The sequence below is a fragment of the Zootoca vivipara genome, chromosome 7 (assembly GCF_965207765.1).
Source record: "Zootoca vivipara chromosome 7, rZooViv2.hap1.1, whole genome shotgun sequence".
NCBI classification, from domain to species: Eukaryota; Metazoa; Chordata; class Lepidosauria; order Squamata; family Lacertidae; genus Zootoca; species Zootoca vivipara.
The window spans coordinates 92255115-92539152 of NC_142590.1; the positions used below are offsets into that span (position 1 = coordinate 92255115).

Consider the following 284038-nt stretch of genomic DNA (forward strand, 5'->3'; position numbering starts at 1 on the left):
AGACAGGAGTGCCTGGCGTGCTCTGGTCCATGGGATCACGAAGAGTCGGACACGACTAAACGACTAAACAACAAACAAATTAATATTTCATTCAGCAGAGCTTTACTGCTACTGAAGATAAATGAGCATAATGGTCACAAATCAAATACATTCAGGATTGGCACTATCCATAAGAAATCCAATTGCAGCAGACGTAACTTAAACTTACAATAACTTATAAGAAGACTAAAACCTTAACACTATATACAGAAATTCACACCAGTAGGAAAAAGAGGAGTGAAACCCAGGCTCCTGGCCGCCTTATTATAGTCAGCATGACCTTGACAGAAAGAGATAAGAGAACCAGTTTACGCCAGCTGTACTCAGCTTCTCTGAAGGAATAACCCAAACATCACGAACCTTCTGTTTGCTTCTTTCACACAGAGAAGCTTCCAGAACCCTCTTGGATTAATTAGAATAGGAAATATCTCTACACATCAGGTCAATAGTTTCTGCACCAAGAATTGTAGTCAGATTTGCTTGCAGAGAGGTTATGTCAGGCATAGGCAAACGGCCCTCCAGATGTTTTGGGACCACAACTCCCATCATCCCTGACCACTGGTCCTGTTAGCTATGGATGATGGGAGTTGTAGTCCCAAAACACCTGGAGGGCTGAGTTTGCCTATGCCTGAGTTATTTGACAAGGAACATCCATCCTCGTTTGCTTGCAGGGTGCCTACACATCTTCCTGTTAATTGTTCATCCATTCCAAACTTTTTAGGGATTCTGTAGCTGCATTGCATGGGGTTGGACTAGATGATCCCTTGGAGTCCCTTTCAACTCAACAGTTTTACGACTCTATGACCCCCCCACACACACACAACCTAATAAAGCTGCCCTGACTGTTGCTGTTGATGGGTGGCATTCAATCATATACTGGCAAATTCAGGTGGAGAAATAACAGTGGATTAAGAGGTCTTGCACAACAAGGACACTTCCCCAAAGGATCCTGCATTTTGCAATGAGGAAACTCACGGATAGGAGTTCCTTTGATGCAATGTCCCCTTACCTCCCTGCAAGCAGTTCAGAACAAATGCTCCTTAGCCAACGTCATCTAATCTCGCTGCAAACAAGTCAGGATGAGGAAGCCACCCTCGATAAGGTTTCCAGAATGTCTAGGGAAGATGAAGTTGTGTTTATTATTATTGTTGTTGTTTTAAAAAAATTGCATTTTCAAAAACAGGAACAGAGAGCATATTTAATCCTCTCCCCTTCGCTGTCCCCCTTACAACTTTGTACCAAATACAACATGTATATATACCATATGACTTCCCTTCCACATTTTTTCCTGGTTCCTTTTGCTTTTCTACTACTCTGCATGATCCACATCTTTTTAATCATCCAATTTGTTATCTTATTAAATACTATTATCTATTTCATCTCTGCTGGATTTACACGAGACCTGCTAAGCTGTGTATTTGTCTATGCTGGTCCTTGAAATAATCAATAAATATTGTCCATTCCTCCTTATATGCCTTATCTTCATAAGCAAACAAGATGAATTTTAACAAGGAGAAATGTAAAGTACTACACTTGGGCAAAAAAACCGAAAGGCACAAATACAGGATGGGTGACAGCTGGCTTGAGAGCAGTACATGTGAAAAGGATCTAGGAGTTTTGGTTGACCACAAACTTTACATGAGTCAGCAGTGTGATGCAGCAGCTAAAAAGCCAATGCAATTCTGGGCTGCATCAATAGGAGTATAGCATCTAGATCAAGGGAAGTAATAGTACCACTGTATTCTGCTCTGGTCAGACCTCACCTGGAGTATTGTGTCCAGTTCTGGGCACCACAGTTCAAGAAGGATACTGATAAGCTGGAACGTGTCCAGAAGAGGGCAACCAAAATGGTCAAAGGCCTGGAAATGATGCCTTATGAGGAACGGCTTAGGGAGCTGGGTATGTTTAGCCTGGAGAAGAGAAGGTTAAGGGGTGATATGATAACCATGTTCAAATATATAAAAGGATGTCATATAAAGGAGGGAGAAAGGTTGTTTTCTGCTGCTCCAGAGAAGCGGACACGGAGCAACGGATTCAAACTACAAGAAAGAAAATTCCACCTAAACATTAGGAAGAACTTCCTGACAGTAAGAGCTGTTCGGCAGTTGAATTTGCTGCCAAGGAGTGTGGTGGAGTCTCCTTCTTTGGAGGTCTTTAAGCAGAGGCTTGACAGCCATCTGTCAGGAATGCTTTGATGGTGTTCCCTGCTTGGCAGGGGGTTGGACTGGATGGCCCTCGTGGTCTCTTCCAACTCTATGATTCTATGATTCATATTCTCTTATCTTGTTCGGTCAGACCAGTCAGTTCAGCATATTCGAACATTTCACACTGCCCCTCTTCCTTAGTGGGTCCTAGACTTGCTCTCCACCTTTGTGCCAATAAGGTTCTAGCTGCAGAGGTGGCCTATAATAAACTCTTTCGTTTTGGGGGGGGCCTCTGTTGTTACTATCCCCAAGAGGAAAATCTCAGGTGTTTTGGGGAAAGTTTTTAAAGTATACTTTTTCATTCATTATATATCGTTTCCCAGTACTCCTTAATTATTTTACCAGACCACCACATGCGAATAAAATATCCCTCAATTTCTTTACACTTCCAACATACACCTTTTTCTTTTTTAGACATTTTCGCCAATCTGATGGGTATTAAATACCATCTGCGGGCCATTTTCATCCTATTTTCCTTTATTGCATAACATGTCATAAAATTCATATTTATTTTCCACATCTTTCCCCATAATTCAGAGAAGAGGCAATTTTGAACTCTGCAGGATGAATCCCATAGGGAAGCGTCTGGTGGGATTCACCTTTGGGGTTTATGCTGTCTGGATAGCTCCAGTTTCTCTGGAGAGAACAGCAGAAGAGCAGGCCAATGGCCCATCTAGGGCTGCCATATTTCAAAAAGTAAAAATTCTGAAATTTGTTGAGTTGCAGAACAAAGCCATCATAACTATCACCCGCAATCCAACCGCTCCTCTGCAGCTTAAATGACAGGTGTCGCCAGCATTTTTGACACTTATTTGCTGTAGGTTTGACTTCCACTTCGTCCCTTGAATACATAAAGAAAACAGATGTTGAAATGGGGTTCTTTATTACCCAAGGCCTAGGAAAACGTGTCTAAGCAGGCCTAGATGTTGTGGAATTAATCCCGTTCCCTAATTTCAACCCCTAAACCACTCTGCTCCATGAGACGCTCTTTACCAGCCACCATCAACCTGGGCTGGAAATCTCTCCCTGAGGCCATGTGTGGTTTGTCAGAGTCCGGCTCCTGACAGGTGAAGATCCTTTGGGGTGGTGGCGGCTAGGAGCCTGGAGAGTTTCTCTGGATGCAAAATGCCTAGATGTGGTTCTAGCATCGCCTCCCTCTTAAGCCAACTTTGGGGTGTCGGTGACTCAGTTGGGGAGGGAATGTCTGTTGGGAAGAGGAGTCAGCACCAATGGAGACTTACTGGTCCAACCAGATTGGGGAAAAGCTTTGCAACCCTTTGGAGAGGTGTGTCCTTGCCAGGATCCCGCCTTGCTGGGAGCTACTGGTTGGAATCCTTCCTAGTAAGATGCCCTTGGGTAACCACAGGCAGGTTCCTGAACGTGCTGACAACTCCTTCCATTCATCCAAAGGTTTTGGGGGAAGACTGGAATCGCACATCTGAACACGCGGCTCCAGGTGAGTTCGTGAACAGTGGGACTTATCAGAATCTGAAGCTCTTTTCATTGTGTTTCAGCGAGGATATTTCGGCTCCGGGCTGTTGAGGGCAGCTGGCAGGCCAGCCTCCGACAATTACTTAATAGCTGTTGAGGTTGGGAAGGAACATTAATCACTGGCTGTGCTGAGTATTTCAAGCGCAAGGCGAGAGAGAGAATTACGATTCTGCCTTTTGTGTGCTTTGAGCCCGCTGAAAGAAGTGAGTCCACAGTGCAATAGCCTCTTGGGTGTTTACTCAGAAGTAGGTCCCACTCTTCTTCACGGAGCTTACACCCAGGAAGGTTGGGTGGGACTGCAGCTTCCGTCCATGCTAGGTGGCTATAAAAGAGGAATAGATAGATTCCTGGGTGGCACAAAGCTTTACCTATGTCCAAAGAGGAGAGAAAACCCAAGATGTTCTCAGGGCATCCGTTTAGGATGTGTATTGTGTGCTTGAATGGGACAGTTTGGCTCTATACTGAATACATTTTAGACTATTTAATTTGGTACCCCTACCCAAGTCTATAAGTTTAGGGTGGGGAGACCTGATGGACATACCAGATTCTAGGATCTATCTTCTTGTTCTGTTTTAGCTACAAAGACGAAACCTGTACCTTGGAGGAAGGGCAATAACTCAGTGGTAGAGCAATGGGTGACTTTGGAAGCAGAAGGTCACAACAACTTGTTAAAACAAAATAAAAAAATTCCTTCCAGCAACACCTTAAAGACCAACTAAGTTTTTTATTTTGGTATGAGTTTTCGTGTGCATGCACACTTTTTCAGATCTTAGTTGGTCTTTAAGGTGCTGCTGGAAGGAATTTTTTTATTTTGTTTTGACTACGTCAGACCAACACGGCTACCCAGCTGTAACTACAACAACCTGTTGTTGTTGTTGTTGTTGTTGTTGTTGTTGTTGTTGTTGTTGTTGTTGTTGTTATACCCCCCTGCCTATCTAGCTGGGATGCCCCAATGTCATCTCCAGGGAGAGAACCCTGCTTGAAATTCTGGAGGGCTGCTGCAAGTCCATGTAGACAATATTGTAGCAAGATGGGCCAGTCATCTGATTCAGTATAAGGCAGATCCCTGTGTTTTTGTCTTTACGCCAGAGACTCAGGAGGTCCACCAACAAAGCTAGTCTAGGCCCCCTGAGGGTCATCTAGTCCAACCCCCTGCAACGCAGGAACCACAGTTGAAAAACCCCTGACAGACAGCCATCCAACCTCTGCTTAAAAACTTCCAAAGAAGGAGAGTCCGCCACTCTCTGCAAATCTGTAAGGAGCAAATTGCAATGTCAGAGCAGAGTCGGTCGGGAGGGGAAACGCTTCTTTTCAGCTGACTAGGTTGCTGCAAACTTTGCCAGCCTCTCTCTGTTCCATCTGAGGGAGTTTGGGTGCCTTTTTTCCTTTGATCAGCTCAGTTTCCAACAACGAACTCTGACACAGACCAAGATTTCGCCACGTCCTTTTCTAACCAGGAGGTATTTTCCGATTGGTCATTGTCACTTGCATGAATGTATCAGACATCAAGTCAGGTACGTTTGCTGCCACAGCAGCAAAAGCTGGGGTTCATTGGAGCCCAAGACCCGAGTGCAGCCCAGAGCTGGGGTGGAGACTACCAATTTCTCACAATTTTCTTGCAAAACTCCCCCCCCCTGAACTCCCACGTTGGTACCTGATATTATCTCCTTCAACGGAATTCGAATGCCAAATCCGAAATGTTGCCAAATTTCAAATTTGTGCTAAATTTGTTTGCGGCCCTACACCCCCTGCTCCGCAAAAAAATTAAGACCAGGAGCTCAGCCTTAACTAACCTCAAAGTCAAGTAGGAGTTATGAGGAGAGTACTTCTGAGAATGTGCAGAATGCTTTGGAGGATGGGCCAGGGCCATAGCTAGTCATTCTGTGACCAGGGAGATTTAGGCTTTGCATAGTGGGGTGAAGCAATGCATACAATTCTGCTTTGTCTGTCTGTGTGTGTTTTACATGCCACACCAATATCTGAGCGGAGAGGCTTCAGCCAGGGTTCACTTTCCTTGGAATGAAGGCCAACTGAGACTTTAGGATATATGGTTTTATTTGCACATATTTACAACCTGAGCATAAGACGGAGGGTGTCACAGCATCAACACCACAACAGATCTTGTGGATGCTTCTCTGATTCCGCCGAACAAGCTCTACTGAACTGCTCCAGAGATCTTGTCGAAGCAAGGTGGAACCACATCAAAGAGGCAATCTACAACACAGCTGGGTCTTCCTTTGGCAGAGGAGAGAAACAGACCTCCAACTTTGTTTGGGGTCGACCTAAAGGGCACGTAACTTGTTGTCGCTGCAAAGTGTGAGGCTCTCCTGAACTTCAAGCTTGCACCCTGCCCAAAGATGCTTGCTGTGCTGAGAAAGGCGATGGCCAACAGATTGCCAGACGTTGTGCCAATGACTACTGGCTAGAACTGCATCAGAGCATCCAACTCGCTGGGGACACTGGCAACTCTTGCAAAATGTATGAAGGCACAAAGAAAGCCTTTGGACCAGTAGTCGGGAAAACTGCACCGCTGAAAACCTTGTCGGGAGAGATCATCGCAGAGCGCAGCAAGCAGATGAAGCGATGCACAGAGCACTATCACGAACTGCACTCACAGGAAAACACAGCTTCTGACACAGCAATCCACAGTGTCCAGACCTCGCCTGCCTTGGATGTTGGATGTGCTCCCCTCTTTGATGAGCTGAAGAATGCCATCAACTCTCAGGCTTGTGGTAAAGTCCCAGGACAGGACGGAATCCCAGCAGAAGTTCTGAAAGCTGTCTTAAATTCCTCCCTCAGGACAACACCTCCACAGCCTCCTCTTGCAGTGTTGGGAACAAGGATCCATCCCACAAGACATGCACGGCTCCAACATTGTGACCCGCTCTGCAAGAACAAAGGTGACCTCCATGGAATCTCTCTGCTGAGTGCTGTGGGGAAAGCTTTGGCCTGGGTAGTTCTCAGCAGATTGCAGTCACTTGCAGACAGTCACAATGCAGCTTTAGAGCTCAGAGTCAACAGTCTGCATGATTTTCTCCCTGTGCCAGCTGCGGGAGAAATGCCGAGAGCAGAGACGCCCCTTGTACATCGCCTTCATCGGCCTGACGAAGATCTTTGACTCAACAAGATAGGACGGCCTCCTTAGCTTCCCAAGATGAGTGTGTCCTTCCACGTGAACAGCTCATCCTCGGATGCCTTCCCGATAAAGAGCAGTGTGAAACAGGGCCGTGTTCTTGCCCCAGCTCTCTTTGGCATTTTCTTCTGCCTGTTTGCTCTCACATGCCTTCTGCTCAACTGAAGAGGGTGTGTACTTTCATTCAGGGAATAACGTGTGTGTGTGTGTGTGTGTGTGTGTGTGTGTGTGTGTGTGTGTGTGTTCATCCTGGCACATCTCTGCACCAAGACAAAAGTGTTGGGGGTCCTTATCCGAGAGATGTTGTTTGCAGATGATGCAGCCTTGACAGCGCACTCCGAGGAAGCTCTGCAGAGACTCACCAACCATTTTGCCCAAGCCTGCAGGGAGTTCAGTCTTACCACCATCCTGACGAAGACCAACTTCTTGGGTCAGGACATTGCCATCGCCATTGGTGACCTTGAGGTGCCAGAAATGTCTTGCCTACCTGGGTTCCACCATACTCTGATGGGTCCGACTCAGTGAGCAATTACCCACAAGACAGACAATGTGGCAGAGTGGTTAGAGTGTCAGACTGGGACCTGGGAGACCAGGGTTCAAATCCCCATTCATAGAACCATGGAATTGGAAGGGGTCCTAAAGGGTCCTCTAGTCCAATGCCTTGCAATGCAGGAATGCCTTGCAATCACAGGGATCAACCTACTTCATAGGGTTGTTGTGAGGACAAAATGAGGAAAGGGAGAACCATGTGTGCCCCCTTTAGCTCCTTGGAGGAAAGGCAGAATATAAATGCCACAAATAAATAATAAATAAATTCCCACTATGTGAATATAAGGTGAGCCTGAGAGTTGCGTCCAACATGAGTCACTCTCAAAGCAAGCAGGACAATCTTCAGTCCTTGGATCTCAGAGGCCCTCCTCTGAATATGAGCACAGTGGTATCTTGGTTCTCCAACGCCTTGGTACTCATACAACTTGGAACCCAAACACTGCAAACCCAGAACCAAGTGTTCCGGTTTGCGAACTTTTTTCGGAAGCCGAACATGCTCCGTTTCGAGTGTTACGCTTCCGATTTGAGTGCCACACTTCTGATTTGAGTGTTACGCTGAGGTCTGTCTGTTTTTTATTTTGTGTTTTGTGGCTCTTTTTTCGTTTTTGTGACTGTGGAACCCAGTTCAGCTACTGAATGATTGATTGTGTGACTGCAGTATATTGTTTGTTCCTTTCATTTTATGGATCAATGGTCTCGTTAGATAGTAATATTCATGCTAAATTGCTGTTTTAGGGGTTGTTTTTAAAAGTCTGGAACAGGTTAATCCATTTTGCATTACTTTCTAAGTGTGCCTTGGTTTTGGAACACTTTGGGTTTGGAACGGACTTCTGGAACGGATTAAGTTTGAGAACCAAGGTACCACTTTAGCACTGGATCAGAAGCCGGAGTCGTGCTTTTTAAAAACAGAAGCTAAGTGTCTGAAGGAGGAAGCGAGGAATCTCCCCAAAGGGCCCCCAATGTGGTGACAGCCTTCCCTGGGAGAGAGGGAGGGGTGCTTCCCCAGCAGCACAACTGGCTCCAGGGCAGAAGGTGCGCAGCTTGAGTCTGAGACCACACTCCTGCTTGCTGATGGAGGCATTTCTCTCCTGAAATGTTTGGCTGGCTTCCCCTGCAGACCGGACACACAGGACAAACTTGACATGAGTCAACAGGGTGATGCAGCAGCTAAAAAAGCCAATGCAATTCTGGGCTGCATCAATAGGAGTATAGCGTCTAGATCAAGGGAAGTAATAGTACCACTGTATTCCGCTCTGGTCAGACCTCACCTGGAGTACTGTGTCCAGTTCTGGGCACCACAGTTCAAGAAGGATACTGACAAGCTGGAACGTGTCCAGAAGAGGGCAACCAAAATGGTCAAAGGCCTGGAAACGATGCCTTATGAGGAACGGCTTAGGGAGCTGGGTATGTTTAGCCTGGAGAAGAGAAGGTTAAGGGGTGATATGATAGCCATGTTCAAATATATGAAAGGATGTCATATGGAGGAGGGAGAAAGGTTGTTTTCTGCTGCTCCAGAGAAGCGGACACGGAGCAATGGATTCAAACTTCAAGAAAGAAGATTCCACCTAAGCATTAGGAAGAACTTCCTGACAGTAAGAGCTGTTCGGCAGTGGAATTTGCTGCCAAGGAGTGTGGTGGAGTCTCCTACTTTGGAGGTCTTTAAGCGGAGGCTTGACAGGCATATGTCAAGAATGCTTTGATTGTGTTTCCTGCTTGGCAGGGGGTTGGACTGGATGGCCCTTGTGGTCTCTTCCAACTCTACGATTCTATGATTCTAGGACTTTGCAGGCCTTGGGGATGGGAGGGTCAAACAAGGGCAAGGTCAGATCAGTGGTGCTATGCTCTGGGGAAGGGAGGCTCCTTCTCCACAGAGAAAGAGGGTGCTCAGAACCAGCGCAATATATTAGGGTGCCCAGATAACGATACCCCTTCCTGCCGTTCACCAGCCTGGGGCCCAAACCACTGCTGCCCTGAACAAGCCTCTCTTGGCGGAGCAGCGAGACCAGAGTTGTTTGCAGCAGTGATATTTTGAGCAGCGCTCAGAATTGTAGCTTGGGAAGGGACCCCGAGGGTCATCTAGCCCAACCCTCTGCAATGCGGGAACCACTGCAGGATTCCAAGTTGCACAGGACCTTTCAGACAACAGGTCTCTTGAGCGTTTACTCTGGATCGTTTGCAGGGAGGTTAGACAATGCCAGCTGCTTCACGAGTATTCACTCCTGATTTATTTAAGCAAGTGCAATCCTACATTTCCCAGGGCATTTCGTTTTCACTTTCCTCATAGCAAAAAGTCCTATCTTTTTAGGGGAAGTGGTCTTGTTGTGCAAGACCTCCCAATCAGCTACAGTTGCACAATCTGGGTTTGCGGGCGTGTGATTGAATCCCACCTGCAGATAGGGACAGTCAGGAAGTGTTTTGTGATTCTGGTATTCAGGAGCCGAGTCTCTTAGATTGAGACAGAAGTCTTGCCTAGGCAGAAATGGGACTCTCTCACACACAAACAATTAAACCTGGTGGTGTGCAGTTTCACTTGCTGATTACACAACAGGGCTATGCATATTTGATGCAATCTCCAGTAATTCTCCAGGCATCCGGAGAACCTCAGTTTTCATTCTATTTCCCGCCTTTCTTTTTTCTTTTAAAAAAGCAAGTTTCTAATCTTAAATGCCACTGTAGAAAGCATGAAACTCTGTAAGTCAAAGCTCGGCAAATCTGCATTAATTCTGCTGAGCAGTGCTGAGGCTTGCAGACCTCTGCATCATAGAATCATAGAGTTGGAAGAGACCACAAGGGCCATCCAGTCCAACCCCCTGCCAAGCAGGAAACACCATCAAAGCATTCTTGACATATGCCTGTCAAGCCTCTGCTTAAAGGCCTCCAAAGAAGGAGACTCCACCACACTCCTTGGCAGCAAATTCCACTGCCGAACAGCTCTTACTGTCAGGAAGTTCTTCCTAATGTTTAGGTGGAATCTTCTTTCTTGAAGTTTGAATCCATTGCTCCGTGTCCGCTTCTCTGGAGCAGCAGAAAACAATCTTTCTCCCTCCTCCATATGACATCCTTTCATATATTTGAACATGGCTATCATATCACCCCTTAACCTTTTCTTCTCCAGGCTAAATATACCCAGCTCCCTAAGTCGTTCCTCATAAGGCATCGTTTCCAGGCCTTTGACCATCAACTCCCTTGCCTTTGTTCTTCGCTTAACACCAGTGAGTTTCCGCCTGATGTGCAACAATTTTTTTCTTTAAAAAAATGCAAATATTGCTTTGCAAAGTGTTTAAAACAACAAATAATAATCGCAGTGCAATGAAAAGCAAACCTCTCAGAAGAAAGCTATGTTAATATTGGAAGCCACTCAAAAAAGGCAACCCCAATGTACATGCGGTTGCACGCAGCTCATTGTATTTCATCAAACACTGGGAGAAGAGGGATGGATTTAACCTGGAGCTGAAAGTGGTGCTGCCAGGAAGGCCTCACCGGAGAAAACATCCCATGTCAGGGGCCACCACTAAAAGGCCCCTCTCCCAAGCTGACACACTCCAACTTCTTTTGGAGGAGCCACTCAGAAAAATGGCCTCTGGCTTGCTATCTTAGGATCTGAGTAGGGTCATAGCTGGTCAGGACAGGGATTGTACGAGGCACTGAGCCATATAATACTTTATAGGTTAAATCCAAAACACTTCCAGCTTAATAATAATACCGTAATAATAATAATAATAATAATTTATTTATACCCCACCCATCTGGGTGGGTTTCCCCAGCCACTCTTGGCGGCTTCCAACAAAATATTAAAATACAATAGTCCTTCAGATATTAAAAGCTTCCCTAAACAGGGCTGCCTTCAGATGTTTCCTAAAAGCCTGGTAGTTGTTTTTTCTCTTTGACCTCTGGTGGGAGGGCATTCCACAGGGTGGGCGCCACTACCGAGAAGGCCCTCTGCCTGGTTCCCTGCAACTTGGCTTCTCGTAGCGAGGGAACCGCCAGAAGGCCCTCGGTACTGGACCTCAGTGTCCGGGCAGAGTGATGGGGGTGGAGGCGCTCCTTCGGGTATACTGGACCAAGGCCGTTTAGGGCTTTAAAGGTCAGCACCAACACTTTGAATTGTGCTTGGAAACGTACTGGGAGCCAATGTAGATCTTTCAAGACCGGTGTTATGTGGTCTCAGCAGCCGCTCCCAGACACCAGTCTAGCTGCTGCATTATAACCATCTGATTAGAGGTAGTGCAATGTAGTGGTTAGAGTATTGTACCAGGACCTGGTCATTTCCTAGATTTGTGAAATGCAATTACTGTACAACACTGGCAGTTGTAAGTTTTGCAGGATGTTTTGCAGTTGTAAGTTTTGCAGGCTGCAAGTTTTGCAGGCTGGGTCAGCATCCTCACTGAGCTATACTAATCCCATCTCCAAAGTTATCTACATTGTTGCTTATTTTAAAAAATTGTATACCACCACTGTGTCATTAAAAAAAGCTGATTATAGCAACAAAAACATAAAAAACGCACAATAAAAACAATTTTAAAAGTTAAAAATGGACATCCATTAACCATTGTGGAAGGGTGTATTCTTAATTGCCAGCACAGGTCTGGCGGAATAGAGAATTTTTCGGCAGTTGTTTAAAGGGTTGGAAAGAAGGCACCTGGTGAATCTCCAGTATCAGAGAGTTCCACAGGGCTGGGCCAATGACACCAAAGGCTTAGTTTAGAGAGCCTCACCAACTTAGAGAATGAAACAATTATCCTGCAGATAAAATCAGTGACTGAGCTGGAATATTAGGGTTGAAATGATCCCTGAGCTATCCTGGACCTAAGTTGTTCAGGGGTTTGCAAATGAATGCACGGACCTTACAACTGGCTTGGCAGCGACTGGGCAGCCAGGGCGGCTGTTTGAACAATGGTGTCACATGTTCTTGGTCTGAAGCTCTCATCAGCAGTCTGGTTGCCACATCTGCACCAACTGGAGCTCCCAAATCAGATCCAAGGGCAGCCCCACGCAGAGCGCATTGCAGTAACCCAGCCCTGAGGTTACCAGTGCATGGACCACAGTGGTCAGGCTGTCCAGGAATGGCCGTAGCTGGTGAACCAGACAAAGCTGGTAAAATATACCATAATTTCCCGTGTATAAGACACACTTTTTTTGCTTTAAAAAAATTAGTAGAAAATTGGGGGTCGTCTTGTACACGGAACATGGGCATATGGGGGAATTTCAAAAATATTTAAGCATATGTCTGGGATTTTGGCTTGGGTGAGCTGAGGCGGTCCTTCTGGCTGCCACCCCCCCTTTCTCCCCCCCCACCCCCTGCTCCGGGCTGCATGCTGGCAACTGGCTCGCCTCCTGAAGCCCCCGCTGGCTCGACCACCGGATCGAGAGCAGCTGCCACCGCTGAGAGCTGCCTCAGCTACCTCTCCTTGCCCTTCTTTCCTTTCCCCCCTCTTCCCCTCTCAAACTCCCACCCTGCCCGCAGCCCGCTCACCACCTTCCTCAGCTCAGTTTGCTTGATGGCATGGCCCAGTGCAGAGCGGCCGCTGCCTCACCCCGGCTATTCCTTGGCATCCTGCTTGGGAGCCTGCTTCCTCGCAGGAGCAGCAGGAGCTGCCACCGAGGGAGAGCGTGGGGTCCCTCCCCCCCGTCGCTGCCTTTGCTTCTGCACCAGCTCATGCTGGAATACAGCTGCGTACAGCTCATGCTGGAAACTTTGAGGGCGGTTGCCCCAAAAAAGATCAACAACTTGCCGCTGCCAATCCAGATTTTCACTTCTAGTTCAGGGTTTCATTTTCTTAATTTTGGGTTCAAGAAAACAGGGGCCGTCTTATACATGGGGGCGTCTTATACACGGAAAAATACAGTATACTCCCCCCCCCCGGTTGCTCATCAGGAGTTCAGACCACGTCATTGCATATTTGAAGTTAGAATTAATATTATTTTGCCCGAAGGTTCATCTCGTAACACTTCCTTGTGCTGAACCTGACATGACGTTCATGTTGCCACAAACGTCGAATATATTGGGCAACCTTCATCTGTGTCAATACAAAAGACATTCGGGCTTTTGTCATCCCGCCGGAGTTCCCTCGATGATAAATAATGTGGTTGGATTTTCTCACGAGAGAGAGAGAACACCTCCGAGTACATTGCCCGGATAAACGATCATCACTTCCTTTCTTTCTCTCTGGTGGAGTGACTGGAGATGGGGAACTGTGGGGGCATTCCGTGGGGCCCGGATAGACGAATTACTGTCAGTCACTTGCAATATAGGGAAGTCTAGGAATGGCGGGGAATAATTATAAAGGCTCCAGGGGGGTTGATAAAACCATCGGATAGTGTCCAGTCCAGCTGTCCCTTTGGAGCTCAAGACGCTTGTAAGTAACACTCGTTCAAGATTTGCATTCTAGGGGTTCAGGAAGGCTGGTTGCCCTGCTGGCTGGGTAGCCCACTTGACTATTTGAGGTGGCAGGACTCCGTGTCCAGAGAAGCGGACACGGAGCAATGGATTCAAACTTCAAGAAAGAAGATTCCACCTAAACATTAGGAAGAACTTCCTGACAGTAAGAGCTGTTCGGCAGTGGAATTTGCTGCCAAGGAGTGTGGTGGAGTCTCCTTCTTTGGAGGTCTTTAAGCAGAGGCTTGACAGCCATATGTCAAGAATGCTTTGATGGTGTTTCCTGCTTGGCAGGGGGTTGGACTGGATGGCCCTTGTGGTCTCTTCCAACTCTATGATTCTATGATTCTACGACTATTTGAGGTGGCAGGACTTCTGCAGGTTTGGTCAAGGGAACGACTCCCCTATGAAGAATGGTTGCAGAGTTTGGGACCTTTTACAGAAAAGGCAAGGAAGAGGAGACACGATAAGAGTCTCTAAAAAGATGCATGGCAGGCAGAAAGTAGGCAGAGAAAAGTTATTGTCCCTCTTTCACAACACTAGAACAGTGGTTTTCAACCAGCGTGCCGTGACACCCTGGGGTGCTTTGAAGGATGTTTAGGGATGCCACGGGCAACACTGGCCTCTGTCCCTCTTTCCTTCCCTCCCTCCTCTGATGCCCTCTCGCATCTCTGCCTCCCAAAGGCTTGCATGGCTGTTTGTTGCAGCAGCCCTGGCTACAAGCTCCGCAGGCGAATGGTGCCTCTGGGGCTGGCCAGGAGCTGCTGGGTGCCAGGGGCTGAGATGGCATCGAGGTATGCAAGCAAGTGGGTGAGGGAGCCCAGCCAGCCAGCCCACCAGCCCTTGCTGTTGGGAATGGCTAGACAAGACCCAGGCCCTTGTGGGGCAGTGTGAGGAGGCACCTCTCAGCTCAGAGACCAGGGGGAGGATTCCCAAGGAGAGGGGAGAGGAGAAGAGAGGAGGCTGGGGGAACCTTCCACAAGGGAGGGTGTTTGAGAAAGGGTGAGAGACTGCCGGCTCTGCAGGCAAGGGGTGACATAACTGGGCTCCTGAGCCCCACAGGGGTGCCGCAGAAAGAATGTCAAGGGAGCCGTGGACTCAAAAAGGTTGAAAACCTCTGCACTGGAATTTTTGGGTACCCAGTGAAGAAGCTGAATGTTGGAAGATTCAGGGCAGATAAATGAAAGTCTTTTTTCAAGGAGACCTTAGTTGAACTGTGGAACTCCCTCCCACAGGAGGCCATGATTGCCACCAACCTAGATGGTTTTAAAAGAGGATTAGTCAGATGAATTCATGACTATTGGTGGCTGCTAGCCAGGAGGGCTCTGCTATTGTCTCCACGGCTGGAGGGAGCAACGCTTTTGGATGCCAGTTGTTGGAAACCACAGGAGGAGAGAGGGCTCTTGTGCTTGAATCCAGATTTCTACGGGCATCTGGTCAGCTACTTTTGGAACAAGATGCTGGACTAGATAGGCCAAAGACCTGATCCAGCAAGCTCTTACGGTATGTTCTTACGTCCAGAGCAGTCAGAGAGGAACTCCATGGTCTCTTGTAAGGCGGCAGTAAATGGCAGGTTGCAACTCTAGAATCATACAAAGGCCAGATCTCAAATCTTTGGGGGGTTGACAATCAAGCACAGTTACTTTATTGCACTAGGTAGGAAATTGCCTGTCTTAGTTTCAGGACCGTTGCTACAAAGAAAGTGGCTTGCTAGAGCCAATCTTCCTCAAGCTGTGTTCCAAGCTCTTGCCTGATTTCCCCTTTTAGCTTTCCTTTGGAAATATGAAGTTACATTGAACTATAAAGTTGGAAGGGACCCTCAAGGATAATCCAGTCCAACCCCCTTGCAATGCAGGAATCTCAGCTAAAGCTAAAGGTCCCTCTCTGGTTTCTGTAGCTGAGAAGCAAACAGCAGCAGGCCAAATGACCAGTTAGAAATACAGTACAGTAATGCTGTTCTTAGTGACAACAGAATTGCAGTTTCTTCCCTGGGGTCACTTGGGTGGTTCAGTCATCCTTAGGTAGGGAGGAAGCAGAAGTTCAGATGGGGTCCACTGCCAGAAAAGTGGCTAATCTGCAGTCTGTTGCCTGCTTGGGGTCCAACATCAGAGCAATAAACTAGATCAGGGGTCAGCAAACTTTTTCAGCAGGGGGCTGGTCCACTGTCCTTCAGAGCTTGTGGGGGGCCAGACTATATTTCGAAGAAAGAAAAATGAACGAATTCCTATGCCCCACAAATAACCCAGAGATGCATTTTAAATAAAAGGACACATTCTACTCATGTACCGTAAAAACACCAGGCAGGCCCCTGATTTTATGGACTACTTAAAATCAGGCTGCATTTTAAACTTAAATTTTAATACTGTATTTTAATCAATTGCTTTTTATGTTTTATTGTAATTTTATTGGTGTGAGCTGCCCTGAGTCCGGTTTTGACTGGGGAGGGCGGGGTATAAATAAAAATGTATTATTATTATTATTACAAATAACCCAGAGATGCATTTTAAATAAAAGGACACATTCTACTAATGTAAAAACATGCTGATTCCTGGACCGTCCGCGGGCTGGATTTAGAAGGCGATTGGGCCGCATCCGGCCCCCGGACCTTAGTTTGGGGACCCCTGAACTAGATGGACCTCATCCTTCTCCAATTTGATGCCCTCCAGATGTTTTTCACTGCAGCACCTGCGGTGGCTGGAAGCTGGTGAGAATTGTAGTCCTGCACATCTGGAGAGCACCAGGTTGGAGAACACTGGTCTGTTTAAAAGGAGCACACAACACTGAAACCAGCTGTTCCTGCTGCTCCAAATCAATCTTCATCTTCTCAGGTGGTCCATCGCCTCTGTAATTTCATGGAATTGGTTACCGTGTTTCTCATATTATAAGACATGTCTTATATTTATTTTTTCCTCAAAAAAACACACTATGGCTTATTTTCAAGGGATGTCTTATTTTTTTCCTCCTCCTCCTGCCACGGCTGGCATTGCTGCTGCACCTATCACTATGTCTTATTTTCGGGGTATGGCTTATATTCCTCGAATGCTTAAAAATCCTGCTATGGCTTATTTTATGGGTATGTCTTAAAATATGAGAAACAGGGTAGAATTAGCTGGCTACGTTGGTCAGGTGTGTCTGCTTGGCCTGCAGAGGGCATCCAGTTTTAATTTTTTGCATGCGCAATGAGACGGGTCGTTATAAAATTATAGAAAAGAAAAAGCTGTTTCCATATGAGCTCGGTGGTTGCACAATCCATATGCAGAGCCACACACACTCAGATAGGAAGCCTTGGAGGGGGGGCATGGTTCAGTGGTAACTTTTATTGGGGTGGGGGTGGCTTTTTGTGTGAGTTTAGCAAGCATTTTTATGGACGGTTCTTAATTTTTCTGCTATTTCAGTGTTTACTCCATTCTTTTGGGATCGCTACAGGATTGTTTTTTAATATTTTGTTGGAAGCCGCCCAGAGTGGCTGGGGTATAAATAAATTATTATTATTATTATTATTATTATTATTATTATTATTATTATTTTTCTCTGCTAGTGTTATAAATGGATCCTCACCTGAGACTCAGGTGAGACTCTGAAGAAGTGTGCATGCACACGAAAGCTCATACCAAAATATAAACTTAGTTGGTCTTTAAGGTGCTACTGAAGGAATTTTTTTATTTTGCTGAGACTCAGTGTTAGAGAGCAGTGAGAGCAGTGTTACAATGTACCCCTAAATCATGCTTTTGCTATCAGGGTGGTAGACTGCACCTAGGAAAGAAGCTCTCTTTTGGCCTCGAGAAGCAAGGCGAGAGATTCCATTGCAGTAACTCAGGCGGGGGCAGCTCAAGCAAACTGAGTTGCAGCAGCTCTTGCTAAATCCTTTGATTTAGCTGCAAATCTTTCCCATCCTCCCTTATCATTTGTAACGATAACTTCTTCCTTTTCTCTACACCCCGCCCCCCTAAAAACCAGTCAAGATCTTTCAGTGGCCCGAGGCTCCGCTCTAGATGTTACCCAGACATATTGCCTCAGCTGAATTATTGCCTCCTTCCTTTAAGAGGCATGATAACAAGGCGTTTTAGGGCACGACAGGCACCAGCTATCTGCACTTTCCGGAAACAATTCTGCCAGGAGGAATAGGTCTCTGCCCCTGGGTGTCTGCTCAGTATTGCTTTTAAATTTGCCTGCTATTATTTACTGTGTTGCTTTAAACCATCTTAGCTGTTATTTGCTTATTTCATAAAATTTATATACAGTCGTACCTTGGAAGTCAAATGGAATCCGTTTCAGAAATCCGTTCAACTTCCAAAACATTTGGAAACCAAAGCACAGCTTCCGATGGGCTGCAGGAAGCTTCTGCAGCCCATCGGAAGCCAAGGAAGCCGTGCCGGACGTTTGGCTTCTGAAAATCGTTCGAAAACCGGAACACTTGCTTCTGGTTTTCGATCGTTCAGGAGCCGAAATGTATGAGTTCCAAGGCGTTTGGCAACCAATGTATGACTGTACTGCTTTATTGTAAAGAAAGTAAGCAAGCAAGCAAGCAAACAAACAAACCTCAAAAAGTAAACAAGCAAGCAAATAAATAAATATGGCTTCCAACAGGATATTAAAAACATAGTAAAAGATCAAACATGAAAAACGTCCCTAAACAGGGCTGCCTTCAGATGTTTTCTAAAAGTCAGATAGTTGTTTATTTCCTTGACATCTGATGGGAGCGTGTTCCACAGGGTGGGTGCCACTACTGAGAAGGCCCTGTGCCTGCTTCCCTGTAGCTTCACTTCTCTCAGGGAAGTAACCGCCAGAAGGCCTTCGGCATTGGACCTCAGTGTCTGGGCTGAACGATGGGGTTGGAGACGTTCCTTCAGGTATACTGGGCCGAGGCTGTTTAGGGTTTTAAAGGTTGGCACCAACACTTTGAATTGTGCCTGGAAACATTACCAAAAAAGATAAAACAATAAAATTATCACCCTCCAGTGTGCAAGCCTGGGCATAGAATCATAGAATCATAGAGTTGGAAGAGACCACAAGGGTCATCCAGTCCAACCCACTGCCAAGCATTATGTCTGGAGATCCTGCTGGGCTGCGTGGATGGCAAGACCCCACCTCTTGGCCTCACTGATGTGGTCCAAAGTAAAGTAAAGCAATATGTCTGGCACAAGCTTGGCTGCAGGAGTTGCCAGAAGGTGGCACACAAGGTGCCATCCAACCGCCTTAGGGACCCCTCTCTGGACCTGTGTAGGTCTCATTTCTCCTTGGTCGCTTTCCTCTGCCCTTCAGATAAACTGTTCCCTACTAAGTGCTTTCTTTTCATACTAATAGTGGCACCTTGAACTCTGCCTAGTAACAAATCAGCAGCTGGGGCAGACCTGTACCACCTGGCAGGGTCTCACCCCTGTCAGCAATTGTGCTGCAGCATTCTGCATCGTAACGGCAGCTTCCGGGTGAAGCGCCACGTGCAAGAAAACAACCTTCAATCTGATGACACTGGGATAGAGGTGGTCCCTTAAAAGGCTTGCTGGAAAAGGGCAGTCTTCGACAGTTGATAGAGGTGGCGCCTTGTCTGGTCGGTGTCTGCAGACCTCCTGATAAGACGGTATCTGCAGGGTGCCCTCTCCTGCAAAGCACAATGGCCAAGGGGCTATATAAGTAGCTGGTTATTTTTGCAGCGGCATAACAGGGTAGCAATAGGAAGCCGCAGTGAGTGGATGGACCATTGCCTTCTGCATCAAGCGCTGGAGCTCCTTCCATCTAAGGCACCCTGAACTCCAACACATCAGGCAGCTGCTTTGCAGAAACACGGACAGGTACTCATCCCTCCTCCTCTGGCTACAAGTCCACCAGCCGGCAGAATTCTCTCTCCCCTTGCCCACCCTGTCCTCTCCTGTCTTCTGATTTTGAGCCTGACCAGGCTGCTGTCATCTTGGGGTGACATGACCCCCTCGTTGCTGTGCAAACCCTTCTCCTCCTTCTCCTTTCCTTGGCTGAGGCCACATTCGCACCAAACTTTTAAACCACCCATGATGCCACTTTAAGGCGCCGTGGCTTCCCCCAGAGAATTCTGGGAGCTGTAGTTTGCTAAGGGTGCGGGGAATTGTCGGGCCTCCTCAGTTCCCTTCACAGAGAGACTGTTCCCAGAGTTCCCTGGGAAGAGAGATTGGCCGTTAAACCACTCTGCAAAATAAGTCTCTGTGAGGACAATAGGCATGTGCTATCTCTGTTTTCAGTGAAGGTTTTCTGCATCCTTGCTTTTTGTTGGTCTGTGTATTTTAGCCAGATTATATATTTATATAATTGAAATTGCACACCGCTTGGAGGATTCTCTCTCTCTCTCTCTCTCTCTCTCTCTCTCTCTCTCTCTCTGTGTGTGTGTGTGTGTGTGTGTGTGTTTGAGCAAGGGGTATATAATTTTTCTGATTAAAATAAATAAGCATGTTGGCACAGATTCACAGAGACTTTGGGGAGGCACTTTGCACATGATCAGAGGTTCTGATATCGCATTTCCAGGAAGGAACTGTAGCTCTGAAAACAAATCAAACAATTCTCTCTTTATGTCACCTTGCAGTGTAAATGCTCTGAAAGACAGAACCAATATATATATATATATATATATATATATATATATATATATATATTGTGGTGTTGTAACTTAGAAGGGAAACTGGTTTGGGGTTTGAGAGGTTGAAGTGGTAGAGTTTGCCTTTAAAATAAATACCACACCATGCATCTGGGAGCAAGTGTTTTGCATGCCTTCTAAAGGAGTGATTTTCTCACTCCTCTTTGGAAAAAATAAAACACATGGGTTTTTAAACAACTCCAGGGGAGGTAAATGTGCCGATTCTACAATACCTCTGTGGTTGCAGCTTCTGGTGCTACTGGTTTATCACTAGATTACGCATTCAGATGTGTGTGGGAAGCTGCTGTCTGATTTCTATATCAGCTGGGTTTTTATAAAGGGCAAAACAAGCTTTGCACAGCTCATCGTTAAACTATGGAACTTGCTCCCCCAAGAGGCAAAAATGGCCACCCACCTAGATGGCTTTAGGAAGATTGGAGGAGAGGGCTATCGATGGCTATTTGCCATGAGGCTTTCCCTCACTTGGAGGCAGCACTTTCTATTGTTACAAAAGTTGGGTGCCTCCCCCTTTCTCTGCCAAATGGTAGCAAGATCCCAGGGGGTTCCTGGCACTCACATGGGGTCTGCGTTCCTTTGCATAGCTGTCAGGTTCTCCCCTTTTTAAGGGAAATTCCCTTATGCTGAATAGGCTTCCTCACGAGAAAAGGGAAAACTTGACAGCTATGGTTCCTTTGGAGAATCGAGACATGGCGGAGACTGCGTGGAGGGAGGTCAGATCTTACAGCATGGTCATTTCAAGAGGGGCTTGCCCCACATTGCAGTGCAACACTTGAATCAAAAACCTGTTTTCCAGCCTGCCTTCAGCCAGCCTGCCCAATATGGATCTCTCCTTTTTCTCTCCCCTCCTTCTTCCCAGAACACCTTGCTAAAGAAACTCTTTCCTGTAGCTTCAAACACACACCCCATGACCTTGGCAACATCTGTCTCCCCAGGCCAAAAGATTCCTCTCTGATGGCCCATCAACCCCCTTTATCAAACAAGATGAATTTTAACAAGGAGAAATGTAAAGTACTACACTTGGGCAAAAAAAATGAAAGGCACAAATACAGGATGGGAGACACCTGGCTTGGGAGCAGTACATGTGAAAAGGATCTAGGAGTCTTGGTAGACCACAAACTTGACATGAGTCAGCAGTGTGATGCAGCAGCTAAAAAAGCCAATGCAATTCTGGGCTGCATCAATAGGAGTATAGCATCTAGATCTAGGGAAGTAATAGTACCACTGTATTCTGCTCTGGTCAGACCTCACCTGGAGTACTGTGTCCAGTTCTGGGCACCACAGTTCAAGAAGGATACTGACAAGCTGGAACGTGTCCAGAAGAGGGCAACCAAAATGGGCGAAGGCCTGGAAACGATGCCGTATGAGGAACGGCTTAGGGAGCTGGGTATGTTTAGCCTGGAGAAGAGAAGGTTAAGGGGTGATATGATAGCCATGTTCAAATATATAAAAGGATGTCATATAGAGGAGGGAGAAATGTTGTTTTCTGCTGCTCCAGAGAAGCGGACACGGAGCAATAGATTCAAACAACAAGAAAGAAGATTCCACCTAAACATTAGGAAGAACTACCTGACAGTAAGAGCGGTTCGGCAGTGGAATTTGCTACCAAGGAGTGTGGTGGAGTCTCCTTCTTTGGGGGTCTTTAAGCAGAGGCTTGACAGGCATATGTCAAGAATGCTTTGATGGTGTTTCCTGCTTGGCAGGGGGTTGGACTGGATGGCCCTTGTGGTCTCTTCCAACTCTATGCTTCTATGATTCCTGCTGCTGGAAGACGCTTTCCAGCAGAGGGAGCCTACGCCTCTCCTACCGGTAGCTCCGCACCCCAGCCATTCCCCAGGCATATGTCAAGAATGCTTTGATGGTGTTTCCTGCTTGGCAGGGGGTTGGACTGGATGGCCCTTGTGGTCTCTTCCAACTCTACAATTCTATGATTCTATTCTATGATCATGTTAACAGATTTACTCTTCACCAGGCCAGCCAAGCTGGTTTGCATCAGCCAGCCCTGGGAATCCTTCTCTGGCAGGGCTCTTCAGCTTGTACTTTCATCCATATCCCAATTAATCATAGAATCTTAGAGTTGGAAGGGACCCCAAGGGTCATCCAGTCCAACCCCCTTCAATGCAGGAATCTCAGCTAAAGCATCCGTGACAGATGGCCATCCAACCTCTGTTTTAAAATCTCCAAGGAAGGAGAATCCACCACCTCTCGTGGGTGTCTGTTCCACTGTCAAAGAGCTCTTGCTGTCAGAAAGTTTTTTCCAAATGTTTAGTCGGAATCTCCCTTCTTGCAACTTGAAGCCATTGGTTTGAGTCCTACCCTTCAGAAAAAGAGAAAACAAGCATGCTCTTTCTTCCTGGTGACAGCCCATAAGATATTTGAAGACGGCTCTCCTATTTCCTTTTAGTCTCCTCTTTTCCAGGCTAAACATTCCCAACTCCCTCAACCATTCCTCATAAGGCTTGTTTTCCAGACCCTTGATCACCTTGGCCGCCCTCCTCTGCACACCTTCCAGCTTGTCAACATCCTTCTTAAATTGTGGCGCCCAGAACTGGACACAGGATTCCAGGTGTGGTCTGACTAAGGCAGAATAGAGTGGTACTATTACTTCCCTTGATCTGGACACTATACTTCTGTTGATACAAAAACCTACCATTTATTAATTTCTAGGGTTTAGGGGGAGTCCCCCCCCAAATCTGAAACACGATAATACTCGTGTTTCATATAACGCATATTGCACCTGTGCTGGTTGCTGATTTGCTATTGAGCCACATTCAAAGCGTTGCCATTAGTATATAAAGCCTTAACAATTTGGGACCAATATACCTGTGAGATCACCTTCCCATAACTCTCAACTGCTTCAATATGCGGAATTGGCCCGATTCTGCATTTGTAAGAACTTGATATTCTGGCAGCTGCACTTTGGAACTCCCTGCCTGTTGACGTCAATCCAATGCCTTCACTGTACTCTTTTGGTGCCTGTGAAAAACATACCGTATAAACTCGAGTATAAGCCGACCCGAATATAAGCCGAGGCACCTGATTTTACCTAAAAAAAACCCTGGGAAAACTTATTGACTCGAGTATAAACCGAGCGTGGGAAATGCAGCAGCTACTGGTAAATTTCAAAAATAAAAATAAACACCCAGGGCCGGCCCTACGGCAAGGCTGGGTGGCTCAGGGTGCCAGGGGGGTGCTGCGTTGCGGCGCCCGCCAGACAGCTGCGCTGGGGGGAAAACGGGGCGGGGGGGCGCTGGAGGGATCTTTGCACCACGGCACCAGGGCGCTAGATATGCTTAGGATGGCCCTGTAAATACCACCCTATGCCTTTCCCAGCTGTCGGCGGCCGGTGGGGGGAGAAGTGGCGAGGAAGGATCCCTTCCTTGCCACTTCTTGCTCCCCGCCGTCTCGCACAGAGCAGGCATAGAATCATAGAATCATAGAATCATAGAATCATAGAGTTGGAAGAGACCACAAGGGCCATCCAGTCCAACCCCCTGCCAAGCAGGAAACACCATCAAAGCATTCCGGACAGATGGCTGTCAAGCCTCTGCTTAAAGGCCTCCAAAGAAGGAGACTCCACCACACTCCTTGGCAGCAAATTCCACTGCCGAACAGCTCTTACTGTCAGGAAGTTCTTCCTAATGTTTAGGTGGAATTTTCTTTCTTGTAGTTTGAATCCGTTGCTCCGTGTCCGCTTCTCTGGAGCAGCAGAAAACAACCTTTCTCCCTCCTTTATATGACATCCTTTTATATATTTGAACATGGTTATCATATCACCCCTTAACCTTCTCTTCTCCAGATAGGACGGGGGTTCGGAGAGTCGCAGTGCAGCGCTTCTCCGAACCCCCGGTCCTGTGCCTTTCCCCACTCCTGCCTTATATTCGGCTTGAATATAAGCCGAGGGTGGCTTTTTCAGCACATTTTTGGTGCTGAAAAGGTAGGGTTATACTCGAGTGTATATGGTACTTGTTTAGGAAAGCCGGCCCAGACACAGAGAAAGACTCTGAACATAATACAGTGAGGATGCCTGCTTCAGATCAAGAGGCAGGGAGTTCCAGGTCCGCCACACTAAACGATCAAGTTCTTACAAGTGTGGACGGGTATTTTGCGGCATCTGCATTGGTGTCGTCAAAAATATTCAGTACTTTGAGATAGTTCTCGTGGAGCTGTGCTCCTTTGCATCTGTCTTGCCAAAAGCAAGGTGGTTCTTTTAAAAGGAGACTCAGAAGCAATGCAAAACACAAGTGAGTGGGAAGAAGAAGATTTTATTTCTAAACAGCAAGCAATATATACATACCAAGCCTGCACTTCTATCTGCCACTTGGAAGCCCTCAAGAAGCGGCGAAGTGACTCCCCCAGGTAGCCTCAGTTTGCACAGTCCTTGTAGGAGCTTCTGAAAAACTGTGTCCAAACCATCTGGTTTTATAGATAGCCACCCTCTCCCAATGCCTCACTTTCCCACAACAATTTCCAACATCAAAGAAGGAACTACGGTATCCTCCACAGGTGATTAACGCAGTTGGGGGGGGGTCTTCACCTCCTCCCAACTGATTAAGACATCAAAGACTGTTCTCACACCATCAAAGAACTTAACAAGAGCGAGGGAGGGGGAAGGAACAGAGGCAGGAAGGGCTCTGTGTTAGATCACTAACTCCTAGATACACTGAATCATAGAATCATAGAGTTGGAAGAGACCACAAGGGCCATCCAGTCCAACCCCCTGCCAAGCAGGAAACACCATCAAAGCATTCTTGACATATGCCTGTCAAGCCTCTGCTTAAAGACCTCCAAAGAAGGAGACTCCACCACACTCCTTGGGAGCAAATTCCACTGCCAAACAGCTCCTACTGTCAGGAAGTTCTTCCTAATATTTAGGTGGAATCTTCTTTCTTGTAGTTTGAATCCATTGCTCCGTGTCCGCTTCTCTGGAGCAGCAGAAAACAATCTTTCTCCCTCCTCCATATGAGATCCTTTCATATATTTGAACTTTTCTCCCTCCTCTATATGGCATTATTTAATATATTTTGAACATGGCTATCATATCACCCCTTAACCTTCTCTTCTCCAGGCTAAACATACCCAGCTCCCTAAGCCGTTCCTCATAAGGCATCGTTTCCAGGCCTTTGACCATTTTGGTTGCCCTCTTCTGGACACGTTCCAGCTTGTCAGTATCCTTCTTGAATTGTGGTGCCCAGAACTGGACACAGTATTCTAGGTGAGGTCTGACCAGAGCGAAATACAGTGGTACTATTACTTCCCCTGATCTAGATGTTATACTCCTATTGATGCAGCCCAGAACTGCATTGGCTTTTTTAGCTGCTGCATCACACTGCTGACTCATGTCAAGTCTGTGGTCTACTCCTAGATCTAGATCTAGACTCCTAGATCCTTTTCATTTTTTGGTCTACATTTTTTGGTCTACATTTTTTGGTCTACCGGGTGCGTGTCTCATACAGCATAGTTTTAAGTGCCCTTTCTTTCCTTTCTCCTCCAGGTAACGCAGATGACCTTTGCACACACCTTGGGCCCACAGAGGATGCTCTGGCCAATTTCTCTGGCTCTTTTGGCCTCTTGCGTGCAGACGGCCATGGGAGCGGATGGAGGCTTGAAGGTCCAAGTGACCCAGAAGGGGTTGAATTATGGTGCGTGACTTCACAGCAACCTCCATAATTGGCCTTGAGCCAATTTTAAAAAAGAGTCTCCCAGAAATGCTCAAATTGAGAACTTGTTGGTGCAGAAAGTACTTTTAAAAATGTAGTGTTTTCATTAAGGCAGTGGTTCCCAGAGGAGGAGGTGGGGGGCAGGATTACCTAGGGAGACCCTCAGAGGCAAGGCGGTGGGGTGGGGCCGCCAGAGGTGCAAACGACGGCCAGACTTTTAAAAGCTGCTATCACTGGAATCAAGTTCATCCATTCTGTCGAATTAATTAAACTAAATAGTTTTAATTGAATAAATGTGCAATTAATTGTTACTGCTTTGAAGTTTATTGCGCTATTATCTTCCTTAGTGGGCCATGCAAATTGCTATTCTGGAAAAAAAGTTTTTTATAGGGTAGGGCAGTTTCCCCCCCTAAATAAATGTTTAGGGGTACTCTCATTTTGACTCAAGAAAATCACCATTTTATAGTTCAAATTGGGGAAAATAAATACAGGAAATAGACAAAAGTACAAAGATTCACAAAATGTTTAGGGGTATGCGTCCCCCCAGAAAAAAGCACTGGGGTAGGGGGGCATTGAAGATGAGGGGAGTGGCCAGAAAAAGTTTGGGAACCATTGGATTTTCCTGTGGGGCAAGGGGGGTGCTTGCTTATCTGTATGTATGAAATGTATTTTGGGCAGTTATTTCTCAAAGGTATTCTTCACCTACCCCCACCCCAGGGTTGTCGGCCCAGGAGCACCCCAGAACCTAAGATCTCAGGGCCCAAACCTGAGATCCAAGGGTGACCCCTAGTGATGTCATGAAGGGTGGGTCCTGGAGAGTCTTCCTCTGCCCTCCTTCCCAACACTGAGCACTGGAGACGGAGGTTAATTGGGAGAGAGGAAGAAGGCAGACCTCACTGATTCTGCCCCTTTCCCCCTCTTTACAGCAAAGGAACTTGGAATCGAGATATTGAAGTTAGAGCTGAAGAAGGAAACGTTCCACAACATAAATGGTTCTTACACTGTCCCGCTTGCTGGGAAAGTGCAGTATTCTGTATCTGGGTAAGCGAGAGAGTGTGGCTCCCCACATCCCCTCCTCTTGGCTCCAGACCACCAGAGTGCCCCTAAATGCAGCCTTCACCCCCAATTCCTCTTCATTGTCTTCCCTATCAGAGCTGGATTTGGTTGGCCACAGGCAGCTCACTAGAAGATAAAACAATAAATCCTGAGTTGGGGTGGCTGGAGGGGAACCCAAAAGACATCTAGACACCCCCTCTGATCCCAGTGCCTTGCCCCCATGGGGAAAGGCTGTCCCTCTGGGGTAAAAGATATGCTTTGCATGCAGAAGCTCCTGGGTTAAACCTCAGAGCGCCTGGGGCAACCCAGTCAGATGGGTGGCATATAAATAATTTATTATTATTATTACAGTATTATTATTATTATTATTATTATTATTAGTATTATTTAGGCAGCATTACCAAGGAGGACTGAGTGAGACCCCTGCCTGAAACCCTGGAGAGCTCTGCTTTTGCTTTATTATCATAGACTCATAGAATTGTAGAGCTGGGTGGGAACCTGAAGATCATCTAGTCCAACCCCCTGCAATGCAGGAATATGCAGCTGTCCCATATGGGGATCAAACCTGCAGCCTTGGCATTATCAGCACCATGCTGTAACCAGCTGAGCTATCCTGTAGACCAGACATCCCCAAACTTTGGCCCTCCAGATATTTTGGACTACAATTCCCATCATCCCTGACCACAGGTCCTGTTAGCTAGGGATCATGGGAGTTGTAGGCCAAAACATATGGAGGACCGCAGTTTGGGGATGCCTGCTGTAGACTAGTATGTGTTTTCATTTTGTATTTTTATGTTGTGAACTGCCCTGTGATCTTCAGGCAGAATACCAAGTCTGGCTTTGGTATAGAGCAGCTGTCTGTCTTCCTTTGCCCATACCCAGAAGCAGAGCTAGCTGCTCCGGGACCCAGAGCGGCGCACATGCTGTGCACCTGGAGGCGAGGCCATGGGGCCGGGGTGAGCTTCCCAGGGGGCGGGCTGAGTGTCCCAGGGGGCGAGACGCCCATGGGGGCAGAGCGAGACACCCATGGCTGGCTGCTTTTGGGGTGTGTGGAGCTGCATCGTTTTGCCAGCAGCCTTCCTCCCTTCCCTCTTCCTTTTGACAGCTCAGGGGAGGCTCCCCCCCCCAGGAAGCTGCCCAGGAGTGGGGGGCAATGGCGCACTGCCCGCCCATGACTCCCAAGCCTCCCCCAAGCTGTCAAAATGAAGGGGGAAGGGAGGAAGGCCACCGGCAAGGCAGCATAGCTCCATCCCTTCCCCTGAGGGCTCAGGGTAGGCTGGGGAGTCACGGGCAGGCGGCACACCGTATGTCACCCCCTTCAGTGATGACACACGGGGCAGACCGCCCCCACTGCCCCCTCCTCTGCCCCTGCCCATACCACCCCAAGGAAGTGTTCAGCAGGAGGGGAACCCTCCTTCAAGTGTCTCTCTGTTCCACTTTTTAGGATCCAGGTCACCGAATTCCAGGTGAACCAGGCAGGCGCCGAGTTTGCTCCTGGGACGGGTGTCAACCTTTCCGTCCAAGATGCCAAAGTCTTGATGAGCGGTAACTGGAAGTTGGCATCCTTTTTAGGGTAAGAACTGCCTGCTGTCATGGAGCTGCTTTCAACTTCCAAGCAGTGGAGATGGGAGGAGGGAGAGCTTTGGCTGCCTGCTGTCGCTGTTGGGGCTTCATCACAACTGTACGCTCAAAACACATGGCCCCTCCCTGCAAACAATCCTGGGAACTGTAGTTTAAGGATTCTGGGAACTGGTGTTTTTTTTAAAAAAAAATTAAAATATTTTATTATTTACAATGCACATACAACCACACAATTGTTGTTGTTGTTGTTGTTGTTGTTTAGTCGTTTAGTCATGTCCAACTCTTCGTGACCCCATGGACCAGAGCATGCCAGGCACTCCTGTCTTCCACTGGCAGGATTTTTGGGGGGAACTCCTTGGGGCTGGTGTGGGGGAGAAGGGGAGTTGGCAGCCCTGCTTTTCTCTGCTTGGCTAATGTGCAAAGTGTTGGCGAGCACATGGCACGGTGCATTATGCTGCCGGCTTGTGTCTGAAGACAGGGAACCCAGGCAGGTCTTTCTCTGTTAGACAGCCTACCCTTCTCAGTGCGCTTCCTGTCTTGGCCTGGAGCCAGACCTACGTGAATTGTGCAACCCCCAATTGTCTTCTCCACATCAGGCTTCTTATAGATTTACTGTTGTTGTTTAGTCATTTAGTCGTGTCCGACTCTTCATGACCCCATGGACCAGAGCACGCCAGGCACTCCTGTCTTCCACTGCCTCCCGCAGTTTGGTCAAACTCATGTTCGTAGCATCGAGAACACTGTCCAACCATCTCGTCCTCTGTCATCCCCTTCTCCTAGTGCCCTCAATCTTTCCCAACAACTGGGTCTTTTCCAGGGAGTCTTCTCTTCTCATGAGGTGGCCAAAGTATTGGAGCCTCAGCTTCACGATCTGTCCTTCCAGGGAGCACTCAGGGCTGATTTCCTTCAGTAGGAATAGGTTTGATCTTCTTGCAGTCCATGGGACTCTCAAGAGTCTCCTCCAGCACCATAGTTCAAAAGCATCAATTCTTTGCCAATCAGTCTTCTTAATGGTCCAGCTCTCACTTCCATACATCAGCACTGAGAAAACCACACAATTACACCAACTCAAATACCGACAATACATAAATACGAACACAAAAAAACGAACATTATGTGACTTCCCTCCCCCAGTGATCGTCATTTTTTTTAATATTCTTATTTAGATTGCAATTTGTAACTCTCATCTTTAGTATTACAGTATTTCTTAGTTCTGGGAACTGTAACTCTGTGAGGTGCAAACTACGGTACATTTCCCAGGATTCTTTAGGGGGAAAGCTGTGTGCTTTTGTGTGTTTGCAACTGTCCTGGCTGAATAAAGATTCAGTTGCTGATCCAGTCAACGTCTCTACCTGGATATGGAAGAGGTGACCATCTTTTCCTTCACATCAGACACACATCACTTCCCTCTGATGGAAGAAGCCATGGCTCTCGCGGGCTTTCTGGCTGGGCATTGTGCTCCATCTACCTGCGGAACAGAGCCAGCTCAGACACCCTTTCAGTTTCTCCATCCCATCTTCAAGAGGCTGTCCTGGCTGCACACCATCACTGCTCTCCTTGCCTCGTTCTGATGCAATGACTGCATCTTTCCCCTACAGAGATGACAGTGGCACTATTGACATCAGCATTGACCGGCTCACCATCTCTATGGTCATGGGAGTGGACAGGGGCGATGAAGGACGGCTTCGGGTGTGGTATGAAAGCTGCCGTTCTGCCATGGGGGACTTCAGGTTGACATTCTACGGGGGAACCAGGTACCTCTAATTCCTTATTTTCCTAGACACTGAGAGGCAAAGGACTATAGCTCAGTGAGAGAGCACCTGCTTTGCATGTAGAAGGTCCCAGGCTCAGTCCCCAGCATCTCCAGGTAGGGGTGGGAAACTAAGACACCTGCTTGAAACCTTAGAGAGCCACAACTGAGCTAATGGAACATTTTTTTAAAAAGAGCTTGTAACTTGGGAAAGTTACACTGAAATGGTCACTTACAGTTTCTGGAGTTCAAAGGCTTTATTCATGCAGGAGCAGATTTATCTTAGTAGGAACTATTTACAGGATCGGTAGAGATGAAAAGAGAGAAAATGGATCAGCTTTTAGGGGTGGAGTTAGCTTAAAAAGAGAGGCTACAAACAATTGATAGCTATATTGCTAAACAAACAGTGCCCTCATGTGGTTTAAAGTAGCACATTGTCGCTGTTGGAGTAACTCAGCCAGTAAAGCATGAGGATCATAAACCAAAATCTAATCTCTCTTCCCTACCCAAAGCTTGGGCGATGTCCCACAGAGAAGGGGCATCTCTCTTGCTTGAGGCCACTGCAAAAACCCCTCCTCTAGGTTGGAAGAACAACGTTAGATTAGCCATCATATGGGATGGACTGAAGCGTGTGCCCCTAATCCCACGGACATTTGCTCCTTCTTTCTCCCACAGCTGGCTGTACAACATTGCAGCGTCTGCTCTTAAGGACATGCTGAAATCAGAAGTCAATCAACAAGTAAGATTTTTGAACTTCTAAGGTGAAGGACAAAAGCTGGAACTTATTACTGCTGCCCGTCTCCATTGCCCTGCCTGGCCCTGCCCTGCCATGCACGTGAAGTCCTGGTACTTTAAATCAGGGACAGGGAAACTGTGGCCCAGTGCAGGCTGTTGGACTACAACACCCATCATCCCTGAGCATTGGCCATGCTGGCTGCAGGGGTTGATGGGAGTTGGAGTCCCTCAACATCTGGGAGGGCCACAGAAGCCTTTGCCCCCAGCATTAAATGCATACGTTTGTGGTGGAGCAATCACCTAGTCCCAGAGCGGAATAAATAATAATAATAATAATAATAATAATAATAATAATAATAATATAATAATAATAATAATAATAATAATAAATTTATTATACCGCACCCATCTGGCTAGGTTTCCCCAGCCGCTCTGGGCGGCTCCCAATCAAATATTAAAAACACAATACAGCATCAAAAATTAAAAACTTCCCTAAACAGGGCCGCGTTCAGTTGTCTTTTATAAGTATAAAAAGGTAAAGGGACCCCTTACCATTAGGTCCAGTCGTGACCGACTCTGGGGTTGCGCACTCATCTCGCATTATTGGCTGAGGGAGCCGGCGTATAGCTTCCAGGTCATGTGGCCAGCATGACAAAGCCACTTCTGGCAAACCAGAGCAGCACATGGAAACACCGTTTACCTTCCCACTGTAGCGGTTCCTATTTATCTACTTGCATTTTGACGTGCTTTCGAACTGCTAGGTTGGCAGGAGCTGGGACCAAGCAATGGGAGCTCACCCCGTTGCAGGGATTCGAACCGCCGACCTTCTGATCAGCAAGCCCTAGGCTCAGTGGTTTAACCACAGCGCCACCTGGGTCCCATAAGTATAATAGTTGCTTCTAAAAATCTGGTAGCTGTTTCCCTTTTTGACATCTGCTGGGAGGGTGTTCCACAGGGCAGGCACCACTACCGAGGAGGCCCTCTGCCTGGTTCCCTGTAACCTCACTTCTCACAGGGAGGGAACCGCCAGAAGGCCCTCAGCGGTGGACCTCAGTGTCCTGGCTGGACAATGGGGGTGGAGGTTACAGGTAGGTAGCCGTGTTGGTCTGGATCGAAGTAAAATAAAAAAAAATTCCTTCAGTAGCACCTTAAAGACCAACTAAGTTTTTATTTTGGTATGAGCTTTCGTGTGCATGCACACTTCTTCAGATACAGTGAAATGGAAGTTTCCAGGCACTTATGTAGAGAAGGGGTGGGGAGGGGTGGGGATGGGGAGGGGGGATCACTCAGAAGGGTGGTGGAAATGGGTGATTGACTGACTGATAGCTGTTGATGACCGCAAACGACTGCAAATGGTTTTGCATGAAAAAGCAAGGGTTGAGATGGCTGAAGATCGCTTATCATGTATAATGAGATAAGAATCCGATATCTCTGTTCAAACCAGGTCCCTCCATGGTTTTGAGCTTGGTGATAAGTTGCAATTCAGCAACTTCTCTTTCCAGTCTATTTCTGAAATTCTTTTGTAGTAAGACAGCTACTTTGAGATCTTGTATAGAATGTCCTGGGAGATTGAAGTGTTCTCCTACTGGTTTTTCTGTCTTCTGGTTCCTGATGTCAGATTTATTTCCATTTATCCTTTGGCGTAGGGTTTGGCCTGTTTGTCCAATATAGAGAGCTGAAGGGCACTGTTGGCATTTGATGGCATACACAATGTTAGAAGATGAGCAATTAAATAGTCCTGAGATGGTATGTTGGATGTTGTTGGGGCCAGTAATGGTGTTGTCTGGGTGTATGTGGCAGCAAAGTTGGCATCTGGGTTTATTGCAGGCTCTGGTACCAGTGTCCATGTTAAGTCTGGTGGTTGTATTATTGTGGGTGAGGAGTTGTTTAAGATTGGGTGGCTGTCTGTAGGCAATGTAGGCTGTCTGTAGGCAATGGGGGTGGAGACGCTCCTTCAGGTATACAGGGCCGAGGCTGTTTAGGGCTTTAAAGGTCAGTACCAACACTTTGAATTGTGCTTGGAAACATACTGGGAGCCAATGTAGCTCTTTCAGGACTGGTGTTATATGGTCTCGGTGGCCACTCCCAGTCACCAGCCTAGTTGCCGCATTCTGGATTAATTGCAGTTTCCGGGCCGCCTCTAAAGGTAGCCCCACGTAGAGTGCATTGCAGTAGTCCAAGCAGGAGATAACCAGAGCATTCACCACTCTAGCAAGATAGTCCATGGTAGATCATCTGCTCTTCATGCAGAAGGCTACAGGTTAAATCCCCGGTGCATCCCCGGGTAGGAATGGGAGAGATCCCCACCTGTTTGAAATTCTACAGTTAGTGTAGACAGTACTCAGTTGGATACACCAATAGTCAGACACACTTCCTACCTTCCTAAGTGTGCAATGCTGACTGCCCACCCCCCGTCAGCTGGTGCCAATTTCCCCTCTCCATTTGTGATGAGAAAAGAACTCTAGGTGACATTCACTGTCCATCCCTCTGAATGTTCTGGGCTTTCTCCCCTTCCAGCTGTGTTCGGAGGTCAAGAAAGGAATCAGCAAGATTGCGGAAATCCTGAAAACCATGAATGGTAAGCACCTTGTTTGCCCGGAGCTACCAGCTCATCACCCCTCTGGGAATAAATTTTGGCACACTGGTCTGCACCTTGCTAAACATTGGCTTTCTCCGTCTCCTTTTCCAGCCTCGGCCCAGTTGGACCCCATTGCAGGGATAGACTATTCCTTGGTGGGAAAGCCCGTGATTGATGTGGATCGATGCAATGTGGACCTGAAGGTAATGATAACCTTGGGGAGATGGAGGGAGTAGGGAACTGGCCGATAATTTCAGATTGTCTGTGGATCTGTGAAGCCTTTTTACAAACCTCTCCATCCCAGCCTTCTGGTGAAGCCTGATCCCAAAGTAGGTAGAGCTTTGTAGCACTATGAGATTGAATAGCTGCGGCAATCTCACTGTGGAGCGCCCTCCATGAGTTGACTATCTTCCCTCCTCTTCTCTCCAAGGGTCAGTTCTTCAGGGTGGGAAAGACCCTCCACGGCGGCCCCTTCCAGCCTGCCCCCTTCCTCTTACCCAACCAGTCAGACTCCATGGTCCTCCTGGGCATCTCTGAACTCGTCGCCAACTCAGCTGCCTTTGTGTACTACACTGCAGGGGCGCTCAGGGTGAACTACACAGATGCTATGGTAAGGATGTGTGGGTGTGCACACGGCCCATCAAGGCCATCATGCGCAGGTACATGGTCCCAGGTTTGAATCCTGGCGTCACCAGTTGACAGGCTATGAGGCTGAAAAGACCCCAACACAAATCATTGGAGACAGAGGCGGAGCTAGCTGCTCCGGCACCCGGAGAGGCGCACATGCTGTGCACCCGGGGCAGGGCTAGCTGCCTGGGGGGGGGGGGCGGAGCGAGCAGGGGCAGGGCGAGCATCCCAGGGAGGTGCTGCCCGCAGCGAGCGGCAAGCATCCTAGGGAGGCAATCGACGCAGCAATCAGTGCCCATGGGGGGTGACTGGCACGATGATAGGCACCCAGGGGGTGATTGGTGCGTTAATTGGTGCCCAGGGGGCAACATGGCGATCTGCCCAGGAGGATTTTGTCACCCCCCCTCAGGAATGACACCTGGGGTGGACAGCCCCCCCCCCCTACTCCCTTCCTACAGCCCTGCTTGGAGAGCTGCTATTATTGTAGACAATCAGACACACACACACACGCAGAGAGAGAGAGAGAGATGCAGGGTAAAAGGTAAAAGTATACTCTCTCGCATTGTTTAATATATGGGGGTTTTTTGCATTGTGAAAGCTCTTTGAGATGCTTCATTTTTAGCGCTCCGTAAATTAAATTCTGATTATAATTATTAATGCTGAGCTAGATGGAGTGATGTCCTGACTTGGAAAGAGGCAACTTCTCAGGGTCTGATGGGTCTCGGCTTGCCATAGGGTTGCCATCTTTCAAAAAGTAAAATTATTGACTCCCACAAAAATTTGTGCACTTCTTTTAGGAAACCAGCTTTTTGGGGGAACAAGCTCAAATTCCCCCAAAATGGTGATTTTAAGCTTTAGGAGCTGTTTCCGGTGCTTTTTTTCGTCGCATTGCCATACACCTGGGTTTTTGCTGACATTTTGCCAATCCAGCTAAATTCCCCTCCTGACGCCATGCTTACACCTGAAAACCAGGACATGTCAGGATCCTTGCCTGAAGTCCTCTTAGGGATGATCCAAACCTCTGAAGGTGTGGCTCTACTATGGAACGAATGAAGCTTCTAACTCCCCCTACCATAACTCGAAACTAATAAGGCATAGAAAATTTTTATTCACACAAGTGACTATGACATGTGAGATAATTTTAATCAAATTTTAATCAAAATAAGAGGTGGTATGGTTAAATTTGTTTTTTTAAATGTGGTGATCTGTCATGGAACAACCCCACTGAAGATGGTAGCAGTGGTTGCCCGGACCTTGTTGCTGGTTCCAAAGGTCCCCCAAAATGTAGCTCTGCCATTGCACCTCCGGTTGCCCTGCCTCTTCTCCGGGAGAAATGGCAATTGGATTTTCCGTGGATGGCTGTTTGTTCCAATTTAGCACTAAAGAGCAGCTCATCTAAGTGAGAACTGTGGGGCAAAGGCAAGACCGCTCATACTTGGACCTAGAAAACACAAGACAAGTGTAAAACCTTTCTAGGCCCAGGGCAAGAAGAGGTGTGGATGGTCCCTTATCTCCAAAGATTACGGAGAACAAATCCAATGAGTCAGCCTGGAAACTGGGGCTGCCCCAATCAAACATTCACACGTGTTGTCGTTTCAGGTCCCCAAAACGTTGCCTTTGCGTCTGAACACCAAGAATGTGGGGATATTTGTACCAGAGGTGAGTTTAGTCTTGTGAAGGTGGGGAAATTATTGCCGAGGGTGGGGAGGAACAGAGGGAAATGTGATTGCCCCCCCCCCAGCCACAAGAGCCAAATGCAAAACTGAAAACCTCTTGTGAAATCTTTTCTCTTGTGGTGCATTCTTTCTTTTGGAGCGATGGGTCACAAAAAGGTCTTGTTTGTTGTGTAATTTGTTGTTGTTTAGTCGTTTAGTCGTGTCCGACTCTTCGTGACCCCATGGACCAGAGCATGCCAGGCACTCCTGTCTTCCACTGCCTCCCGCAGTTTGGTCAGACTCATGTTCGTAGCTTCAACAACACTGTCCAACCATCTCGTCCTCTGTCGTCCCCTTCTCCTAGTGCCCTCAATCTTTCCCAACATCAGGGTCTTTTCCAGGGAGTCTTCTCTTCTCATGAGGTGGCCAAAGTATTGGAGCCTCAGCTTCAGGATCTGTGCTTCCACTGAGCACTCGGGGCTGATTTCCTTCAGAATGGATAGGTTTGATCTTCTAGCAGTCCATGGGACTCTCAAGAGTCTCCTCCAGCACCACAATTCAAAAGCATCAATTCTTCAGCGATCAGCCTTCTTTATGGTCCAGCTCTCACTTCCATACATCACTACTGGGAAAACCATAGCTTTAACTATACGGACCTTTGTCGGCAAGGTGATGTCTCTGCTTTTTAAGATGCTGTCTAGGTTTGTCATTGCTTTTCTCCCAAGAAGCAGGCGTCTTTTAATTTCGTGACTGCTGTCACCATCTGCAGTGATCAAGGAGCCCAAGGAAGTAAATGTAATTCTATGTAATAGAATCATAGAATTGCAGAGTTGGAGGGGATCCCAAGGGTCTCTTAGTCCAACCCTCTGCAGCACAGGAATCACAGCCAAAGTTGATGCTGCAGAAAATTTGCATGTGCTAGGTGCACCTTGTAGGGCGGGGGTCAGCAACCTGCGGCCCATGGGCCACAAGCAGCCCACGGGCATCGTTTAAATGGCCCATCACCCTGCCCCTGGACCGAGCCACCCACTTGGCAAGTCCCCGTGTGCTGCGCTGAACTGGCACACCGCAGAGCGGGGACTCGCTTCCGCTGTGGTGGAAATCGCGTCTGCGCAGATGCAGGTGCCGGAAATCGTGTCTGCGCAGACGCGATCCGACCCACAGTGCACAGAGTGAACCAGCCAAGTCTGTTCCCCCCCCTGCTGTTGGGGAAAACTTTTCCGGAAGATATTTGTATTTCGAGGAGTTTGGTGATCTGACATGGTCATTTCTTCCTGCCTCTGTTTACTTCCCCTCCCTATCTCTTTTTCTGCTCTTTGATGGTTGAGAACAGCCTTTAATTTGTTGGAAGGAAGTGATGATGCAGGGGACCTTCTGACCTTCTTTGATGTTAGACATTGTTTGGAGGAACGTGCGGTATTGGAAGAGGGGGCTAGCTAATCTGCACTAGCTAGTTGGGCAAGGCACATAGGCTAACAAGTTAGCTACCGGTATCTATAAATCGGATGGTTTGGGGGCAGAGTTCTGAGAACCTCATGCATGGAGTGATGGCCGCAGGGCCGTGCAACCTGAGGTTACCGGGGTGGGGGGTGGGGGGGTGTCACTTCACCAATTCTTGGGGGCTTCCCAATGGCAGATCGAACTGCTTGCTTGGTAATGTATATAATGCTTGCTGTTTAGAATAAAATATTTAATCTTCTCACTCGCTTGTGTTTGTATTGCTTCTGAATCTCATTAAAAGAACCACCTTGCATTTAGCAAGACACACCCACCCCGTAGTAATTCTCATGTGGAAGCACCCCCAGACCCAGAAATATTGATCTCTCCCCGTGCCCCCCCAATCGTAATGAAACATCCGTTCCATCGCATCGCCTCTCTTTTCTCCCCTCCGCAGCTGAACGAGCGCTTTCCAAATATGCCCATGGAGTTCCACCTGGCTGCCCAAAAGGAACCTGAGCTACGCTTCCAGCCCACTGGGGTGGAGGTCACACTCTTTGGATTTGCAGAGGCCTTTGTCATCCTCCCGAACGCCAGCCTGGCCTCCGTGTTCCTGCTGAATATTGTAAGCATCGTTAACGGGTGGGGGTGGTGGAGGAACGGCGATCCCTCCCCTTCTCTGAGGTGGTGGGGAGAGGCTTCAATATGAACTGTCTTAAAGGACGAGAGTGTCGGGAAGTGTGCGTCAACAGGTCTGCTGCTGCTCCTAGCACAGGAAAACAGTGCCTGCATCGCACGGGGTTGGACTAGATGACCCTTGGGATCCCTTCCAACTCTACGATTTTATAAGTGTGCTTCTGGGAGCTGTAAGGCAGGCATCCCCAAACTTCTGCCCTCCAGATGTTTTGGACTACAATTCCCATCTTCCCCAACCACTGGTCCTGTTAGCTAGGGATCATGGGAGTTGTAGACCAAAACATCTGGAGGGCCGCAGTTTGGGGATGCCCACTGCTCCTGCTTTCTTACTTAAAGCTAGCCCAGAGAGTGGCCTTCTTGCCTGTCAGCTTCTTCCCTCCCCGGGTCATTGTGGATGGGTCGCTGCCGTTGACTCTGGCTTCCTCCAGCGTTGGTTTAGCGCACCCTGCTGTTGGGCTCCCAGCCTCCTGCGCTACCATTCCCCAATGCGCACAGGAAGCATGAACGGCTTTAGATGCATCACCCAACCGAGACTTTGCTCATCTTTGTCTCGTTATTCTCTCACTTTGGCTTACAGGACGCCAACCTCACCGTGCAACCCCTTCTTCAGCCAGGGAAGTCTGGGAAGACCCTTGGCTATGCTGGGGCTTTTGTGGCCCTGAAAAAGTGAGTGTCGCTTCTCTTCTCTGGCTCCAGAGTCTTCCTCTTATTCTGCAACCCCAATCCCCAGGATTAGCACAGGATTCCTGTGTGCTGTTCTCTCACCTTTAATGCGGGCCTCCGTGCAATTATTATTATTATTATTATTATTATTATTATTATTATTATTATTAATTTCCCCTGCCCATCACCACCTGCATGGCATGCAGAAAGCTCCAAGTTGGGTCCCTGGCATTGCTGAGTGAAGATGGAAGGAGCTGGGAGACCAGGGTTTAAATCCCAACTCGGCCATGAAGCTCATTGGGTGAGCTGAGGGGCCAGTCACTGCCTGTCAGCCTAATAACCTACCTCGCAGGGTTGTTGCAAGGATTAAATGAGAACAATGCATTTACCCCCTTCAGCTTAACTGGAGGGAGAAGGTGGGATATAAGAAATGGAATGAAGAAGCCACTGTTCCCGAGAGCATAAAAGAACCCAGACTCGGCGCTTTCTCATCCTTTTGTGTATCCAGCAGGTTGCGCCTGTCTAAGGAATGGTCCAAGGTTGGCGAGATCAGGGTGAGTATAGAGGAGGAGGAGGAGGAGGAGGAGGAGGAGGAGGAGGAGGAGGAGGAGGAGGAGGAGGAGGAGGAGGAACTCAGGGGGATGAAGGAATGGGTGGGGCTTGGAATCTGGAAACGGGGGTTGTGAGATGCACCTAGTTGTGCCCACACTTCCCTCCTTAAAACCAGTGCTTTTTTCGGGGAGTGGGGTGGGATTATGAGGGTGGAGGTGGTACTCAGGGGTACGCATACCCCTAAACCTTTTGTGAATTTAAGTTTGGCCTCATTGAGGGGCAGTATTTCAATATGAGTAGGAAAATGAGAGTCCCCTAAACATTTTTAAAAGAAAAAAAACACTGCTTAAAACTATACGTCTGGGTTATCAAAAGAGATAGATAGATAGATAGATAGATGATAGATAGATAGATAGATAGATAGATAGATAGATAGATAGATAGATAGATAGATAGATGATAGATAGATAGATAGATAGGTTAGATAGATAGATAGATAGATAGATAGATAGATAGATAGATAGATAGATAGACAGACAGACAGACAGACAGACAGACAGACAGACAGACAGACAGACAGGAAGGGGGCAGGTGTCTGAGGAAAATGATTCCCCTCCCCAATTATTTTTAAATTATTTTTCCACATTATTGCAAATCAAACCAATTTAATTTAATTTAATACAATTCATTACAGTCCAAACATATGATCACCATCATTCCCTCGTTTCTTATTGGAGTCCAGGTGACATCCTTCACTTGCCGTCAAACCATTCTTCCAGATGGCTACTTTTTTTTAACCTTACAAACAGCACCTCAGTTACAGCTTATAAATAAATATTCCATTTCACATGTGTAGTCCTTCGTGTACATTGTTATTCCAGGTGCATGCATTTTATGAAATAAAAGAATAAATGATTTTTGCATTAGTTTCTCAGCCTGCTTGGCCTCTGGCCATGCCCAACACTGCCATGTGGCCCCCAGACAAAGTGAATGTGGCCCTTAGGCTGAGAAGCTCCCCGCTTCCTGCATGGTGACCCTCCATTTTTACAGTGCCCCCCCCTATTTTTGACTCCTCCATTTTTCAAGCCCACTGTCTTTGTGCTACGCAGGTGACCGTTTTGGAGACGCTGCTGAAGGCGGCCAGCAACTTGGGGATGTCAAGGCTCAACAGTGAGTTCAGAACAGTTTTCCTCTTCTGCTTCTGCTAGGGGGGGTCCCCCTTCCTCTGCCTCCTCCCCCCTTATTTGGGATAGAGCATCTGCTTTACATGCAAAATATCTCATTTTCAGCCCCTGGAATCTCCTGCCTGACGTCATGGAGAAATGCTGCCGGCCCATGTCAACAGTACAGAGCTCGATGGGCCAGTGGCTCCTAACTCGGAATAAGGCCGCTTCTATGGGCTTTAAAATAGGATCCCGTGAACCTTTTAGATTCATGGGGTCCTATTTTTAGATTCACAGCTATATAATCCCTGGCAGGTGGCCGTCCAACCTCTGCTTAAAAACCTCCAGGGAAGGTTCCAAGACATCGATAGCCCTCTTCTGTTCCATGAATTTGTCCAATCCCCTTTTAAAGCCATCTAGGTTAGTGGCTAGGGATGCGGGTGGTGCTGTGGGTTAAACCACAGACCTAGGGCTTGCCGATCAGAAGGTCGGTGGTTCGAATCCCCGCGATGGGGTGAGCTCCCATTGCTCGGTCCCAGCTCCTGCCAACTTAGCAGTTCGAAAGCACATCAAAGTGCAAGTAGATAAATAGGTTCCGCTCCAGCGGGAAGGTAAACAGCATTTCCGTGCGCTGCTCTGGTTCACCAGAGGCGGCTTGGTCATGCTGGCAACATGACCCGGAAGCTGTACGCCGGCTCCCTCGGCCAATAAAGCGAGATGAGTGCCACAACCCCAGAGTTGTTTGCGACTGGACTTAACTGCCAGGGGTCCTTTACCTTTAGGTTGGTGGCCACCACTGCCTCCTGCTATTAACCTGGTGTTGGGCATCTTGGGAAAGCTGTGTCCTGAAAGGCGACGTTAAACTTTCATTAAAAAAAATTCCTTCCAGTAGCACCTTAGTTGGTCTCTAAGGTGCTACTGGAAGGAATTTTTTTATTTTGTTTCAACTACGTCAGACCAACACGGCTACCTACCTGTAAGTTAAACTTTCAGTTAAACAAATCATTTGCATTTCTGTAGAACGGCTGAAGGAAGCGATTGCTCTTCCAAACATGTACGGCTCCAGTTTACTGAACCCCACCGTCATGATGAACAAGGTGAGTTCCTAGGGAGCGGCTTAACTTTGCTTGTGGCCCAGACTTTGTCAACCCAGAAGGCAGGAGCAGTCGATGGCATGGCCTGGTTACTGCTTGGCTTAATACCAGGCAAGCAAGCGCTGTTCAGTAGGAGCAGCTGGTGAGAATGGAAGCTGGCGAGGAATAGAACTCTCTGCAGGTTGGACGCTGTCTGCCCAGGAACAGGAGAACCTGGAACCAGCATGAGTTGGGATCAGGACCCTCTTCCCAGGTAGGTGAGGCAGGGTGCCAAGCAGCGATCTTAGCTCAAGACTGGCTTTATCATCTGGGCAAAACAGGGTGTTCTGACCAGGGGAGTGTTCAGTCCAAAGAGGGTCTCTGATTTTCCCCAGAGCCAAGAAGGCACAGCTTAAAGGCTGTTTGGCACAATGGATCTTGATATTGTCGCTTACAATGCGGTGCAGAGAACAAAGGTTTGGTCTTTCCAGCTCACGGCTTGATCTGATTAATTTGAAGCAGGTCCGTCGCGTTCGGGCAAAGTCTAAGAAGGCTGTGAATGTCACCGGGCAAAAAAAATGTCAAAAGGCGCCGCCGTTATTCTGCTCCAGGAGTTGAGAGAGCTTTGATGGTTCCCTTTGGTCATGCTGAGACCAGGTCATGTTTCTGGGTGATTAAGGTCAAGGAGGAAGCAGGGTTTTTAATGGCACCATTCAGGAGCTAAGATGGCACCCGGGGTCCAAAATGGAACCCAAGAGAGTTTGGACAGGACAAGGCTCAGTCACATGCCAAGGTCAGATGCCAACACAGGGCGATGCCTTCTGTGAGGAGAAAGCAAGGTATGACCAGGCAGATGGCCTTCTCGGTGGTGGCGCCCGCCCTGTGGGACGCCCTCCCATCGGATGTCAAGAAAATAAACAACTACCTGACTTTTAGAAAACATCTGAAGGCAGTCCTGTTTAGGGAAGTTTTTAAATATTTGATGTATTTATCATTTATTTTTATGTATTTTTAATATTCTATTGGGTGCCACTCAATTATTATTATTACTTGAGATCAGGGTGGATAAAAATCAATGATTTTTTTTTAAAAAAATCAAAAAAATCGGATTTTTTTGATTTAAATCGATTTTTTTGATTTAAATTGATTTTTTTTAAATAAAATGCTTTTTGAGGAAAATATATTACCATCCAAAGGTTATTCCATCATGAAATAAAGATTAGTTTTTTTATTATGTAGAATAAGGTTGTATATGTTTAATTTTTTGGGTAAATAAATTCCATTAATCCATTCAAAATGTCATGCTCTTCCAGAGGTTTTTGTAAGATTATTGGGCAGTTTCTCTGCCTACAAGATATTATCACAGATGCTTGGTTTACTTTTGCAGTTCTCAAAACTGAATTTGACTCAACAGAGATCACATGCCTCTTCTTCACAGCAAAAATGTTATAACATGAACAGAGTTGAGAAAAAGACCTTAATCCTATTCTACAAACCTATGAATACAGAAACAACCCCTTCAGTGCTAAGTTTCAAGAAGTTCAGTGAATAGAATAGAAACAATATTTTTCTGATTGTTTGGAGTGAACAGTATTTAAGTTTTTCATGTGTAGGCTGGGCTGACAGTCTAAGTTTCTTAAAATATATATATATTGTTTTTGTTTAGCCAAATTAGTTAACAAACATGGATGTTTGTTTAAGCAAATAACATATGCTGTAATGTTATTGTTTCAGTTGAATAAATCTATTTAAATTGTTATTATTAAGGTAATGATTATTTTTCTCCTTCCTAAGTACAACAGTAAAGTTGTCCAAATATGAATATCCCATTAAACTGGGGATAAAAAACTAATATGAAAAGTTGTTATTCTAAAAATCTTCATCTACTTGCATATTAAAGTTATACCAGCAAGAATTAGTCTTTATGTAGAAAACTATGATTTAAATCAATCCTTACTGACTAGTGATTTAAATCGTGATTTAAATCGTGATTTAAATCAGTTTGATTTAAATCAAATCCACCCTGCTTGAGATGCACTTTGAGGACGCCTGAGGGCCTTTTAGGAAGAGTCGGCAGCGAAAGCATAGCTGCCAAGTTTTCACTTTTCTCGCGAGGAAGCCTATTCAGCATAAGGGAAAATCCCTGTAAAAAAGGGATAACTTGGCAGCTATGAGCGAAAGTGATAAAAGAATAGAGCAGCTTTCTCCAACTACAACTCCCACTAGCACCAGCTGTGCTAACTGGGGCTGATGGGAGTTTCAGCCCAAACATCTGGATGGCTGCACTGGTTGAGGAAGGCTGGGACAGAGAATTTTGTAAATGTCTTTCTTCCCTGAAGAGGTGAATCCACACAGCCCTCACAAACAATGGGTAAGGATACAGCCCTTGCTGGAGTATTGCACTCTTTGGAATAAACTGAGGCAGTGTGGTGTAGTGGTTAGAGTGTTGGACTAAGACCTGAGAGACCAGGGTTCAACTCTCCACTCGGCTATCAAGCTCCAACTTCACAGGATGACCTTGGGCCAGTCCCTGCCTCTCAGCCTAACCTACCTCACAGGGTTGTTGGGGCGTTAATAATAATAATAATTTATTATTTATACCCCGCCCATCTGGCTGGGTTTCCCCAGCCACTCTGGGCGGCTTCCAACAGAAAAATAAAACACAATAATCTATTAAACATTAAAAGCCTCCCTGAACAGGGCTGCCTTCAGATGTCTTCTAAAAATCTGGTAGTTGTTTTCCTTTTTGACATCTGTTGGGAGGGCGTTCCACAGTGCAGGCGCCACCACCGAGAAGGCCCTCTGCCTAGTTCCCTGCAACTTGGCTTCTCGCAACGAGGGAACTGCAACGAGGGTTAAATGGGGGACGGACGGACGGACCCTGAATGGCACCTTGATCTCCTTGTGGAAAAAAGTGGAATATAAAGGCCCAAAGGTGGCGTATATATATAATGCTTTACTTATGGAAGTGCGCAGAAAGACTTGGAGTCATAGCTTCAAGATGGTTGCAATTTCTGCTTTTTCAACGGCATAGCTGCAAAATCAGGTGTCACAGTCATTGTTGATTGGGAGGTCTTGCGTGACAAACCTGATTCCTTCAGATCAGCCTTTTTGTGATAAAGAAAATGACGAGAAACACACTGGACACTGTGGCTTTGACCCAATGTCATCTGGCCTTTCCTAAGACAAATCAGCTAGAATGCTTAATACAGTGGTACCTCTACTTACGAATAACTCTACTTACGAATGTTTCTACTTACGAATGGAGCTCCGTCCGCCATCTTGGATGTGGTTTAGATAGGATTTTTTCTACTTCCAAATTTTTAGATAGGGTTGCTTCGACTTACGAATTTTTTCTCCCAATGCATTCCTATGGGAGTCTACTTACAATTTTTTTCGACTTACGAATGTGCGTTCGGAATGCATTAAATTCGTAAGTAGAGGCACCACTGTAAACAGGTTTCTTGGGAGCCAGTGTGGTGTAGTGGTTAAGAGCGGTAGACTCGTAATCTGGGGAACCGGGTTCGCATCTCCGCTCCTCCACCTGCAGCTGCTGGGTGACCTTGGGCTGGTCACACTTCTCTGAAGTCTCTCAGCCTTACTCACCTCACAAAGTGTTTGTTATGGTGGAGGAAGGGAAAGGAGATTGTTATCCGCTTTGACACTCCTTCGGGTAGTGATAAAGCAGGATATCAAATCCAAACTCTTCTTCTTCTTCTGTTTTGTTTGTCTACAAGGAGGTTAGACAACATTGACTAGCTACTGATTTGTAATGAGCGATTTGTTTGTGGGGAGGTTATACTGTATGGTGTTTCACCAAGCAAGAGATACCCCTGTTTCCTTATGCATTCCCCTCCATCACTTTCCTTATGTCTAAAAGTCCTTTTTGGGATGGAGGAAATTGGTTTGCAGTGCAAGACCTCCCAATGCATTATAATTGCAGAGTCTGAATCTGCTGGTATTGGGACTGGATCCCACCCACAAAACTGGCTGTCCGGAAGCTTTGGCTTTCTATGGAATTTCATTGCATAAAGTGCCTTTAAAAATGATGCAAAAGGGGAAAGAAAGAACAACTTCTTTTTGCAAGCTGTTAAGAAGAAATTGTTCAGGAATTAAATGTAAAAAACCTTAATAATAATAATAATTATTATTATTATTATTATTATTATTATTATTATTATTATTTGTACCCTCCCCATTTGACAGGGTTGCCCCAGCCACTCTGGGCAGCTTCCAACAAATATAAAAGCATACTTAAACATCCAGAATCTTAACATTGTTGGTTTTTCCGCCCTCTGCAGGGACACATGTTCATCGCCACTGACCTGGTCCACCAGCCCCAGGCTGCTGCATAGCCGCGAGGGGCATCCAGAAGGAAGAGGGAAGGCAGCTGCTCCCTGCTCCTGCCTCAGGGGTTTCCCCAAGATGCTCACCTTGCATGCTCAGGCGTCATTTGAGGCAGTGATCAAGGACAATGGGGGGACCTTGGGCCTTTCCTGGGGAAGTCAGGTTTGGGCAGAGATGGGACAGTTCAGAGCCAGCCCAAAACATTTTGCTGCCTGAAGCCCAAGGACAAGATGTCATCGCCCTCCAGCTCCACGCCTAAAAGCCAACAGGACCGAAAGTTGCACCTTCCTTCAATTCAGAGACTGAGATGCTGCCTTCTGCCCCACCTGAGGAGAGCAGGCTAGCTTAAGGAAATGCAGAACAGAGCCCGCTTCATGCACAGCTGCCACCCACCGCTTGGTGCAAAGGAAAAATAGTGTTACAGAAGCTGGGTACCAACCCCACCCTCTGCAGAGCGATAGCAAGATTCCAGGGCGTTCCAGGCATTCGCCCTGGGTCTGTGCTCCTTTGGAAAATTGAAGACGCAATGGAGACTGCCATAGCTTTAAGAAATATGGTTTATTCACATATTGACACATTCAGTCTGCCCGGAGGGAGTCCAGATCTTACAGCATGGACATTTCAAGAGGGGCTTGTCCCCCCCCCCCCCACTGCATTGCAACACTTGAGTCAAAAGCATCTTTCCCAGCCAGCCTTCAGCCAGCCTGCCCAAGATGGATTTCTCCCTTTTCTCTCTCCCCTCTTCTTCCCAGCACACCTTGCTCTAAAGACTCTCTTTTCCTGACACTTCACACCCAGTTATCAAGGCAACCTTCTGTCTCTCCAGGCCCAAGATTTCCTAGATGGGCCATCAACACCCTTTGTCCAGTTAATGCCTCTATCCCAGGTGAGTCCCTGGGTTGGAAAGGAAGCCTGTCTTTTTCCACTGGCCTGTAATCTTCCCTTCAATACTCCAAATAATCAAAATCCTACACTTTCTTAATTTCCAGGGTTTAGGAGGGCCCTCTATCTATCTATCTATCTATCTATCTATCTATCTATCTATCTATCTATCATCTATCTATCTATTTATTTATTTATCTATCTATCCACTGGTACCGGTACCTTGGTTTAAGAACAGCTTAGTTTATGAACAACTTGGATTAAGAGCGCTGCAAACGCGGAAGTAGGCGCTTTGGTTTGTGAACTTTGCCTTGGAATAAGAACATGTTTTGCTTCCTGTTGAATGTGCTCCATTTGCAAATTGAGTCCCCCACTGCTATGGGAAAGCATGCCTCGGTTTAAGAACGCTTTGGTTTCAGAACGGACTTCCAGAACGGATTAAGTTCGTAAACCAAGGTACCACTGTACACACACACACACACACACACACACACACATTTGGGACAAGAATCTGAGCAGAGTTTAAAACCACAAAAACAAGGATGCTAGACGTTTCAAGTGAGTTCCAAAAAATTTCCCTTTTAACAGTTTAAAAGTTTCCTTCTTCCCCTAGCATAGGTAAAAGAGCACGTGTTTGGTAAGTTAAACATTGGTTTACTTACAGACTTTTCAAAGGTCAGGTTCATGGGCTTCAGCAAATTTGCACAGGCAGTAAAACTTGGCTTAGTTGGAAAGTGGCAAAAGTTCCTAGATTATTGGTATTATAGGAACTGAAGAGAGGCTTGTTAAAGCCATGTGGCTGGAAGGAGCAGCTCAGAGCTCCTTACACTCCAAAGTTCACATGCAGACTGGGGGTGAACAAAGACTTGATTTCCTAGTTACTCCCAAGGTGAGGGAAAGCGGACTTAGCTAAGCCTGGCTGGACAGCTTACTCTATGGTATTAACCCCTTCATGTTGGATGTCTGAGACTGGCTATCCCACAATTGTCATCCTTCAGGAGCTGCTGCCTAACAGTAGGACTGGATTTGGTATAGCAATTGATCTTACCAAGGCAGGAGAGGTTCCTCTTGGCTCATCTGTTGCTAGGAAATGGCAGCCACTCACCTCCACCTGCCCCCCTGGTGCCCCCTTGCCTCTTAGCACCCGCCTCCAGTAATCCCACAACGGCTTTTGGAAACCACTGGGGAAATTCTACTCGTGGCACCATGCCCTACAGAATATCACAGTGTGGGGTAGCCTGAAAAATTGGCATTTCCCACCACTTCTCCTGTGCCGTGAATGCCCTTAACCTTTGCCGTGCATGAAGCACAACCATCCACCAGCTGTTTCAAGCCTACAGCTTTTGCCCAGGCTTTCCCCGACCTATAAGATCATTGCCCTGTTAATACCGAGTTCCTTTTTAAAGTTTGTTTTTATAAGACTGCTTTTACTGGTTTCCATGTTGTGTACCTGCTTTTGTGATGCTGGGTTTTTTGTTTTTGCATGTTGTTTTTGTATCTGGCTTAGATGTTTTTTAATACCAAGTGGTTTCGAAATGCCAATGAAGAAATAAATAAGATTTCTCTGACCCCTTCCTCAAGCCACCAGAAATAAAACAACATTAGAACTAGTTTCTGGCATCTGTCTGTCTTGGGAGGCAATGGGAGAGTGCTTCTTTGGGGGCAATGTCAAACTGCTGGAGGGTCACAGCGCCTGCTGTGGCTGTAGAAACTGAAATGGGAGAGGTGTGCTTTACTGCAGGTGGCGCATGCGCAATACATGCACTTAGGTGTTTCTTCTCTCTGCAACTAATTTTGAGGTGACCGATAGAGTCTACTTGCTACAGCATTCTACCTCCCCACCCAGCCCCAAATGCTATCCATGTGCTTATTTAAAACATTTTATCCCACTCTGAAATGGTTCCCATATACAGGTTTACATGTTATTGTAGTTGTTGTTGTTTAGTCATTTAGTTGTGTCCGACTCTTTGTGACCCCATGGACCATAGCACGCCAGGCACTCCTGTCTTCCACTCTGAACCCACAGTTTGGTCAAACTCATGTTCGTAGCTTCGAGAACACTGTCCAACCATCTCGTCCTCTGTCGTCCCCTTCTCCTTGTGCCCTACATCTTTCCCAACATCAGGGCCTTTTCCAGGGAGTCTTCTCTTCTCATGAGGTGGCCAAAGTATTGGAGCCTCAGCTTCAGGATCTGTCCTTCCAGTGAGCACTCAGGGCTGATTTCCTTCAGAATGGAGAGGTTTGATCTTCTTGCAGTCCATGGGACTCTCAAGAGTCTCCTCCAGCACCATAATTCAAAAGCATCAATTCAAAAGCTTTAAATTCAAATTCATAATTCAAAAGCATCAAACAGGTTTACATACAATTGGTAAAGAACAGGCATAGGCAAACTCGGCCCTCCAGATGTTTTGAGACTACAATTCCCATCATCCGTGACCACTGGTCCTGTTAGCTAGGGAAGATAGGAGTTGCAGTGTCAAAACATCTGGAGGGCCGAGTTTGCCTATGCCTGGTAAAGGGGGCGGGAACCACCAAAGATTGTCCTTTCTCACAGGCTGAGACATGGCACGAAAGGAAAAGGGCCTGGGAGGAAGGAGGAAAAGGGCCTGGGAGTTCCTAGTGACAGAGTTCTTGTAAAACATCAGCTGGGATGGAAAACAGGAGGGATGAAAATGTCTTGGTCTCCGAGCTAAGCAGATGGAGTGACCCTGCTGTCTTTCCCTTTTGCCACTGCAGGTGATGGAAAGAGAGACTTGGCGGAGTTGGTCTCTCAGCAGAGCCAGGGGAGAAGCCATGCTGCCCCATCTTGTCCCTCCGATAGAGCCTTACCACATCCCTGCCTAGGATGCACCATATTGTTACAGATTTGGGGTAGCAGAGTTTGGGGTGCAAAAGTGCCCATAATTCTAAGAAGCTAGTGAATGATAGAAATCACTGCTCAGTAACTTTCTGCCCCCCCAAAGGGATGTTGCTAACTGGCTGGTAGTTGATTAGGTTTTCAGAATTTAGGGGTGGTTTCTTAAGAAGCGGCCTTATCACTCTGCCAAACAGGCAAAAAAACACCCCCTCTCATAAAGAGGCATTGACTACCTCCCTGGCCCAGACAGCGGTCTCCTCCCTGCTGGATTTTATCAGCCATGAGGGACAAGGGTCCAGAGCACAGGTAGTCTCCCAAACCGATCCAAGCACCTTTTCCATACTGTATATTCAAGAAATTCATCCAATGAAACAAGACTTGAAAGTGCTCTGAATATCTTACCGGCTAAAGGGGGAGCATCACTCTCTTCTCCTCCCATCCATGATTCCAGATCCTGCTGGGTTATTTCTCATTGACACGTGGAGAAAATGGACAGGAAAAAAGTGTCCCTTTCCCCTCTTTTCCAGGGACAGTCTCAGATTTACAGAAGCCATCCCTGTTTCTGATTTGATCCCAGAATCTCCTGCTTTTCCTTAAAGGTAAAGGGACCCCTGACCATCAGGTCCAGTCTTGACCGACTCTGGGGTTGCGGCGCTCATCTCGCTCTATAGGCCGAGGGAGCCGGCGTTTGTCCACAGACAGCTTCCGGGTCATGTGGCCAGCATGACAAAGCTGAACCAGAGCAGCGCACGGAAACGCCGTTTACCTTCCCGCCGGAGCGGTCCCTATTTATCTACTTGCACTTTTTTGATGTGCTTTCGAACTGCTAGGTGGGCAGGAGCTGGGACCGAGCAACGGAAGCTCACCCCGTTGCAGGGATTCGAACCGCTGACCTTCTGATCAGCAAGCCCTTTTTGGACGTCCCTATTTCCATTGGAGAAATGTTGGAGGGTATGCAGCAGAACTCGCAGACATCCAATGAAGTTGAGTATTGGCAGACTCAGGACAGAGAAAAGGAAGTCCTTCTTCATGCAGTGCGTAGCTAAACTATGGAACTCACTTCCACAGGAGGCTGTGATGACTATCAACCTATAAACCTACATGGCTTTAAAAAAGAATTGGACAAATTCGTGGAGAAGTCTCTTGAGACGTCAGAGGCAGCGATGCTTCTGAATCTCGTTGTTCCCGCAGGGGGGCAATGACAATAAAGATTATCTATCTATCTAATCCCAGTTACTGGAAATTGCAGGAGGGGAGAGGGCTCTTGTGTTCAAATCCTGATTGTGGGTTTCCCATAATAGGCATCTGGTTGGCCACTGTGAAAATAGGATTCTGGACTAAATTTTTCCAGCAGGTTCTCCTTATGTTCTTAACTTTCTTCTCTTGGGGTGAGCAGAACAGGTCAGGATCGTTTTTGCAACAGGTGACAGGGAAATTAACTGGAAAATGTGCGATAACGCTGGTTTTGTCTAGCCTCCCCACAAACAAATCCAAGCGGCTGGTCATTAGACCACCGCTACGTCATCTCCCTGAAGAAAAATCCAAGCGGAGGCATATTAAATCGCCAATCCTGTGTAATCCCCTTGAAAAACAAATCCAGATGATTGCTCAATAAACAACCCGTCTGGAAGTTCCTTTAAAGCACATAGGCTGCAGAATTCAAAGAATTATGGGCACTGAAGTTTGTTAAGGGCTGCTAGGAATTGTGAGGGGTAAACTACTCTCTTTTTTGGCAAATGGGGCAGTGACTCACCAGGCTCAAATCTGTCCTTTCCCAGCCATCGCCAGCCTGCCTTCTCACTTGCAACCACCAGCCTCCGTGTTGCCCTTGTAAGACTCAGCAGGGAGAAGGACCAGAATTAGGTGGACCTGCCTGTCATTGCCTCTGGCGCCACCTGCTGTTGACCTCCTTGGTTTCCATCCTACCAGTCCCAATGGGCTAAATGCATGACTTGAACACTTGCCATTTCCCCCTTCCCATTTCCTGAATCCCCCCCTTTTTTTTGTTTACCTTCCAGTCCAGCCGTTTTCAATCTTTGGTCACCAGATGCTGTTAGACTACCAACTCCCATCACCCCTAGCTAGCAGGACCAGTAGTCAGGGATAATGGGATTTGTAGTCCAACAATGTCTGGGGACGCAAGGTTGAGAAAAGCTGACTAGCCTGATGAAAAGAGTTCTTCTTTTCCAGCCCTACCTGGACTTGCCCAGAATTGAACCTACCAGGTACTGGGAACAAGGTTTTATTGGTGGTGGCCCCCCACACCTTTGGGATTTCCTCATCTGGCTCCATCACTTCACTGCTGGGTTGTTGTTCTTGTTGATACTCCCTCTCCTACAATACTAAGAACTCAGCGGGGTCACCCAATGAATTGTTCGTTTATCTATTTATTTCATTGAATTTTTATACTGCCCTTCACCCGAGGATCCCAGGGCGGCTTACGACACGAAAACACAAAGCATCATGCCAAATGAAAGCAGGCATGATCCAGCAGCCTGCCTCGTCTGATAGTCTCAAACAAATAAAGCCCTTGAAACAATTATTGATTTGATGCAGTTAAAAACACACACGGTGATGAAGCCTCGTCCCAAGGCAGCAGCAGGGGGAGTGCAGCTCTTGGAAATAGAGCCTGCAAAAAAAAAAAAACCCACCTCTCTCCAGCTCTCCCCCCCCCCCTTCTCCAAATGCTGCAAGGACTTTTAGCTTGGAGTGTGTAGCAGTGTTTGTGTACAGGAAGGGGTGGGGGTGTCTGGCTGGCCTCTGGCCTCTGTCCAAGTCCTGCTTTCTGCTCTCCTTGCTCCTCCTAACCGGCCGCCCTTGCAAATGCTCTATACTGGGGGCAGGGAGGGGGGGTGTCTGCAGATGAAGGAACCCCCCCCCCGTTGTCCTCCTCCTCTCCTGGAGCCAGGGGGCTGCAGAAGGGAAGGGGCCAGCCAGCCAGCCAGCCAGGCAGTGGCCTGGTACATCCCTCCATCTGCCTGCCTGCGCCGGGGTCTGTTCTATAATAAGAGTCTTTGGCAGCTGTTTTGTGCCTTGGCTGCTTGCCAGCCTCCCGGCAGTTGCACTCGGAGAAAGCCTGTTGCCTCCATTTCCCACGTCGTCCGCTCCAGCTCCTTGCTTGTCCCACGGTGAGTACCCTCCCTCTCACCCTCCTCCAAGCTCTGCCAGGGGCACAACGGCCTGGCTAGGTAGGTGCTGGCATCTCTGAACCGCCAGGCAGGGAGAACTGCCCTCCTGCTCGGGCTCAGGGCCCCGGCACATAACGGGAAAGTCCGGTTGCCACCTGGCTCTGGGGAGGCAGATTTGCCCCCTTGATGCCTCCTCTGCCCCAAATTTCTGCCCAGTGGACCCAGGTTTGGGCACTGCGCTCCCATGACGCATTTTTTTCCTGCTGTGTCTCTTGTTTCCTTTCGCCTTGGAAACTTTCTTTGCTCTCCTCCAGGCCTTGAATGGAGGAGTCCAGAATTTCTTCGGGAACAAAGTAACTTTGTAAGAGTTTGGCATCATAAGCCAAAGCTTGGCTTCCATTCTCCTCCCCCGGCAATGCCAGGGCAACTCCCCTTCCTGTGCCCCCCACAAGCTTCCGCTTGGATCCCCAAAATGTCAAACAGATGGATCCTATCTCTGCTTTAAAAACTGTCTGGAATCCTCCAGGGCAGAGGAAAGCCTCCTCCACAGTGCCCAGCAAGAGATTTGGGGGTATCTGTTCCCCAGGTCCAGGGCCACCCTGAACCCTCTCTCTGCCTCGGGTGCCTTTCTCCGCGCCTAGAGGTCAGACAGGACAGGTCCTCGACAGCGGCCACCTTCTCTGGTGGCTGCCGGCCAGGTCCAGGGGCTGCTGGGACGCTGGAGGGGGGGGGCAGGCCACTTTCACTCCTGCTGGCCGAGGTACAGCAGGTTTGGCTGAAGAAAGGCGGTTTCAGGTGTTTAGGGTAGCCAGATCTCTAGGCCTCTGGCACCGAGGAAGCTGCCATCGGGTGGACCATTTATTCTGCCACCTTCTCTCCCTTCCACCCACCCAGGGCAGGGCTTGTATCTCAGGCATCTGACACCCTCCAGGCGTCAACAGAAGCTGGGTGGAAAGAGGGCTGTGGTGTGACTTGCAGGATTAGGGATGCTTGACCTATCCAGGGCTGCACACACACCATGCATTTAAAGCATGTGACTTCCCCCCAAGGATCCTGGGAACTGTAGTTTGTTAAAGAGGCTGGGAACTGGAGCTCTGTAAGGGGTGAACTATAGTTCCAAGGATTCTTAGGAGGTCCACAAGTTGGGTGACACGAGAACGGAGCCTTTTCAGTGGTGGCTCCCCGCTTGTGTAAAGTTCTCTCCAGAAAGGCTCACCTGCCACTGTCATTACATATCTTTAGGCACCAGGCAAAAGGAACCCTTTTTTGTCTTTGCATTGGCTTGGGATGTTTTAATGTTGTCAGGGCCGTCTACACCCGGGGTGCAGGGCACCTGGGCGCTGAATTCTGGGGGCAGGCTCCCACCACTGAAGCCGCCTAAGCTCTTAACTATCTACCTGTTATGAAATAATAAATAATTTTGATCAAGCTAGAAAAACAAAATACATACCGTGTTTCCCCGAAAACAAGACATGCATGCAGTGCCTCCCGGCAAAAGCTTGCTGCCCTCAGCCATGCTGTGCTGCGCCCGGAGCCCTTCCCACTGGAATAAGACACCCCCTGAACATAAGCCATAGTGTGTCTTCTTGAGGAAAATACCGGTAAATATAAGACAGTGTCTTATTTTGGGGGAAACACGGTATATACCTAGGTATTACTGAAATGTATACCTACTGTTTCACTAAAGGACTTTCAACTTTGTGCGCTCATTTACCAAATATGCGCCGCGCCGGTGCTTGTCATTCACAACGGCGGCGCTTGTCATTCTCAACGGTGCCATGCACGTGGAAATAACTAAATTTGGGGGCGCTGGGTGGATCTTTGCACCCTGGCGGCACATGTGCTAAAGACGGCCCTGAATGTTGTTCATAAAAACAAAAAAAGATTTTGCCTTTTAGATTTTTTTAAGGCTGGTTTTAATGTACGCATGAAAAATTGTAAGTTGCTTGGAGCTGCCGTGGCAAAAAAAGCGATGAAGAAATGTAATAAATATTGATAACAATTTATTGTGATGATGGAGTGGCAATGTGCTTTAAATGTGATTTGAAGGCTTGGTGTGCACATAGCCCTGGATAGGTTAAGCTCCCCTGATCGAATGAGGCCCGTCATGGAGGAGGAGAGGGCTATCGAAGGGTACCAGCCATAACCAGGCTACCAGCTACCAGCTCTGTTCCACAGTTGGAGGAAGCAATACTTATGAATACCAGTTGCTGGAAACATGCATATAAGTGCTGGAGATGCAAAGAGGTTGAGGGAATGCTCTTTCATATGGGGTGGACTTGTAAAAGGGTAAGAGAGTATTGGGAAATGATCCATAATGAATTGGAAAAGAAGTTTAAAAGTATTTTCCAAAAACAACAACAACACCTAGAGTCCTTTCTGTTGGGGATAATTCAGACAGAAATTCCCAGGCGTCAAAAAAGGTTATTTATGTATGCCACTCATATGGGTGGGGTATAAATAATAAATTATAAATATTATTACAAATATTAGCAGCAGCAGCATCACTACTACTGCAGCCCATGGTTTGTTAGCCCCAAAGTGGAAAACGAGTGAGGTCCCAAGTGAAGAAAAATGGCAACTGACAGAATATGCGCAGCTTGCAGATTTAACATATAGAATAAGAGAACGAGAAGAACATACGTTTAGAGAAGGTTTGAAAACATTTATTGAATAGATGGGAAATAACTGTGTAACCAGTTGGCGCTGTGGGTTAAACCACATAGTCTAGGGCTTGCTGATCAGAAGGTCGGCGGTTCGAATCCCTGTGACGGGGTGAGCTCCCATTGCTCGGTCCCAGCTCCTGCCCACCTAGCAGTTCGAAAGCACATCAAAGTGCAAGTACCCAGTTTCTCATATTTTAAGACATACCCATGAAATAAGCCATAGCAGGATTTTTAAGCATTCAAGGAATATAAGCCATACCCCGAAAATAAGACATAGTGATAGGCGCAGCAGCAATGCCGGCCGCAGCAGCAGGAGGAGGAAAAAAATAAGACATTCCTTGAAAATAAGCCATAGTGGTTTTTTTTTGAGGAAAACATAAATATAAGACGTGTCTTATAATATGAGAAACATGGTAGATGAATAGGTACCGCTCTGGCGGGAAGGTAAACGGCGTTTCCGTGCGCTGCTCTGTTTTGCCAGAAGCAGCTTTGTCATGCTGGCCACATGACCTGGAAGCTGTCTGCAGACAAACGCCGGTTCCCTCGGCTTATAGAGCGAGATGCGTGCCGCAACCCCAGAGTCGGACAGGACTGGACCTGATGGTCAGGGGCCCCTTTACCTTTACCTTTAACTGTGTATAGCTGAAAATGCTGACAGCATTAAGATAAATTCAACAGTATAAATCAGTTTTGATGGATGTACCGGTAATAATGGAATACTGAATGGTATAGTTTCTGTAAAATATGCAGGGACTTATGATATGTAAAATGAACCGTGGAAAGAGAGGAAGGGAAGTCATTGATATATTAAGGATGTAAAAATGAGTACTTTAAATTGTGAAACAGGAAATTTAATAAATGAAATATATACAAAAAGAAAAAAGAAACGGCAACAGGGGAGAAATGCTCTTGTGCTTGGGTCTTGCTTGCAGGCTTCCCATAACAGGCACTTGGCTAGCCCCTGTGAGAACAAGATGCTAGCCAAGATGGGCTATTGGGCTAACCCAGCAAACCCTCTTTCTTAGGTCCTTTCTTATGTTCACAACAACCCTCTTTCTACTCGGCCACTAAGAAAGCAGCTTCTTCTGCCACGTGGCAGATCTTGGAGAGTGTCGGAAGGGTGTCCCTCTGTCCAGGGCACGATGCGCACCCCACACGAGTGCTCCGCTTGGCGGATTTCCCACACACGTCCCTGGGCCCCCGGGTCCTGTGTCACAAAGAGCTGGACTTTGGAGCGTAAAAAGTGCAATTCCCGGAAAGTCCACCTTGCCCCGCATTCCGAGCCCAGCCGCGGCCAGAAAGCTCACAAGCGGAGCAAAAGGCTTCTTCTCTCTTGCTATTTATTCCCAGCATCTGGTCACCAGCGGTAGAGAACCCCTGAACATGGAGGTTCAGCTTTGCTCTCATGTCCTTGCTTTGAACAGTTTTAGATTGTGAACCATATCCAGACGACATGGTTACCAGTCCTTTCCAGATATTTCTTCTGAACATAGATTTAATGTGCATGGCCGTGTGTGTGTGTGTGTCTCTCTCTCTCTCTCAGTTTAAACTACCTCACAGGGTTGTCGTGAGGATAAAATGGGAAAGGGAGCAGCACATGCACCATCTTCAGCTCCTTGGAGGAAAAGGTGGGATAAGAATGTAAAAAAAATCATAGAATTATAGAATCATAGAGTTGGAAGGAACTCAAGGGTCACCTAGTCCATCTAGGAATCTCAGCTGGATGCATTGCTGGGGGTTGGACTAGATGATCCTTGGTGTTCCCTTCCAAACCTAAAATCGTTTGATTCTATGATTATTGCTCTGGTCACTGACTTATGTACACCACCTTGAGCAAGAAAAGGGTGGGATAAAAATATGATAAATCAATAAGTAATAAATTCCCTTTTTTTAAAAAAAGGGGGTGATATGATAGCCATGTTCAAATATATAAAAGGATGTCATATAGAGGAGGGAGAAAGGTTGTTTTCTGCTGCTCCAGAGAAGTGGACACGGAGCAATGGATTCAAACTTCAAGAAAGAAGATTCCACCTAAACATTAGGAAGAACTTCCTGACAGTAAGAGCTGTTCGGCAGTGGAATTTGCTACCAAGGAGTGTGGTGGAGTCTCCTTCTTTGGAGGTCTTTAAGCAGAGGCTTGACAGGCATATGTCAAGAATGCTTTGATGGTGTTTCCTGCTTGGCAGGGGGTTGGACTGGATGGCCCTTGTGGTCTCTTCCAACTCTATGATTCTATGAGTCTATGCTTCTATGATTCTATTTATACTTTTCATATTGCAACATAAATTTGAATCCTTCCACATCATATTTCAACTCCCCTCCCCCCTTTCTTCGGTTTCTTACACTTGCACTGTTTTTTACTGTAACAAATCCCTTGGCCCTGCAGATGCTGTCGCTGCCGTCCTTGCGGGTGGGCATCCTGACCGGAAGAAGGGTCCTGGCTGCTGCTGGTGTCCGAGCAGCCCATGGGCACGGTGGGCATGGTAAGTGAAGCTCCTGCCGGCATCTCTTGCTCCTGTTGTCCTTCGAGGCAAGTGGTCCCCTTCTAACCGGAGGGGGAGGGTGTAGCATGGCTAGAGCAGGGGTAGGCAACCTAAGGCCCGTGGGCCGGATGCGGCCCAATCACCTTCTCAATCCGGCCTGCGGACAATTCAGGAATCAGCGTGTTTTTACATGAGTAGAATGTGTCCTTTTATTTAAAATGCATCTCTGGGTTATTTGTGGGGCATAGGAATTCGTTCATTTCCCCCCCACAAAAAAATATAGTCCGGCCCACCACATGGTCTGAGAGACGGTGGACTGGCCCACGGCTGGAAAAGGTTGCTGACCCGTCTTAGAGCAATAGGGGCATCCTAACGGCTCTCAGCTCCCAGAACAAACTTCAGTTCCCACGATTCCCTGGGGGAAGCCAGGACTGTTGAAAGTGGTGTCGTGTTGCTATAGATGTATGGGGAAGATGTGTCTAACCGTCCAGGGGTCCTTTACCTTTTACCTTTTTTTCAGATGCAGGGAAGTGTGTTGCCCAGCCCTGGGTGTTAGTAGGGACTTGGGTGGCGCTGTGGTCTAAACCACTGAGCCTCTTGGGCTTGCCAATCAGAAGGTTGGTGGTTTGAATCCCTGCGATGGAGTGAGCGCCCGTCACTCTGTCCCACCTTCTGCCAACCACAAGCAGTTTTAAAGCATGCCAGTGCAAGTAGACAGGGGTCCTTTACCTTTTCCTTTACCTTTCCAAGCCTGTATAGCAGGGGTGGCCAACTCCCAAGAGACTCTGATCTACTCACAGAGTTAAAAACTGGGAGTGATCTACCCCCTTTTGGGGGGTTCAGGTCAAAGCTGTTGAGTTTTTTTTAAGGAAGGGAAGCCCTGTTTTGGGGGGTTTAGGTCAAACTTGTTGAGCTTCTTTTAGGAGGGAGGCCCATTTTTGTTTAGGGCTTCAGGTCATAGTTCAGCTTTTTTTAGGGAGGAGGAAAATTTTGGGTGAGCTTTTTTTAGGGGTGCCAGTGATCTAGCAGTGATCTACCACAGACATCCCGTGATCTACTGGTAGATCACAATCTACCTGTTGGACGTGCCTGCTGTATAGAATGCAGATCCTACCCAGGGCCGACCTGGGACATTTTGGCACCTGAGCCAAACCACAAAACGACGTCCCTTTCGATCCCCAAAGGAGACAGCTGCATATTCCTGCATTGCAGGGGGCTGGATGAGGGGGCTGGATCCGCAGGGACCTGTCCAAATCTTACGTTTCCGAGCACAATTCAAAGTGTTGGTGTTGACCTTTAAAGCCCTAAACGGCCTCGGTCCAGTATAACTGAAGGAGCGTCTCCACCCCCATCGTTCTTCCCGGACACTGAGGTCCAGCTCCGAGGGCCTTCTGGCGGTTCCCTCATTACGAGAAGCCAAGTTACAGGGAACCAGGCAGAGGGCCTTCTCGGTAGTGGCACCCACCCTGTGGAATGCCCTCCCACTAGAGGTCAAAGAGAACAATTACCAGACCTTTAGAAGGCATCTCAAGGCAGCCCTGTTTAGGGAAGCTTTTAATGTTTGATGGATTTCTGTATTTTAGAATTTCTGTTTTTTTGGAAGCCGCCCAGAGTGGCTGGGGGAACCCGGCCAGATGGGCGGGGTATAAATAATAAATTATTATTATTATTATTATTATTATTATTATTATTATTATTACGATTCTATTCTTCTAAGTTTTGAACCTACCCAGACCCGGAGATCATCACCTGAGGCCCTTCTTCGTGTGCCTCCTCCATGAGAGGTCCAGAGGGTGGCAACATGAGAATGGGCCTTTTCGTTGGAGGCTTCTAAGCAGAAATTGGATGATCGTCTTCCATTGATGCTTCAGCTGAGATTCCTGCATGGGGTTGGACTAGATGATCCTTGGGGGTCTCTTCCAACTCTACAATTCTATGAAGACTGCATTAAGCAGTCCAATGTGACCCAGTTACAAAACCTTTGCAGCTTGTTGAACCCAAAAAGGAGGCGGAAAAGAGGGAGCCAGCCACAAGAGATCTTCCCTCCTTACAACTTGCACTTGAGAGCTAATCGCCGTAATGGCGAAAACAGTAACATTGCATTGACACAGTATAATTAAGGAAGCAAACTACACTAGTAATAATATATTTGGAAGAATTGCAAAGACAACAGATAAAACACTGAAAATGCAGCAGCAGCGAACCCCCCCCCCCCCCATATAACTCACCAGCATTTTGCAAACAAAATTAGGGACCTGCTTTTGACACCCCGGTTTCCATAAAAAGGATCTCTGCTGAGCCCCATCCCCAATCATTACATATTGCGGAAGGCTGAACATGTAGCTTCTGGTTCTCGTTATATTTATTTACTCAGCTGATTTAAATGCTGATTTCAAAGCCGAGGTGGTATGTTTGTTGAGTTAAAAATACACTAGAATACTAGTCACCCGACAATGACTTATCAGCAGTTTGAATTGCAAGGTTCTGCAGGAATAATCAGATGCACAAATATAGGCTGGGGGACGTCTGGTTTAGCGGGACAGGTGAAAAGGATCTAGAGATCTTAGTAGACCAAAAGCTTAACATGAGTCTACAGCGTGATGCAACAGCAAATAAAATGAACGATATTCTAGGCTGCATCTACAGAAGTCTAGTGTCCAGATCAAGGGAAGTCATAGGCCTACTCTATTCTGCCTTGGTCAGACCACACTTGGAATACTGTGTCCAATTCTGGGCATCACAATCTAAGGAGGAGGTTGACAAACTGGAAGGTGGGCAGAGGAGGACGACTAAGAGGATAAAGGTTTTGGCAACCAAGCCTTATGAGGAGCAGTTGAGCACAGAGCTATTCCCCTATAGATTGATCTCCACCACAAACAGGCTAAGCTTCCCCATCAGATGGCCTGTGATATGGGCAGAATTCTCCTATAGGGAATGCAGAATCCTCTCTGAGCAGTTTAACTCCAGGCTCAAAAGAATGCAAGACTTAAAAAGCAATCCTGTTTTGAGCCCGCTGTCGCCAGAAGGATTGTGTTTTGATGACGTCTATGATGCTGTTTTTACTGCCGTTTATTTCCACAGTAATATTCGGCTTGCTTGGGTTTATACAAGCCTCCCTGTGTTTCATTTTATCAGAGAAAATGGTTACCTTGTCCATCGGATGTGCTCCTTGGAGATGATGGTGCAAAACATCTGGAGGGATGCTTTGGCACAAGGGAAAAGGGCAAAACACATCTCTCTCTCTCTCTCTCTCTCTCTCCACACACACACACACATGGCTCAAAGTTGTATAAAACCCTAGCTAGACCATGTAGCCTGTTTTACAAGCCTCTAATTTGAAGGGGTGTCAAGAGCAGGGGCATACAAAGTGGGGGGCGGAGGGGGCGGTCCGCCCCAGGTGCCACTCTGGGGGGGTGACAAGATGGCCCCTGCCTCCCCCCAGCTGTAGAGCGGCCGAGGGCGCACGCAGTCCGTATGGGCTCCTTTGCCGCTCTCTCGCGCCATTCATACAGACTGCCTCTCACACAGCGATCATATGGGCTGCCGCGCATGCGCACTCCGTACAGGATGCCGCACATGTGCAGTCCATATGGGATGCCGCACATGCACGTACAGGATGCTGCTCGTGCAAGCGGTTGTATGCCATTTTAATGCAAAAATTACAACTTTTTAGCTTGGAGGGGGGAATGCATAAGTGGCCACCCTCATGGCTGGTGTGGGGATGTGTCCAAGCCATGCTGAGGCTCCTCTCTGCTGTTCCTCTTTCTCCCTAGTCGCAGCCCAAGAAGATCTCTCGGTGCCTATGTATTATGACAAGCGCAGTTTCCCGCTTCCCGACATCCCCTTCTGCAAGGAGCTGGACACTTCGCAGAATGCTCTCAAGGAGAAAGAGAAAGGATCCTGGAAGCAGCTGAGCAACGAGGAGAAAGTGGCTCGTACGTAGCAACAGACGGGCCCATCCAGGAGGGTGGGTGGGTGGGCGATGTTTTGTGGGCAGCCTCTGTAGGGTCAAGCCACACTAGACCGACAAGATAGAGGCTGCACCCTAAGTGGCCAGCCTTTTGGGATGTGGGAGAAATTTAACTCAGTTCACGTTTAAAGCTGAATCACAGTTTCTGCAATAAAGGGAGATATGGCCACCCTCAGAAATTCACACTTAGCTGAATTTTGCAATGCAATTCTCCAAAGGTATTGCTCTGCTTTCCTTTGGACCACCTCAGCAAGGCCAAGAGGGGGTGGTCTTGTAGTCTGGGCAGCCCAGGACCTCCAGACCCCAGGGAGGTTACTTCAGTGCTGCTTATGCAGCGGTTCGACTTCACCCTCGGAGGCACACTCCATTGTCTCTCAAGACAGATGGGTGCCCACTATAGTTCTTCAGCTATGCCACGTGTATAAAAATGCATCCATTAGGGGGAAAGTGAGCGTATAAATGAAAGTTAACATACAAAATGCATCATATCTGGAGCAATTGCTCACAAAAATGTGCGAGCGAGCAAAGATTGCAAACAAAAATTTGGAGAGCATGTGCTCCAAAGTGCTGAAGAATTTTCATCAGTATGGAAGGAGAGCTTTTAAGCCAGTGAGAATAGGCTTTCTCACCCTCAGAGCCAATCAGAGGGAAAGGAGGTGAGTCTGAGGATGGGCTCCTGGGGTCACTCTGGAGAAGGTTTGCAGGAAGGACAGAGAGCTGTTCTTCTCTCTGCTCCAAAGCTAAGCATTTAGGAACAATGAAAAGACAAAGCACTTCGTTTTCAAGAGAATGGAGGGCAAGTTCCGCTATGTATAAATGTAACGTCAGGGAAAACACACCTTAAGGTGCTCCAAAATAAAATATCAGAGCACTCCAAATCATTTGCAGAAAACAGCGGATCTAGCTGGAAGGCATCACTTAGAGATCTGATTTGATTGTTGCCATGCATCTCTTAATTCTTATTATTGTATAATGATAGGATGGTTGGATAATCTTAGTAGGGGGCATGGCTGTGGTGTTCACAAAGGGGACCTTGCACTTCTGAATTTTCTGCTCCGCTCTTGCCTGGAGCTGCCTTCTTTGGCTGCCCAGCACACCTGCATGGGAGACAGACAACAGCCAGGGCACCCCCTGCCAATCATTTGGAGGGGCAGGCAAGTGAAGGCACAGAGAGCCTGAGCAGGGGAGGTGGGTGCCGTGGATCCTGACCCTGCTGCGCTTGCCTTGCAGTGTACCGGCTCAAGTTTCACCAGAGCTATGCAGAGATGACCAGGCCCTCTAAGGAGTGGAAGACAATCCTTGGAGGAATTTTCTTTTTCATCGGCTTCACGGGATTGATTGTCTGGTGGCAACGAGTCCATGGTACGGAAGTGGGAGGGGGGGCGGCGTCTGAGAACCCCAGTGGTGTTTATAGAGCTCCCACCCTCTCCTGGGCATCTGTGAGTCTTCCAAGGCGGGCAGAAATACAACCGGTGCTGCCTCCTCCAACAGCCGCATTGCTGGGCCAGATGGTGGCTTCACCTGTGGAATTTTGCTCCTGCTGAAAGCACAGAGCCTCACCTGTGCTGGGGAAAGTACTTTGAATTCAGGGGTGGTTTTGTTTCCAAAGCCACCATATGCTGAGCCAAATCATGGGCTCATCTACCCAAGAGGGCTGGAAGCCTCTCTCACAGGGAAGGGCCATAGTTTGAGCATCTGCCTTGCATGACAAAGGTCCCCGGTTCAATCCCCAACATCTCTGGGTAGGGCTGGGAACGCCCCTGTCTGAAATGCTGCAGAGCTGCTGCCAGCCAGTGTTGTCAGCACTGAGCTAGGTGGAACAATGGCGGACTCTGTATAAGCTAGCTGGCTGTGTTCCTGTGTAAAAATAGCCTAACTCGGAAGGTGCTGGACTCTAAATAAGAGTTTGGATGGGTGCCTGCCAATAATTCTTTAGCTGCGATTCCAGCATTGCAGGGGGTTGGACTAGATGACACTTGGGGGTCCCTTCCAACTCCACCATCTTTGATTCTGTGATTCTACTCTGCCTGGCAGCAATTCTCCACCCCAGAGGGCTTTCCCCATGGGAGATGCTAGGGCATAGCTGCCAAGTTTTCCCTTTTCTCGCGAGGAAGCCTATTCAGCATAAGGGAAAATCCCTTTAAAAAAGGGATAACTTGGCAGCTATGTGCTAGGGATTGAACCAGGGACCTTTGGCATGCGATGCATCATCTTTACCGCTGAGCTACGCGGCCCCTCCCCAAATTGATGCCCAAGGTAGACATCTCACTCGGAGCAGCACCTACCCAGATTCCCCTCCCAGGCAAAGATTCCTTGTACAGGACCTCTTTCTTCCTTTGTGTCTGAACCAGGCTGGATTTATCTGTCTCGGTAGGTGAGACATCGGTGGAAATCCAGCCAATTTGGCTGCTTGAATCCTTCCTTCCTTCCTTCCCTCCCTTTCTTCTTTTTACCATTCTTGATGGATGATTTCTCCAGGCTGCCTCAGTGCTAAGACATAATAGCTTGGGAAAAGAGGTCTTGAGGCAAGCAACCTTCGCTCCTGGTTCTCGCTGCTCGTGATTCGGTAAATGCCATTTCCCCACTTAGGCCAAATCTATACATGAAGCAGAATGAGGTCAGAATTAGGTGGGTCAATTAGACTGGGCTGCTTCAGAGCGGATAATACATCTGAATACTCATGGGTGTTGAACCAAGCAGAAATGTAGCACACCAGGGAAAGAAAACCAGTAGAAAACCAGCGGATCAGAGGAACATGTCTTGATGTGCTGGATTTCCAAGTGCAGGCAGATTACTATTATTTTACATTGATAACAAGAGCGTTCAAAAACAGGGTTCCAACCTCTGCAGCTTGAAGTGGAGCAGTGCATCTGGCCAAGGCAAGACTCCACGGCTACATTCTGCTCTACTGAACATTCAGCCTCCACCGCCTTAAATATATGTGTGTCAAAGTGTGGGTGGATGCGTGAATTAAAAAGCCTCAAGCCTTCCTTTCTACGGATAATCCAGGCTGCCCTCTTCTGAACCATTCCCAGCTCTGCACAATCCTTTACGAGACGGGACAACCAGAGCTCTCCTGGGGTTTCTAGAAGCGAATGTACCATAAATGTAGCCAGGATGTGGGGAGTTGTGATCTCTTAAGAACGTAAGAAGAGGGTCTGCTGGATCAGGCCGATTGGCCCATCGAGTCCAGCATCCTCTTCTCACAGTGGCCCACCAGACGACTGCGGAAAACCTGCAAGCAGGATCCAAGCACAGGAACGACTCTCCCCTCCTGCGTTTTCCAGCAACTGGTAATCAGAAGCATTGCTGCCTCCAGCTGTAGAGGCAGAGCAGCCATCCTGGCTAGTAGCCATCAATAGCACTCTCCTCCATGAACTTGTCTCAGCCTCTTTTAAAGCCATCCAGGTTGGCGGCCATCACTGCCTCCTGGGGGGAGCGGGTCCCCTAGATTAACTCTGCGCTGCATTAAGCAGCACATCCTTTTACCTATCCTGAATCTTCTTCCAATGCTCAGCTTCACTACCGCCTCCGACAGGTCTGAGCACTTAGATCGCTTTGCCCCCATGTCAGGCATAAAATCAAACAACTTGGAAGGTGCCTGCTTCAAGCCTTGCATCCACAGCTGGGAAATTACCTAACTTTTAGGTTTCTGCAGCGTTCCAACGGCTTAGGGAGCTGGGTAACGGCTTAGGGAGCTGGGTATGTTTAGCCTGGAGAAGAGAAGGTTAAGGGGTGATATGATAGCCATGTTCAAATATATGAAAGGATGTCATATGGAGGAGGGAGAAAGATTGTTTTCTGCTGCTCCAGAGAAGCGGACACAGAGCAATGGATTCAAACTACAAGAAAGAAGATTCCACCTAAACATTAGGAAGAACTTCCTGACAGTAAGAGCTGTTCGGCAGTGGAACTTGCTGCCACGGAGTGTGGTGGAGTCTCCTTCTTTGGAGGTCTTTAAGCAGAGGCTTGACAGCCATATGTCAAGAATGCTTTGATGGTGTTTCCTGCTTGGCAGGGGGTTGGACTGGATGGCCCTTGTGGTCTCTTCCAACTCTAGGATTCTATGATTCCTGCTGCTGGAAGACGCTTTCCAGCAGAGGGAGCCTACGCCTCTCCTACCGGTAGCTCCGCACCCCAGCCATTCCCCAGGCCAGGCCTCTCTGCCCACAGCTGATGTTCCTGGACCATTGGGGAGTAAACAACCCACAGCCAGCCATGTCAGCCCTGCGCTCCTGGAAATCAGGGTGGGGAGGAACAAAGGGGCCGCTGTTTTCCTCGCACTGGTCTGATGCCCATGGAGCTGTTTTCCTGGATTTGCAATAACAGCCCATCTGCCAAGTGAGGGGTGTGGAATGGCCGGGGGGGGGGGGTGGCGGGCTCGGAAAGGAGGAGAAAGGCCAGTTCTGTTGCCTGCCTTTGCAGCAACAACAGCTCTGGGCTGTTCCCCTTCACGGGGCTTGCCTGGTGCGTAGAAAACCCACAGGGCCGCCGGGGCCCAGTTTGTGCGCACAGCCCAGTGGCAAAGGGCACAGAGGGGCACAGAGAAATGAGCACACCCACTTTCTCACTCTGCATGCTGTGCTGGAGATTGCAGAAGAAAACTTCATCCCAGGCACAGTTCAGTTTGCTTGGATGCAGAATTGCATTTTTTTTCCAAGTGCACCTAGAAAGCTAAGGGTGGGCCCAGTCACTTGCCATGGATTCTCATAGGGCAGGCAAAAAAGGAAAAAGGAAAAAAAAGATGTTGCAGAGCTGGAGAAGGGCAAGGAGTGGAGCAGTTCCCCTGTAGGAACATAAAGAGGACCCTGCTGGACCAGGCCAGTGGCCCACCTAGTCCAGTATCCTGTTCTCAGAGCGGCCAACCAGATTCTTGTAGGCACAAGAGCATCTCTCCCCTCCTGTGGCAACTGGCATTCAGAAGCATTCCCATAAGGAAAGGCTACAGCATTTGGTGCTTTTTCGTTCAGAGAAAAGGCAAGTGAAAGGGGTCATGGGTGTGCCTGGTGTGGATAAATGGGAGAGAGAAAGCTTTCCCCCTCCCTCTTTCATAACGCTAGAACTTGGGGACATTCCATAGAGCTGAATGCTGGAGCTGATAGCGCCAAGGTCGCAGGTTCAATCCCTGTATGTGACAGCTGCATATTCCTGCATTGCAGGGGGGTCAGACTAGATGATACATAAGGGTCTGACTCTTCTGTTTCAAGTGTATCTGAAGAAGTGTGCATGCACACGAAAGCTCATACCAAAATAAAAACTTAGTTGGTCTTTAAGGTGCTACTGAAGGAATTTTTTTATTTTAAATAAAAAAAATCCTTCCAGTGGCACCTTAGAGACCAACTAAGTTTGTCATAGGTATGAGCTTTCGTGTGCATGCACACTTCTTCAGATACCACACTTCTTTCGTGCATGCACACGAAAGCTCATACCTTAGAGTTGGAAGGGACTCCACAAGCCATCTAGCCCTGCAAAAATCCCTGACAGATGGCCATCCAACCTCTTGTTCAAAAACTTCAGATGAAATTGCTTTGCTTTTTATTAAGGTGTGGCTGGGTCGTAAGAGGATTTGTCTTTAAACAGGCTAAGATGGCACCCACGAGCTGCAGGTTTGATAGGTACTTACAGGATACTTATCAATTAAATCTTCCATCCTACACATCCCTATCCCTTGAACTCTCTGGGACTGACATCTGAGCAGGGATGTGGTCAAGGTTGTAGCCCAACTAGGAACTTTGCTGTGCTCTATTCTGCGCTCCCAAGGCAGGGTGTGTGTTTGGGCCCCCGTCCACTTTTTTGGTGTTACATATGGAGTAACAACCATACACCAGGGGTGGGAACCTAGACCCTCCAGATGTTCCTGGACTACACATCCCATCATCCCTCACTGTGGGCCATGCTGGCTGGGTCTGATGGGAGTTGGAGTCCAGCCATATATAGAAGGCCACAGCTTCCAGTCACCACCACACCCCTCCCCCCCCCAAAGCAAACAAACTACTTTCTACCCCTTGATCACCCTGGAACAACAGGGTTTGGGAGCCATCTATGGGCTCCTAACCAGCGCGGGAGAACCTTCCCTGTGACCTGCTCATTACCTTTCTGTTGCCCTCCTCACTCGGCCTTCCCCCGTTGCCTTGACAGTGTACCCCCCGAAGCCGCACACCTTGAGCGATGAGTGGAAGGCCAAGCAAATCAAGCGCATGCTGGACATGCGCATCAACCCTGTGGACGGCTTCTCCTCCAAGTGGGACTACGACAAGAACGAGTGGAAGAAGTAGAGCGCGGAGGCGGACGTCGGGGAGAGGCAGCCGTGGATCCTGCACGTTCAAGGCAGAATTGGCCGCCCCGAAGGTGGCAGCTGGTGTGACGCCTCCCACACTGCCCATGCCCCTACCAGTCCCCTTTGGATCACCTCCCCTTGGCCCGAGCCTTCCCAAATCCACCCAATGTGCCTTTGCCTTCCTGGAGCTGCAGGAGGAGGTCGAGCATGTGCACCAGGCATCTCCGTTCCACTGCAGAGAGACTGGCCCAGCCCCTGCCAACCTGGTGCCCTCTGGCTGTTCTGGACTACAGACCCCGGCAGCCCTTGCCAGCGCAGCCGAGGTCACCAGGTCAGCCGAGACTGGATTGGACCCAAGCCTCTTTGCGTGGCCTTTCCAGCAGCTCCTCTTAAGCAGTCTTGTTCTTTCCCTCCATGCAATAAAACACTATGTTGCACATCAGGCTGCGGTTTGCATCTCTCTTGGGTAGCTGTAGGGAAGAGGAAGGGGGGGACCCTTGGGGTTCTGGCAGGACTGTCACCGTGCGACTCCTTCGGTCAATGCATGCAAAGCTGCCTTCTCCCGACTCGGTCCTTACAGCACCTTTGGATCCAAAAAGAATCTCCGCTCCTTTTAGGAGCTCAAGTCGCTGGGAGCACCAGGGATCACGTATCAACAGTCTGCTGGATCAGGCCAATAGCCCATCTAGTCCAGCATACTGGGTCTCACAGTAGCCTACCAGAGGTGTGTGGGGAACCCAAAAGCAGGATTTGAGCACAAGAACACCTTCCCTTCCTGTGGTTTCCAGCAACTGGCATCCTGAAGCACTGCTATCTCCAACTGAGAATAACCACCATGGCCAGTAGCCTTCAATAGGCCTCTCCTCCTTGTCTAATCCTCTTTTAAAGCCACCCATGTTGGTTGGTGGCAGTGGCCATGGCTGCCTCTTGTGGGAGAGTGTTCCAAAGTCTGCACAGTCCTAAGCATGCGATTGTGCATTACTGCTGGTCAGGATGGGCCTATTTCCTGATCCAGGTTACTCCTGACCATGAAAGGCAAGACAGTCGTGCCAGGTTCACACAGCTTGCTCACGCTCCGTCTTAAAGAGCACACAGATAGAGAGGACAATGCTTTTCGACTACTGGCCTGCCCTGCAGTGCCCGGTGGCCCGAGAGTGGCGAGCCGGAAATCCCAGCCACCTTTCTCCAGCAGGCTGAGATGCAGACATCTGCCTCCCGCTCAGCCTGATACTCCAATGTCCTCCAAGCATGGAGGCTGCAGTAATCACTTCTCCTGCAAGCCAGCCCTTGACAACCCTGTGCCTGCCATGTTTCAGAATACAACTCCCACCGGCCCCAGCCAGAATGGTTGCACTGACATCAATTCCAGCATCCCACAGCCATGCTGGCTGTAGCTGATGGGAGTTGTAGTCCCAAATATCTGGAGAGGGCAGTAGGTTGGCAAAGGTGGCCGTTTGTGTTCACTGAATTCTTTGCTAAAGCCTCTCCCTCCCCTCCCCCCTTCAACCATCATCTACAAAAGTGTCCCCCAAATTTGGGTCTCCAGCTGTTTTTGGACTACAACTGCCATCATCCCCAGCTAGCAAGACCAGTGGTCTCAGATGATGTGAATTGTAGTCTGAAAACAGCTGGAGACCTCAGTTTGGGAAGCATTGATATAGAGAATATCCTAAGGTTCTTGGCTTTTGCAGTTCATCTGCCTGCAAATACATGTGAAGCCATCAAAGGCAGCAGAATGGGACTTTATGACCTAGCGCAGCCTTCCTAAGCCGAGAGGCCCTCTCCAGCCATTTTGGACCACAGCTCCCATCAGCCCCAGCCAGGAGAAAGATGATATAAGAGGCACCAGGAGAATCCCAAAAAGCAAACCGAGACAGGTAATTCAAACACCAGAGTTTTATTGGTGGAACTGAACTTTCATCTTCAAATCAAACTCTTTCTCCTAATAGGGGGTGCAGGTGGGGCCTGAACACAAGAGGGGTGGGCGGGAAAGCTCCAGGTTCAACATTCACGCTTTAATTCAAAGGGGCCAGAGAGGGCGAGGTGGGGGGGAGGCTCCCGTTGCCACGTGGGGGGGGCCCTGTGCTCCCTTGCCCAGCCCCCGCCATGTCCCGTCCTCGTTGGCCGGTTTGTGAAAAATGAGGTTAACTGGGAGGAGGGGAAGAGCACAGTCAACACACATAAATACAGACATACAGTTAACAAAAATAGTATTATTGTATTCACAACTGAATAAAAACTACTCTCCGATATATACAGCCGAGCATGTACAGGGGGGCGGGGAAGGGGGGCAGGCAAGCCGCACAAGGGATTTTGGATAGGACAGGCGGGCATTGTGAGGTTATGTCATAAGCGGACTTGACGTTAAGAGCAACCCGAGAGGTTCAAAATGGTGCAACCCACAGAGGGAGGGACTGAGCACTTTGCGAGGGGCTGCCACCCCACTCCCCCCCATCAGAACCAGGAATGGGAGCATGGGAAGGGTGGGCCTACCATCCTGCTGCTGATGCTTTGGGAGGGCAATGGAAAGGGGTGGCTAACCTGGCCCTCCGCAATTGCGCTTCCCCCCACCAAGCCCACCCCTCCCCAATTCCCTTGGCTGCTGCAGAGACCAAGAGAGATGCAGACTCCCCCCCCCAAAGGAAACATCACTTTCTTTCCTCTCCCTGTGGCCATTTCTGAGTGGCCTGCAGGAGCAGCACCTGAACATGGCTGGCTTTGAACACCCAAGCCCCACCCCGTGCCCCGCCCGCCCCCTTCGACCCTGTGGACCAAGGCCCTATGGCCGCGGCTAGGAGAGGGGTGGGAGATGAACGTAAAGCACTGAGGTGGCGCCATCAGGCAAGGCCCAGCCTTGTGCCTGGGACTGCCCTGCATCTAGAACATCCACTCCCCCCCCCCTCTAAGAAAGCCCGCTGTGCTAGACCGGCCACTGCCCCCCCACCCATACAACTCTCCCACTTGCAGGAGGGAGAAGAGAAAGTGCTGGCGGGCGCGCACACACCAGCTAAATCTGGGGTGGCAGGCAGTGGGTGGGAGAAGCAATTTCTGCCGCTCTCTGCAGAGCCTTGGGAAAGCAGACGCACGCCCAGGCAGGCAGGCAGGCAGGCAGGCAAACACAAACACACACAGACAGACACAAACCACCTCTCCCCATCAAAAACATTCTCTGCACAGCCTGGTCCGGCACACGCTGTTGATTTTTGCTTTTACTGGAAGTTCTCTGGGCTGCCGCCAGGGAGAGTCCCCGGAGAGCCAGCCTAGCAATTAGCAGCTGATCATAAACACCTTCCAGAGGCTGCTCCAGCTAACGGACTCCTGGCAGCCAGTCTCTCTCTCTCTCTCCCCGCCATCTTGCGCCTGCTCTTTCCTTGTAACCGGCAGAGAGGACGGGCTTCTTCTCATTGCAGAGGAAGGGAGGGGAGGCGTCTCTTTCGAGAGAGGGGGCCGGGGAAATGGAGACGTGGCCCAGGACCATGCCCAAGAGGCCAGGGCCGCCACACACACCCAGCCACATTGGGGACTATCAGCCGCCCCTTGCACCCCAGAAGGTCAAGCAAGACGACAGGGATGGGGGTCATGAGCTGAGGGCATGGGAGTCTAAAGGGAGCGCTCTGGACTGCAGCCCTCACTGCCGAAAGCTCCTTCCAAAGAAAGAGGATTGTCCGCCCCCCGCACATCACTGGCCTCCATTTCCTTCAGGTGTGCAAACACTGGCCTGCATCCTGGGGGTGCTGAGGATTAGCACAGGGCTGGGGAGACTCCCTTAGAAATAAGCTTGAAAGGGATGGATATGTGACCCGCGGCAACATTGAGACCCCTCTTGACCATCCACTGGGAATAAGGGGAATAAGCGGTTTATATAGTGGATCCTGTCTTTGACGGTTCCCATTCCAGGGCTCCCATGCACCTGGCCTCATCCTTCCTCTTGCCCAGCCAAGCACTGCCCCACAGAACAAAGGGGTCCCTCAGAAGGGGCAACCCCTTCTCCTATGCTCCCTGCAGGACCCCCTCTTTGGTCATGGGAGGGGAACCCTCAACTCACTCCTACATGCAGGAGGTCCCCACGCAGGTCAGCACAAAAGGAGTCTCTCTCCATCGGACTTCCTGACCTCGGAAGGCATTTGCAGCACTTAGAGCTCACTAACCCAAAACGACCCACGTGGCAGCGCGCGCGCGCAGACACACACACACTCTTCCTGGAAGTAAACCAAACAAGAGCCAGGCCTGCCTTGGGGGGGGGCTTTTATATATATATATATATAAATATAAAATCAACCACCAAACGAAATACCGGGAATGTGAGTAAAAGTGATTAAAAGGAGCAAGGGAAGCCTGCTCTTGGGGGAGGGGTGGGGGATTGGAGGCACAGCACCCAAAGGTGAGGTGGGGAGGGACCCTGGTCCCTACGCATTGGAACAGTAACCTGGGGTTAGAGGTGTCTGTGGGGCAGGAGGCACCAGAAAGAGGTCTGTGAGTTGTTGGGGGGAAGGAGAGGATGACACCTGGGGTCAGAGTGGGGGGTTTGCTACACGGAGGCCCACCACCCGTCTCCACCCCCCCTGGAATGATCGCAAGGCTGAGGGACAGGGCGCAGCGTGTCCCTTGGTGACGGAGCGCAGGCCGAGGTGGGCGGCGGCGGCGGCGAGTCTGTCTCTGGCTATTTGCGGCTCAGGAGGGAGCCGAGGAGGACGACCCCGGCCACGGTGGCCCCCGTCCACAGCCACTTGTTGAAGCGTTCCTGGCCTTTCCTGCTCTTGGCCGCGGCGTCGTTCCCATAGAGGTCCACAAACCTCTCCTGGTAAAGAGAGAAAGAAAATGAGGGTGAGATGTGAAGCAAGGCAAAAAGTTTCACAGACAGCTGAGATCATGGGTGGCAGAATGAGAATGGGAAGGGCAGTAGCTCAGGGGCTTCACCTGCAGAATGCCCCAGGTTCGATTAACAGCAGCATCTCCAGGTAGGGCAGAGAGAGACCCCTGCCTGAACCTCAGGAGAGCAGCCTGCCAGTCAGTGTAGGCAGTACAGATCTGGAGAGATCAATGGTCTCACTCAGCGCAAGGCAGCTTCCTGTGCCCTGTGTTCCAACATGCATGAAAAAAAGGTTCTTCCTACATGGTCAGGAGGCAAGGAGGACTGCTCTGGCAGCTCAGCAGGGAAGAGAGCCTTGAGCAGGACTGAGCTGAAGCACCACCTCTGGGCCCCAAATGGAGGAGGCAGAAGGATCTGGTGCAATTTAGCATGTGCTCTCAAGTGGGACATGGTGAACAGGAAGCCCAGGCAAGGCTCTGCCACAGCACATCCTCAGGGAATGGAGAAGTGATGCGCAAAGTTTTATAAACCACTATTCATTTTAAATAAGTATCAGAGAGGTTAACGACAATCGTACATGAAAGTATACGGAAAGTTGGAATCAGAAATCAGCAAACTGTTGTGGAAAGATGGATTCTTAATTGCCTGCTTAAGCCTGAGATTCATAGAGAGATGAGACAAACCTTCCCACCCACCCACTTCACATTTCTTCATCAAAAGGTTAAAAGAAGCCACAGTCAAGAGTCTTATTTTCTGGAGTGTGGCTTTAACTTGGGCGCAGCTGACAGCATAAACTGTGTCGTTAGAACTGCACAAAACTCGCAGCAAACAAGTACCGAAGAGCAGCCTGAGAGAAGCAGACAAGAGGCTGCAGTGAAGACAGCTGAGATCCCGTCTAAGGTGCCCTGGAAATCTCCTGCACTGACCAAGTAAGAGGCATTGCTGGCCTGCAGCGGTGCAGCATCTTGGTCCTGCATTCCCTGATTTGCAAACTGGCCTCTAACACAGACAAGCAAATTGCGTAGGAATGTTGAGAGGACTCTTGAAGGATCCTTACTCAGTATCTGTAACAATATCAACAGCACTTCTAGCCCCTGGTCCTATAATTGCAAATTATCTGAAACCAGGATTCACTCTACTTACCGTATTTTTCCATGTCTAAGACGCCCCCAATTTTTGGGAACTCCAAATTAAGAAAACACCCCTCAGCACTACCCGTGTATAAGACGAGCCCCAATTTTAAACCTAATTTTTTGGTTTTTTTAAAAAAAACCTAGTCTTATACACGGAAAAATACGGTAAGTTTTATTTTTATGTCTCACATTTGTCACACTGTGTGCGGTGATGGGAGCATCAGACAAGGGCAGGAGAGAGGAGAGACCTCTCCAGACATTTGGAATACGGTCCACCAAGCCAGGGCCAATTGCATTCCACACATCAATGACTGCATGGCCTAATAAGCACATAATTTCCTCTGACTGCACAACTGAATATCCTGGAGCATCTCCGTTTTCTTTCCTCTGCTTTTTTTAAAAGCTTCTAGTCCTTAAGCCCGCAGTCATTTGAAAACTTGGGCAGTGCTTGGTGAAAATGCCAGAAGCTAGAGAGAGTTTGAGCAAGGCTTCCAGATCCTTAAAGGTTCAGGGCTGAAACAGATGCAATGCGAGATACAATAAGCCCATGTCCCTTCCCACAGCCAAGCAGAAATTATACAACAGAATAAGCAAATATGGGAACATGCAATCTGTACAATATATTTGGGACTGCAGGATTTGGATTTTGCCCCCCCCCCAGTCTTTTGGGTGGGCACAATCCTTTCCCTTAAAGTCCTGCACAATAATCCCTTTTGCAAAGCCATCCCTGGGGAAGCAGTTTGCTGCAGAAAACGCTCGCTGATTCTTTTGGATCAGCACTGCAGAAGGGTGCTGGGTGGGGAAGAGACAGGGAAGTGACATTAGGCAGTTTCTTAGCAACGGCTCAGAATAGATGCTTTTGGTGCTGACATAGTCTCTCTCTTCAGGCCCCTTCTGCCCCGTCATTGGGGAAGGAAATGACTAGGAGTTTGCCCTGCGTTTCTCAAGGGTCTGCTAGGCAGACTTGGAGCCTGAAGGGAACCAAAAACTACCAAGCCCAACCCACTGCACAAAAACACAGGACCCCCAAGCCCCGGAAAATCCAGGCTCTTAACATATGACCAGGAGAAGCATGGGGCATGTTTTTGTCCCCCTGGTGGGAGTGGGCGGGTGCACTAACACAAGCGGCACCATGCCCCCCACCTAACAGAAGGATGTAAGTGTCTTTTGGGGTGAAGGGTGAATTTCTGCTGTTTCCCCTAATGGATATGAATTTGATGACTCTGCATTTATACAGAGTTTCAAGTGTTCAGAATACTTTGCATCCCAGTGATCCTTGCAAGGTTAGCCAGTATGATGAGCCATGTGTTGTGCTAGAGGAGATAGCAGGGTGCTGGGTGGGGAGAGAGAGAGAAAGGCTGAGCCTGACCAAAGAGTGTCTGCTCACTGTGTCATATGTAGTGGGGTTAGCAAAAAGGGCGTATAATAATAATAATAATAATAATAATAATTTATTATTTATACCCCGCCCATCTGGCCGGGTTCCCCCAGCCACTCTGAGCGGCTTCCAACAAAACATTAAAATACAGAAATCCATCAAACATTAAAAGCTTCCCTAAACAGGGCTGCCTTGAGATGCCTTCTAAAGGTCTGGTAATTGTTGTTCTCTTTGACCTCTGATGGGAGGGCATTCCACAGGGTGGGTGCCACTACCGAGAAGGCCCTCTGCCTGGTTCCCTGTAACTTGGCTTCTCGTATTGAGGGAACCACCAGAAGGCCCTCGGAGCTGGACCTCAGTGTCCGGGCAGAACGATGGGGTTGGAGACGCTCCTTCAGTTATACTGGACCAAGGACATTTAGGGCTTTAAAGGTCAACACCAACACTTTGAACTGTGTTATGTGGTCTCGGCGGCCGCTCCCAGTCACCAGTCTAGCTGCCGCATTCTGGGTTAGTTGTAGTTTCTGGGTCACCTTCAAAGGTAGCCCCACGTAGAGCGCATTGCAATAGTCCAAGCGAGAGATAACTAGAGCATGCACCACTCTGGCGAGACAGTCCGCGGGCAGGTAGGGACTCAGCCTGCGTACCAGATGGAGCTGATAAACAGCTGCCCTGGACACAGAATTGACCTGCGCCTCCATGGACAGCTGTGAGTCCAAAATGACTCCCAGGCTGCGCACCTGGTCCTTCAGGGGCACAGTTACCCCTGCACAGTATTTTGCTTCCTCCACTGAAACCTGAAGCAATTGTCCAGAGGAACTTTGCGGAGGGATCAAGGGGCTGTTATCATCTGTGGGCAGAGCAATAGGGCTCTCTGGAGCCCGCTGTGAATTGTTTGCAAGACTCTTGAAGGACAAAGTCTTCCGCTTCTGTGGTGATCTTCATGCTGCAGGGACTGCAGAATCGGCTGAGGTCTCCAATGTCCTTTCTGAGTGAGTGCTGTGGCATCAGTTTCAGTTTCTGTGGCACGATGATGATGTAGCAGCAATGCATCCGCCAACGTGCCCTCCTGACCTTTGCCCCTCTTGGCTGATTAAAACTAGCTGGGTGCATGTGTGCTTGACAAGATGGGCCCAGGATGTGCTTAAGGTGACACTATGTGATCCGTCCTCGAAATTCCCGAGGCGCCAGGCACATTTTGCGAGTGGAGCCGGTCCAACTGCAACCATGTGGAGATCTCTGCATGCCAAGTTGGCAACTGACATCTCCATCTAGCCGGCCCTTCCAGCTTTTGTAAGCAGGCAAGCAGGAGAGCTTATTTATTGCGTTTATACCCCACCTTTCTCTACTGGGAGTGCTCCTCGTGGTTCGCTTCCCTCAGTTATTCCTTACAATGACGCTGTGAGGTAGGTTAGGAGGGTGTAACTGGCCCAAGGTCACCCAGTAAGCTTCATGGCTGTGAGGATTTGAACACTGACCTCCCAGGTCCTAGTCCGACACTCTAACCACTGCGCCACCCTGGCTTCCTAGAGTACTTGGGGAAATCAAAATATCACTTAGAGAAGGATCTGAAATATTTTCCTTGAAGCTTGACTTTGTTTTATTCTGGATTGTTTTATTTGATGTTTTAATGGTGTTGTAAACCACTTTCAGATTTTTTCCCCTTTAAATTCCACTAGCGGGGGGAAACGGCACCTAGACATTCCATTGTGGCGACTGCAAACTAGGTTTAAGGTGCCATTTTGGCAATTGGCTTGTATATCTGAGTTTCTAACACTGTCATCTGATGAGCTGTGATTTAATTCTGCTGCCTTGGCTGTGCTATCCTGTTTCCTGTGCAGAAAAAGCAGAATTAAACCCTGTCCTCCTGCCCTTCAGCTGGTAAAACCAGTGGTGTCAGCTGACAGGTGGGTGGCCGTGGTTTGGAGAAAATGGCCTCATGAGCCAAACTGGACTCACTGGCAGGCCAAGGTTGGACCACAGGGCAGCGATTCCTCACCACCGATGCAAATGGATAATTGCCAAGAAAATCCAACATGGTCACATCTGACTTCAAAAGAAGAAGCTTCCCAAAAGTGAGGGGATTGGTAAGAAGGAAGTTGAAAGGAAAAGTGTATGCGTGTGTGTGTGTGTGTGTGTGTGTGTGTGTGTGTGTGTGTGTACACACACACACACACACACACACACACACACTGTATGAGGGACCTGCGAAGCACCCTAGCGAGTGACTTCATACAGCATACTATGTACCAGCCTTCCCCAACCTGGTGCCCTTGAGATGTTTCAGACCACAACTCCAATCGACACAAGCCAGCATGTCCCCTGCAAATGTACCTAAACACTCCCCAGTTCATTGTCTGCAAATGGGGCAGCAAATTGGTGAGAGGAACATTTTGTTCCGCACTATCAAGCTGTCTTCATTTTATGTACGTGCTGCTGTCATTTTAAATTGTTTTTATGTAGGAAGGATGAAGGTTGAATATCCAAAGAATGTTTTCTCCCTGAACATTTGGAATATTTGTGAACATTCCAAGTTGTCTAATCAGCTCAATTGCTCAATATCTCTAAGTGGTATACAGAAAACTGAAGCAACAACAGAGAACAAACAAAAAATATTACAAAAAAATCAAAGGTACATATAAAAATGTCTGCATTAATATAAAGTTACTAATACAGTGATACCCTGGTACTTGAATGGCTTGGCTCCTGAACAAATCGGCTCCCGAACACTGCAAACCCAGAAGTGATTGTTCCAGTTGTTGAACTTTTTTCGGAAGCGGAACATCCAACGCGGCTTCCGATTGAGTGCAGGAAGCTCCTGCAGCCAATCGGAAGCCACGCCTTAGTTTTGGAACCGTTTCAGGAACTGAATGGACTTCCAGAACGAATTAAGTTCGAGAACCAAGGTACCGCTGTATATATCAGGCTTCCTCAACCTCAGCCCTCCAGATGTTTTCAGACTACAATTCCCATCATCCCTGACCACTGGTCCTGCTAGCTAGGGATCATGGGAGTTGTAGGCCAAAAATATCTGGAGGGCCGAGGCTGAGGAAGCCTGGTATGTATAAATCAATATCAATTCATTTTCCTTCTGGCACACCCTCCTTCCAAGCCGCCACGTTCTTACCCAAGGTGCTAACAAACTCCCAGCTTACCCACAAAACTCTCACAAAGAGAAGAGTTCCTGGAAATAGCAGACATCACCCTAGTCTCTCACTCTAGACTTGTTTTTTACAGGCAGCTCAAGGTGGAGGATACTTCCTCAGGCTGCCCACAGCTGTGTCCCATTCAGCTGCCGTTCCAGTAGGTTTGTTGAATTTCCTGAGGGGTCCAATACGTGAATTAATGCATGCAAATGATTTATTCCACAAACGAGGCACAAAATTGATGTTTCCTTCGGTACAAACTTTGAGGCGCTTATAGACACAGGGCGGGGACGCACAGTACAGCCTGGATTTCAGGACGGACGATGCAGCTACCGAGAAGAGGCAGAAAGGCTACAGGCACATGGAACATAAGACCCATCACGAGTGGGGCAGTGGGTGGAAAAGGCGCAAGCTGGAGGCAGGAGACACACCACGAGGCCTGGCCATGCCGAAAGCAGACAAGCTGTGCTCAGTATGAGGTCGCAGGGAAGAGAAAGCGGCACTTTGTTCTGGCCGAGAGAAACACCCGCAAGGCATTTGACCCACTTGCCAAGCTTGGGGGGGGGGTGGAATACCCTGAGGACAAATACCACATGAATCCAGCGCTTGGACAAGTCATCCCTTGGTCCAATCATTGAAAGACCTGCCAGGATAGCACACCAGAAACTGTACTGCACACCCCTGGCCCCACTGAGACATTCACCACAGCCCTGGCTGCCCTACAGGCTCGTCTTTTCACAAAAAGCATAGAGGAATGAGAGAAAGAAGTGCACTATTATGCAGCCTGCTGATTTCGTACATCTCTTGAGCATTTGATGAAGCCTTCCCTTGGCCTCTGCTACCAAGCGCCTTTAAGCCTTTCTGCTGAGGTTCTGCAACCCTCTCCAATTTGGCAAAATGATTTCTTGAGTCCAGTGCCCATATACGAAGGGCTGGTGCAGCCCCAAGAAGCACAGGCCCATGACTTCATCCCACAGAGGATATGGTACTTCTGCTAACGCAGCCCAAAATAGCCAGGCCTGCCGCTTGTCCCATCCCTCCTTGCCACAAGATCTGTCATAGGTCTGGCTCATTCTTAGTTGATCTTTTATAACCCCCAGATCCTGCTCAGCAGCTAAGTTCTCCACTCTCAATCCCCGGTCCCCACCGCTGTTGGCCAGCTGGACATTTGAATATTGCCTCCAAGTTCAGCAAACAGTTAAACGACAACAGAGCATTATCCCTTTGGCAGCCCAGCGTTGTTATCAGTTCTTCCATGAACCCGGCGGGGAGAACAAAGGAGCCACAGTGCCGTCTCTGGGGCTTTGCCCAGCCTTGGGAAAGTTTCCCAGGATGGCACTACAGAGAGCAGTGGGGTCGGTTTCCTTGGCTTTCGCCAGCTCTCCTGCCGAGGGACGGAACGCAGAAGAAGGTGCAAACCCGGGTGGTTTTGCAAAGCCACAACAGGCAGAACAACAAGCTGACTTACAATGCATTTTCCGGGAACCAACCTTGGAACAGGGAAAGCAATACCTTAAGGGAGCCATGCTTTGTGGAGTATGTGCAATAGTGACATCCTCACAGTCAACTAACACAGAGTCTACACTCAAATGTCTGGCTCTGGGGTGTGGGTGTGTCAAAAGATGTTGCTTCTAGTCAGGTCTCATTCGTGACCTGCCACTGGAGAGCTTCACCACCACCCCAGCCTCATATTGCAAGTGAGAGATGGTCAGCAGCCCTGGGCCTTCTTCTCTTCTGAAGCCCTGACCACTTGAGGCCAGCTATGGAGCCCCCTCTTTTATGCCCCACCTCCTCATTCAGGAGGCAAGCTTGCTTAAGGCTAGCAGCAATGGCTGTTACCTGAGATGGCCCCACTTCTAAATAAATAAATAAATTTTTATTTATACCCTGCCCTTCCCAGTTTAAAAACCGGACTCAGGGTGGCTAACAGCAAATATAAAACATTGATTAAAATGAGACTTAAAAACAGCATAAAATACAACATAAATGCAGTATGAATATCAATAAAATTCAAAAATTCAGGGGTCATTTTGGGGGGGGGGGACGGGGACCCCCAGTCAGTAGACATCAAATGATCACCAGGGCTAACTGGCCAAGTTGGTCCTACTAGGGCCAGTAAGGCGACCAGGGAAGAATTTAAATGTGGGGTCCCAGAAAGGGTTTCTTCATAGAAAAGGAAAGGGAAAAGGGAGTAGAGGATCAGGCTAATTCAAATTGAAGGCCAGGCGGAATAGCTCTGTCTTACAGGCCCTGCGGAAGGAGATCAAGTCCTGCAGGGCCCTAGTCTCACTTGACAGAGCATTTCACCGGGTTGGAGCAGTCACTGAAAAAGCCCTGGCCCTGGTCTGGCTTCCATAAGGCCCGGGACCTTTGAGCTATTATTATTCAAGGACCTTAGGGTCCTCTGCGGGACATACCAGGAGAGGTGGTCCCGTAAGTACGAGGGTCGTAGGCATCATAGGGCTTTAAAGGTCAGAACCAGCACCTTAAACCTGACCCTATACTCTACTGAGAGCCAGTGCAGCTGGTAAAGCACTGGGTGAATATGCTCCCATGGAAAGGACCCCGTGAGGAGCCTCGCTGCAGCATTCTGCACCCGCTGGAGTTTCTGGGACAGTTTCAAGGGCAGCCCTGCGTAGAGCGAGTTACAGTAGTCCAGCCTGGAGGTGATCGTCACATGGATCACTGTGGCCAGGTTGGGGAGGAAAAGGCAAGGGACCAACTGCTTGATATGGTGAAGATGGAAAAATGTCACCTTGGCTGTTCCTCCTGCAACCTGTGCCTCCATGGAAAGGGAGGCATCAAGGATTACACGCAAACTCTTAACAGAAGGCACTGGCACTAATTGAGCCCCTGCAAGAGAAGGCAGCTGGTCCCCCAACCCCATGCCATCCTGACCCAGCCTATAGATTTAATTTCAGTCGGCTCCCACGAAGCCATCCAGCCACAGCTTCCAAGCATCTGGTCAGTGAGTCCAGGGCAGAGTAGGGGTGGCCGTCCACCAGCAGGTAGAGCTGAGTGTCATCCCAGCCCAAAGCTCCAGACAATTTGGGCGAAGGGGAGCATAAAGATGTTAAAAAGCATCGGGGGAAGGATTGCGCCCTGCAGGCACTCCACACACCAAGGAGTGGCGCGACGACATCTCCCTCCCTAGCCTCTGTCCCCAATCAGAGATAAAGGAGCACAGCCATTCTAGGAATTTCCGTGCCTACAGAAAGAGACCTGCCTGACTCCTGCTCTGCAGTCCCTCTACTGACCCCTGGCTTAGAGCAGGGGTCAGCAAACTTTTTCAGCAGGGGGCCGGTCCACTGTCCCTTTTTGGGGGAAAAAAATATGAACGAATTCCTATGCCCCACAAATAACCCAGAGATGCATTTTAAATAAAAGGACACATTCTACTCATGTAAAAACATGCTGATTAGAAGGCGATTGGGCCGCATCCGGCCCCCGGGCCTTAGTTTGGGAAGCCCTGGCTTAGAACTTCTTGCCAGGCACTTGGTGAGAGGTTCTTGATTCAACAACTGCTCAATGAAACTGTGATTTGGGGCTATTAAGCTTTTCCAACTATATCCTATGCTAATTGCATTTTGGTTTTAAATGGCTTTTATGCCTCCTCTAAGCTGCCTGAAGTGAGTATCTGAAAGACAAAGTGTGACTCATCAGATAGACAGACAGACACAGACAGACAGACGGACGGACGGACGGATAGCACCCAGGAACATCACTCACACGGACCTCTCACCTGCCCTCAAAGTAATTAAAGTTAAGAACATAAGAACATGAAAAGAGCCTCACTGGATCAGGCCAATGACCCATCTAGTTCAGCATCCTGTTCTCACGGAGGCCAACCACATGCCCATTATGGGAAACCTGCAACCAGGATTTGAGCACCCATGGATTGCAGCAACAGGTATTCAGAAGCATTGTTGCCTCCAACTGTGGAGGCAGAGCATAGCCATCCTGGCTAGTAGTGATTGACAGTCCTCTCTTCCATGAATTTGTTTAATCCTCTTTTAAAGCCATCCACGTTGGCGGCCATCCCTGCCTCCTGCAGGAGCGAGTTCCACAGTTTGACTCTGCACTGCATGAAGAAGTCCTTTCTTTTATCTGTCCTGAATCTTCCAGTTTAGGTGCAGAAGCACTTCTGGCTGGGTCCCTCTCCAGCTTCTGATCTAGGCAGGCATTATTTAACAGACCTGGAGAAGCAGGGATGTGCACTCCACATCCCCCCCTCCTCTCTCCACCCGCTTTCAGAAACCCGCTCCCCCTTTGCAAGACCAAAACCTCAGCAGGGTTCCCTGGGCTTCCTGCAGAACTGCCAAAGAACTGTGCCACGCACAGCAAGGCCACCGATGACATCAAGAGCTGCAACCGTTGCTAAGGGTGCTGGGAGGTGTTCCCAGCCTCGAGGTCACAGGGGCGACCGACAGCAAGCTCGCCCAATGGCTTGTGTCCAGAATCCCCACTCCGGCTTCAGAACGCGCAGAACTCCCTCCCGCTTGTTGTCATAGCATCCCTGAAGCATCCCAGCAGGGTCTTCCGCCATCATTTGGTCACAGCCCACTCTGGCAACCAATGTGAACAACAGCCTGGAGCCCCTTCCCTAGAAGGAAACACTTAAAGCATTTGGGTTTTTCAAAAAATATGGCTTTAAAGAGCGTGGGCATGGTAGATTTTTTAAAATTAGGCCTGGTGTAGAGTAAGCAGGCACAATTTTTCTCCCAATCTAAAATACTGTATATCATCAGCATCAGCAATAATTTAGTTACAGGTAGGTAACTGTGTTGGTCTGCCGTAGTCGAGACAAAATTTAAAAAAATCCTTCCAGTAGCACCTTAGAGACCAACTAAGTTTTTATTTTGGTATGAGCTTTTGTGTGCATGCACACTTCTTCAGATACACTGAAACAGAAGTCACCAGACCTTTATACTGGTATATAGTGAGAGGGTAAAGGTAAAGGGACCCCTGACCATTAGGTCCAGTCGTGACCGACTCTGGGGTTGCGCGCTCATTTCGCATTATTGGCCGAGGTAGCCGGCATTTAGCTTCCAGGTCATGTGGCCAGCATGACAAAGCCGCTTCTGGCAAACCAGAGCAGCACATGGAAACGCCGTTTACCTTCCCGCTGTAGCGGCACCTATTTATCTACTTGCATTTTGACGTGCTTTCGAACTGCTAGGTTGGCAGGAGCTGGGACCAAGCAATGGGAGCTCACCGCGTCACAGGGATTCGAACCGCCGACCTTCTGATCAGCAAGCCCTAGGCTCAGTGGTTTAACCACAGCGCCACCTGGGTCCGGTAAAGGGACCCCTGACCATTAGGTCCAGTCGTGACCGACTCTGGGGTTGCGCGCTCATTTCGCATTATTGGCCGAGGTAGCCGGCATTTAGCTTCCAGGTCATGTGGCCAGCATGACAAAGCCGCTTCTGGCAAACCAGAGCAGCACATGGAAACGCCGTTTACCTTCCCGCTGTAGCGGCACCTATTTATCTACTTGCATTTTGACGTGCTTTCGAACTGCTAGGTTGGCAGGAGCTGGGACCAAGCAATGGGAGCTCACCGCGTCACAGGGATTCGAACCGCCGACCTTCTGATCAGCAAGCCCTAGGCTCAGTGGTTTAACCACAGCGCCACCTGGGTCCCGGTAAAGGGACCCCTGACCATTAGGTCCAGTCGTGACCGACTCTGGGGTTGCGCGCTCATCTCGCATTATTGGCCGAGGGAGCCGGCATATAGCTTCAAGGTCAGAAGGGTGGTGGGAATGGGTGACTGGCTGATAGGTGTGGTAGTCAGAAAGAAGATGTCTTTCTACACTGTCATGCCAAGGTCATGCACAATAAAAACAGCAAAAAGAAAAAAGAAAAGTTTGAAACTCAAATGGTACTAGAACTGGGAGTTATCCAATGAAGCTGGCTGACAGGAGGTTCAGGATAGTCCAAAGAAATAATTAACTCATGCATAAGAGGTCATGATGACCACTAACTAGGTGAGGTGGTTTGAGGGGAAAGGCTAGGCCTAAATTCTCCAACCTGGTGTGCTCCAGAGGTTTTGGACGACCACTGGTCCCAACGACCTACACCTGTGCTTGCTGGGATGGACAGGAGCTGTGCTTCAAAACATCTGGAGGGGACTAGCTCTCAGCTGGGAAGGTTTGTGGAAGCCAGGTCTTTCAACAGCTGGTAGCCGTGGCAGCGAAATGGAGCCTCCACACTCAGAAACAGGTTACCAGGTGCTGGGCACAAACCACAGCAGAGACCTAACGGTATAGGCTGCTTGCAATGTTTGTGAGCCTGCTAGGGGCACCTGGTTAGCTACTATGAAATGCAGGATACTGGGGTAGGTAGATACCTGATGCAACAGGGCTCTTTTGCAGGACTTCCCACCTCCAGTCCAGCTTGCTGTAATCCCCCAGATCTAATGTGGGCCCTCTTCCACCTCATCACCGGTCACAGCACCAGTTCCTCAAGCATTGCCAGGCCAAGTCATGGGGGTCTGCGCTTTCAGCAATCTGGCTCAAGCAAGCCCTGCCTGTGCCCATGTGCTGCTCCGCCATCTGCCTCAGGTTGCCAGATCTCCATTTGGTACAAGGAGGTCTGAAAAGAGCGTTGCATGACACTCGAAAGCCCCCTAAGCCCAGAGTGACCCTGGAAATGAAAGGACTCTGCGCTTCTCTTTTATCATGTGCAGGATGATTTCAACCTGCTGTTTTCATAAGGCTCCCATTGACATCAGTTTAGTAAAATAAAGCACTGGCATTGCAGTTTTGCTGGTGAGCAGCAGAGGAATAGAACAGGCATAGGCAAACTCGTCCCCCCAGCTGTTTTGGGACTACAGTTCCCATCATCCTTGACCACTGGTCCTGTTAGCTAGGGACCATGGGAGTTGTCAGCCAAAAACATCTGGAGGGCCGAGTTTGCCTATGCCTGGAATGGAAGCTAAGAACTGCTTTGCAGGATGAGAACAAGGGCTTGAATAGTGCAGGCAGATCATAGCCATTCTGGCTAGTAGCTATCAATAGCCCTGCGCCCCTGCCTTACTCCATAAATGTATTTGATCCTCTTTTAAAGCCATCCAGGTTGGTGGTCGTCACTGTCTCCTAGGGGAGGGAGTGCCATAGTTTGACTATGCCCTACTTGAAGAAATATTCCTCTGTCCTGAATCTTCCAACACCTTTGCACTAACAGGATATCTTAGGTGGATACTTAGGTAAAAGGTAAGGAGACCCCTGACCGTTAGGTCTAGTCGCGGACAACTCTGGGGTTGTGGCGCTCATCTCGCTTTACTGGCCGAGGGAGCCGGTGGTACAGCGTCCGGGTCATGTGGCCAGCATGACTAAGCTGCTTCTGGCAAACCAGAGCAGCGCACGGAAATGCTGTTTACAGTCCCGCCAGAGCGGTAGCTATTTATTTACTTGCACTTCGTGCTTTCGAACTGCTAGGTTGGCAGGAGCAGGGACCGAGCAACGGGAGCTCCCCCCGTCGCAGAGATTTGAATCGCCGACCTTCTGATTGGCAAGCCCTAGGCTTTGTGGTTCAACCCACAGCGCCACCTGTGTCCCGGATACTTAGGTAGTCTAGGGCAAATCATTATCTCTCAGCCTCAGACCTCTAAGGAGAGAGCAGCAAACTACTACCCGTTAGGGCTGTTGTGAGGACCAATTCACCAGGAATCATATAACACTCCTGGGTTCCGATTTAAGAGACACAATCTGTACCTCCATCTTCTTCTGTAGCTCCAGTGAGTGCTTACAACACAGCTGAGCTGGTATAGGTGCTGCACAGCTGTTTGTGCATCCTGTGATTTTTCAGATCATAAAAGGGGACAAGCAGGTGATCTTTTATGAGTATTCCCACCTTGGCCAGTTTTGCAGGCGCTCCTGTGAGAAGCAAGCTGCAGTAACATCTGAGCATTTGCATCCCACTCTTCAGCCAAAAAGGCTCCCAGAGCAGCTTACATACGATCAAACTGACCACTGAGCAAACTGGGACGGCACTTTTGAAGCAGATATCCTGACTCCTCTCTTCCGATCTTTCTCTGCCCACACTCACACACTTGTACACAGAGTCGAGATACCATTCCCACCCATATAAAGCAGCCTCCCCCCCAAAAAAAGCCTGGTGCCATCCAGATGTTCTGGACTACAACTCCCATCAGTTCTGGTCAGCGCAGCCTGCAAAGGCTAAGAGATGCCTTTTCGCACAAGGCATGCTTGCAACCTGGGGACTCAACCCTGAACCCGTTTACAGTGAGAGCAGAAGCCTCCCCAGCCCCTTAACACCCAAGATGCTGAGGGGTGCAGGTACGGCTCTTGTATTTCCAGCCCGGGACCAATAGCGCAGCACGATGTCTGCAAAGCAGCGAGACATGCAGGGCTGCACGTCTGCAGAGTACAGGCTGGGGGGAGGAGAAAGCGGGATGTCAGCAATGCTTAGGTTTCAGGCAGGCAAGGAGATGCTTTCCCTGCAGAAGACAGATGCTGGGGCCGGAGAGCCCTCCGGATAGAATCGCGCTGTGTTGAAGAGGGAAACGGAGCATGGAAAGCAAGGCAGCCTGTCTTGTGCTGCGCATCAGACTGTGGGGCTGCCCTCATGACAAGCGCCCCACCATCTTGCTCTTGCTCTCCCACTTTCATCATTCTAGAAATACACAAAACCTGTGTGATGTCACTGCATCACACTCGCGGTTTCCCTCTCCGCAGCAGGGGCACAGAAACGCTGGGGAAGATGGCTAAGGAGAGCCTAGCTGCTGGATCAGGCCAAAGGGGACTCACCCGGCACAGCCTCCTGCTCTCACAATGGCCAACCAGATGCTCCAAAGATAAGCCTGCATGCAGGACCTGAGCACGACAGCACTCTCCCCACTAGTGATTCCCATCAACCGGTATTTAGGGAGCCACCACTGAAAGGTCACCACCCTCCACACATCCCTACAACGAAGAAGCTCAGATGATGATCGTGGGGCCCAAGTTGCTTCATATGAGTAGAGGCGGTCCTTGTGGTATCGGGGGTCCTGAGCTGCATAAGGTTTAATAGGTCAAAAGCAGCACTTTGAATTGGGACTGGAAACTAAGGAGGCTTTTTCTAACAAATGAAGAACCAATCTGATCATTTCTCAAATATGAGTATTTAAACTTCACCTACCAGATGTAGGCAATCCATCACCTGATGAAAACCAACTGCTCTTGTCCACCTGGCAGCCCTACTTTTGAGTTATCAGTCATGGTCACTTCATTTATATTTATTTTTTTGCAACTTTCTGGTTGAGTGTGTGGTGTGAGAGAGAAGGTGGGCCGAGAAGCAGTACAGTCCTATACCTGCTTAACATGGGAGAAAGCCCCATTGAACTCAATGGGATTTACTTCTGAGTAAACATGTATGGGATCCTGCTGTCAACTTTGCAAACTGTCATGGGTGCTGCTTGTTGTTAGCATCCATTTGTCCTGAGAGACAATGGAATGCGCCTCCTCTGCTGATAAAATAGAATTTTATAAGAATAAAACAAGTATAACTATTTTAACACGGTTTAGGGGTCAGATTTGCACTATTATTTCAAGAACAAAGAAGTATCAAAGGAGAACTTGTTTTAAATAAATGATTTAAATTGCCTCTTTTTTCTTGCTGGTTTAAACCAATCCACCCTGTCTCTAATTAAGCAACGTGGAGAGTAACTGGAAAATTCTAATGATAAAGTCAGGAATAACACCTATCCTGAAATCATTTGGGGTCAATTAATGTGACCCATCCTCTCTCAGTTGGTCCCTTACCTTTCTCGCCCTGATCTGGCCACAGTGATCCATGTGACGGTCACCTCCAGGCTTGATTATTGTAACTCGCTTTACGCGGGGCTGCCCTTGAAGCTGACCCAGAAACTCCAGCGGGTGCAGAATGCCGCGGTGAGGCTCCTTACGGGGTCCCTGCCATGGGACCACATTCATCCAGTGCTTTACCAGCTGCACTGGCTCCTGGTGGAGTACAGGATCAGGTTTAAGGTGCTGGTTTTGACCTTTAAAGCCCTATGCGGCTTAGGACCCTCGTACCTACGGGACCGCCTCTCCTGGTATGGCCCACAAATAACAACATTCTGGAGATCCCGAGCCATAAGGTGGTTAGATAAAGCAACTACTCCATTCCGAACTTAAAAATGGAAAGCGTAATGCTGGTGGTCAACAAAAGAGGTTTGAACACTGTCTCAAGGCAAATCTTTAAAAAATGTAGTATAAACACAGACAACTGGGAAACACTGGCCTGCGAGCGCTCAAGTTGGAGAACAGCCTTTACCAAAGGTGTCATGGGCTTTGAAGAAACTCGATCTCAGGACGCAAGGGAGAAATGTGCTAAGAGGAAGGCATGCTTGGCAAATCCACATCATGATCAACTCCCACCTGGAAACCAATGTCCCCACTGTGGAAGGACGTGTGGATCCAGAATTGGCCTCCACAGTCACTTACGGACCCATTGTTAAAACCGTGTTTATGGAAGACAATCTTACTCGGCTATGAGTGATTGCAGGAGAAGGAGAAGGAGAAGGAGAAGGAGGAGGAGGAGGAGGAGGAGGAGGAGGAGGAGGAGGAGGAGGAGAAGAAGAAGAAGAAGAAGAAGAAGAAGAAGAAGAAGAAGAAGAAGAAGAAGAAGAAGAAGAAGAAGAAGAAGAAGAAGAGATTAGTCTCAACTAGGGCCAGGGCCTTTTCAGTACTGGCCCTGACTTGGTGGAACGCTCTCTCACAGCAGACCAGGGCCCTGCGGGATTTGACATCTTTCCACAGGGCCTGCAAGACGGAGCTGTTCTGCCTGGCCTTTGGGTTGGACTCAGTCTGACCCCTATGTTTTCCTCCCTATGGTTTTGATTTGGGCTATTTTAAAATAAGGCTGCATTTAAAAAAATGTAAACTTAAGTTGCATCTTAACCTGTATTTTAATTAATTGTTTTTTATTTTATGTCTTATTGTAATTTTACTGTGTCAGCCGCCCTGAGCCCGGCTTTGACTGGGGAGGGTGGGGTATAAATAAAAATTTATTATTATTATTATTACTACTACTACTGATTTTGGGGTGCTGGATCCAAATGTTAATGCCATTTGGCCACCTGACACTGCCTTTTATGGGAAAAAACTAAACGCTGCCATATCTTCAGAGAGAAAATAAGATCCACAAATCATTTGGGTTGCAAACACATGTGACAGAAGTGACTGATAAAGAACGTAATACCTGTTTGTTAGGGTTGGTTTCTTAAAATTTGACATATGCTGAGATTCAAACACACATACACACACGCGCACACACCCCACAATGCATTTATTACACCACAAAGGACCGTTACTCCAGGGTCATATGTAAGTGCTCTTGTGGCTAAAATTACAAGGAATTGTGAAATTCCCTGCAACTTCCTCTGAACTCACCAAGTTAATTTCTGAAGAAATAGTGGAAGGATGCCAAAAGACTGATGTAACTCTGTCAAAATACATACCGGTATTAAAGGCACCTGAAAGGAATATATGAAAAATGACCAGTCTACATTCATAGGTTCTCAGAGTAGACTTCTTATGACATTTCCCAATTGTCACAAATGATATCAACTGGAAACAAAATGACTGATGTCATCACAAGTGATGACCAAACAATGCTTCAGCCAATCGGGAAGGAAGGGAATTGCATGTTTCAGAGTAAAGTGGTTATTTTCCGATAAAAGACGAAAGCACTTCGCTGAAATCCGGAAGAAGTTGACTCAAGTGTTATACCATATGCTTTACATCAGAAGATTATTGCGTATGATCAACCAAGGAAACATTTTTTGGGAAATACCTATGATTGGACAGACATGTGCCCCATGTCAACTGAGTCTTAACATTACACATCCACCTCTCCAAATACCTGTGCAGGCTCTGATGGCTTCCCACAACAGCAAGGATTATTGCTGGCTTTCCTGGACATCATGGATGGAATAAGGATAGGACAGTCAAATGCGGCCAAAACCTGTAACTTTATTATTATGATTGATTAAATTTCTATGCCACCCTTCAACAGAGGATCACAGGGTGGTCAACAATATAAAAACACAGAAATACATACGATAAAAATAAAAGCAATAATCCTCCATTATTATAATTATTTTTAATAAAAATAAGCTTGATGAAGAGACAAAGTTACTTGATGGAAATAAATAAACAGCTTCAGAAGACTTATTAACCTTTGATATTTTGGTTCAGAGACCCAAGCATTTTATCAAAATGAGACTGGTCACAACCATTCATGAACCAGGTGAAACTATCTTAAGAGTACAGCTGGGCTGGACCGAAAGCTTATCTTTCTCTGGTTTCCATGCACAAGACCCTTTTGAACAAAACACAGGATATGGGATGAATTTAAAAAGAAATGGTGTCCATCAACATCACCAACTGCAGCTGTACTATTTCAACCACAGTTTAAGAAAAACGAGACTATAGAATGATTTGCCAACTGGCATAAAGGAGGTTTGGGGAAATTTGCTGATTGGATTGTCGACAATCAGATAAAGTCCACAAATCAAACGAAGGAAGGTTTAGGCAATATGGAATTTATATTATTTTAGTATTTTTGGATTAAAGACTTTTGAAAAATCGCTGGATGTGAACTCAAAAGAAGGATTAAGGCAGTTAAATAATTTTGAAAAATTAACATGGCAAAAAGGGACAAAAAAAATCCCCAAATATATATGGGCCAGGGCTGCAGAATGGGAAAAGATTCCTGGGATATCCCAAAGGATATCTGGAATTTTTTTCATTAAATATACTGCATCATTAACAAGGAGAGATGCAGTTAAACTTCGGGTAGTGTGGTATCTAATGTCAATCTCAGATATCTAGAATATATATGACAGGAAGAAAGGACAAGATGCTTGAAACACGGAACAGATAGAGCAGATTTTATCCACCGTTGGTGGAATTGTTCCGAGGCTAAAAAGTATTGATTTGAAGCTGCATCTGATATAAGCAATGGAGAAGCATCTCCCCTCCTCTGTGTGGGTAAGACACCTTTCTTTAAAGAGTTGCCCCCTGGGAAACTGCTGCTATGGAGCAAAACTGTGACCCTGCAGGGGGGTCAAGCTGGGAAGTGTTCTCTGGCTCGGAACTTTATTTGAGCCAGAGTAGAATTCAGGGGTTTCCAGCGCTTGCCATTGCTTTTCAGAGAAGCATCACCAATCCTGAAGCTTATTTCAGGGCCTTAGCCTGGTGAATTTCACTGGCGTCTCCACCAACACCCTCTGCCCTGCGATGGCAGTGTCCTGCACTGCTAGAATCTGCATCACCACCCAACTGTGACGGACATGCCATTCACGCTATGCTTCAGTGTTTCGTATCATACCCCTAGCCTGTTCCTTTGGCAGGTACGCCCACATGCACAAAAAAAGATCCCAGGAGTTTTTGGGGAAAAGCAAAATATCTGTAACAGGCTGTAAATTTTGCTTTGTTTGTTTGCTTTCTGCCTCAGGCGTAGTCCACAAAATAGCTCTGCCTTGTGATACAAATAAAAATTTCCTGTGCGTTCAGGTTAAGCCGTGGGGAAATGAATGGATCCTCACGCACGTGATGAAAGAGGCCGTTTCCCTGCATCAGCTGATCCCGCCAGAACAAAGCAGTTTGCCTCCCAGGTGCCCTCTTTGCCTTTTCGTTGCTGTTGCTACTGACCAAGAGGGTGACTCTTCAAGGACACATCCAGCTCCTCACTGCGAGAAATGGCTTTTGTAGAGGCAGCTTCTTCTCTGTTCCCTGACTGTGCTTGCAAGGCAGAAGAGACCCTTCTGCACCCTGCATCCCAACAAGCCCCTCCCCACACCAGCTCCCCATACACTGACATCTCTGCTTCCTAGAGGAAAGCTCCAGTCCTTTGTTCTCCGTGGGACCAATAGTCAATAGTCTGTGGGACAAAGGAAGGAAAGGGAGGGAGGGAGGGAGGAGGGAGGAGACCCAGGAAAGCCCTTCTTTTTTGAAGCAGCTCCTTCAAACAATAGCCCATTGTTCCAGAACCCATCCTACCTGCCACACTCCAAATACCCTTTGGCCGCTTGCTCCTGAGGAAGGACACACACAAAAAAGGAATCACTTGAAGGCTGATGACTCTGGAAAGCAAGGACTATCAGAGCAGCAGTACAAAGCCCTCTGGCATGGCCAACGGTGCTTCTTTCTATGAGCTAATTCTTCTGCAAGGAAGCTGTCACTCTACTGCTGCTAACTTTTTTCAGGCATCTGCCAACTTTGCTGCCATTACTGGGTAACCACGGCCTGCCTGAGGAATCGAAGAGGGGGTTTCTGTATCCACATAGTCAGTAGTAACCCAATGCTGACAAGCTTACTTCAGCGCCTTGTCTCATGAGTTCAAAATTGGTTCAAAATTGGTTCAAAATTGGGAAAGGAGTACGACAAGGTTGTATATTGTCTCCCTGCTTATTTAACTTATATGCAGAATTCATCATGCGAAAGGCTGGACTAGATGAATCCCAAGCAGGAATTAAGATTTCCGGAAGAAATATCAACAACCTCAGATATGCAGATGACACAACCTTGATGGCAGAAAGTGAGGAGGAATTAAAGAACCTTTTAATGAGGGTGAAAGAGGAGAGCGCAAAATATGGTCTGAAGCTCAACATCAAAAAAACCAAGATCATGGCCACTGGTCCCATCACCTCCTGGCAAATAGAAGGGGAAGAAATGGAGGCAGTGAGAGATTTTACTTTCTTGGGCTCCTTGATCACTGCAGATGGTGACAGCAGTCACGAAATTAAAAGACGCCTGCTTCTTGGGAGAAAAGCAATGACAAACCTAGACAGCATCTTAAAAAGCAGAGACATCACCTTGCCAACAAAGGTCCGTATAGTTAAAGCTATGGTTTTCCCAGTAGTGATGTATGGAAGTGAGAGCTGGACCATAAAGAAGGCTGATCGCCGAAGAATTGATGCTTTTGAATTATGGTGCTGGAGGAGACTCTTGAGAGTCCCATGGACTGCTAGAAGATCAAACCTATCCATTCTTAAGGAAATCAGCCCTGAGTGCTCCCTGGAAGGACAGATCGTGAAGCTGAGGCTCCAATACTTTGGCCACCTCATGAGAAGAGAAGAATCCTTGGAAAAGACCCTGATGTTGGGAAAGATTGAGGGCACTAGGAGAAGGGGACGACAGAGGACAAGATGGTTGGACAGTGTTCTCGAAGCTACAAACATGAGTTTGACCAAACTACGGGAGGCAGTGCAAGACAGGAGTGCCTGGCGTGCTATGGTCCATGGGGTCACGAAGAGTCGGACACGACTAAACGACTAAACAACAACTCATGAGTACAAAAAATATTGCTTCCATCAGAGAAGTGTTGTAGCCCAGTGGAAGAGCACATGCTCTGCATGCAGAAGATCCCATTTTCTGCCAACGACCTGATTCTGTTTAAGGCAGCTTCCTATATGTTCGTATGCTCCCAGAGGAAGCCAAAGGTGATGATGCTTAAAGATGGGGATAACAGTTGGGAAGAGCAAAAGGAAATTCCAATTTCAACTACCGTAGCTCACGTGCATGCTCTCAGCCTAAGAATCATTTACAGTGGACTCTTGTGATCATGTTATATGTGAAAATGTGGCAGTTTGCCTTGCCATGCAATAATCTTCAACAGGAAGAAAGCTCCCATGTGAAGAGATTATTGCCATACCAATGAGTTGTTTACAGGTTATCTGAAACCACAGTTCATTCAGGCACAGAAGTGCAAAGTCTTAGAAGTTTATTTCTTTGGGGGATTTTTGCCCCATTCTTTATCCAAAGAAGTCTGTCAGAGCAGCATAGCCATATCAGTAAGACCTGTCCCCACCCCAAGGCTTGTAAGCTAAAAGACATAACACAAAAGGAAAAGGGAGGAGGAGGGAGGAGGAGGAGGGGAAACAAACTCAGGCACTGGTTCTTAGTTACCAAGTTCTCAAAATGAGCAGTTGGAATGGAAAATAATTTCAGGGGAGGAGGAGCCCAAAGTTCTTGATCTCAGCCAAGCAGACAGAGGGGCTGTGTTTTCCTTTGCTGCAGCCTGATGGAATGGCTGCTGCCAGGTGGCATATCCTGATGGAGTTGCCTTCTCAACAGAACTGATGGTGGCCATCACTCCCTCTACTACAGCCCGAGGCACCTGATGCTGAAAAGGACTCCTACTGAACTATCAGTGGGGAGGTGGTCCTAGTGTTTGGGGAGTCTAATGAACTTATCAGAGGCATCCTGAACAAAGTGGGGGAGAGCAAAACCCACTGAAAAGGAGAAATGTAGCCAAGCTGAAAGGTAGCAAGCATAATGGACGAGGGTTTGCGAAGGCAGCCTTCTTCCTTCATCTTCACACTGCCCCTCTTTCCTCACTCTAGGCAAGTACCACATTGCTTCCGTAGGTCTGTCCAGCACCTAGCACACAGTTGGCACTGGATAAATGTCAGAAAACTTTTAACAGCTTGTGAGGGGAAGAAGAGGGGGGATCAGACGCAGAACACTTCAAGGCGCAAGAAAACGCTGGGGAGAAGCCAGCTGGTTTGGCTTTGTACAAGTTTTTGATTCTAGATGGTACTCGCGGAAATCAAGTTCCAAGAAAGTTCTCTTTCTGAGAAACAGAGCTGTTGCTGAGTGGGAGATAAACGCCTTTCACCAAGAGCGCTATCAAGAGCCGCCAGCTCAAGGGACCGGGGAGGGCAGAGCTGCGCAAATGACATGCCCCCCCCCCCCGGCTTCAAAACTGGGCAACATGCAGGCAGCAGGCAACGACTGCCCCTTGTGCACACCAGACAATGTCCCAATTCTATTTTCTGTGGGTTTGGCGGAAGGGAAGGCCCATTCTTACAATGCATTTCCCTTGCATCATCACCTCTTTCCTGGATCCTTGCTGATCTTCCCTCCCTTAAGGCTTATGTCCACATAAGGTTGGGCAAGGCCAGGGAGGCTGAGCATGGGGGACAGGGCTGGCTTACGTGTCGTACTCCTCGACAGGAAAAGCAACACTCTATTGTCATTCTGCAAAGCAGCACGCACGCCGATGATGCACTGAGGACAATCGCAATAAAGCGGAGTTTGTGCAAAACTAAAAGGCACCCACATGCCAAATTAGGCAGGAGCAGCATAAGGATGCACAGCAGGGGGGGGGGACAGCATTTCAGTCCATGTACATTTTTATAGTAGAGCCGAGGCAAAGCAATTACTGGTAGCCCCACTTTCAGCTAATGCTACTTTCAACACAGGTAGTACCCATGTCGCTTCCCAACAGAGGTGGTCTGTCACAAGACAACCTGGGAAGGCTGCCTCAGGTGGCAGATTTGGGGTGCCAATAAAGGTGCTCTCCATGAATTCACCTGGACAAGTTCTAGTGCTCAACACCTTTCCATAACTGTCCTGCTCTTTGCTTGTGCCACATTTTCTGTGGGGTGTGAATGTTGTGCTGTGCATAATTATTTGCAGAGACTAGTTGGAGGGAAGCTAGCACAGCCAAGGGTACCTTTACTGCTCTAGGATTCCAAAGCACATCCACTGCTAATATGTGCTAGAAAGAATAATAAAATAAAGTCTGGGATAGCTCACTCAGTAGAGCATGAGACTCTTAATCTCAGGGTCATAGGTTCGAGCCCCACGTTGGGCAAAAGATTCCTGCATTGCAAGGAGCTGGACTAGATGGCGCTCATGGTTCCTTCCAACACTACAATTCTAGGGTTCTATGACAATGCTACAAGTGTTCACAGTACACTGTTTAGTTATAAAGACCAGACAGGGGCCTCCCCACATACTGCTGTAGCTGAGCATGCTAGGAGAAAAGGATACCTGGCTGGTATCAGCACAACGCTCAGACCTTGCTGTGATCTAGAAAGCAGTTCTGAGGTTCATCACAACTGCAGATCATTTAAGACCCACTGAGATGGGGGTGAAGCCCATTTGCCCCCTCCCGAGTCCACACAAACATCTGAAAACCAAAAATGCAGAGTGGGGCTAGCAACAATATGTCCTCAAACTGAGCCAGCCTGAAGCCATAGAAGCTAGCAGAACCCATGTTTGACCTTTGGATTCTCCAGCCCAGAGTTCAGGACCCAAGACTTGTCTGGACAAGTCCAGTTACATCTACCCTTCCCTTTATCTGAAAGGAAATGTTTGGAATTCCTGAGTTACTCAGTCAATGACTCGTGGTAGCAACAGCTTGCCTTGCTACACACAGAGGGTGACTAACCCACATGTCGATTTGCACACTCACTTGCCAAGGGACAGGATGTCCTGCAACAGGCTGCAATTCTAAGTGGGCTCACATGACTGAGCTTTTCACTCCGTGGCAGAGAGCCACGGATTCTGGCGCAGCAGAGTGCTCCAAGGAGTGTTTCAGTTGCCGGCCTACCTGAGCTCCACAGAATGGAGGCGTGCCAATCTCAAGACGGCCTTGCAATTGGAGTGCACAGTGTCGAGACACTTAGTAAGAGTGGGACCCTGCCCAAGCTTTGTGGAGAAAGGGTGGGGTGAAAGTGTCATAATAAATAAAAACGGCTAAGCAGATGAAAGAGAGGGCAAAGCTGGTACAACACAGAAAGCAGCACCTTCCTCCTCCTCCACCTCCTGCTGCTCTCTTCCTCCAGAGGCCATCACAATCCTCAACTTTCTCCTCCAAGAGCCCGGGTTTAAAAGATGGGATGAAGTTGTATAAACCACATCTGTGCTGCTGTGAGGTCCAGAGGATGGAGAGTTGGCAACAGGTACAGAAGACATGAGTTCAAATCCCAACCACTTTCAGCAAGGACAATAATTAACTTGCAATCACAGATTTATAAAATGTGGGAGGCAGGATCCTGGGCCTGATCTAGCAGCGCTCTTCTGAAATCCTTCATATACTTATTGTGGGATAGGACTAATTGCTTTTTTAAAAAAAGAAATATATACTTTGAGGCCAACAATGCAGTGAAAAATCCTCATTCAGGGACTGGCACCAATAGGACAGGTGCAAGGAGAAGCAGGTACCTGCCTCTCTCTCTCTGGGCATGTGAGTTGAGTGTGCAGAACAAAGCATGGAGCGATGTGTTGCATTGCAAGGTGTGTGTTGGATGTGTGCATGTGGCTCGGTCAGCATGGTGGGCGGTCGTCAGGTAGCATGGAGCAGGTGCCTGCTCTGGTGCGATGCCTTTGTGGAGTGGGTGTGTAGCACAGGAAGAAGAGCCCCTCCCGCAGTGAAGGAAGTGCCAGCAGTTCAGAGGAATCGGGGCGGTTCGAGGATCAAGCTGCAGGAGGGGATGGGACAGAGTCCAAAGGGCCTTTCACACAGAACATTCTCTGCTGAGGAGGGAAAACAGGCTGGTCCGAGCACCACACCTCAGCGTGTCAACACAGACGACACCCCTGCTTCCGCCTCACTCAGCTTGCAGAAGTGAGGCAGCAGCACACACAGGAAGCTTGAGGACTTTCTGCAGCCCCTCTCCTCAAAGACCCAGCAAATGACAGGCAACTCCAAAGCAACCGAGCGCTTGCAAGTGCAGGAAGCCTCTTTGCTGCTCTGCAACAGTGTGCTCAAGAGAGAGAAAAAGACTACTGCGCTGGTGTGCAGCCACCTTGCACTGCAAATGTGACGATCAAAAGACCCCCCCCCCGAACCATCCACGGCTTAGGGAAATGTCTATAACTCTCTTCCTGTCTCTCATAAACACTAACAACTATCCTCCGTTGTCACTACGTTTTTTGGTCCCACCTTTCTCAGGGTGGCTCCTTCTCAGTGTCCCCTGGTCTCCAAGCATAGCTACTGGAGGCACTCTGGTGCCCATCCAACCAGCCATGAGAAGACCTTCCAAAGCCTCACCTGCTCTGGCAAATGAACAATCTGCCAGTCAACGCTGTTTGTTTCAGCACATTCCTGCTCAAAGGAAAAGGTGTGCAATTGGACAGGGGCCAAATTCTTCCAAAGATTTTGCACCTGGCGGTGCGGCCCACACCTTGTTGAATCTGTCACAAAAGGTTTGATATACCACAGCGTGGGACTCCATGCAAGAGACTCGACCCACAATTGCCCCAAAGTTCAAAGAGCTCCCACCATACTGCCAGCAGGCCCTAGAATAACCACACAGAAGCTGAAATCATTCCCTGCCCCCTCATTATCCTTCAAATGTGAACCAAATGTGCCTTTGTTAACAAAGAGCTTACCAGCTAGGCGTGGAATCGGAAACCCTGCCAAGGCAAAATCCTGGCAACAAGGGCAGCCCCAGGGGGCAGCCAACTCTGCTTTGGGACAAGCCTGCTAGGTGAAAGAAAGAAAAGACAACAGAGCGCTTCCTGGAACGCCAAAAGACAAGGTATTCTCAGGGCCCACAGCTATATTCTCGTGAAAGTGTCTTGAGAGAGAGGGTTTCCCTTGCCTCTTCCAAATGGTCACACTCTACCCCTCGCCCAAAGCCAAGGATCAAGCAAGAGCCAAGACTTACCAATTATCTACAGCTGCAAACGCCTTTTAGTGCGGCAGTTATGAGAACAAGCTGGGATATCACCATTTCTAATACAGTATTATGTCAGGCACATTTTTTGGGGGAGCCCCCATCTCTTGGCCCCAGGCGTCACACCTGCAATGTTGGGATGGCCAACCTCATAAGGCTGCTGCAAGGAACACTGCAACAAAGTACTGCAGGGAGAGTCAGGAAAAGAGTGCTATGTACACCAACCATTACATCCTTCCGGCCCATAATCCTCTTTTTCTCTCCCACCCTGGCTGCCCACCCCATATCATAATGGGGGGAAATTCAAGGACTACCACACCTCAACAGGCTCCTCAGCTCCTTGCAATGATTTCCTCCCCTCCCCCCTTCACATATATACAACAGAAGCAGGATTAAAGGGGAGACACCCCAGTGAGCCAGCCCTGCAGGTGCGAATGCTTCTGGGACTCCGTTTAAACTGTTATGCAAATGACTGACCTACATGAGAGCAGCTGGTGCATTTCAATGACAAAAGAGGGAATTCTGGGCTCAGCAACCCACAGAGCAAACAAACCCTGGGTGGTGGCAATTAAGCGGAAAGAAATGCAAAACTACAAAGGGTTAAAACACTAAAAGCTACCCCCCCTCCCCACTTTTCCTACCACCCCCTGGGCAAGCTGGCAAGCAGCTTGGCTCTAGGCGGCAATGTTCAGCGTTTACCATTTGGGGTTAGGGCTCCACACCACTGTGGGTGTCCTAAGGCAGGCACCCCCCAACCTTTGGCCCTCCAGATGTTTTGGACTACAATTCCCATCATCCCTGACCTGTTAGCTAGGGATCATGGGAGTTGTAGGCCAAAACATCTGGAGGGCCGAAGTTTGGGGATGCCTGACTTACATCATAGGAGCCTACACAACACAAAACACTGTTGCTGTATGTAGGGCTGCTGGTTGGGGATGCCTGTTCTAAGGCACCTAGAAGGAATTTGGATGAGCCCCAGCTCCTCCTCTCAAGCCTCCCCACACCAGACACAAGAGGGCTGCCAGCACAGAGCAGGCTGCCTGTCAAACTGGTTTCCTGAGACAGCGGATTCAGGTTGCTCAGTTTGTGTCAGGCAAAGGCAAGGGACCAGAGTGCGGAACTCTAGGTGTGAGGATCATGCAAGCATCTACAGCAAGGGGTACACTTTGCATGTGATGACAGGGTAGGACCCCAACCAACGGATTCAAGTCACAAGAAAGCAGATTCCAACTAAACATCAGGAAGAACTTTCTGAGTAAGAGCTGTTTGACAGTGGAAGGGTCTCCCCCTCAGGAGGTAGTGGACTTTCCTTCCTTGGAGGTTTTTAAGCAGAGGTTGGATGGCCATCTGTCATGGGTGCTTTAGCTGAGATTCCTGCATTGCAGGGGGTTGGACTAGATGACCCCGGGAGTACCTTCTAACCCTCTATTTCTAGGATTCATCGGCTTCCAGTTTGCTCCCTATTTCATCTATGTCCAGAAGGTGACATTACACACAATACACCAAAGGTGCCCATGTGCCCCAAAATGTCACATTTCTAAGGTTATAAACTCATTTCTTGGATATTTCAATAAAAAAAATTGACTGGTACCTGCCAGGAAGGCCACTGTGATATAGAACTGACTGGAGAGGCCCTGCTCCAGCTTCCAACTGCAAGTAGGACCTTTCCTGTGGTGGCCCTGTTTTTATAAAAACTGTCTCCCAAAGAAAGTTGACAGTATTCAGAAAGCAAGTTGAAAGGGTGGCACAGTTTTCAAAAATGGAACTGTCCTTGGTATGCCCTTACCGGTACTTTGCCGATGTAAATGTTCATGATTTCAGCTGTTTGCGCATAATAAATAATAAAGCATGGAATCAAGCCGCTGTCTTTCCACAGAGCAATATGCCCAGGTATAACTGCCAATACTGCTAAGTAAGAAAAATGCAATTTGGGGAGATCGATTCTCAGTGAGCTGCACAACAAACTGCACCCAACTTGCAGAGGACATTCTGGGTGCTATGACAATGCAGACACACTGGTAGATACGTGGGGGGTGGGACGGCGAGGGAGAGAGAGGCTTCGACACAAAGGCTGCACATGTAGGTCGAGCTGGAGATTAGCACCTGCTGGGGATGGGGTGGTGTTACCATTTATCATTCCAGTTAATGCCCTTTGGAAAACATTTGCTTTGCCCCTTCTTGCCCCCCCCCCCCGGCCCCTTTTATGGACATATGGTGTCTGAGCCCTGCCCTCTCCCTCACCCGAGAGACAAGCACAAAAGGGAAAGGCACATGATTCCATAATGCCTACCTGCATGTGGCAGGGTGACATGCAAAGCACAGAACCTCCCCTTGTGTAGGCAGAGACACCTTAAGCCTCTTATTATTTCTCATGTCTGGATTCATTTTAAAAAAAAAGGGAGCAGAGTGCTTAACGGCCTTTCTGTTTTAGCAACTCAAAACACCAAGAGCCCAGCAAGGTTACTTGCTGCTCCTTCCACCTGACTCACTGGGGAGCGAAGCCAAGAGGCGGCAGCTTGACAAAACCCACAAATCGGCCCATGGCAGGAGGTTGCACTTGAACCCACATCTCAAAGTCCAAGTTCAGGGCTCCCCAGAGATCGCAATGGGTGAGGAGGAGCAGAGTTGGCAGTTTCCAAAGCAAAGTAGGAGAGGGGGCAGGGAGATAGTAGCCCATCCTGTGGGCTGAGGATAGGACAAGAAATTACAGGTTTTGTTTACAGCAAAGGAAGACCTCCCTAACTTTAGGACTTTTTGGACTGCCAAGAAAGTCACTTCTTTGAAGTTTCCAAGAAAAGCATGAATGGGTACCTGCCATGGATTCTGTCATTACAGGCTATCCAGTAGAACCAGGGCCCTACGAACACCATTTTCTTTTGTGTTTAAAAGTGACAGGAGGAGAGGCAGACAAGGAGATAGGCTACCTTTACAGTGATTCCATCCATTGGTCACCCAGCTCAGGACTGTCTACAGCAGCAGCTCTCCAAGGTTCCAGAGGGGTGACATTCCTAGTCCCTATTTGGGATGCTGAGGAGCGAACCAGGGACCTTCCGCATGTGAAACAAACGGTCTGCCACTGATCTACCACCCTTTCCAGGGGGGGGGGGAGGAAGCTACAAGTGGGTTCTATCTTGCAGGATGGGCTTACTGATAAGCCCTGGGTTTGAAAAGGCTAGATGGCCTATGTTGCAAGGACATAAGAGAGAGAGAGATCTTTAAATCAAGGAATCACAGACTTGTAGAGTTGGGAGGGACCCCCAAAAGTCATCTAGTCTAACCCCCTAACAACAGCTCATTCAGCCAGAAAGTTAGGGAGCTGGGTATGTTTAGCCTGGAGAAGAGAAGGTTAAGTGGTGATATGATAGCCATGTTCAAATTTTTGAAAGGATGTCATATGGAGGAGGGAGAAAGATTGTTTTCTGCTGCTCCAGAGAAGCGGACACGGAGCAATGGATTCAAACTTCAAGAAAGAAGATTCCACCTAAACATTAGGAAGAACTTCCTGACAGTAAGAGCTGTTTGGCAGTGGGATTTGCTCCCAAGGAGTGTGGTGGAGTCTCCTTCTTTGGAGGTCTTTAAGCAGAGGCTTGACGGGCATATGTCAAGAATGCTTTGATGGTGTTTCCTGCTCGGCAGGGGGTTGGACTGGATGGCCCTCGTGGTCTCTTCCAACTCTATGATTCTAAGTTCTTCCTGATGCTTAGTTGGAATCTCCTTTCTTGTAACCTGAAGCCATTGCTTCGAGTCCTACCCTCCAGAGCAGGAGAAAACAGGCTTGCTCCATCTTCCACGTGACAGCCCTTGAGTGCCATGGAATCAACCAATATTAAGATTTTACAGATGGTGAGCATGCCCATTTCCACAATGTGGGCCCACTGCAACTTGTCAGCAGGATGCTCACAGCTGCCATATTGGAACCGGGACTTGTTAAGTTGGGCTTCCCAGCGACGCACCATCTGGCTGTGGGAAGGGTGTAGAGGCAGGGAAATCAAGCAGAATCCTCCCACCGCAGCCATTTTCCTCTCCTTTGGCGCTGCAAGATACCATGTGAGTGCAGCTCCTTGGGAAAGTGAGCATGTGGGCACACGGAAGCCGAAAAGGAGCATGAGCAAAATGACTGCACCTCAGCCTGACTCTGCCAAGTTCCCCTTGCTCACTTGGGCAGGGCAGCTGAAGTTCAGGGATGCAGCTTTTGCTCTGCCTACAGAAGGTACAGATCGTGAAGCTGAGGCTCCAATACTTTGGCCACCTCATGAGAAGAGAAGAATCCTTGGAAAAGACCCTGATGTTGGGAAAGATTGAGGGCACTAGGAGAAGGGGACGACAGAGGACAAGGTGGTTGGACAGTGTTCTCGAAGCTACAAACATGAGTTTGACCAAACTGCGGGAGGCAGTGGAAGACAGGAGTGCCTGGCGTGCTATGGTCCATGGGGTCACGAAGAGTCGGACACGACTAAACGACTAAACAACAACAAACAGAAGGTACTGGGTTCAAGGTACACAGGGGTGGGTCAATGTCAGATGAAATCTCAGAAGCAGATGCATGAGGGTGCAGTGGCTGAATATGTTCCTCAAGGGGTTGGGGGGCAAGGCTTCAATGTCCCTGCCACTACCCACGAATAACCAAACCACAAAACCTTATGCACAATAGGGGACATTTCACCCATTTGGTCAATCTCCATAGTTTAGATGGGTTGAAGAATTCATCATGTCTTGCCACAGAAGCTGGACTGCTCGGGCAGTGAATTTTATTTTCCTCAATGTCAAGTACAGTGTCATTCCTAGAAATCCGATACTTGCATTTCAGCAGCAACCCCTGGCAGCTTGCACCGCCTGGGCTCTGGGAACCTTCTAGAGGTGCCTTTGTACAGGAGTCCTTTTTCCGCAGGCTGCTTTGCTTCCCCAGAGGAGGAGGAGGAAGAGACTGATGAGGGTAGGCAGCTCCTACATTTAATTTCCAAGCACAAGAGAAGCTTCCTTTGTTCTGAACAAGACGTGGGTGCAACTTTTCCACATTTAGGAGCCTTAGATCACCAGGAAGACAAAGATCTCAAAGATCTGGAAAATGTCTTATAAAGTTAGAATCATAGAATCGTAGAGTTGGAAGAGAGCCATCCAGTCCAACCCCCTGCCAAGCAGGAAACACTGGGATCAGACCAGGAGCTGGGCTATCTGAGCACGATGCAAGCAGTGCTGAGCTCCCTTTCCTGCCCAGACCATCTGCTTTAAGGCTGGAGGTAAGTTCACAAGCAGATGACAAACACTCTATTCTCTATAAAAGGTAAAGGGACCCCCTGACCTGACCTTCTCTATAATTCAGTGCAAAATGCTGCCTTGTGTGGGTCTGGAAGCCAAGCCCAGAATGCCTAGGGCAGATGCAGTCCTTAAAGTACCGTAGAGAAACTGAGAGGAGGGCCAGTGCTGAGCACATTGGGCTCAGAAAGAGCTTTTGGCCTTGGGAATCTTGAGAGGGAGAGGTGTGTGGGATCCCCCCCCCCCCGACTCCAGCTCTTATGTCTCCTGGTTGTTGCATCTCTAGGGCAGGGGTGGATAACCCTAGCCCTGGGGGCCAAATGCAGCCCACCAGGCCTCTCTTTGGTCCACAGGACTCTCCCTAGGCCACACCCCTTCAATTATACTGTTGCCTCTTCCTTGCTTGGATGGAGAGCAAGGTGAAGGACCCCTGGACGGTTAAGGGGACTATGGGCTGTGGCGCTCATCTCGCTTCAGGCCGAGGGAGCTTGCTTTTGTCCACAGACAGCTTTCCAAGGTCATGTGGCCAGCATGATTAAACTAAGGTTACCAGACATTCCCGTTTCCCGGGGACAGTCCCCAGCTTTACAAATCACTCCCCTGACAAAGTCCATCTATATAGTAGGAAGTTGAAAAGTGTCCCCGGATTCATTGAAAAAAATCTGGTAACCTTAGATTAAACTGCTTCTGGCACAATGGAACACCATGAAGGAAGCGAGAGCACATGGAAACACCATTTACCTTCCCCGCTGCAGTGATACCTATTTATCAACTTGCACTGGTGTCCTTTCGAACTGCTAAGTTGGCAGAAGCTGGGACAGAGCAACAGGAGCTCACCACCATCGTGCAGATTTGAACTGCCGATCTTCTGATAGTCCATCCCAAGCAGCTGGGTGGTTTAGACCACAGCGCCACGCGCTGGATGGAGAGCAGAGAGATCTGTGTATGTGGGCAGAATAGAGAGAAACCTCTGGCTTGGTGTGACAGGAATTGTATCCTACTGTACAGAGGTTAAGAGCCACATCCATTGCTGTGCTCACCTTCGGCATTTGGTCCTCGGAAAGTTGCAAAGGAAATGTGGCCCTCAGGCTGGAGAAAAAAGAACACCTACAGGCCTTCCCTAAAGAGGATAAGGAAGCCAAGAAGCTGCCCTAAACAAGGTCAAAGTAAATGGGGCTTTGTGAGATCATCCCACCCCTACACCTCCCTCTGAAAGAGCTCTTTTTCATTGCGGAAGAACTTGTCCCAGGCACTTCTGGGCAACCATGTGATTTAACTGGACCACTGAGAGTGATCAGTTTAGCCCTCACTCTCAGTTCCTGTTAATGCCACATGAAGCCATCACTTCCAGGGTGATTCAGCCCATGAAGTCATCCTCAGTCCACAGAACACTGGTTGGGAAGAGGAGGGGCTTCCCCTCCTAACGTCTCTCTTATGCGTGGCTCACTGATATCTTGGCTCTTCCTTAATATTCTCCATCACAATCTACTAGGTCAGCCAAGAGAGATCACATGTCTAGAGAGGACGTCTTAATGACTGCTTCACCCACCCTTCCAACAGAGGCTTGCTAAAGCCTAGGCCTGAGACTTAGCTGAACTCTCTGCATCCCAAGGTTTGGGCTGGGAAACCTATTAAAAACTGCAAGATAAAATGCCTCATTGCCTTACCACACCTGCTTAATCCAGGCCCATAAAATGAACAGCTCTGGGTTTATAAGAGATGTGCACACAGTGCAATCCTATTCATGCTTACTCAGAAGTAAGCCCTGCTGTGCTCAAGCAGGATTATTATTAGGTATTATTAGGTAAGTGAGCATACAATCACAGCATTACACTCTTAGGGCAGCCTTTCCCAACCTGGAGCCTTCCAATTTTGTTGGACTACAGCTCCTAGCATCACAGAGCTGTTCTGGCCATGGCTGCTGGGAACTGTAGTCCAAAAGAACTGGAGTGGCAACTGTCTTTCGGGACAAGGCAAGATTACGTACTCAGAACTGTGCTGTATGTTTAAATTGCTATCGACAAGGAAGCCTGTCGGTGGACCAGATTCACAATGGAAATAAAGACACGCAAGGAACCGGCTCTTGCTTACGGCCCATGATAGGCCGTGCCTGCTGCAGAAGGGACCCAGGCTTGCAAAGGTTAAAGCCAGAGCCAGCTGACACTGAGTCCACAGGGTGAAAAGTGCCACTGAATCTGAGCCACCACTGCAATTCCCTGCATGCCTCAGAAGGGAAAAACACTGCACTGAACACCCCACACACCTCCAGGGATCCTTGGGCTGCAGCCTGGTTAACTCCCCTCTGCATCTCATCTGCTTTTCCACCCACACCCCTTTCTCCGGAGAGTGGCTCTGGCTCCCCATTACGGGAATCCCAAGAGATGGTGCTGGCGGAGTCCACGTGAGCCGGCTCCCGGGAGCAAGCACGTGTATCTGCATGGATGAGCAGGCAGCGCGCAAGAGCGGCGCTGGGTGTTCCTACCCGGAGGCTGTCCTCCCCTTCCCTAGCCTGCTCTTCTGCTCAGTCTAGTTAAAATAAAAAGCAGGGGATAAAAATAAGTCAAACGCCTAAAAATACAAAACACACACACACACACACACACACACACACACACACACACACAGCACTTCGCTTTCTGCACAATAACTGGGTCAAGCCAGCTTTGCGGTGTCGCGGGCGAGCAACCTCGCAAGCCTCGTGGGGTTGAGGAGTCACTTTGGTGCTCCCTCCTGAACCACACACCTGCTCCCTATAACCCCCAGCTGGAACCATCTGTCAGCTAACAGCCCTGCCCCACAGCCACCCCCTTTGCGCTTCTCCCCGCCCCCTCCCCAAGCTGTTTTGCTTGTGTGACAAAGTGTGACTTTAACGCAAACACACATCCCACCGGCTGGCCCCCTGCTCCAAACCCAAACAGCACAACAACAAGAAGCACCCAAGAGGCCCAAACCCCAAGGCAGTTCTGCCTAGCGAAGAACAGCCCCACTCACTGCCTCTTTTTTGGAGAAGGCGGCTATTGCTGGAGAGGTGCAAGATAGCACAGGCTGAGAAAGGGGCGGGGGGGGGGTGTTGCACCAAACTAGGGTTACGAGACGTCCCCGGTTTCCGGGGACAGTCCCCGGATTTGCAGATCAGTCCCTGGATAAATTCTGTCCCCGGGAAACGTGGCAGCGGCAGCCTCAGCAGCCCAGAGCCAGCCTGGTAGTGCAGTTGGCTCTGGCTGGCTTCAGGAGCTGCTCGCTGCCGTGGCGCCTGCCATTTTGCCTCGCCGGAAGTCCCCATACGATGTGTCTTGGGCGCAACACATCATATGGGGAATTCCGGAGAGGAAAAATAGCTGGCACCACGGCAGCTAGCAGCTCCTGAAGCCAGCCAGCCAGCCAGCCTGCGCTACCAGGCTGGTTCCAGGCTGCTGACTGCCACTGCCACTGCCAAAGGGGAACCGGGGACGTCCGGTGGTACAGATCTCCTGCCCTCTTTGTTTTGACTGATCGTGGGAGGCTTGGGAGTTGCGGCCGGGTGGGCGTTGCCCAGGTTTTTTTTTTTAAAAAAAAACTGCACACATTTATACAATATGCATGTGTGTTTGGGCCCAGGGTCTTTTGCCTCACCATCCCCACTACTGACTCCCTGTTGCTACTCAGCTTCAAGGGAGGGGAAAGTGTCCCCGGATTCATTGAAAAAAATCTGGTAACTATACACCAAACAACATTATTACCAGGCACATCGTGAGTGGTACAAGGCTAAAGGTCCACCAGGAGACCAGACACGCTTCCAAGACAACCTACAGCATTAAACACCAACCCAGCAGGAAACCAAGACAGAAGGGGCTGCAGAGCTTATGTTCCATCTATCTCTCAGCTGACCCATGTGACTATTGCCAGTCAGATGAGATAGGGATATTTTAAACATGAGGATTGCTTGTGTGAACACGCGTCTAGCACGCCTTCAGATGCACGTCAAAAACACTGCTGAGCGACTCAGGCTTTTCTGACAGCTGATGGAAGGAGCTGGAATAGCAGTCAGGAACATGATCTGAGGAGTCTTTGGCTCAAGTCTCGCATCAGCCACAAACTCCTACAGGGGCTATAGGAAAGCCACTCCTTTTCAGCTTCAGCCCCACCCCACCCGATTTATAATATGGGGACAGTGCTCATCTTGGCTTACCTTACACCAGCCTTCTACAACCTGGTGCCCACTGGAAAGCTTGGGCTACAACTCTCCGCAGCCTTGTATTGTTCTTGTAAGGATTACTGCGATAATTCTGTACTGTTTTAATGGGCTTTTAAAAAATGGGATTTATATTGCTGCACACCAACCTCATATTCTATGAGAGGATGGTATACAACAAAGAACACAAGGGCTTTGAGCACACTCTATAAATGCTGTTATTCGGGACCAATGGTGATTCATTGTAAGGGACTAAGGGTAGCCATTCTGCAAGGAAGGGCACTGACCTTAGCTAGGAACCGTGCTGCAATGGTTTACTCATTTATTTGAGGCATTTCTACCCTGCTTTCCAATGTTTAAGGTGGCTGGCTCTGCACGCTTGGTGGCTTGGAATGCTCTACTCCCTGTAGAGCAGGAAGAGATCAGCCAGGTTAAGTAGGGAAAGGGGCGAGGGCAATGGCCCAGTGACAGAGCATACACTTTGCATGACTTAGATCAGGGGTAGGCAACCTAAGGCCCGGGGGCCGCATCCAGTACAATCGCCTTCTCAATCCGGCCCGCAGACAGTCCAGGAATCAGCGTGTTTTTACATGAGTAGAATGTGTCCTTTTATTTAAAATGCATCTCTGGGTTATTTGTGGGGTCTGCCTGGTGTTTTTACATGAGGAGAATGTGTGCTTTTATTTAAAAGGCATCTCTGGGTTATTTGTGGGGCATAGGAATTCGTTCATTCCTCCCCCCCCCAAAAAAAATAGTCTGGCCCACCACATGATCTGAGGGATGGTGGACTGGCCCACGGCTGGAAAAGGTTGCTGACCCCTGACTTAGAAGGTCCCAAGCTCAGTCCCTTCAGTTAAAAAGGATCTTGGGGATAGCAGGGCTGGGAGAAACCCATTCTAAAGCCCCTGAAGAGCAGCTGGAAGTGAGACTGGACACTACTGGCCAAGAGCAGTCAATGGTTTGACTCAGGATATGAAGGCTTCATATGCAGGAAGAAAAGCAAAACACTGGGAGCTGCCTTTAAAAGAGTGAGGCCACTGGTCCATCAAACTCAGGAGTGTCTTCACTGGCTGGCAGCTGCTCTCTAGGGTTCCAGACGGGGGTCTCTCCTGGCCTTACCTGAAAAATCATAGAACAGAACTGCAGAGTTGGAAAGGGACCCTGAGCGTCATCTAGCCCAACCCCCTGCAATGTAGGAATCTGGCCACAAGATGCTGTGGATTGAACCTGCAACCTCCTCCATGCAGAACAGATACTCCACCACTGAGCTATTGCCTTCCCCAAACTGTTTGTCAGGAACCGAAGTCACTTAACCAATTTTGGCCAATGGCTGCTATAGAAATGTTGGAATCCTCCCTTGAGCCATACCCATCAGGTTCTCTTCAGCTGTGGAAAGCTCAAAGCCACACACGGAAAGGCTGAGCTCCAGTCGCTCTCCCCTCCCAAGGCCATATGGATGCTAGGTGACCTTCTGCTTCCAGCTGCTGCCGCAATCTCAGGAGGAGCACACTCACATTTCACAGTTCCCCTGCATGTTTGTTAAGATTATTAACCAAATTTGCCCACCCCCATGTAAAAACTCCAGAGCAGTGATCCTAGTGTCTTAGAGAAAAGGTTCTGCTCTAGCAGATTTCCAGATTTTACTCAATAATTTAGGGCAATGGAGTGGAGAAGGAAAAAAAGGACAGGGAAAAGAGTGAATCGGCTGCCTCCCACCCCCACCGTGTGCCCCCGGGGCTCACAGAGCATGTTCGCATCCTTGTTATATAACGGTGGGTTACGTCACTTTCTGGCGTGCCAGGCACACAGAGCTTCCTGCTCTCTGAATGAAACCCCGGCGCCTGCACACATCAGCCCCCCTGTCTCAGCAGCCAAGACAAAATGCAGCTCCCCATTCAGGGGCCCCGATTCTGGGTTCAGGGTCAGCACCATCAGGATGAAGAGGGTCTGTGGGTGCCGAGGGCAGTCAGAAGACGGTGTCCTAAATCCATCTTTTGTCAGGGATCTTTGGCAGCAGCAATTCTACTCTGCACTGAACACTCGAGAGCACCTTATCCCATTATATACTCTGTATCTCACTGTCTTCTGCGTATTTCCTCCTTAAAAGTCCCCAAAATGTCAGAAGCCCACTCTACAGTGACTTGGAGCAAGCCTTTCAGGGTGGCTGCTGCTCGTGTTCTATGGATCAGTATTCCTGTCAAGATAAGATAGGCACCCACTATCTGTATTTTCCGGAAACTACTGAAGACATTCTGTTTCAACAAGTTTTTCCAGCTAGATGAAATGCCTTTGCCTTAGGTGTTGATTTTGTGTTGCTTTTAAATATATACTCTGCTGTTTTCGTGCTGTTTTTTAAAAAATGTTTTAGCTGTTTTTAAGGATATGTCTGTAAACTGCCTTGGGACATATATGTGGAAAACAAGTCATAAATTAATAAATAATATAATAGCAGTGGTTTCCCCCCCACACACACACACAGACAACACACACAGGGAGAGAGACAGAGAGAGGCCTTCGCAAGGCTCACAGAACTAAATGCATTCTCGTTCACTGAACCCTCCTCTCTGTCCACACAGAAAATAAATTAATTTGTGCAAAAATTCAACAACCTAGCCCCGGAAAATCAGGGCCCCCCAAACCAAGGCTAAGAACCAAAGTGAGGGGGTGAAAAGTTAAGGTCTGTAAATGTTCTTTTCCATCCTTCACATTTTCTGAGGCAGGAATGCTATTTGGGAAAGGAAATGGTTGGGGGAAGTCATTCCATTGGCATTTCCTGAAGAGCTCGACAGAAAACCCTCCCACTTCCGAAATCAACTTGGGTGGCTGCCAAACCTGGGAAGAGAGCAGAGACTGAACAATCCCATCTTTCTGCCTGCGATTACCTGTGGCTGGCGACTAAGGCTTCCCGCTGTCTCAGTCAGCGGCAAATAGGTTTTCCTGGGAAACCAAACTCAAACTCCCCCAAGAGGCTGATATGGGACCGGGGGGGGGGGGGCAAAAGAAAAGAATTGCACAGAATTCTGGGGTTCAGTCTCAGTCTACAGAAGAGCTTTAGCAAGGGGTGACTTGGTATGTTCTAAATTTGGAACCCACTGCATGAAAACTGCACTGTCGTCCAGGCACATAATCAATCGGGACAATTCTGAGTTCTAAGCTGCTGCTCAGCACCGAAGGTCCATGGGGCTGGAGGAAGACTTGCAAGAACAGTGCAGATAGCAGTAACAAGCTTGTGCAGATGGCTAATAGAAGCTTGGACAAACAGTCACTAAGAGTGGCTGCAAATGATATGAGGTTTGCTTCCAAGTCACCTCCTAGTGAGACTATCGGCTCTTGCAAAATCAGACACGTCAGCTGTAAGATGATGCTGTTACTGTCCAGGGGTCGGCCTGACATCAACAGCAATGTCAGCCCTCGGCCATTGTGCCCACCCCTGGTCCCAGTTTCTAAGCCTTTGAGGAAACAAAATAGTTAACCTTCCCAAAGAGCTGATGAGGTGGACGAAGAAGAATCATAGAATCATAGAGTTGGAAGAGACCACAAGGGCCATCCAGTCCAACCCCCTGCCAAGCAGGAAACACCATCAAAGCATTCTTGACATATGCCTGTCAAGCCTCTGCTTAAATACCTCCAAAGAAGGAGACTCCACCACACTCCTTGGTAGCAAATTCCAATGCCGAACAGCTCTTACTGTCAGAAACTGGTAACAGTAAAACTAAGATTCTTTTGTTGCCACAAAGACTACCAAACTGCTGGCCTCTCAGGTAATGAATGTCCAGGATCTTTTCTAGCTAAGACCTGCAAGGAGGAAGTGGAAGGGGGAACCTACTGGACAGGATGCAAAACCCACCTTCAGGAATCTGCACCAAGGCACCACCTTGCAGGAGTGCCAGTAACTCTGCATAGGTTAAAGCTGATCCGTTCCCAGTAACATCCAAGTAGTGATTTCTCAACCCATAGCATGACCATTGCTGCACATGATGTGTGCAGCTGCCATGTGCCAGAATAGAAGTGGCTGCATTTTATTGGCAAATGAGTCAGCTCTTTGACTTGCAAAATTGCAATGTAAATTGGTGAGTCTTAATGCTACAGGTGTGCCCTGTCAAACAAGTTGCATTCATGCTCCAAACATCCATGCCAGGCAGACCTCCATGGCTGACAAGAGAGACATAAAGGCAAGCTGGCATGCAGATCCTCCCCAAATCGGCATGCCAGGATTAAATGACTTGGTTCGGGTGACAACTTTAAACAAACTGAACGTTCCTGACAGAAGAGTCTGAGTTGTGCAGAATATGGTTAGAAGGCGTGAATGTTGGGAGTTCATCTTGCTACAGTGCCTGAAATCACAGACACACCTTGCGCATACCTTCCCACATACCAATGAAAGGGAAACAGAAAGATCACCTATGCACCAAAAAAAGACACTTTGCCCACACAACCAGTTGCCTTAGATGACTGAGCTTACAATAAGGTCCCTTCCAACTGTCCAATTCTATGAAACTGAGTTTTAAGTGCACGGATTTAATTATGCATTTTACATTTATATCCTGCCTTTCCTCCAAGCAACTTACGGCAGCAGACATGGTTCTCTTCCTATTTTATCTTCATAATGACCAAGAGGTGGCTTGGTACATTCCAGTATGGAACCCACTGCATGAAAAATGCACCATCAAGACTATGGGTGCCAATTTGCCTTGCTGTCTCTCCATTCCTAGTCCAATCCTCTAAACCCAGCCTTTCCTCAAGCTGGTGCCCTCCACATTACTGGTTTTATTTGCTATTATAGTATGTATCTTTGTGATTTTATACTGTAAAGTATAAATACCTGTGGTCTTCGGATGAAGGGCAGTGTGGAAATTTAATTAAAAAATTAAAAATTCCTGACCACTGATTGGTCTTGCTGACTGAGGCTGTTGGGAGCTGTCGTCCAAAGGTTGTTCTAACCCCTACACCACACTAGTAGTGGCCATGGGCACACTGTTAACACCAGAACTGACCACTGTTCCCTCACCTTCACTTTCCAGTTGCTAGATCTAGGCTTGATCCATCCTCTCAGGCTTTTTAAGCCTGCCAGATAGCCTGCTTTATAACTCCAATGCCCATGTATTCCTCCTACAGCCCATCCATGACAACAGACCATTTCCTGTGACATACCAAAATCCAACCTTGGGCACCAAAGGGATCCCACCTCCCTCACCTTACTAAGAAGGCCAAAAATGCTTCATGCGACGTCTGCAAAGACAATGGAGGAAAAAGACCAGGAAAGCACCGGGGACCCCTTGCTGGCTACCTTACACACACACACACACACACACACCCCTCCCAATGTGCCTTTGTTTATCTACAAAATTTCCAGAGTAACTTTCATCTCCTGAAGACTGATCAAATAAAGGCATTGTCCCACCCGCTTTGAAGTGTGCTGCTCCTCAAGCCCTCTCCAAAGATACTTTCCAAGACATAAAATGCTGAGCGACTCTGGGGAATGCGCACGAAGACACGGAGCCTGCTCCCTGCCAGGGGCAGGCCTGCCAGAACATGCAAGCCTCTCTGTGGGTCTTGCTTGCCAGCTACGCCCTTTCCACAACAGCATTGTTTGAAAGGGCCAGGCAAAGGCTGCTCCCCGGGCCCCAAGGGAGCGCTAATCCCATGCGAACAAGGCTACAGCAAGGGCAGGGAGAGAAGCGCACACTGGCTGAAGGCTTACAACAGGGCAGCCTGCTCAGGGCCAGTGTGAAGACGGGGTGGGGTGAGGGGTGGGGACAGAGCTCACCTCTCGAGCCCAGAGATTTTCCAGGCTGCAAGCACAATCAGGAAGTTAGCACAGGGCCAATCCAGCCGCTTCTATTACTGTTAGCAAAACGCCCCTCGTTCGGACAGGAGGCTTGTGGGTAGGAAGGGGGCTTGTATACTGCAAAGAAATGAGCAGGTGAGTAAAGTGCACCTTTGTGCAATCTGCACAGAGACACTACTGACCCTTCTGTGAGATCACTGTCAGGGACAGAATCACAGAATTGTAGAGCTGGAAGGCACCCCAATGGCCATCTAGTCCAACCCCCTGCAAATGCATCCCTCAATAATTAAGACTCAAATCTTCTAACTGCCATCTGCTTCTTGGCCACTCTAGAGCAGGACAGCTTATTGCTACTGATTGCTACCAGAAAAATGCCTGTAATGATGCCTGGAGGACTGTGTACACGTCTGCTTACTGGAAGCTCCCAGTCATCACACAGGCCAGCCCACTCAGGGCCAGGGGGGACGGCTGCGTTGCTCTCCCTTCAACAGTCTTATTGACTTGACTTTTTCCCAGGGTAAGCAGCCATTTATAAAATTAAGGGGTATACTTAGACAACATGAAGTCGGGGACCAAACCTGCTCCCCACCACTGGTGAACTGAGCTCCTGGCAACCAAGCCCACTACTATTAATATAGGCCATCCTAGGTTTCGGTTCCTGGTCACATTGGAGAGCAATAGCAAGTGGAATAAAATGCTGGGAAATGGGTGCATTTGCATCCTTCCGGGAGTGCAAAGAATAATGCATGGACTTCATAACAAAGTCGTCAGGGAGAAAAAGAGAGAGACACCAGCCACATTTCCAGATATGTGCTCCTGTTCCAAGTCAATCCTCTGTCCACAACATTCACCGGTTCTTAATTTGCCCAATGCCTTCTAGTCACTGCAGTCTCACTTGCAATAATTCTGCGAGGTAGGTAATGAATATTATTCCATTTTTACAGATGAGGAACAGAGGCCAAGAGCAACATGCCCAAGACCACACATGTTATTTTACTTTTCATTTAGTACTTTTCCATCAAAGCTATCTCCAGTTGGTTCGTGTTAGGGGTGGTGACTCAAGCGGTCTGTTCTGGATCCAGGTGCAATTATCTGATCCACTGGATCTCAGTAATGATATGTGATGGGAGTCTAACCTTCTTAGTAGTTAATATGTTTGAGAAACTGGATAACTCACTGGATGACTCACTCTCTCTCTCAACTTGACCCACCTCACAGGGTGATTGTGAGGATAAAATGGGAGGGGACCACATACCGCAACTTAAGCTCCTTGGAGGAAGCATGGAACAAACATGAAAGAAAGAAAGAAAGAAAGAAAGAAAGAAAGAAAGAAAGAAAGAAAGAAAGAAAGAAAGAAAGAAAGAAAGAAAGAAAGAAAGAAAGAAAACTAATATGAGGTACTGAAAAAGTTATTCCCATGGACATGATGGTCCATAACCATTATCTACTTCCCCACCTTGCACCATTCATTTCCACCAGCAGAACTATGTAACAATACCAGAACAGTGAAGGAGAACCTAGGGAGACAACAATGTTGAGATCTGAGCAGCAGGAACCAGTGGGTGTGCAACCCAGAGCAATTCTGCCCCTCCTACAAATGCTGAACAAATATTTGCCCAAACAATGCATTTGTCCTTAGACATAAAAAAGGGAAGACTCCCAGCAGGCGGTATTAGCCGAGTTGGGGGGAGGGGAAGGGGGATCTCAGCCTCCCAGCAAGCCAGGGCCAGTGACTTTCCATCAGCGATTTAATCTAAATCCCTCCGGGGAGTTCGTTTACAAAATCAGATTACATTATCGCCTTGGTCTCCAGGATACAGCCCAATCGTCACCAGAGCGACAGGGATATGGAAATCTCCATTGGACCAAGGACTAATCTCAGGAGCTGGAGGGAACCAGGGGAAGAGGAGAGAAGAGAACAAGAGATGGGGCCGGCCACCAGGATGGCCTTAAGAGAAAGAGGAACCAGTCAGGTCAGTTTGGGCAGACACACCCCAGGTTGTGCCCCCAGGAGGACTGCATTCCCAGCATTCCTGAGTAATGCCCCCCCCCTCCGCATGCTCTCTCTAGCTCTCTCAACATTCACCCTATCCAGCCTGGATCCAATACTGGATGATTTCACTCCATGCGCCCATTAGGTTTTATCCCTTGCTTGCTGCATTTACATCTGGGTAGCTGAGAGCTGTCTCACAAAGCCTTGAGTGGTGATTAGAAGTAAATTGCCAAGAAGTGAGCATTAACCCACCAGGAGCTTTGAAACCCAAGGATGTAGACAATTCAGCAGGTGGGACCTTGAGTGAAACAGCCAGCAGCTGATTTTTTTAACAAGGATGTATTTTCAACTGAGCCAACAACACCGCCAGATGCAAGGAAAGGGCTCAATGGTCCCCTTGGTGTGAGCAGCCGCGGAGACTGGGTCAAGGGTCTCCCGTTATTCTGCATCACAGCTACTGGGAGTGAGCAGCTGAGAGACGTCACTGGAGGATTCTGCCAACGCGTCTGCTGCTGATCACTCTCCGAGGGGAAGAGGGCATTAAAGTGTCCTTAGCAGATGAGACACAAATAAAGAGGGCTGGGGGAGGGTATGCAAGGGGTCCAGATGGGGAGTCTGACTGAGCCTCCAGTGACCCACCCCTACTTTAACATAATGCAACCGCCCTGGAGTTAAAAGAAGCCTTGCTGTTAGCCACTTGCCCATATGCCCAGGTTCCAACTTGGTCACTAATGGCTGGGCCCATTGTTCAGACTGCCCTGCTCCACATAGGTACATGCAGGCAGCCTGGCTAGTAAAACTTTTGGGGGGAACTAGGAAATAAGGCTGGCCTGTTTACAAGGAAAGGTAAAACTAATTTTACACCCATGATGCATGTCGGGAATCTGTTTCGAGTGTTCCAACAAAGCACAAGCTCCTGGGTGGTATGAGAGCTCCCTACGCCAGCCCTGATTTGCAGCAGTTAACCCATGTCTCTCTACCAAATGCACATTCTGGGTGTCACAATCACTGTACGTACAGGGTCTTCCTGTCAAGCAAAGGAAAAACACTAGGGAGCTGCCAGACCTTATGCAAGGCCGCACCCAGCTGCTGGCAAATCCCATGACCTAACCTTTTCCATAGCACATTCATGCTCGGGGCAAGCACATTGGCCATGCACCAAACTGCACTCCCTGGGAAGGTGATTGTGTGTGGCAACACAAACAGTCTATTTATCCACAGTTGGGGTTAAGGGAAGAGGAAAAATACAGGTTTGAGTCTAGTCATGACCAGCAGTTGTCTCATCACCCCTTCACTGGGTACCTGTGCCCTGGAAATGCACCTCAATCATGCCAGACAGCAGGGTAGGCAAGATGTCAACAACCTCTTCCTTAACCTCAACACTCACCACAGATTCCAAAGATTAGCTTTGACCCCTAAAGATGAAGAAGGCCCAGGGTGGTACATTTTATCTGAAAGCAGCCTTCAGTCCCTGTCAGGGAACAGGTGGGGTATAGATAGATATATAATAAGGGAATAATAAACTAGGAAAGAAATGGAAAGTACCTTCGAGGCTTTGCTTAGGGGGCTATGAAATGCTCTAGCGAACAACGGGATTCAGAGGCAGGCCTGTGGGTGACCTGAACCAAGCCAGCCTGAATGAGAAAAGGAAAGACAGTGGCTAGTACCTATCCTACTACACAGGTGAGGAAAAAGGACCTTGGTACCATGTGTGTCTATATACTTGGCAGTGCAGGGGAGAAAGAACAAGAAGCCTAATATCCATCAGGAAGTGTGAAATGGCATTTACAACATTTCAGCCCTTATTGGCCATTTCCAGCTTCTGATTATCCAATGTTCCATTGGCACGTTGCCGGAGAAGGCACTTGGCGCCTTTCCTCAACTGTGCCCTCCACCTGTTTTGGACTACAGCTTCGATTAGCTCCAGCCCATGAGCATCCTCAAGGTCTGCCTCTGATGCTGCTAGAAATATAAACTGGCCTGTTTCATACTTAAAACTACGAAGGAGCCCTTCCCACCACCACCACCACCAGCAGCCTTTGCCAACTGCTTACCCAGCCACCATTTTCTTGGATCCACGGGTCCAGATGGTCCGTCAGGTAAGTGGTCATCCAGCTGACAATCCGTCCCACCAGCACTCGCATCTCCTTGTCGACGCTCTCCACGCACAGGGCCCCTCCGAAGGAGAAAAATGCCACAATCCTCCCCCAGTTCACCCCGTCCCGGAAAAGTTCATTCACCACCTGCTCAAAGCTCTGGTATGCTGTGCCAGGGGTGATGTGGAGCTGGGATGTGAGGTCACTGAAAGCTCTCCGGTACCTCAGTTCAAACTCATCGCCTGCCTCTCTTAGCGTCTGCCTCACGTCCAACCTTGGGCTGTCTTCAAGATCACTGAGGATGCTTGGGTGTCCAGTAGCTCCATTTACGACCGGGCTGGTACTTGGATGCCAAGACGGACTCCCATTGGGGACGCTGTCCATCTCGTCTCTCAACTCAGTCCTGTTCTCGCTGTCCTCCTCCAGCTCATCCCAGCTGTGGCCCCTCTCTGACAGCTTGTAGGAAACAAAGTCTACCACGAGCGCCCTGTTATTGCGTGACATCTTCACACCTGAAGGTGTCTCAGTAAGTCCATGGTCCAAAATGCTAGCCGACCAGCACGTTTACCGAGCGAGGATGCTGCTCCTTTCCATCTTTCTGGTAACCAGAAGAATGTCAAGCAAAAGAGCTTCAAGGGAGAAAGAGCAGAAGGAGAGAAAGGATACGAAACTGTTAAAAGGACCAGGCTTCTACTCTGTTTTCCTGGCATGCACGTAGAAGCAGTCCCTTAGTACTCAGGGAAAGTCAAATATTCATGAGCATCTCTGTGGCTCATCCTCAGACTTAGTCATATGAGCATCTGTATAGACAGCCAACTCCTCCTCTCCCCCGGCCACTTCACTTTTCCACTAAAGCTGGTCCCAAATCTCATGCACAGGGTTCACCCCCCAACAGATGCTTTACCGGGCTCAGGTGCTGCCTGTGAGGTCCTTTCCCCAAAAATTCTGTGCAGCATGGCCAGGACACTCGGTACCCAGGTGGTCTCTCTGCCACACCTGAGATCAATCTTTGGAAGCAAAACCAGCTCTGACCGGAGTGATCCTGCAGTCTGCCAGGCTGGGAAGATGCAGGCAAAGAAGGTTCTAAAAACCCAAGAGGGCTCCCCCTGCCACCTTGATTGAGTGCTGCGGCTCTCCTGCAGCAGCGAAGCATAGAGATCCCTCCCCCTGCATCTCCACCTCCCACCATCCCCGGGATCTAAGCACTTCCTGGTGCTTTTTTTAAAGGGACAAGTACTGGATGAAGCTTCTTGACTGTATTTGCTTGCTCCCCAACAAGGACCCAGGAATTAACAATCGGGACGCCACCTTTTGCCCCTGCTCAGTAACGTCTCTAAATAGCCTAAAACAAAAGCAGAGAGTAAACCAGGGAGAGAAGTTTGGGGGTTTTTTAAATTAAAAAAGAACTTCAGGGAAGGATTAGAAGCTGCTTTCAGGTGTGCTCAAGCCAAGTGCTCAGGTTGATCACCTTGACTTACGATTTCAAGACCCTGAAAGGTGGGGGGACTTTTATTACACGGCCTCTCCATTTTACACTGGAAAAGTGGCTCGTTTTGCACCCCCTCCTTGCAGCCTGCTCCGGCAGCAAAGTCAAACGCAAGAGTTTCCTTTTGCCTTCCTGAAATACTAGTTTAAGTACTCTGTGCCAGCTTAAATGTTAACTGCAAAGGGTTGCAGCTGACGAGCAGAGGCACAGCAGACCTCAGCCATTAGTGCAGCTCCAAAGCAGAATTCTGAGCACAAACTCCCACCACAAACAGACCCACTTATGGGAATGAGTCATGCATGAGACATATCCCCCAAATTGGAAAGCTCAGGCACGCACAAGGCAAATGACTGCAAAGAACCAGGCAGAGGGGATGATATAGCAGGCTGCAATTGTGCCCGGCATGGCAAACGATCCAACTTAATGTTAAAATTGTATTAACAACCAGTCAATGGTATTCTCTCTCTCTCCCTCCCTCCCACCCCAACCCTATTTCCTCCTTTGCAGGAGCTAGGAGATGCAGGGCAGTCACAGCAGCATCCCCTTATACTTCCCAGAAGGCCAGCTGGGCAACAATAGGCAGGCTATCCCCTACTGGGAGATGTGTCAAAAGGAGCTTGTGCAGTACTCACCCCCTGGAGAGGGAGGACGAGCTCAGTTCTGGGAAGTCTTAGGGGAGGGAGGAACCCAGCCAGCCGCTGTGCAGTGAATGTGGCGGAGGAGGCAGCAGCAGCAGCAGGGATAAGTTCCAGGCACTGGCCAACCCGCCTTGTCATCACCATTGCCCCGCCTCCTAAGGGCTGGCCAAACATTCAAGCCAGCCACCCCCATTCCTAGATCATAGGAGGCCTGAAAACATCAAAGCTCAGCAGATTACGAAATCTCCATTCTGTTAATTGAGTCTTCATTCAGGATTTTTTTTTGCACGCGCGAAGGGGAGAGGATATTTGTAGTTAAAATCCCAATTTTTCTACCACTCACTCTAGCAGTATGGCACAAGCCTGTTTCCAGCACACATCTAGACTCCTTCTCCGTCCATCACAAGGAAGTTATGGGGTCTGAAAACACCCTCTCCCCAATCTTTTATGTTCTTCTCCCACAGAAGAATAAAGGTTAGTCAGAAGCGAGCCCTTCTGAATACAGCAGGAATTTGCTTCCTGGTAACCCCAGAGTTGTTTGCCAATCAGAAGGTCGGCAGTTCCAATCCCCACGATGGGGTGAGCTCCCGTTGCTCGGTCCCAGCTCCTGCCAACCTAGCCATTTGAAAGCACGCCAGTGCATGTAGATAAATAGGTACCGCTACAGCAGGAAGGTAAACAGCGTTTCCATGTGCTGCTCTGGTTTGCCAGAAGCGGCTTTGTCATGCTGGCCACATGATCTGGAAGCTGTACGCCGGCTCCCTCGGCCAATAAAGCAAGATGAGCACCGCAAACCCAGAGTCGTCCGCGACTGGACCTAATGGTCAGGGGTCCCTTTACCTTCACCTTTTTAACTCTGAAAGCGTTTTCTGTAGGGTTGTACCGCATGTGGGGAAGTGCGACAGTGGCTTCTTCAAAGGAGGTAACTGAATGCCATTTTCACACAACAGACTGAGGAAGGGAAACCTTCATTCTCACCAGGCTAGAGGAAGATTTCCTAACCTGGTGCCCTCCAGATGTTTTGGACTACAACTACTCCTATCAGCCCTTGGTCAACTTCCCCAGCCTCCTGAGCCCTTGCTTCCCAGATCCTTACAGCGTACAAGCCACTTCTGCTGCTAGGCCCTATGTGGCCTTTTCCCTGGACAAAGTGGTGTTTTTTTTAATTTCCCTCCCAGCAGATGTACTGTACTCTTTTTAACATGTCAGTCTCCCTCTCTCCTTTGCTGGGAAAGCTACCACAGGCAGGCTGAAATAAAAGACTCCTAGAGGGCACTCAGGACCTGTGATGCAATCCTGTCGGTGCACTGTAGAGTAGTCTCGAGGTTGTGGGGGCACCTGTGTGCCTGTCTTCCAAGCCTTAGCAAATCATCCTGTCCTCCACAATGAAATCATCCAAAGTTAGAGCTGCTAACTCGAACACCCACCCTCACAGAATTCTTTTAAGACCATCCTCTATCATTTTCTGAGGACCTTCAGCCCGCAGGCTACTGGAATTCAACAATCTTTCTTTTCTCTCTCCTCCCCAAACATGAACAGAGCAAAGGGTTTGGCTCTGGACACACTCACTTGCAGGATGAACTCCCTGTCTGAGAACTGTCCCATCTTGGAGAAAGGGGAAAAGAAAACCAGACTCAAAAGTTAACTGCTGGGGTTTGGGTTCCCCTTGTTCTCAATCAAGAGTTCCCCGTGTGCCAGAAGGACTTCTTTTCTGCAAGGGTGCGAGAAGCCAGAACGTGTTTCCCAAAACTCAAATCAAGAGTCATGCGTATATCACTTTCTCTTTTTCTTCTCTTTTCCCACCTCTTTGCTAGTTTCAATTGTGTGTTATCTCAAAACTAGATTCAGGGTTATTGTATGGCCTTGGCAACACTTGCGCTCATGCTGCTTATCTGCACACGAGATTGATAGAAAAGTGCTAATTAGAAGCTTCATACTGTACTTTTAACTGAGTTTTGCAAGCAATCTGGTTACTGTCCACTCTGCAATGGCTACTACCGTAGTAAGCTACCTCCAGGATCAGAGACGGCATGACCCTGAATAGCAGCTGCTAGGGAATAACAGCAGGAGAGAGAGCCACTGCCCTCATGTCTTGCTTGTGGACTTCCCAGGGGCATCTGGTCGGCCTCTGTGAGAACAAAATGTTGCGCGAAGTACCGGTGTTCAGCCTGATCCAGCAGTCAGGCCCTTATGGTTTTAAGAGCAAAGAATGTTGCTAGGGTGAAGGCAGAGTGGATTCATTCAAGAATGATGTATAATTTCTTTCTAATGCCTTTGTCATGGGTTCATCGAGCATCTCTTCTGGTGCATCTATTGTAAAACATGTGTGCCTCACTAAAATTTCCTTGAAAAAAGGAAGAGCAGGCTCATGGATCAAACTAGGGCCAACTTTCTGATTCTGTGCATTTTCTTCTCCTTGCTTTCCTGCAGCTCCATCCTTTCTGTCCCCTCTCCAACCCACAAATCTCCACATTCACAATGCTCTTCTTTTACTGCTCTTTTTAATTTTTTATTTAGAAGAGATGCCACATTTCATCTGTTTTTTTTTCCTGCCCATCCCACGCCTAAATGAATTTAATTTGAAAACACTTTACAGTCGTACCTTGGTTCTCGAACGCCTTGGTACTCAGACATTTTGGCTCCAAAACGTCACAAACCCGGAAGTGAGTGGTTTGCGAACGTTTTTTGGGAGCCGACCATCCAACGCAGCTCCTGCAGCTTCCAACTGAGTGCAGGAAGCTCCTGCAGCCAATTGGAAGCCACACCTTGGTTTTCGAACCATTTCGGGAGTCGAACAGACTCCCGGATCAGATTAAGTTTGACTGTATTGATTTGGCATATCAGAGTCTTTCAACAATATGAAAAGTCATGTTCCACTACCAAAGACAGCTTTCACCAACGTGGTGACCAACATGCTGGTGGGAGTTGCAGCCCAAAATACCTGGAAGGCACCAGGTTGGCAACGGGTGACTTAATCCATCTTCATCACCTGTTAGATATGGTGGAATTAAGAGCCAAGGGGCACAGCACTCAAGAAGTGCTCAGATCCCATGTCTGGAGCTGGGAATTCTTTGTTGTCCCAGCTATAGGGTGGGCAACCCTGCCAATGATGTCTCTAATCCCAAATTCAAGCACAGTTTCTCCCTGGAATTTTGGTTGGAGACTTGAAAGCTGGGGAAGGGGCAGAGCAAAAAGTCACATGTCCAGTCCCTGGCATCTCCTGTAAAATGACCCCAGATCCTAAGGCTGGGAAAGATGTTGAAGAGCCACTGGCACCTGGAGTAGACATCACAGGGCTGTGCAGTTCCACAGCCAGGCTCAATATAAGGCAGCTTCATAGGTGTACACGTGTAGATCAGGGAACCTATGCCCTTAGCCCAGTGGTGGCCAAACTTGGACCTCCAGCTGTTTTGGGACTACAACTCCCATCATCCCTACCTAACAGGACCAGTGGCCAGGGATGATGGGAACTGTAGTACCAAAACAGCTGGAGGGCCAAGTTTGGCCACCACTAGGCAAAGGAGACTTCGGCAAACCACACTATAGTTCCATGCACACTAATGGCACTATATCAATAGGTCAACAAAATGGGTATAACAGCGACCAGTACTTTATGGGTTCGAGGTGAAAACCTGTAATAAATGATTATTGCAGGGCATTCTGTAGATTGCAAACATTGTCACCTGGTCCTTTCTCTGGCAGCCCACTCTGCTCTCCACAGATCACAGCTCCTCACACCTTCCTTTACACACTGTTCCTCAGGCAGAGCTGTCTGTATAGGTTGATTCCATTCTGATCAGCGTAATTCCTTAACAGACCAGAGAACAAGAGGGAGAGGAAACCAGATAATTTCCCACTGCTGCTTTCTGGGAGAGCTCTCCAAGATCAGCTCCCTGACCATTGCACACTGTTGAAACCTACAGCTGCCTCACATTTACAGAGTTCACATGAGTCAGTATTTTGCACTGGCTAGAGCACAGGCAAGCGGCCTGTGGTCCTGGGGCATAATTTCCAACACCCTCTTGCTTAGGTCAGACCTGTGGCTAGAATGATGTGTCCCAACCTGTTCAGCAAGAACGAAAAGGGCAGCAGTCCCACCAGCTATTGGCCAAAGTCAGATTACTCCTGCAGCATTTCTCAAACTTGGATCCCCAGCTGTGGTTGGACTAAAACTCCCATCATCCCTGGGTCCTGCTAGTTAGGAATGGTGGGATTTGTACTCCAACAGCAGCTGGGGGACCAAAGTCTGAGAAAAAATGCTTGACAAGAACAGAGACCTTGTCATAAAGAAAGAAAGAAAAAAGCTGACCGATCTTGGGTGAGACCATCAGACGACAATCCTGAAAGACCAGGACTGAAATCCATAGCTGCCAAGTTTTCCCTTTTCTCGCGAGGAAGCCTATTCAGAATAAGGGAATTTCCCTTTAAAAAAGGGAGAACTTGGCAGCTATGCTGAAATCCCAGTCATGAAGCTCAGTGGGGAGCCATTGTTTCTCAGCCTAAACGACCTCACAGGGTTGTTGTAAGGTAGTTGGGGTGAATCCTATATGTCGCTTCTCAGCCCCTTGGAGGAAAGGCGGGATGCAAAAGTCACAACACATAAAAGGTCTCACTTCCCCCTTTTGCAGAGAGCATCGCATTCGCCCTCGTCCGTACCGGTAACCGCATCCACTTCCTTCCCCGCGCCCCTCCCCCGCTCTCCATTCATATTTCTCCGATTCAAATAGGACAAAGCACAGCCCCGCCCCCGTTCCAGGGCTGAGCCAATCACAAAGAAGGGAAGGCGAAGACGCACGTTCCCGGCACGCACTGCTTTCCCATAGGATGAGCCTTCTGTCACTCGTCTCCCGTTCGCCGCCCCTACCTCACAAAATGCCAAGGAGCCCCGCCCCCTGCTCCGGTTCCCTTTACCGGCCTCCGTCACCGGTTACCTCAGGGAAGTAGCGGCCGGCAGGAACCGCCGAGAGGAAGGCGCCGAGAGGGGTCGGTCGCTCCGGCGCCGGCGGAGCTTCCCTGCCACCCAACTAGGCGGCGGCTTTTTCGGCTGTTCTGCCTCGCTCCTTGACCGGCCGGGCGAAAAGAACTGGGCATGCGCAAGCAACCGCTACTACTATTCGAACCGGCCTTGCGCATGTGCGACTCGAAGCCGCGGCGGAGGGGGGGAATGGTCTGGAGTGCGCATGCGAAGGAATGTGACGCGAGTGGGGAGGGGGGATGCGCTCTCACAAGGTATTAATACGCCTGCGCGAAGAGCGGCGCGCAAGGCAAAGGAAAGGCGTTGGCGCCCTCTCTTGGCCGAATACCGGCATCGCGTGGGAAAAGAGGTCGGTGGTGCTGATATTGCAATGTCTGCGCTCTGCATAGAGAGACGCGCTTGGCAGAGTGACGTTGCCGTGATTTTCTGCAGGGTTTACAACGAGTAAGATCTAACGTAGTAGCGTAAGAGCCAAAGGCCTGTGTAGCCAAGCCTTCCTGTCTCAGAGTGCGCAACCAGATGTCCCAACGGGAAGTTGGCAATCACGACCTGAATCTTCAGTGATTTCCCCGCTTGGGAATCTCAAAACTCCCACCATCTTATTTAGGTGTTTGCAAAAAGCAAAACAAAGCAAAAACAACAAAAAGCTACCACCTAGCTGTAATCAGTAATTTTAAAACAATTAAGGCAGCTCTGCCAGAATACAAGTAAACAAGCAGAAAGTTTTCTCACCAGCAAAAAGCAACAGAAGGACTGATGGTGAAGATGCAGTTGTAAGAGAATATACTAACATGCAGCCCAATCTCTCTTCAGTTTACTTAGCAGTCGCACTCTTTGAATTACTTGGGACTTACTCCCAAGTAACTGGATAGGTTTGCATCCATCTATCTCAAATCATAAGCCCACTGATTTGGAGTGCAATCCCAATATACAGACCTGGAGGCAGGAGAGGCCCTCTACTTGATGGAGAGAAAATCTGTGCCTGTAAATAATCTACCTTTTGTGTTTTCACAAGCAACAGGCCCTCGAAAGGCCTGCTTCAGAGCAGGTCACAGGTAGCTTTGGATTCTCTGGATCCAAGGCCCCTTTATTCATCTGAGTGGTTCCAGGACTGGGTCCATCAAATATGCCAACCTTGAGGAGCAATAGAATAGCTCCGAGACATTTGGTCCAGCTGTTGCTCTGCATAGAGGATTCTGATGAGAGTATAACTTGGTGGGGGGGGAGATATTCTGCACAATTTCAAAGATTTTGAGAGCCCCACATTTCAACGCCATTTGAGTAAGCATTCTGCTACCAGGTATCTTTAGGTGTTTACGAAGATGACAAGTGAACTAGTTTGTGAAAAGAGGAAAATACTGATCCTGACATCTCTCTTTGCTTTTTTTTTTGCCAGGATCCAATCTGGCACCAAGTCACTCTTTTCAATGTTACAAAAGCACAACGCTTCCTCCCCGGCTCATGTCCTGCTCCTTTTTTGGTATCTGAAGAAGTATCTGAAGTGTGCATGCACACGAAAACTCATACCAATGACAAACTTAGTTGGTCTCTAAGGTGCTATTGGAAAGAATTTTTTTATTTTTTTCCTTTTTTAAAAATATATTTTTAAATTAAAATTTCAAATTTACCTGTATCTCTAACCAATTCAACCATTAAAATATTAGGTTCTCTGAACCTTCAGACTGCCTTCCCTCCCTCCCATGGGTTCTTAAATTAAAATTTTAAATTTTCTGCATCTTTTACTTTATCTAACTATTATCATAATCAATTTCACATTACAAATGTCATTACAACACGACCAATGATTTTAACTGTTTACAGTGGGTTTTTTAAAGTAAACTACAAATTTACTCCAATCTCTAACAAATACTTGATCTTCTTGGTTTCTGATCTTCCCCATCAGTTTCACCATTTCTGCATATTCCATCAATTTCACCTGCCATTATTCCTTTGTTCTCATGTCCTGTTCCTATCTTGGGCTAAGGAAACCTGTTTGGAAATGTTATAAGAAAAAGACTGCACCCTTTCCCTTATGGGGTATCTATGGGGTGTCTCTTCCCATAGCTGCCAAGTTCTCCCTTTTTTTAAGGGAAATTCCCTTATGCTGAATAGGCTTCCTCGTGAGAAAAGGGACAACTTGGCAGCTATGGTCTCTTCCTCCACAGGAAATGATCTTCGAAGCTTCCTGGCTTATCAATATGTATAACTAGCTTGCTTGGGAAACTGGCTATACGGTAGTGTTAGTGTGAAATCCTGTTTTCTTCTATGTTTATTTATTAAATAAAGTTCCATGGTTAGCAGTTCTTGCGTACCATGTGTCTGATTGTGTTTCTTTGGGGATTCAGCAGGGGTAGCTGTTTCTCGCTCTTGACAGCATGATTCTAGTTACAGGTAGGTACCGGTAGCCGTGTTGGTCTGGTATAGCTGATTTTTTTTTATTCTAGTAGCACCTTAGAGACCAACTAAGTTTGTCATGATAGTTCCTGGGGGGGGGGGGAGAGCATGATAGTTCGGGGAAAACAGGGAACAAGGGTCATACAATTGATGTGAGAGTTATTTGAAAATACAAGAATTGAGGTACTGTATACTGTAATTCTTATAAGACAAGGAAAACATAAGGGTTACGATTTTAGCTAAATACGTAGATACAAAGTAACATTGTAAGTGTGAGAAAATGATGAATACATTTTAAAAGACACATTCTCAATACACAGAATACTTTCTAGGCTGGAAAAAATGCAGAGCTCACTATAATTGGTTACATTGAGAAGAGATAGGGTTTCAAATGGATACATGCAGATACACAAAATTCATTCAAAAGGAGACCTCTAAAAATGCAGATTTAAATGGATACATAAGAAATATACTGTACAAGAAGTAATTCCTAAAGGATTTCATCTCAGAGTTGTCCCTTCAAGGTTGACTTTATTTACGAGTATTTAATGGCTATTATTATTATCTTTGATGATATTTCAGCTGAACTATTTAAAATTTTAAAAGATGATGCTGTTAAGGTGCTACACTCAATATGCCAGCAAGTTTGGAAAACTCAGCAATGGCCAGAGGATTGGAGAAGATCAGTCTACATCCCAATTCCAAAGAAGGGCAGTGCCAAAGAATGCTCCAACTACCGCACAATTGCGCTCATTTCACACGCTAGCAAGGTTATGCTTAAAATTCTACAAGGCAGGCTAAAGCAGTATGTGGACCGAGAACTCCCAGAAGTGCAAGCTGGATTTCGAAAGGGCAGAGGAACCAGAGACCAAATAGCAAACATGCGCTGGATTATGGAGAAAGCTAGAGAGTTCCAGAAAAACGTCTACTTCTGCTTCATTGACTATGCAAAAGCCTTTGACTGTGTCGACCACAGCAAACTATGGCAAGTTCTTAAAGAAATGGGAGTGCCTGATCACCTCATCTGTCTCCTGAGAAATCTCTATGTGGGACAAGAAGCTACAGTTAGAACTGGATATGGAACAACTGATTGGTTCAAAATTGGGAAAGGAGTACGACAAGGTTGTATATTGTCTCCCTGCTTATTTAACTTATATGCAGAATTCATCATGCGAAAGGCTGGACTAGATGAATCCCAAGCCAGAATTAAGATTGCCGGAAGAAATATCAACAACCTCAGATATGCAGATGACACAACCTTGATGGCAGAAAGCGAGGAGGAATTAAAGAACCTTTTAATGAGGGTGAAAGAGGAGAGCGCAAAATATGGTCTGAAGCTCAACATCAAAAAAACCAAGATCATGGCCACTGGTCCCGTCACCTCCTGGCAAATAGAAGGGGAAGAAATGGAGGCAGTGAGAGATTTCACCTTCTTGGGCTCCTTGATCACTGCAGATGGTGACAGCAGTCACGAAATTAAAAGACGCCTGCTTCTTGGGAGAAAAGCAATGACAAACCTAGACAGCATCTTAAAAAGCAGAGACATCACCTTGCCTACAAAGGTCCGTATAGTTAAAGCTATGGTTTTCCCAGTAGTGATGTATGGAAGTGAGAGCTGGACCATAAAGAAGGCTGATCGCCGAAGAATTGATGCTTTTGAATTATGGTGCTGGAGGAGACTCTTCTTGAGAGTCCCATGGACTGCAAGAAGATCAAACCTATCCATTCTGAAGGAAATCAGCCCCGAGTGCTCACTGGAAGGACAGATCGTGAAGCTGAGGCTCCAATACTTTGGCCACCTCATGATAAGAGAAGACTCCCTGGAAAAGACCCTGATGTTGGGAAAGATGGAGGGCACAAGGAGAAGGGGATGACAGAGGACGAGATGGTTGGACAGTGTTCTCGAAGCTACGAACATGAGTTTGACCAAACTGCGGGAGGCAGTGGAAGACAGGAGTGCCTGGCGTGCTCTGGTCCATGGGGTCACGAAGAGTCGGACACGACTAAATGACTAAACAACAACAATGGCTTGTTGAAACTAGCGTTGAAACTTTATGGATCGGTGAAAGTTTCAATTTTATATTAATTTTTAAAAATATTTGCGAGCCCTTTTTTCTCTGGCTGGCTGCGCTCTGCACTCGCTACCCTGTAGATTTCGCTTCCAGGCAATTGAGGTCAGTCCATTGTGACGTCAGCGGTTTGGAATTCACAACTTTATCTGACTTTTCCCTGCGATCGAGGCTTGCAAAACCCGCTCAGCTCAGCTTCTTTGAAGTACGAAGCTGAGAACGGGATGCGGCTTTGAAGTGTTGAAAACCGGGTTTTTTCCAGTCATAAAATCCTGATTGAGGTTCATTCATAAATGCAAGGTTTTTTCTTTGACACAGTCACGGGAGAACAGCGGTTCAGTTTTGGGGTATTTAGGCTTGGGATCGAGTAATGGGGAAAGGTAAAATGTTGTACTGGTTTCCTACTCTGGCCTTGGACTAACTCTTACGAGTTCGACAATCCCTTTTTGAAATTCTTGAGGACTATTCGCCTCCATCTCATTCACCCTCAGAACCGACCACTTAAAACGCACGTTTTCTTTTTATTTATTCCCCCCCCCCGCGCGCTACCCTTGCTGGGACTCGTAGTTGATTCGGCGCGCTCCTCCCCTTCCTAGGCTTGCCTTTAATCCATGCACTGTTTCCTGGACTACGTTTCCCAGGAGGCCGCGCGGCCTGGGCGGCGGAGGAAGTTGGGCAAGCGTACCCCCGACGAGGGCGGCGAGAGGGGCGGGGCACCCGATTCCCAACGCCATCCGGGACTTGTTGTTTTCCCTTCTCCCCGCCCTCCCGCCCGTCAGTTCCGCCCTCCGCCCCAATCAGCGCGCCCAGGCGGACCCAAAGGCGAGCGGCGATTGGCCACTTCGGAACCGAGGCCGAAGTTTGAAATATTTAAACGGCGGCAACGGCGGAGGGAGCTGACGCGACTGGGAGACGAGGCCCCGACGGTTACGAGGTACGGTCGGCGCGAACCTGGAGTGGCTAGAAGAAAGAGACGGGAGGGGGGAAAAAGATTCGGGAGAGCGACTGCTTTCCCTGCGGTCCGCAACAGGAGAGGTCCGCTCACCTGAGGGAAAAACCGCAGGTACCTCCGCGGGTTCTGAAGGTGCGGGGACCGAATTTCAGGGTCCTGAGGGGAAACCCCTCCGTTAGTTTCCTGGCTCTGTCCGTTTGTTTTCGCCCTTCCTCCTGCCTAAGGGCCCAAGGGCGGGTCGAGGCTCTCGAAGCAGCCGGGCGGCCCTAGAAAGGAACTGGCCTTGGCGGGTCGCTTCCGCGCCGTCTCCCCCCGCTGGGCTTCCGGGTGGAAGAGGGCGCCGTGTCCGAAGCCCTGAAGAGCCGCTTCCAGTCGGGGGAGATACGTTGGAGCTCGCGAGTTCGACTCCGCCTTGGGCAGCTTCCTATTGTGGGGAGTCTGGAGGTGGAAACGAGCCCTATAGCCTGGGGAGTGGCTCAGGGCTTTCTCCCTCCCTCAACCGCCAAAGACAATGTACAGTAGTAATAATTAGAATCATAGAGTTGGAAGAGACCACAAGGGCCATCCAGTCCAACCCCCTGCCAAGCAGGAAACACCATCAAAGCATTCCTGACAAAATTGCAAGGAAAAAATCCCACGGTTTTTTAGCTATTTTTGAGGGAAATAGGCAAAAGTGACACTGCCAGCGTGGGTTGCCATACATAAAGATTTCCCCGGATGTTTTACCATTTTTCGCCCAGACGCCCAGATTCTATTTTCTGGAAGGGGAAGCCCTGCTGGAAGCTTTGCTGCCTTAGGAAGCTCTATAAGCAGGAGTGTGTGAGGGGGCCTTCTTTGTGTTGGCCCCTATGTATGTGTCATCACTATATACATGATGACACCAGATCAAGACACAAAGATGAGATCAGAATATCCATCCTGTTTAAGTTACTTGTACTGAGTTGTATGTAAATAACACAGGGACCACATGATGAAGGATGGGTGGGACATAGTGTTGTATCCCACCCCCAATCTGCAAGCAGTGTGAGATTGCAGGGGTTCCTGGCACTAACTCAAGGTTTGTGTTTCTTTTTGGAACGAGATACAGGTGAACATTTTAAGTGCATTCAATTGACATGCAATCGCTCACATGCAGGTCCTTTTAGACCTGGAAGAGGGCAGAAGGGGGGCAGAACAGGGCATGCTTATGTGCACTCTGCTGACGCATGTGGGGGGCCGGGAACAGAACTTTCATGCGAAATGGTTGCTGGCTGTACAGCAGAGACTGTGGTGCCTTTATGGTACATAGTTTATTTACACATATATACAACTCGAGCCTACAATGGAGGGGCTCACAACATTAACACCCTAAAAGGAAATCAGGCCTGTCTGTCCGTCTCTCTCCTGACTTTCCAGCCTTAAGCTTTTGCATCCAGCATGTAGCTCACGTCACTCAACTCTGGCCTCTTGTTTACCACCCCATCCTCTCTCCCGCCCCCCAACCTTATGGGTGGTTGCCATACATCCAGAATTTCTGCCCCCCACCAACCTTCTGGTGGTTGCCATACATCCAGAATTTCACAGACATACTTTGAATACTGCAGTTAGAATGGCTGCGTTCCTTTATCTCAGGTCGGGGACAGAGGGTGGCCCGAGGGAGGGCGTTGTCACCGCAGCACTCCTTGGTGTGTGGAGTCCTGCAGGGCGCAATCCTTTCCCCAATGCTTTTTATATCTTTATGCGCCCCCTTGCCCAGATTGTCCGGAGTTTTGGGCTGGGTTGTCATCAATATGCTGATGACACCCAGATCTATCTGTTGATGGACGGCCGCCGTGCCTCGGCCCCGGACACACTGACCAGGTGCTTAAAAGCTGTGGCTGGATGGCTACATGGGAGCCGACTGAAGCTAAATCCTAAATCCTTTGAAGACAGAGGTCCTCTGGCTGGGTCAAGACGACATGGGGTTGGGGGGCCAACTCCCATCTCTTGCAGGGGCTCAATTAGTGCCAGCGCCTTCTGTCAAGAGTTTGGGTGTAACCTTCGACGCCTCCCTTTCCATGGAGGTGCAGGTTGCATCCACAGCAAAGGTGGCATTTTTCCATCTCCGCCGTATTAAGCAGTTGGTCCCTTACCTCTCTCGCCCTGATCTGGCCACAGTGATCCATGCGACGGTCACCTCCAGGCTTGATTATTGTAACTTGCTCTACGTGGGGCTGCCCTTAAAGCTGACCCAGAAACTCCAGCGGGTGCAGAATGCTGCGGCGAGGCTCCTTACGGGGTCCCGGCCGCAGGATCACATTCATCCAGTGCTTTAGCAGCTGCACTGGCTCCCGGTGGAGTACAGGATCAGGTTTAAGGTGCTGGTTTTGACCTTTAAAGCCCTATGCGGCTTGGGACCCTTGTACCTACGGGACCGCCTCTCCTGGTATGTCCCGCGGAGGACCTTAAGGTCCACAAACAACAATACTCTGGAGATCCCGAGCCATAAGGTGGCTAGATTGACCTCTACTAGAACCAGGGCCTTTTCAGTATTGGCCCCAACTTGGTGGAACGCTCTTTCCCAGGAGACCAGGGCCCTGCGGGATTTGTCATCTTTCCGCAGGGCCTGCAAGACAGAGCTGTTCCGCCTGGCCTTTGGGTTGGATTTAGCCTGACCCCTGTGTTTTCCTCCCTCATAGTTTGGATTTATGGACTACTTGAAATGAGACAGCATTTTAAATTTTAATACTGTATTTTAATCTGTATTTTAATTAATTGTTTTTATGTTTTATTGTGGTTTTGTTGGTGTGAGCCGCCCTGAGCCCGGTTTTTGACTGGGGAGGGCGGGGTATAAATAAAAATTTATTATTATTATTATTATTATTATCATCATCATCATAACATCTAGACAGGTTTATATGGGAGCAGGTTCCTCTCTCTTAACCCACTTACCCAGCAGGATGGAAAAAGTAATGGCTGCAAAGCCAAGTATTGAGACAAGTGGCATTCTGGGCTTCTTAGAGGAATCTGGCTGACTGTTGACTGAAACGGATACTGGTGATTTTGACACTAGATGACCCCTTCATCTGCTAGCAGAGCTGTTGTTGCATTCAGAAGGCGTTTGCTTTAGATGAGGTGAGGTATTCTGCAAGTTCTTTATTTCCAATGGTTCTGACAGAATCATAGAGTTGGAAGAGACCACTAGGGCCATCCAGTCCAACCCCCTGCCAAGCAGGAAACACCATCAAAGCATTCCTGACAGATGGCTGTCAAGTCTCCGCTTAAAGACCTCCAAAGAAGGAGACTCCACCACACTCTTTGGCAGCAAATTCCTTTCACCCTCTTCTATATGACATCCTTTTATATATTTGAACATGGCTATCATATCACAGAGACAGTGATGGTTTAGTTGCTTTCTGTTTAAGAGAGAAACACCAGGCAGATAAATGGATGATTAATCATTAGGTTCCCTGTGCAACAGCGCCAAAGCAGTGAGTTGATAGAAATTTTTGGAATGCCACCAATGCCCTGGTGCATGATGCATATTAACAGAACATTCAAGGCCGATTGCCAGGAGGTTTAGAATACTTACAACTCTTGCTCTTTCCAGTGTGCTTTATGCTCAGTTGCAGAGTAAGGCTTGTGTACTTGCTCTGTGTTACATGCTCCTAGTTTTGTGTTGTGGTGATACAGGTTCGGTATTATAACCTGCCCTAACTGTTCGCTCTTAGAGCGGAGAACAAGTTAAAAATGGAGAGCTTTTTGATCACTGAATAATATGCATCCAATTAAAAACTTGGTTATGGCAATTTCAGATAATAGGAAGAAAATAAGAGCGGAGCACAGAACTGGAAGGAATGCTAGCTCTCAAAATAACCAGTCCAATTTCCAGCTCCAGTGTGTTGGTTAGGGGGGATTTCATTGGTCTAGCAATTCTCCCCCCACCCATGCCTTCCTTTCTCAGGCACAATGACAAATCTAAACTTAGGGCACCTAGGCAAAAGCTGGCCTGGCATTAAGCAGGAGATTTTGGGAGTCTTAAGAGGCTTTCTGGCTCCCCTTTGCACCAAGTCTAACACATCAGCCCCAAATCCCCCTGCTGTCCCTTTAACACCTATTTTTAACTTGTCCCATCTTGATGTCTCCTAGAGCTTGTGGGGCCTGAATTACAGGGCATACGATGTCAGGGGCATTTATTTTTGGGTTGCTGGGAAGGGAGACACGGATCTCTAGCTGGGGTGGAGGGGCATAAGAAGTCTGGGAAATACTGGCACAGCTTTTATCTCTCTCACTTGACCCTCCCTGTTCCACAAATGAGTCTGTTGCAACATCAAGCATGATGGCTAAGCAGAATTAGCATGGGGATATCATTGCAGATCCACCAAGATTTCCTGGCTGGTTTGCATCTTGGCCTTAAAGTACAGGGCCTCCCACATGTTTGTTAGGCCCCAGAGCTCTGCACCAGGGGCTGCGTCAGGTTGTGACCTTGCAGAGCACCCAGAAACAGTTGGAACAGCTCTGACACTGGTACCAGCAGGTCTGCATCACTAAATTCCACCAGAAATGGTGAAGGATAGTTACCGGTAGCCAGACATTGAAGGGCTGGGGAAGGTTACTTGTGGGGAAAGAGAATAACAAGGTTTTCTCTTTACAACATAGAGAAATTAGAAATGTGGGGCTCATTCTGAGAGAAGATGGTAATTGCATCATAGAATAATGGGTTCAGTTTGAGCTGCTTCTTGACACGTTTCCTGCTACGTTAGAATGTTGATTTTTTCATACTGTTCCTAATCCCAAATAATACAACCACCTTTCTTTGTTATCATAGGGTCATTTGCTTCTATTTTCAACTTATTTGTTGCTAGCTGAAGGCAGATGTTGGGGGGTGGGGTGGGAGAAAAAGATAATGAGGGCTCAGCATTGCAGTTTCCATTTATTGGCAGATTTGAAGTGACCTGAATAGAAACTGCAGAACCTGTGCCCTATTAATATAACAAACATTACTATTCCATTTGCTGAGATTCCTAATGCATTTTGTGTGTTTGACATATAAGGTCCAGTTTAAATGGGCAGTGCATAGAAGTTAAACTCCAAAAACCTTTTGTTTCTCCTCTCCCTGCCCCCAAATTGTCATTCCCCTAAGTGTTGAACAGAATTTCTATGTGTCTTGCATGTGTGGAATTGAAAGCATAAAAACAAAAATGCATTTACAAATGGCATACTGTACTTCCTAGTAAAGAAGTTGCCCACCCCTCCTGGGTACCTGGGAATTAGCTTTCTAACATGACAACTGCACTGTAAGGAAACAGGTAGGTACCTATGGCATGAGCAACCTTACTTACATGAGTAAGTTTGGGGTGGGACTTACGAGGCAGTCATCCTTGAATGATGCTGAGACCCTAAAATACTTCAGCTGCTCTGCATGATTCCTTGATTTGTCCTGGGATTTCCTCATTGTAATGGAAGCCTTGAACATCTGTAAGTGTTTCTGCAGTGAAGGAATGTGAGCCCTTAGGCACAAGAGGCCTGCAAGTTAGCTGGGGATATGGTCAGTGGGGCAAGTGGTCAGCGCAGCACCTGTGCCAGCTTGTTCTGTTTGTAGCATGAGTTGCTCATGTCCTCCAGCCTGGTCTTGCACAATAGTTAGAATCATAGAATCATAGAGTTGGAAGAGACCAGAAGGGCCATCCAGTCCAACCCCCTGCCAAGCAGGAAACACCATCAAAGCATTCTTGACATATGCCTGTCAAGCCTCTGCTTAAAGACCTCCAAAGAAGGAGACTCCTTGGAAGTGCCTTGGCTTGGAAGCAAAAAGATCTGCCATGATTGGGTGGTGGCAGTGGAGGAGTGGGCAGAACGTAATGGCTTCTAACCTTGGGTGTAATCCATATTTTTCTGTGGCTTCACAGCAGGGGTCAGCAAACTTTTTCAGCAAGGGGCCAGTCCACTGTCCCTCAGACCTTGTGGGGGGCCGGACTATATTTTGGAAAAAAAGAACAAATTCCTATGCCCCACAAATAACCCAGAGATGCATTTTAAATAAAAGGACACATTCTACTCATGTAATAACATGCTGATTCCCGGACCTTCCACGGGCTGGATTTAGAAGGCGATTGGGCCACATCCGGCCCCGGGCCTTAGTTTGGGGACCCCTGCTTCACAGCCTCTGCTTGTCTAGTAGGGATTGTTCTTACTCTCCTGATGAAAAGGCAGAGGCTGTGCAGTATCAGTGAAGGATAGATTATGCCCAAGGTTGGATGTGACTAAGTGTGGCTGTTGTGGTGCCTAGCTGGAAAGAGGCATGCGATGCCTTCCATGCTGCTGGTTGACCTTTTCTGCAGAGGTGCAGAAAGTGACACAACCCTGCCCTGTGATGAAAGAGCTGAGATAAGTGCTAAAAAAAGCCTGCAATCCATAGCCTTGCTGAACTTCACTAGTAAAGCCTATTGAGTACCCTGGTACCAACCAAGTGCCGTAATGATGTGAGGTGGCAGAGAGGCAGGTTTATCTGGTAAATCGGCTGTGGGAGGCACCATCTCCCAGAATGTTCTTCCTCACAAGCCCTAATGCAATGAACAGCAGATGTGCAAAACCATCTGAATCCTGTGTACTTAGGAGAGGATAAACGGGTGGGAGCAGTTGGTTTAGTGCCCTACTTGTGTGATTTCTAGAAACGTTTAGTCCAGTAGAGCTGCTCCTATGTTCTGTTGCTGTTCAGGCATCTAAATGGCTACTTGCTTTCTAACCTGTGCACATGCTTTCCATGCAGAAGGCCCCTGATTATTCTCAGATATTCCTAGGTGGGGCTTGGATTGATTGATTGATTGATTACGGTTCTTGACCAGCACACATAAATATGCAATACATAAAACAATAAAAGAAAAACAGTAATAATCTAAAAATAGGCAATAAATATAGGTTTTAACGATTGTTTAAAAGAAAACTGATTAAAAGGAGTGTTACTACTTAGGGAGGTAGACTACAGCAATTAATAACACTGGGTCCTCTTTAGCTAGTCCTGAAGATGTTCCTAGGTGGGGCTTGGAAATTCCTCAGCCTGAAACGCTGGAGAGTTGCTGCCAGTCAGTGGACCAATGGTGTAACATGGAATAAAACAGCTTCCTGTGTTCCAGTGAGGCTTCTTCTAAAATAGGAAGCAGGGCCGTCTCAAGCCGCACAGCGCTCTCTGGCCGGCCCAGTGCCCGGCGCCACCGAGACTACCCCTAGAGCCGGGCCTGATAGGAAGGGTTGGTTCTCAGAGGCCTCTTATTACAAGAGTTTGTGTATTGATGTCTAATGCTAGCAGATCTATTAGGAAGGGCATATTCCATTATGGGCTGTTAAGGAAAACAAGGCACACATGTTCCCTGCAAGATCTGTATTTTTCTTTGTTTCCTTAAATGAGGGTGGAGGTCTTCCTACCCAATGCAATCTTTGACAATCTTCTGGCTGCAGATCTTAATAGAGATGTGAATGTACTATTGCTTCCAGTTTGGATGGATGACTTGAGCTGAAAACAGCAGTGTGAGCGTTTGGGGAAATTGTGTATTGGAATTTTTTTGTCCTGCAGATTATAATAATTCACTTTGCCTTAGCCACTGTGCAAAGCTGAAAGTTAAAAGGCTCACTTCTCAAGAGTGCAGTCCTGTCCACCCAAATTGGTGGCTGTAGTACAACCCAAATTGCATCCCACAGCTGATATCTGAGGAGGTTGAGCTTATGGCTTCCTCCAGTGGCCACACCATTGCTTAACGCTGCCTCGCATGGTCAACCTACCTTTCCCTCCTGCTCTGGAAATGCCCTGGAAACCGGACCCTTCCAGAGGGGGATTCCCTACAAGGGCCTCAAGCACACCACAGCTCCCCTGTGAATGTGTTTCTCTGGCTCCAGCTGCTTCCCCGACTCCTGCTAATGAAATGGCCGTTGTCACTCTCTTGCAGAATGAGGGGCTGAGGGAGCAGTGGGCTAGCCTTGGAGCCAACCATTTCTGAAATGTGATTCCTGCTCCTCCTGCCTGGCAGCTCAACTTGTTGGGTCGTGTGGGCGAAAAGAACGTCAATGACGCACTTCAATATTTTTTTTTAAGTTGTTAGTGTTGACAGAAACTTGATCCTGATTAAGGGGGCTAAGAAGGGATCTAGTTCCAGCCAGGCTTTGGAGCTCTCTTAACTCTGCTTTGGGGCTGTCACTTTCTTCCCTCAATCCTTTCCTCCTCTGGGGCATTTTGATCTCTTGTACCAACTTTTCCCTAATCTTGGAGACCACCTTAGTCTTCTCGCAGGACCCTTTCTGCCTGTCTCTCAGCCAGTCCATGCTTGGAGACCTCTTGTCTACATTTCAATGTGGCAGCTTTCCATGCCTTGGCAAGGGAGGGCCAAGGGTTATAAATTAGGGTGGCACCTGCTAATGGTGCTGTAATTTATATCTGGGCACCCTTCCCGCGTGTGAGTGTAGCCAGCTTTTCTAAAAGCACATAAACCAGCAGTAATCCTGCCCTAGGCCTCAGCTGACTGAAGAGGCCATGCATGCAAAGTCTTCCTTTGGATAAGCTCGAAGCTGTTTGGCTTAGCAAAAGCCAGTTGCTTTTGTGGAAGGTTGCTAATAAGATGGGGCAACATGGCATGGATGGATGTACAGTGGTACCTCGGGTTAAGAACTTAATTCATTCCGGAGGTCCATTCTTAACCTGAAACTGTTCTTAACCTGAGGTACCACTTTAGCTAATGGGGCCTCCTGCTGCCGCACCGCCACCGCATGATTCCTGTTCTCATCCTGATGCAAAGTTCTTAACCCGAGGTACTATTTCTGGATTAGCGGAGTCTGTAACCCGACGCGTCTTTAACCTGAAGCCTCTGTAACCCAAGGTACTACTGTCCTGAAGATGTTAATGCATGTGCGCAAACCTAGGATCCTAACTGGTTGCTGCATAAAAATATGCACCAGGTTTATGATTCTAGGAAGCCCTGCCCCCTAACATGGAAGTTGCCGTTGCAGTTGTAGAAAGGGTGCTCTGCACAAGCACAACATTAACCCATTAACCAGCCTATCTGTGCAGCAAGGCCACAACTATGGAGCAATCTGAGTAACTTGAGTTTCAGGGCCCCTTTCTTGGCTGGCTTTGCACCAGGTGTGGTTTGAAAAACATCTCAAGTTCCTAGGCTAGAAAATCCTGTCCTTTTCTTGGCTCCTTGATTCTGTCTCCGCTGACACCTATAATCCCCTTTGCTCCTTCTAACTCAAGCTGGGTCTCTTCCTGCAGTATCATTCTCTGGGTGATCTTACTACAGTACATTGCAATCAAGCTTTGGGAAGGCCCTCAAAATGTTGCAAATTTGGGGGTGAGGCCAGAAGCAACCATACCTCCCCCTGCATGGGAACACCTTGTTACATTATGGCTGGGTCAGTTGTGAGACCAGGCTGATTCTTTAAGTCTGTAGAAACAGGTTTTGAAGAATGTGGCTTGCTGAAGAAGAGGAGGAGTTTGGATTTGATATCCCGCTTTATCACTACCCAAAGGAGTCTCAAAGCGGCTAACATTCTCCTTTCCCTTCCTCCCCCACAACAAACACTCTGTGAGGTGAGTGGGGCTGAGAGACTTCAGAGGAGTGTGACTAGCCCAAGGTCATCCAGCAGCTGCATGTGGAGTGGAGACATGAACCCGGTTCACCAGATTACGAGTCTATCTCTCTTAACCACTACACCATACTGGCACAAATGGCTCCTTAAACCAGGGTTACAGGCGCCAAAATGGAATCTCAATAGTTGCCATTTCGGGGCCAGATGGCTTGAAAGTCATATTTTTCAATAAAACATTTGGGTTCCTGAAGTTTGTTCTGATTGTGCAGATAAAATATAATGGATAGAATTCTGCAGGATCCCCAAGCATGCACCTCCAGATGGTGGAGATGTCAGGTGCCATCCTGGCACCTGGGCATCTTCACTTGGTCTCAAGTGGCCAATAGCCAGGTGCAAAATGTGTCTGGTGAATTTTGAACGCTGGCTGAAGGTCAGGGTGAGCACCTGTGTTTCTTTAAAGTGACGAATTCCTTGTTGTGCAATGTTGAAGTACTTTGAGGCTTAACCTTCTTTCTTGGTCTTCTGTCTTGCATTGCTTTTGGTTGTACAGTAGTGTCCTCTAGCTGATAGTCATTGTACCTAGACCTGGGGTGGTTGCAAGGTTGCAGTCCCAGTTCAACCATGGGTCGTTGGTTAGTTTTCAACATGGGTGGCTTATGACTGTAGCTTCTAATATATAAAAGCAGAAATAGACTGACCGTCCATAGCTTTGAGAGGCTGAATAAGATAGCATTTGTAAGTTACTTGCCATGCTAACAGTACTGTATATTTCTTGATTCTCAGGGGCTTGCTCCAAGATTGCTGGAAAAAGGCTTTGCTTCAGCAAAATGTCTGAGAAACGGTATTCCTTTGATGCTCCCAATGAATACATTGACTTTAATAACATTAAAGAGGATGATACAACTGCCGTTGATGCCTGGTTTGGTGAGTATCTGCATATTCTGCCAAGCTGGGATGAAAAACTGGTCCTGGTGAGCAGGGGGTTGTCCCTTTTTTGGCTAGGGGATTTCACAGGCTTGAGGAGGTGTCTGTTATTGGGTAAACACTTGCAGCATAAACTGTGGTGTAACAGCCAGGATGCAGGTGGCGCTGTGGGCTAAACCACAGAGCCTAGGGCTTGCTGATCAGAAGGTCGGCTGTTCGAATCCCTGTGACAGGGTGAGCTCCCATTGCTCGGTCCCAGCTCCTGCCAACCTAGCAGTTCGAAAGCATGTCAAAGTGCAAGTAGATAAATAGCGACCGCTACAGCGGGAAGGTAAACGGCGTTTCCGTGTGCTGCTCTGGTTCACCAGAAGCGGCTTTGTCATGCTGGCCACATGACCTGGAAGCTTTACGCTGGCTCCCTCGTCCAATAACGTGAGATGAGCAGCGCAACCCCAGAGTCGGTCATGACTGGACCTAATGGTCAGGGGTCCCTTTACCTTTACAGCCAGTATAGGATGCTGTAGGACTCCAATCCCCATCATTCACAGACTGCATGGCCCAGAGGTCAAGGATGGTGGGAGGGCTGCAGACGTCTTATACTCAGTGTACAGGAAGTGATGTAACAGCACTAGAAAAACCACCCTCTACTCTCTCTGCCGCCGTATGTATCAAAAGGAGCATGGAAGGGGGCTGCCTGTATTGTCAACAACTTTCTTCCATGTGCAGGTGTTGGGCAAAGAAACCCACAACTGCTGAGGAGACCCTTGTTGGACTTGGCAATGGTTAAAGATGCATAGGGTTGTCTGAAAGAGAAGAGGGGCCAGCTAGGGGCTATATGAGCTGAGAGAAGCATCATAAGAGAGAGGAAAGGCCAACATAGAATATGCTGTAGGCTACCCCGAGTTGGGACGGCTTAATATTCCAAGAGCCCTTAAATGCATCACACTTGTTCTTCTTGGTTGGAAGCAGATCAAAATAAAACAAAATGCCTGGCCCTCCTGAATTCTTTTAAGGTGGTGAAATACAAAGCTTTGGAGAACAGAGATTATTGCCAGTGCTGTCAGCCAAACAGGGTTAGCAGTATTGGCACACTGATTTCTGGACAGATACAGACATAATCAGGGAGTTGCTTGAGTTCATCTTGGAAACTTTTCCACACTCTCATGCCCTCATGTTTTCGATTGAAGTGCTGGGATGCAGTTCAGTTTGTATTAAGGATGAAAGAGGTTTCATGTGAATAAAGTACAGTGGACGCTCGGGTTGTGAACATGATCCGTGCGGGAGGCACGTTCGCAATCTGCGTCTGGGCATGCGTGGGTCGCAATTCGGTGCTTCTGTGCATGCGCGCACGCCGAAACCCGGAAGTACCCCTTTCTGGTACTTCCAGGTTCGGAGTGGCACGAAACACGAAAAGACGCAAACTGCAGCAGCTGTAACCCGAGGTATGACTGTAAAGAGAAGACTAGAACTGTGTCTTAAGAGATTCTCAGCACCACATGTGATCTGGGAGATCATCATCTGATCTTTATTAATCTGTATGTGAGCAAGAGCCTTTTCCAAACAGGAATCTACAAATACTTTCAGAGTGGTATCAAGGTGGGTGGGTGTTTAACTGTTTCTCCCCAGCCTAAGTTTGTCCTGCCTCAGAAGCTATTATTAGCCCTGCAGGGACCCTTTGGAGAGTAAATGAGTTCTCGTCACTTGTTTTATGTTTACAAAAACAGAGAGATCCAGGTGTGATCTTCTGTCTTGAATGTGGCGTTTGTGATTCCACACATCTTCCTCTCCGTAGTGGAAGGATGTGACGTACCAAAAACCTCTTGAGAGATGTGCAGTTGCTTCCTTGAACGCTCACTTCCCAAATGCTGTGAACCTGCAGTATGTTCTAACAGCACACACGGGATCTGCACACGGGATCTGCAGGGTCCAAGTTCTTTGTTGTGCTGCAATATGTTTTCAGCCAATTTTAGGAAAGGGGGTGGGAAGCAGTAGCCTCAAGTTTCTACCACACTACATCTGATAACTTTGAACATTAATCTTCTCCCACCTTGACTCAACATTCTTAATCTATCCTATTGTCAAAAGCTGGACTAGCAAACGCAACTGCTTTTGAGTCTAGCTGGCACTTCTTCTCTCTTCTCTAAGCTCTGTGTTTTGCTCCATTTTCCCCAAAGGTGGGAAAGGAACAGGGCACCTGAGGTCTTCTCTGTGTTTGCCTGGCCCTCAGACTGGGAGAGGAAGGGGCAACTGGCACAGTGCCAGTTGCCTGCCTGGCAGACAGAGATTACCTATGTCCAGCAAGGCCTTTCAAGGCCAGGAGTAACACCTGCATTAGGAAGTGCATGACTACAGTCATGAGAAAGCTCCTAGGAATAATGTATTTCAGACCTTTGTTCTGGTATCCCAGTTGTGGGGTCCTTTCCCCAGGGGAAAGCCTTCTGTGGCAGGTGAGGAACACCCTTTTCACGCTAAGGGCCAAATACCCTTTCGGAGACCACGATAAGAGGACAAGTGGGCAGAGCAACAAACGTAAATTTCACAGGCGGCTAGTTTCTACAACACACCCTTTGTATCTTCCATTCACACAAACAGGAGTCATGAGCAGAGTTAAAAACATTCCAGCCCGGCAAAACAAACAAACAAAAAACAAACAAGCACCTGTGTGTGAAATGGGACCAGTGAGGGATCTGCCAATTCTAAGGACCACCTTCGGTCCCTGGCCTGAGGTTTGCCATCCCCTTTTTATGACACCAACAACCTTTTTATTTCCTAAGGCTATGATGTTGTGCTGTTTTTAACTTTAACTCCTCTAGTGTTTTTTTGCTGCTGGAAACTTCCTATTTTACCTGGTATAACAGTTCCAGACCGGGGTTCCGACTTGCACCCCACATTGAGGGGGCTGCTGTCATGTGACACTTCAGCCACAGCTGGCAGTGGAGATGGCAATTAGCCTGCTGAGCAGCACTGGGAGGTACATGGAATTTAACCAGGTGATTGTTGGTTCTTCCAGATGCTTTTCCGAGCACTCCAAGTTCAGATACGCCAGCCATTCTTCTGAGAACTCCACTTTCAGCCGGCATCCTGCAGAAATCCTCAGCGTCAAGGGCTAACATTCCACGTGCCATTGTCTCTCCAATGGTGAAATCCAGTAAGTTGTTCAGCTCAGGACAGCAAGTTCTTGTAAAGTTACAATGGTAGTAGAAGGGTAAATGGACCTAGTCCAGTGATGGCCTGTGAACTTGATCATGTGAGGCTTGGCTTTCTTTATCTCTGGCAGTGCCAAGACCTGAATGCCTGACACACAAATGTGCACCTGATTGTTCCCACCTAAGTGTTGGAACCTTACACTTGTTCCTATTGAAATTCCTTTTGTTAGTTTGGCCCTGTTCTCCAATCTTTTAAGGCTGCCTTGAATCTAGACTCTGTTTTCTGCGGCATTAGCTACCCCTCCCAGCTTGGTGTCATCTGCAAATTTGATGAGCATCCCCTCAATTAAGTCCTTTATAAAGATGTTGAACAATGCCAGGCTCGGGACAGAATCCTGTGATTGCACTACCCAATGTGTCACTTTTTTCCAGGATGTTGAGGAACCATTAGTGAGCACTCTTTGGGTTCTGTCAGTCAACCGGCAGAATTCATCACAGTCCACTCAGCTTTTCACCATTCTGGATATTTTATGCTAGCTACAAACAAGGCTACCTCCTTAACTTGCCACTGACTCGGGATAAATTCTAAGTAAATTAAAAAGCACAAGTCCTAATGCAGGTCTCAGTGGGACTAAGCTAAGGTTTACATATCCCTCTGAGGGTGCTTTATTGGCCATGCTGAATGCATCAAGCAGGTGTGGAGCTGTGGAAGGATAATGCAGGGTCCCAAATATAGAGTGGAAAGATGAACTTCCACCTCAAATACACAAGCAAGCTGTTTACTGCTGAAGCTAGCAAAAGATCTATTTCCTGCTCATTTATTTTTCTTCTGTGCTGATAGTTCAAAGCTGTGAAGTTTTTAAAGCTCATCCCCTCACAACCTCACTTGCTGATGACAAGCTCAAGCCTCTGTGAATCTGTTGGTAGCATCCTATCCGTAGCAGGCTTTTCCTGGGGGTGTCGGAGGGAGCGCTGTATGGTTTTTATGGATAGCTATTGGGGTCTTTTTGTGAATGTTGTATAAGCTATTAGCTGGCTTTGAGCCCTTGGAGAGGAAGAAGGGCATATAAATTTTGAGGAATATATATAGCTCGTGTTTCTTATTTGCCATAGCTGAGAAGCCCGATGAAAATGAGATGGGACAGGCTAACAGGATGCCACCAAATGTGGTTGGATCCATGGCACAGTGGCACAGGACATCAAATGAGACGGTAGCTGTCCCTGCAAGGGCCCCAGGAAGGTAAGAATTCTAATCTCCAAGTGGGTCAACTTTCCCCTGGGACTTGGTATTGAGACAGCTTGCAAGCTTTGACATAGACCATGGTTGCCTAACATCTTGATCCTCCCACAAGTGCTTCTCTGTTTTCTCAAGAAATGGCCTGCTGAGCTTTTCCAGCTGGCCTAGGACTCTCCTCCTCCTCTGGTTGCTCTTAAGCTAACTTCCGGGTCTGCAGTTCTGGGAAGCTGAAAAGTGATCTGAATGTGGGAATAAAGCTGATGCACAACTCTTCCTGCCACAGTGCCCCTTCAGTGGGCTTCTTCTCAGAGAGGCCAGTATAATGAATTCATAAAATAATAAGCTTCTAGTCCTCATGGCTGCCAAGAATCTCCAACATGGCTATTATATTGTAATCTAATTCTGAAATCAGGTTGTCCTTGAGAACATGACAAATGGTCTCAACATAAATGAGCAAATGTGTTTTTTTGTGGGTGTGCATCTTTCCAGGATCTAGTACTAAAAGCTTGAGGAGGGACACCAGGCAGATTTTCTCCCAACAACTGTCAGAAGTCATCATGGGAAGGAGGATCTGGATCAGTGGTTGAGGAGGGAAGACAGATTAGATGCCTTCTTGTGAAAAGATGCTTCAGTTTCTCAGCAGATGAGTCTGTTATCAGCAAGACCACGTTCAAAATGCTGCATAAAACAATACTTGCCCAAAGCCAAATGGATAAAATGTTGCATGTTGTAAACATGGGGAAATTGGAGTACCTGGAGCTATTTCCTGGATAACTGCTTCTGTTGCCTCCAACTGCAGCCTCCGTACCCCAAGCAGACTATGTGCTGGGTGCAAGAGCACATGATGCTTTTGTACCCCGAAGAGGCAGGCATCATCCCATATAAAACATGCAAGAGTCCTAATTTGAATGCCCTACTAATCCCCTCTTTTTTCCTCTAGTTTTGGAATGGCTCCATATTATTGCAGTAGCTGAAACTTATAAGCTTCGAGTCTGTGTCTCTTCATCTCACTCCACCCCGTTCCTTTACAGTCAGCTGGCTTTTCCCTTTTCCTCCCCTGTAGGGTGTCAAAACAGCTCTTGGAACGGCAGAAGAGTGCTCAGCGCAAGTGCGCTGCCAAAATGCATGCCAAGAGATGTGCCACCATGGCCACCAATGAACAGCTGCCACCACCTGTAAAGAAACAGTAAGTGTAGGTCTGGTGGGTTGAGCAAGGGGAGGCACAAAGGAGTGGCTTGCTATGGTGTTTGAATTGGCTAGTGGTCACTGTGCCATCTTATTTCAAGCCCTCTTCAAGAGCCAAGAAAGTTTTATCTAACAAAGTTTTATCCAAGAAAGTTGTCCACAATAACTTCCTCCAGTACAATGGGACAACCTCTCCCTGTGCCCCCCATCTGTTCTGTGGGTTCACCCAACCTTCCAGAACAGATTTGGCAGGCAAAAGGAGAGGAAGGGCTGTTGCACAGGTGGAAACTGGTGCGCTAACCAGATGACTTCATTGGATACAACCCCAAACTTGGGATGTTTAAGAGATGTCTGAACTGAGCCGAAATCCACCAGGAATTTGCCCAGCGCAGGCTTCATTGATGCAAGGAAAGCTGTACAAAAATGTTGGCTTCATGTTTGGACTTTATTTTTTTTAATTAAATGTGTATACCATCCTTCATCTATAGATACCTGGGTGGTTCACAACATAAAAATACGAAGTACAGACAAGAACCAAAAAAAATCACACAAACCAATAATCTTCCCTCCCACAAACACATTTAAAAGGTATAAGATGTTAATCACTTCAAAGCCTGGTTGAAGGGGAATATCATTTTTGCCTGACGTCTAAAGGTGTATAATAAAGGTGCCAGTTGAAGCTCCTTTGGGATAGCATTCCGCAATGCTCTGATCTGTGTTGTGATTTTGCCCAAGCATTGGGTGTTGTGATGGGCACAGAATGTGATTCCCTTGGAATCTTGCCTCTTCCTGTTATTTTAAAAGCCAGTGTGAGGGAATCGGTGGCCCTCCAGGTGTTGCTGGGCTGTGGCTCCCTTCACTCCCGACCATCAGTCAGACCAGCTGCAGCTGATGGGAAATGGAATCCCAACAACCTCTGGAGGGTCACAGATTCCCCACCTCTGATTTAAAGGAATTTCTTAGCTGTGCAGGGGTCAGAAGCACTAGGCCTGAGGCTGAGGACCTTCAGGCAGCTGCAGCCTTGTACACTGCACCCTTTTCTGAATGGAATCTGTGTCTTTTTATTTTTCAGGAAACGGAGTTCATCCAAGGGCAAGTCCACTGAGGACCTGGAGGTAGAGAAAATGCAGCAGCTGCAGCAAGAGGTGGCTGAGCTGCGCAGGAAGAACGAGGACTCCCTCAAAGTGGCCATTGCTGGACCGGGTGAGCTTGAAAGTACAGTCATACCTCTGGATACGAATGCTGCGGGTTGCATACAGCATGAGTTACAAATGCGCCAAACCTGGAAGTAACGGAACAGGTTACTTCAGGGTTCGGCGGTTCGCGCATGCGCAGAAGCGTCAAATGACATCATGCACAGAAGCTCCAAATCACGACCCGCACATGCGCAGAAGTGCTGACACGAGTTGCGTACTGCTCATGTTGCGAACGGGGCTCCGGAACAGATCCCGTTTGCAACCAGAGGTACCACTGTAACTTAAATATTCCTCCCCTCCCACCCCAGCCAATCTATTGCACCAATAAAGTGTGTGCTTTTCTTTAGTGTTTGAATTAGTATTGCAACTCACCAAAGATTTATTTTAAAATTAATGATTTACAATTAAATTACAAGATAGTTACTTACTTGCAGTCTTTCCCTTCAATGTAAGTATTTTCAGGACAGCTTACCAATACACTGGTACCTTGGTTTACGAACTTAATCCGTTCCGGAAGTCCGTTCTTAAACCAAATCTGTTCTTAAAACCGAGGCGTGCTTTCCCTAATGAGGCCTCCTGCCGCCGGTGCCCTTCCACCGTTCGGCTTTCATTCGTAGACCAAGGCAAAGTTCACAAACCAGAACACTACTTCCGGTTCTGTGGAGTTCATAAACTGAATAGTTCGTAAACAGGACTGTTTGTAAACTGAGGAACCACTGTAATATAAAATAAAATCTGGAACCAGCAGCACCGGGTATAGGATGTTTCAGCTTCCCCAATATGTTTTTGCCCTCCACTCAGACACCGGGCAGTATGACGTGAAGTGTCACATGACAGCAGCCCCCTCAATGTGGGGTGCAAGTCGGAACCCCGGTCTGGAACTGTTATACCAGGTAAAATAGGAAGTTTCCAGCAGCAAAAAAACACTAGAGGAGTTAAAGTTAAAAACAGCACAACATCATAGCCTTAGGAAATAAAAAGGTTGTTGGTGTCATAAAAAGGGGATGGCAAACCTCAGGCCAGGGACCGAAGGTGGTCCTTAGAATTGGCAGATCCCTCACTGGTCCCATTTCACACACAGGTGCTTGTTTGTTTTTTGTTTGTTTGTTTTGCCGGGCTGGAATGTTTTTAACTCTGCTCATGACTCCTGTTTGTGTGAATGGAAGATACAAAGGGTGTGTTGTAGAAACTAGCCGCCTGTGAAATTTACGTTTGTTGCTCTGCCCACTTGTCCTCTTATCGTGGTCTCCGAAAGGGTATTTGGCCCTTAGCGTGAAAAGGGTGTTCCTCACCTGCCACAGAAGGCTTTCCCCTGGGGAAAGGACCCCACAACTGGGATACCAGAACAAAGGTCTGAAATACATTATTCCTAGGAGCTTTCTCATGACTGTAGTCATGCACTTCCTAATGCAGGTGTTACTCCTGGCCTTGAAAGGCCTTGCTGGACATAGGTAATCTCTGTCTGCCAGGCAGGCAACTGGCACTGTGAGCCACTGGCAGCACTTCTTAAGATGTAGCTTGGAGGGGCCACCAAAAGTTATGTTTTGAGTGCTTCTTTGTCATCTGTCCTGAACCTGCTTCCAGCTGGATTCATTGGACACTTCCAAATTCTAGTCTTATGGGAAACCTCTCTGTGAACTGAGTGAAGTCGCTTTACAGGCCTCTCAAGTTGCTCTACTCCCCCCACCCTTGGGTGGCTTTTCTCATCGTCGTCATGGCTTATTTATAGATGCACCTAAGCCATGCTAGCCACTGTAAAATGCATGGTCCACTCCTGCCTTTCAGTCTAACAATCTAGCTATAAACACAAAGCAAAAAGGGAATTAATTCTCAAAAGTCCCAATATTTCTTGGGACTAGCCACCTTGAAAGGGCTATCTTCTACCTCCACTGCCAGAGGCAGCATGCCTCTGAATACCAGCTGCTGGGAATCACAAGTGAGAAGACTTCTTTCACTCAGGGCCTGCTTTTGAGCTTTCCATTGGAGCACCTGGCTATACTCACTTTGAGAGCAGGAAGCTGGGCTAGGTGGGCCCATGCTCTGATCCAACAGGGCTCTCCTTATGGAATGTGATTAAGTGCTCATACTGCATTGTGATGACCATTGGCTATGAACAATAAAATCTACGGACTGATTAAGCTTCATAATCACTTTAGTTAGCCTTTGTGCCATAAAATCTGCAGAGGTCTTGGCGACTCCCTAAATGAAAACGGTGTAGACGCACTGCTTGGCTGTAACTCTCTACAAGCTGGGCTTTCACAAATTCTTTCCATGTCCCACTGTGCTCTCACTGGTTCATGTGAATTGCATGGATGGTACCTAGAGCAGATTATATGTATGCGAGTGTGGGCATTTATCTTGATTTGGATGGAAAATGAATGCACCAACTTAATTGGCATAGTCCTGCCTAGTGGAGCAAGGACTCCATATGAGGATTCCCTCCATCCCCTGCAGAAAACGAACCTTCATAGTATGCCCAATATTTCATTTATCTTGATTGGATGGAATGTGAGTACATCATATTGAGTTGTTCAAGCTGTCATGTCCTGGACATTGGGGTGCTTCTTATTAAATCTTATCCCCCACTTTCTCCCCACCAGGACAAACTGCCAAGAAGATAGTGACCCATATCACCAAGCCAGTAGATTTCCACTTCCGCACAGATGAAAGGATTAAACAGCATGGTGAAAATCACCCCGCCACAGAGTATAAGGAGGTGGATTTCAAAGCTGCACTGAGGAGGCACCCAGCATCTCCGGTGAGAGCAACGAGAATCAAGCAATGAGACTTCTGGCTAGAGAGCCTTCAACTGCCTGCTGTTGTGTCTCTTGGGGTGTAAAGATTTGCAGATGAAAAGATTTGCAAGAAATAAATTCTATATAGTGCAAGAAGAAGTAGGTGCCAATTAAAAAGAATAGAGGCAGATTATTTTGGAGTCTTTTGCTGGGGCCTTGCCTCGTGTTACCTTGACAAAAGCTGACGACAACAACAACAACTTATTATTTATACTCGTCCCATTTGGCTGAGTTTCCCCAGCCACTCTGGGCAGCTCCCAATCGAGTGTTAAAAACAATACAGCATACAACATTTTCTCATGTATGTAGCCTACTTTGTGGGGTTAATCTCTGCTTAGATGAGACCCTCTCTAACCATTCTATAGTGCCTTTTCCTTATGGTATGTTAAAGAGGCTTCAATTTCAGCCTCTTTCAGAACAATACATCTGTAAACTTGTACTTCTGCATTGCTTCTTTTAAAAAGGAATGGGCCTTCAAAATGTATACTGTATATGCAGATTTCACCCACTGGTGAAGTGAATAATTATTCATCTATTCAGTTCACAGGTAAACTCCCAAACGTTCTTTCTTGCACTGCACTAAGAGCTTTAGAATGAGATAGACTTGCAGGCCAAGTAAACTTTGCCAGCAGCTGGTGAGCTGATGCCCAAGGTGCATCCTGCCTTGAGAACATTCTGCTAACAAACCAGCCCTGTCTCCTTACAGGCCAAAGCGTCAAAGGGTATGACAGTCCCGAAACCCTTCAACCTGTCCCAAAGCAACAAAAGGAAGTTTGATGAAGTTTCCACAGAATTTGTATCAATGGCCCAGCAGGTTAGAAACTTCCAGCAACGCACACCGCCACGTTACCACCTGAGGAGCAGGAAGACAGAGGAAGGTAAGGCTGCAAGTGGCTTGGCCGGGAACCCCTTTGTGACAGTGGGGAGAACTCTGTGAGCACAGTCCCTCTGAACTTGGTGACATTAATCAGGTGCAATTATTCATGTCTTGGAGACTGCTAAACAGTGGTGCCTCTTCTTTCCTGTCAAGAGGAGTAGGGAACCACAGTAAAGATAGATTGGCTATTTTTCAAGTGTGCAGTTCTAGGTCCATAAACAGTAATACCTTAGAGGTCCCGGGCCCGAAGGAAATCAGATTAGCCTCTACTAGAACCAGGGCCTTCTCAACACTGGCCCTGACCTGGTGGAATGCTCTGTCTCCTCAGACCAGGGCCCTGCAGGACCTGATTTCTTTTCGCAGAGCCTGTAAGACAGAGTTGTTCCGCCTGGCATTTGGCCTGGAGCCAACCTGATTCCCCCCCCCCATTTTCCATTTCTTTTTCCCTTTTATATGAGGCTGCCTTTTTAATTTTTAATTTAATTTTGATGTATGTAGTCTTGTTGTTGAGTTGTATTTTAATCAGTTGTTTTATATTTGGTGTTGACCGCTCTGAGCCCGGCTTTATTATTATTATTAGGGGGACTAGACAGTCAAAGGTAGGAGGTTGAAGTTGGAATTGAGACTTTTGCTTAATTTTCCTAAGAAAATTCAGTTACTTCCACTAGAGTGCGTTCTGTTAATATCAGAATTTAGGTTTGTGTCGTTGTCTTCTCTCTTTTTATTTGAAGAGGTTGGGCAAGGACACAGCTTAAACTTGGGAAAATGTAAAATGGGAACTGTGGATGGCACAAAGGGTTGAATATATCAGGACTAACATTAGCCTCACTTTCCATACTTTCCTATTTTTTCTAAGGTAATAAGATTTCATACTTGCAATTATGAGAGTTGGCTAAATGCACCTCTTACGTTTTTTAAAAGAAAACTTTGCAAGTTGTGCTTTTGTTTATGGTCATTTCCCCTCCGTTCTTGCAGGCATAAGCCAAACAAAGCCACTTAAGGCCAAGGTAACCAACCCCAAAACTCCCCGCCTTGAAACCAAGACCCGCCAAAGACCTGTCAAATGCAAGAGCACTGCTGAGTTAGAGGCTGAGGAGGTTGAGAAGCTTCAACAGTAAGTGCAACTCTTTGCCCAAATGACGCCTCTCTGAACTGAATATAGTTCACGACTCCTGGTGGTGTCCTTGGTGTAGAATCCAGCCAGTGAGCCAGAATTGTGTGAGTGCTTCTCTCTGCATGGATTTCATGTACATGTGTGTATCTGAAGAAGTGTGCATGCACACAAAAGCTTATACCAAGAACAAACTTAGTTGATCTCTTAAGTTGCTACTGGACAATTTTTTTTTACTTTTTTATATGTTCAGGTTTGTGTGTCCTGCAGTCCAGTGGGGGTAAGGGAAAGTAGTCAGAGCCCCTTGAGGGTATGAATATACTTGGGGAGACATGTTGGGTGAGACTGCAGCAAGGACACCCGCCCCCCCCCCCCCGGGCTTCCTTGATTAGAGGCTGGTTTGTGCACTTGCCTGTATCTATTCCATGGCAAATCTTCCAACTGAGATTTTGTCATCTACAAAACTGGGAAGGAATCCTCTGGTTGAAGAGGCACCATACCTTAGTGTAGGCACCCCCAAACTTTGGCCCTCCGGATTTTTTGGACTACAATTCCCATCTTCCCCGACCACTGGTCCTGTTAGCTAGGGATCATGGGAGTTGTAGGCCAAAACATCTGGAGGGCCGCAGTTTGGGGATGCCTGCCTTAGTGCTTGAGAACATGCTTGGCCTGTAGGTACCAGGTTTAATTTATAGCCTCTCCAGCTAAGGATGCCCAGTACAGTGGTACCTCGGTTTACAAACACAATTGGTTCTGAAAGTCTGTACTTAACCTGAAGCGTACTTAACCTAAAGCGAACTTTCCCATTGAAAGTAATGGAAAGTGGATTAATCTGTTCCAGATGGGTCTGCGGATTACTCAACCTGAAGCGTACTTAACCCGAGGTGTGAGTGTAATTGGTTCCAGAAGTCCGTACTTAACCTGAAGCGTACTTAACCTGAAGCGAACTTTCGCATTGAAAGTAATGGAAAGTGAATTAATCCATTCCAGACAGGTCCGCGGAGTACTTAAATTGAAAATACTCAAACCGAGGTGTACTTAAACCGAGGTATGGCTTGTAGTAGAGCTTTGAGAGACTCTGGAGAGCTGTTGCAAGTAAGCATAGCCCATGACTCATAGAATCATAGAATCGTGGAGTTGAAGGGTCCGCCAAAGGTCATCTAGTCAAACCCTCTGCAATGCATGAATCTCAACTAAAGCATCCCTGACAGATGGGTATTCAACTTTAAAATTTCCAACAAAGGAGAGTCCACCACCTCCCGAGGGAGACTGTTGCACTGTTTAACAGCTTTACTGTGAGACAGTTCTTGTGATGTTTAGTTGGAATCTCCTTTTTTTTAATTGGAATCCATTGGAGTCCTACCCTCCAGAGCAGAAGAAAACAAGCTTGCTCCATCTCCCATGGGATAGCCGTTTAGATATTTGAAGATGGCTATCCTATTTCCTCTCAATCTCCTCTTTCCCAGGCTAAACATACCCAGCGCCCTTGATAATCTTGGTCATCGTCCTCTACACCCATTCCAACTTATCAATATCTTAAATTCTAGTGCCCAGAGCTGGACATAGTATTCCAGGTGTGTCTGACCAAGACTGAATAGAGCAGTACTATGACTTCCCTTGACCTGGACCCTGTACTTCTGCTGATGCAGCCTAGAATAGCATTAGGTTTTTTGTTTTTTTCTGCTGCATCACAGTGTTGGCACATGTTAAGCTGGTGGTCTGCTAAGACCCCTCAATCATTTTCATATGTACTACTGACAAGCCAGGTGTCCCCCATCTTATATTGGACTCAATGGGCTTGTGGTTTGACTTAGGATAGAGCAGCTTTGTACACCCACATGAATGGGTATGTTAAAGCTGGTCAGCCTCCCTTCTGAGTGGGAGAAGGCATGAGCACTACCCTGCCTGCTCATCTGCCTATCAGACAGCAGGAGGAGGCTTGTGGGTTAGTTCAAAGCTTCTGCAGTCAGAAATGTCAAATTGCAGACACACGGCCATGGCTTTGAAGTGTCGTGTCACAGGAATGGGCTAACCTCAGGCAACTTCAGCCCGTGGCATGGAGTAATTTTGACTCCACATTAGAGTCTCACCATTTGCTTCATTGTCTGGCAGGTACAGGTTCAAAGCTCAAGAACTCAACCCCCGGATCCTGGAGGGAACACCAATCTTGCCCAAGAAGCCTCCAGTGAAGGAGCCCACCAAGCCAGTTGGCTTTGATTTGGAAATAGAGAAGCGCATTCAAGAACGGGAGAGCAAGAAGAAGCACCAGGAGGAGGAACACTTCCAGTTCCATTCGAGGCCATGTCCCACTAAAATCCTGGAGGATGTGGTGGTAATCTTTGCAGCTTGTGTTTTTCACCCTCAAAGGAAAATGGGCTGAAGTTGGTACTAAGACGGTCTGAATCTATCATTGATTCTCTGCATTCCGCCAGGCTTCCAGTTTGCCTTTTTGATGCCAAGAGCATCAGTCCTTTGTCTGGCTTCAGAGTCTTCTTGTTCTAGTCTAGTGCTTGTTGCTCATACATTTTCACCTATGGACCTTTGACTTCTTTGCTTGGGTGTTGGGCTCACTGCCTACTTTTACCCCACATCCATATGTGGGGCTACCTTTGAAGGTGACCTGGAAACTGCAATTAATCCAGAATGCGGCAGCTAGACTGGTGACTGGGAGCAGCCTAAGAGACCTACATTGGCTCCCAGTACGTTTCCGAGCACAATTCAAAGTGTTGGTGCTGACCTTTAAAGCCCTAAACGGGCTCGGTCCAGTATACCTGAAGGAGCGTCTCCACCCCCATCGTTCAGCCCGGACACAGATCCAGCGCCGAGGGCCCTCTGGCGGTTCCCTCATTGCGAGAAGCAAAGCTACAGGGAACCAGGCAGAGGGCCTTGGTAGTGGCGCCCGCCCTGTGGAACGCCCTTCCATCGGAGGCACAAGGAGATAAACAACTACCTGACATTTAGAAAACAACTAAAGGCAGCCCTGTTTAGGGAAGTTTTTAATCTGTGATATTTTAATGTATTTTGGTATTTATTGGAAGCCGCCCCGAGTGGTGGGGCAAACCCAGCCAGATGGGTGGGGTATAAATAACAAATAATATTTGGACCATCAGAAACACTCTCCCCTTCATCCCTAACCAGATGCTTACCAGCTCCTGTCATAGAGGAGAGGCACCTTTTGGGACCCAATGGCTGCATCCACAGTTGGCTCCCCAACTTAGGGTTGCCTGCAGGGGGGGGGGGCGCAAATAGACTCGCACAAGCAGGAGCAGGCAGCTATCCAGTCTCCCCGATCCATGCAGCGTGGAGGGTGTGTGTGAAGGTTTCTTGCCTCTTGCTGGAAGCTTTCCATCCAGCACTGCAATGGGGAGGAAAGTACTTTTGCTCACCTCTTGGAAAGGTTGAGCAGCTCAGAGCACTCTGGATACAGGAAGGAGCCCTCCTTGTTTCCCTAGCGCTCTGACCTGCTAGCAGTGGCAGGATGCAAGAGGGGGAAGAGGCGTCTTTCCAAGGCGAGCAGAATAAAATTAGTCCAGGGGACAGGGAGGCCACTGAGAATGATTCTAACATTAACAGAATTCTCTCTTGGTTAAGACCTGAGTGAGCAAAGATGAGGGGTTTGTGCAGGGCACACAGAGCCCTGTGTATTTAAGGGCAGAGCTTATCATCAGATGGCACTGCTGTGTTTCCACCAGGTTGATTTGTCCGAATGCAAAATGTAGGAGGGGAATTTGTTTTAACACTACTCCATGTTTCCTGACTCGCCGGTAGTGCAACTTGCTGTTTTGTTCCTGCAGGGTGTTCCTGAGAAAAAGCTGCTCCCTCCCACAGTCCCACAGTCCCCAGCATTTGCTCTGAAGAACAGAGTTGGCTTCCTGGCTAAAGAGGAGAAAGTGAAGGTGATTCTTTTTCTGTAGTGCGGGGTAGTTGGAGGCCCTGGTGTTGCTTCACTGCTGTAGCCAGCCAGGGACTGACATGGGGCTTAGGGTTCAAATGAGCCGCTCAGCCCTTCTAAGTGAGTGTTTTCCCTGCAACCAGGCAGCTCTGGGCCATCAGCTGACACAGCTGGATGGTAAATATCCTAGCGGCTGGGTGATTTTTTTTAGAGTCCCTTTTTGAACTGGTTCCTGGATTTTCCACAGCCATTCTGCCCTCTCCAAGTCTCCTTAAGATGCAACTCTTCACACAAGGTCAGGTGGGGGAGTGGAGGCTGCCTTTGTTCCCTTCCCTGCTCCATTTCCCGTGCTGTTTTTCTCTACAGGAAGAGGAAGTTGTGCCTGTGATCAAAGCCAAGCCAGTGCCATACTTTGGGGTGCCCTTTAAGCCCAAAGCTGCAGAACCTAGGCAGGTGGAGATGTGCCCTTTCTCCTTTGACTCTCGGGACAAAGAGAGGCTTCTTCAGAAAGAGAAGAAAATTGAAGAATTGCAAAAAGAAGAGGTGGGTGCTTTTCATTTAGGGACACCCTCTTCCTGTTGGGGCAGAGGCCATCCTCCTGCTGACACTACTATCCAAAAGCAAAAGTGGATCCTTGCGCAATTCTCAATGTAAATGGGCCACAAAAGAAGGAAGCAGATGTTGGCCATTCCCTGGGCTATGTAGGAATCTGCTGGTTATCTCTCTAACTCATGGGTGGGCAACCTGCTGTCCTCCAGATGTTGTTGGACTCCCACTCCCATATTTTAATGTTTTGACAGAATTGTTTTATTGTGTAAACTGCTTAGAGGCCACTTTGGCAATTAAGTGATATATAAATTAATAAGCAACAGTTCCCGCCAGCCCCTGCCAGCATGGGCAATGATCAAGGAGTTGTAGTCCATCAACATCTGCAGAGCCATGGGTTCCTCACCCTTGCTCTAACGGATCACATTTAAGACCAAGCTTCTAAAAGTGTCTTTGGCAGAGAAGGGAAGGCCAGAGGTTCCCATCAGTTGTCCAGGCTTCATTGGGGAGGCTCACTTGCCTAAAATAGCTGTAGGGAAGTAGATGGCTCTTGGAGAAAAGTGAATGCCAATCTGTATTATTATTCTTTCTATTTCTAGACTGCTGTATATTTTTACCCCCCAAAAAATCTCAAAGCTGATTACTACCTACATTAAAACATGAAATAAAGCAACCCAAAATAAAACACCACAGAAGGAAGTCAAATATAAAGTATACATTCAAAGCAACACAATTAACAGGAAACTAAAATATTATCTTAAAAACTTTCAAAACATTACAAATGTAAGCTTCACTATTTGTTTACACCATTACATTGTACAAAGAATCTCAGTCCTTATTTGCTGCTATTCTACGAGGATTCCCTTGTGGGATCTAAGCTCCATGTGAGCATATAATGTACAGTGGTACCTCTACTTACGAATAACTCTACTTACGAACGGAGCTCCGTCCGCCATCTTGGATGCGGTTTAGATAGGATTTTTTCTACTTACGAATTTTTAGATAGGGTTGCTTCGACTTACGAATTTTTTCTCCCAATGCATTCCTATGGGATTCGACTTACAATTTTTTTTGACTTACGAATGTGCGTTCGGAACACATTAAATTCGTAAGTAGAGGTACCACTGTACTGACAAAGTATAGGAAGCTCCCTCATGGAGTCAGATGGCTGGGTCATCTGTCTCAGTATTGTCTGTGCTGACCAGCAGCAGCTTTCCAGGATTTCAAGCAGAGGATCATAGAATCATAGAGTTGGGAGGGACCCCGAGGATCATCTAGCCCAACCCCCTGCAGTGACAGACGGTCTTCCAACCTCTGCTTAAAAACCTCCAAGGAAGGAGATTCCACAACCTCCCGGGGTAGACCATTCCACTGTTGAACAGCACTTACTGTCAGAAAGTTCTTCCTGATATTTAGTCACAGCGACTTAAGAGGGCCTCTCCCCAGTCACCATCTGCCTGACCTCAGATGCCAGGTGGGAACTAGAAGAGAAGGAGGGCCTATTGATCTCTAAATAGCCTTCCCCAATTTGGTGCCCTCCAGCTGTTTTGGACTACAATTCTTGTCATTCCCAGCCACCGTGGGCATGCTGGCTGGGGCAGATGGGAATTGTAGTCTATAGCAGCTGGAAGGGCCTCCATCTAAAAGGAGAGAGAAGATGCACCTGAAAGATTAGGTGAGGGAGGGTGACCTCCAATACCTCTCCCAGCTTTCTCCAAGAGCTTTTCCACTTGATGTGTTTACTATGTTCCAAGTCTTCATCTCACCAGCAATGCTGAGCCTTGTTCTGTGTTTCGTTGGAAGGTGCCAAAGTTCAAAGCACTCCCCCTGCCCCACTTTGACCACGTCAAGCTTCCAGAAAAGAAGACCAAGAGCCCCACCAAGCTGGAGCCCTTCCAACTGGCTGTTGATATGAGAGGAGCTGTGAAGCACGAGCAGTGGGAGCAGCAGGTGAGAGGGGGCTGAGCAGCTGACTGAGCCAGGGGCCCTGCCTGGCCATCTTTACAATTTCCCTTCCATCGTCGGAAGAGGAGAGTCTGAGGCTGCCGTCAGAGGCAGCATCCAACACAACCCTGCACTTGCGGGGGCTGATTCTGGTGTTTAGACTGGGAGCATCCTAGTGGCCTCTTCCTGCAGTGTTTTGTCTGGCCAAAGTGGCCTTGTGTGGATGGGGTCATGCGAAACAGATGGGGGAAGCATCCTACTAGGGGTGCTTTTCCTGTTATGCATCAAAATTGCTCACCCACACAGGGAAGAATGTAAGATCTGTATCTCTGCTCTCCACCCCACTTTCTTCTACAACAGGGATAGTTAACTTGGAGCCCTCCATATGTTACTGGGCTGCAACTCCCACAAACTCTAGCCCGCTTGGCCAGTGGTCAGGGCTAATAAAGGTAGTTGTGGTCCAACATCATCTGGAAGGCCCAAATTAGCCACATCTGGCCTATAGGGAGAGAAGTAGCTAAATGGAATAAGCCCTCCTTGTTGAATGAATGCTTTTCAGCCCTGGGATTTGCTGCTTAAAGTACATTGTTTTAAAGAATACTTGGGTGTATAGAGTCTGGTCCCTTATAACCGCTGCTTTTAGTTATTTTCAAGCTGTGTGTTGTCGCATGGCTCAAGGGCCACGTGTGTATGACAAGCAGTGTGTATTTGTACTTGTGTGCAAGTGCATAGTGTCTGTAAACTTGCTCCTAGATAATGCGTGGTAGAAGGGAAGAAACTGGATCAAATTCTTAAAATCCTAGCCAACCCAAACAATACTAGACCACAATACCTTATTTTTGCTGACTTGTCAGTCTGCCTTGTGGACTTTGTTTGCCTTGGTGAGGAATGTCTGGGGGGTCTCTTAAATCTTTTTCTCCCAACTTCCCTCACTTCCTGAACAGCTCAAGGAAGAGATGAAACAACAGATGGAAGCTGCTTCTTTCAAGGCTCAGCCAAGCACTGTGGTGCACCAGGAACCTTTTGTGCCCAAGAGGGAGAGCAAAGTCCTTTCAGGTGAGGCTCCCTTGGGCAGCCTTTGGGCCCAGCCACTTAACCCCAAAGTGGTGCCTTGTGTGATGTTAGCTTGCATCTGTGCCTGGGGGGCAGGGGGAAGTCCCATCTCAGTTGCCACAAGAACAGGTGAGGGCAGCAACATTCGACAGCTGTTGATTGAGTGCTAAGTTAGATCAGGCGTAAGTAGAAGGCAGGGAGCCATGATCTTGGCAACCACTTCCAGCCTTCTCTACATTCCTCAGTTCCTTGAGGACAAAGGGCTCGGCTTATGGCTACTCCAAGGAAGAGGCAAGCTTGCTCTTGGGTGACAGAATATTGTCAGTGCCCTTTGTGGGAATGTTGTAGTTACTAGGAGAGGATATATTGATTTAATACTATCCTTCCTAACTCAGGCTTGTGAGTCAGCAGCAGAGCGACATTCCCCAATATACAGCAGGAAGCTAGTTGGTAGATTCATTTGAATCTCTTTACTTAAGCAATCCAATCTGGCTTTGTTCAGATTGGAGTATATTCCTGGTAAGACCCCTTTTATCCCTCCTAAAAGTAATAAAGACACAAGAAGCTTCTTTTAAAGGTAATAAGAAGTTTATTCACATTCAGTTCACAATTGGATCCCTGAAGGCAGGCTTTAGCTTGTAGTTACAGATTCAGTGTGGCTTATATCCTTGTAAGGATGACCCATGTACTGCTGGCAGAGAGAAGAAGAAGCATCAAAAGAGGAAGGTGGCTGCATGACTGGACCTATTGTGGGGTCTGCAAGGGTCACGCCCACCTACCTGGTCACATACAGGGGGAGGATGCTGCAGACCAGGTGTAACAGGAAGTTCAACTGGCTGGATCAACATCCCCCTGTTTGTGTCCACTCTAGGCAAACAGGAAGTGTTGTACTTGACTGCCTATGTTACATCCCACACCCTGAAGCCTTGGTTGCAATACTTCTGAATGCTGGAAGAGGTATTGCTGGAGGGGAGAGGCTCTTGTGCTTGAATCCTGCATGTGGGCTTCCCACAGGCCTCTAGTTGGCCCCTGTGGGAACAGGATGCTGGGCTGGATGGCCCACGGGCCTGTCTGAGCAGGGAGCCAGGTGTCTACATAATGCCTTGTACCTTTCATCCTAGCAAATGAAGCTTCAAGAGAAAGGATCCAACCAGCCTCAAAGCAGTTCTGCAAAGCTCAGTTTTGCAGCTGAAATTCTAGTTGGATCCCATAGGATGAAGGACTAGCATTAGATGGACCTTTGGTCTGATCCGGCAGGGCTGCTCTTCCATTTTGAAAAGCAAACACGCCATTGGGGTGCTTTGTGTGACAGGCACCACCTTCCTGCATAAAGAGTTGTTCCCCTTCCATTCAGAAACTCAGGTGTCCTTTTTGGTTCCATAGCTCCAAAAGGCTTTGAGCTGGCCACAGAGCGGCGCGCCCGAGAGCGGCAGGAATTCGATAGGCGGATGGCAGAACTTGAAGCTGAGAAAGCGCGGCTGCAGGAGACAGCGAGACGTCATGAGGAAGAGCAGAGGAAAGCCGAGTTGGCTGAGCTGAGAGGAGAGCTGGTAAATGAGCCTCTGGCTTGAGGGACATGAATCTGGATCATAGATGCCTAAGCGGCTGGTTCAGCAAAGGGTCCCATCTTTTCTTAGCAGTGCAGGCAGCTCAGTAAATAAAATAACATATAATATTTTTACTGGCAGAAGGTCTTAAAACCAACTAAGCTGGCTCTGTAGCTCAGTGGTAGATCTCTTACCTTGTGTGTGGGATTTTCCAGACTCTGTCTGTGCCACCTGATTGGAAGGTCTTTGGCTTTCCACTTCTGGGGAAACAGGCCCAGCCAGATGTCTACTACACTTTGCAGCAGTTAATTCTGAGCTGGAAAGATGTTGGAGAGCTGCCTTGGTATAAAGTAGCTTCATCTGTTCCTTTGATTTTCAAGTTACCTGCAACCGTTCCTGCATCTCGGCGGGTCAAGATGTCTTGACTCTTGCTTCTACACATACTGGGAGGCGGGGGGTGCAATCAATGGCACACTGAAATTGGCTTAACTTGAACTTAGAGCTCAATTCTCTCTTGTGTGCCTCTATTGCCATTTGCAGTCTCTCAGTGGTTGGGTGCAGTCCTTGTGTTCCTTGACAACAGCACTTTCTCCTTTGACGGTGCTTAGAACCTCCTCCTTCTTTTCCTTCCCAGGTACACAAAGCCAACCCCATCCACAGGTACCAGCCGGTGGAGATCAAGGCCAGCGACCAGCCCCTGACAGTGCCCCACTCTCCAAACTTTTCCAAAAGGTTTCAACGCTGATCTGCAGCCAGAAAGAAAAGACAAGGGGTGCTTTTTTCCATTCTTAGTATAGAGATGTTTGTATTTTATTGACTTGTTTACCAATAAACTATTATATACTTAAGCAGTATAAAACGTTACTACTGGGAGTGCTTTTCCTGTTAAGCCTAGAAAAAACAGTGTCATTTTTCAATTTCTCTCCGTAACTGAAACCCAACCCTCAAAACATTTTGCACATACCTTCTAGGTCTTGAGTTGCTAAGTGCAGAACTGCCTTGTTCTTGTGTGGCCTTGTTTCCTGGACTGGACCCTCCTGCCTTAATTGCTGGCTCTGGTTGGGAACCGTGCTTTCGATAAACCTGTACCACAGCATGTGGACCTGAGTGCAGTCAAGGGGAGAGGGGGGCAGGCTTTCTTTTTCTTTGAGCTGAAGTGGAGATGGATGCATGCTCTTTCTCCCCCGCCCCCCCAATCCCCATTTTGTGCTATTATTTTCACATACCTATACAGGAAGCAACAATCGTTATTCAGCCAGAAGCACCACATTTCTCTTTTAATTACATTTAACTTTCCAGTGATTTTAGCTTTTAAACCAAGGTTGACATGTGTCCCATGTCCATAGAACAAAGTTGCTTTGATGTTGTATATGTAATAAAACTGTGCCAGGTTGGTTGAAAATTGGTGGTTTTCTTGTCATTTGGCTCCTTTGCACATGTCCATTAATTTTAATTCCCAGAGTTGTGCAGTCCAGATCTCAAGCAGGTCTGTGCCGAGAGACTTCCAATGCATTGCAATGGTAAGCCGTGCTGCAGCCATCAGGTGAGTAACGAGATCCTTGTAGGAAAGCTGTTGAGTGGCTTCTGAGTAGCATGATAGAAGTGCTATTTTAGGATCCAAATTGGATGTACGCTGTTGACCACCTTCCCAGACGCCGGGCTTGCACCCTCCTTGCAGCTGCCGACAAGGCCGGTTAATGTTGCCTCTGTTCTCCTCTTTGTCTACTCGGCCACAGCTCAGGTTTGGATCACTTGAGTCTGGTAGTGGAGATGCCCCCACGTGAGGGTCTGTCAGGGCTTCCCCAGCCTGTCCTTACTTGCTTCCTTTGGGCTAACGGTGTAACAAGAATCAGTGCTATCCCTCCCTGCTTTCACCCATGGTTTCATGGATAAATCCCAACAACTTGGCTTTCAGTCACCCAAGCAAGCAGTTGCATGTTTTTTGTCCATAGTCTAAATACTGTTGCATGGGTAAATACTGTTCCATGTGGTCAGGGGCTATCATTAAAAGAAATAGAATTATGTAATTTTCATCACTGATATTAGAGTGGAAGAAACTTTACATTCAGAAGGGCCCAAGTTCAATCTCTAGCAGTGCCAGGTAAGGCTGGGAAAATCTGCCTGAAAACCTGGAGATCTGCTGCCAGTGCGTGCCAGGAGCAATGGGCTAGGTGGGGCCAATAGGTCTGGCTTTGCAACACCCATGAGGATCCCAGCACTGGGCTAGTAGTGAAAAGTAGCCTTTCGCTTGTGGTTTGTTGCAGTTGGGAGTAACTCTCTGAACTTCAGTTCCTCAAATTTAAAGCTCGATCTGTGCTGCCGCTTACGAATGCTTCTGGCACCGTTGACTTGCCTAGCAGAAGCCCCCATGATTGCATACCAGCTGACTTTCAATAAAGACCACCATGCACAGTAGAGACTACAGGCAGAATCAGGGCAAATAGGTTTTCATTTTGACTTTGAGCTAAGGCTGTTTGGTGGGGAGCTGCCAGGGTGTGGAGGACATCTAGCATCCTTTTCCCAGAGTTGGAATGCGCAAACATGCGAAGCTAAGTTAGCCCTTGTAATCCACTTCTTGTGGCGGCTCTCAAAGGCAGAGGCAGGAATCTTTCCAACTACTACCAGCAGCCCCCCCTTTTTTTTTAAAAAAAAGGAATTTGCAACTGGAGTGCCCTACATGCAAAGCATTTAGCCTATTGCTCAAATTTGGGCCCTTCCACACTACACCCAAGCAAGCAGTTGCATGTTTTTTGTCCATAGTCTAAATACCGTTGCATGGGTAAATACTGTTCCGTGTGGGCAGGAGCTATCAGTAAAAGAAATAGAATTATGTAATTTTCATCACTGATATTAGAGTGGAAGAAAAACAGCTTTCATAACGTGGTGGGAATAAAGTCTGTTCAAGAATCTTAATAATAATAATTTATTATTTATACCCCGCCCAACTGGCCGGGTTCCCCCAGCCACTCTGGGTGGCTTCCAACAAAATATTAAAATACAGAAATCCATCAAACATTAAAAGCTTCCCTAAACAGGGCTGCCTTGAGATCATAGCTGCCAAGTTATCCCTTTTTTTAAGGGAAATTCCCTTATGCTGAATAGGCTTCCTCGTGAGAAAAGGGAAAACTTGGCAGCTATGCTTGAGATGCCTTCTAAAGGTCTGGTAGTTGTTGTTCTCTTTGACCTCTGGTGGGAGGGCATTCCACAGGGTGGGTGCCACTACCGAGAAGGCCCTCTGCCTGGTTCCCTGTAACTTGGCTTCTCGTAGCGAGGGAACCGCCAGAAGGCCCTCGGCGCTGGACCTCAGTGTCCGGGCAAAACGATGGGAGGAGACGCTCCTTCAGGTATACTGGACCGAGGCCGTTTAGGGCTTTAAAGGTCAGCACCAACACTTTGAATTGTGCTCGGAAATGTACTGGGAGCCAATGTTAAGACAAGGCAATTGCATTGCGGAAGACTCATGAGCCAGACTTCTGATTGATACCCTCTGTATGTAAGCAAAACACCCTAACAGCTTTTATAGAGGTGACAAAGTTATCACAATGTGGTTAATAAGAATCCAGAAGAAACTATTGTAGTTTGCGGGGGGGGGGGATATGCAAACATTTCTGGTCCAAAACCATTCCATACTTCACTTTTCCTCCCACCTTCATGTTTATCCTGTTACACTCATAAGAGAGATGTTTCCTTAAGATAGAAGCAAGCTCATGCCTCCTGTGACAGGCCCAGATCCCTGCAGACCGCAGAAGCATACATTCTGCTTCCACATTAGCAAAAGCAGGCAGGCGGGTTCCTTCTCCAGCCTGTGTCTGCTTATAAGTGGTTGCCCCCTGCCCTTAATATTTGGGGAAGGACCATGGTGTTTTGCATTATTAATTGAATTTATATACCGCCCTTTACCCGCAGGTAAAGGGTGAAAGAGGAGAGCGCAAAATATGGTCTGAAGCTCAATATCAAAAAAACCAAGATCATGGCCACTGGTCCCATCACCTCCTGGCAAATAGAAGGGGAAGAAATGGAGGCAGTGAGAGATTTTACTTTCTTGGGCTCCTTGATCACTGCGGATGGTGACAGCAGTCACGAAATTAAAAGACGCCTGCTTCTTAGGAGAAAAGCAATGACAAACCTAGACAGCATCTTAAAAAGCAGAGACATCACCTTGCCGACAAAGGTCCGTATAGTTAAAGCTATGGTTTTCCCAGTAGTGATGTATGGAAGTGAGAGCTGGACCATAAAGAAGGCTGATCGCCGAAGAATTGATGCTTTTGAATTAGGGTGCTGGAGGAGACTCTTGAGAGTCCCATGGACTGCAAGAAGATCAAACCTATCCATTCTGAAGGAAATCAGCCCTGAGTGCTCACTGGAAGGACAGATCCTGAAGCTGAGGCTCCAATACTTTGGCCACCTCATGAGAAGAGAAGAATCCTTGGAAAAGACCCTGATGTTGGGAAAGATGGAGGGCACAAGGAGAAGGGGACGACAAAGGACGAGATGGTTGGACAGTGTTCTTGAAGCTACAAACATGAGTTTGACCAAACTGCGGGAGGCAGTGGAAGACAGGAGTGCCTGGCGTGCTATGGTCCATGGGGTCACGAAGAGTCGGACACGACTAAACGACTAAACCACAACACACCCGCAGGTCTTGGTGCAGTTCACCAAATAAAAATATAAAACCACAAAATGCATAATCAAAATAAAAACAACCCAATAACCTCCCTGTTTGCATGGAAATGGCTCCAGCCTTTCCAGGAAGGGCTGGGGAAGATTCCCTGCCTGAAATACTGGAGAGCTGTTGGTAGTCAGTGTAGACGTTGCAGAGCTACATAGATGCATGGTTTGACTCTTGTCTAAGGTAACAGTCTACATTCTGCCCATACATCAAATGCATTCCAGGTGGTGGTGAAAGCTGCAAGCGTAATTTGTGAAGTGGGACAGCAGGACAATGCAGAACAGCAAAAAACCCTACTGCTGTTCTGGGCTGCATCCAGTATCCAGATCAAGGAAAGCAATAGTACTGCTCTATTCTACCCTTGTGAGACCCCCCAGAAGTCCTGTATCCACTTCTGGGCACCATGATTTAAGAGGAATATTGACGTGCTGGGAGGTGTGCAGAGGAGGGTGACCAAGATGAAAAAGGCTCTGGAAACCAAGCCTTATGAGGAACAGTTGGAGCTGGGTATGTTCAGCCTGGAAAAGAGGAGGACAAGAGGTGATATGATAGCTGTCTTCTGAAGGGCTATCACATGGAAGTAGGGTTGCCAGACTCAATAGTGGACAGGACTTCTGTGCCTTTAATTGCCCCTGCTCTCTTTTGAGTCTGGAAACCTTAAAGAGAAACCTGCAGACCCTTTGCTTGGAAATTAAACAAAGGGTCTGCTGGTTTCTCTTTAAGGTTTCCAGAGTCAAAAGAGAGCAGGGCAATTAAAGGCACAGAAGTCCTGTCCTCTATTGAGTCTGGCCAACCCTACATGGAAGGTGGAGCAAGCCTGTTTTCTCCCGCTCCAGAGGGTAAGACCCAAACCAATGGATTAAAACAACAAGAAAGGAGATTCCAACAAAACTAGGAAGAACTTGCACCAAGAGCTGTTTGACCGTGGAGTGGGCTCCTTTGGAGGGTGATGGACTCTCCTTCACTGGAGATTTTTGCACAGATGTTGGATGACGCCCGATCATGGATGCTTTAGGCGCAACTCCTGCATTGCAGGGACGACCCCAGTTGTTCCTCCCAACTATGATTCTATAACCCGTGTTTGCGTTGGCTGCAATTGGCGTTTGCTTTGGTACCCCTTCAAAGGGGCAATATGAGCATTATTGCTCAGGCCAACCAAGGGTTATCGACTTGTCCCCCCACTCTCTTTAAGAGTTGCCAAAGTGTGTTCCTGTTTCCCAATCACCCCACCCCCCCAGCAGGAAGTTCCCGGTGCTGATGGAAGGCTTTGAGAAGCTGTTGACTACATCACAGATTTGTTCTCCCCTGGATTGTCCAGGCTCTCCAGTTACAGAGCTGGGGCTGGGCTATTCAGGTAAGGGTTCTGCATCTTGTTCCAACTCTTGAAAGCCAGCTGCCCTGCTGAGTGGCTCGAATTAGCCTGGGGATAGAGTTTCCCTGAGAAGGGGACGGGCCTGACTGCCCAACCAACTTTCTCAGACCCATGGAAAGAGCAGAAAGGTTAAAGTGTGTCCTGCTTGAGGCTGTGACGGCACTGTAGCCAGGGGAACAGGCATGCTTGACCGCTGGCCAACTCTTCCCAGGACACTGTGCACTGGCTGGAGCCTCTGGGCTCTGTCCACAGAGCCAAAAACTACCCGGTGGGTGTGCTTGTTTTCTCCAGCCTGGAACAGAACACACACACACACACACTGACCCCAGCCAGGCTCCAAAAGTCAGCCTGGGTGTGTGTGTGTGTGTGTGTGTGTGTGTGACTTTTGGGTCCGTCTTCTATATCAAAACATCTTTTGAGTGCTGCAAGCCTCACAGGGTGCTTCCAGGCCGCTGCTGTTTTCGGCTGATATTCAATCACACCCCAGCAAATTCAAGTCGCGTCGTTCGAGCTGATGGCGAGGTCTTGCCCAACGGACCCACTTTCCCCAAAGAGTAGATTTTTATATTCTATTTCTGTCGTACAGGGATTAATGGCAAGACAGTGAAAGTGGGCTTTGCAAGCCCTTGTGGTTCCTAAGAGATTGAGGCCTCATCTGCACTATGCATTTAAAGCAGGGTCGTGCCACTTTAAGCAGGTTTAAAGAATTCTGGGAACTGCAGTTCGTTAAGCAGGCTGAGAGTTGTTAGGAGATGCCTATTCCTTGCACAGTGCTACAATTCCCAATCCCTTTTATCTATTTAATTTATTAGGTTTATATACCCTCCTTCACCCGGAGATCTTGGGGTGGTTTACAAGTCAAAAATAGAGAATAAAAGCACAAATAAATAGTGGTACCTTGGAAGTCGAACGGAATCCATTCTGGAAGTCTGTTCGACTTCTAAAACATTCGGAAACCAAGGTCTGGATTCTGATTGGCTGCAGGAAGCTCCTGCAGCCAATCGGAACCCGTATCAGATGTTCAGGTTCTAAAGAACTTTCCCAAACCAGGACACCCACTTCCGGGTTTGCAGCGTTCAGGAGCCAAAACGTTCGACTCGCAAGTCGTTCAACTTTCGAGGTAGGATTGTAGTTAAAACAAAAAAATGCCACCCCCCTGCCCACAAGCACATTTAAGCGTTGGGAATTGTAGTTCTGTCTGTCTTGCATAAACATGTGCAATGTCCGTCCATCCCCCCAGCTAGAGATCTGCCTTTTGGAGTGAGGGGTCCTTTTTCACACCAGGGTCATTTCGGGCAACTCCTGAAAGCCAGATAATGGTCCATAGGGGGAGAAGTCAAAATAGGCAGGACAGCTAATGTGAATTTTACCTTGGTTTTGTCAGCTGGAGATCTCTCTACTCCCCATCTAGAGGAGCAAGAGGCGTCCTTTGTCATAGAACAGCCTTTTCCAGGTGTGCTGGCTAGGGCTTCTGGGCATGGCCGTCTCAAGCAAGTCGGGCGCCGTGGCGCGGAGATCACTCCGGCGCCCCTGACCTGGTGGGCGGGCGCAGGGCGCAGCGCGCAGCACGGCTTCCGCGCAGCTTTGACGCGCAATGCCCGCTTGCCGGTCCAGCGCCCTGGCGCCCCACACCACCGAGACTACCCCTAGAGCCGGGCCTGCTTCTGGGAGTGGTGGTCTGAAACATCTTGAGGGCACCAGGTTGGGGAAGGTTGCCGGCAGAGGGGGCACTCTTGGTTTTTCCTCTACCTTTAAAGGCTCAGTGTGCGTGTCTGGTCTGGTCATGGGGAGAGCCTTCCCTCTGGCAGCCCCTAAGCTTTGCAACTCCCCAGTGGCGTAGCATGGGTTGACAGTGCCCAGGGCTTCGGACACCTGCCAGCCCCGTAGGCAGCTCCTGGGTTTGCCACATGCCTCCGTCCAGGGACCATCCTAGGCCGGGCTCCAGAAAGCATGGAGGAGGGCCCAAGCTTTGCCCAGGAAACCCGCCTTGAAGTTTGAAACTCCCTCCAGCAACGTTGGTGGAAAGGTGGCTACCAGGTCTCACCTTGTTCCCGAGCTGGGGTGCCTGCCAAGGCCACTTGGCTGAGAGCTCCCAAGAAGGTCACCCCCTGGAACGGGACAGGGAAGTGCAGCTCTCCCCTGCTACTACTGCCCCCCCCCCCAGACCCTTACTTTCAGCCACCTGGGGCACGTTCATCTCCAGCCCCCTGAAGGTCTTGCTGGTCAGCTCCTCAAGGGCACAGAGTGGCGTGGCAGGAGGGGGCACGGTGTTATTATCTCTGCGCACAGTTGCTCTGAGCCCCCCCCCTCCAGCTTTGCATGTGGAAGCTCCTCTCCCCTCCCCACCCTTGTCCCTCCCGTCCTCTGGATTTGGGCCTGGGCGGGGAGCTCTGCCACACAGGAGCCCCCAGCCCATCCTCCTGTCTGGCCTTGCCTGGTGCGGCTTGGGGTGGGGACATCCCATCAGGTCTTCCTCGCCTCTGGCCACCAGTGAGCCCAGTTCAGTCCTAGCCAAGTCCACCTGGATGCTCCAGGCTTAAAGGCAGGGCCATCAATTTAATGGGAAAATTTTGTACACACACCCAAATGCACCCGGGGTCACTGCCCCTCCCCCCCCACTACACCACTGGAACTCCCTCTGGCAGAAATGCTTGGCACCTTCCTTGTAAAGTTTCCGGAGCCTGCTCAAGGCACACCTCTTTACCCTGAATTTTGAGACTTGAGGCGTACGTTTTTGCAACCCGCTTTGTACTCATGCTTGTAAGTTGCTTTGAATTGCTCTTAACATTGTGTTTCAATGCTGCGTAACGCAGCCTTAGGGTGGAAGGCGGTGATCAAATGAATGAGAGCAATTAATAAATAGATGTGCTTCTTTAGTGCAGAGCAAAAAACCTTTGTGGGTTTTTCATTTTCTCCCTTCGGCAGCAACCAGCCATTGGCCCAGCCTCGGAGGCCTTGCAAAAGTCATTGCTAATGAGACAATCGCTCCTGTGCCGTTGATTGTTTGGCCAGCCCACGGCCGAGGCTGATGAAGGCTAATGAGGTGAATGGCATAGTCGCGGGGTGCTAACTCGCTGCTATGCTGCGGACAACAATGTATGAATCACTGCTCCTTTCTTAGTTTGCTGGAGGAGGGGGGGAGAGAGAGGCAGGCAGAGCAGGCTAAGGAGGGAAGAGCTCCCTGCATCTGCAGCTGGAGCTGGGGCAGTGGATTCACAGCTGTTTAAAGGGGAGGCAATGCATCCTATGCGGTCCTCTTCCCAGGGCCGTCTTAAGCATATCCGGCACCGTTGTGCAACGATCCCTCCTTCCCCCCAGTTTCCCAGAGTTGTCAACCTCTTCCCAAGCCTCTGCGGGGATCGCTCTCCTCCTGCAGAGGCTTGGGAGGGAAGCTGTGCGCCATATGGTTGGCGGGGCGCAGCTGGCGTGCGTGCGGGGAAAGGGGAGGCCGCCGGCAAAGCCGCACAGCTCTTCCACTCACTGGGGCGCCCCTAAGAGGCCGGCGCCCTGGTGCAACACGCCACTATGCCCAATGGGAAAGACGGCTCTGCCCCTTCCAAGTGGCAGTCCACACAGCCCCTCCATTTAATTCTGAATTATCCTGATTGGTGGATAATCTGGGAGGGGGGGCGTGGAACCCAACACCCAATTGCATGTTGCCCAGCTGTGGATTTAATTTATTTATTGCATTTATATCCCAACTCCCCCGTCTCCAAGGAGTGGCATACATGGTTCTCCCCCTCCCTCTTCATTTAATCTTCAAAACAACTCTGTGAGGTGGGCTATAAAGTGAAAGTGAGAGACTGCCCCGCCCCGGTCCTCCAGTGAGTTTCATAGCTTGTTAGGGATTCGAACCCTGGTCTCCCAAGTCCTAGTCTGACCACACTGGTTCTCAATGAAGCACACTGTGTAGGTAAGGTTTTTATTTTATGTGGTTATATTTTGCTCGCCAAGGAGGTTGTGGACTCTGCTTCCTTGGAGATTTCTAAAAAGTGTTTGGATGGTCATCTGTCTTGAGTGCTTTAAGTTGAGATTCCTGCACTGCAGGAGGTTGGACTAGATGACTTTTGGGAGTCCCTTCCACCTCTACAATTCTAGGATTCCTTACTTGGGATTCCTAGCAAACGGGTGTTTAAATGCAATCTACTTCTGACACCGGTGCGGCTAGTAGCCAAGAATAGCCTTGTCATGAATGAATTTGCCTGATCTTCTTTCAAAGCCAACCCGAAGCAGCAGAAAACAAGCTTGTTCCCTCTTCCACATGACAGTCATTGAGATTTTTGAAGATGGCTCTCAGATCTCCTCTCAGTCTCCTCTTTTCCAGGCTGAAGATACCCATCTCCTTCAACCGTTCCTCATAAGGCTCCCTTTGATCATTCTCTGCACAGCTTCCAGCTTGTGTCTGCTGATGCACTCAAGTCCTCCTTGTGGGTTTCCCATGGGGGCCTCTGCTCTGGTCAGCCACTCTGAGAACAAGATGTTGGGCAATGTGGGCCTTTGGCCTGATCCAGCAACCAGACTCTTCCTACATCACGTGGTCCCTAAGATGACACGACAGGGCTGGTGAAATTCAAATGGTAGTTTTCTGCATATGGAACAGAACTTGCAACTCATTTGCCCCAGAGATCAGGAGACATTTTCTCTCTCTAGACCCTATGGATAGGATTCTCATACTCTCCAGCCTTCATGCCGAAATCATATCCTGTCCTGCAAAGAAGTAGACTCTGTATAGACACGCATTTTCAATTCATTATATTTCAAAAAAGATTTTTAGCCTGGAATATTGTAATGTAACTTCCTCAACTTGGTACTTTAGAAGTTTTGAGCTATGACCCCCAACATCCCCTAAGCTTTATTATTGATGGCTGAGCTTGACAGGAATTGTATGTCAAAACATCTGGATGACACCAGGTTGGGGAATTAATGTAGTCTATCCAAAAGCCCACCATAGTTATAGAGGAGACGGCTGCCAATGGCTACCAGTTGCTGGAATCCCCAGGTGGAGAGAGGGCTCTTGTGCTCAGAACCTACTTGCCAGCATCCCAACGCTTGGCCACTGTGAGAATAGGATGCTGAACTAGATGGGTCATTGGCATGTAGGAAGAATGAAAGGGTTAACTGAGGATAAAGTTGGAAAAGATTGGGAACCATTCAAACTATATTTAAGGAAAAAGATAGAAAAAGCGAATCTTTTAGCAGAAGTATGAAGGGCACAAAAAAGATAAAATGGAAAGGTTGATAGTATAAGTATGCAATTGAATAAGGTAATATAGATCAGCATTCAGGAGAGGCTGGAAGTCACAAATGGTGAAGGGGTGTGTGGGAAATAAGGGGGTATGTCATTAATCTTGTCTTAATTGTTGTCTTATTTTAAGTTGTTCTTTACTATATTATTATTTAATATTATGATTTAACATTTTCATCATTCTTAACTTCAGTTATATTATGTTATTTATATTATTTACATTATTTATGTATGTGTTTATGTATGTTTTCTTCTTTTCTCTTTTATTCTTTATGTATGTTTTTAATGAAGAAATTAATAAAGTCATTTTAATTTTTAATTTAAAAAATAATAATAGATGGGTCATTGGCCTGATCCAATAGGATCTTCACAGGTTCCTATATTTTTTTCCATTTGCACCATTTACATCTGCAAATCCTGCAGCTCAACCAAAAAAATGCCACAGGGCCTCAAGTGCTCTCCTCTGGATAGAAAAACAAACTCTGCACCAGCTGACTCTGGAACTACCTGCCACTTGAGTAAATGGGGAGCTGTGTGCACGAAACAGTACGCTTGTCCCCCGGTTTAAAAGCCCCACTTCTCATCCGGATGTTGCCTGAGCCCTTCTCTTTGGGAGTGGTGCCCCATCCAGCTTTTGCCCCATTCAAAAGATCCCGGGCTGCAGTTTCTTGGATCCTGTGCTGATTTTGTCCATGCCCGCCCACCCCCTGCCAAAAAACCCCCCCTTGCTTCCCCCCTGCCCCTGGCAGGTGCTTGTATTGCTTGCACATTTGGGTCTGGCTAAGCTGCTCATTCAAAGCCCTTCCCAGCCTCTGATCCCTGGCACGCTTGTTGACTGCGAGAATCTGACTCCCGGCACGAGAGCAAAGGAAGCGGATGGATGACTTGTTTTAATTAGGCCGGAGCTGGCAGCCTGACAGGACGGGATCTCTGCGCCCTTGCCTCGCCCAGCTGCATGCGTGCGCTCAGGAGAATGGGCAAGTATTTGCAGGCGTATCCAGGACCCCACAAGCTCACTTGGTTTTTTTACTTAGATGCATCCATTGTTCTCCAAATGCCCACACCACTGTCTCCTCCACTTAGGATGGAAAAGACAGCAGGCTTTGCATGCAATCGCTACTTATCAGCAGCCCCCTTGCCTGGGCTGCTGGGCTCAAGAGGCTGTTTGCTTGTCCGAAAGGGCAAGGCACTTTCCTCCTGCTTTCCATCGCAGTGACGAAGGGCGATTCATTCCTTCATGAACCAGACCCTGCTTGAGAGAGACCCTCTTAGCCTCCCCTGCCCCAGGCCCTGGGTCATTTCCAGAATTATTTTGGTCCTCCGCATTTGTGCCAAGAGCAGCGAAAAGATGCCATGCCTGACATTTTGCAAACAAGGAGGAGTTCCTTCCCATGCAGGCGTGAACTGCCACTCTCCTGCAGGGAGAGGGAGGGAGGGAGAGAGAGAGGCTGCCTAGGGTGGGGTGCTAGGTTCAGGACAAACAAACATGAAAGGATGGGGCATAGTTAAGCTATGGAACTCCCTCCCACAGGAGGCCACCAACTTGCACGGCTTTAAAAGAGGATTGGACAAATTCATGGAAGACAGGGCTAACAATGGTCACTAGCCATGCTGGCTATGCTCTGGGCTCCCCAGCTGGAGGCATTTGTGCTTGTGAATGCCAGTTCCCGGAAACGGCAGGAAGGAAGAGTGTTCGAATCCTGCTTGTGGGTTTCCTACCATTGTCTGAGGAAATGGTATTAAAAAATCACTTTTCTGACCATGCTTCCACATTGGCCAATCCATGGAGGGACTCTTAACAGAGAAGTGATGTGTACCTGCCATTATCAGGGCAACTGCTATGCCTTGACTACTGGAACAATGGGCTGGTCAGAAGCCTCCCAATCCGTGACATTTCAAGGCCCAGACCTGAGACTAGAGGTGACCTATGTCACTGGCCCTGGAGACAGAGGTTAATTGGGAGGGGAGCAGAGGATCCCCCCCTCCAGAGTGTCTGTGCTATAACTTTCAGCCAGCTTCTAATGGGCTGAACTCTTGCAAGATGGATGCACAATCTTCTAGATAATTTTTTTTGAGAAACTCTCTTCTGTCTGCAGCAGAACTGCTGCTGACCAAGGGCTCAGAAAAGTTTCTTTCCCTCCAACCTCTCAGCCACCTCTGGCCTGGTCGATGCCTGGAGATTCAACCCTTCCACCTGCCACCTGGAGGGGACCAGGCAAACCTGGAGGCCTCAGGTCAGAGCTCGGGCAACCCCACCTAGCAGAGAATTCTCAGCAGTCCGGAGCAGTGAATCGTTCAGAGTTCCAACAGGGCAGCCTCCTCGGGGCTTCCTGGCGCCTTCAATGTATGCCCTGTGACGCATAGGGTGGGAATTGCCCTTGCTGAGCTGATCCTCCGTTTCCCCAGTCAAACTGCCCATTTCCTTCCTGGTCTTAATATAGATGGCAACCTCCCTGAGCAGGGAAGGGCGCTGGCACTCTATGCTAGTCTGAACAGCCTCTTGGCACCCAGCAAAGGTTAAACAATAGGAGATTCTGCCCGTTGAGTCTGGCCTAATCCCCATCGCCACTTAAACAGCCCTGGGCAACTATGGGACACCCTCCCTACACACGCAAACCCAGGAGACCTTGCCTAAGGAAGCCCTCTCTCCCAGCTTGGGTGTTGCTGGGGGGCGGGGGGGCGGGCAAGGGAGGGCTTTCTCCTCTGTCAGGCCCCCTCTGGCAGGCTACCCAAGGAGCAGGGAGTTCAGCAAGGGTGGCGGGTCATCTGATTTCTGTTTGTTTGAATTCCCATCTCCTCTGAGCAGGGGAGAGAGAGAGAGAGAGAGACAGGCAGCAGAATGGAGTGTCCTTTGAACGGAAGCCAGAGGGAACAGGTGGCCCCGCAGAGCAGAGTGCAACAGGCTCATAACTGCCAGAGTTCTGGGGTAAAAGATACTCCTCTCTCCCCGCGCTTAATCCAGCTCAGTTACGCTGAGTATAGAAGGCGGGCAGCTCTGTCCCACTTTTAATCCAGCGCTAGCGGCCCACGGCGACGGCGACGGTAGGTAACGGGCCGCTTGCCTCCTTTCCCCAGGGGTAGAGATCAGGAGAGGCCCCACTCTGCGCTGGGACTTTCTTGGGCCAGGCAGAGTTTGAGTCTTCCAGCCTGTGGCTTTGCTCTTGGCCTTTCCGTGGGTTTAAGCGGAGGGCTACCTGTCCAGGTAAACTCCAGCCAGGGTAGGTACCTTTTGTTCATGCAGGCTCTCCTATTGGGAGATGGAGAGAGGCGGTTTGGGGGTGCTCTTCCCACCGCGGTTGCCTGGGCATATCCTGCAGGGTAGCCTTGGCGTAGTTTGGATGCTCAGTCGAGAGATCCCTTGGGCCAAAGAGGTCCTCTCGGCTGTCTTGGTGGCTTCTGCTCTGAGAATTGAGCTCTGGGGTGGCTGCTCTTGAGGCCAATGTCTCTGGCAGGTGCCGGGGCGATGGCTCTCTGCGGGCGGCTATTTCCATCTGCTCCCTAGGGTAAGAGCAGGCAAATCTTGGCCAGACTTTTGCTGGCTTCCTTCGGCTCTCTGGAGCGCAGTTTACGCTGCAAGCTTCTTCCCTGCACAATTCAGGCTTTTGATTCCAGGGCAGCCTTGAGCTTTAATGTGAGTTGCTGCCCACTTCTCAATGAGGTGCCTTGGGATGGCCCCCAAAAAACCAAACACCTTGAAACAGAGCATGTCGGACTGTGTGCAAAATGAATCCAGAGTTTGCGGATTACTGTAAAATTTTGTGCAAAGCTGGGAATTGTCTGCAAAGTTGAACTGAGTTTGTTGTCTTTCGGCATTGGAGCATCTATTCCTTTGGGCTTTTTATTGTGTGTGTGCCTGTTTGAAATAACAGTCAGGTGCTCTGTGGAATGGGCATGGCTATGGGCCAGCCCAAAGAGGAAAAAATGTTAAAATCAGGAACATTCCAAACCGGCCTGCAAGTGCTAATTGATCTGATTTATGGATCAATCAGCCAACATGTTAATTGATGAGAGAATTTTTTAACTGGTAGGGATGGAAAGGGAGCATTCTTGTTTATCTTTGGATGTGATTTTGCTTCTGGTATGTTGCTGTAAGAAGAAATTGGGGAAGACTTATATTAAAGAGGTTGTTTTGTTCCAATAGTGAAGTGATAGCCTTTAGCCGTGAATCTTTAAGTCACCTCATGCTTTTTTCAGGCCTGAGGCTGAGTTGTTGCTTTTTTGTACTACACAAATCAATTACACCGAAATGTTTGTCATGCACAATAATTTCAATGTGGTTCTGGTGAAATGTGAATTTACTATTTTTAATTGATTACTGACTGGTTGTAATTATTGTTAGGCTTTATTGTATGACCATAAGCCATCACTCGTGCTGATGGCTGAGATTTAATTATCAATGTATGCAACACCACACCAAGCCTTCTTAAACAAAAAGGAAAAAGCCCCTGCCCCCAGGAGCTTACAGTCATAATTTCCACAGTGCGGGCAGATAGCGGGGGGGGGGGAGACTCAGCGTGCAGCCACAAGGGATGATGAATGCGGGCAAATGCCACTAATGTTTGTTCCAGCAGGGGATGAGTATTAAAGGCAGGATTGATTAAAGGCCGCCGATCAATCATCTGATCATTAATTGATTCAAACACTTGCCCCTGACCATTAGGGACACTTGAGAAGCGATCTGCTTGGTCTGCTGCTAGATGGAGGAGCAGTGAGGCCGTTGTTTTATTCCCAGTGAACTCGAGTGGGATGCATGTCTCTCTGCTGTGTGTCCTTGATGGGTGGAAGAATCGCTATGACTTAAGCCACTTTCTTGATGGGACCCAGGCCATTTGCAGCTGCCTCCGCAGGGCAGACGGCAGTCCTGGTTAGCAGCACTGCCAAGTCTTCCCACCCTTGGCACAGAGGGCGTCCTGGTTGGGCTCTTTCCAGGCTGCAACCATGCAAGAGTCTGCTTTGGTCCGGAGGCCCTTGTCCCTCCAGGTGGCTTTCATTGCCTTCTCACAGTCAGGATAAGGAATGGCTGGAAAGGGAAATGCTCTCTACTGTATTCCAATGTGCAAATTAGGGAATTGAATCTACTCTAGGCAAAACAGTAGATCTTATTTTGATTGATGGGTTGGTTAAGAGCTGGGATGTCAGAGATTACTCCCCCTCATAATAATATTTTGTTCTTTTTTCCCTATAGAAAGTTGCATTTGTTGCTCAACGATTATATTCTAATTCAGCAAAACTAGTGACTTCTCACCCACCCAACAGCAATGTTTATAGCCCAAATTATGTACAATTGCGTTTTAAGGTTCGGTCTTATCTAATTTCATCCTCTCCAACATGTTTCTTAATATGTTCTAACACTTCAGACTCCACTGTGGCCTTCGCATATGGGAAAACAACTTTTTATATAAACTAGATAGTCTTCTTTAAAAGATTCTAAATCTGTAACTTTTATCAGTGCTGCCAATTTTGCAATCTCTGCATATTCCAAGATTTTCACAGCCATTCTCCTTTTGAGGGTGTTCTCCTCCTTCCATTTCTGTGCACAGAGAATCCTTGCCGCTGTAGTCACATATAGAAATACTGTTGAGACTTTCTTTGCGATTTCACTGTCTAATATCCTCAGCAGGAGGTCAGATTTCCAATGGAAATGGGAGGGGGAATTGCCAATGCATGTGCGGAATCGAAATCAATCCATTTAACATAATTGGTATTCACTGTTGTCACTTCCAGCCTTCAATATGGAATTGATTTGACACTGATTCTCGCATTGCAGGGGGGTTGGGCTAGATGACCCTTGGTGTCCCTTCCAACTCTGAGATTCTGTGATTGTGTTTCCTCCCCCCATTTCCACTGTGTTTTCCTTTGCATTGGAATGAATGGGGTGTAATAATGAAACGACATCAATATAATGCAATTCTACCACCGCGGACAGCAAAACAAATAATTTAGTTTTTGGCAGAGGATGGACTGCAGCAGATGGAAACGCTGTTGCTTGCAGCAGGGGGGAATGGGAAAAGATGCTATCTTAAATTCAGAATAGCTGGGGGCGAACTTGTCTCTGTCATGCTGGAGCCCAGGGGCTGCAGCTCACCAAGAATGGATGGAAAAACGTCCCCCCACTTTGCATCTCCAGCAAGGGCTGGGAGAGAGTCCTGCCAGAAAACCTAGATTGCTGCTGCCAGTCACTGTAGACAGTACTGAGGAAGGTGGACCAATGGCTAGCCCAAGACAGGTCACCCAACCGGTCCAACAGTTCATCCAACCCAACATTATCTGATCTGACTGGCAGCAACTCTCCAGGCGTCTCAGTCTTAGCTATCACTTTTAGCAGGATAAAAAAATTCCTTCAGTAGCACCTTAAAGACCAACTAAGTTTATATTTTGGTATGAGCTTTCGTGTGCATGCACACTTCTTCAGATATCTGAAGAAGTGTGCATGCACACGAAAGCTCATACCAAAATATAAACTTAGTTGGTCTTTAAGGTGCTACTGAAGGAATTTTTTTATTTTGCTTCGACTCAGACCAACACGGCTACCTACCTGTAACTTTTAGCAGGAAATGCTATGAGAGATTGAGTCTGGGCAGGCGGCCACTGAGGGGGATGGGATGCTGAGCCAGAGGAGCTTCCCCTTTGCCTGCGCAAACTCCCCAGTGCTCATCCTTGATGTGCGCTCTGAGTGGTGCAGGGACACGCCTCCCCATGCTCCCCTTGAGCATTTGCCTCTCCCAAAAACAAGGTGCTCATCACTGCAGAGACTTAGCTCACATCTGCACCATGCACTTGAAACTCTCTTGTACCGCTTGAACAGCCAGGACTTTGCCCAAAGAATCCTGGGAAATGTAGTCCCTATCACTTTCACTAGTGCAAAAAGTCCATAGTTTGAAGAGGTGGGTTTCTTGTGCCAGGGTCCTTTAATCGTGCAAACCTGAAACTCTGCTAGGCGCTTTTTACTCTCTCCTGCGGAATGACAGTGTGGAGGCACTATAAATCAGGGTCAGGACTCAGGGAATGAGTTTGCTGTTAATTCTTCTGGGAGCCACAGACCTGGGGGCCAAATGCCTCTCTATCTGGCCCTTGGAACTGGCTGTGAGTTTTTTTGCCTGGCTGGAAAGTACCCTCGAACTCTGGTGATGATTATTGTTCGTCTGGATTGAGAATAGAGGGAGGAGAGAGTGTTTGCGAATGTACTGTATGTAGAAACCAGTCAGCTGCACAAAGGTGAAATTTACATCCATTGCCCCACCCACTTTGACCTCTGGCACTGCCCGCCACTGACACCCGCACACAGGGTCCTTGTACTGAGAAAAACGTTGGAACTCCCTGCCTATTGACGTCAGGGAGCTGCCTTCGCTGAACTCTTTCTGGTGGTTCGTAAAAACATTATTTGCTTATCAATGACTTGGATGATGGGCTTGAGGGCATCCTGAGCAAGTTTGCAGACGACACCAAACTGGGAGGGGTGGCTAATACCCCAGAGGACAGGATCACACTTCAGAATGACCTTAACAGATTAGACAACTGGGCCAAAGCAAACAAGATGAATTTTAACAAGGAGAAATGTAAGGTACTACACTTGGGCAGAAAAAAATGAAAGGCACAAATACAGGATGGGAGACACCTGGCTTGAGAGCAGTACATGTGAAAAGGATCTAGGAGTCTTGGTAGACCACAGACTTGACATGAGTCAGCAGTGTGATGCAGCAGCTAAAAAAGCCAATGCAATTCTGGGCTGCATCAATAGGAGTATAGCATCTAGATCAAGGGAAGTAATAGTACCACTGTATTCTGCTCTGGTCAGACCTCACCTGGAGTACTGTGTCCAGTTCTGGGCATCACAGTTCAAGAAGGATACTGACAAGCTGGAACGTGTCCAGAAGAGGGCAACCAAAATGGTCAAAGGCCTGGAAACGATGCCTTATGAGGAACGGCTTAGGGAGCTGGGTATGTTTAGCCTGGAGAAGAGAAGTTTAAGGGGTGATATGATAGCCTTGTTCAAATATATAAAAGGATGTCATATAGAGGAGGGAGAAAGGTTGTTTTCTGCTGCTCCAGAGAAGTGGACACAGAGCAATGGATTCAAACTACAAGAAAGAAGATTCCACCTAAATATTAGGAAGAACCTCCTGACAGCAAGAGCTGTTCGGCAGTGGAATTTGCTACCAAGGAGTGTGGTGGAGTCTCCTTCTTTGAAGGTCTTTAAGCAGAGGCTTGACAGGCATATGTCAAGAATGCTTTGGTGGTGTTTCCTGCTTGGCAGGGGGTTGGACTGGATGGCCCTTGTGGTCACTTCCAACTCTATGATTCTTTGATTCTATGAATCTTAAGCAATCCTAGCCAGGTGTATAGAAAGTTAATGTGACCTTTCACCTGCTTTAGTTTATTATTTTAACTTTTTTAATGTCTGAAGTTTTTGTTGTTAATTTTTCATAATGAAATGTTTGTTGTTTTATCTTTCTTTTGCAAAGCACTTTTTTTCTTTTCCTTCCTTCCTTCCTTCCTTCCTTCCTTCCTTCCTTCCTTCCTTCCTTCCTTCCTTCCTCTTTCTTTCTTTATTTTCTCGGAAATAAATGAATAAATGCTGCCTCCTCTTGCAATGTAGGGCAATTTATTGCAATGCCCCAAAATACTGTTTGTCACTTTAATTTTTGTTATTTGCTGTAACGGAGGGGGAAAGCACTACTCTCCCTTATTTTGTGTCTCCTCCAGAAGCTGAGCTGAAGGCTGAGGAGGGAACCCCAGTTGCCAAACACCCCGTGTCCGAGGAGGCTCCCCTGGGAGGAGAGCAGAGGATGGAGAAGGACGGAGGGTCTTGCAGCACCCCCGGCACAGAAGGGGGAGGAGAAGCGCCTGCCGTGGGCCTGGAGGCGCCGAGAGAAGGAGCGGAAGCCGGGCCTGAAGAGCCAAGCCACGCCAAGGCAGTGGAAGAGAGCCATACGCAGCCTGGAGTGCCAAGCCACGCCACTGTGGCAGGAGGGGAAGGAAGCCACGAAAGCCGGCCAAGCGCCCAGCAGAAGCACCTTGAACTTCAGCAGAGCCTCAGCTGCCCAGCACACCTGCCCAGGTAATGCTTCTCTCTCGTACAGCCTCAGTTAATGCATTGATGTATAAAAATATTGGTTTGTAAAAAAATTATCAAAGCGGTTTGCAGCAATGAAACCATAAAAAAGTTTAAAGCAGACATTGTTTTATTTTATCGTTTTCACTTATTTGCAAGAAGCAACAATCAATATTCAATGATGCCCACCAGCAGCAGCTATAAAAGCACCAAAGGTCTCTTTAATTTCATTTAACTTTTAAGTGATTTCAGTTTTTAAGACAAAGGTATCATTCCACAAGTTGCCACATGTCCTCAGAGGCTGATAACCATGTTCTATCCATGTTGAATATGTAATAAAACCATACCTGGGGTAGCTCAGTCAGTAGAGCCTGCTAATCTCAAGGTTGTGGGTTTGAGCCTCACGTTGGTCAAAGAATTCCTGTATTACAGGGGGTTTGACTAGATGACCACTCTGGTTCTTTTTTTGGAATGCAGTGATGTTATTCATAATTGCCTGGCAGAATAGAAAAGTTTTCAGCAGGCCTTTAGAAGTTGGCACAGAAGACACATGCTAATTCTCTAGTGGCAGAGAGTTCCACAGGGCTGTGATGATGGGACTAAAGATGTGGTTTCTTGCTGTTGCCAAGTGAGTCTCACCAACTTGGGGAGCGACACTCCTGAAAATGATCTCAGCACTTGAGATCAGAAACTGGGACGGCTTCTGTAAATCCGGGACTGTCCCTGGAAAATAGGGACACTTGGAGGGTCTGAGTGTGTGCTGCAAATCTCAGCTGGGTAGACATCAAATGACGCCGAAAGTTGGAACGATCAAGACAGAAAAAAGGAAGTCTTTCTTCACACAGCACAGGGTTAAACGGTGGAACTCACTGCCACAGGAGGCAGGAATGGATGAGTTTAAAAGAGGATTAGACAAATTCAAGGAGGAGAAGAGGGAACCCAACTACTCTCAGCAGCCAGAAGCATCATAGCCAGTCCCACTGGCAAGACCTGTCAGGAGTAAGTATGGACCAATGGTATCTAATTTGTTGTTTTTTAGTCATTTAGTCGTGTCCGACTCTTCGTGACCCCATGGACCAGAGCACGCCAGGCACTCCTGTCTTGCACTGCCTCCCGCAATTTGGTCAAACTCATGGTAGTAGCTTCGAGAACACTGTCCAACCATCTTGTTCTCTGACGTCCCCTTCTCCTAGTGCCCTCAATCTTTCCCAGCATCAGGGTCTTTTCCAAGGATTCTTCTCTTCTCATGAGGTGGCCAAAGTATTGGAGCCTCAGCTTCAGGATCTGTCCTTCCAGTGAGCACTCAGGGCTGATTTCCTTCAGAATGGATAGGTTTGATCTTCTTGCAGTCCATGGGACTCTCAAGAGTCTCCTCCAGCACCATAATTCAAAAGCATCAATTCTTCGGCGATCAGCCTTCTTTATGGTCCAGCTCTCACTTCCATCACTACTGGGAAAACCATAGCTTTAACTATACGGACCTTTGTAGGCAAGGTGATGTCTCTGCTTTTTAAGATGCTGTCTAGGTTTGTCATTGCTTTTCTCCCAAGAAGCAGGCCTCTTTTAATTTCGTGACTGCTGTCACCATCTGCAGTGATCAAGGAGCCCAAGAAAGTAAAATCTCTCACTGCCTCCATTTCTTCCCCTTCTATTTGCCAGGTGGTGATGGGACCAGTGGCCATGATCTTGGTTTTTTTTGATGTTGAGCTTCAGACCATATTTTGCGCTCTCCTCTTTCACCCTCATTAAAAGGTTCTTTAATTCCTCCTCACTTTCTGCCACCAAGGTTGTGTCATCTGCATACCTGAGGTTGTTGATATGGTATCTAATAGTATGGGGAAAAATAAGCAACAAACTGAAATTGACACAGGGACAAATAGAAGAAGATGCCTTCATCCCAGTATGGCTACCCCTTTATCACATACACAGCCCAACAAGATAACAACAAGAACTCGTCAACAGCGTGCGAATCGATGTGGCTAACCTGATCCAAAAACACACACCCCACGCACACACAAAAACAAACTTCACTACAGCCAACCAAAGACAAGAAGGAATACAACAAGTGAATAGTGAAGAGAACCCACACAAGTGATGCTGACACAAACCCCCACACCTACACAAAGTAGAATAATAGAAATATTGCCCCACCCCACTCACCATTCCCCCCATCTTTCCTCCTTTTCTTCCTAACCTAACATTATATGTAACACTAAAAAATTAATAATAACAATAATAATAATAATAAAGAGGAGGAGGAGAGGCTATCGAAGCTGTGCTCTGCATCCACAGTCAGAGGCAAGCAATGTTTCTGAATCCCAGTTGCTGGAAACCACAGGAGGGGAAGAGGGGTCTTGTGTTCAAATTCTGCTTGTGGGCTTCCCATAGTGGGCATTTGGTTGGCCAAAGTGAGAACAGGAGGCTGGTTCTTTTATGTTCTTATCTTCTGACATTTCAGCCTAGCAGATATTCCGGAAGAGGCTGTGCCTGATCTCAAGGAGCCGACTCCTCAAGAACCGGCTGCTCCCACCCACAAAGCGGACCCGCCACCCCCTGGGGAAGCCAAGGAGGCCCCTGGTTTGGCGCAGGCCCCGGCGGCAGAGCAACCGGGCCCAGCTGATCAAGGAGAAAGGACCTTGGCCGAACCCGCTCCCTTAGTCCCAGGGGGCACAACTCAGGGTGCTGGTGAGCCCAGCGTGTCAGCAGAGCAGCCGCCATCGGGAGAAAGCGAGACCGCAGCAACCCCGGCAGAGGTTCCAGATACCCCAACCAGCCCATACCTCACTCCGGACTTTGGCAAAGAGGACCCGTTCCTGATTTTGGGTAAGGCCATCAAGGCCAGACAAATGGGGGCCAGAACAACTCTTTTTTTAAAAAAAGGAAGGAAGGAAATGTAAGTTGTCCATCCTTTAGGCACTATAACAGACGTCAGCTGCAGGAAACAGGTTGTCGGTGAAAGCGTTTCGACTACGTTCCTGCAGAGATCAAAGCACATTGTGCGCATCGTCCTGCAGAGGCTGTTCGTTTCTTCAGAGGAGAACGTGCAACGCCTTTCCCTAAGGTGGCGTACGGGAGCAGCCCATCCTGTTTTGCCGCCTGAGGCGGAACAGGAAGGTGTGCTGCCTCTCCCCGCCGAAGTCTCACTTCCTGGGGTCGTTCAGTGACAACCAGTGAGATCTCATAGAAACAGTCTCCCCATGACTCTGGGGGCGGGCGGGGTGCCGCAGGGGTGCCACCCTGTGGGATTCCACCCCCCAAGGCTGCTTCTTCAGCCTGCCAAATGGGTGGGCCGGCCCTGGTTGTGCAAAGGGATGCATTTTCGCCACCGTCCCAGTAGTTCCCTACAGCAAACTGTTGCTTGAAAACAAAGCACTTTGCACAGGTTAAAATACTAAAACGGATAATAATAATAATAATAATAATAATAATAATAATAATTTATTATTTATACCCCGCCCATCTGGCCGGGTTCCCCCAGCCACTCTGGGCGGCTTCCAACAAAACAGAAATTCTAAAATACAGAAATCCATCAAACATTAAAATACAGAAATCCATCACACATTAAAAGCTTCCCTAAACAGGGAATTAAAACTCACATCACCTGGTGGGATGCCTCAGCTCCTTGAGTGTTTGCCCGACAGGTGGCCCTCATTTGGCTCAGGGGTGCCCTGTTGCCGACCACCACGGCCTCATAGGATCTCCTGAGCAGCTGGTGCCTTTGGCTGTGGTTTTGCTGAGCCCCAGAGCTTGGAGTTTGCAGGGCAGGAGGAAAGTTTGCCCTCGACTCCCTCTCTGGCATGCAGAGAGAAGCTCCTTTCCATGAGATAAGCAGGCTGGCAGAGCGAGGGACCTGGCGCATCGCAGCATCAGGTGTTGTTGTGATCGCTCTCCCCGCTGTGACAGACGGGACAGTGTGTCCTGTGGCCAGGTGACCTTGCCATGGGGTCGGGAGGGAGGGTGGGGTGTATGCAAGGCAAAATGTGGCAAGTGGGTGAGGTTAAGCTGCAAGGGGCAGAGGGAAGTGGGATAGGGCATCAATGGAGGGGGGGGCTATTGTGTGTCAGGGTGTGTGCTGTCTTTTGGGGAGGCGATCACCAGGCGGGTTTTGTCCTGGGCTGAGCATTTGCTAGGCACCTGCAGTTTCCTTGTGCCAAGGAATCTGCAGAATGCAATGCCTTCAATCTTCAAGTCAAATGAAACAACTGGATCTCAAGTTTCTGGTCCTTATGAAAAGAAATGTTTGAAGGCCCAGTGAAAGTGCAGGGGAGTTCAGGCAGACAGTGCCGTGTTGTCCTCTCCTCCTTTTGTTTCTCGCGGAGACCTCAGGATCTGAACCAGGATGTGTTGTGACTGAGGCCAGTGTCTCAGGGGTGGGTCATAATTTAGTGATGGAGCATGCACAGAAAGCCCCATTCCCTGGCGTCTCCAGGAAGGCCTGGGACAGCCTAGAGAGCCGTTGCAAGGCAGGATAAATCTGAGATGGACTGACTTCAAGCTTGCAGGATCTGTTTTGCTCTTACCTAGAACTTCTGAGCTCCACCAGTAAGTGCAAAATATTGCCTTTGCATGGGTAAGGATAAAGGAGCAGAGTGCATCCGCATGCATTTTCAGCCCAGTAATTAGTTTGCAGCACTAAAACTGAACCCTCAGTCCTTTCTCACACAAAATTAATTCCTGATTTGTCCCCAAAGTTTCTTTGCTTCGGCAGGGAAGGGCAGGGAGCTGTGAGGGATGCTGTTGCTGTTGTTTAACAACCTGGGAAATGAAAATTGATGGTTGTTTAGTACAGCATTCTGCACTTGGGGTCCTGAGATATTGTTGGACTACAAGTCCCATAGTCCCGCTCATTTGCCGACTTGGCTGGGGATGATGGGAGTTGTAGTCCTACAATGTCTGAGGCCCCAAGGTTGGAGAACACAGATCTAGTATGATGCAGATATTGACCAGTAAATCCCCATCTACCTTCTGCCCACGCCTGGTAGAGATAATACTGAACTGAGTGTGCCAGTGGCAGGGCCAGAATTAGGGTGGATGAGGCCCTAAGCTACTGAAGGTAATGTGACCCTTTATACGTCCAGCTGTCCTTTGTCCACAACAAATTGTCACACTGTCTTTTGTGTTGAATATATGCTATATGGTAATTTGTGGACCTAATAGGTATCTAAAGCCATTTGCACATAACAAAATATGCATTTCATCAAAGTAATTGCTGAACTGAAATACAATTAAGAAGTATATTAATAGTGAAATAATTATTAAGCTCTAACATAAAATGATTGGGGGCCCATGACTTACATCATAGGAGCTTACACAACACAAAACACTGTTGCTGTGTGTAGGTTTTATTTTATTTGTTTTTCATCTTATATTTCGGAAATGCACATCCAATTCCCCCCCTTTAATTTCTTTGGGGGTCGCCAAGAGAGTGGGGCCCTAAGCTAGAGCTTGTTTAGCTTATATGTAAATCCGGTACTGGCCAGTGGCCTCACTCAGTATAACATACCACCTCTTGTGGTTGTGACCAGCGCCGTGCTGTGCAGCTGTGGGTGTGTGCAGTATCTGGTACAGAACTTCCTATGCCCAGCACCTTAAGCTTTTAAGGAAATTAAAGTTTCTAGCCCTCGTGACTGTAAAGATAGGCTTAGAAGAATGTGGGTCATGTCTCTGGTGAAATCTCACTAATGCAGAGGGAAAGGGTGCCATATTTGCTGCGTAAGGACCGTGCAGCACAGGGTTAAACTGTGGAACTCCCTGCCACAGGAGGCAGCCATGGCTAGTGACCTAGAGGGCCTGAAAAGAAGGTTAGACAAATTCATGAAGGAGAGGGCTGTCGATGTCCACTAGCCAGTGGTCTTACTCCGCAGCTGGAGGTGGCAATGGTTTGGCATTCCAGGTGCTGGAAAACCCAGGAGGTTGACGGCTCTTGTTCTCGGGTGAGCCGCATGCTGGCTTCCCATTAGAATCATAGAATTCTAGAATCTTTTTTTTCTTTTTGAAATATATTTATTGATTTTATAAAATTGAAAAATACATAAAATACAAAAAGCACATAAAACATAAAAGAATAGAAAATACCGAAAAAAATACAAAAAGAAACCATATTTATCGTACATAAATCCTAACATTGTTGACTTCCTCATATCCCTCCTAACTGCGTTTCATTATATATCATCCTTAGTAATTTCTATATCATACTTCAATCCTCTTATTTTTTCCTCAATAAACGTAATTTAGTTCTTTTAATGTTACCTTAAGAAACATTTCAATTCTTATTTAACACTTATATCTAAATCTAAATATACTATAATACCTCTACCAAACCACCTCTACAACCTCCATGTACTTCCAAATCTTATACTGTATTAGACGTTCCCAATATTGCAATTATTTCTTATATAAACTTTAAATTTCTTCCAATCTTCTTCCACCGACTCTTCCCTCTGGTCACGTAGTCTCCCGGTCAGTCCAGCCAGTTCCATAAATTCGATCATCTTCATCTGCCATTCATCCACTGTTGGTATATCTTCGCTCTTCCAGTTCTTAGCTAATAAAATTCTCGCTGCTGTTGTGGCATGCAGAAAAGAATTCTAGAATCATTTATTCTTCCCAACACCCCTACGAGGAAGGGTAGGTTGAGCGAGGCAGGGACCGGCTCAAGGTCACGGAGTGAGCTTCACGGCCGAGCGAGGGATTCAAATCCTGGTTTGCCAGGTCCTAGTCCGACACTCTAACCACTATGCGACACTGCCTCTCCACTTCAGATTCTAAGTAAACCGTAGAATTGGAGAGTAGGAAGGGAAACACAAAATGAGAACACAAAATGCATAATAAAACAAAGAGACGGAAGGAGGGGACCCCAAGAGTCATCTAGTCCAACCCCCTTTAATGCAAGAATCTCAGCTGAAGCATCCATGGCAGATGGCCATCTGACCTCTGCTTAATACATTGGTGCATCTGTCTGGCCCCTGTGAGACCAAGATGCTGGACTAGCGGACCCAGCAGGCGCTTCTATTCTCACTCCCAGCCTAAACACTGGAAATGGAGAGAATGATTTGCCCAGTTTCTGCGCAATTCCAGCTGACCTTCCCCAGAGAGATCTCTTTTTCCTCATTGCCTAATGAGCCGAATCTTGCCTTCCTTTTTTCCTGCATAGTTACCATCCATGCATTGGCATCTGAATGTGTGCAAATACTAAACTAGGTGCCGTGTCTGTAGGGCAGCTTCCAGTACTTTTAGGAACATACGAATCTGCCTTGTACTGAGCCAGACTTTGTAGTCCACGCAGCTCAATGTTGTCTACACTAACTCCCTGTGGCTCCGCAGGGTTTCATACAGGGGACCCTCCCAGGCCTGCTGGGAAATGCCAGCGAGGATTGAACCCGGAATCTCCTGCCCCTGCCACTGAGCTTCAGGCTTTCTCCCTGAGGAGCACCTGGATTCATAGATTCATAGAATTGTAGAGTTGGAACTAGAAGATCCCCAGGGGTCATCTGGTTCAACCCCCTACAATGGACGCAGGTGGCGCTGTGGTCTAAACCACTGAGTCTCTTGGGCTTGCTGATCGGAAGGTCGGCGGTTTGAATCCCCACGGCGGAGTGAGCTCCTGTTGCTCTGTCCCAGCTCCTGCCAGCCTAGCAGTTCAAAAGCATGCCAGTGCAAGTAGATAAATAGGTGACGGGAAGATAAAGGGTGTTTCCGTGCGCTCTGGCACTCCTCACGGTCCTCCAAGCGCCAGGACTGTAGCTGTTTAGTCCTGCTGGTCACATGACCCAGAAGTCTGTCTGTGGACGAACACCAGCTCCCTCGGCCTGAAACCCAGGGCCGGCTCTAGGTAGACCCCCGGTGGCGCAGGGCACCACGGTGCCGGCCCGCCCGGTCTGCCGGTTCGACAACCACACTGTGCCTGCCTGCCCGCCGCGCTGTGCGCTGCTCCTGCCCGCCACGCTGGGAAACGGGGCAGGGGGCGCCGGAGGGATCCGTTGCTCCACGGCGCCAGGGGCGCTTAAGACGGCCCTGCCTGAAAGCGAGATGAGTGCCGCAACCTCAGAGTCACCTTTGACTGGACCTAACCGTCCAGGATCCTAGTCCAGCCCCCTACAAAGCCCCTAGGGCAGATGATCATCCAACCTTTGTTTAAAGACCTCCAAGGAAGGAGTGTCCACAACCTGCAGCCTAGCTCAAGCCAAGCAGCATCTTGAGGAGGGGAGCGGTTTCGACTGATAAAACAGCAGGAAGACCTTGGGTTGCCCGTGGCCAAGATTGTTTTGGCCCCGGCCTGGATACGTCTTGGAGCAAAGATGAAACCCCTTTATGCTACTTGGCAAGGCAAGGCTCCGTCCCTCTTGCGGCTGCCCAGAGGCACCATCGCCATTTCGCCAGTAGGGGTCGCCCTCTGCACATGCCTTGGGGAAGCGCTGCTGCATACAGAATTGTCGCCATCAGCTGTGGCTCTTGGCCATGGCAATTTCCATCAGCGGCTGGGCTGTTTGCAGCACTGAAGTCCCCCGGGGTCCCCCGGGGTCGCAAACCTGGCCAGGGTGTGTGGAGGTCCTGGGCTGCCCAGAGGACAAGAACCGCTCCCCCTCTCAGCCTCATCGATGTGGCTCTAAGCAAAGCTGAGCAAGATGTTTGGCACCAGTTTGGCTGCAGGAGTTGCAGGAAGGAGCAGCCTCTGGATTTGTGAAGGGTTTCCTTAAACTTTCCTTCTCCAGAAAATGTCCCACAAGGCAGCGGGTATGGATTTTCCATGGGGCTTACTTTCATTTTTTAAAAAATAATAATCATAATCATAATTTTCACTTGGTTTTACAAATTTATTCACATTCAAAATCACAAATGAAAAAAATTACAACAATATTCTTCTGAATCTTTAGACTTCCCTCCATGGGTTCTTTAGTTAACTTTTTCAAACTGCATATTGTAAATCACTCTTAACTTTTCAGTTCTCCATTGTGTCCAAAGTCTATGTAACATTACAAGAGTTATTTCAAACCTGCTAAAGAGTTCAAATGTTTACAGTGGTCTCTCAAGTATAATATAAATTTCCCCCATTCTTTATTGAAGTTTTGATCCTACTGGCTTCTCATTTTCCTGGTCATTCTTGCCACCTCTGCATAGTCCATCAGCTTATTCTGCCATTCGCCTCTGGTAGGGACCCTCGTTGTCTTTCCAACTCTGGGCAACCCACGTACATACACAGCCTTTTCTGCTCCTTCATATCTCTGCACCTACAATTCCTAACCAAAAGGCTTCTGGTTTTTTTTTTTTGTACTTTCAAAGCCTTTCTCATGAATGGGTATAGTCACAAGGCAGCGGAAGGAACAGAAAGAAAACCAGAGTTTTCCTTCTCCTAGGTGAATGAGCCCCACCTGCCCCTCTCTTCCTTCTATGGCCAACTTTCAAGAGACTGAGATCTCTTCCCACTATAAAATGACTGGCAGTGATCTACCAAAGTTGTTGAGCTTTTATTGGGGGGGGGGTCCGCAATCTACCGTGATCTACCACATACCCCCCGCGATCTACCAGTAAATCATGACCTACCTATTGGGTCGCGGGTGTTGCTGTGGGTTAAACCACTGAGCCTAGGGCTTCCCGATCAGAAGGTCGGCGGTTCGAATCCCTGTGACGGGGTGAGCTCCCGTTGCTTGGTCCCTGCTCCTGCCAACCCAGCATTTCGAAAGCACGTCAAAATGCAAGTAGATAAATAGGTACCGCTCCGATGGTAAGGTAAACGGTGTTTCCGTGTGCTGCTCTGGTTCGCCAGAAGCGGCTTTGTCATGCTGGCCACATGACCTGGAAGCTATACGCCGGCTCCCTCGGCCAGTAAAATGAGATGAGCGCCGCAACCCCAGAGTTGGTCACAACTGGACCTAATGGTCAGGGGTCCGACTCTGGGGTTGTGCGCCCATCTCGCATTATTGGCCGAGGGAGCCGGCGTATAGCTTTCAGGTCATGTGGCCAGCATGACAAAGCCGCTTCTGGCAAACCAGAGCAGCACACGGAAACGCCGTTTACCTTACCATCGGAGCGGTACCTATTTATCTACTTGCATTTTGACGTGCTTTCGAACTGCTAGGTTGGCAGGAGCTGGGACCGAGCAATGGGAGCTCACCCCGTCACAGGCATTCGAACTGCCGACCTTCTGATCAGCAAGCCCTAGGCTCAGTGGTTTAACCCACAGCGCCACCTGGGTCCCCTTTACCTTTACCAATTGGACGTCCCTGCTCTATGGCACATGCGGAAACTGCCTTCTTGACCACTGTCCCCACTCTTGATCTCGTCCGCTCCCTCTGCCGAGTCTGTCTTCACTTACCGAGGGTTAGAGACCCATCGGCTACCCTCGCCTTATTTCACTGGCCAGTTGAAGCTGTTTCCTGGGGTGTGACCACCTTTGCATGTCGACAGTTTCTAGGAGCCACGGACGAGAGCTGGGTGCAGGGTGGCAGCCCCAGGTGGACGAATGAATCAACCCAGTGGTTTTTGTTTTGTTTTGTTTTAACCCCTGCCCCTCTCTTCCAGATGACACTCCTCCTCCACCTGCTCCCTTCACCCACCGCATCGTCCAGCTGAGGACGGCAGAGTTCAAAGACACCTACAGCATCAACACCAAGGAGATGCTGGGAGGGTAAGCCCTGGCCGGGGGTGGGAAGGGAGAGGGTGCCAAACCATAGCTCTTCCAGCGACAGAATTGTGACTGATTTCCGATTTCCTGACGGTTTGCAGCGATATGGATATTATTTCTGAAATTATGCACATAACAGAAAACACAGCAGCCACAGTTAAGATTGGTGTTTGTAAATAAAAAAAGAATGCTGCAACATTTTAGGAAGTGCAGAATATTGAAGAAAACACAGTCACCCACCTGCAAACCCAACCCTCTTAAGCAATAAGTAAGCAACAGACCAGGCGCTGTGGTTAAACCACTGAGCCTAGGGCTTGCTGATCAGAAGGTCGGCGGTTCGAATCCCTGTGACGGGGTGAGCCCCCGTTGCTTGGTCCCAGCTCCTGCCAACCTAGTAGTTCGAAAGCATGTCAAAGTGCAAGTAGATAAATAGGTACCACTACAGCGGGAAGGTAAACGGCGTTTCCGTGTGCTGCTCTGGTTCGCCAGAAGCGGCTTTGTCATGCTGGCCACATGACCTGGAAGCTATACGCCGGCTCCCTCGGCCAATAATGCGAGATGAGCGTGCAACCCCAGAGTCGGTCACGACTAGACCTAGTGGTCAGGGGTCCCTTTACCTTTAGATCAATAAAGTATTGCCTTAAAGCAGGCATGTCCAACAGGTTGATCGCGGTATCAAGTTTAGCGAATGCCTTAGTGTTCAATTTAGATCTTTTTTTTGGGGGGGAAGCTCAGCAACTTTGGGCAACCCCCCCCCAAAAGCTCAACAACAGGCTTCTTTAGCCCTGGCCCTCCAGATGTTTTGAGACTACAATTCCCATCATCCCTGACCACTGGTCCTGCTAGCTAGGGATCATGGGATTTGTAGGCCTAAAAACGTCTGGAGGGCCAAAGTTGAGGAAGCCTGCTCAACAACTCCTGGCAATGACAATGGGTAGATCACAGCCAGTCTTTTAATACTGTGAGTAGATCACAGTCTCTTGGGAGTTGGATGTGCCGGGAACACTTAGTTCATGGATATGTAGCTCAGTTGGTTAGAGGATGGTGTTGATAACGCCAAGGTCGCAAGTTTGATCCCCGTATGGGGCAGCTGCCCATCCCTGCATTGCAGGGGGTTGGACTGGATGACCCTCAGGGTCCCTTCCAATTCTATGATTCGCAACATCATCAAAGCGAGAAGTCAGGTCATTTGTTATTCAGCTCTAGAAATCCCCATTACTTTCTCATGCTTGCACTCTTGGGTTGGGGCAACTGGCTGAAATGTTTTGAAATGTTTTAAACGGTTCTAAATTTGGTTTCTGTCGGGCCGATGTTGCTTGAATGTTTAGTTGGGGTTGGCGGTTATTTTGATATAACTGTAAGCTGTTTATTATTGTTATCATTGTTGGTGGTGGTTTCTATTGATTTATTGGTTGGTTGGTTGGTTGGTTTGTTGCTCGTATAGGATATTTTGTTTTTAAATGTTTGATGCTTTTTGTGTTTTTATGTATGTTGTAAGCCACCCAGAGTGGCTGAGGAAACCCAGCAAGATGGGCGGGATTTAAATTAAAATACAATTATTATTATTATTATTATTATTATTATTATTATTATCATTATTAATTCTGTGAAAGAACTGTAATGAAAGGTTTGTTGTTACCAAGCCATCATTGCACACAGTGCCTGAATGCAGTTTTAAAAGGCAAAAGGGTCTTTGCCCCAAGGAGTTTACAATCCAGAAAGATAATTGGTGGTGGTGGTGAAACAGACAGAGGCAAGTGGGGGTGAGGGGAGGAAGGGATGAATGTAGGCAAATGCCGTCATCCGTTCTTAAACGTTTGTTGCAGTTGGTGATGAGGCTTCCTGGAAAAAGTGAGCTTTTTAGTGCTTTGGAGGAACGTTGGAAAGATTTCATAATTCTCACGGCCTGCCTTTCTCTTTCCCTCCACAGGGGGAAGTTTGGAGAAGTCCGTACGTGTGCATTGAAGGAGACGGGCCTCAAGCTGGCCGTAAAAATTATTAAGAAGCAGGGGCCGAAAGACAGGGTAGGTTCCCCCCCCCTCTCCCCACTGGTGTTCAGTGTGCTGCAACATGTAGCAATGCGCGGCAACACCTTTTCTGCACCAGTCTTTGTGGCAGGTTTTCCTGCACGGCTGCTGTGCAAAGTTTAGTTCAGGTTTGTTAAACCCATTCATCATTTTGTCCAACCGAAATGAGGCTCAAAGCGACGGGCGAGAGAGGTAAAGTTGCAAAATACAGTGGTACCTCTACTTACGAATAACTCTACTTACGAATGTTTCTACTTACGAACGGAGCTCCGTCCGCCATCTTGGATGCAGTTTAGATAGGATTTTTTCTACTTACGAATTTTTAGATAGGGTTGCTTCTACTTACGGATTTTTTCTCCCAATGCATTCCTATGGGATTCGACTGACAATTTTTTTCGACTTACAAATGTGCGTTCGGAACGCATTAAATTCGTAAGTAGAGGTACCACTGTAATGTAAGAACAGTGCAAATTTACTAAAGTGATGATGCCCAGCTAAAGTGTTTTGTCAGAGCTTGTGCAACAGAGCCTAGCCTATTCCTCCTCATGCCCTGGGCATTTCCCAAACCTGCTCCGGAGGGTTGGGGGAACCCCTAGAACAGGTTTGGGGGGAAGAGAGGGGAAACTCTGTTGTACAAGAAGAAATCCTTGCACTGACAGGCCATGTAGGTTGGATAGCACCCATGGGCTCTGCATAGGTGGCAGCGTGGCAGAGGCGTCTATCCTGAAGCCCATCCTTTGCCAGCCTGGTGCCCTTCCTAATTTTTGTACTGCAACTCAGTCTCAGCTGGTTGAAGCTGTGTTCCAAAACTGTGACATTGGTGGGGGCTGATGGGAGTTGTGGTTCAAAATGTCTGGAGGGTACCAGCCTGGCAAAGGCTCCCATAGCCAGCCTCCATTCGGCGCTGACCAACTTTTGCCCCTCTAGGAGGCAGCCGAGTTGGAAATCGACGTGATGAATCAGCTGAACCACAGGAACCTGATCCAGCTATACGATGCCATCGAGACTCCAAAGGACATCATGCTCTTCATGGAGTTGTGAGTCATGGAGTTGCGGGGGCAGGCTCTCGATCTGCAGGCAATCGCTGCACTCGCGCCCACAGTTTGAGAAGACATGACACACGAGGAAAAACGAATGTGGAGGGAGGAGGAGAAAAGCAAGCTCTGGCACAAGTTTAGCAGACATGGCACTGATTCGTTCAAATGAGGACATTTGCTTCATTGGTGTGGCGACCAGCTGAAATGTGACCTAAATGTTGGGGGGGGGATATGGGATGGCCTTTTGATGATGTCACATGGACGCTGGGAAAAGCCCACATGCATACGTAGCACCCACAATTAACTGCTGCATGCCAGTGCCCTGAGGGATTGGGGTGAAAAATGCAAAACAGGGGTTTGGGGTTCACCTGGTGGTCTAAGGCAGCCGCTTTCCTGCGTTGCAGTGTGGAGGGCGGCGAGCTCTTTGAGCGGATCATTGACGAGGATTACCAGCTGACGGAGGTGGATTGCATGGTCTTTGTGCGGCAGATCTGTGACGGGATCCTCTTCATGCACCACATGAGTGTTCTCCACCTGGACCTCAAGGTAGGAGAGCATCTCTGCCCCTCCCTCGGGAAGGAGGAGGAGGGGCAAAGCTATGGTGGGGCACAAGAACTTCGGGGCTAAACCAGGGGTTCCTGGACACTGGTTCCATAAAGGCATCTGCAGTAGCTCCGATTGCAGCCTTATAAAAAGCATCACTCAGAGTAGAAGTTTGCACAACCCACTAAGGAAGATAAAATTCAAAAGTGGGACAATTAATGGCACGTTTATTCAAATTCCAATGAAGACTATTTAGTTGAATTCAGCAAAATGGATATATCTGATCCAGTGATACCAACTTTTCAGAGTCAGATGGGGTATAAATAATAAAATTATTATTATTATTATTATTATTCATTCCCTGCTGCCTCCTTGCCCCTTAGCAGCCCCCCCCCCCCACAGGTAGTCCCACTGCTGCCCAGGGGCTCCTACCACCAACTTTGGTAAGCACTGCCAAAAGAGAGATGGGCATGAAACAGCTGTGGGTCTGCCCAGTTCCTCTGCTGAGCCAGACACAAGGTCTCTAGCTGCTCTCCGGAGGGCGGAGAGACCTTCCTGCCATCCTCTCCAAACCTTTTCAGATTTCAAGGGGATTGTAAGGGGGAGGGCTTATAGGGAACAGCCCCCCCCCCTCATCAGGAGCAGCCCATCTCCCAGCAGTAATGAAAGCAAAGGGTCGGAAGGGGAAGGTCAGGAGACGGAGAGGGAGTGCCAGAGCTCTGGCAACATCCAAGAGCCACTGCTCCTCATGCAGGAAGAGAGGGGGGAGGAAAGAGAGGATGGGACTCAGACGGGCCACAGACCTTTCCCCCCAACGCCGGAATTAAGGAGGAGGAGAAGGGGGAGGAGATTTGCAGTCCCGCGACTCTTATGTTGGTCCAGATCACGAAAGGGGGCATTGCCGGATTCTGATTCGGACTGATGAGACATGAAACCAGCAGCTCACTTCACTGTAAATAATGTGCACCAATAAAAACTTCTGAAAGACAAGCATGTGGAGGGTCGTTACTCAAGAGTAGTCGCAACAAACCCTGACAGGGATTATTTGCCGGTTCCCCCACAAAGTCACTCACCGGAGGTGGTGTTTTGGGGTGGGGGGTTATGTCTTCTCTCCCTCTGCAGCCTGAGAACATCCTGTGCGTGTCCTCGACCGGCCACATGGTGAAGATAATTGATTTTGGGCTCGCCCGAAGGTAATGCCCAGACCATCGCCAGCCTGCGCCAGCCCCCTTTCCCCTTTCCACACTCCTGATGCTGCTGTGTGCCTCTTCTGGGCACCGGACGAGGGGAGGGCACAGGATAAAGTCCCTTCCGAAGGGAGCAGGAGCCTGATGCCCACCTTCCTGGGGGGTGGAGGGGTCAGGTGTTCGTGTGCATTGATGGTGCTAGATTCTTCTCTCTCTCTCTCTCTCACCTTCCCAGGTACAACCCCAGAGAGAAGCTGAAAGTGAACTTTGGCACCCCCGAGTTCCTGTCTCCGGAGGTGGTGAGCTACGAACAAGTCTCCTACACCACGGATATGTGGAGCATGGGGGTCATCACCTACATGCTGTGAGTTGAGGGGCAGGGGTGCCTTTGGAATCAGGCACTTTAATAATAATAATAAATAATAATAATAATATATTATTTATGCCCCACCCTTCTCGCTGGGTTTCCCCAGCCACTCTGGGCAGCTCCCAACAGAATATTAAAAACACTTTTAAAACATCAAACATTAAAAACTTCCCTAAAGAGGGCTGCCTTCAGAGGTCTTCTAAAAGTCAGATAGTTGTTTATTTACTTGACATCTGATGGGAGGGTGGGCACCACCACCGAGAAGGCCCTCTGCCTGGATCCCTGTGACCTCCCTTCTCGCAGTGAGGGAACCAGCAGAAGGCCCTTGGAGCTGGACCTCAGTGTCCGGGCTGAACGATGGGGGGTGGAGACACTCCTTCTGGACTAGGAGCCACTGTAGGTCTTTCAGGACCGGTGTTATATGGTCTTGGCGGCCACTCCCAGTCACCAGTCTAGCTGCCACATTTGTCATTTATTTTATTTTATTTATTAAATTTGCATTCTGTCATTCACCTGGAGATCAGAGCGCAGCTCACAAATATAAAAACACAAAATGAGAAAACAAAAATACATAATAAAACAAAGAGGCAGAAGGGAGGGACCCTGAGGATCATCTAGTCCAACCCCCTGCAATGCAGGAATCAAAGCATCCCTGACAGTCGGCCCTCCAGCCTCTGCTCAGAAACCTCCAAGGAAGGAGAGTCCACCACCTCCCAAGGGAGACTGTTCCACTTCTGAACAGTTCTTGCTGTCAGAAAGTTCTTCCCGATGTTTAGTTGGAATCTCCTTTATTGTAATTTGAATCCATTGGTTGCGGTCCTGACCTCTGGGGCAGCAGGAATGTATTTGGCAGAAACAGAACTGCAGCAGAACACCCACAGCGTCGATTGCGGTGGAGAGAGGTTGGAAGGGCAAGCCGATTTTTCGTGCTCTGACGTAGCCACGCCGTGTTCTTGAACAGCCAGGCTCCCGGCCCCGGAGTTGCTTGCTTTTGCCAAGTTGCTGAGCCCCAGGAGGGTTTTCCTTCACTAATGAGCCTTTATTGATGCTCTCTCCTCCTCCCCCCACGCTGTTCCCCTCTCAGGCTGAGCGGACTCTCCCCTTTCTTGGGCGACAACGACACAGAAACCCTCAACAACGTCTTGGCAGCCAACTGGTATTTTGACGAGGAAGCTTTTGAGGGCATCTCCGAGGAAGCCAAGGACTTTGTCTCCAACTTGATTATCAAGAACAAAAGGTCTGGGACCAGTTGGGGCAAAAGGGGGGAAGCTCTGCTCTTTTCTGTGTGGGAACCGATTAACCTCCAGGTCAGCCAGAGAGCAAATGGAGAGGCACCACACCCTTCTCACTTTTAACATTTTCTAGCTGGAGGGAGACCAGTAGAAAATGGCACGGGCTATTTAGAATCATGGAATCATCGAGCTGGAAGGGACCACAGGGGTCATCTAGTCCAACCCCCTTTTTGCCCAGTGTGGGACTTGAACCCACGGCCCTGAGAGTCTCGTGCTCCACAGACTGAGCTATCCCAGGTGAAGAAGTGAATCTGGCTTCTGCTGTGATGACAGAGGAAGTTTCTGGAAAAGAGGGGAGGCGATAAGAGGTTTCTAAACAGAAGCAGGGTGCTGAGAAAGGGGGTAGAGAGACTTTTTCCCCTGCCTCACGTGACAATAGAAGTTGTGGACATCCATAAGGACCTAAAAAGAGCTGGATCAGGCCAATGGCTCATCTAGTCCAGCATCCTGTTCTTACAGTGGCCAACCAGATGCCTATGGGAAATCAGAAACCAGGATTTGAACACAAGCCCTCTGCTCTATTGGGGTTTCCATCAACTGGTATTCAGAAGCATTGCTGCCCCTAGCTGGGGAGGCAGAAAAAAGCCATACAGTAATGACTTGTAGCCATCAGCAACCCTCTCCCCCTCCATGAATTTGCCTTATCCTCTTTTAAAGGCATCCCTGTCTCCTGTTGGAGGGAGTTCCACAGTTTTAACTCTTCACTGCATGAAGAAGGACTTCTTTTTATCTGTCCTGACATTTGGATTCCTTGGATGTCCACAAGTTCTTGTGTTCTGAGAGGGGGAAGAAACACACCCTTAGTAGTGAAGATAGCTATTCTTGATTAGAAAAGGAAATAATAATAATAATAATTTATTATTTATACCCCGCCCATCTGGCCGGGTTTCCCCAGCCACTCTGGGCAGCTTCCAACAGAAACATTAAAATACACTAATTTCTTAAACATTAAAAGCCTCCCTAAACAGGGCTGCCTTCAGATGTCTTCTAAAAATCTGGTAGCTGTTTTCCTTTTTGACATCTGATGGGAGGGCGTTCCACAGGGCAGGCGCCACCACCGAGAAGGCCCTCTGCCTGGTTCCCTGCAACTTGGCTTCTCGCAATGAGGGAACCGCCAGAAGGCCCTCGGAGCTGGACCTCAGTGTCCGGGCAGAATGATGGGGGTGGAGACGCTCCTTCAGGTATACGGGACCAAGGCCGTTTAGGGCTTTAAAGGTCAGCACCAACACTTTGAACTGTGCTCGGAAACGTACTGGAAGCCAATGTAGATCTTTCAAGACCAGTGTTATGTGGTCTCGGCGGCCGCTCCTAGTCACCAGTCTAGCTGCCGCATTCTGGATTAGTTGTAGTTTCCGGGTCACCTTCAAAGGTAGCCCCACGTAAAGCGCATTGCAGTAGTCCAAGTGGGAGATAACCAGAGCATGCACCACTCTGGCGAGACAATCCGCAGGCAGGTAGGGTCTCAGCCTGCGTACCAGATGGAGCTGATAGACAGCTGCCCTGGACACAGAATTGACCTGTGCCTCCATGGACAGCTGTGAGTCCAGAATGACTCCCAGGCTGCGCACCTGGTCCTTCAGGGGCACAGTTACCCCATTCAGGACCAGGGAGTCCTCCACACCTGCCCGCCTCCTGTCCCCCACAAACAGTACTTCTGTCTTGTCAGGATTCAACCTCAATCTGTTAGCCGCCATTTACAACGAAATAAATTTGAAGAATGTAGATTTCTCAACGTCTTGCCAAGTGTGTGTGTGTGTGTGTGTGTGTGTGTGTGTGTGTGTGTGTGTAAGTTTTCCCTCAAAACTCCCTGCATATTGCACTTCTTGCTGCTCCTGAGATCTTGAGGCTGGGTTTGAGTGGCAGTTGAGATGCTTAGGGTTCTCTGGGACAGAGACCCAGTTAAAGGATCTGCCCTTCGAGTCCCGTCCTTTATGAACCTTACCCCAACCCTGCAGACTAGTTGTTACCACCACACTCCAGAAAGTGGTGATACATGGGATATCCAAACCGTGTGTTTGAAGGGGGCCATTCCCATGAAACAATAACAACACAGCAGGATAAAAAAACACCCCATGGCGGGGGAAATGCTGCAGTAACTGGCTGTGTGTGGCAGCAATTGACTGCCGACTGTGCATTTGACAACTTCCTCCCCAACTGGCAGCAGAAGTTGAATGCAAACTCTGTTTGATGTGCTTTCTATTTATTGCAAGGTTTTGTATGTTGCAGGATAGAGGGGGCTAGGGGCTCTGGGGTACAGCAGCCGCAGGTAGTGACCCCCTGATAACCTTTGTCTCTTGCCCCCCTCCCCAGCGGCCGCCTGAGCGCTGCACAGTGTCTGCAACACCCCTGGCTCAACAACTTGGGAGAAAAAGCCAAGCGGGTGAACCGGCGGCTGAAATCCCAGGTCCTGCTCCGAAAATACGTGATGAAGAGGCGATGGAAGGTATTTGCTTATTTATTACATTTCTGTCCTGAGCTTCCTCCCAAGGGAAAGGGGCAGCCAGTCGTGGAAGGGAGCTTGCCGTATCCGGAAGGGGGGGGGCGGCGGCTTTTGTCCATTTCCCCACTATCGTGTGAGACATCCTACAAGCTTTGGGCTCAGACTGGGAGGCTGCTGGTGGGCCACCCACTTTTTTTCGGGGTGGGGTTCAATCACATACCAGCAGAATTCAGGTCCCACAAGTCTAGTTGAGTGGGAGGCCTTGCACAACAAACCTGCTTCCCCCCCCCCAAAAAAGAGAAGACTTTTTGCAGCGAGGAAAACGAAAGGAAAATGCAGTTGATTTGATGAACATCATCTAACCTCCCTGTAAACAAACCATGATCAGTGCTCAGTAAACCCAAAATCTTTTTTAAAAAAAATATATTTTATTTTCCTTTTTTAAAAAACAATATTCTTATACATTTAAATCGTTTTCCGTTTTTGCAAATCTGAGATTACTTGAATCCCCAGACTTCTGCCCACCCTCCCCGGGTTTCCAATTTTTATCTGTTCTTTTATCTGTTGCATCAAATTACATTTTTTTCAAAATCATTTTATATCCTTTTTTAACTTTAGTCTTATTATATTAGAAGTGTTATAACAATCCTGCTAACTTTTTAAACATCTACAGTGTTCTTTACGGTACTCTATAAATTTCTCCCACTCGTTGCTAATTTTTTTATCAGCTTGGTTTTTGATCTCCACATTCTTTTTAAGTACTTTGGTATTTCATCCCCTATTATTCCCAATAGAAAAGCTTCTGGTTGTTTTTTTTAAAATCAAGGTTAACTTAAACATTTTTATTCAATTCATTATATATCATTTCCCAGAATTCTTTTTACTATTTTACATGCCCACCACAGTAAACCCAGAATCTTAGGCAGGGCTCCCACAGACCATTTTCCCTTCCTCGGAGGTAACAGAAGATATTCTGCAACAGAAGTTAGAAGCACAAACCTTGATTTGCATAATTTATTTGCATTGCAGAATGCAGCTTTCCTTGATGCGGAGTTTTAATTTATTATAATTTGACCCTGTGGTGTGAGCTTTCTAGCCTTGATGCTGTTCTCCTCCCCCCCCCACTCTTGTGTGCGTTTTCTTTTTCTACCCCGCAGAAAAACTTCATCGGCGTCTGTGCTGCGAACCGGTTCAAGAAGATCACCAGCGCGGGATCCCTGACCGCAATGGGCGTCTGAGTGGCGGGGCTGGAAGCGGGCAGAATCGAGCGACACGTGGCCGAAAAGGGGGCAGGGGGAACTCCGACGGGAAGCTTGAACTGCGTTGTGCTCCTGGTGCCCCACGTCTCAGGGACTTGCTTGGGCAAGAGGATTGGGGCCTGCCCCAGAGGCGGCTCCGTCCTGGAGAGCTGGGGGCGAGAAGCCGGTGGACGCCGGCCTGGAACTTTTTAGCAGGGAAGTTCCTTCCATGTGTAGGATATTTGCTCTCTCCGATAGCATCCCCATATTCCCACTCAGTTCCCACTAAGCGAGTCTTCCCCACCTCTCCATATTGTCTGACTTGAGCACCGTCCTCCTGTTTAGTGGATATTGTGCTGCCTCTCCTTCTTGGACTCCACCTCCACACAAACCCACCTTTGTGGATGCCACACTGCTCTTGGACTGCTGCTAAGGACCTCACCCGACATACGTCTGACCGCTTGCTGCTTCCAAGGGACCTTCTGAAACCACCGCAGCCAACTGCATCTCCTTACTTTGCTACGCCTTGTTTTTTTGCCTCTGATTCCACCGTGCAAACTTTAAGGGAACTGGTTTCTGGGATGGCTGTGGCTTGGCTGAACTGCAGTTTCCCCGCTGTGACCGTCCGCTCCCCAGCCGCCGGGACTGGTTCTGAAACCCACAGGGCTTCATCCCCAGCGAGCCAAAATCTTGACCCCCACAGTGCTGTGGAGAGCACCTTCCAAAGCCCCAAGCTTGTGCATACAGGGGGTGTCGGATCCCCCCACCCCCTGACTGAGAAAGACGGCTCCCAAACCTTTGCTATCCGGATTTTGCCAGGCTGCCAACCCTGCGCCCTTCTCCCTCTGCTTCTCTGCTTCCAATCTGCTTGCACCACCACCCACAAACCGCCCGCTACCTTGACACCCCCTGGACGTCTCCGCTCTGCCTTTTTGCACAGAAGTTGTGCCCCATGACCCTGCTTAGGGAAGGCCTCGTCCGTTCCTGTCCCCGCTACCCCCCAGGCCGTGCTCCCTGCCGTTTCGCTGTGCCCCCTGCATGCTCTTGGAGTTAGCTGAGGTTCCTCTAGCGGAAGCAATGCCTCATCATCTCTGCAAGGGCAGCCTTGCAGATCCCCCCCTCCCCCCCAAAAATAACACACCCAAAACAACCCCAAGGACTTGAACCCCACTGTGCCATGCCGGCTTGGACTGCTGTGGGAAGCTGATAATGCGGACAGGAAACTGCCTTTTCCGGCCTGCGCACTCCGAGATCCTCTCTAGGCTCTGGGCGGGCAGGAAGCAAACAGCCGGCATTCCAGGAGGAGCATCCTCAGCTGGTGCAGAGGAGGAGGAGGAGGAAAAGAAGACAGCATTGTGCAAACCACTTTGTGCTAACCTCTTTGCCCTCCCGAGCTGCCAAAGGGTCTGGAAGGGGAAGGGGAGAGGTGGAAGGGGGTGGAGGGAGAGCAAGGCTCTTGCATCCCTCCCCCCCCCTCACCAGAGGAAGAGGGGAAGGAGATGGACTAATGAAGACCATCTGGGCTGGCCTGGCCTGGCCGCTGCCGCCTCCTCGCCCATCTGAAAGGGCTGCTTCAGAGCCGGCCACCAACAGAGAGGAGCTGCTCCGAGTGTGCCTGTTTGAGCGTTCGTGTGCACATCGGAGATCTCCTCCATTAGCCCAGGGTCACTCCCCTGTAGATCCCAGGAAACCGGCCTCAAACTGAACTGCAGGCCAAAGCTGAGCATGTTTTTGCGAAACCTCTTTTATTTAAACTTCCCTCCAACTCCCCGTTAGGTTAATGACCCAGAATAACCCAGGGAAACATGGTTCCGTGGAAGGGTGTGGGGGAAGCAGGGGTGTTGACAACAGTTTAATTGTGGCTTTTAGTTCCTGCAGCACTTGGTGTGCTTTGGGAATCCTCACTGCATGTGTCACCTGGTAGGTCACTTGTGAGCCCATTTTCCTGATGGGCAAGCTGAGGCCAGAAGGAACCGGTAGAAGGGGACGTGTGGACTGCCACCCAAAGGAGAAACCTGGAGTCTCTCCCATCTCCTGGTAACATGTACAGGCTGCCCCAACCTGGCGCCTGCCAGATGTTCTGGACTACAACTCCCAACAGCATCACCCAGCATGTCTGCTGGCCAGGGATGGTGTTGGAAGGACAGTAGCCCAGTGGCAGAACACCGGCCCCAGGTTCAATCCCTGGCATCTCCAGGTAGGGCCGGGAAAACGCCCCACCTGAAGCCCTTGGAGGGCTGCTGCAAGTCAGTGTAAGCAGTGCTCAGCTGAATGGACCCGTGAGTCTGACTTGGAATCAGGCGACATCATATTTTCTGATGTGATGGAAGGGGGTGGACCCTGCTTCCTGGGAGGTTTTTAAGCAGAGATTGGATGCTCATCTGTCATGGAATCTCGAGTTGAGATTGCTGCCTTGCGTAATGACCGCCAGGGACCCTTCCCTCTCTACAATAACATCTAGAGGGCAGCAGGCTGGGGAAGGCTGATATAGAAGACAAAGTCTGAGATTGGACAAGTTTCCCCATCTCCCCAACAATGTGTGGTGCAGAGATACACTTGGAGCATGACGCAACCCCAGTCACGCACTCCCTACTCTTGCGCATATCGCCGAGGGATCCATCCCTCCCTCTCCCTGCCTCATTTCGGCCTCTGCACGGCTGGAAACCCGAGGAGCATCTGGATCAGGCCCAACACCTTCTCTGCCAGATAACAAAGGATCCTGACCCTCTCTCCTCTGCAGGGTGCCCCAAGCTCATTTGGGACGGTTGTTTCCAAACCTTTCCAGGCCACTTCCCCCCTTGGTTCTGTAAACTCATCCCTCTGCCTTATGAAAGCGCCATTCAGAATAGCAGCCTGCACAAACCCACAATGGAACAGAGGAACACGATAAAATTCCAAGCAGCCGCAGTTAGTTGCACATTTGTTCCAAATCCAGCTAAAACGATTTAGTTTAATAAATTTGACACAGTTCATGAACTTGATCTCTTCTCAAAGTCTGACAGACTTTTACACCTCTAGTTTTCTTTACCAGAAAACAGGTAAAGGATCCATGGATGGGTTAAGTCCAGTCAAAGGCAAATATGGGGTTGCAGCGCTCCTCTTGCTTTTCAGGCTGATGGAGCCGGCGTTTGTCCACAGACAGCTTTCCGGGTCATGTGGCCAGCAGGACTAAACTGCTTCTGGTGCAACGGGACACCGTGACGGAAACCAGAGTGCACAGAAATGCCGTTTCCCTTCCCGCCGCAGCGGTACCTATTTATCTCCTTGCGCTGGCGTGCTTTAGAACTGCTAGGTTGGCTGGAGCTGGGACAGAGCAATGGGAGCTCACCCCATTGTTGCGGGGATTCAAACCACCAGCCTTCTGATCGGCAAGCCCAAGAGGCTCAGTGGTTTAGCCCACACCGCCACCCGCATCCTTCCCAGAGGGGAACTAACCTCCTACTTCGAGAACCACTGATTTAGCAATGGAGAGAAAGGCATGTTTTTCTGCCCATTTTAACTTTGGTCCGAGGCTGGAGGCGGGGTGTGGGTGGTTGGGATTGTGTGTATTTTCTGACAGTTGTGGGAGGGCGGACCCTGTGTCTACTGATTTACTAACCTTTCCCCCAGTTCCACGAAGTTCTCCAGCTTGGGTTTGTCACGGTGCCTCCCCATGGAAAAGAAGCAGTTTCTGCTCTCTCCCCCCCCCTCTTGTGTCTGGCTGAGTGATCTCTTGATGTGCCCCCAGCGCCCCCACCCCTTGCCACTCCTGGCTGAATGTAAATAAATGTACAGATTCAAGTACCAGTCCTTTGTCTTGCGTCCTCCAAAGGAGGGTGGGGAGGGCTGTATTTTTCTGAGTGCAGCAGGGTGATTCCTGGAGGGTTGGGCTAGATGACCCACGGGGTACCTTCCAACCTTACAATTCTGGGTTGCTACGTCCTGCACTAGCAACGGGGAAGGGACAGTGCAGTCTTAAGGCCCTGGGGACACCCTTTGATTACTAAGAAGTGGCACGATTGAAGCTTATAAAATTATGTATTGGGTTTATAAGATTACGGCCTTGAGAAATTCTTTCTCCTTCTCTCATAACGTGAAAACTTGTGGACTTCCAATGAAGCTGAATGTTGGATTCGGGGCAGAGAAACGAAAGGACTCCTTCGCACAGCACACAGCTAAAGTACGAAACTTTATCCCACTGGAGGCAGCGATGGCCTTCAGCCTAGATGGCTGCTTTTTTGGGGGGGGCAAAGTAATAATCATAAATAAATAAGAATAAAATTGTGCACCCCACCACCGAGACCATTCCATTGTCACTATCCAACCTCCCAAAATTTCAACACCTCTTGCGATGGTTTGACCCCTTTCCGTTTTAACAGCACAAGTTCTACAAACACCCTCCATATCTCCTTAAAATCATTTCTCCTGCATATTCCCCATCTTACCTTAATGACACATATTAATTGACCACTAATAGCTATATCCCACACCTCTTTGTGCCATTCTTCCGTTTTATATTCTGCTTGCCCCTTCCACTTCCTGGCTATCATGATTTGTGCAGGTAGGCCGTGTTGGTCTGAGTCGAAGCAAAATAAAAAAATTCCTTCAGTAGCACCTTAAAGACCAACTAAGTTTATATTTTGGTATGAGCTTTCGTGTATCTGAAGAAGTGTGCATGCACACGAAAGCTCATACCAAAATATAAACTTAGTTAGTCTTTAAGGTGCTACTGAAGGAATTTTTTTATTATGATTTGTGCAGCTGTCAATAAATTTGTGAGCAAGTCCTTCATAGTCTGTGACCCTCCCACCCCACCGTAAATTGATAATAAGGCTACCTCTGGACTTTTGGTCACTAGGTAGCTTAAAAAAAGATTAGGCAAATCTGTGGAAGAGAGGACCAGCCGGGATGACTATGCTTCTGACTCCCAGTTGCTGGAAACTGCAGGAAGGGAGAGGGCTCTTGTGTTCGAATCCTGCTTGCTGGCTTCTTGGAGGCATCTGGTCAGTCGCTGCGAAAAGAGGACGCTGGGCTAGATGAGCCACTGGCCTGATTCTTATGCCCTGGCTTCCAGGTGTGCACCTCTGGGGCAGCAGGTAAGCGGAGGAGAGCGGTGGCCCTTGATTCTGGGTGCTCCAGGTGCGTGAACTGCCTTTTCCTGCCCATCTGGTGAGCAGAGGGACTAGTAATAATTATTATTATTATTTATTTATTTATTTATTTATTTATACCCCGCCCATCTGGCTGGGATTCCCCAGCCACTCTGGGCGGCTTCCAATAGAAAAATAAAACACAGTAATCTATTAAACATTAAAAGCCTCCCTGAACAGGGCTGCCTTCAGATGTCTTCTAAAAGTCTGGTAGTTGTTTTCCTCTTTGACAGCTGTTGGGAGGGCAGGCGCCACCACCAAGAAGGCCCTCTGCCTAGTTCCCTGCAACTTGGCTTCTCGCAACGAGGGAACCGCCAGAAGGCCCTCGGCGCTGGACCTCAGTGTCCGGGCAGAATGATGGAGGTGGAGACGCTCCTTCAGGTATACTGGACCGAGGCCGTTTAGGGCTTTAAAGGTCAGCACCAACACTTTGATTTGTGCTCGGAAACGTACTGGGAGCCAATGTAGATCTTTCAAGACCGGTGTTATGTGGTCTTGGCGGCCGCTCCCAGTCACCAGTCTAGCTGCCGCATTCTGGATTAGTTGTAGTAATATTGTATCTGCCTTTTTGATTGCTGACTGTTCGACAGCGGAACAGTCTCCCACGGAAAGTGATGGACTCTCCTTCCTCTGAGGTTTTTAAGCAGAGGTTCAATGGCCATCTGTCAGGGGTGATTTATTTGAGATTCCTGCATTGCAAGGGGGTTGGACTAGATGACTCTTGGGGTCCCTTCCAACTTTGCAATTCTATGACTCTGGCCCAGCTCCTGGCTCCATGCAGGCCGAGCTCCTCCACTCAGGCTTCTGCTGAGCTGCCGGTCAGCAGGCTTGCCAGACCAGCCACTGCCTAGCTCTGGCTGCCCTGGGATTGGATGATTCTATATATAGAATCTCCTTCCCAAGAGGGCATCCAGCTGGCTGCAGCTTCCCAGAATGGCATTCAGGAGAGGCTGCCCAGGGTGTTTCACAAGCCTGCAATTGCACAGCATGGCCCTGTCCCAGTCTGCTGAAGGAGCCCCTGGGGGGCAAGGCAGGTCATGTCCTGCAGCACCGTGGCTGATCCCAAGCCTGGAGGTGTGCACAAGAGGGTGACCAAGATGATCCAGGGTCTGGATACCAAGCCTTATGAGGAGCAGTTGAAGCAGCTGGGTATGTTCAGCCTGGAAAAGAGACCGAGAAGAGAGCCATCATCAAATATCTCAAGGGTTGTCACGTGGAAGAGGGAGCATGCTTGTTTTCTCTAGCTCTGGAGGGTAGGACTCGAACCCATGGCTTCAAATTTCAGGAAAGGAGATTCCGACTGAACGTTCAGAAAAACATTCTGACAGTAAGAGCTGTTGAGCAGTGGAACGGACTCCCACGAGAGGTGATGGACTCTCCTTCCTTGGAGGTTGTTAAACAAAGGTTGGATGGCCATCTGTCATGGATGCTTCAGCTGAGATTCCTGCATTGCAGGGGGTTGGACTAGATGACCCCAGGTCCCTTCCATTCTATGATTCTATAAGAGAAGTGGCCTTTAGTGGTGTCCTATGAACTAGACGTGTACTTTGTGGTGAGATGAGATCTTTTCTCTCCATCTGCCTCTCTTGGTGAGCGTTTCCTTCCAGCCTTTCCTGGTGCAAGGTAGCCCATTCTTCTCCACTCAAGATTAGTTTCATACAGAGCTTCTCAGTGACTCTTTGCTTCCCTTGGGAAGAGAATCGACCTCCGTCACCTTCCAGATGTGGTTTTGCAGATTGACCAGTTCCTAATAATTGGCCTTCAGGGATGACCTTTGCAGAGCCTTCATTACTTGCAGGCAGGCAACACATACAAAGGGTCTTTGTGGGTTTTGGAAATGTGCCTGTGGACAGCAACAATTGGGGATAATATGTGCATTTCTTCTGCTCTCTATGTCCCTGGGTCATGCCAGATCTTGTCCTCCCAAGCAAGAGTTGATGGATCCCTTCTCTCTCCAGAACACCCCTATTTCCACAGGGCATTCTGTTGCCTTTGCAGTTTGTCAACAGAGTGACCGTACAAGCAATGTTGTATTGGCAACCTTTTATTGGAAGAATATTGTTGCACGCCACTTCAAACTCTGAGCAGCACGAGTTTCCAGGGCTTCCTAGTGCTGAGGCACTGTGGAAACTGTGATGTCTTCATGATATATGGTTTATTCACACATCTAAGGGACGCGGGTGGCACTGTGGTCTAAACCACAGAGCCTAAGGCTTGCCGATCAGAAGGTCGGCGGTTTGAATCCCCGCGACGGGGTGAGCTCCCGTTGCTCAGTCCCAGCTCCTGCCCACCTAGCAGTTCAAAAGCACGTCAAGTGCAAGTAGATAAATAGGTACCACTACAGCGGGAAAGTAAACGGCGTTTCCATGTGCTGCTCTGGTTCACCAGAAGCGGCTTTGTCATGCTGGCCACATGACCCGGAATGCCAAGGCTGTGGGTTCAATCCCTGTATAGGCAGCAGCATATTCCTGCATTGTAGGGGGTCAGACTAGATGATCCTCAGGGTCCCTTCCTGCTCTACAATTCTATGAGCCTAAACTCTGGCTTTGTCTTCCAACTACCCACAGAGCTCCTCCCCCCCCTTAATGGCTCTTCACCCAGGCCAGGGGTCAGCAAACTTTTTCATCAGAGACCAGTCTACTGTCCCTTAGACCTTGTGGGAGGCCAGACTATATTTTTGGGGGGGAAATGAACAAATTCCTGTGCTCCACAAATAACCCAGAGATGCATTTTAAATAAAAGGACACATTCTACTGATGTAAAAACATGCTGATTCCTGGACCACCTGCGGGCCGGATTTAGAAGGAGATTGGGCCGGATCCGGCCCCTGTGCCTTAGTTTGCCTGCCCATGACCCAAACAATCATTTCACCAGGAAGCTAGCCAGGATACGGTATTACTTGAACACTTGCTGGAATCCAGGGCTTAGAAGGGTCTCGGCATACAGCTTCCTGCCCCCCACCCCAAACTCAAAACAAAATCTTTTCAGGAAAGCACACAAGTTTTCGGATTTGAAGAACATTGTCTTACTTTTAAAGAAGAGCTATGTGATGGTTTGAAGCTTGCATTCACTCTGCAGATGGGCAGGCTATAAATAATAAAAGTATTGTTATTATTATTTATTATTAATAGAGCAATAAAGGGAAATTTATTTGGTGATCGATTATTTTGGGGGGCGGCGGCGGGAGGGAGATAGCTTGCAAGTAGCACTGTGGTAGCCTGGGTCTTTGTTTGGATCTTGAAGGAAGGCAACTGATCCTGCAGGATAAATGCCAAACAGTACTTTATTTCTAAAATGAAAAGTACTTGGGCATATAGGCCTTTTGGAGGATGAGCTGTAGCTACACTCCGCAGCACTGAGCCAGCCCTTTTGTCCATGCAAAAGCCGTTTGCTTCTTCCGCCACCCACTAGGCTCAGTGAGTAATCAGAGATAAGATCAGCGGTCCCTGGGAAGGAAGAGGGGTATCCAGTCTGAGAGGGCAGGAAGGGGGGGGGGAAGTCTGCAATCCCATGAAAGAGGTGAAGGTCTGTCTGGGAAGGGGGAGTGTGCTTGTAGGGCCAAGTGAGGACTCCATCGCTAGTGCAAGGGGTTGGCACTGATGTAAACAAAACCTGCTCCTTTTCCCTTATGGGGTATTGAAGAGCTCGTATAGAGTCCTTAAGTCGGTTCCCTACTGGTAGGAGAAAATAACAGAGGCCAACCAGAGAATATTGGGAAGCAAAGCAGCTGGTAAGCCTGATCTTTATTAACTGTTGCAACAGGGTCCCCATTCACCACATGCAGGAGGGAGGAGATACAGTATAGACTATTGAAATTGCCCACTCCATAGCTCAAGACCACCCCCAAAAACATCATACATACATCACAGAAGGAGGCGGTCTACAACAGAATTCCTTTCTGCCAGGATACCTGACAATGGCCAGTGATTGCTTACTTGGGCAGCCCGGCCATTCTTTTGTGATGGTCAATACTTTAATTCCTGAATCCAGGTCACAGGCTCATCCTTGTTGTGGTTGTTTAGTCGTTTAGTCGTGTCCGACTCTTTGTGACCCCATGGACCAGAGCACGCCAGGCACTCCTGTCTTGCACTGCCTCCCGCAGTTTGGTCAAACTCATGTTCGTAGCTTCGAGAACACTGTCCAACCATCTTGTCCTGTCATCCCCTTCTCCTAGTGCCCTCCATCTTTCCCAACATCAGGGTCTTTTCCAAGGATTCTTCTCTTCTCATGAGGTGGTCCAAAGTATTGGAGTCTCAGCTTCACGATCTGTCTTTCCAGTGAGCACTCAGGGCTGATTTCCTTCAGGATGGATAGGTTTGATCTTTTTGCAGTCCATGGGACTCTCAAGAGTCTCCTCCAGCACCATAATTCAAAAACATCAATTCTTCAGCGATCAGCCTTCTTTATGGTCCAGCTCTCACTTCCATACATCACTACTCCGAAATATGCCCTAAAAACAGGGAAGCAAAAGACAATGGAGAGGTTTTCCCATTTCCTCCCTCCTTGCAGAGAAACATTTGAGGTCAATTTGGGAGAGTCAAAATGGTTTCAGGATTGCTCTCCTGTACTATTTCAGACACGTGGTTTACATACCTATGTATGTGTTTGCCTTGTAAATTTATGAACATTTAATTTATATATTTGAGACCTTAAATTCTTATAACAGCACCATCCCTGAAATTATAGGAACCCCAACGCACCAGGACCATTTGAACCTCAGGCCGAGCAAAGGCTGGCTGCTGAGGAACATCATCACAGAAATGTCTTTTAGCAGCTGGCACAACGGAGACAGGAACTCGGGTTGGGGCACAAGTTCAGTTTGGTTCACATTTCACAGATTCAGAATCGTAGAGTTGGAAGGGACCCCAAGGGTCATCCGGTCCAACCCCCTGCAATGCAGGAATCTCAATTAAAGCGTCCAGGATAGATGGCCATCCAATCTCTGCTTAAAAACCTCCAAGGAAGGGGAGCCCACCACCTCCCAAGGGAGTTCCACTTTTAGCAGGGAATTTCCTGAGTTGTACTTCTCGAACTGATGCATGGACTTAAGTAGCTATTCTTCAAAATCTGCACTTCTCCTACTTTGAAGTTCCCCCACCGAGAAAAAAATAATGCAAAAAGGCACATATTAATGAAAGTTAACACACAAAAGAGAATTACCGTACATTTGGGGAAATGGCTTGCACTGGCTTGTACAGTACAGAAATGGCTTGTACAGTACACTGGAAGAAATTGTATGCAGTTAGGAGAAATGCACATTGCCGTGCTGGTGGTTTTGCATGAGGACTTTACAAAACAGCAACAATGGTAGGCTGATATGGGAATGCGGCAAACTGGAAAAGATTGGGGAAATGAGAAACTGGGATGGGCATATTCTTCCATCCCTAGATAAGTCACACAGAGGATGTAGGAGAATCTGTCAGTTTTTACACACAGAGAGAAATGTGTGTGATGATGATGAGTTGGACATTATAAATAAAAGTTGCCATCTCATTTTTGACCACATCCAGCTTACCATTATCCATGGTTCTTACATTCCAGGTTCCTATGCAATATTTTTCTTTACAGCATCGGACTTTCCTTTCGCTTCCAGGCATATCCGCAACTGAGTGTCCTTTCGGCTTTGGCCCAGCCGCTTCATCAGCTCTGAATCTACTTGTACTTGTCCTCCGCTCTTCCTCAGTAGCATGTTGGGCGCCTTCTGACCTGAGGGGCTCATCTTCCAGCGTCATAACTTTTATATGCCTGTTGTCTTTGCCCATTGAGTTTTTTTGGCAGGGATACTGGAGTGGCTTGCCAGTTCCTTCTCCAGGTGGATCACGTTTAGTCAAAACTCTGCACTATGACCTGTCCATCTTGGGTGGCCCTGCATGGCATAGCTCATAGCTTCTCTGAGTTATTCAAGCCCCTTCGCCACGACAAGGCATTGATCCATGAAGGGGTTATGTATAAATATTATAACCTATTTGTATGACCTATCTTTCCTCCAGGTTGCTCAGAATGGCATCCTATCTTAAGCTCAAAACAGCCCTTCGAGGGAGGTTCAGTTGTTGAGAGAGAAGGTGGGGGGGGGGGAGAATGGCTGATTTTCAATCCTTGTACGTAGCTGTGCAAGGATTTGAATGCAGGTCCTGCTGGCATAAGGCCTGAACTGTCTCCTTCCAAGAGTTCACAGGTCCCCAGCATTTCGGGGTGGTGGTGGTGGTTTCCTGCTCCACCTACCCCTGTGCCCTTTTTCACATCCTCCCCTTTCCCAGCGCCTTTGCAGAGGAGCAAAACACTTTCTCCAAAAACAAACAGACCAGCCAACTTCACACAGCTCCTCCGAATGGTGCCAGCACAGTCATAGACTTGGCTCGCTGGCCAGGACTGTCACATCCAACCTCATTCAGACTCCCTTTCACCGAGGCTGGCGAAAAGAAAGTCTCTCCCTCCCTCCCTCCCTCCCTCCCTCCCTCTGTCTGTCTCTTTTCAACCCCCACCATCAGATTCCAGTTGAGGAAGGAAAGTGAGTCAGGGACCAGCCTGGCGTCGCTGACTGCCTCTTCCAGCCCAAATAGGCTGACCAAGGGGGAGACCCAGCCAAGTGCCAAGTCTTTGGGTTGACCTCGTGGCAAGGAAGGGCCACCGAGAGGGTGCTGGCCAAACCCTGGGCCAAACAATGACAAGGACAGATGCTTCTGGGTACCTGTGTTAAGAGTAGGGACCCAGGTGGCGCTGTGGGTTAAACCACTGAGCCTAGGGTTTGCTGATCAGAAGGTCGGCGGTTCGAATCCCTGTGATGGGGTGAGCTCCCGTTGCTTGGTCCCAGCTCCTGCCAACCTAGCAGTTCGAAAGCACGTCAAAGTGCAAGTAGATAAATAGGTACCGCTACAAGCGGGAAGGTAAACGGTGTTTCCATGTGCTGCTCTGGTTTGCCAGAAGCGGCTTAGTCATGTTGGCCACATGACCTGGAAGCTATACACCAGCTCCCTCGGCCAATAATGCGAGATGAGCGCGCAACCCCAGAGTCGGTCACGACTGGACCTAATGGTCAGGGGTCCCTTTACCTTTACCCTTTACCTTACCTGTGTTAAGAGGCCTGGCCAGGGTTAGTACGGCAGCAGTGGTGGTGGTTTGACTTCAGGAGAAACATAGACTCATAGAATTGTGGAGTTGGAGGGACCCTAAGGGTCCTCTAGTCCAACGCCCTGCAATGCAGCAATCTCAACTCAAGTATCTCAGCTAAAGTTTCCCAAAGGCATCTGGTCAGCCCAGGGCTAGCCCGCCCATGAAGCAAGACAAGGCAACTGCCTCAGGCAGCAGGTTCCAGAGGGGCAGCAGATCTCAAAGTAGATTTTGATTGCAGAGGAAGGCAGCCGAGATGATCGAGGTTGTGGAAACCAAGCCTTATGAGGAACGGTTGAAGGAGCTGGGGATGTTTCAGAGACTGAGAGGAGATACGAAAGCCAGCTACAAATATCTCTTCCCATGGAAGAGGGAACAAGCTTTCTTTCTCCTGCTCCGGAGGGTAGGACTTGAACCCGTGGCTTCAAGTCACAAGAAAGGAGATTCCACCTAAACATCAGGAAGAACGTTTGGACAACAAGAGCTGTCACACAAGAGGTGGAGATTTTTAAGCGGAGGTTGGATGGCCATCCGTCCTGGATGCTTTAGCTGAGATTCCTGCATTACAGGAGGTTGGGCTAGATGACCCTCAGGGTCCCTTCCAACTCTACAATTCTATGACTCTCTTTGTTCCTGGTTTTAATGTTCACTCCCCATTTCCTCCCTGGCAGGGAGGTGGACACCATTTTGCAGTTCAGGAGCCAAAATGCCTTGGGCCAGCCGTGCGTTGGCCACTGCGAGAACCGGATGCTGGACTAGATGGGCCATTGGCCTAATCCTGCAGGCTCTTCTTCTTCTGTCCTCACGACACCCAGGTAGTGTTGCAACGTCTCACGGCCTCTGGGAAGCGACGTGAGGTTGCTAAGCGAGAGGCCGGCCGACGGCGTGCCTTGCCTCGTCCGCGGTGCCAACGAGCTCCTTCCGCCTCTCCTTGAGCCGGGAGAGTTTCCTCCCAGACCATTTCCTGCTGACAACTCCTGACCAGTCCCTCCCAGTGACCACCCTGCGGCCCTGGCTGGGAACCAGAGGCAGCAGCATCTGGTTTGAGTTACCCCGAGAGCTGCTGACGTCTCCTTCCTGTCTGGTTCCCAGGAGTTTGGCTCTGCCCGAAATTATGTCGCCCACCTTCAGAGCTGGGCGTGGGGAGAGGAGGGGAGAGGCACAGCCTCAAAACCCAGCATCCATCGAGGCCGAGGGGAGAGAGGTGGCGATGGAGCCGTCTGTCCCTGGCTGGCGTCCCCCCTGCCCCTTTGCAGAGCTGACCACTCCTTGCGTTATTCTGGGCACGTATTGGGGTTTCTTTCGCTCGCCTCCGTCCCAGCCTGCTTCCCCATGGGAGTTTCCCAGCCGGCTAGAAGAGGTTCTTGGCCATTGATTCACATTCCCTCAGACCTGCGGTAACACTGGGCTGCCAGGCTGGCTCCAGGCTATAAATGGCTCCAGGGTGGGTCGCGGTTGAGGCCAAGGGGACAGTCTGCCTTCAAGGGGGCCCTGGAAGATGAGGCAGAGGCTGGGCCCAGGCCACTCGGATGTGATGTTGAAGCACAGCCAGAGAAGCAGACTGGAGGGGAGACCTCAAAACGGCAAGGACAGAGAGGGTCGAGAAGAGAGCTGTGAAAAAGACTCTAGGAAGCAAAAATGGAGACACTATACCTTTGTTTGTTTGTTTGTTTTGTAGCACAATAACATCTTTAGTAAAAAGTACAGTAATTTTAAAAAAACAAAACAGAGAGGGTTGACCATGTCCCTGCCCCACAAGCGCCACCCGCGTCCCATTCCAGTAGCACCTTAGAGACCAACTACCGTAAAGTTTGTTCTAGGTATAAGCTTTCATGTGCATGCGCACTTCTTCAGATACACTGAAACAGAAGTCACCGGATCCTTATATATAGTGGGAGGGTGGGGTTTGTCTTCAGAAGGGTGGTAGGAGATGGGTGATTGACCCAATGGGTATGGTAAAGCTCTCTCACTCTTGTGATCCCCTGTGGCTGATATTCAGAGGCAGGCTTCATGGAGGAGAGGACTACTGAGGGCTGCTAAATATAGAAATATTTAACTACCGTAACTGACCAATCAAGAAGACCATAAAGAAGGCTGATCGCCGAAGAATTGATGCTTTTGAATTCTGGTGCTGGAGGAGACTCTTGAGAGTCCCATGGACTGCAAGAAGACCAAACCTATCCATTCTTAAGGAAATCAGCCCTGAGTGCTCCCTGGAAGGACAGATCCTGAAGCTGAGGCTCCAATACTTTGGCCACCTCATGAGAAGAGAAGACTTCCTGGAAAAGACCCTGATGTTGGGAAAGATTGAGGGCACAAGGAGAAGGGGACGACAAAGGACGAGATGGTTGGACAGTGTTCTTGAAGCTACGAACATGTGTTTGACCAAACTGCGGGAGGCAGTGGAAGACAGGAGTGCCTGGCATGCTCTGGTCCATGGGGTCACGAAGAGTCGGACATGACTAAACGACTAAACAACAACAACAACTGACCAATCAGGTCGGTTCTGCCCCCCCAACAAAAGTCCTGCTCCCCCCAAAAAATTTTTCCTGGCTATGCCCATGCTACTGGCTACAATGGCTCTGCCCCCGCAGTTGTAGGCAGAAGTGCTTCTGAGTGCCAGCTGCTCGAAACCGCAGGAGGGGAGAGGGATCTTGGGTTCGAGTCCTTCTTGTGGGTTTCCTATTGGGGCATCGGGTTAGCCACTGTGAGAGCAGGATGCTGGACCAGAGGGGCCACTGGCCTGATCCAGCAGGCTCGTCTTATATTCTTCCCTGTGTTCTTGTGGTCTTTCTCCCAAGACAGGGAGATTAAATGATGCTATTTAAGGAGCACCCATCCCGATTCCAGGGCATTTCCCCATCACTTTCCTTACTGCAGAACGTCTTGTTGTGGGGGGAAAGGGGCTTTGAATGCCTCCCATTCAACTGTAACGCAGCCTGAATTTCCCAATGTGTGACAGAATTCCACCCGAAAACAACAACAGCCTGGAGGTGGGGAATGCCGCAGGAAGGAAAGAAGGGCCCTCACAAGTGTGGAAGAATCTGCCAGCCGTTCTTACCCTTGACAACACAGTTTCTTCCTCTCCCCCCCCCCTTTGCTCTGCTCCCTTTGTGGGGTCGGAGGGAAGGGAATGGGATGGGGGCTGTGAGCTGGCGCTTCGACCCCAAATGCCGCTGTTGATCTTGGCTCCAGAGTAGCTGCAAAAGTCCTTCAGCGCCCCCAGGATGGAGCCAGAGTGGACCCCCTTGCCGCTCTCCATCCCTTGCTTGCTTCCTCTGCCCAGATGTATGGAGAACTTCTGTGGGATCCTGCTCTGTGCAGGCACTCATCCAGACCACCCACCCAGAGGAAGGAGGAAGAGGTGGGTGGGCAGGAATAGGAGCCAAATATTTCTGGTACATTGAAAAGATACTGGGGATTGCATCATGAATATGTGCATTTGTATATAAGGTGTGTGTGTGTTATTGTTCCCCAAAAATCTCCCTTCCCCTTCCCCTGGACTTGGGATAATATTAGCAGTCCAAGTGAGCATGAGGCATCAGCCAGGTGACAGAATCCTGGCCAGCAGCTCTGTGGTCTTTTTATGAGGTTTATTTTATAAATTGAGAAAGTGGATAGAGGAGAGCTATTCTTCCTCTCTCGTAACCCTAGGGGGTATTCAATGAGGCTGCACGTTGGAGGATTGATAGAATTACAGAATCGTGGAGTTGGAAGGGACCCCAAGGGTCATCTAGTCCAGCCCCCTGCAAGGCAGGAATTTTCAACTAAAGCATCCAGGACAGATGGCCATCCAACCTCTGCTTGGAAACCTCCACGGAAGGAGGTTCCATTCCACAGTCAAATAGCTCTTGACATCGGAAAGTTATTCCTGTTTAGTCGGAATCTCCTTTCTTGTAACTTGAAGCCATTGGTTTAAGTCCTACCACCTGGAGCAGGAGAGGACATACCTGTGGGTTGTTGTTGTTTAGTCATGTCCGACTCTTTGTGACCCCATGGACCAGAGCACGCCAGGCACTCCTGTCTTCCATTGCCTCCCGCAGTTTGGTCAAACTCATTTTAGTAGTAGTTACAGGTAGGTAGCTGTGTTGGTCTGCCATCGTCGAAACAAACAAACAAAAAACCTTCCAGTAGCACCTTAGAGACGAACTAAGTTTGTCATTGCTATGAGCTTTCGTGTGCATGCACACTTCTTCAGATACCGTGAAACTGAAGTCACCAGACCCTTATACAGGTGAAAATCGGAAAATTAGAATATCGTTGAAAAGTGCATTTATTTCAGTAATGCAACTTATTATTTTTTATTTTTCCTTTAATTTTTACAAATGCTTTCTTTTGGAAATTCAACAGTAATAAAAGAAATAGTTACAATAATACAAAAATAAACATCGCTATTACATTTCATTAATTACATTCCATTTATAATTGACCCGCCTAACGACAAATAATTACAATTACAACAAATAAAGGCTTGACATATCTTGCTTTGCATGTCATGCATCTATCTCATGTATTGGTGTCACCTTTTAAGTTGCATTACTGAAATAAATGCACTTTTCGACGTTATTCAGTGTATCTGAAGTGTGTACATGCACACGAAAGCTCATACCAATGACAAACTTAGTTGGTCTCTAAGGTGCTACTGGAAGGATTTTTTTTATTTTGTTTCGACAGTGAGGGCCACCAGCCGAGGTGGCTTGAAAAGAGGATTGGACAAGTTCATGAAGGAGAGGGCTGTGCTCTGTCTCCATGCTTAGAAGCAGTAATGGCACTGAATAACAGTTGGTGAAAGTCTAGTGGTCGTAGAATCATAAGATTGTGGAGCTGGAAGGGATCCCACGGGTCATCTAGTCTAACCCCCTGCAATGCAGAAATCACCGCTCAAGAATCCCTGATAGGTGGCCATCCATCATGCCGGGGTGTGCGGGTGACTGCATGTGTGTGTGTGTGTGTGTGTTTGTGTACAATCTCCACAACTGCACCTCCTTGTAAAGGTAAAGGGGTCCCTGATCATTAGGTCCAGTCGTGTCCGACTCTGGGGTTGCGGTGCTCATCTCGCTCTATAGGCCGAGGGAGCCAGCGTTTGTCCGCAGACAGCTTCCGGGTCATGTGGCTGGCATGACAAAGCTGCTTCTGGCAAACCAGAGCAGCGCACGGAAACGCCGTTTACCTTCCCGCCGGAGCGGTCCCTATTTATCTACTTGCACTTTGATGTGCTTTCGAACTGCTAGGTGGGCAGGAGCTGGCACCGAGCAACGGGAGCTCACCCCATTGCAGGGATTCGAACCGCCGACCTTCTGAACAGCAAGCCCTAGACTCTGTGGTTTAATCCACAGCGCCACCTGGGTCCTTGTAGGATCCCAGTCAACGAATCCCAGGACGCCCATGTCAAAACAGGGTGGAATTTAAATTGCAGCCGTTCTTCCATGCAACAATTTCCTTCTATGAACTAATGACATCCGCTCACTTATTTTGGAAAAAGCCAAGGAGGAGTCCCCTTTGGGACAGGAGACCCGTTCTCTGCGCTGGAAGTCCGCTGAGAATCAAACCTATTCCACTTTGCTCAAAGCTCTTTTGGTAGGATAATAGCCCCGATGGGGGACTAAAGGTTGGGACCAGCAAAACATCTGGCAATTTGTGTGTGAATGAGAAACCCATCATAGGTTTGTGTGTGTGAGAGAGAGAAATCTGCGGTTGGGAACAGACAGAGAGCAAAGCAAATCGAGGACTGCTTATTGAGCATTTACCCTGATATGCTTGCGCAAAACCTACACAGAGGTTAGATTATAATCTGGCATTCACTGAACATTAGTTGTGATTTGTTTGTGGGCGGGTTATACAACAATGAGCATTCTCCCTGCATTCATCCTGACTTGCTTGCGGGATATTTACACAACCTCCCATTAGTCATTCCTTCACCCCACACTTTCCAACACATTTCCTCGCCGCTTTCCAAACCAAGAAAAAGCCGGGTTCTTTCTTCTTCTTTTTACAGCGGATTTGTTGTGCTAAGGAAGCAGAATGCTTTAATCCACTTTAAATGCACAAGCCTAAGGCTCTGGTATGTGACTGCCTCCCACGAATAGTAACTGGCAGTCTGGAGGCTTCCTGTAAGCGAAGGATTTCTCTCTCCTTTCCCCTCTCCTGGTGGGAAGTGGACTCAAAGCCTCATAGGAGCACATGCTGCTTCCCTGCCCCTGTGCTCTAACTGAGTGTGGTACGGTGGTTAGAGTGTCAGGCTAGGACATGGGAGAGAACAGGGTTCGAATCCCCACTCAGCTATGAAGCTCACTGAGTGACCCTGGGCCTATCGCTGCCTCTCAGCCTAAACCTACGTCGCAGGGTTGTTGTGGGGGTTTAATGAGGAGATTTACGTATGCTACACTGAACAACTTGGAGGGAAAAGATGGGCTATAAATGCAATTAAATAGATAACTAACTTCTATATTGGGGCAAAGTGTGTGTTTGAGGAAGCAAGTGTTTAAAAAGCAAGCTTGGCCTCCCCCACTGCATTCTCTCTTTATACTCCAAAGCAATTGGGCGGGGTATAAATAATAATAATAATAATAATAATAATAATAATAATAATAGTTATTGTTGTTCTTCTTGTTGTTGTTACAGTGGTACCTCTGGTTAAGATCTTAATTCGTTCTGGAGGTCCGTTCTTAACTTGAAACGGTTCTTAACCTGAGGTACCACTTTAGCTAATGGGGCCTCCCACTGCTGCCGCCGCACGATTTCTGTTCTCATCCTGAAGCAAAGTTCTTAACCCGAGGTACCATTTCTGGGTTAGCGGAGACTGTAACCTGAAGCATCTGTAACCTGAGGTACCGCTGTATTATTATTATTATTATTATTATTATTATTATTATTATTATCCCACTTTCTTCCCAAAATGGCATGTGCAAATTGAAGAGACAGGTAAAATACCAAAAGCTAAAAACATATACAAAGATAACAGTTTAAAAGTCGATATACACTAGTATATTTAAAACAATATAAAATACAAGTTCAACCTGGGAACTTGGGAATAGCCAAGTGGCTTGGGTGAAACCCAGACGGGTGGTCCAGTGGCCTGGCGTTTAGAGGGAAGAAGACCTGGCCTGAGTCTCCCTTGGAGACGAGTTGCCTGGAATCAAGAAAGGCAGCTGACTTGGCAGTCTTTATAAATACTGTATATCAGCCAATGGCACCTGGTGTCACCTGACTCCCCAGGCCATGGGTCATGTGCCTCACTTAGTGTTGCCTGGTTTGCTGTCTCTGACCAACAGCAGCCCAGGTCATTCATGTCTCTCGGCAGGGCTGGCCCAAGACTTTTTGGCAGCTCAGGTGAACCACAAAATGCTTGCCAGGGAAAAGGGGTTGAGTGAAGATCTCCATCAGGAACAAGCAGAAAGAGAGACCTCCATCAGTGTCGCCTGCCCCGTGGAACCTGCCGCCCAAGGCTGTTGTCTCACCTTGCCTCATGGGTGGGCCGGCCCTGTCTCTTGGTTTGCTCATTCCAGGTTTGCTGAACCTCTGGTGCTTGTTGTGGCTGAGAAATAATCGCCTATGCAGCTTCAAATAGCTTTACATCAGAGCAGCAGGAGCGCTTTTTGAAAGAGCTGATTTCCCCCCATTTTCTGGACCAGGATCCCTCCCTCACCAATGGCTCCCCCCCCATCCTTCTGGAATTTTGAGTTTGTCCCTCATCACCAGCTTTCCATAGTTCTGGACTCAGGTCCCTCCCTCAGAGTGGGCTTCCCCCCATCCTTCTGGACCAGGATCCCTCCCTCATCACTGGCTTCCCCCCAGAGTTCTGGACTCAGGCCCCTCCCTCAGCACGGATCCCTCCCTCATCACTGGCTTTCCCCCATCCTTCTGGAATTTTAGGTGTGTCCCTCATCACCTGCTTCCCCCCATACTTCTGGACCCAGGGCCCTCCCTCGGAGCTGGCTTTGCCCCTCCTTCTGGACCTTTGAGTCCCTCTCTGCTGCTGCCCCTTCCCCCCTACCAGCACAGCCCTGCTCCCCAAAGAGCTGGGGCAGGATTGCGTTCCATCTCTTTATCTCACGCAGTGTCAGTTCCCTTCTTCCCTGGGAGCGGAGAGGCCTCCGGCAGCTGGGTTCCCAGCCCCGGTTCTGGAGCCTCCAGTGCAGGGCCGGTGGAGGCGCAGGCCGGGTCTGTGGGAACCAGACATCCCTGGGCACAGTTCATCCAGGCTGGCTTCCTCCAGGGCCCCTGGGGACCGTGCGAAGGAGGGGAGCCCAGGCCAAATGTTCCCTGCACAGACGGCTTCTCAGACGCCAGCATGATGTATGTCCCAAAATATTCTTTTTCACTGCCGGCTCAGGCGTGGGGAAGAAGAGGGGAGAGGGTGCAGAGGGACTGAGAGCACCAGGACTTGGACGCAGTCGGGTCCTTGCTCGTTCGAGGACGGATCCAGAAATCTGTGCTGGGACAGGCAAGCGGGGAGTGTGTGGGAAGCAGAGAGGAGATGGGGAAGGAGGGAGCAAGCCAAAAAGTTTGGGCTTAATTGTGTTTTTAAAAAAGAAGCAAGGCAAGGCAATCGAAACGACAGAAGTGAAAATGCAACGATATTCCAAGGCATAAACACGTAAGGAAGAGCCTGTTTGCTGGATCAGGCCAATGGCCCACCTAGTCCAGCATCCTGTTCTCACAAGGCCCAACAGGATGACCATGGGAAGCCTGCAAACAGGACCCGAGCTCAAAAGCCCTCTTATTCGTATGCTCCTACAAAAGAGGATTGCACAAATTCAGGGAAGAGAGGGCTTCTTGCCACAATATCTATGCTCTGCCTCCACAGTGGGAGGAAGCAATGCTCCAAAACCCCAGTTGCTGGAAATTTCAGATCAACCTGGTTGATGCAGACAGTTGTATTCAGGGATCTGCCTGTGGCCAAATGCTGTAGTCGTGGGTGGAAGGCAGCCAAAATGACCCAAGGGGATTGGAGCAGCTCCCTTAGAGGTAAAGGGCTGTTTTAGTTTAGTGAAAAGGTGAGTAAGAAATTATAGAAATAAATAGAATGATGGTTGGCTCGGAGGTTTAAAGACTCTCTCAAGGCAAATCTATATATATAAAAAAGTAGTATAAACACCGACAATTGGGAAATACTGGCCTTCGAGCACTCCAATTGGAGAGCAGCCTTTACCAAGGGTGTGATGGGCTTTGAAGAGCTCGAACTCAGGATGAAAGGGAGAAACATGCTAAGAGGAAGGCACGCTTGGCAAACCGTCACTGTGATCGACTCCTGCCTGGAAACCTATGTCCCCACTGTGGAAGCACATGTGGGTCCAGAATTGGCCTCCACAGTCACTTACGGACTCACTGCTAAGACCGTGTTCACGGAAGACAATCTTACTTGGCTATGAGGGATCACCAAAGAAGATAGAAATAAGTAGAATGATGGTTGGCTTGGAGAAAGGTTTCTCTTCCTCTCTCATAACACTAGGATGCGTGGAGATTCAGGACCGTTAAAAGAATTTATTGTTCACACAGCAAACTAGGGAACTCGGGGCTTCTCCAGACTTCCTTTGCTGCTGCATTTCTAGGTGCAGGTCTGGGCTTTAAAGCTCCGCCTCTGAGCGTTTTATTCTTGTTTTGTCCAGGTGCTACCCCCGGGGAAAACCTGCAAATGGCAAGTGGGTTTTCTGTGGATTTGACATTTGTTCTGATTCAGCTGTGAAACATGGGTTTTCCTGGGGAAAGGGCCAGCTCCCCCCCCCCCCCCGCCCAGGACACAGCGCTTTAAAGTGCAGCCCTGTGGCCTGGAAAGCACAGCGCAAAAAGAAGTCTGGAGGATGATCCCTCGTTCACACAGGAGGCAGTGACAGCCATCAACCTGGATGGCTTTAAAAGGACACATTCGTGGAGGAGGTGAGGTCTGTTGATAGCTATTAGCCGGAACGGCTCTGCTCTGCTCTTCACAGGAGGGGAGAGTTGCTCTTGTGCCCGGATTCTGCTTGCAGATTTCCCCTGAACATTTTGTAGGTCACTGTGAGAACAGGATGCTGGACTAGATGGGCCAATTGGCCTGATCCAGCAGGCTCTTCCTAGGCTCCTAAGGCATGGGTCATCTATGCAAGCCTATCGCCCCCATGCTCATCACCCCACGGATTCAGCCTCTGACCTGCCTTGTGTTGAGCAGGGAGGTCTGTAAGGGACTTTTGTTTCGAGGTGTTCACAGGCCATACCCAAAGAATGTGGGCACAGACAATGGGGCTGTCCACTCGTACAGTTGTTCGCATGTAACATTTAGGAAGCAAAACCTTCTGCGTACACAGCAAGCGGGCTGTACAAATCAGTGTGTACACTTCCACACAACCGCTTGTACCTGTGTGGGGACAGCTGGGTCCTGCATTCAGCAGAATGGCTGAACCAGCTGCTTGTGTCCTCTTGGGGTTCTGCTGCTTGTGTCCTGCTTGTGTCCTCTTGTGAACATTGGGGTTCCTGATTTATCGGATGTTTACTCATATTCAAGCAAATGGTCTAGTTCTGGGTGGCAAATTATGAAGACGCTAACCACACTGGAACTTTCTTTCGGTCTACCTGGGAGAGCTCAGTTGTTAGAGCGCGAGACTCTTAGTCTTGGGGTTGTGGGTTCAGCAAGAGATTCTTGTACTGCAAGGGGATGGACTAGATGACACTCGTGTCCCCTTCCAACTCTAGAATTCTGTGGTTCTACGTATGTAGAATCACAGAAATCGTGGAGCTGGAAGGTACCCCCAGGGTCCTCTAGTCCAACCCCCTGCAATGCAGGAATCTCAGCTAAAGCATCGGCTTAGGGAGCTGGGTATGTATAGCCTGGAGAAGAGAAGGTTAAGGGGTGATATGATAGCCATGTTCAAATATATAAAAGGATGTCACATAGAGGAGGGAGAAAGGTTGTTTTCTGCAGCTTCAGAGAAGCGGACACGGAGCAATGGATTCAATCTACAAGAAAGAAGATTCCACCTAAACATTAGGAAGAACTTCCTGACAGTAAGAGCTGTTCGGCAGTGGAATTTGCTACCAAGGAGTGTGGTGGAGTCTCCTTCTTTGGAGGTCTTTAAGCAGAGGCTTGACAGGCACATGTCAAGAATGCTTTGATGGTGTTTCCTGCTCGGCAGGGGGTTGGACTGGATGGCCCTTGTGGTCTCTTCCAACTCTACGATTCTATGATCCCTGACAGGTGGCCATCCAACCTGTGCTTGGAAACCTCCAAGAGAGGAGAGTTATAGTTCTTCCTTCTCATCCCTCCTCCATTTTTAAACGTTATTTAAATGACTGTATTGCTTTAAATGGGGCCAATAGGGTGGGGGTGGGGGGCAATAGGATGGGAGATGAAATTGGGGGGGGGGAGAAAGTTAGGATAAATTTAGGTATTAAGAAACATATACAGATACCTTGAAGTAAAATAAAAAAATTCCTTCAGTAGCACCTTAAAGACCAACTAAGTTTTTATTTTGGTATGAGCTTTCGTGTGCATGCACACTTCTTCAGATACCTGTAACCAGATACCTTGAAATAATTGTTAATGAAAGAAAAGAGGCACAGATCAGCTGGAGTGTTTCTAGAGGAGGTTGGGATAGAGACCTATTAGGACAGCAGTTTCCATATAACTGAAGAGCTGTCCTGCAGGAAATGGGAAGGACTAGATAGAACCACACATGGGAATGGCATGGAAGTAGAAGAAAGATAAACATGAGCAGGAAAAGCTGCTTTTCAGGGAACAGGTGACCGCAAGGGGTGGGAAGGGCCTGGAGCTGTTTAGGCAGAAGCTGGACACACACTGTGGTCATGGATGTTGGAGTGGTTGGCATCTAGGGCACCTTAGAAGTGCAGAATCATGGAGATGGAAGGGACCCCAAGGGGTCATCTAGTCTAGCCCCGTGCAATGCAGGAACGACAAGCTAACTCTCCGATTCCGATTCAGGATTCCCAAAAGGGACAATAAGAGCTGGCTCCTCTCGATGTACAGAAACCCTTTTAGCACATAAAAACCTTGCATATATCCATGGGGAACACTCCCCCCCCTTGAGAAGCTGGCTCAAGTCTCCCCTGCAAGCTTTGCACCCGAGCCAGGAACTGAACAGAGTGACAGGCCTCGCCTGGGCTCAAGGCAGCATCCATGCCCACTTGTTGTGGACATCATGGGACAGTGAACCACGGAGCGTCCCCTTCTGCCTGCTCTGAGGCTGGGTGGGCTGTTGCATTCCTGAAGGTTACAATTCTGAGTCTTTGCTTCCAAGGAGGCCCCTGGGCAGGGGGGGGGGGGAAGCCCTGTCGAACAAAGGCTTCCTTTCACCCAGGCGATAGGATGGGCTCTGTCAGGATAGCCGAGGCCGATCTGATACCGCTGAACAAACAGCCCCAGGAAATTAGGGGGCCAATTTCGCTTCCTGCCTTTTGCTCCGAACACCTGGCAGTCAAGATGGGCGAGGCAACCAAAAGCGCAGCATCTTGTGAGCCACTCGCTGAATTTGGGGCATACTTAAGGACTTTCACCCCCACCCTAGGAGCCTGAACCTCAGGCATTAAGAAGGTAACCTTTTCCCCGGGGCACAGGTATAAGCCATGAGAAATTTGCCATGTCCTGTCGGTGTGTGGAAAGCGTGGGATTGGGGCCAGAGTAGAAAATGCTGCGGCCCTGAAACCTTTCCCCCCTGTTGAGGGCTGTGCACAACTTTTCTTCAAGGCAAGAGTCAACCTCGCAGTGTTTACTCCCATTTCCCCATCCCTCTCCTCACTCAATCTTTGGGGGAATCACATTTATTAAGGACGAGCTCTAGATCCACTAACTGTGCAGCCAGGATATGACAGAATCGCACTAGAAAGGGCACAGTCTGGAAGGGCCCTTTGCAGGAAGGGAAGTGACGGGGACACACTGGGAAAGCATCTAAACTCCCCAGAAGGAATGAATGCTTATTAAATAGCCAACATCATCTAATCTCCCTGCAAACAAATCTGGTTGAATGCTCGGTTAACAAGTCATCTGCGAGCGCCATAGATATTTGCACTGGACCAGGGATAGGCCTGCCAAAATGCTAAAGAAGTGGGGCAGAACCCAGATGTGTGGGTTGCTGCTTTTTCGCAGAGACATCCTTCTCCATTGCTTAAAAATACCAACACGGCATACAGCTCTAAAACTTCTTCAGTCCGGAGAGTTAGCAGATCTCTCTGGCAACCCCTTTTTTTGGGGGGGGGGGGTAGTAGTTGCTGGCCACTGGCCCAAATACCAACCTATTCCATGGGGCTGCTCTGCCCCCACCACACACAGAGGGGTGGACCCAAGAGAAAGTGGAATAAGGAGACAGCCAAGGGTTGCAGAACTGTCTTTCCAGCATTCTGGACCCTCTGGTGATTTAGAGCATATACAGAACTTTCCTTCAAGAAAAGCGCTTTAAAAAAACAACAACCATGAGGCATATTGCAAAGGAAAACTATTTTCAATGCAGATAAAGAGACAGAGTTCTTCTGACAGCTTGTGTAGTCATAATTGTTAAACTGTCGCAACAGGCGTGGAAAGGCGCAGGTTCAATGCTTAATTTGTCACACGGGTGTGACCTTGGACCAGTTGGCCTTTTTTATGCTAACCTACCTCACAGGGTTGTTGTGAGTTAAAGATGGTGTGTGTGTGGGAAAATATCTGACACCGAGCTCCTTGGAGGAAAGGAGGGATTAGAATAAAAAGAATGTGCAGAGTGGCTTTTTCCCAATGACAGGGGGCATTCTTGTTAAATAAGTTGCCACAAGGCAAGGCTACCTACGAGCATGTGGAGAGGGCAGCCTTCTTAAGGGTTCCACCTTTAAAATAAAACTCACAGAAAGGAGGAAAACAACATCAAACCACCTAACATCTTCCGCAAGCCCTGGTTTTACTTTCTCCTTGGTCAAGGGCAAAATTCTGGCCACCTGGCAACCACATCTGGGTCAAAAGGACCCACCAGCAGACCCCTCTGGGTGCGGAGACCTTGGACCCCCCCCCCCCGCTGAGCACACCTGCTTCCTTAGTGAGCTGCAGACCAGAATACAACGTGGTTAATCCAGGCGAATTCAGAGGATGTTTTGCAAACACATCCTGGCAAAAATCCACTTCTGAACCCTCCCAGCACCTTGTCCTGCCACAAACCCCATGCCCAGATGTGACCCGACCCCTGCCCCCTGCCCTTTGCCCAGCTCCCACCCCAGCCGACAGAGAAAGCAAATCTGCACCAAGAAGTGGGAAGCGCATTTATTCCGCTAACCAATTTTTCCTTCTTAAAAAAAACACAGGTTCCATCCGCCGGGTGGGAGATGCCGTTGCTGTTTTTTTTATCCAGACGGGACGAAAGTGTTGCTGGTCAGAAGCTGGAGGGCTCTGCTATTTTAGAGTCCCTTCTTTACTCTGCCAGCCAGGAGTCAATAACTTACATTGGGGGGGGGGTCGAGCCCTGGTCCCCTGGCGGGGAGGACGCGAGTGCTGTCTGCTCCCGAGACACCACCCGCACTCCTCCATCACTCGAAGAAGAACATGCCAGGGGTCCTGTAGAGACAGTGGGGGAGCCCCAGCTGGTACCCGCTGCCTCCTTGGAGGGAGAAGGGCCCCCCGCCCCAGGCTTCCTGCTCTCCTTGAAGTGGCATGAAGGAGGCTGGCTGGCTGGGGGCCGAGGACCCAGTGCCCACGGTGGCTGTCAAAAGGTGCTCCAAGGCTGTGCCGCAGCCCCCGTGCTCGTTGACGCAGAAGTTCAGGGCCTGCAGGCGGCACTGGTAGTTCCCGCTCAGGGAATCGGCTCCCGAGTAGCCCAGGGAGCCAAAAACGGGCAAGACAGAAGGCTTGGCATAGGCCTCGCCTTCAAAAGGCGATGACTGGCGGCTGCAGGCCTGGGCACCCTTGCTAGGGCCCAGGAAGGTTGGGGCCAGCTGCCCAAAAGCCTTCCCATCCTGCCCACTCTTAGGAGGCCCCAGAGGTGTTTTGGGGCTGCCCTGAAGGGGCTCCTTAGCCTCTGTGGGTTCCTGTGCCATCCTGTCGCCCACCTGGGAAGGAGGGCTGGCTTGCATGCCATCCAGGGCTGGCTCCTTCACCTGGGAGCAGTCCAGCAGGGCTTGGTAGCAGGCCTGTCGGTCGTACGGAGCAAGGCACGGCTGCCTCTGTGGGTAGCTCTTGCCGCAGGCCAGGCCTCCGGAGCCCAGGTGCTCCTGGCCAGGAAGTGCCAGGTCACTGGGGCTTCGGCCTGCAACGGCGGGCACCTCCAAGGGCAGCGTCTTCTCTTGGCAGGAGCCCTGGAGCAGGCCCACAGCAGCTGGCGAAGAACCAGAGCCGCTTTCTACTTTGATGGCTTTCTCCACCAAGAGCGGGCATTTCGCCAGCGGCTTCCTGTGGCCCTCGGCGCCCCTCTTGCGGGTGAAGCGGCGTCTGCGCCGCAGGAAGCTGCCGTTCTCGAACATGTTGTGGCAGTCGGGGTCCAGGGTCCAGAAGTTGCCCTTGCCGGGCTTCTTGTCGTCCCGCGGCACCTTGACGAAGCACTCGTTGAGAGACAAGTTGTGGCGGATGCTGTTCTGCCAGCCTTGCTTGTTCTCCCGGTAGTAGCCGAAACGCGCCGTGATGTAGCGGTAGATGCCGTTGAGGGTGATCCTCTTCTCTGGGGTGCTCTGAATGGCCATGGTGATGAGGGCAATGTAGCTGTACGGAGGCTTGGTCCCTTCGGGGGCCAGAGGCGAACGGGACCCCTGGAATGGCTCTGGGGCTGCGTACCTGGCAAACCCCATGGCCAGCTGGTTGCCTTCTCCTCCTCCTCCTCCTCCAGCCTCGCATAGGGGAGGCAGGCTGGACCGGGAAGAAGCAGCCGGGTGGAGATATTCCAGCTGCATCTCCACTCCCTCTCCTCCAAGCAGCAGGCTCTGCGAAGTCCTGGGGAAAATCCTGTCCTACCGACTTGGTTTAAAACTCTGCTGTGGTCCAGCCTCTCTCCCGTCTGGAAAAGAGGGCTGAGCGGCTCCACCTCCTGCCCACAGGGACCCAGAGGAGGGGCTGAGAGCAGCTCCTGTTCCTTTGCTGGCCAGGCTCTGAGCATCATCGCCTCCGCGCAAGAGGAAATGCCACCTCAAAGCCATTCCCAGACGCAGCTGGCGGGGGCCAGGATGGAGATGGTGAAGGCAGCCTGGAAGCTGCAGCTAGGTCGTTTGGGGTCGTTTCGTTAGTCCAAGCAGAGTTTATAAAATAGAAGGCAGCAGCCCAGTAGCAGGAGGCAGGGCAAGATCGGCGCTACCCCAAAAATGTTTGGTGTCAGCAACAGCTACATCTGGGCCTGGGCGGATAATTGCCGCTCTCCCTCTCTCCTGACAACTAGAACTTTGTGGGGATCCCGTGAAGCTAAGTGCTGGAAGATTCGAGACAGATGAAAGGAAGGAATTCTCCGTGCAGCACATATGGAACTCCCTCTTTCAAGAGGCAGAGGTGGCCACCAACTTGGAAAGTGGATTAGACAAGCTCATGGAGGGCTTTCGAGGGCTGCAAGCCAAGATGGTGTTGCTCTATCTGCACAGCAATGCTCCTGAAAACCAGTTTCTGGAAACTGCAGGAGGGGAGAGGGCTCTTGGGCTCGATTCCTTCTATATAGGTTTGCCCAGAAGTCCCGCTGAAGCCAGCAGGGCTTACTCTCGACCGAGACCCTACCTGCCTGCACACCTTTCTCGGCAGAGTAGTATATGCTCTGGTTATCTCCCGCTTGGGCTACTGCAATGTGCTGTATATGGGGCTACCTTTGAAGGTGACTTGGAAACTACAACTAATCCAGAATGCGGCAGCTAGACTGGTGACTGGGAGCGGCCGCCGAGACCATATAACACTGGTCTTGAAAGATCTACATTGGCTCCCAGTACGTTTCCGGGCACAATTCAAAGTATTGGTGCTGACCTTTAAAGCCCTAAGTGGCCTCAGCCCAGTAGACCTGAAGGAGCGTCTCCACCCCTATTGTTCAGCCCAGACAATGAGGTCCCGTGCTGACGGCCTTTTGACAGTTCCATCACTGCACTGTTTTATATTCTGTTGGAAGCTGCTCAGAGTGGATGGGGCAACCCAGTCACAAATCATCATTATCGGAGCCAACTCCTAGCAGTTGAGATCCCTTTGCCCCCCAATAAAGTATTTGAGGGGTGCTGAGTCCGCCCCCCGCCCCCCAAAAAGTTGATGGGCATTGCCATTTTAATGGGTTGTCTTGTGATCAATTATGCGGGGTGAGGCTTACCTGTTCCCTCCAAATATTTTCTTCAAGTTGGCACCCCTGATAATAAGTCTCTAGGATTGCAGCCTGAATAATGGACCACTTGCGGCCTTTTCAATGGCACCCCAGAATCCATTGCCTCATAGGAACGTTAAGAGCCCATCTGCTGGAACAGTCAGTGGCCATTTAGCCCAGCATCCAGGAATCAGAGGCATAGCGCCCCCAGCAGTGAGGATACAAACCAGCCACCACGGCTAGCAGCAAATGGGAGCTTTATCCTTGCTATTGCCTAATAATGCTAGGTAGGGCTGGGTGATTGACATGTTGCCTTCACGGAGGGACCTTGCTGTCATTATGCAGAGCATAACTGTTGTGCTTTATAAAGAAGTGACATTAATTGCACCAACATCATTTTAGGAACAGTTGAACAGGCATTATTATTATTATTATTCCCTGTTTAGGGAAGCTTTTAATGTTTGATTTCTGTATTTTAATATTTTGTTGGAAGCCGCCCAGAGTGGCTGGGGGAACCTGGCCAGATGGGCGGGGTATAAATAATAATAATAATAATAATAATAATAATAATAATAATAATAATAATAATAATTGCAATTTAAAATACTTTAACATTACTATTATTTCCCCCTAAATAATTTTTAAAAATCAACATGTGGCGCAGCCCTTCAAAAAGACCCTTTTAAAGTACTGAACCCCCCCCCCAGCACAGCAAACGTGCCCCCTAGTGGCAGCCTGCCTCATCGTTTTCTACCCTCTCTCATCTTTTGCTAGGTCTTTGCAGAACTATGACGTTCACCGAATCAAAGTGAGAAACAGGCACAGACCATGCAAACGTGCAAAGTACAAATTATTTCAATCACCGCATAGAATTTTTGTAGAAAGAACTCATCATGTTCATAGATGAAATGGAATTAAAGCTATATTGGCAAAGACACAGTATAAGCAAAAAAAGAACTATAGAGGCTCCGTAGGTAGCTGGTTTCCAGAGTTCTTATTCAGGATCCCTTTGGGATGGGAAGTTTAAGAAATCCATCTACGAGCACTAGGAGTCCTGTAGCTTCACAGTCCTGGCTGAGGGCTTTTTCAGAGTCACAAGACATATCTTGGAGCAAACCTCTTATTAAATCCATAGCAGGCAGCTTCCTCAAAAAAGGTTTTTCAACAAGTTCACATGCGTACATTTCAGCAGCTGACAATCCCTGAGAAGGCCCAGACCTTGCCCAAGCTGTTCATCTGCATTACAAATGCCTCTCTGCTCTCTCCTGCACATGAACCACCACTAGAGAAGAGCACCCAGCGATTTAAACTTCGGATGCAATTCCCTTGCTATCCTGCTTGTCTGACATGTACCATACATGGGATATCTGGATGTTGCTTCCAAACTTTCCGTCTTTCCCTTTGTTTTTAAACTAAATTGGGAATCTCTTGAGAACTTAAGGTAAGCACTGGGAATGAAAACAGCCGTGTCTTGTACAATGGGATCCTGCTTCCCCCTAGTGGCAAATGCAAGAAAAGATCTCCCCCAAAGCCTGCTGTTTGTTTACACTCACCCTTCACAATCTGGTGCAATAATAATAATAATAATAATAATAATAATAATAATAATAATAATAATAATAATATGTCACCTGTCTGACTGGGTTGCAATAAAACACTGAAAACTTCTCTATAGTAGTTATTGTGTACTACAACTCTTAGCATTCACAGCCCACTTTGGACTACAACTCCCATCATCTCTTGCCAGCATGGCTGTGTTTCAAGCTGCTCTCAGAAGCTACATGAGCAGGCTGGGAAGTATCCACCTGTGGCTGCTCAGGTCCGAAATTTCGCCGCATTACAACAATCCTGTCTCTGCCTGCCTGCAATCCCTGGGGGGGAGGAAACATAGAATCATAGAGTTGGAAGAGACCACAAGGGCCATCCAGTCCAACCCCCTGCCAAGCAGGAAACACCATCAAAGCATTTTTGACATATGTCTGTCAAGCCTCCGCTTAAAGACCTCCAAAGAAGGAGACTCCACCACACTCCTTGGTAGCAAATTCCACTGCCGAACAGCTCTTACTGTCAGGAAGTTCTTCCTAATGTTTAGGTGGAAGCTTCTTTCTTGTAGCTTGAATCCATTGCTCTGTGTCCGCTTCTCTGGAGCAGCAGAAAACAACCCCTCTCCCTCCTCCATATGACATCCTTTTATATATTTGAACATGGCTATCATATCAGCCCTTAACCTTCTCTTCTCCAGGCTAAACATACCCAGCTCCCTAAGCCGTTCCTCATAAGGCATCGTTTCCAGGCCTTTGACCATTTTGGTTGCCCTCTTCTGGACACGTTCCAGCTTGTCAGTATCCTTCTTGAATTGTGGTGCCCAGAACTGGACACAGTACTCCAGGGGAGGTCTGACCAGAGCAGAATACAGTGGTACTATTACTTCCCTTGATCTAGACGCTATACTCCTATTGATGCAGCCCAGAATTGCATTGGCTTTTTTAGCATGTTTGCTCAGGACCTCAGCGAAGGTTAGCAGGGGGCTTGCCAGGCTGCAAGCCAGATTCACCGAGGGAGCTTCATCCTGCTCTATTTGCAGAGAGGTTAAGACGACTTAAGCTATTTAAAGAAAATTCATTCTGTTATTGGGGGTGGGGGTGGAGAGGTCACACGATGTTGCGTCAAGAGTGTCCTCTCACACTTTCAAGTGCACTTTCCCATTCACTTTCCCAATTGCAAAAAGTCCAGCCTTTGGGGGAAGTGAGATCGTTGCACAAGACGTCCAAAGCAATTGCAATTGCACAACCTGAAGGTGATGGAATCCCCCGCAGAAATAGTGGCTGTCTGGAAGTGCCCCAGTCTCTAAAAACTAGGGATGAAACAGGACGGACACAGCAGTCTCAGGTGTTCCTGCTGCCCATTCCCCTCTCCCATCCCAGGGTCATAGCTGCCAAGTCTCCCGTTTTCCCCGGGAAATCCCTGTTTTTCCAGCTGTTCCTGCTGTTTTTTGTTTTTCCCCGGTTTATTCTGGCGCGGCGGCCATTTTGGAACTGGGCGGAGCATGCTCAGAAGCGACTTTTAATGCTGCTCTGCCCAGTTCCAAAATGGCTGCAGTGCAACTTCTGGCGCGACGGCCATTTTGGAACTGGGCAAAGCAGCATCAAAAGTCACTTCTGAGCATGCTCTGCCCAGTTCCAAAGTAGCAGCAGCGCTACTTCCGGTCTGCTATTTCCAACCCGGTCCCTTATTTCTCTGACAGCAACTTGGCAGGTATGCCCAGGGTGCCCAGATAAGGGTTCCTCTGTCTTTAATAGTCCTATGCTGCAGCTGCTGAAATTCTCTCTTCTACACAACTATAATTAAAGGCACAGGAGTCCTATTTTTGCCTTCCCTTCCCCCACCATCGCTAAAGTGATGTGCCCAGGGCTCTTGCATCTGTAATTGCTGCAGGCCAGGCTGAATCTGCTAAACTTTCCTCTTCTACCCAACTATTAAAGGTGTAGGAGCCCCCTGTCTTTTCCCCCCACCTACACAGCTGGCAGGAGAGGGGTAGACAAAAAGGACTGCGGAAAGCAACAAGATTCTCAGCTGCCTTCCCATCTCTTTAACCAACGAAGGACAGAGCAAATCACACACTTCAAAGCAAATGAATAGATGCAAATAAATGCTCGGTGGATTGCTTGAAAGGTTGCACCAAACCAAACCACATCTCAGAGCACAAAAGCACAGAGAGAATGGCTTGGGGGGGGGTTCAGTGCCAAGGGTCCGCATGTGATTTTGGCTCGGTTCCCGTGCCTTAGAGAGGACTAGGCTTAGTTGACTGAATTTGCAAATCTCTTCCCAGCACAAGAAGCCAATTTATGACAAGAATAAAATAATAATAATAATAATAATAATAATAATAATAATAATAATAATAATAATAATATTTTATTATTTATACCCTGCCCATCTGGCTGGGTTCCCCAGCCACTCTGTGCGGCTTCCAGAAGAATAAAATAATTGATTAAAGATTAAAAACCTCTCTAAACAGGGCTACCTTCAGATATCTTCTAAAAATCTGGTAGCTGTTTTTCTCTTTGACATCTGATGGAAGGGCGTTCCACAGGGCAGGCGCCACCACCGAGAAGGCCCTCTGCCTGGTTCCCTGCAACTTGGCTTCTCGCAGTGAGGGAACCGCCAAAAGGCCCTCGGCACTGAACCTCAGTGTCCGGGCAGAACGATGGGGGTGGAGACGCTCCTTCAGGTAAACTCGACTGAGGCCATTTAGGGCTTTAAAGGTCAGCACCAACACTTTGAATTGTGCTCAGAAACCTACTGGGAGCCAATGTAGATCTTTCAAGACCGGTGTTATGTGGTCTCGGCGGCCGCTCCCAGTCACCAGTCTAGCTGCCGCATTCTGGATTAGCTGTAGTTTCCGGGTCACCTTCAAAGGTAGCCCCACGTAGAGCGCATTGCAGTAGTCCAAGTGGGAGATAACCAGAGCTGCGCATGCACCACTCTGGCGAGACAGTCTGCAGGCAGGTAGGGTCTCAGCCTGTGTACCAGATGGAGCTGGTAGACAACTGCCCTGGACACAGAATTGACCTGCGCCTCCATGGACAGCTGTGAGTCCAGAATGACTCCCAGGCTGCGCACCTGGTCCTTCAGGGGCACAGTTACCCCATTCAGGACCAGGGAGTCCTCCACACCTGCCCGCCTCCTGTCCCCCACAAACAGTACTTCTGTCTTGTCAGGATTCAACCTCAATCTGGTCACATGATTGTCTGGTCACACTGAAATAAGAGTGCATAAACACATTAAAAGCACAGCCAGAGTAAAAATATCCAGAGGACATAGGTTTGTATATTGAGACATCTAAAGGCAGGCCAATTTTTAATGGTGGATTTTTATTGTGTTTTTAATATTTTGTTGGGAGCAACCCAGTCAAGCATATAAATAACAAAAATATTATTATGGTTATTTTGTGGCTATAACATGAATTGTAGAAATGACTGCTGTAATTTAAATAGAAATACAGTGCGCCTCAGCATTGAGGGGTTATCGACTGCCCAGGTAACTTCTGTCTTGCCTGCTCAGGGTGCCGACAAGGTGGGCAACTTCAAGCCTCCTCCCCCCTCCCTGCTCTCCCTTCTTAGGGTTCCTAACCTCAAACCAGATTTGAACTGGGCGACCCTCAAACAGAGGACACCTCAAAACAGTAAACCAAACTGAGGATTTGCATCTGAGCTGTACCATTTCAGGCTGCATGTGCACAAGATGCTATGCAGGGAGGAAAACTAGTGTGAAAACTAGGCTAGAACCCTGTTATGTGTGTATTTCATATGTAAGCTTCTTAAATGGTACAGTTAAGAAACATCACCTGGGCTTGCGAAAAACAAACGCCTCTATTCAAACAAGTCAGGCACTGGATAGCATAGCAGGGGCATATTACACAGGTGACTAAACCAGGACAAGCAGTCAGGAGAGGCAACAAGTTTTCTCCCCTGCCCCGATTCCTGCATCACAGAGGGTTGGGCTAGATGACCCTTGGTGTCCCTTCCAACTCTCCAATTCTACGAATCTATTAACCCTAAGGCCCGCAAGTCCCTTGTCCTTCAGCCACCGAGCCAAGGATGCCACTTCCCTTCCAGCAGATTCAAGGTGGGGACAGCTGCTTCAGGATCTGGATGATGTTCTTGGGAACATCTTGGGTGCCCATGCGAGAGTCCTGCAGGAACCGAGGCCCCAGCTTCTGGGCGTGGAGGCAGAGATCGTGAGCAAACACTGGCTCGACCTGGGGGTGGGGGGAGAAATGAAAGGTCACAACTAGGCAGGAAGTGGGGCTGTTTGGCCACAAACAGGAAGTGGGTCACTTGTATCGTTGAAGACCCTTCCACAGCTGCATTTTTCTGCCCCCAGCCTTGGTGGCATTTTGCAAGTGGGAGGAGAGGAGGTGGCAGGCAGACCAGCGGCAGCACTTGGCAGCATTTACCTGCGTCCAGATTTTCACTTTTTGAGATACGGCAACCGTAGTTCATCGTTTTTTGTTGAATTGAACTAAAACAGTTTTAACTGGATTTTGAATAATGCTTTTTATTGGGCAAGGGGCTGCAAGGGAGGAGGAGGCGGCGGCAGTGGTGAGGTTGGCATGGGGCAAACACACCAGTTGGAGCACTGGATTGGCTCCCTCGGAATATTTGTACCACGCTGGCCTCACTGCGTCTTTGCCCCTCTGGCGAGCAGAGGAGACACTGTGGGCAGGAGGTCAGGCAAACTCCACTGCCCCCTCCACCTCGAGATACTTAGTCCCTGCTCTTCCACCAATGCACCTTCTCTCTCCAGTCCCCAAACCAATGCTATCTTGGGTACAGGAAATGAGACAGGCCTCTGTCCTCATCCTGACATCCATCTTCTAGTTTCACGACCAGCACGTTTTTGACTGGGCGATATCTGGTTTTTGACATGTGCGTAGGCAGGGGGGCAGTTGCCCCCCCTAGAAGCAGGGCCGCTGGCCAGCCTGCCCCGCTGCCGTCTCCCTTCTCCCTGGCTGGCTGTGGGGCGGGTGGAGGGAAAGCCCCAGAGCCGTGCAAAGCGGTTGCCTGGCTTTCCCTCCGCCCACCCCACAGCCAGCCGGCTAGAAGGGACATCTCCCTTCTCCCTTGCTGGCTGTGGGGCGGGTAGAGGGAAAGCCAGCCAAACGCTTTGCGTGGCTCTGGGGCTTTCCCTCCACCCGCCCCGGCGATCGCAGAGGGGGAGGAGGGGATCGGAGCAGCCCGATTTTGGGCTGATCCTGGCGCCCCCTCGCCCCTGCCGGTCGAGGCGGGGGAGGAGGGAAAGCCCCAGAGCCGCGCAAAGCGGTTGCCTGGCTTTCCCTCCGCCCGCCCCACAGCCAGCAAGGGAGAAGGGAGCTTTCCTTGCCCCACTGTGACCCCTCCCCCGCCCCTTGGCCCCGCCCCTTGCCCCCCTAATTTTCATCCTGGCTACGCCCCTGGTTTTTGACATTGCGATAGATCACCAGCTGAAGATCGCACCGGCCGCTTTTTCCTGCATCGTGATTTTGGCACACCCTCCCAACTCAGGATTCGTGAGATACTGCCACATTATGAAACCGGGATCACAATATGGACTTCAAGCTGGTTTTAGACAATATATCCCCCAGCCCAAACACACACATCATGATTTGCAATATACAGCCAAATCAAAAATTATGAAACCAATATCACGATACATCGCCCATCCCTATTTGGTCCAAATCCTGAGCTTGCCACTCTGCGGCAGCTGGCCTATACCTACCTGCGCCATGATGAGTTTGTGGAGTTTCTGGGTGGGAGCAGGAGGATATTCCTCCCCAAAGCAGAAGCAGATCTGATACTGAGGTGGCGCGTGTCCGTCAACCAGGAAGCCCCGTAATTCTGAATGGCACACAGAAGATTGCAGTTAGGATCTGAGGCTCTCTCTTTATTTTAAAAAAAGAAAATCGTTTTTATTTGATTTTACAGATATAAATTTATAACAAAGCCAGGTACATATCCCTATAAAGAGATTTCTCTGAATCGCGAGACTTCCCCCCCCATCCCCTCCATGGGTCCTAACATCCACATTTTCAACTGCATATTATATCATAATTTGTATTTTAAAACTATCCATATTGCCCATAGTATTTGTTACATTACAAGTGAGGTTAAAATCCTGCTAATGTTTTCTTCTGCTTACAGCGGTCTCCTAAGTAAATTTTAATCCCCCCCCCAATTCTTTCTTGTCTTCTTGGTCCCTGAGCTTTCCGGACAGTTTTGTCATTTCGGCGTAGTCTAACAGCTTGGCTTGCCATTCCTCTCTGGCAAGGACTCTTCCTTCTTTCCATCTCTGGGCTAGTAGGATCTGTGCTGCTGTTGTCGCATACATAAAAAGTATTTTCTTTGGGAAATTCCGAACATTTTTTTCAGTTCATTATATATCATTTCCCCAAAAAGCCTCAGGTACTTTACACGACCACATATTTTTCCTTACATTTCCAGTAGGTATTTGTACTTGTTCTATACATTTTTGCTAGTTTACTAGGAGCCAAATACCACCGGTACATCATTTTCATATAATTCTCTTTTAGCGTACAACATGCCCGTTTCAGATTCGATTTCTATAACCTTTCCCAATCTGCCATCTGAATGTTATGCCCCAAAGAGTTTGCCCAGCGTATCATTACAGATTTAACCTGTTCCTCTTTTGCATGCCAGGACCCAAGGCTCTCTGAACCAGCCATTTGCAGGCCAAAGCCCTGATTCCCTCACAGGCAAGTCTTCCTAGGGGTGGGGGAAGGTTCATGATGTTTGGGTTATTCCTTCAGAGCAGTAAACTGGTTCTCTTATCTCTTCTGCCAAGGTCATGCTAACTATAAGAGACCAGAAGGAGCCTGGGTTTCACTTTCACTTGCTATCTCTTTTCCTTCTGGTGTGGTGTTCTGTATATAAAGCTCTGCTGGATGAAATATTCATTGCCTCTGGTCTATTTTTTGGGGAATCCTGCAACGTGTTTAAGTTTTTACTCTGCTGACAATACGCTGGAGGTCTGCTCTGGATCAATATTGAGTAGAATTCCAATGACAGTCCAGAGGGTGGCAACATGAGAACGGGGCCTTCTCTATGGTGGCTCCCCTTTTGTGAGATGCTCTCCCCAGCAAGGCTCACCTGGCACCTTCATTATACACCTTTAGGCGCCAGGCAAAAACGTTCCTCTTTAACCAGGCCTTCGGCTAATTATCATCCAATGCCCTTTTAAAATGGGGGAGGGGAAGTTATTGAGTTACTTCTGTTTTTCTTTTGATTGTGCATTTGGCTTTGGTTTTTTTAAAAAAATTAAAATAGATTTTATTGATTTCAAAAAGGAAATAAAAATATTTACATATGAATAAAACAAATACAGTTGTGGTACAAGTATGACATTGTCTCCCCCCCCATTCCCTCCCTCAATTCCCTCCCTCGTTTCCCTCCCCCCCCCCGCTTACTTCTCATCCTGTTCTGAGCTTATCCCTTTTTTCCAAATATGGGTTACAGGTACTATAATTTCTTACTAAACATACTATAATAAACTATATATATAATTAGTCTACAATTTATTTATTTTTCATCATAGAATCGTTAGCTATCTGAGATAAGATTCGGTTTTTCTATTTTGTCTTTAATATAATTGTTAAATGGTTTCCACATTTTAAATGCTTCTTCTAAACTTGTTCCTTTGGCTTCTTCACATCTCATTGCTAAATTGTAATAATGGAATAACTTAGTTTGCCACTCCTCTTTACTAGGGGCTTCTGGGGCTTTCCCATTTTTTGCAACTAGCAATCTAGCGGCTGCTACGGCATAACTGATTATACCTCATCAGCATTTGGCGTTTTTATACTGTGGTTTTATCTTGCGAACCGGCCCGAGACCTGCGGGGAAATAAATGTAATAAACAGCAACAATACTCACGCTGCAGGAACTGCTGGGTGTCGAGGAGCTTGTAGGTTTTCTCCCTCTCCAGTTTGTTGGGCTGGTTTTCGTGGAGGGCCAGCGGCCCTTTCCAGTACACTCTGCCCTGGCACTGCCGTTTCATGAAGACTCCTTCGGGAGCCACCCAGAGCAGGATTCCCCGGTGCAGGTGGGGAAGCAGCCTCTGCAAGACCCCAGTTGCTCTGCCGCCCTGGCTGCTCCCGGCTGAGGTGTCCGGAGAAGGGAACAGCACCTGTTCCAGGCCACTCGAACCGTAAAGGCACACGTTGTCAGCCGGCACCGGGCGATAGGTGATCCGGCAGCCCTCCGCCGTTTTGGTGACAACCTCCTTCACCAAGGTGTCACAGTAGTAGAGGCGGACGTGGAGCCAGCAGTCTGGGGAGCAAAAGGAGGCAGGACGCAGTTAAGTGTCTCCACGCTCTGGGAACTTCCAGACTGGGCTACTGCAATGCGCTCTACACGGGGCAGGCCTTGAAGACAACTTAGAATCATAGAATCATAGAGTTGGAAGAGACCACAAGGGCCATCCAGTCCAACCCCCTGACAAGCAGAAAACACCATCAAAGCATTCTTGACATATGCCTGTCAAGCCTCTGCTTAAAGACCTCCAAAGGAGGAGACTCCACCACACTCCTTGGTAGCAAATTCCACTGCCGAACAGCTCTTACTGTCAGGAAGTTCTTCCTAATGTTGAGGTGGAATCTTCTTTCTTGTAGTTTGAATCCATTGAATTGGATTCAGAAATGAACTGGCAACCAATCCACCACCTCCACCATCAGAGGTGGTGGCCCAGAACAGGGCCTTCTAAGTGGTGGCCTCTAAGCTGGGAAACCCACTCCCCACAGAGGTATGTCGGGCACCTTCATTATGTAGCTGAAGACACAGCAGGAGGAATGCTCACTGACAGAGAACTGCTCTGCAAACACTTGCATAAGCTTTATATCAGCAAATCAGGACGAATGCTCAAGGAACAGGTTGCTCGGAGAAGCCCCAAAAGAGCAATGCAGAGAAAAATAAAAAAATTCCTTCAGTAGCACCTTAAAGACCAACTAAGTTTTTATTTTGGTATGAGCTTTCGTGTGCATGCACACTTCTTCAGATACGATTCAGGTATCTGAAGAAGTGTGCATGCACACGAAAGCTCATACCAAAATAAAAACTTAGTTGGTCTTTAAGGTGCTACTGAAGGAATTTTTTTATTTTACTTCGACCCAGACCAACACGGCTACCTACCTGTAATGCAGAGAAAGTTTGGAACTGGCTGAAACTGTTGTTCTTTGGGAAACTGGTGGCTGTTCTTAGAAGCCAGGTTTCTTCCAAAAGACTGTGTTTGCAAATAAAGCAAAAGCGACCAAAAGACTGTGTTTGCAAATAAAGCAAAAGCGCGATCCTAACCTGCTTACAAGGGGCTGAATTCTGTAGGAGTTGCGTCCGAGCATCACGTGGTTTGAGCTGGACTGGGAGTTTCCACAAAGCCAAACCCTGCAATTCTGCTGCTGAACTTTGCACAGCTTGGGAAGACGGAGTCAGGGAAACCCCTGTTTCACCCACAATCCCCACATTGCAAAGTGACATTAAACAAGGACTGAACACATACTGGAATCAGGAAATAACACGCATCAACTGATGTAAACAAGATTAATCGCAAGAGGGGTCACGAAACAGCTGGAGGGCTGTTGAGCAGGGTTCAATTCTGCACCGGCTGCATGTGCCTGCTCCCAGCAAACACTGCAGAATTTAACCTTCACCTGACAGCAGCTGAGCAGGGGGTTAAATCTTGCCTAGTTTGCAAAGAGCAGGCTTTGCAAGGGAACCTGAGGTTCATCTAGTCCAGCCCTCTGCAACCGAGCTATCCAGTTAAAATATCGCTGTGTCTTATTTCTGCGTTATAGGGGGTTGGACAAGAAGATCCTTCAGGTCCCTTCCAACACTACAATTCTATGCTGCAATGGAGGCAGAGAAGAAGGATCATACAAATTGCAGAATGGCCATGTTGGAAAGGCCCTTACATTCATGCCCTAAAAGAGAGGAAGCTGAAAAGGGGAATTGAAGAATGGAAAAGGAAAGGCTCTTGACAATTAATCACAACTTCCTTAGGTATGTGAGAGAAACCCGTTTCAGTGCAAAGCCTGCTTTTAATTTCATCTTCCTCTAGGCTTGGCATAAGATGTATGTATGTATGTTTTTATTATTATTATTATTATTATTATTATTATTATTATTATTTGCCCTTCAACCTAAGGTCTCCCCTTCTCCCTGCTTTGTGTAGTATTTGGCCTGCAGTGAGTGAAATTTGGGTTCAAAAGGTTCTAGCCCAGTTACAGATTTTGGCATTCCTCCGCGGAGCAACATGGCCAGCCTTTCCTCTTTTTCATTTCCTTCTCACTTTCTGCACTGAATTGACCTCTGGGTGGGCACAATGCAATGAGATTTTCTGCCTCTTGAAAAGTGTGGTGGGGGGAAAAAAGATTTCCAAAACCTCCGACTGCCCCTGACCATGGAGGTTTCGTTTCCCTGTACAGTCATACCTCGGTTTAGGTACGCTTCGGTTTGAGTACTTTCAGTTTAAGTACTCCTCCGCGGACCCGTCAGGAACGGGTTAATCCACTTTCCATTACTTTCAATGGGAAAGTTCGCTTCAGGTTAAGTACAGACTTCAGGAACCAATTGTGTACTTAAACCGAGGTACCACTGTACTGGCTAATAGCCATGTACAAAGCCCTTCTCTGCTTCCGGAATCAAAGGCACCATCCCACTGTGGCACAATGGGTTAGTGCGTCTGGCTTGAGCCCACCTAGGGACAGCTGTGAGCAGGACTCTTGCATTGCAGCGGGTTGGACTAGATGACCCTCGGAATCCCTTCCAACTTAACTCTCTAGCTCCATGAACACAAGAGCAGGAGGCGGCTTTCTCTTCCCAGAAGAGAAATCTGGTTGGTCTCTGTGGGAAAAAGGAACCTCAGAACTAGACCTTTGCTGTCTTCTCCCATTCCTTTGCCAGCGCTCATTATTTTTTAAATTATTTACAGCATTTCTATCCCAGCGCTTTTCTCCAAGGAGCTCACGGGTCTCCTCCGCCTCCTCACAACATCCCCCCACAACAACCTTGTGAGGTAGGCCAGGCAGAAGGAGGCTGTGACTGGACCCTGCTTACCCCCAGCAAGAGCTTCGTGGCCAAGTGGGGATTTGAACCCTGGTCTCTCCCAGGTCCCAGTCCCAATGCTCTAACCGCTATTCAGCACTGGCTGTCTTCGAGCAGAGACCCTTTCTTCCTCTCCTTACCCGAGTTGATGTTTTGATTGTCAGAGTACTGGGGGTTGGGACCGGCAGCAGAGGGACTTGGGTGGCATTGGGAGTATGCCAGGTTCCAGCTGTAGAACAAGCCTTTCACCTGGTATCCTGGAAAAAAAAGCATAATAATAATAATAATAATAATAATAATAATAAATTATTTATACCCCGCCCATCTGGCTGGGTTTCCCCAGCCACTCTGGGCAGTTTACAACAGAATATTAAAATACAATAATCTATTAAACATTAAAACTTCCCTAAAGAGGGCTGCCTTCAGATGTTTTCTAAATGTCAGGTACAGTGGTGCCTCGCTTAACGAATGCCCTGCTTAACAAAATTTCCGCTTAATGAAAGGATTTTTCGAGCGGAGGTTGCCTCACTAGACAAATTCATTTTATGAAAAATTTGTCTAGCGAATCGCGGTTTCCCATAGGAATGCATTGAAATTCAATTAATGCGTTCCTATGGGCAAAAAAAATTCAAAAAATTTTCAATGCATTCCTATGGGATTCGCTAGACGCATTTTTTGTTATAAGAAAAGACCCGTGGAACGAATTAAATTTGTCTAGCGAGGCACCACTGTAGTTGTTTTTCTCTTTGACATCTGATGGGAGGGCATTCCACAGGGCGGGCGCCACTACCGAGAAGGCCCTCTGCCTGGTACCCTGTAACTTGGCTTCTCGCAACGAGGGAACCACCAGAAGGCCATCGGAGCTGGATCTCAGTGTCCGGGCAGAACGATGGGGGTGGAGGCGCTCCTTCAGGTATACTGGCCCGAGGCCGTTTAGGGCTTTAAAGGTCAGCAACACAGGAGAGCTTTAAAATTGGTTCATTTGCCCCTGCGAGATGTGAAACAGCAGCTTGGACAAAGCCATCTCTTTCCCCAGGTACATATTCTCCAGAGGCTTCACGCTGCAACTCTTAAGAGCCCCAGCCTACACATATGGCGGTTCTCCTGAAGCAAGGGCCGTGGCTCATGGAAAGGGCATCCACCTTGCATGCAGAAGGTCACACGTTCGATTCCTGGCATCTCCAGGTAGGGCTGGGAAAGACTCCCTGCGTGAACCTCTGGAGAGCAGCTGCCAAGCAGTGTGGACAAGGTGTCATTGCAGGGAGTTGGACTAGATGACTCTAGGGGTCCCTTCCAACTCTACAATTCTATGTGTCTATTTATTTCAGAACTTAAAAATGGAAAGTGTAAAGCTGGTGGTCAACAAAAGAGGTTTAAAGACTGTCTCAAGGCAAATCTTTTTTTAAAAAAAAGTAGTACAAACACTGACAACTGGGAAACACTGGCCTGCGAGCGCTCCAGTTGGAGAACAGCCTTTACCAAAGGTGTCATGGGCTTTGAAGACACTTGAACTCAGGACGCAAGGGAGAAATGTGCTAAGAGGAAGGCACTCTTGGTAAATCCACACCGTGATCAACTCCCGCCCAGAAACCTATGTCCCCACTGTGGAAGGACGTGTGGATCCAGAATTGGCCTCCACAGTCACTTACGGACTCACTGTTAAAACCGAGTAAGATTGGAAGACAATCTTACTCGGCTACAAGGGATCGCCAAAGAAGAAGAAGATACCACTAGGTTGTAAAACACACATTTTCTCTCTCTCTCTCTCTCTCTCACCTCAAAGTGGTTTACAAAAAGAAGGAAGCAGTGAAACTCCAGTTTAGAACAACTATTTAAAACATCCAAGAAGGATAGCGATAGGCTAACAAGCTGGCGTATATTCTTTGTTTCTGGATAGGATTGCCTAAACAAAAAGGTTCTCTTCAGGCACCAAGAACAGTTAAGTGGACGGCGGCTGCCTGGTTGTCAGTAGGGAGCAGGTCCCCAAAGGCAGGTGCTGCTATTCTTACAATTGCAGGGTGATTATTACGTGGCCCCTTGATGGACCAATGGTCTGACTCAGAGAAGGAAACTTCCTGTGTCCACGTGGGCCACTGGAAGGATACGGCCAACAAAGCATTGGGGATGGGCATTGACACTTTAATCATCATCATCTTATTATCTATACCCCGCCCATCTGGCCGGGCGGCAGACTTTTCGTCTTGTAGAACCTTTCAGAGGCACAGCAAACAGGCTCCCTTCCAAGAGGCTGGCTAGGATGTCGGGTCAGGTCCCTAGCGATTTCTCCCAGGTAGCAGATGAAATAGATCCAATTGTCAAGGGGAAACAGTGACTCAAAACGGATCCAAAGATTTGCAGAGTTTGGACTCTAGGGAAGCTCCCCCTCCCTCTTTACCCTGGTGCTCTCCGTGGCTTGGCTGCTGGGGGGCCTGGGGTGTCCCTGGGGCGCTCTGTAGGGTCACCAGTGGTTCATCCTTGCTGGCCTGGCCCGACTCTGACGGTGTTCTGACCTGGGAAGAAAGAAAACATGGCAGGTGTAATTCGGAACGAGGCACCATCGCCCAGGGCTAAGGATGGGAACTAGACTAGGAGTGTGGCTGCATTTGAGTTTATAGTGGCCCCTAACATTGTAAGACATCACCTTGCCGACAAAGGTCCGTATAGTTAAAGCTATGGTTTTCCCAGTAGTGATGTATGGAAGTGAGAGCTGGACCATAAAGAAGGCTGATCGCCGAAGAATGGATGCTTTTGAATTATGGTGCTGGAGGAGACTCTTGAGAGTCCCATGGACTGCAAGAAGATCAAACCTATCCATTCTGAAGGAAATCAGCCCTGAGTGCTCACTGGAAGGACAGATCCTGAAGCTGAGGCTCCAAGACTTTGGCCACCTCATGAGAAGAATCCTTGGAAAAGACCCTGATGTTGGGAAAGGTTGAGGGCACAAGGAGAAGGGGACGACAGAGGATGAGATGGTTGGACAGTGTTCTCGAAGCTACGAACATGAGTTTGACCAAACTGCGGGAGGCAGTGCAAGACAGGAGTGCCTGGCGTGCTCTGGTCCATGGGGTCACGAAGAGTCGGACACGACTAAATGACTAAACAACAACAACATTGTAAGAACATAGGAAGAACCTGCAGGATCAGGCCAATGGCCCATCATGTCATGCATCCTGTTCTCACAGCAGCCAACCAGATGCCCCAATGGGAAACCCACAAGCAGGATTCGAGCACAAGAGCCCTCTCTGCCTTCTCGTGGTTTCCAGCAACTGGCATTCAGAAACATTACTCCCTCCAACTGTATCCCTGAAGCAAGAAACCTGGTATTAGTTTCCTAGTTTTTAGACAGACGCACAAATTTGTCATAGCAGGAATCGTTCTAGGAGCATGCATTTCCTCCTGCGCACGAGAAAAGGGAAAACGCCTCTTTTAAACATGATGAACAAGGAGCATCCTTTGAGTTGATTAAATGTTTCCAATTAATCACTCTAACTGATTAATAGTTCAGGCATTGCAGCCAGAAGATAAAGTGGCCTCAAGGCACAAAGCCAGATCAAGTTCAAACTGCTCAGAAGGAGGAAAAGGAGGGAATTTCTAAGCGTTGGCAGATTTACCACATCCTGACCTTCAAACCCTAAAGGTAGGCTCAGTGCATCTCAGCAGAAAACTTTTCCATCGTGACATCTCTTGCTTCACAAGCCTCCCATCTGAGCAATGCAAGAGGTATGTGTGCAATTGGCAGCCGCGTGGCTGTTCTGACCGCTAGAAGCGAGTTTTCAAAGATGTCTGCTTCAGGCAACACCAGGAAAGCTGGCTCGGGTGGCACCGGGGTCTGGCACCACAAACCGAGAGCATGTGCCCAGGATGCCAGTCACATTGTAAGCCGGGTCAGCTGCAAGCTGCCCCTGATATGGCTGGCATCTTTGGAACTGTAGAAATTCGGTGGGTTGGGTGGTGTGTGTGCCTGAACCAGCTCAGCACAGAGACGTTGGGTGGCCCCAAGGCAGTCACCAGTTCTTAGGAAAGTTCATCCTGGAGGAGAGGACTGTAGCGCTTGCAATGATGTCATATGATGTCAATGGAGTACTGTGTCCATTTCTGGGCATCACAGTTCAAGAAGGATACTGATAAGCTGGAACGTGTCCAGAGGAGAGCAACCAAAATGGTCAAAGGCCTGGAAACGATGCCTTATGAGGAACGGCTTAGGGAGCTGGGCATGTTTAGCCTGGAGAAGAGAAGGTTAAGGGGTGATATGATAGCCATGTTCAAATATATAAAAGGATGTCATGTAGAGGAGGGAGAGAGGTTGTTTTCTGCTGCTCCAGAGAAGCGGACACGGAGCAATGGATTCAAACTACAAGAAAGAAGATTCCACCTCAACATTAGGAAGAACTTCCTGACAGTAAGAGCTGTTCGGCAGTGGAATTTGCTACCAAGGAGTGTGGTGGAGTCTTCTTCTTTGGAGGTCTTTAAGCAGAGGCTTGACAGCCATATGTCAAGAATGCTTTGATGGTGTTTCCTGCTTGGCAGGGGGTTGGACTGGATGGCCCTTGTGGTCTCTTCCAACTCTATGATTCTACAATGTGCAGGATGTATGGCTAGAGCAGTCAGGTACAACATTTTCCTGTTGCCTAGTGTCAGGACCATATTTAAGTTTGATGAGGCCCTAAGCTACTGAAGGTAATGGGGCCCTTTATATGTCCAGCTGTCTTTTGTCAGCAACAAATTGTCGCTGTTTTTTGTGTTGAATATATGTTATATGGTAATTTGCACGTAACAAAATATGTATTTTATCAAAGTTTATTTGTTTTTTTAGCTTAGATTTTGGAAATAAGACATCCAGGTTTTTTTCCTTTAAATTTTTTTGGGGGCCCCAAAGAGAGTGGGGCCCTAAGCTATAGCTTGTTTAGCTTATAGACACCCAGGGGAATGGGGCTCCAGACAGGGAGGACTTCCTGTCACACCTGCTCTGGAGCCTCCTCCCCTTGTGTTTGACCAGGTAGATGAGTGTGACCCTAGATGACCCTGAAAAGGGCTAGCCTCGCAGCCACCTTCCGTTTTCGGACTTCTCTCTTGGGACCTCCTCTTCTGGCTCTTAACCAGCACCTGGCTCTCATCCTTACAGAGGATGGAAGCCACAGGTAGAAAGTCTGAGGCAGAGTTCAAACTTCTCTACAAATGTAACCACAAGATAAAGCCTGCTGCCTCCAGATTACTGCCTGTGAACTGAATGCGAGCAAAACTTTATTCTTTGATTTTAAAGAAGACTATGTTGTGTTGTTAGCATAAGAAGGAAATAAAGGGGAAACTTAGCAGGAACAAGCCAGACTGGAAATGCCAGACTGGATTGCTTAATTAAAGGATTCTAGCAAATCATCAACTTGCTTCCAATGAAGTTGCAAAGGGAATGTGCTCTGCTCTTTACTCTCTAGCGTGAGGAGGGATCAAAACAATACAGTCATACCTCGTGTTGTGTTAGGTTAATGTTGTGTCTTTTCAGCTTGTGAATGCGGCAATCCGCGTATACTTCTGGGTTTCGCCGTGCGCGCATGCGCAGAAGCACTCGATTGCGCCACACACATGCGCGGAAGAGGCACTCTACTTGCGGACTTTTCTTCGGGGTGCAAACGGCACCCCGGAACGGATCATGTCCACAACCAGAGGTCCCACTGTATATCCTCTCCTACCTTCCTTAACATCCCCACATGATGGCAATGCTTTGCCTCCAGAGCTGTTTGACAGTGGAACAGTCTCCCTCAGGAGGCAGTGAACCCTCCTTCCTTGGAGGTTTCTTAGCAGAGATTGGATGGCCATCTGCCATGGATGCTTTAGCTGAGATTCCTGCATTGCAGGGGGTTGGACTAGATGACCCTTGGGATCCCTTCCAACTCTGCAAGTCTGTGATTCCAGGGTTGAAGGCCGCAATGCTTCTGAGTACCAGTTGCTGAAAACCACAAGAGGGGAAAGTGCTCTTGTGCTTGCATCCTGTTTGTGCGCTTTCCCACGGACGTCTGGTTGGCCCCTGTGAGAACAGGACGCTGGCATAGACAGGCCCTGGCCTGATCCAGCAGGCTCTTCTTAAATTATTGCTGCTTCATAAACCCATTCTTCCCTCTTCTTCTTCTTCTTTTTATAAAAAAACCCACACCACATTGCAGATCTAATTATTATAATTACTACTGCCAACACCCAAACCCTCACATAAATAGTATTTTAGTATTTGCAGCCTGGATTTTGATTGATAGCATGCATTTTATTCACATTTCTCATTCTGATTCTTTGGTTTTCACTTTGCAAACAGCTTAGAGCAGCGGTCCCCCAAACTCCGGCCCGGGGGCCGGATGCGGCCCAATCACCTTCTAAATCCGGCCCCCGGACGGTCCGGGAATCAGCATGTTTTTACATGAGTAGAAAGTGTCCTTTTATTTAAAAGCATCTCTGGGTTATTTGTGGGGCCTGTCTGGTGTTTTTACATGAGTAGAATGTGTCCTTTTATTTAAAATGTGTCTCTGAGTTATTTGTGGGGCATAGGAATTCGTTCATATTTTTTTTCAAAATATAGTCCGGCCCCCCACAAGGTCTGAGGGACAGTGGACCGGCCCCCTGCTGAAAAAGTTTGCTGACCCCTGGCTTAGAGGTATTGTTTCAATACATTAAGACATCTATATATTGATTATATGAATGAAGGAAATCACTGGGATGAATTTCCAATGGAGCAGCAGCAAGATGACAGGTAAGGAGTCACAGAACACTTTAGATGCACTGTGTTGCCTACAAGAGGATTTCCCAACCTGGTGCCCTCCAGCTGTTTTGGACCACAACTCTCATCAGCCCTGGCCAAAACAGCTGGACGGCGTCAGGTTTAGGGAAGCCTAGCCTGCAATGTTAAAAGTAACCGAAAACAAACCTGAAAATTATATTTAAGAAAGAAAAGGGAAACATTTACAAAACACAGCTACCAATTTCTGCTGCAAAAATGGATCCATCTGGGTTGGCAACCACAGTGGCATGCAGCTCGAAAGCTAAGGCTTATTCCTCCTCCCCATGCCAATGCTCAGCGGTTGGATTCCTGAGTGGTGTCAAATTAGCTGGGTTTATATGCCTGACAGTGTCCAAGCCCCGGGATTGTGCCAGCAACACCCTTACCTTGTTTGGTTTTCCATTTTCTCTGGTCTCTTGGTGTGCCAACGTTGGGGGCTGCCTTGCCTGCAGGAGGGGCTCTTTGCTATTTTCCTTATCTGAAAGGCGCAGAGAGAGAAAATCTGTTTAATCCCAGATAACATTTATCTGAGTACCAGCTGCCCCTTATGCACTACTCATGTTAGCATTGCCACTTATATATCTGTTCCTTGATCAGTTGGCAATTCTGACTCGGCCTCTATAAGGCAGAGCAGTTGCTTTAGTTTCACTTTCCTTTCTGCCGGTTAATAGCTGTGCTCGGAAAATCGTTGACATAGCTCTAACATAGATCTCAGTGCCTGGTCTACTGGATTATTTTTGGAATTATTACAGCACAGATTGTGGAAACTGTGCCATACCTTTGCAAATCGCCTCGAGGCTTCCATTTCTCTCTGCTGTGTCACTACTTAAGATTGTACGGTCCTCAGGGCAGGGACCTAGTCTCTCTTCTTTTTTTGTGCCACCTACACAGATGTCACTGATCGATCTGTGTGAACAGATATAGACAGATCCAGCGAAGGCTGACCAAAGGGGGACCCAATACCAATATGTATTCAGGCGAGGCTACAGAGGGACAGAAACCTTTCTTAAGGAAACTCAATCTTGAGAATCCCAGTTGCAGGAAACCCCAGGAGGGGAGAGGGCTCTCGTGCTCGGATCCTGCTCGTAGGTTTCCCACTGGCATCTGGTTGGCCACTGGGAGAACAGGATGCTGGATGGGCCTGATCCAGCAGAGCACTGCTTAGGTTCTGTCTCCAGGGCAATTTCCCCCCCAATGGCTGATCGCCAAGGCACACTTTCATTCTTGAATTAAAACTGGAGGCGCAAAGCATTCACTTTTACAGTGTAAAAAGAGTAACCACCTCCCCTTTGAGGAGAGTGCTCTGTCCCATTTCTTCATGAGCTGCTGTCGCCCCAGGTCCAAAAACATTGCTGACCCCTGATCTAGCCTAACAGTGTTATCTTGGCTGGCAGCAGGAGCAGCTCTCCGGAGAGCAAAGTCCACACCAGCACCTGCTACCTTTTAAAATGCGGTTGCAAAGGACGGAGCCCGGGAGGTTTCGCAAGCAAATCAACTGGGGCTTCGATTATTACTCTCCCTACCTTGCCCCCCAGATGGTTTGACAGGGACTAAGGAGTGTTGCAGTCCAAAGGGGAATTGAGGGGAGGCTGCCTGACAAGCCTGAATCCTCTGCACCTCGCTTCTCCACGAAGCAAGTCCTGGCTCAGATGCACCCATAGTCACCAGGAGAAAATCAGGAGAGGTGGTAAATCAGATGTTTAGCATGCGGTCATGTTGCCTTGCACAGAAAAGAGTCTTTTGACCAGGTGGAGGAATCTTGCAGAGATCAGCTTCTGGACAGCTGGGGGGGGTGTGAGATAGCTGGGGTGCCCCCATGGGCATAGGCAGGATTTATGTTAGTGGGGGCCGTACACGCAACTGTCATCATCCTCCGTCCGGCACTGGTCCAGCAGATTCAGAACGAAATGTCTCAACAACAGTTGCTTTAAATTACTTCCTTTTGACTCCAAGGGCTCAGAAAAACCTGTCGAAACCTTTCTACAATTTCTACTTGTAGTTAAGTATTTGTGTTTATTTACTCGATTTGGGGCACAACTATCTCTCCCCCCCCCCCCGCCTACGCCCACGGGTGTCTCTAAATTTGCCTGGCGAGGGCCAATGTTAGGTTCCTTCTTTGGGCTTTAAGGAATGGAACCCAAGAACCAAATTCAGGTGCTGGGAGAAAGGATCGGGAAAGGCAAAGCCACCTGCATGGAAAATATTGGCAAGGTTTAGGGAGAGGAATGAGGAGCCCCACCCAGACCTTGCTGGAGCCCTCTCCCTGCACCACAAGTTGAGATTCCTGCATTGCAGAGGGTTGGATGAAATGACCCTTAGGGTCCCTTCCATCTCTACGATTTTATGATTCTATCAGCTGATGAAAGCAGGAGAAACTAAAAGGAAGGGACTGTGGCTCCATAGCAGAGCATGTGCGTCGCATGCTGAAAATCCCAGGTTCAATCTTCGCCGGCATCACCAGGTAGGACTGAGATAGTCCCCTGCCTGAGCCACTGGAGATCCACTGTGGACCAGGGCAGTCTACCTTTTCATACCACGTGGGCCGCAAGAGTACTTTGACATGGAACCCACAGGCCCTACTGCCTTGTTGCACAGGACTGGGGTGGGGAATGGGGGACACGCACCCTGCAGCCCTCATGCTGCCTTCCCAAAGCCCGCTGAGCGAGGCGCTGGGCTTTGGGAAGGCAGCACAAGAACTGTGAGGTTAGGAAGGCGCCAAATGTTGCCCAGGGCTGAGCATTGGACCACCCTGATGTAGATAATACTGAGCTTTATGGACCAGCGGTTTGATTTCGTGCAAAGCTGCTTTGTATACGAACCTGGAGTGTTTGCGAAGACAGAGGAGATCAGGAGAGGCTTAAAATCAGGGGCAGCCTATGGAAGCGACTTGACTTCATGAAATGCAATGGAACCACTGGGAACGTTTCCCTAGCCCTCTGGCTGGTAGGATTTGGTCCAGGGCTGGTGACAAGGGTTGGGGGGGGGGTCTGTTTTTCACAGCAAGAGAGGACCACCTCTCCACCAACGCTCTCCTGGGGCTCAAGGCCGCCAGACACACCTGTTTCTTGGGACACATCCGAGAGGATTTGGTACACCTTGTAGGGCTCCGAGATGTCCAGGTGGCTCCTCTCAGGGACCTCCTTGAAGTCGGTGCTTTTGTTCAAGGCACAGCGCAGGCGGGTCTTCCAGACGGAGGGGTCGGCTTTGTCCAGCCCTTCGTGGTACTTGCCTTTGTAGACGGCCCATGCCTACAACGAACGGAGAGGGGGGGGGACGGGTCAGCATGAAACTAACGAGGGCCCGGGATTTCCAAGGGCGTCGAAGGGCGCCCCCCTGGAGCCGTGTCCCAAGAAACTCCCTATCATCGCAGGGCGCAGACCCCACTTGCCAGGAGTGCGTTGGAACTGGGCGGGATGCGCAAAGAACTCGGGGTGACGTGGAGGGCGCAAAGTGAGCTGCAGGAGGCAGGAGCCGGCCAGGGTCCCGCAAGCATTTGGGAATGGGGTAAAGCGATGCTTGGAAAGTCGCCCCCGCGGGGGGCTGCCCCTCGAGGGCGCCGATACCTTGAAGAGCGCCGCGTCTTCCTGCTGCCGGTAGTCCTGCTTGGCCGCGTGCTTCCAGGGGATGCGGAACAGCGTCTTCTCGCCGTTCTCCCAGCGCAGCCCCGGGTAGCGGCCGCTGTCCACCTGCGCGACGAGCCACTCTTTCAGGCGCATCGGGGGCGGCCTCGGCTCCGGCTCCGCCATGTGCTGCTGCGCCCGGGCTCCGGGGAGCCGCGCTCTCCTCACCATGCGCGCCTCCTGCGACGCCGCTCGTGCGCTCCTCCCCGCAAGATCCACCGCACCGTCGGAGCTCAGCCCCGACCCCAGAATGCTCACCCCGATCCCCCCTCGCCCCTGCTCCCCGATTCCTTCCCCCCCCCCAGGGCCGGTGGACAGAGAGCCCCGCGCCGGAGTCGCGAAGGGATCTGCGCTGGGCGACTGCTGCGCCGCACCGACCTGCGCGGGGGACGGGAAAGCGAAACTGTGCCGCGTCGGTTTCACTTTCGGTCCGGCCCGGGCGCCAAAAGGGAGCGGCCTCTCCCTCGGGGAGGCAGAGGAGGAGTTAGACTGGGTGGCCAAGCGGAGTGGGCTTGGGGTGTCGTCGACCTAGAATTTGGGTGCGCCGAAAGCGATGGCCTTCCCCATATTCCTTTTCTGTACAGATCCCCACGGGGAAAAACATTTCCAGGCCCCCCTAAATGGGTTCGGATTCGTGGTAAGCCACGCGGGGCGCTTCCAGGGGCCCCTATTACACGAGTATCCGGCTTCATCCGGGAGGTTAGATGGCGCTGCGTCGTCGAGCAAACGTGGACCATGCGCATTCTCTCTTTGCTTTCCTTACCGCAAACCTGAAAAGGCTTCCGAATCAGTGCCGGATTTGCATATAAGTTAAACAAGCTATAGCTTAGGGCCCCACTCTCTTGGGGTCCCCCAAAAAAATTAAAGGGGGAAAAACCTGAGTGTACATTTCCAAAATATAAGATAAAAAACAAATAAAATAAAACCTACATACAGCAACAGTGTTTTGTGTTGTGTGGGCTCCTATGATGTAAGTCATGGGCCCCGCCTGCTAGCCTGCTCCCTAAAATATCACTGGGTTGCTCCTTTCTATATACTGTATAGGGTTCTACATTCTGCACGTGCAAATGGCTTTAGATACCTATTAGGTCCATAAGTTACCATATAGCATAGAGTATATTCAACACAAAAAACAGTGACAATTTGTTGTTCACAAAGACAGCTGGACATATAAAGGGCCTCATTACCTTCAGTAGGTTAGGGCCTCATCAAACCTCAATCCAGCCCTGTTCCGAATCAACAGGAAATGTGCAAACTTAATTTGGGATTGCACCCCACCCTAAAATAGCAGCTGTCTGGAAGCAAATCAACCCCTTTTTATTTCGGTTTGCGCTTATTAAAGCAATGAAGTCAGACAATTCTCCCACTCACACTCACCGTCCCCAAGTAAAAGGAGGAGTGCATTGCAACCATTCCTTCAGCAAAAGCACCTGGACTTTCCTTTGCTGACGAACATAACGAGAGAGCTGGCTGGATGAAGCCCGTGGCCCATCCAGTCCAGCATCCTGTTCTCACAGGGGCAACCAGATGTCCCAGGAGGAAACCTGCAGGCAGGATCCGAGCGCAAGAGCAACTCCCCCCTCCTGTGTTTTCAACCAACAGATACTCAGAAGCATTGCTCCCTCCAACGGTTGAGGCAGAGCCGTGCCACTGTGAAGGGAATCCATCAGGAGTGGCAAAATGCAGCATGGTGTGTGGCCATGCGCTGGGGGTGCTGCAAGCAGTGCGTGGAAGTCTAAGGACGGTCCCTAAAGTGTCTCATTTGCTGCTGTGGAAATGATCTCCAGGGAGGGGCATGATCCAGCAAGCAGTTCTCATGCACAAGCCCTGTAGAAAATGAGTTGCCCATCTACTTTGGGGAGCCCCAACCTCCTCAAATATTTTATTGCAGGGTGAGGGGACCTCGCACCCTAGGACTTGGCTCCTGTGGATAGTGGCTGGCCCAAGGTCACGCAGTGAGCTTCATGGCTGCATGGGAATTCGAACCCTGCTCTCCCAGGTCCTAATCCAACAGGCAAATCATGTACTAGCTGTGCTACCTCCATTGTGCAGATACTTTGGGAAGCGCCCTTAAAAGCACTGCCTGCTCTCCTAAGCCTCCTTGGGTTCATTTGCGTGGATCTCAGAGGTAGAAGCTCAGCTGCTACAAGATCAGGACAGGTGAGGGAAGAACCAATTTGCTGAGGTAGAAGCTCAGCTGCTACAAGATCAGGACAGGTGAGGGAAGAACCAATTTGCCGAGCCTCGTCAAAGGGATGACCTCATCTAACGGCTCTCAGGCTGATGAGGCGATTAATGTGCATTTCAGGCTCCCTGCCGCAATTAGCCGGAATGAATAATTGAACACTTTTTGCATGATGACTTTGGAATACAAATGCCTCCGACTCTCCGCCCGGATCGCGGGGAGGCAAGAGGCCCCTCTGGGCTTGGGGGGGGGGATACATTGCAGGGCTGTTGATGTGGGCCTTGTCGTAGTGGCCTGGTGGTCAGATTCCTGCCTTAGGCTATGGGACAGCCTGTGTATTGATCAGCCATCCTGACTGGCTTGCACAAATCTGACATGGAGGCTAAATCATGCCCAGTCTTTGTGGGGCTTTCTTTGAGCCCCGCGGGGCGCTGTGCGTTCATCCCAATTTGCTTGCACGTTGACACGTCGTCCTGGCAATCATTCGTTCATCCCACATTTTGCAGGCGTGTGTGTGTTCAAATATTATATTTCAGTGTTTCAAAATAAGGAACGCTCTGTGACTTTCAGTGCAATCAAAGTACTTTGTCAGTTATCCATCTGCCAGTGGGTGAAAACCACACTGTGCATTAGATAAGTCTGTACTTTTGACTGATCTGCCTTTTTGAAAATATTAAAAGGAACAGATTTGTACATTCATAGACTCATAGAACTGTAGTGCTGGAAGATACCCCCAAGGGTTATCTAGTTCAACGCCCTGCAATGCAGGAATCGCAGCTAAAGCGTCGTCATTACAGAACCAAAGTTTGTGCTTACATATTTGAAATAAGACAGACCAATAGTGTTGCCAGTACCCAGACCCTGTTTGAACAAAAAGACATGGGTGGCGCTGAGGTCTAAAACCACTCAGCCTCCTGGGCTTGCCGATCAGAAGGTCGGCAGTTCGAATCCGCACAATAGGGTGAGCTCCCGTTGCTCTGTCCCAGCTCCTGTCAACCTAGCAGTTCAAAAGCATGGCAGTGCAAGTAGATCAGGGGGTCAGCAACCTAAGGCCCATGGGCCAGAAGCGGCCCCCAGAGGTCGTTTGACCGGCCCACGAGCCACCCCCGAACTGAGCTGCCCGTTCGAGTGCTGCGCTAAACTGGTGCAGCGCTGCGCAGGGACTTGCTTCTGTGCCGCCGGAAACTGCCTCTGCGCAGACACCGAAAATCGCGGACATGCAGCCGATGGAGGGATCTCCATGGGACTGATCTGGCCCAGGCAAGATAAACCTTGCTGACCCCTGAAGTAGATAAATAGGTACTGCTGTATCAGGAAGGTACAAAATGGCATTTCTGTGCGTTCTGGCATCTGTCACGGTGTCCCGTTGCGCCAGAAGTGGTTGAGTCCTGCTGGCCACATGACCCGGAAAGCTGTCTGTGGACAAACGTCAGCTCCCTTGGCCTGAAAGCGAGATGAGTGCCACAACCCCATAGTCGCCTTTGACTGGACGTAATGATCCAGGGGTCCTTTACCTTTACCTTTTTTTTATCTGTTTGAACAGGCCAATTGCCCATCTGATCTAGCCCCAAATCCTGTTCTCAGTGTGGCCAGCCCAATGCCCCCAGGAAGCCTGAAGCAGGATCCAAACGCAACAGCACTCTTCCCTCTAGTGATTCCCACAAGTTGGTGCTCCGATACATGTGGCCTCTGATACGGGACCTTTTTTATATCCCTTACCTTCATTTATTGCTGGACAGCGGGGGGGGGGGGGCGCACATGCACACACAGGGCTGTGATTCCTGCCTTGCCGGGGGTTGGACTAGATGACTCTCTGGGTCCCTTCCAACGCTACAACGATCTGATTCTATGCTCTTCTTCAACAGAGAGAACATTTCATGGAGCGGTATAGAAAAATTTGCAAACGGACAAATTTTAAACCATGGCGTTGTGCTCTTTCTTAAGATGCCTTGACTACATTTCGTAGATAGGTGGTGTACAAGCCATTGCAATAAATTCATACGGAGGGCTGGTTCTCATCAAAGTTGTGTACCCTTGAGCAAAGCACAATTTATTTTGATTACACACAAGTATCTAATTTTGCACCATCTCCCTACCTCCTTTCTTTTCTTAAGGGAGACAGTGGGGCTTCAATTTGGATCAGGGGACCCATTCCAGTTTCCCATTGAAAACCTCCCATGCAATCACTTACCTCTTTGCTGTACACGCTGTCCTTCTGGGCATGCCTTCCAAAGGTAGCAGGATAATAATGAGCCTGAAATCAGTGCTCAGAGAGTGATAGCTGAAACTCCCATGCATATCTCCTTAGGGGAGCATTTGCCAATGAGGACAGAATTTCCCACTAGGGGGTGCCCATGTCATTGTAGGCTTTTAAACCACTGAGCCTAGGGCTTGCTGATCAGAAGGTCGGCGGTTCGAATCCCTGTGACGGGGTGAGCTCCCGTTGCTTGGTCCCAGCTCCTGCCAACCTAGCAGTTCGAAAGCACGTCAAAAATGCAAGTAGATAAATAGGAACCGCTACAGCGGGAAGGTAAACAGCGTTTCCATGTGCTGCTCTGGTTTGCCAGAAGCGGCTTTGTCATGCTGGCCACATTACCTGGAAGCTATACGCCGGCTCCCTCGGCCAATAATGCGAGATGAGCGCGCAACCCCAGAGTCGGTCACGACTGGACCTAATGGTCAGGGGTCCCTTTACCTTTAAGAAAAAACAGGACACAGGTGGCGCTGTGGGTTAAACCACTGAGCCTAGGGCTTGTCGATCAGAAGGTCGGTGGTTCGAATCCCTGCGACAGGGTGAGCTCCTGTTGCTCGGTCCCAGCTCCTGCCAACCTAGCAGTTCGAAAGCACGTCAGAGTGCAAGTAGATAAATAGGTACTGCTACAGCGGGAAGAACCGTGCGCTGCTCTGGTTCACCAGAAGCGGCTTTGTCATGCTGGCCACATGATCTGGAAGCTGTACGCCGGCTCCCTCGGCCAATAATGTGAAATGAGTGCCGCAACCCCAATAACGCGAAATGAGTGCCATAACGCGAAATGAGTCACGACTGGACCTAATGGTCAGGGGTCCCTTTACCTTTGAAGAAAAAACCACAGGATCCTAGAGTTGGAAGGGACCCCGAGGGTCATCTAGTGCAGGAATCTTTTTCCCAACATAGGTCTTGAACCCACAACAACCCTGATCTGAGATTAAGATTAAGAGTCTCATGCTCTACCGACTGAGCTATCCCAGAGTATTTGAAATAAAACACACCTGCCCCCCTTGCTTTTTTGCTATGTATCAGTTCAACCGCTTTGCTGCAGCAGATCAGAAAGGCTTGGTGCTGCACAAGAAAAGCCCAAGAGGCCTCTGGGAGATGAATGCGTTGCTTCCCTTCCGGGGTTTGAGGTAGGAGCATCAAACCATAACCTCAAGTCTCATCTCGGGGAGCCAGACTTAGGTAGAAAGATGGTGACTCTCCCCGAATCCTCACCATCTTCTGAGCTCTGCCTCACAGGTTGACTACTGACTGACTGACTGAGGAAGGAGTTTAAGCACAGCTCCAATTTGGACGACATGCCGAGACAAACCTTGGCTTGGCTGTCATGCCACACTTAGCTAAAAGGGCCAGACGGGAGCAAAAGCCACTGTGCTCTCCTCTCCAGAAAGAAGCCAGCAAATTTCTGTGGCTGGACTTATTATGTGCAGACATGTCCATTGTCACTTGGTTGCCTCTTATTTTGCTGTGGCCAAACACTCAAATATTATAGGAAGCCCAGGGCCCCTGTGTTTGCTTAAAAGGTGGACTAATATATATGCCTAACCTTGTTTTTTTAAAAAACAATTACATGTGTGTGAAAGAGTGTATCTATAACCTTTAGTCGAAACTAAATAAAAAAATCCCTTCTAGTAGCACCTTAGAGACCGACTAAGTTTGTCATTGGTATGAGCTTTCGTGTGCAAACACATTTCTTCAGATACACTGAAACAGAAGTCACCAGACCCTATGTATAGTGAGAGGGTGGGGAGGGGTATTACTCAGAAGGGGGGTGGGAATGGGTGATTGGCTGATAGGGGTGGTAAACCTGTTGATGACTGTTAATGACTGCAGTTGGTTGTTAACAGGGTAATCTAACCTTTAGGCTAGATTACCGCAGTGCATTATATGTGGGGCTGCCTCTGAAGGTGGTTCGGAAACTTCAGCTGGTACAGAATTTGGCAGCCAGGTTTCCAATTGCTTTCTGGGCGCAACTCAAAGTGCTGGAGATCATCTTATGAGGCCCTCCTTCGTGTGCCTCCTCCATGAGAGCTCTGGAGGGTGGGGACACAGGAATGGGCCTTTTCAGCGGTGGCTCCCCGTTTGTAGAATGCTCTCCCCAGGGAGGCTCACATGGCTCCATCATTAGGCTCCACCAGGCAAAAACATTCCTCTTCTCCCAGGCCTTTGACTGATTAAACAATTGGTGCCCTTTTGAATGTGTCTGGCAGGGTTATTTTATTAGTAATAGTATTATGTTGGGTATTTTGTGTTTCTATGTTGGAAAAGACCCTGATGTTGGGAAAGATTGAGGGCACTAGGAGAAGGGGAAGACAGAGGACGAGATGGTTGGACAGTGTTCTCGAAGCTACCAACATGAGTCTGACCAAACTGCGGGAGGCAGTGCAAGACAGGAGTGCCTGGCGTGCTCTGGTCCATGGGGTCATGAAGAGTCGGACACGACTAAACGACTAAACAAATGTTGTAAACTGCCCTTTGAATGAAGGGCAATATATCAATTTTAATAATAATAATAATAATAATAATAATAATAATAATAATAATAATAATAGTGTGTTTGTGTGCACACATGCAAAGAGAACATGAGGGTTTCTAGGGTGAGGTCTGTCATATATGCACACATATAACACAATGTCGTCCCCCTCCACTTCATATAAACAAACACAGAACATTGTTTTTATAGTACTTATGTATGTTTAATTTAATTTAATTTATTATTATTATTTTAAAAATGGTATAACTGTTTGGTTATCCCTGAGATAAAAAATGCCAGAAAGAACTGTTCCCTAACTCTACCCATACTCATCCATGTGTGTGTGTGTGTGTGTGTGTGTGTGTGTGTATGTGTGTACACAATATCAATCTCTCTGTTAAACAAAAATTAAAGGAAGTTTGCCAGCCCCTAAGAAAAATTCCAACATCCACAACTGGGCCTCACCTTTATTAGGACCCAGTGAAGTTTCACAATACGAAGCAAGCCTTCAAGTTTCCCAGAACTTTTCCTAAGTTGCAATGTTAAAAAGGAGGAGGAGGAGGTCTGGTTGAGCACAGAAAAAAAGCTGTCTTGATGTTGTGGCCACAGAAATATCTGATGCTGAGCAAGCAAACTTCTACCTGCATGCTAATGTGGCTTCTCCTTCCTCTGCCCCCCCCTTGCAGCCCTCCTGCCCAGCCAGATCTCCTCCAGAGGGGGCCCCAGCCCCCAGTGCACAGGAAGGGGTTTAACAGCCCGAGAGAATGGGGCTTCGCAGGCTGGTGGGGTGGAGTATGTGGGGCTGCGTTGCAAGTCTTGCACAGTGTCATTTTTTACCCTGATCATTAGCATGGCATATCCTTTATGATCGCTCCTTTGGGAAGTGCAATTTGGACTGCTGAGTCGCTGGCAAATTCATCATTTTTGTCCCACTGGGGTGGCGGTGATGATGATGGCGGTGATGATGATGATGCCTGCCTTTTTGCATTCTGCCAAACAGAAGGACCTTTTGCTAAGAAGCATTTTAAAAGCTCACATTCCCACAGCAGGCAGGCCGGCAGGAAATAATCAGAGCGCACCAGCTCTCTGGCCTGGGGAATTGCACCAGGCTCTGACTCTCCTCCTCAGCCTGGAAAGCTGCTTGGTCTAAGAGCACAGCAGAGGGCAGGGTTAGGCCAGAGTGGTGGTGGAGGGAACCCACCCAGCTCTGTTTATTGCTGGCAGCCAGCTTCCTGCGCTGTTGGGAAAGAGGCCACTGGGTGTAACGGTTCATTCGGTAAAGGAAGTGCTTGGAAAGCCCCTCTGGGCTCCTCCTGCAATAACGTAGTTGTGCAGAAGAGAATTTTGGCAAAGCGCAGCTTCTCTGGTCGTCGCCTGGGAGTAACGGGACAAACTGCACCGGCCAAAATTCTTCCTTCAGTCCAACTGTTGGGAGTCTCTGCTGCTCATCTCCTAATGACTGCTTTGTTCCACTCCATCCTGCTATTTTCACTTCTCCCAATCGCACACACCTACACTCGCAGCTGAGAGACCTGATCGCACCATCTGGGTGAGGAAGCCATTTGTTGTGCAAGAGCCATCTCCATTTGGCTAAAAATGAATAAAATAAAAAGGCATCCACTTGGTTGTCATTTCTTGAACGGCTCAAGTCCCTGAATTGTTCTTCCTTGAAAGAATAGAGTCATAGAAATGTAGGGTTGGAAGAGCTCCTAAAGGGTCATCTAGTCCAACCCTGTGCAATGCAAAAAATAAAAATCCCCCAAAGAACCACCTGTTTCTGGGAAGCCCTGGCTCCCACTCCTCAGCCGCACACTGAAGCTGGCGACCTTCGTGCCTGGCGTTTTTTACCATCTGAACCTGCAGAGAAGTCCTTTGGGGCTGGCTCTCCTAACAGTTACCTCCGTTTCAGTGAGTGAAAGGGACTGAGGTGGGGGGACCACATGGATCTGGGTGGCTACTCGTGGGCACTGCCAGTTTCTCAGCCCAGCGCATTTCGTGATGCCAGGAGATGGAACAGCCCTTGCCAGGTTTAGACTCCAACCAGTCCGATGTGCTAAGCTTCTGTGCTTTCCTGGAGAAGGGGTCATTTCAAGCACCCAGGGAGGCAGGAGAAGGTCTGCTTCATCCGCAGCAGAAAGGGGTCCGTGTGCTTGGCTCCTCTGCCCTTTGGCACCAGGGTCTGTGGAGTCCCATCTCCCCTGGGGACCAGGTGCCTTTTTCCAGGTGGGAGCAGGGCTCTGATGTCCTCTTCGTCACTGAAAGGCGATGCTCCGTACTTGCGCTCAAGTCTCCGGTGGATCTGTCAAGGAGAAAAAGGGGCGGGGGTGGTGAGCGTTCCTCCCAAAGGAACCAGGGCCAGCAAACAGCAGAGTAGCAAAACAATACCAATAAAAAAATAAAACAAAAAACCTGTTTAAAAACAGGACACTTCGCAAGAGTCCCTTTGCCATTCAGGCCACAGCTGCATGTCTCGCAAATGCAAAGGGGGCAGTGAGGATCCTTGCAATTACAATCACACAATGCAAACACAGAATTTGCCTTTCAAAAAAGCCCAGCAAGTTACTAGTCCTTATGACCACAAAGATAAGCTTGGGACACGTGCCAATTACCAGTAATCCCTGGGGATATCCTGGCGTTGTATAGGTGACCACCAGGGAACTCCATCTATGCCACCTTGACAGAAGAAAGGTGGGGTTATAAAGGCAAGCAGTTCAACTCTGAGGGCTTTCTGGCGGTTCCCTCATTGCAAGAAGTGAAGCTACAGGGAACCCGGCAGAGGGCCTTCTCAGTGGTGGCACTCTCCCTGTTGAACGCCCTCCCTTCAGATTCAGGTAGGGAGCTGTGTTGGTCTGATGCAGTAGAAATATATTTAAAAAATTAAAAAAATTGTCTAGAGCACCTTAGAGACCAACTAAATCTAAGACCAACATCCCTTCAGATGTCAAGGAAATAAACAACTACTGTATCTGACTTTAGACAGCCCCGTATAAGGAATTTTAAAATGTTTGGTGTTTTATTATGTTTTTATATTTTGATGGAAGCTGCCCAGAGTGGCTGGGGCAGCCCAGTCAGATGGGCGGAATATGAAAATAAATACCGGTAAATAAATAATAATAATAATAATAATAATAATAATAACAACAACAACTATTGACAATAAATAAGCAGGCCCATCAGTCATGGCTCTATAATAAAAGCTGGAATGACAACACCATCAGCAACAGCCACCAACATTGCAGAGACTGAGAGGTGAGGGCTTTGCGTAATGCCAAGTCACCAAAATGCCACTGCATTTTATTACAAACAGGGGGAGGGGAGAAGACATGCCATCATCATGTGAACTTGTAAACCAGTGTTTCTCAACCTTTTTTGGGCCAAGGCACACTTGTTCCATGAAAAAAATCACGAGGCACACCACCATTAAAAAAGTTAAAAAATTTAACTCTGTGCCGCCCTATATTGACTATATAATTATGACTGTAAGAAACACTTGCCAATTGCTGTGTTGGTTGCAATCTCCTGTAATAAGGCTTCACAAGCCGCTGATTTCTCTGCCAGCCAGCACAATCCTTTGCTCAGCAAGTTTCAGGTTGAGCTCATCCAGCCAGCTTCTTTAAGTTTGTCTAAAACCACCCTCCCGTGGTGGTGGCTGTTGAGAGCTGCGCTCGCCCCGCGTCGTGACCCGGCCGGCTTCCTTTCCGGCGGGTCAGTGTTGTCTATTGGCGGCCGCCAGGCACATGACAATGCAAATCGTCCTTCTCGTCTCCGCACGTCGCGGCACACCAGGCAGCGTCTCGCGGCACACTAGTGTGCCGCGGAACAGCGGTTGAGAAACGCTGTTGTAAACAAGCGTGAACTGGGCCACTGTCCACCCCCTACTCTGTCTCCAGAACACAAGAGAAAAAGCAGATGATTAAAGGTAAAGGTAAAGGGGCCCCTGACCATAAGGTCCAGTTGTGTCCGACTCTGGGGTTACGGCGCTCACCTCGCTCTATAGGACGAGGGAGCCGGTGTTTGTCCGCAGACAGCTTCCAGGTCATATGGGCAGCATGACAAAGCTGCTTCTGGCGAACCAGAGCAGCGCACAGAAACGCCGTTTACCTTCCCGCCGGAGCGGTCCCTATTTATCTACTTGCACTTTGATGTGCTTTCGAACTGCTAGGTGGGCAGGAGCTGGGACCGAACAACGGGAGCTCACCCCGTTGCAGGGATTCGAACCGCCGACCTTCTGATCAGCAAGTCCTAGACTCTGTGGTTTAACCCACAGCACCACCTGGGTCCCTTGTAAACAAGCGTGAACAGGGCCACTGTCCACCCCTTACAATTCATGACCTGTCTTTCTCTGTCTCCAGAACAGAAGAGAAAAAGCAGATGATTACAAGCATCTTATTTCCGTCTCCTGATCAGAATCCTTTATTTCAAATATGCCCTTCCCCAGCATAAGGCTGTCCTTGCCCGTTCAGTGGGATGCGGGCTGGTGGTATGGCACCTGCTTGGCACACACAAGGTTCCAGGTTCAAATCCCCGGCATGGAGGGAAGAGACAGACCACCTGAGTGCCCAGGGAGCCAGTCAGCTGGAGGGAGCAATGATCTGACTCAGTACGAAGCAGGTTCCTATGTCTTAAGGGAAGGGTCGCAGCGCAGAGGTAGAACACCAGGTGGCTTTGCATGCAGAAGGTGCCAGCTTAAAACCCTGGCAGTATGTCCAGGTACACCTGGGAGAAACCCCTGGCCTGGCCTCCTTGAGAGCTGCTGCACTCAAATGTTTGGCTCCTATTCGCTGCGCTCTGTACAATGGTACCTTGGTTTTTGAACAGCTTAGTTCACGAACAACTTGGAACCCAGACACTGTGAAACCGGGAGTAGGAGTTCTGGTTTTTGAACTTTTTTTGAAAGCCAAATGCACTCCATTTTGCGTCCCCCACGTGTTTCCTGTTGCGCTGCTAATTTGCATCCCCCCATTGTAATTTAAGCCTTCAGTTTCCGATTGCAGTGTTCTAAGGTTATATTTGGTGATTTGGTTTTTGCTGTTTATTTAGTATTTTTTGTTTTGAGGCTTTTTCAGTTAATTTGTTTTTGTGACTGTGTGGATCTCAGTTCAGCTACTGATTGATTGATTGATTGAGCAAAAAAAATGAAAGGCACAAATACAGGATGGGAGACACCTGGCTTGAGAGCAGTACATGTGAAAAGGATCTAGGAGTCCTAGTAGACCACAAACTTGACATGAGTCAACAGTGTGATGTAGCAGCTAAAAAAGCCAATGCAATTCTGGGCTGCATCAATAGGAGTATAGCGTCTAGATCTAGGGAAGTAATAGTACCACTGTATTCTGCTCTGGTCAGACCTCACCTGGAGTACTGTGTCCAGTTCTGGGCACCACAGTTCAAGAAGGATATTGACAAGCTGGAACGTGTCCAGAGGAGGGCAACCAAAATGGTCAAAGGCCTGGAAACAATGCCTTATGAGGAACGGCTTAGGGAGCTGGGTATGTTTAGCCTGGAGAGGAGAAGGTTCAGGGGTGATATGATAGCCATGTTCAAATATATAAAAGGATGTCATATAGAGGAGGGTGAAAGGTTGTTTTCTGCTGCTCCAGAGAAGCGGACACGGAGCAATGGATTCAAACTAAAAGAAAGAAGATTCCACCTAAACATTAGGAAGAACTTCCTGACAGTAAGAGCTGTTCAGCAGTGGAATTTACTGCCAAGGAGTGTGGTGGAGTCTCCTTCTTTGGAGGTCTTTAAGCAGAGGCTTGACAGCCATCTGTCAGGAATGCTTTGATGGTGTTTCCTGCTTGGCAGGGGGTTGGACTGGATGGCCCTTGTGGTCTCTTCCAACTCTATGATTCTATGATTCTATGATTGATTGTGTGACTGCGGAAATGGATAAAAGCCCCCCATCCAAACAATAACTATCATCAGTGCAGATAAGAATTTTTTTTAAAAAAAATTATCATCTACAATACTATTTTATTTATTTTATAGTACAGTACATTGATTATTGCTTTCATTTGATGGATCAATGGTCTCGTTAGATAGTAAAATTCATGTTAAATTGCTGTTTTAGGGGTTGTTTTTAGAAGTCTGGAACGGAATAATCCATTTTGCATTACTTTCTATGGGAAAGCGTGCCTTGGTTTTGGAACGCTTTGGTTTTGGAACGGACTTCTGGAACGGATTAAGTTTGAGAACCAAGGGACCACTGTACAGTATTCTCCTTCCTCCCATCACCGCCACCTGCCAATCAGCACAGACAGCGCCAAGACAAAACAGCAAACTGCATCTGAAGGATTGATGGCATGTTTGGACCACCCTTCATTCTATAGGATCCCAGGGTATGTGCAAATGGCAGGTGCCAAATCATCAAAATATTAAGATTAATACAGCACCCAAGTGTTAAACCCTTTGCAGGTACACCACATCACATGCGTCTCCTGCTCTCACCTTCTTCACAGACCGGCTGCCCCCGTACTCCTCCAGCTGCCGACGGAAACCTGGGTTGGGGTTGGCGACCGGCCGGGCTGCCTTGACGGCCTCCAGGGCATCGTGCCAGTTCAGCTGTGTTACGGCCATGACGTACGCGAGGACGATGGTGCTGCTGCGGGAGATGCCTGCGAGGCTGGAGGCAGACGGAGAAGCCATCAGAAACCTCTGCCTTCCCTCCTGGCCTGTCGCAAGGCCTCCTGCCTACATTCCCACCAACGAACGCAAAGCCATGTTTGGGACCTTCTCGTGGGGTTGTTATTGGGGGACAACCAGCCTCCTAGAACCAACATGCTTAAGTCTGATCAATGCATGAAGGGGTTAAAGCCATAGAGTCAGCTGTCCTGCCAGGCTTAGCTAGGTCACTCCTCCTCTCCTTGGGAGGAAAGTAATCAAGCCTGTTGTTCCCTGTCCAGTCTACCTGAGAAGCTCAGCATGTGAAGAGACTAAGCTGGTTGCTGCAGTTTAGCCGCATGGCTCTTACAAGCCGTCTTGCGTTCCTATACCAATAATTTAGGGACTTTCACCACTGTAACAAAGCCAAGTTTCACCACCTGTGTTTTCTGACTGCTGTGTGGGAAAGCACATGAACCTGACCTTTGGAGAGTTTGTAAGTAAACCATTTTTACTTACCAAACGTGTGGTCTTTTCCTAAGATGGGGGAAGAGGGGACTGTTTTGGAAGTCGCATATTTTGAAAGTCTGCCAGCCTAGATTTCCACACTTTACTTGCTGCATGATTTGTGATTTTAAATCTCTGCTGGGGATCTCTGGCCAAAGAGTACTTCCCTAAAGCCTGGATCTTGGCGTCCAGGCTTTTTAAACCTGTTTTTCCTTGCCAACCAAAAATGATGGAGCATGGCCCTCACTTCTAGAAAAGTCCTGGACCTCGAGACAGCAGGGAACAGGATCCCTGGCAGGGATATGGCTCAGTGGGACAGGAAGGCAAAGGGTGAGGGACACCCTTCCTGAAGGACATAAGAAGAGACCCAGTGGGACAGAGGGGGGGGCAGGGGAGCAGAAGGGCAAGGACCTGAACATGTACTGCAGGGGGGCAAGGCAGAATGGCTCTGTTCCCCCCCCCCCACACCAGCCTTCACCTTCCTGGTGCCCTTCAGGTGAGCAAATACATCAATTTTGCTTTCTCATCTTTTGGGACAAGTTACATTCCCACATTTCCATACTGGTTTGTAATTCTTTCTTTAATTATTTTTTAAAATCCTCATGGAAATTCTCCAGCATTTTAACGCAAATTCTTCTCATATGCAGTTTTTAAATGCAATTTCTCCCAACATGCATTTTTTTTGTTGCAAATAAACTTTCCCCAATATGCATTCTTGTATTATATTATTTTCACTAATATATGCAGTTATAGGCACAATTTACTGTGTGCATTTTAGTACACATCACTGAAATCTGCAAAATCCGGAGAAGTGCCCGTTTGTTTTTCCATTTGCCAAATGTTTCAAAAAGTGCAGAAAGTGCTGAGTCAAACTTCTCTGCCAGCCCTCCCTCCAGCTGGTGTTGGACTCCAACTCCCATCAGCCCCAGCCAACATAACCCAGTGCCCAGGGATGATGGGAGTTGTAGTCCAGCAACACCTGGCAGGCCATAGGAGGCTCTGCGGGCATCCTGTTTCTCCCAGGGACCAGGTGCCCCCCGGAAAGCCTACGAGGCAAGTGAAACAGCCCCCCCCCAAAGTGAACCCACCAGTGAACGAGGCAGTTCCCTCCACGCAGGCGACAGGAATGGATGAAATGGATGCATTTTTTGAAGTGCTTCTTGCTGGAAGGACGAAAACGAAGCCAAAACAGGATGTTAAGTGCCAGATTTCAAGAGCAGATATCTGCACAACCTTAGTCCCAAAAGGCCATGGGATGGAATAGAATCAGGGAATTGTAGGGTTGGAAGGGACCCCAAAGATAATCTAGTCCAACCCCCTGCAATGCAGCAATAACTCTGATTAGCTCTTGAAAATAACTCTTACTATGCCCCAACACCCCACGTGGAACTTCTTCTCCACCCCTTCCCCTCCCCTCAGGGTTTGGAGCTGAAGTGTTTCAGCTTGAAGCCCCACTTTCAGTCAAAACAGAACCAAAACTTCCTGACCTGTTTTTTGCTTCTTGCGCAAACTCAAAAGTTGCAGAACTGGAGTGAAGTGATACTGTCGAGATCTTCCTCCAGGCCATGGGATTATATAAGCGATCGTGTTTACTGGGACTCTGCACGTCGCTGAGCAACAGGTCTGTGGTGTGTTACATGGGCGTTCCCCAAAGCATCAGTTTCAATTTTGCAATTGGTGGTGGAGGAGACAACACTAGCATGGCCGCGATTGTCCAAAACATCTGGCGGACCCCAACCCAGATTCCCAACATCTCCGACTTCTGTCTCGTCAGGATTCAGTTTCAGTTTATTCATTCGTTTGCTGAAACACTATTTCTCCCCTTCTTTTCTCAGCAGTGGCTGAGGAACACCCTCCCATCAGATGTCAAGGAGATAAGTAACTATACAACATTTAGAATACATCTGAAGGCAGTGAAGTTTTTAAATGTCTGATGTTCTGTTTTACATGTGCTAGACACTGACAACCCAGCCAGGTGGGTGGGGTATAAATAGTACCATTATTATTATTATTATTATTATTATTATTATTATTATTATTATTATTACTACTTACATGTTGGCCTCTGGTGTGTCTGGCAGAGCAATGCGGAGGTAGATGATTCCCTGGAAAAACAAACACCCAATGACTGAGATGCAGCGCCTGCCATAAAGTCCCAGGTTCAATCCCCCAAGGCATCTCCAGGTAGGACTGGGAAAGCCCCCTCCCTGAAAGTCTGGGGAGCTGCTGCCAGTCAGTGCAGACAATACTGACCTGAATAGACCAATGACTTGACTCATTAAAAGACACTTTCCTATGTTCCCTTGTATCTGGGCTGAGTTCAGGAGGAATTCCAAACATTTGCTTTATATCTCGCTCTGCGGAGCAGGAGGCGATCCAAGGCGGGTTAAACTTTGGGTCTTTTGCATTGCACCCCAGATCTCCTTCTGCCCAATTTAACTGTTCTTTCTTTTTTCTTATAAGGCTGATTGAGAGGGGGCATGGATCCATGGTAGGAGGAACACAGGAACAGCAGAAGTTGAGTTATACAAAGTCAGATCATTTAGCTCTATATTGTCTACACTGACTGGCAGCAGCTCTCTAGGATTTCAGGCAGGGAATCTGTCAGGAGATGGCGGGGATTGAATTTGGGACCTTTCTGCTTTCAAGGCAGAAGCGTTACCACCATGCCATAACTCCAGCCCTAGCACCTGGATTGAGCCTGGATAAGAGGAGATATGATAGCCATCTGCAAATATTAAGGGCTGTCACATGGAAGAGGGAACAAGCTTGTTTTCTGCTCTCGAGGTTAAAACCTGACAAGAAAAGAGATTCCGGCTAAACAGCAGGAAGAACTTTCTGATGGTAAGGGCTGCTCAACAGTGGGACGGTCTCCCTCAGGAGGTTGTGGGCTCTCTTCCCTTGAAAAACAGATTAAAACTTGCACCAACTTTCTAAACTTGAGACTTGTCTAAATAAGAATGATTTTAGCAGGTTCCGAAAAGAGTACAGGGAACATGCCTGCCTGATCTCAATAGTGTGCTGCTCTAGGAGGAGAACTTTCCAGTGGATTGGGACCCAAGGATTAGATCTGTCTCCTGCTTTACCACCCCCAGTGATGTCCAAAATCAACTGTCGGAGGCCATTGCCTCGCATTGTCTCAGAGTAGCACACTGAAACCCCCTCCTTGCCCCCAATAATAAATCCAACCCACTCATACCGGAATAAATGGTTGTGCGGATTCATGGATGGAGACGATGTGGGTGATATTGTGCCTGCTCAGCTGGTCCAGGTCTTTGGCATCTAGGAGAAAGAGGTGGAGGAGTAACACAGTGCGATTGTTTCAGTCGTCCTTATTTATTACCCACCAAGCAACTTACAGATGTGCATGCTCAAACTGCTGACTGCCTGGCAAACCAGAATATGTAGAATCGCATGCTGAAATCATGTGCGGGCATACGCACGAAGCCCCCGCTTCAGTGCCAGACGACAGCGAAAGAACAAATGGCTCGATCTAACAAATTCTTGAATCCTGAAACAAGGAGAACATTCAGGGCAACCTCTAAACCCATTCATGCTCAGGGACGATGTGAGCTGCAGCCCAGCAACACCTGAGGGATACCGTAGTACAGTTTGTAGAGCATGCGATTATTCATCTCTCATGAGAATTTGAAGAAAGGAATAGACGGGAAGTATGGTCGATAGAAAAATCCCATTTTTATTTTAAGGTTTAGGGACTACTCGTTGATGTATCGATACTTTGCCAACAAAGGTCTGTATAGTTAAAGCTATGGTTTTCCCAGTAGTGATGTATGGAAGTGAGAGCTGGACCATAAAGAAGGCCGATCGCCAAAGAATTGATGCTTTTGAATTATGGTGCTGGAGGAGACTCTTGAGGATCCCATGGACTGCAAGATCAAACCTATCCATTCTGAAGGAAATCAGCCCTGAGTGCACACTGGGAGGACAGATCGTGAAGCTGAGGCTCCAATACTTTGGCCACCTCATGAGAAGAGAAGACTCCCTGGAAAAGACCCTGATGTTGGGAAAGATTGAGGGCACTAGGAGAAGGGGACGACAGAGGACGAGATGGTTGGACAGTGTTCTTGAAGCTACAAACATGAGTCTGACCAAACTGCGGGAGGCAGTGGAAGACAGGAGTGCCTGGCGTACTATGATCCATGGGGTCAAGAAGAGTCGGACACGAGGGCAGCGAGAGCGACGCTGCGCCCCTTAGAACTTCGGGAAGGGCGTCCCGGGGGCGAATTTTGCTCGGCAGAGCCCCAATCCGGACTCCCCAACTCTCCGGCAAGCTCTAATAAGAGCTCCGGAGCGAGGAGGGTAGAAGTCGCGGGGGCCATTTTGAGCGGTAACGTTATCCTAGCGGTGAGAAGCTTCAAGCCGAAGGCGGAGAGCGCTGGATTCTTCTGAAAATAAAACGATTGGAAATAAGACTGTAAGTAACCTCACGATTTGGATTATAAAACAATTTGGACCTGGGAGAGAGGGGGGAAAAGAGGAAGCCACACACCCCCCCCACGGCAACATAAGAGACAGTAAATAGAAACCCGAAGCCGTAAATAGAAGATCTCAACTTAAAAGGATCCCTCAAAGGCATCAAAGAGAATCTCCCCTAAATGCAGGGTAAAAGGGGAGAGAGACTGTGGTTGTGAGTGCCCTGCAGAAAGAGGTTAAGACCAAGAAAGACCTTTCTTTTCCTCGGGAGCCGGCAGCCCAGACAACCCAGTGAGCTGATCAGGATTTATAAGTCAAATTTTATTTCTATCTTTATTTCTGGACTTTTTGGAAATTCCTTTTTGGTTTATATGCTTTTGAAATGTGAGTTCGAACTTTATTTTTAATAAGACTTTAAGAATGCAGCCAGCTTGTTAAAATGGAGTCGAGAAAATAAACTGTGACCATATTCCACCCCATGTGACAAGTTTTGACCTTGACAGGATTGAACTATGTCAACAAAAAGGTATTCGCCTGAGTTCCAGCGGACTGTTTTGACCTTAATGTGGGAAGTAAGAATAGAACTATGTCAAGAGGAGACACAACAGCAAGAGTTACAGCAACAATTCCAGATGGTGATGGCAGAATATGACTTCTTAGAGGATGAAGCTATTGAAACTGAAGAAGACGAGTGTGAGAATGACAATGATGGGGACTGTGATTTGGAAGGAAAAGATGAAGATGAGGACTGTGATAATATAACACAAAATGAAGCCCACCAGGAAAAAAATGATGATTTTACTCTACAAAAAGTCGGATGGAGTGCCTCCCCTTCGAGGGGGGCACGATTGGATTTACTGGAACTCCAGAATGCCCACAGGGAAGAGGGAAAAAATAAGCAGAGAAGAGAAGAAGCTCAGGGGTCTTGTATGGAGGCCTGGATGGCAAAAGGCTGTAAACAGGGGGTGGGGTGAAGGGAAAGTGAAGTTGTGATTATAAGGATGGATTAACAGGATTATAACTGGACTGCTGACTACGGAACTTGCTGGATTGGGGGGGTGGAGCCGGTAATCGGGGATGTAAGGTTAGATTGGGAATAGTTATAGTTTTAAAAGTGAATTGATTTTGGAAAAAGGTGAAAATATGGAGGCTTATAGAGGGGGTAAAAATTAGGCACGGGAAGAAAAAATGGGAGTTTGATTTTTCAGTGATTGGACATTAGGTGAAAATGATAATAGCTAATTTAAAAGTAGTATAAGGTATAAAGGTGTATTTTATAAAATAAGAAACTGTTGAAGATGATAAAAAAGGGAGGAAAACCGGGGAAGGGGGGAGGGTGGGGAAGCCCACAAAATATGGTTTAACAATTATGAATGGAAGAAAGATTTTTTTTGTTTTGTTTTGTTTTGTATTGTCTTTTTTCTTTTTTGTCACTTTTTTCTTCTCTTTTTTCTCTTCTCTCTTTTTTTATTCTTTTTTTGGTATGACAATAGATGGTTGGATGGATGACCTCCTGCGTACTGCCCTGGTTTACTGGAGCTCCCTGGTGGCAGGGGGGGGCTTTGGGGGCAGGGGAGGGGGAGGAGGACAGAAATCCAATCATAAAATGGACCATTTCTGACTGTTCACCTACGTGGGATACTTCTGTGGCAGGGGAGGACCCATGGAGGGGGGTGGGAAGAAGGTGGAAAAGGTGTTCATGTATGTACCGTCTTTTGTAACTTGTAAAATCAATAAAAATTATGTTTAAAAAAAAATAAAAAATAAAAAAAGAAGAGTCGGACACGACACTAAACGACTAAACAACAACAAGAAGAAGAAGTTGATGTATCAAATTTTTTCTCTGTTGTTTTGTGGTGGTGGGTATTTGTTTTCTTTTTCTGTATGGTGTGTTAAAGTGAATGATAACAATAAAGAAAAAGAGATCAGGGTCGTTGGTTTGAGCCCCACGTTGGGCAAAAGATTCCTGCATTGCAGGGGGTTGGACTAGATGACCCTCGGGGTCCCTTCCAACTGGAAGTCCAAATATCCCCACACCTCCTCTGAACAATGGCCATCTAATGCTTTCGCCGGAAATAATGACTCAGAGCATTAAACATGCAGTTATGTTTAAGCAGGCCTCTCAAGTGGACGCCATTGCCATTCTAAGAGAACAAGGGAGATATTCATGGTGAGCTCCACCACCTCTTTTTCTAGAAAAACAGCACTGTGTTTAAGGGCTTATCCAAACTTTGCTTTCCTCCACTCTTTCCAGGCACAGTCTGAGTGCTCTTTTTTTTGGCTCTGGAACTTTCCCCACAAAAACCTGTTCTTTAAGGCCCAATTGGTGCAAACACCAGTCTGTGGAAAACCTGAACTGACGTTTGCTCCGATTCAGCTTTAAAGAGCGGGTTCCGTGGAGAAGTTTCAGGCAAAAGCTTGGACACGGAGCCTTAAAAAGCACAGACATTTGCTGGAAAGAGCAAAATGTAAGTGTGGATAACACGAGACAATAAGGATATTGAAAAGCTGAAAGGTGGGCAGAGGAGGGTGACCAAGATGATCAAGGAAAACAAGCTTTAGGAGGAACGGTTGAGGGAGCTGGGTATGTTTAGCCTGCAGAAGAGAATCATAGAATCATCGAATTGGAAGGGATCCCCAAGGGTCGTGTAGTCCAACCCCTGCAACACAGGAATCTCAACTAAGGCATCCATGATGATTGGCCATCTGAAGACCGAGAGCTGATATGATAGACATCTTCAGATATCTGAAAGGGTGTTGCATGGAAGATGGAGCAAGCTTGTTTTTCTGCTGCTCTAAAGGGGAGGACCTGAACCAGTGGATTCAAAGGACAAGGAAGGAGATTTCAACTAAACACCAGGAAGAACTTTCTAATGGTCAGAGCGGTTTGACAGTGGAAAGGACTCTCTCGGAAGGTGACGGACTTTGAAGCAGAGGTTGGGTGGCCCTCTGTCAGAGAGGGAGCTCTTCAGCTGAGATTCCTGCATTGCAGGGGGTTGGACTAGATGACCCTGGGGGAACCCCTTCTAACGCTCCAGTTCTAGGAATCTATAAGTGAACAGGCAGTCAAGCACAGTCCTTGGGCGCCATGTGGCTTATAGGTTTTGAACTAGCACACCCAAGGACCCACGCCTGTCTGCCTGCGCATTCCCAGCTGGCTGCTTTGGACAATGCAAACAGGAAAATGCAACTTTCTCTAGAAGTTCCTGGAATTCCAAATGGATGAGAAATGCTCAGGTCTCGAAATGCTCAGGTCTTGTTACAGGCAGGGTAGGAGCAAACTGGCAATATGCCTGGCCTCCTTTTCCTCCCCCTCCTTCATGACACACACACTTGACATTCCTTCCGAAGCAAATGCTGAGCCTAGCAGATCACGAAAGGCAGGGCAGGCAGGACATTTTTTGGTTTGGGGGCCGCATCTCCCCACAGGCAGCTTCCTGGGGGCCACCACATCCAAGGGGTGGGAGGAGCAATGGGGGAAGTGAGCGGGGGCGGGAGGCAACAGCAGCCGGAACAAGAGGTGGGACCCTAAGTTACAACCCAGCCCTACCAAAAGGGCTCTGTACCCAATCTCCCTTCTCTCCAACGCCCGGGAAGCCTTATTAAAGTTTTGGAGGATGAATTCAAGTCAAGCAAAAGCACCCAAGGGTTGCACTGAACAGGGCCAGGAAAGTCCTCACCTGGCAGAGAGGCCTGGGGGTGGGGTGCATTTGGCCCACAGACTCAAGATTCTCTACCTCTGTATCACAGAATCAGAAAATCATAGAGTTGAAAGGGACACTGGGGGTCATCTAGTCCAACCCCCTGCAATGCAGGAATATGCAGCTGTCCCTTACGAGGATCGAACCTGCAACCTTGGCGGTATGGCCACCACACTCTAACCATCGGAGCCATCTGTCATGGAGGCTTGAGCTGAGATTCCTACATTGCAGGGGGTTGGACTAGATGACCCATGGTGTCCATTCCAACTCAAAAATCCCGTGATTCTATTACCTGTCTAAGATTTTATTCAGCAGTTTTTCCTGCTGACGCGCTAAAGAAAACACCAATCTAGAAGAAGTATTTGCTTCTCTCCCCACTGTCCCAGCATGTTTCCAGTGCTTTAAAGGCCAGGACAACAGGCAGAGGTGCAAATGGTCTTCCCTGCCCTGAAAATGCAGCCGCAGGGAAAGCTGCAGCTGGCCTCTTTGGGCCTGCCAGGCATTGGGCTAAGACAAGCACAGGATCCCCGCCAAGGTTTACAGCAGAATCCAAAAGAAACACAGGCCTCTGCTATTCTTCCCAGGTTCTGCAGCATGCCCATTTCTCAGACGACTCACCTATGAAGTTGCCGAGGAAGAGCCCAGGGAGAATCTGTTGGACACAAAAAGAAAAGTCACTGTCAGTTGCAGCAGCTCTGCAGGATTGCTAGCAGGAGTTTCTCCCAACCCTACCTGGAGGGGAGGGAACCGGAGACCTTCTGCTTGCAAGGGAAATGCTCTGAGTGCACACCATAAAGCACGTGACTTCCCCTATAGACTCCTGGGGGCGATAGTTTGTTAAGGGTGCTGGGAATTGTAGCTCTCTGTGAGGGGTAAAGTACAGTGCCCAGAGACAAAGTGAAGCGATGCAAACACAAAACAACTTCTTCTTCATCATCATATTATTATTTTTATTTATTTGCATGGTACAGACGGGGGCGTCGCAATGGGGGGGGGCGATGGGGGCGGTCCGCCCCAGGCGCAGAATTTTTACCGGGAGGCTGGAGGCTCGGCTTGGGAGTTGCGGGGGTGGTGGCACCCCTCCCCCCGCCACACCGCGCAGATTGGAGTCGCTGGGGTGGCGGCGATACCCCGCAACGTAACACGCATGCACAGCGGGATGCTGCGCATGCGTCGTTATATGACAGGGTATCGCTGCCCCCCGCGTCGCGCTGAGCGGGCTTTCTACCTGGAGTTTGTAGCTGGAGGCGTGCAGCTTTGGAGGCGCGGGGGGGCGGTGATACCCCGCCACGTAATGATGCATGCGTTGTTATGTAACACGCATGCATTGTTACATAGCAACACATGCGCCGTTACGTAGCGGCGACGCCCCCCCCGGGTGCATGGCAATTTGCCGCCCCGGGTGTCGTGGCGCCTCGCTACACCCTTGGGTACAAAGGCTCTCCCCAGGCAGTTGGAGGTTTCTCTGAATTCTGACTAGGGTTGCCAGACCTCCGGGCCTGACCTGAAGTTCAGGTTAACCTGGCCCTCTCCAGGTGGCAGGTGGAGGACTTGAATATCCGAGTCAGCAAGTGTGTTTTTAATTTAAAAAGAAACTTATTAAGAAGACTTTTGCATGCAACTTTGAAGCTTTAGCCTAGCAGGAGCTAGCTGCTAAATATAGCATAGACACTTGGGTGGGGGGTCCTGAGTTCCTCCCCTCCCTGTCTCAAATAACTTCAGTCTCGAGGGGCCACCCCCATGACATCGCCAGGGCCCGCCCTTAGGTCTCAGGTTTGAGCCCTGAAATTTCAGTGCCTGGGGTGCTCTGGATCTGGCCACTCTGACAACATTCAGGCTCTGTAGGGCTTCATTCAGCATGTGAGTGCCCTGAAACACAAGCACACATGACTCTTCCTTTTCCTTTCTCTGTGGTTCAAAGGCACCTGGCCTCTCCAGGGCTGTTGGTGGGTTTGGCCAATGCCCCTTTGCAAACCTGCCACAGTTGCTACCGCCATTGACCATTGACCACAGACCAAGACCACCATTGATGGGCAGCAAACGCTGAAGCACCCTGCAGGGTCCTTTGCAAGCTCTGGGCGGCCCTTTGACGTCCCAATTTAAGGACGTCAAAGCACAAAGTAACTTGACATTGTGACAGCAGGTGGTTGGTAAATGAGCAGCCTCGCCCACCTTTCAGATCAGGTCCAGGAGGATAGGATCTAGCTTACAGAAACAAAAAAGGTTTCCCATCCCTGCACTACAGAATACAAAATAGGCACCATGTGCCCCCCTATTCTGTAAGCTCCAGCACCTCTTTGAAGATAAGTCATCCATAACACCATCTATTCCTCTTGGGAATGTGTGCCCAATAATGGCATTAAGGGAAAATGAATAGGGAAACCTCAAAGCTATATTGGTTTCATACCCATTTAGGGCTACAGCTTCTCAATGGATCCTGGGAGGAAGGGCTGTCGAATCACCCCACTGAGGCTCCTTGTGGGATGGCAGCTCCCTGGGGAGTAGGAAGGCATATCTGTTGAACCAGTTTAGTTCTGCAACGGAGGCAGAATTCTGTCACATTCTCAAGACAGAGATGGTTGGCAAGCTGGGTGGTTGGGGGTTAAGGTGGTCGCCTGCTTTAGACAGAAGCACACAAAAAAAGAACCTCTGTGTGTTGGGAGTGCTCTTTGACCTCTCCTTGCTGTTGGATTCCCAGGGGAATATAAGAAGAGCCCGCTGGATCAGGCCAATGGCCCATCTAGTCCAGCATCCTGTTCTCACGGTGGCTGGCTGAGCAGTTGCCTGTGGGAAACTGGCATGCAGGATTCGGGCACAAGAGCAACTTTCTCCTCCTGCAGTTTTCAGCAGCTGGCATTCAGAGGCATTGCTGCCTGAAGGAAACAGTGGCAAAATATACTTTGTGAGCAGCTTGGGCTTGTGAGCTGCCTGTATCCTTTCCTTTCAAGCCACATCCTTGCTACCATCACCTGTGCACTGGTAACTTTGGACCAGTAGAGCAGTTGCTGGTCCCGGCCCTACCATTGGACAATGTGAGGGGACCACAGCTGCAGCCCCTAGCTGTCACTCCTAAGCCCCCTGGCCATTGTCCTCTGTGGGGGACAGAGCCGTGCAGGCGACACAACCTACTGTGCCCTCCCCCAAACTAACCTGCAAACAGGCACTATTATAGCCGCCACCTAAGACCCGTATCGCATGTGTAAGAAATTGATTCTGCCTGCACTTTGGAACTCCCTGCCTCATGAGGCAGGCACCTACCCTGCATGCTTTCCAGTGCCTGCTAAACACATTCTTGCTTAGGTAAGCCTACGCAGACATGAAGGTGTGTTTTCATCTATTTTTAGTTACAGGTAGGTAGCCGTGTTGGTCCGAGTCGAAGCAAAAAATAAATAAATCATTCAGTAGCACCTAGAAGACCAACTAAGTTTTTATTTTGGTATGAGCTTTCGTGTGCATGCACACTTCTTCAGATACCTTGCTTCAGGTGCTACTGAAGGATTTTTTTTATTTTGCATCTATTTTTAGTTTACTGCTGTTTTTATCTTTTGATTGTTTCTACTGATAAGCTTATTGTTTCATTCTCTTTGTAAACCGCTTTGAGCATTTCCCCTTCTAATCATGCGGTGGGAGAGAGATGTACCATCACTAGGTGTGTCAAATTCAAAGATCCAACTGCTAGCCAAGTTGGCATCTGTGTCAGCAGTGGGGAGGGGGGACACCATTTTGTCCTCCCTCTCAAGTGGCAAAAATGTCTGGATCCCACTCTGATGGCTGAGGTGTGTCCCTTAAATCAGAGGAGGTTCATTGTGGCAATAATAATAATAATAATAATAATAATAATAATAATAATAATAATATATTTATATGCCGCTCATCTGACTGGGTTACCCCTGCCACTCTGGGGGGCTTCCAACAAATATTATTATTATTATTATTATTATTATTATTATTATTATTATTATTATTATTAATTATTTGTACCCTGCCCATCTAGGCTGCTTCCAACAGAAATATTAAAAGCTTTGTGAAACATACAAAATACCAAAGCGGTTTACAGAAATAATAAAACCATAAAATTATCCGTTCAAAAATCCCACTTGAAAACAACAATTTAAAACATTCAAATAAATAAATAAAAACTTGGACACCCCCTGTTTTCCACCCACCCACCCACCCCTGCTTGAAACAAACCCTCTTTCTCAGCTTTCTCCCCAGGCTGGTGCCCTCCAGAGCCTAGAACTCCCACCAGGCCTTGCCAGCCACAAAGGTACACTCTGTAGCAGCTTTGCCCAATCGCAGTCACAGATAAAGTTTCCTCTACGCATCAACAGCATTAGTCATACCTTGTTCATGCCATTGCCCATGGTCCAAAGCACACTCTCTGGGCAGAGAACAGAAGTTGTCCTCTCTCTGTGTGTGTGATTCTCTTCCACAAAATCCCCAGCAAGAGGTACGGAGCGGGGTCACAGGGCAAGGTTTCTGTCCCTAGGCCTGGCAGAGTTTTCCCACTGCCTCCCTTCACTTCTTAGGACCAGGCAGGAGGTGGAAAGGAGATCTCCAAGGTGGCAGCTCTGCTTGCCTCTTGGGGAGACAATAAATCAGCTGCTGCAGGGGCCTGCTGCAGACGCCCGGCCTCTTTCTCCTGCTCTGGAGAAAGCTCCTTTCCTCCAAGATGGCAAAGGCGCTACTCCTGGAAATGCCCTTTTCCTGGCCGCCTCCTGTGGCTGGCACGCTGACAGGAGAGGATAAACTCCACCTCTTTCGTAATCGTGGGGGTGTGTGTGTGTGCCAAGGGCAGGCGGTGCTGCTGCTGCTGCTCCACCGCCGGGACAAAGCTTCAGTGTTCAGAGAGAATAAAACCTTTAGTCTTCCTGGCTCGGTGACAAGTCAGGGCTGTCGGGGCAAGCAGGGGAGATGCGCCTCCCTGCCTCGGAAGAACGGTGGCGGGTGCGCAATTACGCAGCAGCCTGTCACTTCTCTGCTCAGTTCCCGGGACATCCCCCCGCCCTCCCTGCAAAAAAACAAAACAAAAACGCTTTCTGGGGAGCTGTCCCAGCAGCACACAGGTCTCTGGATCATGGGTGAACATGGCAGGCCTCCTTTAGTGTATTGTTGCGCAGTAAGGCAGGCAGAAGGCTGCTTGGGATCTGCAACTCGAAATCTGTGATTCACTCCAGCAGGAGAGAGTGGGAGGCCGGCAGAATGCAATGTTCCCGGCGTGGAATGTACGAGCGAAGGGCCGCCTGCCTGCCGCAGATCGAGTTACATCCTTGGATGTCGCTTTACGAAAATAGAATCGGCAAAGCACGAGGCCACCTTAGTTGGGAGGGGAGAGAGAGAGACCTCTCCGGAGCGACCGCCGGTGCTTCCTATTGGTTGAGGAGGAGCAGCGGAGTAAAATGGGATCGCTCTGCCTTTAAAGCTGCATCCTCACGAATCTTATTGATGGGAGCTAGTATGTAAGCCCAGGTGGCGCTGTGGTTAAACCACAGAGCCTAGGGCTTGCTGATCAGAAGGTCGGCGGTTCGAATCCCTGTGACGGGGTGAGCTCCCGTTGCTTGGTCCCAGCTCCTGCCAACCTAGCAGTTCGAAAGCACGTCAAAATGCAAGTAGATGAATAGGAACCGCTACAGCGGAAAGGTAAACGGCGTTTCCATGTGCTGCTCTGGTTTGCCAGAAGCGGCTTTGTCATGCTGGCCACATGACCTGGAAGCTATACGCCGGCTCCCTCGGCCAATAATGCGAGATGAGCGCGCAACCCCAGAGTCGGTCACGACTGGACCTAATGGTCAGGGGTCCCTTTACCCCTTTACCTTTAGTATGTAAGCACATCAGAAGAGCCTGCCGCCCAAAAGTTAGCTCAGGTGGTTAGAGCGTGGTGCTGATAATGCCAAGGTCCAGGGGTCAATTCCTAGGTCCAGGGGTCAATTCCTATGCGGGCCACCTGCATATTCCTGCCTGGATGACCCTCCGGGTCCCTTCCAACTCTACAATTGTATGATTCTATTCTCACAGACTAGGGACCCGGGTGGCGCTGTGGGTTAAACCACTGAGCCTAGGGCTTGCTGATCAGAAGGTCGGCGGTTTGAATCCCTGCAACGGGGTGAGCTTCCGTTGCTCGGTCCCAGCTTCTGCCCACCTAGCAGTTTGAAAGCACTTCAAAGTGCAAGTAGATAAATAGGGACCGCTCCGGCGAGAAGGTAAACAGCGTTTCCGTGCACTGCTCTGGTTCGCCATGCTGGTTTGCCAGAAGCAGCTTTGTCATGACCCGGAAGCTGTCTGCGGACAAACGCGGGCTCCCTCGGCCTATAGAGCGAGATGAGCGCGCAACCCCAGAGTCGGACACGACTGGACCTGATGGTCAGGGGCCCCTTTACCTATTCTCACAGTGGCCAAAACCAGAAATTCTCCCTAAAAATGATAGTTTTAATTTACTCCAACACACCAAATTCCTTTTAA

At 48.5% G+C, this 284038-nt stretch overlaps 8 protein-coding genes across 21 annotated transcripts; 4 read left to right on the forward strand and 4 right to left on the reverse strand.

The window, feature by feature from the left end:
- Positions 1 to 3022: 3022 nt before the first annotated feature.
- Positions 3023 to 48473, forward strand: LOC118088861 (bactericidal permeability-increasing protein). Its single transcript, XM_035123005.3, has 16 exons — positions 3023 to 3699; positions 25903 to 26050; positions 26995 to 27109; positions 28569 to 28697; positions 30304 to 30459; positions 31131 to 31194; positions 33708 to 33768; positions 33880 to 33971; positions 34199 to 34378; positions 35995 to 36054; positions 37945 to 38112; positions 38761 to 38849; positions 39358 to 39400; positions 40508 to 40568; positions 41582 to 41658; positions 45936 to 48473. The coding sequence occupies exons 2-16, from the start codon at positions 25912 to 25914 to the stop codon at positions 45987 to 45989; spliced, it is 1488 nt and encodes a 495-aa protein (XP_034978896.3). The 5' UTR covers positions 3023 to 3699; positions 25903 to 25911; the 3' UTR covers positions 45990 to 48473.
- A 4317-nt stretch (positions 48474 to 52790) lies between these two features.
- COX4I2 (cytochrome c oxidase subunit 4I2) lies at positions 52791 to 68686 on the forward strand. The gene is made up of 5 exons (XM_035121353.3): positions 52791 to 52848; positions 57901 to 57997; positions 61771 to 61932; positions 63198 to 63329; positions 68106 to 68686. Exons 2-5 carry the CDS (start codon positions 57901 to 57903, stop codon positions 68240 to 68242), a joined length of 528 nt encoding a protein of 175 aa, XP_034977244.1. The 5' UTR covers positions 52791 to 52848; the 3' UTR covers positions 68243 to 68686.
- A 1439-nt stretch (positions 68687 to 70125) lies between these two features.
- Positions 70126 to 125638, reverse strand: BCL2L1 (BCL2 like 1). Of its 5 annotated transcripts, XM_035121350.3 has the most exons (4): positions 125489 to 125638; positions 124241 to 124365; positions 118392 to 119062; positions 70126 to 73042 (listed from the first exon to the last, which is right to left on the reverse strand). In XM_035121350.3, exons 3-4 carry the CDS (start codon positions 118935 to 118937, stop codon positions 72905 to 72907), a joined length of 684 nt encoding a protein of 227 aa, XP_034977241.1. In that variant the 5' UTR covers positions 118938 to 119062; positions 124241 to 124365; positions 125489 to 125638; the 3' UTR covers positions 70126 to 72904. The 5 variants fall into 5 exon arrangements, with proteins under 5 accessions (XP_034977241.1, XP_034977237.1, XP_034977242.1 ...); XM_035121346.3 differs by lacking the exon at positions 124241 to 124365 and having other exon boundaries at positions 125489 to 125635; XM_035121351.3 differs by lacking the exon at positions 124241 to 124365 and having other exon boundaries at positions 125422 to 125627.
- A 5255-nt stretch (positions 125639 to 130893) lies between these two features.
- Positions 130894 to 163336, forward strand: TPX2 (TPX2 microtubule nucleation factor). Of its 4 annotated transcripts, none has more exons than XM_088673502.1 (16): positions 130894 to 131079; positions 141265 to 141405; positions 144416 to 144553; positions 145665 to 145791; positions 146852 to 146974; positions 148046 to 148176; positions 150770 to 150927; positions 151671 to 151842; positions 152817 to 152955; positions 155065 to 155284; positions 156747 to 156848; positions 157211 to 157387; positions 159194 to 159340; positions 160279 to 160390; positions 161771 to 161937; positions 162569 to 163336. In XM_088673502.1, the coding sequence occupies exons 2-16, from the start codon at positions 141309 to 141311 to the stop codon at positions 162677 to 162679; spliced, it is 2121 nt and encodes a 706-aa protein (XP_088529628.1). In that variant the 5' UTR covers positions 130894 to 131079; positions 141265 to 141308; the 3' UTR covers positions 162680 to 163336. The 4 variants fall into 4 exon arrangements, with proteins under 4 accessions (XP_088529628.1, XP_034979925.3, XP_034979927.3 ...); XM_035124034.3 differs by having other exon boundaries at positions 130894 to 131058; XM_035124036.3 differs by having other exon boundaries at positions 130894 to 130929.
- A 12705-nt stretch (positions 163337 to 176041) lies between these two features.
- MYLK2 (myosin light chain kinase 2) lies at positions 176042 to 204143 on the forward strand. 5 transcript variants are annotated; one of them, XM_035122881.3, is made up of 12 exons: positions 176042 to 176146; positions 181924 to 182278; positions 184731 to 185095; positions 192791 to 192896; positions 194824 to 194917; positions 195848 to 195957; positions 196362 to 196503; positions 197623 to 197693; positions 197923 to 198051; positions 199139 to 199291; positions 201657 to 201789; positions 202944 to 204143. In XM_035122881.3, the coding sequence occupies exons 2-12, from the start codon at positions 182007 to 182009 to the stop codon at positions 203022 to 203024; spliced, it is 1656 nt and encodes a 551-aa protein (XP_034978772.2). In that variant the 5' UTR covers positions 176042 to 176146; positions 181924 to 182006; the 3' UTR covers positions 203025 to 204143. The 5 variants fall into 5 exon arrangements, with proteins under 5 accessions (XP_034978772.2, XP_034978769.2, XP_034978770.2 ...); XM_035122878.3 differs by having other exon boundaries at positions 176092 to 176262; XM_035122879.3 differs by lacking the exon at positions 176042 to 176146 and adding an exon at positions 176186 to 176438.
- Positions 204144 to 229457: 25314 nt separating this feature from the next.
- On the reverse strand, positions 229458 to 232523 carry FOXS1 (forkhead box S1). Its single transcript, XM_035124305.3, has one exon. The coding sequence runs from the start codon at positions 231086 to 231088 to the stop codon at positions 229736 to 229738; it is 1353 nt and encodes a 450-aa protein (XP_034980196.2). The 5' UTR covers positions 231089 to 232523; the 3' UTR covers positions 229458 to 229735.
- A 4789-nt stretch (positions 232524 to 237312) lies between these two features.
- Positions 237313 to 256120, reverse strand: LOC118088599 (interferon regulatory factor 4). Of its 2 annotated transcripts, XM_035122436.3 has the most exons (8): positions 255369 to 256120; positions 254864 to 255053; positions 252192 to 252283; positions 247444 to 247558; positions 245189 to 245305; positions 241887 to 242282; positions 239716 to 239834; positions 237313 to 238216 (listed from the first exon to the last, which is right to left on the reverse strand). In XM_035122436.3, exons 1-8 carry the CDS (start codon positions 255594 to 255596, stop codon positions 238079 to 238081), a joined length of 1395 nt encoding a protein of 464 aa, XP_034978327.3. In that variant the 5' UTR covers positions 255597 to 256120; the 3' UTR covers positions 237313 to 238078. The 2 variants fall into 2 exon arrangements, with proteins under 2 accessions (XP_034978327.3, XP_088529632.1); XM_088673506.1 differs by lacking the exon at positions 245189 to 245305 and having other exon boundaries at positions 255369 to 255813.
- Positions 256121 to 262538: 6418 nt separating this feature from the next.
- Positions 262539 to 282744, reverse strand: DUSP15 (dual specificity phosphatase 15). 2 transcript variants are annotated; one of them, XM_035122437.3, is made up of 7 exons: positions 281923 to 282556; positions 278198 to 278231; positions 272644 to 272726; positions 271500 to 271549; positions 270533 to 270607; positions 268785 to 268959; positions 262539 to 264636 (listed from the first exon to the last, which is right to left on the reverse strand). In XM_035122437.3, exons 1-7 carry the CDS (start codon positions 281941 to 281943, stop codon positions 264421 to 264423), a joined length of 654 nt encoding a protein of 217 aa, XP_034978328.1. In that variant the 5' UTR covers positions 281944 to 282556; the 3' UTR covers positions 262539 to 264420. The 2 variants fall into 2 exon arrangements, with proteins under 2 accessions (XP_034978328.1, XP_034978330.1); XM_035122439.3 differs by lacking the exon at positions 270533 to 270607 and having other exon boundaries at positions 281923 to 282744.
- Between the last annotated feature and the right edge of the window lie 1294 nt (positions 282745 to 284038).

Coding starts and splice junctions, on each gene's coding strand:
- LOC118088861 (XM_035123005.3), top strand. CDS start 25,912: ATGACCTTTGCACACACCTTGGGCCCACAGAGGATGCTCTGGCCAATT. Junction 33,972..34,198: donor GATGCAATGTGGACCTGAAG/GTAATGATAACC, acceptor CTTCTCTCCAAG/GGTCAGTTCTTCAGGGTGGG. Junction 41,659..45,935: donor CCACCGTCATGATGAACAAG/GTGAGTTCCTAG, acceptor CGCCCTCTGCAG/GGACACATGTTCATCGCCAC.
- COX4I2 (XM_035121353.3), top strand. CDS start 57,901: ATGCTGTCGCTGCCGTCCTTGCGGGTGGGCATCCTGACCGGAAGAAGG. Junction 61,933..63,197: donor CAACGAGGAGAAAGTGGCTC/GTACGTAGCAAC, acceptor CTTGCCTTGCAG/TGTACCGGCTCAAGTTTCAC. Junction 63,330..68,105: donor CTGGTGGCAACGAGTCCATG/GTACGGAAGTGG, acceptor TTGCCTTGACAG/TGTACCCCCCGAAGCCGCAC.
- BCL2L1 (XM_035121350.3), bottom strand. CDS start 118,937: ATGTCACGCAATAACAGGGCGCTCGTGGTAGACTTTGTTTCCTACAAG. Junction 73,043..118,391: donor TCCAAGAAAATGGTGGCTGG/GTAAGCAGTTGG, acceptor TCTCTTTACCAG/GAGAGGTTTGTGGACCTCTA.
- TPX2 (XM_088673502.1), top strand. CDS start 141,309: ATGTCTGAGAAACGGTATTCCTTTGATGCTCCCAATGAATACATTGAC. Junction 145,792..146,851: donor CCTGCAAGGGCCCCAGGAAG/GTAAGAATTCTA, acceptor CCTCCCCTGTAG/GGTGTCAAAACAGCTCTTGG. Junction 148,177..150,769: donor AGTGGCCATTGCTGGACCGG/GTGAGCTTGAAA, acceptor TCTCCCCACCAG/GACAAACTGCCAAGAAGATA.
- MYLK2 (XM_035122881.3), top strand. CDS start 182,007: ATGGAGAAGGACGGAGGGTCTTGCAGCACCCCCGGCACAGAAGGGGGA. Junction 196,504..197,622: donor TTCTCCACCTGGACCTCAAG/GTAGGAGAGCAT, acceptor CTCCCTCTGCAG/CCTGAGAACATCCTGTGCGT. Junction 199,292..201,656: donor TTGATTATCAAGAACAAAAG/GTCTGGGACCAG, acceptor CCCCCTCCCCAG/CGGCCGCCTGAGCGCTGCAC.
- FOXS1 (XM_035124305.3), bottom strand. CDS start 231,088: ATGCAGCTGGAATATCTCCACCCGGCTGCTTCTTCCCGGTCCAGCCTG.
- LOC118088599 (XM_035122436.3), bottom strand. CDS start 255,596: ATGGTGAGGAGAGCGCGGCTCCCCGGAGCCCGGGCGCAGCAGCACATG. Junction 247,559..252,191: donor AAAATGGAAAACCAAACAAG/GTAAGGGTGTTG, acceptor CTTTCTTCCCAG/GTCAGAACACCGTCAGAGTC. Junction 239,835..241,886: donor CACCCAGCAGTTCCTGCAGC/GTGAGTATTGTT, acceptor TGTGCCATTCAG/AATTACGGGGCTTCCTGGTT.
- DUSP15 (XM_035122437.3), bottom strand. CDS start 281,943: ATGGGCAATGGCATGAACAAG. Junction 272,727..278,197: donor CTTCCTCGGCAACTTCATAG/GTGAGTCGTCTG, acceptor TCTTTCTCCTAG/ATGCCAAAGACCTGGACCAG. Junction 271,550..272,643: donor CCGCACAACCATTTATTCCG/GTATGAGTGGGT, acceptor TTGTTTTTCCAG/GGAATCATCTACCTCCGCAT.